Genomic DNA, 284,118 nt, shown 5'->3' with positions numbered 1-284,118 from the left:
TGGCTTGTCCTGTTACCCCCAGTAGGTGGTGTATTAAGGTTCTAGGGCCTGGTGTAGTATTTGAATTGCTGCGTTTTCATAAGGTTGCAGTTACAGTGATCCCTTGACTTACGAACTCAATTGGTTCCAGAGGGCTGGTTGTAACTCAAGTTGGTTGTAAGTCAAGACTATTTTTTCTATAGGAAATAATGGAAATACCCACAATGCGTTCCAAACCTCCCAAAAGCACCCCTTACCTAACCATTTCTATAATAAAAAATGGTTGTATAATGTCTGTAATAACCAGAAACACCAATAATTTCCTAGTGTACTCACCAAAAAGTTTTAAAATGTGCCTAGCCTACCAGAAACAACAATTTCACCTCCTCCACCAGTTCCTTTACGATATCTACATATGGATTATCTACCTGGGTAACATCAAGAGAACATTGCATAAATCTCATCTTTGGGTGAGTTTCCTCACTCTGAAGATAATCAAATCTTCACAAGAGTGCACTGCTCTGTTTGTATGCCACACTCTGCATGTCAAAGTGGCATTATGGCTTTCTCTCTCTCTCCCAGGAAATATTTTGGTTGTAACTCAAAATCTGTTCATAAGTCAAAACCAGAATTTTGTTCGTAACTCGAAATTTGGTCGTAACTCAAGACCAGGAAAGTTGGTCGTAACCCGAGTTGGTCGTAACTCGAGCCAGTCGTAACTCAAGGGCCCACTGTATTTGAGTCCTGAAAGTCAGTGCTCTGATTGTATGGTATGGCATATTGCCGGGGTTTGTGTTACTTCACAAAATGCGTATCAGTGGAGGGAGTCTTCTTGCTGAGGTGACACCAGAATTTAAATATATTTTTTTCATATTGGGTTGTAATGTGCTAAATAGCAAGTGTAATTGTGTGTGCATAGTTTTTTTATTTAATCACATGGCAACAGCATATTTTCTGGTGCACCACCAACTTCAGCAGTCACCCTATGCCCCTGTCGATGTAAGTATCCAAGGTGAATTTCCTTTCAAATTATTCTTTAGAAATCAATTATAATTTGGAAGACATTTATGCCTGTAATAAAAAAAACTGATAGATATTTTACTATTCTCATCCTTATTAACCAGAAGAATAAATCCTTCCTAGAAATATATATCTGGTGCAATATAATATGTTTGACATACAATTGTCAAGCTGTTGTAGGCATAAACATAATGGAAAATCTCAGGAACATCTGCAAACTTGTAGTTCATTGGAGGTATATTCAATAGTGAAACCGCACTATTGAATATAGCCGGTTCCATTTAACTATAGGACAGCTCTTTGGCCTGACCAAACTTAGGCCTAGATTCATCATTTTGCAATAATAGTTCCTGGCACCTCTTCGCATAGGTATTTTGCCAGAGAGAGAGAGAGCGACTCTGTAGAGGCTCACCAAAAAGTTAAATATTTATACCACTGTAACAGGGGGGCACTAGTAACTAGGGGGGAGGTTTGGGGGGGTGAGTTGGGTTTTGGGAGGCAGTTTAACATACACAGGTCATATGTACGAACAGCACAGTTACCATCAGTGAAGAGTTAATGTGATTTGGATGGATGAAAGGTGAAAGAAGAGTAGATTTGTACCATGTTCTCTCTACCTAGCTTGATTGCAGCTAGGTAGAGAGGGCATCAAGCAAAGTAGGGAGAACATGGTACAAATCTACTCTTCTTTCACCTTTCATCACTCCAAATCACATTAAATCTTCACTGATGGTAATTGTGCTGTTTGTACGTATAACTGTGCACTTAAATTGCCCCCTAAACCCCAACTCACCCCACAAACCTCTCTCCGAGTTCATAATGCCCCCTCTTACAGTGAAAAATCAATGGGCCTCCACAGAGGCTCTCTCTCTTTCTCCCCTCTCCTCCTCCTTCTCCCCTCTCGAAATGGGATTTGCGATAAATCCCTTTTCGGCTGTAACGCAAAGCTACCACAGGCATAATGCCGAGAAGAAAGGTATAGTTATTTCCGGCGTTAAATCCCATGATAGCGTGCGTTACATTATCGCACACAACGTTAAACAGCCCTCATTTCTATTTACTCCACCCAAACCCCTCCCACTTGAATAAATTTGCATATGCATTTGGCATCGCAATATTTATCAAAGGACACACACCCTAACACAATTTGATGAATGACCCCCCCCCCCCCCTTTTGCCAGCTAAGTTATCAGGCTAACTCTGAATATTGAATTTAGCTAGCTAACTAACCCCTAGATTTATAGCAAAATGATGTGTTGTGAAAAAAAAAGGGGTGGAGGCGATAGTGGGTGGCCGGCTGCATCACGGCAGTGCGGTTTCACCCACCGTGATGCAGCCACACTGCCCACTATCGCTCCCATAGCGCCATGGGGAAAGGTGGAGTTATTTCCCGCGGTGCTGCCAGCGATAATGTGAAAAATATTATCGCCCACACTCGCTACTAGGAGATAACTGCGCCCAAACCCCCCACACACTCCTCCCCTTCCCCTAATTTTAATAATACTGTTCGCAATACAGGTATATCACACAATAAAGAATGACCCTATTAACTGGTTAACTCAACTCCTCCCAGTTATGCCCCTGGAATACCCCCAATTTAGCTGACTAAATTTTACCAGTTCTTATTAGTCAACTAGAATTTAGCTGGTTAAGTGCCCAAATATTCGTTTAGACAGCTAACTTCTGAGTTAGCTGGCTAAATGTTTTTGAATACGGACGTCATTATGATCAATAAATGGAAACGTTTTGTGGTTGTGCTTCTCTTGTTCTGTTTTGTTGGTAGAAAGCCCAGGCACAAGCAAGGACTCCAGACGTTTCCCTCTAAAATTACTATCCAAAAGCCTGGTGGCCCAATGAACAGATTTCGCTGCTCAATGACAGCAATGAAGGGAGAGGAATGCGCAGATCTTCAGTATGGCAAGGCCTGAGGAAAGGACTGGAGCTGAGGCAGATGACAAAAGCAAATGACCTTAATTCCTACGATAATGGAAACTGTGAGGTAGATCTTAAAAAAGTACGTGCGCGCATACTTTTATTCGCGCAACCAGCGCAAACAAAAGTACGCCGGATTTTATAAGATACACGTGTAGCCACGCGTATCTTATAAAATCTGGGGTCGGCGCGCACAAGGCTGCGCAAAATCGGCAGCCTGCGCGCGCCGAGCCGTGCAGCCTGCCTCCGTTCCCTCCGAGGCCGCTCCGAAATTGGAGCGGCCTTGGAGAGAACTTTCCTTCCGCGTCCCCCACCTTCCCCTCCCTTCCCCTATCTAACCCACCCCCCAGCCCTACCTAAATCCCCCCCCTACCTTTGTTGTGCAAGTTATGCCTGCTTCAGGCAGGCGTAACTTGCGTGCGCCGCCTCGGCATCCCCCGGCACAGGCCGCAGTGCCGGGGGACTCGGGACCGCCCTCCCGGCCCGCCCCCGAACTGTCGCCATGCCCCCGGACCCACCCCGGACCGCCCCCTGACCCCGGACACACCCCCAGCCTGCCGACATGCCCCCGGACACGCCCCCTCCCGCCCCTTTTACGAAGCCCCGGGACTTACACGCGTCCCGGGGCTTTGCGCGCGCCGGCGGCCTATGCAAAATAGGCCGCCGGCGCGCGAGTGCCCTGCGCGCATAAATCCAGCAGGATTTACGCGCACAGGGCTTTTAAAATCTACCCCTGAGGAAACTGAAACTGCTGAGACGCTGCAAGATTTTACAGGTTCTAAAGCCTCTCTTCCTGCCAGGTGCCTTATGTGCGGTCATTGCCTCACCTGATTGCAGGTCGCTTGTGGTTAATAACGGAGGACTGCTGCAGGAAGGTACATTTTGAGGTCCTCCTTGCCTTTGGAGGCCAAGTTTACATAGGTTTCGGAGGGATACCACTCAGGCATTAGGGGATAGATTTTAAAAGGATGCGCGCGCTACCTGGTGCGAGCACATGTACACCCGATTTTATAACTTGCGCGCACAGGCGTGTGCAAGTTATAAAATCCAGGATAGGTGCTGCCTCCTTCCCCCTAGCCTGACCTTCCCACCCCTTTCCCTAACCTTTCCCTCTCAGCCCTACTCTAACCCCCCCGACCTTTATTTTACCTTTTGCGCCTGCCTTGTGCACGCCAGCCGACTGCCAGTGTGCGATCCTCGGCACAGTGTTAAATGGCCGCTGTGCCAGGAGCCGCTGACCCTGCCCCCCCGGGCCACCCACGCCCTGCCCCCTCCTCGCCCCTTTTTACAAGCCCTGGGACTTACATGCGTCTCGAGGCTTTACGTGCGGTGCTGGGCCTTTTTTTAAATTTTATCTTTATGCATTTTACATAAAAAAATCACAAGATATCAATCTTGGAAAGGAAAACACAGAGAATATAATTTTCAACATCATTTAACATAGTACCCAACCGTCAAGCTACTTATTTCGCTGTTATTAAAGTCCACAAATGTTGGGGGGGGGGGGGGGCAAGATATCCGCTATCTAAAGAAAAATACAATAAACCAAGAGATTCTCAGTAGCTCACAGAGACTCATTACTTCATGAGGAACTAGGAACATCGTCAGTTGACTCAGCTGAGATCACAGGAGACTTCCCTATCAGGAATTGTGTCAATTGCGGGGGGGGGGGGTCGTAAAAAATCCAAGTATTATTCACATATTTTATCATGCATTTGCAAGGAAATTTGAAATAAAACGCCCCTCCCAATCTGTAAGACCTGATGTCTCAAAAGAAGAAAGGCCTTCCTTCTCTTTTGAGTCTCACGTGATGCATCTGGATAAGCTCGAATATTACATCCTAAAAATGTATCATTCCTGTGACGAAGACACAGCTTTAATAGCCATTCTTTATCAGGTTCTAATGCCAGGGTTACTATTAGCGTTGCTGGTTCCACTAAGTCAGTGTCCGAAGTCTCTAGAATTGCAGATATATTCATTAATGGATCCTGGACAGGTGCAGAAGCTGTTAGACCCTCAGCTTCTTCCACCTCTGCTCTTGGCTTAGGGAGATAGAATATCTTGGAAATCGGCGGAAAAGCACTCTCTGCCTGTTGTAATACTTCCAAATAATATCTTTTAAAGATTTCTCTTGGTGGATTATAAGGAATTCGTGGAAAATTTATGAATCTCAGATTTCTATTCTTTATTAAATTTTCCATTTTTTCCATTTTTATTGCAATACGTTTCCTTTCTTTTATTGTTTGCTGCACCTGTTGTATTGCCTTTATTTGGTCTCTATTATTCGAAATTTGTAGCTCCAGTTTGGTATTAGTATTACCCTGCACTATCACCTGCTCTTCCAAAGCCTTAATTTTATCGTTTATAGGAAGTATTTACTGCAAAATTAAAAGTCTCATCTCCACAATTGTCTCCCAAATAGTTTCCAGCGAGAAAGTCTCAGGTCTTACCACCGGTGGTATTCTCACATCAGGGAGGTCTCCAGCGGTCCCTGCGGTCTCTCCTATTGATGTTTCCCTTCCAATTCCGGGCTGCCCCATTGTACCTTGTGGGCTTTCTGCCGAGCTCAAGGTGCCGACTGACCCTGCAGTGCTCCGCCCCTCGACACTTCGGTCCGACGGCGTCTCCCACAGTCCATGGGCACTCCTTGCTTCAGCAGGATTTCCCGGAGGAGTTCCTTCAGCGGGGCTAAGAGGTGAAATCGAGCCTGGTAGAGAGGGGAGCTCAGCTTCCCCTCCTCCTCTCTGCAACGGCTGTGCTCCCGCGATCGTATCTCTGTGGGCAACGTGAACATCCATAGGGCCGGATATCTGCATTGTCACAGGGGCTGCAGGGTAAGGCTCACCCCGTGCTTTTCCCTTCCTTCCCCTAAGGAAAATTTGCAGCAAGTAATTTTAATTTGAGAATCAGCCATAGGAGCTCAACGCTGAGTGAAACTACTGAGCGGCCATCTTGGATCCGCCCCCCTCAATCCGGTGCTGGGCCTTTTTAAAATAGTCCCGGTGCACGTAACCTTTTTAAAATCCAGCCCTAGGTGTATTGCTTAGCATAAGCTGTTTATAAAGAGCCCGTTTCTGCCCTCTTTGAAAATTACTTACCCTCTCTGCGCGTAAAAGTACACATGCAGTGTCAGCACTTTTATGCACAGGGAGTTTAGTTTAATTCTTTCCACACTGAGCTTCCAATACAAATCAAAACGGTTTACAATTAAAGTTACATCTGAGAAAGGAGGCATTTCCAGAAGCAGTTGTGTGCCTACTTGTACTTGTGCGATTTTGCTGGAAAATGTACCTGCATAAACAGCAAGCACAGGGCAATTTTAGAAGGCATTTCAGTGGGTAAAACAGTGTTTTACCCTTAAAAACGGGCTTTTAGAAAATGTCCCAACCTGTGTGAGGGTAAAAGTAAATTTTAGGGGTTTTTTTGTTTGTTTGGTTTTTTTTGCAATTTGTTCTTTTGTATTTTCTGAAAAATAATTTAGCATATAAAGATAATATAATCAGGGATATGCTGCCATTTTTAAATGACTGTTCCCAGTGGCAATTTAGAGCTGCAACTACTTTTAGCATGATCATCACAATTTGTTAGTAACTTCACAGGCTTACAATAAGATAAATGATAGCTTGTATGGAGACAATTTTCAAACTGTCCACTTTGGTGCAAAGTACATGGGTTCTATTTACTCACAAATTTTGCACCAAATTTCAAAGGGAAGGTACTGAGGGGATAGCGGAACAGACTTTCAGTGGAACTGACAGAAGCCAGAACAGAGACAGAATGCATGGAACAGACACAAAGGAACTTTAGAGGAGGAGATCACAGATGAAGCAGGATCTGTGGCTGAACAATAAGCAGGTACAAATGGGCAAAGAGTCTGAATCAGGTAGTCCTTTAGTGCCAACTTCATTTTTCTTTTACTCCTTTATACTTCCAGTTCACTCGGAACCAGGGCCGGGATCTGTTGCCATGAGTCTTCATTCACAACTACCCAGGTTTCTTTCCCTCTATTATATATCACCTCCCAAATTACTTTAGTTCAGTCATTTAGACAGTCCATCAGGATGCCGCAATCACGACAGGGATGGCTCAACCCACTGTGTAGGCCTTGCACTTGCAGAGGGCGGCAGCTCAGAGGGGTCAGCAGCTGAAGTTAAGAAATGACTGTGGGCTGCCAGAGAGATCCCAACCTGCCAGTGTGACTGAAGTGAAGAGGGTAAGGGAGCTTCCTGACGGAGCACGACTCTCTGGTGGCCAAAGTGAAGAAGAGGCCATGGGCCGTCCAGTGGATTCCAACCTGCCACCAGCCAAAGTGAAGTAGAGGCCCTAGGGCTGTTCAGAGGACCCCAACCTGCCTGCAGCTGAGGGTGGGGTGGAGGCCATGGGACTGCCCAGCAAATCTCAACCTACCAGTAGTCAAAATGGAGAAGAGGCCGCAGGACTAATCGATGGATCCCGACCCAATGGAAGCTGAATTAAAAGGGAAGGCCCAGGACTACTGGCAGATCCAGCTGAAAAAAGAAAGACAGAAGCGTGTGTGTGTGTGTGTGTGTGTGTGTGAACGAGACAAAGAGACAGGGAGCATATGTGTGTGTGTGTGAGCGTGTGGATGTGAGCATGTGTGTGAGGGGCATGTGTATGTGTGAGGTAGAAGGAGCTTGTGAGAGAGGGAGCATGCGTATGTGGGAAAGAGGGAACATGTGAGTGAGAGAGAGCATGTGTTTGTGAATGTCTGTGTAAGAGACAGAGTGCGTGTTTGTGAACACGAGTATGTATGAGAGACCGAAAGTGTTTGGGTATGTGTTAGAGAGAATGCAGAAAGCTTGTGTACTCCCCTACTCCCATTAATCCATGACAATCTCATGGTGTATGGAGAGTGGGGGATTTTTAAATCTTTATTAGTCTCTATTATTGGGTGTTATTTGATATGTCTGATGTTTTGAAATATTTTACTGGTATTTGAGAAATGTAAAAAAATGTTTCTTGGTGTTCTAGGGCCTGGTGTAATATGTGCAGTGTTGCCTTTTCATTAGTAGGGTTGTTGCTGTTTTAGTGCTGGTAGTTAGTGCTATTTTGGTATGGGAGGTTTACTGTATTGTAATTGCAATTCATTATACTCATGGATTTTTGAGGACCAAGCCCATACCCAACACTCATTACAATAAGCCTAATAATATCATACGGTATGGTATGGCATGGTGGTGACTTTTTTTGCATTATTTTAGTGTTTTCTGGTTTAGCAGCAGAGCAGTGCACGTAAATATAATATACAGGTTGTTGTAAGTGATATTTTTATCTCAGAAGCCTGCACTTTGAATGTCCTTTTTCATAAAAAATCTGTTATAAATGCAAAATTTGTAATTGTCTATGGAGAGAGCTATGGGGGAGGTGGAAGGTTGAAGGCACTGTAAGTTTCACCTAGGATGCTTAATACCCTTGAACTGACTTTATAGAAACATAGAAATGAGGGAGAGAGATCCAAGATGGTTCCTTGAGTGATTGCACATTCAGACGCTCACAAATTTTTCTGTTTTCCACGATTCTTTATTTCTTTTTACGCAATGCCTCACAAGAGGAAGGGTAAAGTGAGGGTATATCCACCCAAGCCCTCACTTCCAAGCAGTCAGCATATCATCTTGCAGTATGCGACGCCCTTACCTCAAATGGGGGTCTTGAGCCCCGCTGGCGGGACTGGAATAGGAAAACCGTCGCCGCCTGGGGATATATCATTGACCCCCACCAGAGCCGCGAGAACAGTTGAGGGCTACCTCTCCAAGCCCCGCCGTGCCAGCAGAGTTGCCTGCGGATGATGTTGCAGTTCCGTCTCTGCCGGGTGGATGTCTCGACAAGGCAGCGGATCAAGGGAGCGTCTCTCCTCCCTCCACGACTCCGAAGAGGCCGGCACAGAATGGAGAGCTTGCCGGGAGTATAATCCAGAGATTACCAGCGGGAGAAGGAGAAAGTGGAGCAACAGGAGGTTTGAGAAGCCCTCTTCAGGTAAAAAGACTGGCTGTAATTACTATGGAGTCTCTCTGGGACTTGATAGTCGGGATGACCAGGGTAGTTAATGAATATACCCATGAAACGGATGAAAACTCCTTGAAAATATCTTCTTTGGAAAATCAGGTTAAGAGAAAGAATGAAGAACAAACTAAATACTTAGCACAAGTGAAAAATGAGTTAAAACAACTATCTGAATTAAGTGAGGCGTCTATGAAAGAACAAGCAGTTTCAATGCGTAGACTTGAAACTGTGGAGAATTTAAGGGTCTTGAATTTTCCTAAGGTAGTCGGTGAACTACCATTAATAACATTTAAAAGATACATAAAGGAAATTTTGAAGATCCCGGAAGAGCAGATGCCAACGCCGAAGAAAATCTTGTTTTTGAAACAAAGGCAAAGCCAAATTCAGATATCCCCGATAGGGGATATGGGAGACTTTGAGAACTTGTCTGATTATTTAGAAAGTTCAGGTCTTGAAGTGCTGGAAAGACCGGTCTTGTTTGTCTCATTATATTCTGAGTATGATAAAGCATTAATTATGAAGTTTTACTTTAAAGTGATAAATGTTACCTATTTAGGAGGGCTTATCCGTATATTTCCTGATTTCTCCAGAGTAACTCAGTTACGCAGGAAAGATTTCTTGAAAATGCGCCCAGAGGCTCGTACACTGGGGGCGGAATTTCTTTTGAGATATCCAGCAAGATGTGTAATAAAATACTCTGGAAATGTTTGTGTGTTTTATAATCCTGTGCATTTGAGGGAATTCTTAAACACCAAGAAGGTCACCCCGTGATAAAAAGATACTCTCACGCAGAATCAATGATGGTATGACAAGAGAGTCTTGCCTTTACTATGTTTGTTTTCCACTTAATTACTCCTCTAGTGTTCTATCTCTCTCCCACAATATTTCCTGAGAAAATGTGAAAGTTAAATTTATTTCCTATATTGTTTGTACTAATGGAATAGTTTTCTTATGTGTTAATCTTTTGCTGTATTTCTAAGCAAAGTTATCTTTGTTTTGTTATTATAAAACTTAATAAATATAAAATAATTAAAAAAAAGAAACATAGAAATGACGGCAGAAGAAGACCAAACGGCCCCTCCAGTCTGCCCAGCAAGCTTTCACTTTTTTTCCCCCCATACCTATCTGTTGCTCTTGTCCCTTGTAAGTGACTTTTTTGTTCTATTTTCCTTCCACCCCCACCATCGATCTATTTCCCTTCCACCCTATTCCTAATTACAAAATGTCCAAATACATTCCATGTTTTCTAGTAACCCCATTTCTCTTCCCAGGCTCCAGATGTTTGCATTTTTGTTTTCTCTCATTTCTCCGCAATAACATTTCCTTCTTCCATCTCATGAAAATATTTCTACTTTGAAGATATTGTTTTTGAATGTAAAATGCATGTAATAATGTGCTAGACTCCTGGAAAGTGATAATTAGTTGGTTCAAAGAATGGAGAGTCATTACTGCTATATTATTGAAAACTAATTAGTTCATTGGCCTTCACAGTGCTTAGTAATTTCCTTATCTTATATTTACTTTTGGTAAGAAGTGAGAACTACAATCCTTTTAATTCTCTTACAAAGTAAACGTGAAAAATAGAATAATGTTATGCATTGTTTAAGATAACCTTCTTATACAGAAGGCAAATGTTATGAAAAAAAAAATTGAAATATTTTGAGACATACCACCAGGTCCAGTACACATTTTGGAGTTTACCTTGTTTTTCATTATTTTGCTTCCAATTAACTTTGGTATAAAATTATTATAAATATAAATATAGTATAAATATAAATATTATAAAATTATTCTGCTTCCAATTAACTTTGGTATAAAATATCCTGGGATCCAGTTCAAAGTCTTTGACCAAGACATGTCTCGCATACAGAATTTACATTGGGGGTATTTTGTCATGTATTCTTTATGGATTTGTTTTAGGATTTACACAGCTGGATTTTATTGGCTGATTTGAATGTTTCTGGTGCACAGTTAATTCCCTTGTATAGGACAACTCCATCACTCGTGAAGCTTTGCACTGAAGTTGAAATATTTAGAGGTTTCAAAATTCAAAGAATGTGCTTTTAGGTCTATTTTGAGAGTAGATTATTACAGTTCTCCAGGGAGACAGTCCCCCAGATTACCACCCCTTCCTCAACTGAACTACTTGCCCACTCTTGGCATTACAGGGAAGTGTACCAAATTTGCCCACCTGAAATCTGATAGCCTTGCTCTAACCTCATCGCACCTGTTCAGACACGAAGTAACTGTTAGGAAAAAAAGAGAACTCTAGGAATGGCTCCATTAGACTCCATGGGGTGGTGATGGGAGGGGGGGGGGGGGGGGGAAGGAATGACGGCTCAGTAATCATTTGCACAGAGCAGCAAAACCGATAGCACCAGCCCTACATCATGGGGATTAAAACTGGCAACTAGATATTACTATTGCGCAATAACTGATTCCTTGCCCTTGTAGGGGCTATGAAAATTGTGTCTGCTGCATCTCCAACCCTGGTTAACCCAAGGACGGGAACACTTGAGTTTGGAATAGAACTCAGATCCTTCTGCAAGGCAGTGCACAGCACTGCCACTGAGCCAGCAGACAATCTCTTCGGCAGACAACTTTGTTTTCTATGTAATACGTAGATTTAAAGCACAGGCCATGTCTATACATCATTGAATATAGTAAGAACATAATAGCTAAACATGGATTTATAACAGAGATCAATTCTATGCTGTCATCAACATATATGTTTATCTACTGCCTGCTTAATCATCTTTCTAATGAATGGAAAATCAAGGCAATGTACAAAATAATGTAACACTCAGAGGAACAGAAAGACCCTCCCACACATGGTGACTGAGGGAAGTTGTTATGGTTGTTAATCTAAGAGGTTTTTCAGAAATGTATTGTCTGACTGGCTGACATCCCCATCACAAAAAGAACTCCTTTTCCCTATCAGAGGCTGGAAACCTACCCAATCTAGTCTCCCGGAGGTAAGGAGGGGAAACAAGAGCCAAGTAAATTTTGTTCCAAACAAAGCATAGATGCAGACCAGAACAAACTTTGGGGGTCATTTTCTAAAGGGATCGCGTGCGATAGCTAACTCGGGACGGCATCGGGGCGGACTCCGCAACGACTTCGCTGACGGCGAAAGGTAGGACACCTTATTGCTGCCAGTAGCGCGGCCAATAGCGCCACCTTTCACGGTGGAGGGGATAGGGAAATACCTTTAATTTTTGCACTTGCTTGAGCAAGTACAAACATTAAAGAATAACCTTTTGCCTGCAAAGAAAAATCAAAATTGAGAAGCTGACCAGAAAAATATTGCTGATCTATATTAAGATAAGAAAGCTAGAATAATTTATTTATTTACTTATTTATTTATTTTACATTTTCTCTGGGAGCGATTGTCTGCTAGTTCACTTAGAGAATAGCCACTGCCATTAGCAATGGTAACGTGGAATAGACTTAGTGTTTGGGTACTTGCCAGGTTCTTATGGCCTGGATTGGCCACTGTTGGAAACAGGATGCTGGGCTTGATGGACCCTTGGTCTGACCCAGTATAGCATATTCTTATGTTCTTATGCTACAGCAGTAAATCACTTGTGCACAAAAGCGAGTGTTCCAGCACAGAGACTGTAACAATTTTGTTCCTTTTGGGAAGAGAGAATTTTGCAGAGCATTTGTAGTGTCTGCTCTTTTGATGCAAAGTGATTTTTGTACATAGAATATACAGACCGCAGATCCTTGGAGCACATAAGTGGGGGGAGTTTGGTACATAAGCCTGCCGACGCAATTACCAGTTTCCTCACGTCATTCCTTGTTCACCCAGTTAAAGGATAGGACTTCCTAACCCCCTTCCCCAATGTTAACTAGCCTACCTTTTACCTTGTTAGACCCAACCCTTAAAACCCTGCTAATGTCTTTAGTTTTATTTTGTTTTAGGACTTATGCGCCATGCAAAGCAGAAGTAAAGTTACGCGGTAGGGGATCCCTGCATGCACTTGTGCGTGAAAATACTCATTTGTAGATTTCATTGAGAAATCTAGGAATGTCCATGCCCTGCCTGGACCACACCCACGATCTGCTCCTTTGAAAAATATGTTTTGTGTGTGTACCGGGAGATATGCGCGAACTCGCGTGCTTTTTAAAATCTGTGCAGCGTGCACCAGCCTCACTTCTGCACATATCTCCCATACGTAGGGCTCTTAAAATTCGCATTTAAGTGCAAGCCTTTAAATGTGAGACATAAGATCTTGAATTTTATTCTCCAGGTAATTGGAAGCCAATCGAGTTCCTTCAGAAGTGGGGGATACAGGATCCTACTTTTTTGGCCAAAAATCAATTTTGCTGCTGTACTTTGCAGGATTTGGATCCTTCTCAGGAAACATAATGGTAGACCTTGGTAAAGAAAATTACAATAATTGAAACTACTAAATGACCAGAGAACGTGTAAGTGTTTTCAGATCATACAGGTTGAGACATGGATGTAGTCTACGAATAAAACAGAGAAAATAAAAGGAATGCTGTATGATTCTCGATATTTGGTGATTAGAAAACGTAAGGCCTGAATCAATCTTAACCACTAGAGATGTAATCAAATCTTTCAGCGGGATAGTGCAGCAGGCCATTAAAGGAGGTGGAGGTACGTACAAGGTAATCCTTTTTCCTAGTGACCCACATTGCTTCAGGTTTGTCAGGGTTAACTTTAAGTTGAGTAGGAGAAAGCAAATCCACAATCTTTGACATTGAATTTGATTAAAGACTCAGAGGATTTTGCATCGAAATACACTACAGTCTGGATGTCATCTGCATAAAAGAAACAGCTAAAACCTAAACTCTGGGTCAAGATCATCAGAGCAGCCAAATAAAGGTTAAAAAGTGTAGAGGAGAGTGTGGACCCCTGTGGAACTTCACAAGTTAGAGACCTTCAGTTTGAAAGATCAGATTCACAATAAACCTGATAGTCTATGTTACTAAGAGAAGAGATAGAAACCATTTAAGAGTGACTTCCTTGAATGCTAATGTCTCTAAGGTGCTGCATAAGGAGGGTATTGATCAATAGCATCAAAGGCAGAACTCATTACTAGAGAAACCAAAAGAACATCATTCCCCTTATCTAGATTTAATCTGAGTTCATTTAAAAGAGCGATTAAGGTGGATTCTGTGCTGACACTTTTGAAACACTATACATCAAGGAGAGCTGAGAATCATCCAATTCTCATACATCAGTTAGCCTTATTAAACCCTTGTAGGTGAATTTTCAAACCTTTCTGTGCGTAAACATTAACATATAGGAAACATAGAAACATAGAAATGACGGCAGAAGAAGACCAAATGGCCCATCCAGTCTGCCCAGCAAGCTTCACACATTTTTTCTCTCATACTTATCTGTTTCTCTTAGCTCTTGGTTCTATTTCCCTTCCACCCCCACCTTTAATGTAGAGAGCAGTGATGGAGCTGCATCCAAGTGAAATATCTAGCTTGATTCGTTAGGGGTAGTAGGGGTAGTAGCCGCCGCAATAAGCAAGCTGCACCCATGCTTATTTGTTTTACCCAGACTATGTTATTAGCCCTTATTGGTTGTTTTTCTTCTCCCATGCCGTTGAAGCAGAGAGCCATGCTGGATGTGCATCGAAAGTGAAGTATCAGGCACATTTGGTTTGGGGTAGTAACCGCCGTAACAAGCCAGCTACTCCCCGCTTTGTGAGTGCGAACCCTCTTTTCTTCTCCCCTGCCGTTGAATCAGAGAACTTTGCTGTATATGCATTGAAAGTGAAGTATCAGGCTTATTTGATTTGGGGTAGTAACCGCCGTAACAAGCCAGCTACTCCCCTCTTTGTGAGTGTGAATCCTTTTTTCCACATTTCCTCTTGCTGTTGAAGCTTAGAGCGATGTTGGAGTCACAGTAAGCCTGTGTATGTTTATTTAATAAGGGTATTGACTCCAGGCAGTAGCCATCATTCTGGCGAGTCACCCACTCTTCATTGGCAGCCTCTTGACTTTATGGATCCACAGTGTTTATCCCACGCCCCTTTGAAGTCCTTCACAGTTCTGGTCTTCACCACATCCTCCGGAAGGGCATTCCAGGCATCCACCACCCTCTCCGTGAAGAAATACTTCCTGACATTGGTTCTGAATCTTCCTCCCTGGAGCTTCAAATCGTGACCCCTGGTTCTGCTGATTTTTTTCCTTCGGAAAAGGTTTGTCGTTGTCTTTTGATCATTAACACCTTTCAAGTATCTGAAAGTCTGTATCATATCACCTCTGCCCCTCCTTTCCTCCAGGGAAAGGAGGGGCAGAGGTGCAAAGGGGGCAAAGGGGGGTACGAGGAGAGATTCTTCAATCTCTCCTCGTACGTCATCCGATGAAGATCCTCCACCTTCCTGGTCGCCCTTCTCTGTACCGCCTCCATCTTGTCTTTGTCTTTTTGAAGGTACGGTCTCCAGAACTGAACACAGTACTCCAGGTGAGGCCTCACCAAGGACCTGTACAAGGGAATAATCACTTCCCTTTTCTTACTCGATATTCCTCTCTCTATGCAGCCCAGCATTCTTCTGGCTTTAGCTATTGCCTTGTCGCATTGTTTCGCCGACTTCAGATCATTAGACACCATCACCCCAAGGTCCCTCTCCTGCTCCGTGCACATCAGCCTTTTCCCCCCCATCGAATACAGTTCGTTCGGATTTCCACTCCCCATATGCATGACTTTGCACTTCTTGGCATTGAATCTCAGCTGCCATATCTTCGACCACTCTTCCAGTTTCCTTAGATCCCGTCTCATTCTCTCCACTCCTTCCGGCGTGTCCACTCTGTTGCAGATCTTAGTGTCATCCGCAAAAAGACAAACCTTACCTTCTATCCCGTCCGCAATGTCGCTCACAAAGATATTGAACAGGACCGGTCCCAACACCGATCCTTGCGGTACACCACTTAAAACCGCTCTCTCTTCAGAGAAGGTTCCATTTACCATCACTGTAAGTAGCTTTAACTCCCGTATTCGGTATTGTATAAAAGTAAATAATGCGCATGTATTTTCACTTTCGCTCCGGGATGGGGCCAACACTTAATGGGCTAGATTTTAAAAGCCCTGCGCGTGTAAATCCTGCCAGATTTATTCGCGCAGGGCACTCGCGCGCCGGCACGCCTATTTTGCATAGGCCGCCGGCACGCGCAAAGCCCCGGGACGCGCGTAAGTCCCGGGGCTTCATAAAAGGGGCGGGAGGGGGCGTGTCCGGGGGCGTGGTGACTGTTCGGGGGCGGGCCGGGAGGGCGGTCCCAAGTCCCCCGGCACTGCGACCTGTGCCGGGGAATGCCGAGGCGGCGCGCGCAAGTTACGCCTGCTTCAAGCAGGCGTAACTTGCACAACAAAGGTAGGGGGGGATTTAGATAGGGCTGGGGGGTGGGGTAGATAGGGGAAGGGAGGGGAAGGTGGGGGGACGTGGAAGGAAAGTTCCCTCCGAGGCCACTCCGATTTCGGAGCGGCCTCGGAGGGAATGGAGGCAGGCTGCGAGGCTCGGCACGTGCAGGCTGCCGATTTTGCGCAGCCTTGTGCGTGCCGACCCCGGATTTTTGTTCGCGACAGTTGCGCGAACAAAAGTACGCGCACGCGTACTTATTTAAGATCTACCTCAATGTGTGTAAATTGCTATTTGAAGAGATGCGGCATGTACAGTCGGCAATTTACTAGCGTATTTGTGCACCTGCTGCTTATCTGGCATAAGTGATATTAAATGCATTTGTTGTGTAGCTCTGACTGGGTGGGAGGCCTGGGTAAACTGGAGAGAGTTCAGGCTGAAGAACCAGGAAGGTCTGGATGCCCTGAAGGACTGAGTGGAAGACTAATTGGTAATCTGCTTAATTTCATTTACACATGAATGTTTTAAAATTGGCCATCTTACAGGCGTAAGTCCTACTTTACTTTCACATGTAAAATATACGCATACATATTTTTTAAATAGGTAGGAAAAGTCACGCATTCAGTGCATTAATACGCATGGTTTCAGTGCACTGCATGTATTCCACATAAGCCTTAGTTCGCATGTATATTGCAGGGTAGAGATATGCGTGCTTTTTAAAATGTGTGTATTTCATGTGTATGTGTTAGAAAATGCTTGCGTATATCTGTTCACAGCCATATATGCATGTATATGCTGCTGCACGCATGTGTTTGAAAGTTATCCTCTCAGGACTTAATGCAAAGTAATCATAATTACAAGCTGTACTCAACCAACAGTATTAAAAGTGTTGAAGACCTTCTGTAGTGGACATATAAATCTGAAACATTTTTTCTGAATTTGCCCTTAGCTACAGATAAGTGATTTGTTGAAATATGACTATATTCAGTCTTTTAAATAATTTCTCAAACTTGATCCGTCCTGGAGTATAATAGACGGTTTTTGAGGGCAAATTTTTAAAAATTGGAAGACTGTCTGGGTGCAGAGGTACTTTTGTATCTATGGACCTGCAAGCATGGAGCCCAACTTTCAACCTATCTGCAGTTCAGCTTTTGGGGTGCAGAAATGGGTGCACAGAGATTAATGCTGGAATTTTATAAACTCTGACACAGGAGCTGCACAGTTTATAAAATACCACGTATTTCTGTATGTTTCAGTAAATGTAAGAAAACATTCTTTCCCTACCTATTTTTATAAACACGTGCGTATATATTTTAGATTTGAAATAAATTGTGACACTGCGCAAACACCCAGAATTAAATGCAGAAGCAGGTATTTTGTAAAGTATGCGCGAGTACTTGGAATCGCCAGTTCATCGATACTGACATCAGTTCACCCAATTTTTCTCCAATTCACCAAGACCCTCTAGCATTTCACCCTGAGCCCCCGCCAGGTCACCTCCAGCTCCCACCCAAAAACTGCAAACAAGTCCGATTTCCCTTGCGCAAGTCAATTAGCAGGTGTAAAAGTGTATGAACAAATAATGGTTGCATGTATATCTCTTACAAAATAGCAACTACTGTGCATATTTCTGAATCCCACCCTGCAATGGCTCTAGACTACCCCTCTTTTCCCCAGTAAAATGTGCACACAAAACCTTAAATATGCACGCACTCTCAACATTTATACAATTGCCACTGTTGGAAACGGGATGCTGGGCTTGATGGATCCTTGGTCTGACCCAGTATGGCATGTTCTTCTGTTCTTATGCCTGCACGCACGTACGTACATATTACTTGACTTTGCAGAACCCCTGTGAGAATTCACTCCTTAGTGTCAAAGGAAATCTCCCTGCAAAGTTTTAACCTTTCAAAATTCTGGGCTGGCGGAAACCATGGGTATAAGAGAACCTGTGGATTCTGCTCCTGCTTTATGGCAGGTCCAAAGTATGCACGTTACGGTGATTGTGGAGATTCAAAACAAAATCCCCATGTGTGCTTTACTTTCTACCACCTAAACACTGCCCATATTTTTGGCAGCTGATGAGAAAGTGATTTTTAGCCCTGGGAATCTGCCCAGGGTAACTCGTTAGTCATCCAAGCAAATTCCTATTGAAACTGTCCTGCCTATTTTTTAGGGCAATTTTTAGAATCTGTCTTTATTTTTGTTGCATTTTTCACACAAGGTGGTTGTATAAACCCCTAGATTCATCATTCTGCTATATATTTGTATTTATATATATTTATAGCAGAATGATGTGTTGGAAAAAAAAAGGGGTGGAGGGGGTGGGGGGGGGGCTATAGTAGGCAGCCGGTTGCAGCGCAGTGGTGTGGTTTCGCCTGCCACGCTGCGGCCACACCGCACACCATGTCCCCCGTAGCGCCACAGGAAAAGGTGCAGTTATTTCCCGCGGTGCTGCCGGCGAAAACGTGAAAAGCGCTGCCGGGAGATAACTCTGCCCGAACCCTGCCACACTCCTCCCCTTCCACCAATTAGAATAATACCGCCATGATGCGGCCAGTATCGTGTGCGGTAGGGCCTTATCGCGTGCGATAACGCACGCATGCGATAACACACACACGCGATAACGGCCCATCGCAGAATAAAGAATGACCCTGATAGTTCTTAATCTATGGTTATTTTGCATAAAATCCTAAAGGGTTAATAATGCTAGTTGATGTTTGAGTTCTGGATTATCCACAACTCTTCCTGATGCATAGTTTTACAGTATTTTGTCTTCCTTGTTGATAATGCATAGTTTTACAGTAGTTTTACAGTATTTTGTCTTCCTTGTTGATAATACCAACATATGGATTTATACCACAGGTCAAATCTACACGTCAGCAAATATTGAATCTACTCATGGGTTTATACCATAGTTCATATCCATGCCTCAGTAAATATGGCGCTTATACATTGATTTTTTTGGCAAGACAATAACTAATTATCTTCTTAAGGTACTGTAAACCATTATAAACAGTAACTGGCCTGAGCCCATTCACCTGCTCAATTGCTTTTAAGGTGTTGGCAGGTAAGAAATTCATTGGACCTCTAATAGGTAATACGTATCTGCCTAAGCATGACTGGGCATACCCATACCTAGGAACTCTCCGGATTTGGCCCGGAGACTCCGGAATTGCCGGGCTCCGGGTCCTGCTGCAGAAGCAGACCCTGGAAAAAAAAAGTCACCGGGCGTGCGGCTGAAGGGAGATCTATTGGGGCTGCCCCACCCAGAAGGAGGGGGAATGTGGGCCCCACGCCGGAAGGAAGAGACCCGTCTAGCCATATGCGTGAGGAGAAGGAGCATGGGCTCCACGCCGGAAAGAAGATGGGCTGCGAGTGAACACACGCAGAAGAACAAGGAGCATTTCCCTCCGCCCCACCCCTGAAAAAGGAAAAGATCCATTGCCCACGCAGCTGCAAGGAGGAGGCGTGTAGGAAAGAGGAGGAGCTACGTTGGGCCCACGCAAGGGAAGTTACTTGAAGGAGATCTGTCCACCCTGGAAGAGGAGGCTGATGTCATTGGTAGGTTTGGGGCGAGGACTGTGGGTGGAAGAAGGAGAGGAGTGAGTGCATGTGTGTGAGAGAGTGCATGTATGTGTGTGGAAGAAGAAGAGAAGTGAATGTGTGTGTGTGAGAGAGTGCATGAATGCATATGATAGAGGGAGAGAAGTGTGTGTGTGTGTTTGTGTGTGTAAAACGGAAAGCAATGAGTGCATGTGTGTGAGTGCATGTGTATGATAGAGGGAACGAAGTGTGTGTGTATGTGAGAAAGTGCATGTATGTGTGTGAGTGAACATGTGAGTGTGCTATTGTGAGAAAGTTTGGGCGCATGCTGCCCCCCCTCCGACAATCTCAGGGTGACAGGAAATCAAAAGTTCCCAGGTATGGGCAGACCCAGAGTTTGACATATATGCTTGTAATGGACCTCTCGGGTATGTAAACTTACTTTATATTTGTTTTCCTAAACGTTTTTCTGAGTGACTGCACATAAAACTAGATATATTTATTTTCTTTATATATATATTCTCATTTTCAAAACCAGTACCCTTATCAAAACAATATAATCTGAAGCAATACTGACATGTTATACTTTTATGTTTGAACCTGAACATAAATTAATATTTCTGGTAAGACAGGATCATGATAAAGTAGTAGTCCATATAGTAAATTTTAAAAAATCACAATTAATAAAATTAAGCAGGTTTCAATTAAAGGAAAGCTGTATCCATCATGCACAATGCTGCAGTTCAAAACTGCATATAACTAATAATTAGGCTATCATTTTTCAGGGGAAGGGGAGTGGAGTATGAACGTTGGCAGGGGAAGGAGGGTGAGAGAGCGGATGGGGACAGATAGGGGTATCAATGGGTGAATTATAGATTACATTTTAACCTCCATGCAATGACGAACTCAGTTGCAGTCCTATGACTTGCATATTCTTACCGATGTATATTATTTTATACCAACTGTGTATGTTTCTTTTACTTGTAAACTGCATCAAACAATCCCTTTAGAGAGCGGTCTCAACATTTTTAAATATGTAAATGTGTGCAGCATGCACCAAGTAGGGAGGGGGGTTGACAGAGGGAAATCTTCCTTCTTTTTCCCTGTCTAGTCCTGGATTCCACTTCTCCTCATCCTTCCTCCATCACTGTGTCTCCTTCCCTCTCCAACCCCATCTCCGATCCAATCCTGCTAATCCTGTCCTTCCCCCACCGATCACTTATATCCCTTTTCTCCCCACCCAGAAAACTTAAAAAAAAAAAAAAAGAACAAAATAAATGATCTAGACCCCTAAAAGGTCAGAAAATGACACTATTTTTATAAATTAAAATACAAGTTGATTTAATATACAAATAAATATCATTTATGCAAATGTGCCACAGAATTACTGTAGGAGGTTCTAACTTTTGCCACAAAATCTACCCCTGAGCTGCCACAGGAGCCTGAGAGCTGTGACTGTTCTGAAGCCAAACTGCATCACAGACTGGTCTGACTGGATCAGAATGGCTATACTGTCACTCACTAAAAGCATCACAATAGAACATGCACCAATGACACGTCACTCTGTCCAGAAACTGAGGGGCGGATTTTCAGAGCCCTGCTCACCTAAATCCGGGCGGATTTAGGTGAGCAGGGCTCTGCGCGCCGGTGCGCCTATGTTCAATAGGCGCACCGGCGCGCGCAGACCCCGGGACTCGCGTAAGTCCCGGGGTTTGGCGAGGGGGGCGTGTCGGGGGCGGGCCCGGTCGGCGCGGCGTTTTGGGGGCGGGCCTGGGGGCGTGGTTACGGCCCGGGGTGGTCCGGGGGCGTGGCCGCACCCTCCGTACCCACCCCCAGGTTGCCTCCCGGCGCGCTAGCGGCCTGCTGGCGCGCGGGGATTTACGTCTCCCTCCGGGAGGCGTAAATCCCCTGACAAAGGTAAGGGGGGGTTTAGACAGGGCCGGGCGGGTGGGTTAGGGAGGGGAAGGTGAGGGGAGGGCAAAAGAAAGTTCCCTCCGAGGCCGCTCCGATTTCGGAGCGGCCTCGGAGGGAATGGGGGTAGGCTGCACGGCTCGGCGCGCGCCGGCTATACAGAATCGATAGCCTTGCGCGCGCCGATCCAGGATTTTAGCGGCTACGCGCGTATCTACTAAAATCCCGCGTACTTTTGCTTGCGCCTGATGCGCCAGCAAAAGTACGCCAATTCGCGCGGTTTGAAAATCTACCCCTGAGTGTCTTACTTACATGGATGCTTCCAAGGTTATGGGGGGAAATATAGGTCCACCGTTTAAACATAAAGACAAAAATCTTATCTTCTCCAAAAACATGTTCAATTTCCTTTGGAAGTTACTTAGGGCCTGATTCATCAAGATCTTTTTCCATAGACACAGAATAGGAGGAAAGCCTTAATGGATCAGAGCCAGAGAGTTCTATCCACGATTGTCTCCCTTGGCAAAATGCTCTCTCGTTTCACTACTCTTTAAGAATTCTTCACTGAAGGTGGTGAAATCTGTTTCCTCCTGGCCTGCCAGCATGCCTCCTTGCTCTATTTGTTGTTCCTAGAGAGATCACTTCCAAGATCCCAGTAGGGTTCATTGATATAATTATACAGCATAAGTAAATCCCCCTTCAATCATTTCTGTCGGAGGAAAATGTGTATCTTGAAAATCTTCCCGCATATGTAAGTCTGTCTTCTTTATGGACTAACTTCTCCTATCTAGGTTTGCATACAGTTTTTGCAGGTGTTTTCCCAAAATAGAATCCAATATTCCAAACATGGTTTGCTCTGGTTGCATCTATGTGGCATTCCACCCTCATTCCCAGCTTATTGTCTGTTAACTATATTAAGGACTTTTTCCTGGTTAGTGTTAGCAAGTATTTCTCTGTTCAAAGTGTGCTGTGTCTTCCTCTTCTTGTTCCCACAATGTATTACCTTACATATAGCCACATTAAATCTCATCTGCTACTTCCTCGCCCATTTTCTTAGCATATTTATAGCCATCGATAAAATCAAGAAACCTGCAGTATATTTACAATGTGACATAGCTTGTCTGCAAAAATGATACTGTATCTCATTCCTCCCTCCAGATCACTGATAAAACTATTAAATAAACAGAACTATGGAACCCCACTTATCTTACTCAAGCTGAACAATGTGTCATAGTAGAGAGGACAATTTCCAAAGGTGTATAGAGTTAGGGACTAAATCCCTGAGTTTGAAAGTTGCCTCAAGCAGAGCAGTTAAATATAGTTGCATTGTTAACAGGGCTGTTGCAAGAGTATTTGGTGTATTAGGCGATCCTTCAGTCATATATCCCCTCCCCCAACTCCAGCACAGTGCTCCCTTCTACTGATGGCATTGCCTCCAGCACAATACTGCCGTTCTTTGATATTGGTTTTGGCATAGCACCCCTCGGGGCCTTGTGCTGGTGGGATTTTGCCATCCCCAAACTTTTGGCACTCTAGGTGACTGCCTAGTTTGCCTAATGGAAGCACCAGCCCTGACTGTTAAAAGCAGGCATTCTCAGGGGCACGTTTTGGTCAAAGAAAAAAAAAAACACACACAGAAAATTGAACTTTCAGTTTTATATGCATTGTTTCTCCCCCTGAAAGTCCAGTCACACAAACAGTAGGTGCAAAGTACATGGACATTTTTGTTCCTGTATACTTTTAGGGGGTTTTCAAAGAGAACTTACCCAGATGGTTTTGTTCTGCCTCCATAGGGCCGGATTTTAAGAGGTACGCCCGATTTTATAACATACGTGTGCAGCCGCGTGCATGTTATAAAATCCAGGGTCGGTGCATGCAAGGGGGTGAACACTTGTGCACCTTGCGCACGCCGTGCCCTAGGGGAGCCCCGATGGCTTTCCCCTTTCCCTGCCGCCCCCCCACCTTCCCCTACCTAATCCATCCCCCAGCCCTATCTAAACCCCCCTCATCTTTGTTTAATAAGTTGCAGGCGTATGTTGCGCACTCCGGCCAAGTGCCGGCGCGTGATCCCCTGGCACGACCGCTGTGCCGGAGGCCTCAGTCCCGCCCTGCCCCTTTCACAAAGCCCCGGGACATATGCGCGTCCCGGGGTTTGCGTGCGTTGCCGGGCCTATGCAAAATAGGCTCGGCGCGCGCAGGAGCGGTTACGCGCGTAAATTCTCAGGATTTACACGCGTAACCCTTTGAAAATCTGGCCCATAGTGTGTATATATATTTCTTTATTTTGCTGCTACCTGGTGTCATTTTGTGATATTGTACAGCTTAGATTCTCTGCATCTTTTTTCTGATTGATTATTATTTGAATATTTCAGAGCTCCTTATTCGATCTATCCTGTTTTGCTTTGTCTCATTTGTCTGTTTTCTCTTGCTTCTTCCTATTGGTCTCATTCCCCAAGGAATGCCAGGGACAGTTTATTTCCTGCAGAGATTTTCAGTTGGAGAAGGCTCTTTTCAAATTAAGAAGTTGTTCCTCTTTCAAGCTCTGAGAAGCATAATTTCTTATCTCTCTTCTTATGCACTATTAAACCTCTTATCTCTTATGCACTATTTATGCACAACTGCTGTCAATTTCAGAGAAACTTATTACTGGTGTAGCTGTCTCATCAGCCTGTTCAGCTACTCTTAGGAGTTTCATCTACTGTGAGTGTTGAATTGTTCTTCATTCAAATAAATGTTTTTGGTAACCAAGAACTGAGTTTATCTGACATGTTCAGCTGGGAAAGAGGTTTAGCTGACTGTCTAGGCATTCAAGCTAGACATGAGCAGCCGAGTGTGGTACAGTGAAAAGATGTTGAAAATATAAAGGAGCTATCAAGCAAAGGATTTAACAAAGTTCTGACTGTGGGGACCTTTCAGAAAAGCACATTTAGAGGGTTCCCTCTGATAATCTGGGCACAGACTGTGGTTGCTGCATACATCTCTCCTGGTTCATTCATCTGTGCAAAGTTTCAAATCTACATCAGCGGTTCTGTTCAATATCTTTGTGAGCAACATTGTGGAAGAGACAGAAGGTAAAGTTTGTCTATTTGTGGATGATACTAAGATCTGCAACAGAGTGCACATGTCGGAAGGAGTAGACAGAATGAAACGTGATTTTAGAAAGCTTGAAGAGTGATCTAAGGTTTAGCAGCTGGGATTCAATGCCAAAAAGTACTGAATCATGCATTTGGGGTGCGATTATCCAAAAGAGCTGATTGTGGTGGGGGTGAAAGATTAATGTGCACGGACTGGGAGAGAGACCTTGGGGTGATTGTGTCTGGTGATCTGAAAGTGGTGAAGTGAAATGACAAGGCAATAGCTTAAGCCAGAAGAATGCAGGGCTGCATAGAGGAATAACCAGTAAGAAAAAAGAGGAGATAATGCTCTTGTATAGGTCCTTGGTAAGGACCAGTGGTGTAGCCACAGGTGGGCCTGGGTGGGCAGGGGCCCACTCAATTTGAGCCCAGGCCCACCCAACTGGAAGAGGTCTGTTGGAGCAATGCCATCGCAGGATTCCATCCCCACGACGGTGAAGAGGAAGGAAAGAGCTGCAAGGCTGCCATAGGATCCCATCTCCGCAACTGTGAAGAGGAAGGCTGCCACGGGATCCCATCTCCGCAGCAGCAGAAGCAGGACTTTGGTTGTGCGGCATGTGCCTTATGAAAAGGCCCTGCATACGTGTGAGTGAGAATGGAAGCTTGAATGTGTGTTTGTGGGTGAGAATAGAAGTTTGAATGTGTGTATGTGGGTGAGAATGGGATCCTGGGTGTGTTGGGGTGAGAATGGGAGCTTGAATGTGTGTATGTGTGGGTGAGAATGGAAACTTGAATGTGTATATGTGGATTAGAATGGCATACAAAAAATTAAGCGAATAACAACACTTAACACATTTTGTAAGTTAACTCCCTCCTTGCATCCCCTCCCCAAATCCCCAGCCCATCCCCCATACAGAGAACCTCAAGAACCATTCAAGAGCATAGCAAGAACAGATCAAATCAAATACGATTCAACACATTGATCACAGAAGCAGTGACTATAGGGAGCCTGAGGCCAATAATATTGAGAAACATGGTAAGATGGTATGGCAGCGGTCTTCTATAAATCCTTTGCGGCGGATATGGCCCCGGTCCTAATTGGTTTGTTTGAATCTAGGGCAACTGCTGGTGAAATGCCCTCTACGTTCTGCCACAATTGTAGTCCTTCCTAAACCCGGGAGGGACCCTTTGCAGCCCTCTTCCTATCGCCCAATCTCTTTGCTGAATTTGGATATTAAATTGTATGCAAAGATTATAGCCAATAGGCTCCAACCTATAATGCCCCTGATTATATCCCCAGATCAAGTGGGCTTTGTCTCCGGGAGGCGGTCAGCAGTGAATTTACTCAAGGTTCAGGCGGCCTTGGAAAATTGTGTCATCCTCTCTCTCAAAGACCCACTTTTTTTATGACTAGCATAATTTATGATATCCACCCCTGAGCACAGATTTAGCCGTTTCCCACAGCACTGGCTGAGAAGAATGTTGGCCATTATACTGCATGAACTCCTGCCATTTCTGTTTTAAATAATTCGGAAATTCTGAGTCTGTAGAAAGCTGAAAGGGGAGACGCCATTGGCCAGCTACTTGTGGGTCATGTATGCCAAAATCTCCCACAACTGGGCAATGGTCAGAGATTACCAAGGGGGCAATAAAAGATTTCTGAAACCAAGAAAACAAAGTCTCAGAAACCAAGAGATAATTTATGCGAGTCTTAGTTTGCATGGGCTCTGGCTATGTGCGTGAAGTCAAATTCCCCAGGATGGAGAGTTCTCCAGATATCTATGAGCTGAAAATTTTTGCATAAAACATTTGGTCCCTTGGTTTCGCTGGCAACATGCCCCTTCCCCGCTGGCTGCCTGTCCAACTGTGGGTCCACAATGAAATTTAAATCACCCACCAAGATAACGGGACAGGGCCCTAAATTTGAAATTTGGGCAATAAGATTAAGAAAAAAGGAGTGGTCATAAGACTATGGGGTAATCACAGATGCCAATATGATGGGGGAACCCATAAGAATACCTTGGATGATGACATACCGTCCCTGTGGATCCATGACCGTGGCCTGGACCTGGAAAGACACCGATTTATGGAATAGTAAAGCGACTCCCCTACTTTTTGATGTCCCAGAAGCATTAAAATCCTGCGATATCCATTTCTTTTTCAATTTTACTACTTCTTTGGGAGATAAACAGAAGAGCACCGGCACACAGCGCTATTCTCATAAATGTGCATTACAATATTTTAACATATTGAGTACACAATGAATGTAATAAGATAACACAGTAAATGTGATTTTTTTTTACCTGTAAAAGTACCTTCTAGATACACCTGGCCAGAACCTACATCACTAAACATTTGTACATATTTTTATGATTTAATGTAACCGAAACTTAATGGCACCAGTTAGAATGTACTATAGTACGCTTACTCCAAACTTACTTATGTGCCTACATGTAAACCATTGCGATGGTATAGAAAAGACTTTAAATAAATAAAATAAAGATAAGTGTGTCTCTTGTAAAAAAAAAAAAAAAAAGATTTTGGCATGCAGTTTATTTAATCTGGCCAGAACGTTTTCCCGTTTGATCGGGGTACCCAACCCCGCCACGCTCCATGTCACAATTTCCAAAACCATGGGATTATTGATCGTAGGCGTAAGGTCCGCAGAAATGGAGACCTAATAACCCTTAGGGTTTCTCCAGGAAAATAAAAGAGAATGAGCTCCTCATAATTCCCACCTGAGGATAAGGTCAGTTGTATCAGCTGGTTTAGAATGGTAATCCATACACATATATATATATATCAACCTGGAACAATTGAGGTTCTGTGTATACCCTCCCCCCCTCCCCCCTGTTAAGGCAAACAACAATGCAATCCAATTAGCTACATATAGAAGCGAGAGAGTGAAGATCCAGACCTCCAATGATAGTGGATGTCCCATATAGGGACACGAGACACGTATTCTGATGTATGCGGTCATCACCCCACCTCCCCCCCCCCAGTATGTGATCACAAGCACCCCTAAGACAGTAGATAGCCTCGCCGGAAATAGAAAAAAAAAAAGAAAAGAAAACACATTATTGTTACAAATGGCGGCGCAGGCATCTGTCAGGATACATACACCGTCTTTTTATATGCAATGCAGAGAGTGAGAGTATCAATAAAAAGAAAAACAAAGCAGTGGGTGCAAAAAAATTCCCAAACTAGGTACGCGCCAATCTCCTCCTGCAAAACCTGAGGTGGAAAGAAAAAGAGAGAAAAAATGAAAAAAAAAATGTTGTTCCTTATCGGAAATAGCACGTTGCTCTTTCTATCCACACATCGTCAAAGCGGTAAGCTGTGCGATGGAAAGGGGGAACCTTTTCAGCTGCTCCTCCGCGGGCGCACAAGGCCATCTGGACTCATGACGGGCCTTCCTGATCCGATCCAGGTAAACTGGCCACATACTTTTGGGCATCAGGCGCGGAATCAAAGGTCTTGGTCACGCCTTGGTGTGAGATGCGAAGCTGAGCCGGGTAAAGGAGAGCGAATCTAATTTTCTTAGTGATGAGGTCTGAGCAGAGACCTGTGAATTCTTTGCGCTTCGCTGTGACTCGCGGGGAAAAATCTTGAAAGACCCAAATTTTGGCGTGGTCATAGAGAAACTCCCGCGTCTTGTGGCACTGCTGCAAAACCAGGGATTTGTGCGCCTAATGAAGAAATCTCGCAATGACTACACGAGGGCGGCGATTTTGTTCACCCTCAGTCCGGCGGCCAATGCGATGTGCACGCTCCAGCAGGCCTCCCGAAGGTGATGCGAGCGACGGCACTAGACCCAGCAGCCATGCTTCAAAAATGCGCGGAAGTTCAGTTTCGGGAAGATCTTCCGAGAAACCTACAAATTGCAAGTTGTTTCGGCGAGTGCGATTCTCTAAATCGTCGATCTTTTCCTCACTAATTTTCGCCGCTTTTTCTAGTTTATCCACCTTCCTTTCAAGGCTCCCAGTATCATCTTCGACTAAGGCAACTCTGCCTTCCATTTTTTCGATCCGGGAATCAAAATCAGTTAGGGAGGCCCTGACATCTGCGATTTGCTCATATATCTGATGCAAACGCATGTCTAAAGCTGAGATTACTGCCTGGGAAATTTTGTCTTCCAGGGAATCTTCTGCCAACGCGGCAGGATCGGAAGGCTCAGTGGCCATTTTGACGTCTAAGGCCTTCAGTTTTTCCTTTTCTTTCCGGATCGAACGGGTCGCCATAGAAGAGTCACACTCACCCGGGATTTTCCGCCCGTATATGAAGGAGGATTATCTGCTCAATTCGCTCGATTTGTGACGCTGGGGAGCGCGATGGAAGGGGATTTAGTGTGGGTGATAGCCAGAGCTAAGACTGCCAGCAGTTGCTAAGCTCACTACATCACGTGATCTCCTTGGTTTTATTTTTTTATGATTGTGCCTTTGTAAACCACTAAGAAATTTTCAATAAGTAGTATAAACTTTTCAAAAATAAATAAATAAATAAATAAGACACTATAAATATTACTTTTGACTTCCAGTCACCCTGATATTTTTGTGAATAAGTGGAGGGTGCACAAATGTTCTCTTTTCTCAAGGGTTATCCCCTCATCATTCACTCCCTCTTTCACCAATCACCCCAGCACCAGTCACTCAGCTCTCTCTCATCAGTCACCCGCCTCAATTTACTCCTTTTTTTCTCTCACCATTCACCCCATCACTCCCTTAGTTACTCCTTCTCTCTCTCTCTCACCAGTCACCCTCCCCCAGTTACTTCTCATCTGTTACCTCCCTCCCCCCACTCTCCCTCTCTCACCATTTTTTTCTTTTATCAATTTTCGGTTATTTTAATCCCCTAGTGCAGCACATTCCCTCTTTCACTCCAATCCTCCTCCTCTTAAACAGGACCAGAGTCCATGTTTGGCTACAGAGGCACAAACTGGTCCCCAAAGCGCTCCTGCTTAAGAAGAACCTGGTCAGCATCTTCCTGGTCTCTCTCCTTCTATGCTTCTCTGGGTCAATGTGCTCTCCTGGGGTCGAGGCCTGCTTCCCATCTCCTGCCTCCTGCCAGCTGCCTCCATGTGGAGCACAAAAATAATCGAACCTGAAGATCTCTGGCTAATAGCGACGGTGGCGGGGCTCACTCGAACACAGCGGCAGGCTCCTCAAAATAGGAGGCAAGAGTGGAGCAAGAAGCGGGAACCAGGACAGGGCCATCAGCTGCTGAAGTCTGAAGTTCTACGTTTGCAGCAATATTTGCAGCAACACGAGGTACACACTTGTGAGCTTGCGGACCAGACTGCTCAGTGACATTAGCACTACAGCGCTAGCACAAGGCACTCTTTTTATAATGGTACTAAGTGAGGCAGCTGCCATAGGGGGCGTTTTGAGGGCACTTCCTGACATGGCTACCGCCGCTCCAAATTTATTCCGCCTGAGTCAGCTGCCTGACCCTGCCTAATGACAGAACCGCCCCTGACGTTGGGCATGGGATAGAGATAATAGAACTGGGAGGGAGCAAAAGGGGAATAACAGGGTTGGAACAGGGTAAGTGATGGCAGGCTTGTGGCAAAGATAGAAAAAGATGACAGGATTGAGACGGTGGTAAGAAAATGAAAGCATTGGGAGGGAGGGAGTAGAGATGACAGGATTGGGAAGGGGGAGGAATGATCGGATTTGTAAGAAGGAAGAGTCAGATGAAGTGTGTGGAGGGAGGGGGAATGATGGGTGGGCTGGGCAGAGCAGAGAGATGTCAAGTTTGGGAGGGCAGGAGAGATTGTAAGAGGGTTGAGGGATAGCAGGATCAGAAAGGAGAGGAGAGAGATGACAGGAATGGGAGGGAAGGGCGTCTATTAAAGTCTTTGCGATTTGGCTGTTTGTGCGCAATCCTTTCCTTGCTGACATGCACTTGCCACCTGATTTGTGAATGAATAGTGTCCCAGAAGGAATCAGAAATGTTCCTAATTACTGGAACTGCTGATTGGGTGAGTAGGGTCAACCCTTCATTTACCTTCCTGGCTGTAGAAAAGCTGCAAACAGAAAGAAAGAGGAGATAAGACCCAAGCGAAAAGCCTGAATTTGATTTCCTGTCTGCCACCTACTCAGGGAGTTACATCTTATTTGATTACATTAACGAGGTCCCATAACAATGGTTCTTGTTCCTTCACAAAAGAATATGTGACACCCCACCTACTGAAAATGAAGGGGCTGTACACGCTGCTTCCACACAAGATCCCAGCACAGAGCAGGTACAGCACAGGCAGCAGTGACACAGCCAGAACTGATATATTTCTTTTTTTTTGGGAGGGGGGGTACCCAAATTTAATATGGGTGGCCAGGTGGCATATGGGTCTAAGCCCTAATAGTTGTACTCATATCAATAAATTGTGCCCAAGGAGTGAACTTTCAAAGACAACCACGCGCAAATAGCATCTACTCGTGTGCATGCTATCTTTTAAACCTCAAACATAGGCGCGGATTTTGCCTTCGCGTGCACATAAATGCGCATAATAAGGGGAGAGTCCGGGGCATGGCCAACGTTTGCGCATGTGAGTTGCTGTTGTAAAAGACAGGCACGTAGATTTGCCAGTTTAGGGGTGCGGTTTTTACAGCTGCCAATTATCTCGAGTAAGCGGTCGTAAACGTGCTGATTGTGTCCTGTGGGCTGGGCCTGGAGGTCTGGGTGAATCAGGAGAGTTTCAATGATGCGGAGAAGGACTGCTGGGGGTTATTGGTAAAGCCGGTAGTTTCACTTGTGTACATGCTTTAAAATATGCCGACTTGTGCGCGTAAAACCTGATTTAGACAAGTCCCACTTTACTTTCAAGCGTTAAATTTATGCACATATAGGACCTGATTTTCAAAAGCATTTACATGCTTAAAATTGGGTTTTATACCTGTAAATGCACTTTACTTGAGCAAGTGGGCTTTTGAAAATTGCTACAGTATATGCCATTGAATTGTCCATAGGATTTACTGACGTAATTGCACTTTTACGCGGGTAAATGGCTTTTGAAAATTGCTACAATAGTAGTTACATTTACATGTGTAAATCCTTTGGAAAATTACCCCCATATTTTTTTTAAACCGGTAGGAAAAGTATTGTGTGTTCAATGCATTAAAATATTTGCTTTCAGTGCATTGCATGTATTCATGCAGAAGCATACATATGGATATGTTGTGGAGTAAAGATAACACGTATTTTAAAATACACACGTGGTATGTGCGGATTATAAAATACTATGGTAAAAGTATGCATGGCCATATACGTGCAGTTGCTTGAAAATTATCCTCTTAGAGGTGAATTTTAAACGCCCGATGTGCGTATTAATTAGGGGATGCATGAAGTAGTCAGGTTCGTGCGCGCCAGGTGGATTTTAAAAGCCACCGAGATACGCAAGTATCTCCTCCAGCACGCATATTTCAAAAGATTTCAGAAAGGGGCATAGGTATAGTCTGGGTTAGGGCATGGGTGTTTGGGGGCGTGAACCTAAGATGTGCGTGTAAATACTGATGCAACCCAGTGCGCGCCAAGGCACCCTGTCATGTAACTTTACTTCTGCTATGGATGAAGTTAAAAAAGAAAGAAAACTAGGCAGATCTGTGGAGTTTTAAGGGTTAGAGCTAACTGGGGTAGTGAAGGCTATTAAGCTAGGGGAGTTTGGAGGACTTAACTGGATGAACTGGGGATGAAGTGGTAAAACTGGGAATGGTTGGTGTGCACCCCTTTTACAATCCCCTGATTTACGCGGTAGAAGCAGCATTGTGCGCACATGGGCATGCCCACTTAAAACTTCGCACATACCGGTATGTGCACGAGGCTAGGCTATTTTCTAATATGCGCGCGTATGTTAGAAAGCAGCTGTGTCCCTGGGAGCAGGCCGACGTAGGTGCACAAATGTGCTCACGTGTGCCAGTTTGAAAAATGACTCTCCATGATACTGGATTTCTAAGTAGTCTGCAACAGCTGTCATGCATCATGGGTGATACTTTAAAATATTTTAATTGGGGAGCAGAGTCAAGATGGCGGCATGAGGATAGCAGGACTCTAAGCTGCCGTGTTTCTCCAGTCTTATTACCTTGATTCAGTATGCCGCTTAAACGCAAGGGGAAGGTCAGGGTTTTATGCCTCTGAAGCCCAGCTTCTCCCCGGCCAGTGTGCCATCACAGCATTTCCTACTGCGTCTCCATTGCTGGGCTCACGAGAGGAGCCTCAAGATCATCTGGGGAAGTATCTCTGAGCCTCCTTGATCTCTGACCACTGCCGGCCCAGCGTCCCACCACACCTGGAATGGCACTTGCCACTGGAGACATGTCAGAGGGAGTTGCTGCGGGTTGAGTGTTGGGAGCGGCAGTTTTTCCATCGGAGGATGTGATCTCCAGTTTTGAACGCCCGGAAGGTTTGAGGATAGATATTTCCTCGCATGGTGAGTCCTTGTTTCTTCATCTTTATCATCTAACGCTATTTGGGAGTTAGTGGCAAAGCTGGGCTCAGATTTTCATGAATGTTCTACCAAGGTCTCTTCAATCTCTGTTAGATTGGACTTTTTTTTGACTCAGGATTACAATTCCCAGTTGGTGGCTCAAGCTCGAGAAAATATTCTTTTAATAGTTTATTTTCTTCTCACATTCAAGTGCAAATGGGGCGCATTCCCCACCAAATTTTGCAGATTTAACTGCGTTCTTGGACTCTTCTGCTCTTGAGATTGCTGACGGGGCAACGTTGCTGGTATCATTTGTTTATGAGCAAGATGTTAGTTTGCTCATGCGTGGTTATTTCCAGAATTATGAATGTAAATTTCAGGGGTCAGGCTATATGGATCTTCCCAGACCTTGCAAAAATTACTCAGGAGAGAAGGAAGGGATTCCTTGCTTTGTGTCAGGAAGTCCCGACTCTTGGAGCATGTATTTACCCTGAGATATCCATGTAAATGTATCAGCAAGTTAAATAAAGATTGCTATATATGCTTTGTTCCTGAACAACCAAAAGCTTTTACAGATTCTAGGAAATTGCTTTTGTCTTCTTACCAAAATGAGAGTCCCAGATAATTAGATCACGTGAAATGTTTTCAGGAGGTCTATATACCTGCTACAGCCGTTTCTTTGTTTCTTTTGGAATTTTCCATGTTTTTCTTGGTGATCTCCTCACTTCTCCTCTCCCCGCCCCCCACCCCCTAAATTTTAATTTGTAGTCTAAATTGAAATATGTTTTTTTTTCTTTGATTGAATTTCTCTGTGATGTATTTTTTCTTTCATGTTTTCTGTGCAAAATTTCAGTGCTTTGTAATTATAAATGATTAATAAAAACTTTAAAAAAACCCATACTTTAACTCTATTTCAAGCACTTGCCAACACTAAAAATGCTTTATTAATCTGTATTAATATTTTGTGCATTTAATGCAGTTTATAAATGCACAAGAAGAATACCACTTAAAAAGCAAACAAATAACACTTGATCAAGACATTAGATCCAATTAATCATGCCACTGATACTGAGGCCTGCAGCAGCCATTTGCTGCTGTGCCCGGGATCGCAGGCCGGCTGTTGGCCGGCCCGCGCAACCTACGCCTGTCCGGAAGCAGGCGCAACTTCTAAGTTAAAGGTAAGGGGGGTTTTAGGTAGTGCTGGAGGGGCGGGTTAGGTAGGGGAAGGAAGAGGAAGGTGGGGGTTGGCAGAAGGAAAGTTCCCTCCGAAGTCGCTCCACACACATTATAAAATTGGCACATCCATATGCGCGCGGGTCTTAAAATTGGCCCCTATAGGCACATGTTATAAAATCGGCTGTACGTGCATACGCACACAAATGCCACCTTGAGCACGTAGGTGGGGGGAATTTTAGTAGCTATGTGCACCTATGCAATAGCCCCTTTTCCTAGTTCGCTTCCAGTTCACCCCAGTAAAAGAGAAGACTGCCTAATCCCTCTATCTTACTTTCTTCCCTTTTACCCTATTGATCCTGACCCTTAAAACCCCGCTCACTGGCCTATTTTTTTTTTTTTTTTGTTGACTTGCACGCCGTCCATATCAGAAGTAAAGTTATGCGATAGAGTACCCCGGCTTGCACTTGTGTATGTAACTACTTACGCGCTGACTTCATTTTACAGACTCAACCTCCCCTTTTTTGCTTTTTATGATTTGTGCGCTTAGTGGGAGATTCGCGCGTACCAGCGCAGGTTTTAAAATCCGTGCGGCACGTGGCACGCCAAGTCACCCGCACATCTCCCGGCTTCGGCGTGCGCAGGAAATTTAAAATCAACCAGATCACGCATCCTCTTCCCAAAAAGACAGATCACATAACTACAATAAAATGGCAAGAAGCAAAAGAATCGTAAGAATTTAAGATTTGCAGTGGGTGCGGAACAGAACTAGGACACTTGATATTACAATCTAACATGCAAAAAAAAAAAAAATATTCAAATTCTGGTTTCAACCTAGTAACAGCAAAACTAATCTCCTCCACTTCCAAACACCTTGGGGTCGATAGTAAAAGGAGCGCGTGCAGGTCCATGTGTGTGCGGCCCGTGACTCGTGCGCGCAGGGCAGGGAATTCTACAAAGCGACGCACGGCGATGCAATCGCACCTCCCCTGGGGAACGTCCCTATCTCCATACCTAACCTTCCTCCCCTTTCCCCCCTCCCCCCCAACTATTAGAATTTTTTTTGTTTGAAAACTTACTTCTTCTTGGCTGGTGAAGTAAAGTTCCGCCTCCACCCCGCCCCCGCCCTCCCAGACACCGCCCCTTGCCCGCCCCTTTCACAGAGCCCAGCACTTCCGCGTGTACCAGGAGATACGCGCCTGGCTGGGCTGTTTCGAAAATGCGCTCGGCACACGCATGGCCCGGCCAAGCGCGTATCTCCCAGTATTTGCGCGCGCCGGGTTCTGAAAATTTACCTGTTAGACTCTAGCCGTCCCATACCATGCCAGGGGCTGGCTGGACTTAGGTGGGGCCTCTGCGGAGGTGGAAATCCAGGACGTTGGAGCATATCAGGCAGCACGCCAGAGGGTCAGATGCGGAACAGCCAGGGGTCGGAGAAGAGAGAGAGAAACAGGCCGAGGTCAGGGGCAGGCAGCGAAGCTCAAGGTCAAAGTCCAGGCAGAGATCGGGGCAGGCGGGCGGCCGACGCAACAAAAAGCTACAACTTCTACAAAAATGCCACAGCATGGCTCTTAATAGGATCAAGAAAATTTAATCACATCACATACTTCCTGATACCTCTACATTGGCTACCTGTATAATCCTGAATTCACTACAAAGATTTAACACTAATACAAACAACCATCCATTCCAATAATACAGGTCTGGCAGCCATAGGACTACAACCATACAAACCACCAGGATCACTAAGATCTCAGAATAAAGGATTATTAGCAGTGTCAACATAGAAACATAGAAATGACGGCAGAAAAAGACCAATCGGCCCATCTAGTCTGCCCAGCAAGCTTCGATTCTTATTTTCCCATAATTATCTGTTTCACCAACCACCAACTTTTAGGCTCTTGTTGGTAACTGTTTGATTCAAATTTCCTGCCATCTCCTGTCATTGATGCAGAGAGTAATGTTGAAGTTGCATCAAAGGTGAGCATAAGGCTTATGTTTAAGGGTTGTAACCACCGCATCAAGCAAGCTACCCTGATGCTTGTTCACCTAGACTGCACAAATCAATGCCTTGTTGGATGATGTCTGAATGCAAATCCTGTTTTCCTCACTTCCCCTACCGTTGAAGCAGATAGCAACGCTGTATGTGCTTTCAAAGTGCTGTATCAGGCTTAATTGGTTTAGGGTATAACCGCCGTAATAAGCAGCTACCCCCACAATTGTTTACCCAGATTGTGAAGTTCAGTCCTTGTTGGTTGTTGCCTGAATGTAAATCCTGTTTTCTACTTTTTTCCCCCTGCCGTAGAAGCAGAGAGCAGCACTGTATGGGGCGGATTTTAAGAGCCCTGCTCGCCGGTGCGCCTATTTTACATAGGCCTCCCGGCGTGCGCAGAGCCCCGGGACTCGCGTAAGTCCCGGGGTTCTCCGAGGGGGGCGTGTCGGGGGCGTGCCGGGGGCGTGTCGGGAGCGGTCCCGGTTGTCGCGGCGTTTTCGGGGCGTGTCGGCAGCATTGTGGGGGCGGGTATGGGGGCATGGCTACGGCTCGGGGCAGTCCGGGGGCGTGGCCGCGCCCTCCGTACCCACCCCCAGGTCACGGCCCGGCGCGCAGGAGGCCCACTGACGCGCGGGGATTTACGCCTCCCAGAGGGAGGCGTAAATCCCCGGAGAAAGGTAAGGGGGGGGGGGTGTAGACAGGGCCGGGCGGGTGGGTTAGGTAGAGGAAGGGAGGGGAAGGTGAGGGGAGGGCGTTAGAGGATTCCCTCCAAGGCCGCTCCGATTTCGGAGCGGCCTTGGAGGGAACGGGGGGTAGGCTGCGCGGCTCGGCGCGCGCCGGCTATACAAAATCGATAGCCTTGCGCGCGCCGATCCAGGTTTTTAGCAGATACGCGCGGCTCCTCGCGTATCTACTAAAATCCAGCGTACTTTTGTTTGCGCCTGGAGCGCAAACAAAAGTAGGCCTATTAGCGGAGTCTGAAAATCCGCCCCTATATGTATTCAAAATGATGTATCAGGCTCAATTGGTTTAGGGTAGTAACCGCCATAATAAGCAAGCTACCCCCATACATATTTGTTTACTCAGATTATGAAGTTTAGTCCTTGTTGGTTGTTGTCTGAATGCTAATCCTCTTTTCCACATTACCCCCTGCCATAGAAGCAGATAGCAACGCTGTATATGCTTTCAAAGTGCTGTATCAGGCTTAATTGGTTTAGGGTATAACCGCCGTAATAAGCAGCTACCCCCACAATTGTTTACCCAGATTGTGAAGTTCAGTCCTTGTTGGTTGTTGCCTGAATGTAAATCCTGTTTTCTACTTTTTTCCCCCTGCCGTAGAAGCAGAGAGCAGCACTGTATATGTATTCAAAATGATGTATCAGGCTCAATTGGTTTAGGGTAGTAACCGCCATAATAAGCAAGCTACCCCCATACATATTTGTTTACTCAGATTATGAAGTTTAGTCCTTGTTGGTTGTTGTCTGAATGCTAATCCTCTTTTCCACATTACCCCCTGCCATAGAAGCAGAGAGCAACGCTGTGTATGCATTCAAGTGCTGTATCAGGCTTAATTGGTTTAGGGTAGTAACCGCCATAATAAGCAGGCTATCCCCACATTTATTTATTTACCCAGATTGTGAAGTTCAGTCCTTTTTGGTTGTTATCTGACTGCAAATCCTCTTTTCCACATTTCCCTTTGCCATTGAAGCAGAGAGCAATGTTGGGGTTGCATTAACCATGCAAGGGATTTTTTTTGAGTAAGGGTAGTAACTAGTAATTACCAGGTAGTAAACATTCCAGCATGCCTGCCCCATGGCTCTACTCTTCATTCCCATCCTCTAGCCTTTATGGATCCACAGTGTTTATCCCACGCCGCTTTGAAATCTTTCACAGTTTTAGTCTTCACCACTTCCTCCGGAAGGGCATTCCAGGCATCATTTTATGATGACCATCCACCTTTTTGGTTGCCCTTCTCTGGACCGCCTCCATCCTGTCTCTGTCCCTTTGGAGATACGGTCTCCAGAACTGAACACAGTATTCCAGGTGGGGCCTCACCAAGGCCCTGTACAAGGGGATCATCACTCCTTTCTCTTACTAGATATTCCTCTCTCTATGCAGCCCAGCAGTTTTCTGGCTTTAGCTATTGCCTTGTCACATTGTTTCGCCGACTTCAGATCGTTAGACACTATCACCCCAAGATCTCTCTCCTACTCATCTAACAAAAATAAGAGACCTTGTGTTCTCCATTGCTGGCCCAATACTATGGCACTCACTACCCAAGACACTACGACAGACCCCAGAAAGAAGGAAATTCAAAAGTGAACTGAAAACAGGGTTATTTAAAAATATCTATAACTTACCTTAAAACTTACCTGAAATCAGAGCAAACACCAATAAGGCCAACGCAAAACTACCTGTGCTCAAAACAAGCACCAATAAGGTCAAAGACATTAATAAACTAACAATAGAACTAAACAGCCCATCACACCCCCAATGACACCAAAATAAAAAATCTGAAACATATCTTATAAACCATTAACCTCTTATCCTAGTACCTTTAGTTAAAACACTAGAACACCATGTAGATCTATATCTCACTTGATTACATTAAGTCAATGTTCATGTCGATGTATAGTATGTATGTTATGTGATTACATTATGTCATTGTATAAGTCAGCAATATTACCAACCACAAATCACCTCATAGAATTATATTTACTTCCACTTAATATGTCACACTCTTTTAAATATCTCAATTGAGTAACTCTATAATATGAATAAGTGTGTAATTTTTTTGGTTTTTTTGTAGCTAAAGAAGAAAGTTTCGTACTTTGTTCTTTTTACCCCCACAATCGGGTAATTCGTATATTTGTAATTATGAACAAACCTCCACCAGCCAAATATTTTCATGTGAATATTTTTAGTGTAATATGTGAAATTAAAAATTCAAAAACAGTCTGCCGTGACAATGCAATTAATCTCAAGTCCACTTCAACCGAAGCTAGGCTTTAACTATACAACCCTATTCTCTGGTCTTTACTTGAAAAAACTGACACCAACTTATCTGTATAGCCGTTTGAGCTCCCAACATGGCCGCGTTTCAGATCCTCACAGATCTTTCCTCAGGGGGTATAAACTCCTTTGAATAGTCGGACTCTTCGTTGTACAGCCAAGTTTCTCAAGTATGAAACTTTCCTCTCTAGCTACAAAAAAAAAAAATTATACACTTATTCATATTATAGAGTTACTCAATTGAGACAGTTAAAAGAGTGTGACATATTAAGTGGAAGTAAATATAGTTCTATGAGGTGATTTGTGGTTGGTAATATTGATATCATATTTTGGATCCCTCTGTAAAAAACAACATTTCAGTGCATTGAATTTTGGTATCTATTGTATAAGTCATGCCATAATATGTATGTTATGTTGTAAACCGTGGTGATCTTTATTTGGAACGACGGTATATAAAATAACTAAATAAAAATAAAATAAATAAATGGGAGAAAAGTCTTGGTATATTGGACCCTAAGTTTGCACCTGTGACATGGAGCGACGGTGAGATTTGAACCCTGGCTTGTAGCTCTCTGCTCTAACCACCCGGCTACACTGCAAGAGGCACCTTTAGCACTCGTTTAAAAATGGCACTGCCCAACAAACACGTGCAGCACGGCCAGGAGCAGTACATGCTTCCCTCCACAGAGCAAACACAACACCAGCGGCAGCTGAGCAAGCTTCCCCCTGCCCTGTACTCTGCCATGATTGTGAGAAATCAACACTAGTTGTGAGGGGGGAGAGCATCTCTAATCATTCAATCTTTTTTTCCCCTAATTCTGCGCGCCTGCTACAAGGGAACATATTCAGCCTTGAATTACCACTCATCTCCTCCTCCCGAAACTTCCAAATCTCTCGGGGAGGGGGGGGGGGGGGTTTTCAGCAGGTCGCAAGCCTGTAACCGGTGCCAAAAAGCGTGAAGGTGGGATTTAGGGATGTAATGGACGCCTGCCCTCCTGGGATCTGGACTAAGACCCCCCCCCTCCTCCCACCCCGGCCTCTATCTCACCGTTGAATGACCATGAACTAGCAGTGCCTGCCAATGCAGTGATGCTCCATTACTACTGCAGCGGCTGCTCCGCTGAGACATGTTATGCTGTGGTTAAGCAGAATATAGCCTTGGCTGTTACTCAGCAGTACTTACTGCTGCTGTAAACTTTTTACCTGCCAATTCTTCATATCATTTTTCTTTTAAATCAAGCTGTAATGGTGTGCATTATGCAAGGCAACTGCAAACATAACTAAGCATTTAAACTAAAACTGGGGTTTTTTTTTCACGTTTCAACATCTTATCTTGCTCTCGCCTTCCGGGAGGTCCCTCCTCAGCTGTTCATACTGTATTTATATAGGCTAGATGTTCCAGAGTGCTGGTCTTCTATGTAGTGATAGCTTTTTACTCCTGCCTGAGCCCTCTCCTGATGTTACCATGTCACAGCGCGGCATACTGTATGTGCAACAGAAAATCTCTCTAGAGTCACACCTTTTCCCTGTCTGACCCTCCTATGTATGTCACAGTACAGTGCTATGTTTGCATGCATTTATTCACAGAATACAAAACTCAAGGTGAGATAATCCGCCAGCAAAGGCCTTGCCTATACTAAGAACTACTCAGCTTCTTGGAGAAATGGCACTTTTTGCATAATGGCTTTGAACTGCAGAGTTTCAATAGCTATGTTGACCTTGAAGAAAGATGGCTAAATTATTTGTAGTGTACGATACCTTTTTGGAGCAGTGTAATAATAATAATCCAAATAATGTTGTAATATGGAGATTTCAAGACCACCTGGGTCCCTTCTTCAAATTTGTCTGCAAGGCTGAAGGAAGGAAACTGCTGACTGGATTAGTTAAAAATGTGTATATTTTATTTAATTTTTTTGTATTCCACCCAATCCAGGACATGTAGTTCTAGGTGGATTACAATCATAAAACATAGAAGTTTAGTTAAAACATACTTAACCAACATGCATACATAATAAAGTGGTATTTATGGTTTAGAATAAATCTTTCTCCTTCATATTATAGTTCATATTTAATATCAGATGAATATACACCCACAGATTTTGTGTGCTTTTGAACTTAATGATATATTTAATATATTTTAGATAATATGGGTTTATTAAACAAGCAAAAAAAAAAAAATTGAAGTGAGGCAAGGTGACGAGTGATAGGAAAGGATGAGTAAAATATGATTATGGAAAGAGATCAGTGGTGACTGGAAAAGGTGATGGGAAGAAATCACAGAATGTGATTAGGAGGGGTGTGCTGGGAGGATAGATGAGGGCAAGGAGGTTAACGGGGAGGGATCATGTCGGGAAGAGGATGAATTAATCTGGAGGTGAGCTGATGGAGAGAAGATATCTGGGGTGTAAAGGAGGGAGAGGAGATGATGGGGAAGTTGGGAAGCAGGGAGGTTAAATAAATACGCATTGCAAGCAGAATGGTGGGCAAAGGTAATGGAGATGGCGGAAGGGATATAGAGTTACTTGGATTTTTTGAAATACACTTATGGATGATCAGAGATGGATTTAGGAGTTTGTCACCCCTAGGCGCAGCTCAGGCACAGGTTCTGTGCAAAAACTGGAAAAATCTGAAGCACACTGGCAAACATGTCCATCTTTCATGTTATAAAATTTGAGTAATTTTCCAGCCTTGTTTGAGTGTGTATAATTCATTTAATGTATTGGATAAGGAAAAGGGATCTTAAGTATCAGTACAGGAAGGAGATCTCAGTGATGGGCAGAAGAGAAGGACCAGGGATGGGGAAAAGAGAAGGACTAGCAATGGGGTGAGGAGAAGGTGAAAGGATTGGGGATATGAGGGAGGAGTATGTGAAGGAAAGAAGACTAGAGATAGAGGAGGAGAGGTAGAAAGGAGTGGGGACAGAAAGGAGATGAGAAGGAAAGAAGACTAGAGATAGGGGAGGAGAGGTAGAAAGGAGTGGGGATAGGAGGGAGGAGTATGAGAAGGAAAGAAGACTAGAGATAGGGGAGGAGAGGTATAAAAAGGAGTGGGGATAAGAGGGAGGAGTATGAGAAGAAAAAGACTAGAGAGGGGAGGAGAGGTAGAAAGGACTGGGGATAAGAGGGAGGAGAATGAGAAGAAAAGAAGACTAGAGATAGGGGAGGAGAGGCAGAAAGGAGTGGGACAGGAGGGAGGAGTATGAGAAGGAAAGAAGACTAGAGATAGGGGAGGAGAGGTAGAAAGGAGTGGGAATAGGAGGGAGGAGTATGAGAAGGAAAGAAGGCTAGAGATAGGGGAGGAGAGATAGAAAGGACTGGGGATAGGAGGGAGGAGTATGAGAAGAAAAGAAGACTAGAGATAGGGGAGGAGAGGCAGAAAGGAGTGGGACAGGAGGGAGGAATATGAGAAGGAAAGAAGACTAGAGATAGGAGAGGAGAGGAGAGGTAGAAAGGAGTGGGGATAAAAGGGAGGAGTATGAGAAGACTAGAGATAAGTGAGTAGAAAGGAGTGGGGATAAGAGGGAGGAGTATGAGAAGAAGAGAAGACTAGAGATGGGGAGGAGAGATAAAAAGAACTGGGGATAGGAGGGAGTAGATAAGTAGACTGGGAATGCGAGGAGGAGTAAGAGAGGAAAAGAAGACTAGAGATAGGGGAGGAGAGATAGAAAGGATTGGGGATAGGAAGGAGGAGTATGAGAAGGAAAGAAGACTGGAAGAGGAGGAGTATGAGAAGAAGAGTAGAGATAGGGGGAGGAGAGAGAGAAAGGAGTGGGGATAGGAGGGAAGCGCATGAGAAGGAAAGAAGAACATAAGGACATGCCATACTGGGTCAGACCAAGGGTCCATCAAGCCCAGCATCCTCTCTCCAACAGTGGCCAATCCAGGCCATAAGTGTTATGAACACTGCCCGCGGGTTCCCCCGCGAGCAGGCTCACTCACCCCATGCTGTTCTTCAGCTGACGCGGCAGGACGCCGCTGTCGGCCTTCACCACGGCTGGAGCCGCGGACTTTCTGCTTCTCCCACGGGGCTGGGACCGCCCCCGACGCTGCTTCCCATCTTCGCGGTGCTAAGGCCGCAACCCCGGGCTGGCCCGGCGGCTGGAGCCGCCCCCGGGGCTCCCCGCAGCGGCTGGAGCCGCTGCCGATGGCAGGGCCTGCTCCTCAGGCTCTGTCAGCGTCTGTACGCGATGACGACGGTGCAGGCCGCTGTCCACGGTCCTGCACAGCTCCCTGCTGCTCTCCTTAGGTGTCGGCGCTTGCCTCTCTGCAGAATTTAAAGGGCCAGGCACAGGAAGTGTGCTGGTCCCACCTTGGGACTAATTTCCTGTACCAGCCCTATATAGGGCTGCTGCTCCATGCTGCTCGTAGCAGATCCGAAAGGGCTCGGAATGGTCAGAGGACCATTCACCTTCCAACATCCTCGGATGTTGGCCTTGAGAGCTTGCCGGCCTGGCAGAGGGTAAGACCATCAGCCATGCGGAGCCACCGTCAACCCTTAGCTCGGCCTTGAAGGTCTGGGCCCGGGTTGAGGCCCATGGGTACACTAAAACCCCCGTTCTCAACAATAAGAACCTGGCAAGTACCCAAAAACTAAGTCTATTCCATGTATTCCTCTACAATTATTACAAAATGCCACTGCGAGGATTCTAACCAAATCCAACAAAAGGGAACATATTACACCCATCTTAAAGAACCTTCACTGGCTCCCCATCAATCAGAGAATTTTCTATAAAACCATAACAATAATCCACAAAGTCATCAAAAACTCCACTCCAATTGATCTCACCATCCCTTTACAACTTCACACCTCTTCCCGTCCAACGAGGCTAGCCCAGAGAGGCACGCTAAAGGCCCATCCGCTCAAAACTTCTCTTAGTAAAAGAGCTCTTTCCAGCGCTGGACCTAAACTCTGGAACTCTCTCCCTCCTGACCTGAGATTGGAACAATCGACTCCCACCTTTAAAAAGAGACTCAAGACTTGGTTGTTTAATCAAGCATTCTCCTAATCCCAATAACTATTCTGAACTTTTCAATATTCGACCTCAGGCCCGACTCATTCAATTCCGAACATATATTCTCCTATATTATTTTGTTATTTAAATTGTACTCTCCTTGCTCCGTTGAAGTTATTTATTGCTCTCATTAAGTTATTTTATTTTATTTTTCCAAGTTAAATCTTCCCTGTTCTCTGTAAGACATTATTCTACATTCTGTCAATTTTATTGTTACAATGTAAACCGAACTGATTAGTAACTTTGTTGCTAGAACTTTGGTATATAAAACTGTTAAATAAATAAATAAAATGTAACTGTTGCTAATGGCAGTGGCTATTCTCTAAATGAACTTAATAGCAGGTAATGGACTTCTCCTCCAAGAACTTATCCAATCCTTTTTTAAACACAGCTATACTAACTGCACTAACCACATCCTCTGGCAACAAATTCCAGAGTTTAATTGTGCGTTGAGTAAAAAAGAACTTCCTCCGATTAGTTTTAAATGTGCCACATGCTACCTTCATGGAGTGCCCCCTAGTCTTTCTACTATCCGAAAGAGTAAATAACCGATTCACATCTACCCCTTCTAGACCTCTCATGATTTTAAACACCTCTATCATATCCCCCCTCAGCTGTCTCTTCTCCAAGCTGAGAAGACTAGAGATAGGGGAGGAGAGGTAGAAAGGAGTGGGAATAGGAGGGAGGAGTATGAGAAGGAAAGAAGACGAGATAGGGGAGGAGAGATAGAAAGGACTAGGGATAGGAGGGAGGAGTATGAGAAGGAAAGAAGGCTAGAGATAGGGGAGGAGAGGTATAAAAAGGAGTGGGGATAAGAGGGAGGAGTATGAGAAGAAAGGAAGACTAGAGAGGGAAGGAGAGGTAGAATGACTGGGGATATGAGGGAGGAATATGAGAAGAAAAGAAGACTAGAGATAGGGGAGGAGAGGCAGAAAGGACTGGGAATATGAGGGAGGAATATGAGAAGAAAAGAAGTCTAGAGATAGGGGAGGAGAGGCAGAAAGGACTGGGGATGGGACGGATGAGAGATGGGGAAAATTGACGAAAGGGGTAAATTGGGAATCTAAGTAGTCTATGGGTACCCTGTCAATCAAATGTGACCTCAGCCAATCAGCGTTCACTTCCAGTCTAAGCCTCATCTACTCCCTGCCCAGTCCCATAGAAGAGAATGGGAGTAGCCATGCCCTAAACCCCCTCCTGCCCCTGGCCATGCCCCTCCTTCCCCCTTCCGCTCCTGGCCACACCTCTAGCTCTGCCCCTGACCCCCCACCCATGCTCCTCCCCTCAATAGAAGTGAATGTACATCTGGTGAGATCATCAAAAACAGCCATTAATCCATCAATTCTGTCATCATTAAAAAGTGACAGGGCCCTTTTTGATAATGTTCTAGGGGGCATGTTTTTGGGGGTGAGGGTTGGCCTTCTGGTGATGACATACCTGTGATATCATAGGGGGTTTGGCTTGGGGAGGGGCATGGGAGGGGCCACAAGTGACATCATAGGGGGTTAGGTTTGGGGCAGGGAGTGGGAGGGGCCACCATTCACTTCTATTGGGGGTGAGGGGTGGAGCTAGGGGCATAACCAGGGGAGGTGGAAGGGGGCAGCAGGGGCAGGGCCAGAGGCAGGGTTTGGGGCAGGGCTACACCCATTTACTTCTATGGGAGTGGGTGTGGAGTGGGTGTGGCTTACACCAGAAGTGAACACTGATTGGCTGACATCACTTTTGATTGACAGTGTAACCATAGACTACTAATCTGGCATGGGAGAAAGAGAGGGAGTTAGAGAGGTTCTGGGATTGAGAAAGGGGGAGGAGTAGGATGTGCTCTGGTCCTGCTCCCCCCCACTTACAACTCTTCCCTAACCTCTCAATCTGGCACACACACACCAGCATCAATGTCTTCTCTCTCTCACACACACAAACCCTTCCCCCCATATGATTCACCCTCATCCCTCAGCCTCCATTCTCACCCCCCCCCCCAATGATCCCCATTCAGTCCCTCCTAATCTTACCAAAATGATCTCCCTATGCTCTCTGTGCTCCAGGCTCACTCTCCTCCCATTTCTTTTCCCTGCAAGCTGCCTGGAAAGGGAGGGGCTGCATCAGGAAGCAGAGGGCTATTCTCCGCTGAGTGAAATTCAGCCAGCCTACTGCCACCCCCCCCCCTCAAAAAAAAATTATTGCTACCCTAGACACAGGCCTAGTGTGCCTATTGACAAATCCAAGCATGGGTGATGAGAAGGGAGTTATTGAGGAGGAGGGTTATAATAACTTTAGAGTGATGAGAAATAGGAAAATAAGTGGGATGGCAAAGTGGCAAGTGAAGGATGGGAAGGTGATGATTAAAAGGTGTCATTCGGGGTTGGGGTGGGGGGAGATGGTTATGATGGGAGGAATGATGGGAAGTTGGTTATTAGTGGGGTGATGGGGTGCAGATGTAGGGACTGAAGATGACAGGTGATGGGAAGGAAAGGAACGAATGTAATTCTGTCTTCTTTGAGTAATTATAATCAAAAGGGCTCTTATTGTTTTAATCACTAGTCCACCAGCCAAGCTTTGACCCATTCAGTCTCAAGGAACAACACTGTGACAACCATGACTAAAGCCACGAGTCCTCCAGCACTCACAGGCTCTACAGGTCAAGTTCTCTGCCCTTTTCTCTACTCTTGTCTCTTTATATTTTTTTTTTTCAGTTTGTAGCCATCCTCTTCTCTCTCACACTCGGGCCGATTCAGTAAAGTCCGCAGGAGAGCAGGCGAACGCCCACTCTCCCGGTGCAAGCACAGGCCACTTGCCTGTGCGCGCGATTCTGTATTTAAATGAGGCCCGCGTAGAACATGCAAAAGGAGGCGCTAGGGGACACTAGCGCATCCCTAGCGCCTCCTTTTGGCCCGGAGTGGCGGCTGTCAGTAGGGTTTGACAGCCGATGCTCATTTTGCCGGCATCGGTTCTCGAGCCCGCTGACAGCCACGGGCTCGGAAACTGGACGCCGGCAAACGAGCGTCCGGTTTTCGACCTGACAGCCGCGGGCCGACTTCAAATTTTTTTTTTATAACCCTTCGGGACCTCCGACTTAATATCGCCAATATGCACTTTCCCGGTGCCCGAAGAAATTAACGCCTACCTTTGGGTAGGCGCTAATTTCTGAAAGCAAAATGTGTGGCTTGGCTGCACATTTTGTTTTCTGAATCACGTGGGAATACCTAATAGGTCCATCAACATGCATTTGCATGTTGAGGGCGCTATTAGGTTCGGCGGGTTGGACACGTGTTTTCGGCCCCTTACTGAATGGCCCCTTACTGAATGGCGTCCAATGGCAGGTTAACAGTGCGCTCCATCAGAGCGCACTGTACTGTATCGGCCCGACTGTCTTTTTTTGTACAGCAGTTGCCCCATCTGTTACAAGATGCCTGAATGGGAGGTAGGCAGACCTGCACAGTACTAAACACACACACTGACACACACACACACACTATGATACAAGATTCGAGATATACAGTAATGAAAATATAGCTTTATTTACAGCACACATACTTCATTTCCTGTGACTATAATACATACCAAATCAGCATCCTGTCACTCATCAGGTCAGGGAACCCCAGTGCAACCGAAAATCAGCAGCACACAGCTAATCCGCATCCTGCCACTCATCAGGTCAGGGAACCCCAGTGCGACCGAAAAACAGGAGCACACAGCTTCAACAGGAAAGATCCTGCGCCTCTCGTCAATGCACAGGTGAGGCTCCAGCCTCCCACCGGAGTACCCTGAACTTTTATAGGGCTTTGTAAATAAGTGTGTTCAGGTAGATGAGCCAGCACCTGAGTCTGGGAACCTTTCTGTACAGGGTAGGGCTGCTGGCCAGGCATTCCCCCTCCTGTTGCATCAGGTCCCAGGCACAGACAAGCTACTCTCCCCCACAACCACTTGTGTAAGCCCTGCTTAAAAAACAAGCCCCCAGCTTAAAAAGTGACAGGACAGCATAATGTTTGTTCTGAGAGCAAATTTTTAACCCATCGTATTACACCATCCTTGGCTGCTCCTCTCACCTTTCTATGCTGGTTTCTCTCCCTCCTCACTCGTTCTGTCTGTTGGTGGTGTCCCTTCACACAGTTAACTAACCCTCTTCTCTTCCATGCTATGCTGCCTGTCTCTTCCTTTCTCTGCCTGTGGCTCTCTGATTATGATGAGTTTCTGCCTCAGCTTTCCCAACATCCCATTCTTTGGCCCTTCTCCCGCTCTGTACCGCACGTCTCCCGCTCCCTGCCCCGGTTCCCTTTTGCCCTCCCCGTCTGTGACGGTCTCCTTCTCTCCCCCCCCCGGTTCCCTTTTGCCCTCCCCGTCTGTGACGGTCTCCTTCTCTCCCCCCCCACCCTTAGCCCCTCCCTCCTGCCCCCGGTGTCCTGGCTCCCTCCCTCTTTCCCTCCCTCCCTGTGTGTGTGATCCAGGCGGAGTCTCCCCAGGACTCAGTCTTGTCAGCGGATACTGTAGCCGGGAGAAGCCGAGCCGGAGCCCACCCCTCCCGCCCCCCGCCAGCAGCAGACACCCCCGGCGAGGAGAAGGCGCCGGAGGGCTCCGGGCGATCGGAAGCAGAGCCCGATCCCGGCGGTCCGGCGCCGGAGCCCGGGATTCCGGAGCATGTATTAAGCCGCGGGAGGCCGAGAAGCAGCAGCTTGGGCTGCGGGGAGGAAGCTGCCCGCCTCCGGCCGATCGCCGGAACCTGCCGGAGACATGAACTACCTGGTGAGTGAGCGCCTGCGGCGGAGGCTCCGCCGCCTGAATACTAACGAGGACGGGAGGGAGGGAGAGAGAGAGAGGAGCAGCTGAGCTGCCTGCAACCTCCTGCCGGGCCGGCGGGCTGCGTCTGACTGGGACTGCTCTGCTCCTCTCTCTCTCTCTGGCCTGGGCCCCTCCTCCGTCCTTTCCACCGTCCTGGTCCCTTCCATTTCGCCTGCCTTTGCTTTGACTTGAGTTTGTGTAAAACACACGTCTTGAGACAGGAATTCCAAATATTACTGTGCAAGCCCCCCTCGATGTCAGGTCTGCTCCTTGCCCAGTTACCCTCTCGGGCTGCAGGGGCTGTAACATACCATTTGCCCGCAGTTTCTTTGCTAACCGGCCTTTTAATTACAGGCGAAGCGAACGGCCTTTTTTTTCATTCCTTCTCCCACTTGTCCCCCCCCCCCCTTACGGCTGCACACTCAAGGAACAGGGAAATATTTCAGCAGTGAGAAAAGCAGGAGGCAGAGCTTCCTGCCACCCGGCCGGCAAACTGGGTTTCTCCAAGTCGGTCATTCGGTGGGAAGCCGCGGTCTGCTGAAGTGAGTCAGTTCTCAGCTTTGATCTGCTTGGAAGTTGTGCCTAACGTAACAGCCTTCTTTCTGTTTTTATCACAGTATTAAGTGACCTTTTGCAGGGGAAGGAGGCAGTGTGGCCTCCCTCAGTCAGTGGGAGGTGTAAACAGTTTTCTCCGGGTCTGCTAGCTCTTTGGGAAAGGGTATGATGGGGCGGGGGGGGCGTTATATAGTTCAGCTGCCAAAGGAGAATGCAGTAGCTGCTTTTCGCAAACCGTATGTAAGCATTTTTAACAGCCAAGAAATCCGTTCTGTGCGTGTGTGTCGCACAAGGTGGGGGAAAGGGGGTAAACTATGTATCTGGATATATCACATCTGTGTAGATGAAATGAGACCCAAGTGCAGAGAGTTTCTTGCCTTCTCAATAAGGGAGTTGAATTTAAGAGCAAGTATATTCTTAGCATTTCTTCCTTTCTCCATTCATGGATATCTAAGTCAGGGACCATCGTCAGCACTTAGATTCCAATATATAAAAGTGCATTGAGGCTAATGCTAATGCAGATAACATAGACTGATGGAATAAAAATATTAATAAGCTGTAACACATGCAAATTCATGCAAAATAGCTAACACATATTTAAAACGAGTTAATGTACATTGTGTTAAGCAACACGGTTTGCATTAACCCACCAGTAAAGCACAAACTTTTAACTATTGTAGATAAGTTGTTGCGTTAGCCTCCGGGGGGGGGGAGACTAATGCTTGGTCCATTGTGGACTGTGATCTCCCCCACCCACCCTGACCTGCCAAAGTTGATGGCCTCCCAGTCCCCACCTCCACCCCTGATCTATTCCATCCGGAGGCACAGGTGCAAGGGGGGCAGGAGGGAGTCCACCTCCTTGTTAGAAGCTGTGCAGTGTGGACAGGCAGGGAAAGGAAACACCGAAGCAATGGCCAAAGGATGGCAGCTTTCAAGTCACCGCCCTTAGATATCCCAACCAGCATCCCTAGGCGTACCACTTCCCCACACACAAACCATCTCTCACCCCCACTTCCACATGCCCCCTTACATTACCCAGCCACGCCCCAAAACTTCCTTCTGAGTCCTGGATAAAGTATTCGTCCACTTGAATGCATGGAAATAAAAGGTAAACAAAACATGAAAGGAGATAATGTTTTTATGCTTTCTGACATATGGAATCTTGGCGAGGATGATGTAAAAGTTGGTCCATGTCTGTCTGGGTGCATTTGGAGTGTCGCCAGATGTGGCTTTCTGCAAGAAAATAGGAATATTTCAGATGAGTTTGAAACCCCCAAAACATTGGGTCAGTATTTTCAGAGAGAGAATCTCTCTCACAAAAAAAATCCCCATTGCTTTACAGTGGGAGGCAGTTAAAAGCTGTGGAATGTTGGCAGATGGGGTAAAAAAAGATCTGATGCAGCTCGAAGCTTTCAAGCCATCTCACTGACGCACAGTTAAGCTTCCCCCCTCCCCAAACTCCCTCACAAACCTCCCCCCTCCCCAAACTCCCTCACAAACACAAACCTCCCCCCTCCCCAAACTCCCCCACAAACACAAACCTCCCCCCCTCCCCAAACTCCCCCACAAACCTCCCCCCTCCCCCACAAACACGTCCCCATTCCTAAACACCCCACAACACCCTCCACTTACAAGCAGGTCCCTCCCACACATCTCCTAATCTTTCCCACACACCCCTACACGTATCCCCCCTCACGCATAACCTCCCCCCCCCCCCCCCCAATGTATGTTCATCCACAGACTCACGTGATCTGAGACACAGACACATCTGAGACGTGTCACTGTTTACGTGTGTGTGTGTGTGTGAGGGGGGTATGTGGCAGACTCTTCCTTGCTTGCGTTCTAAAGTTTGAATTTAGACTACAATGGGTCCCATGCAATTAATCAACACGGAAAACCAGGCGCTCAGTGTTGAGTGCCCGCTTTCTTAACGCACGCCCAGCACCTCTCCTGGGCGGGTTGATCAGATATTTAAATGAGGGGTCATGCTAAAAAGGAGGCACCAGAGATAAATATGCGCCCCTAGCGCCTCCTTGGCAGCGGGGCGCCCGGGAGAGGTGGCTGTCAGCGGGTTAGAAATACGGACACTCAGTTTTACGAGCGTCTGTTTTCCTAACCTGTGCACGGCCATGGGTTAGGAAAACGGATGCTCGTTAATTGAACGTCCCTTTTCCTAACCTAAAAATGTTTTTAAACCTCTTGGTTCCTCCGACTTATGATACTAAGCTGGAGGATGTACAGAAAAGCAGTATTTTCTGCTTTTCTGTCCACTTTTTTGAGCATAGAAGTGTGTGGGTCGGGCACGCATTTATTTTATGGATCTGGGGAGAAGAGCTAATAGCCTCCACATGCAATTGCACGTGATGAGCGCTCTTAGTTTCGCGGAGGGGTTGGACGTGCATTTTGGACGCGCTAATCCCCTTATAGCCTAAGGGGTTGCGGATGTACATCCACCCGTGTGTTAAATAGCGCACTTGGCCCCAATGTTTTGTGATAAACTGCTTCAGCTTAACTCTGAGCCAAGCTGCGGGTTGGGAGTGGCGTGAGCCGTTGCCTGTATAACTGCCTTCCATATGCACCACAATCCTACCAAAGGAAAAACACACACACACACACACACACACACACACACACACACAAAACAAGTGGAAAACCCATACTTAAGCATAGCATGTCCTCAATATGTAATGTAAGAACCCCAATCAGATCTATGTTGTGCCCACTTGTTATCAGACAAGCTTAATTAAATTGTTTGAGTAGCTTTTGGGGAGCTGAGCTCCCTCCACCAGGTCAGGATAGAATTAAGACCTTGCGGATCTTTATTTCTTCTCATTTCAGTGGACTAACTTTCTCTCAGATGAAACATATATCGCATGCAGTGGCGTGAAGAAATGCACCGAAAGGCTCGTTCTCTTTTGGACCTAATTAAGAACTGCATTAAGTTAGTCCCAAAAAAGGATATTGCCCTGTATTATTTAGTTGACCTTCATTTTTGTGCTGCCGAGTCCTGAAAAGGAAGGATGCATATTTATTATTGGGCCTTGGACTGATGGGAGGGTGGTTTTCTAGAATTACTGCTAGTAAATAAGGACTGTGACATGCACTTTGTCTGCTACACCTTGTCCGTGCTCTGTGCTGATGCAGGGTAACAATAAGTGAGGAGACCTCTGGATTTGGTGTTGCTTGCATAGCCGTGTTAGTTTTAAACTGGATTCTGGATCCCCCTCCCCCCTCCCCCCCCAAACGAGTTGTTATGTTTAAAAATTCCCCCCAAACCAGCATTCCAGAATAATCCCTAAATATCTCAATAATAACAACAACCTCAAAGCCAGTATTGCAGCCACCAGCATTTAGTGGCATCCAGAATCAGGAGTATGAGTTGGCTGAAGCCAGCTGGGTGTGCATGGCTCTGGGTGTGAGGTCTTCTGAACATGTAGAAATGTTTAGAGCCTGATTGTATTTAAATTACCTGTCAGTTATGTCACACTATTCTAAATTTTCATTTCTGTCTCAGAAATGATTTTAATTTCTTGAAATAAATTCAAAATGTATTTTCTCTGTGCAGATTCCCTCATTCCTTTTGGCCCTAGCAGCCTCCTGCAGCACTTTTTTTTTTTTTTTTTTGCTATCACCACAATCAGAACCAGCCCAAACTAAGCTAGATGACATCAAACTTCATCTTATAGCCTTTCCGCCATTTAGTCCAGCCACTGCATTGATAGTCCTTAGCCAGAGATCTCAGATTGCAGAACCTGGTGTGCATGCACCTAGAGTCTTGCCACTGGGTGTAGCCATTTTGCACTGTCCAGGACTCCCCAGACTGCCTTTGTCACATCCCCAGCTCCTGCTGGCCCAAGTGGCAGAAACTGGGTTCAGGAATTGAATCCAGATCCCCCCTTGTTCCTCTGGTGTGGTGTGTGTTTCCTGGATCTGGCCAATAGATGTTGCTGTTGTGTGACAGCGGCTGTGAATACAACCTCTGCCACATTCCCAGCCATCTGGAGTAACTAAAGCCAGACTTGTAAATCATTCTGGGGTCTATTGCATGGCACTACCACTGAGTCATCAGGTCTGCCTTTGAGTCTCAGTTTTGTAAATCTGTGCTTTTAAAACCAGGAATTCTTTTGTCAAAGCCCAGATCTGTAATATATTTTTAACTTTGGTTTTGAAACTAAATTTTATTTATTTAATAATTTTACTATGATTATGTAATGTTAAATTAGTTGTTCAGTTTTAACAAGGCAAGTAACTCACGTAAACATTTTTTATGTTTAACACCTTTCTGTGGCAGCACAATACTCAGACAATCCCGTTATCCTTGACAGTAAGGCTGTGCTAACCTCCAGATTTTTCTACTATGCTATCCTCCTATTTTCAATGGGAAAAAGGTTTAGGCCAAACAAGCAGTATTTGTAGTGGAGTAACACCTTAGAGAATCTGCGTCTAGGTATCTTGAGAAGATTTTATAGAAGACCATTCGGACCTAAATACAGAACGCCAGCGCCAAGTTTAAATCACTTCGGTCTAATTTGGCATGCGGTTCCCTGTATATAATACATAATATATGCCTGTGACATAATTATGTACGTTTTTATTAGTGCTTTTCAACAAACGTTAGAAAAGCGCTTATGGGTGATTGTCCATCTGGAAGACAAATGACCATTCGTAAACTTCACGGATTGGCTTCAGTCGTGGGGTGGACACCACCTACAGTTTGACAAGTAACTGTATTGAAAATAACCTCAGCCTGATGAAGCTGGGGTCCTTTTCAAGAGCGTTACCTTTAAAAAGCATTGTAAACCATGCATATGGATGGTTTATTTGTCCCTGCCAACGTCCTTTCCAGCCCCAAAGTTCACACACACATGAACACAGTAGTAAGAAAACAAAGCAAAATAGTAACAGATTTTTATAAATAAAATTCCATTCACTCTTTATCCGAGGAGGCGCTACTGTGGAGTAGCAACACTGTTAGCCCGGCAGAAGCCTTCTAAGACCGGCCGCATCTATTCAGAAAAAGAATACAGTGATTAAGATAACTTTGCAGTTTCAGACAGGTCAATCCAGTAAAGTGCGGCCGCGGTTACCCTGCTCCTAACCCGCTTTCTACTCACTTTCTGGCCGCGTTAGCCCTTCCTGCGATCCACAATCCCCTTTAACGTACTCTTACCGCGTCCTTAAATCCCCGGGTAACCCCTTCCGCACGCGGCATGTATATTAGATGTAAACGATCGAATTAGCTATTCCCTCCCATACAGTAACGCGCGCCCCGACTATCGCCTTTTTACCCTGCCGTTTTGCCGCGCGTTTAACCTGCTAACTTACCGCCTACCCTTACCCCTGCGATAGAGGCAGGGGTAAGGGTAGGCGGCAAACTTTCCCCCAGCCCCCGCTCACCTGCCCTGGCCGCGTCCATGGGTCCTGGTCTCCGGGGCAGCCCCAGTCCTCTCCCCTCCTCCCAAAGCAACAAAAACGAAAAAAAGCAAAAAAAAAAAAAAATTGCAAGAGAGAGAGGGGAGAGAGGACGGGCAATCCTACGCTCGGGATTGCCAGTCCTCTCTCCCCTCCTCCCGAGGCAAGGCGCGAAAAGCAGCCTTGCTCCGGGAGGAGGGGAGAGAGGACTGGCAGTGTAAAGCGACGAAGCGACTTACTTTTTTTGCAGCCCCCTCCGGAGACGGACATCGGCGAGGACGATCGCGGCTCCCTGCCTCCAGCTGCCCGCGAAGATAGACGCATCGTACGGGCGAAAGCGGCCCCTGTGCGTGCAATTGGGCCGCTCAAGGCGTGACGTCATGACGTTTGGCATCACGGCATGTGACGTCACGCTTTGACCAACCTTAAGCCATAAAGTACTCGGATTCCCCCCACTTCTCCAGGTACCAGGAAGTGGACAGTTCTCCGACACTCGGGATTGTCAGCCCTCTCTCCCCTCCTCCCCCCCGAAGCAAGCAACGAAAGCGGGAAAAAGCGAAAAAAAAAAAGTTGCAAGAGAGAGAGGGGAGAGAGGACGGGCAATCCTACGCTCGGGATTGCCAGTCCCCTCTCCCCTCCTCACGAAGCAAGGCGCGAAAAGACGAAGCGACTTACTTTTTTTGCAGCCCCCTCCGGAGACGGACATCGGCGAGGACGATCGCGGCTCCCTGCCTCCAGCTGCCCGCGAAGATAGACGCATCGTACGGGCGAAAGCGGCCCCTGTGCGTGCAATTGGGCCGCTCAAGGCGTGACGTCACGACGTTTGGCATCACGGCATGTGACGTCACGCTTTGACCGGCCCAATTGCACGCACAGGGGCCGCTTTCGCCCGTACGATGCGTCTATCTTCGCGGGCAGCTGGAGGCAGGGAGCCGCGATCGTCCTCGCCGATGTCCGTCTCCGGAGGGGGCTGCAAAAAAAGTAAGTCGCTTCGTCTTTTCGCGCCTTGCTTCGTGAGGAGGGGAGAGGGGACTGGCAATCCCGAGCGTAGGATTGCCCGTCCTCTCTCCCTTGCAACTTTTTTTTTTTTCGCTTTTTCCCGCTTTCGTTGCTTGCTTCGGGGGGAGGAGGGGAGAGAGGGCTGACAATCCCGAGTGTCGGAGAACTGTCCACTTCCTGCTACCTGGAGAAGTGGGGGAATCCGAGTACTTTATGGCTTAAGGTTGGCAATTCAAGCAGCTGCCAGGCCCCCCCATTGCCTCCTCCCGGAGAAGCAGGTAGAGCCTTCTGACCCTCAAGGCATGGCCACACCTTTTCCCTGCTTTTTGACTCGAGCTGGCTTGGCGGGAGCCCCGAGTCTTGTAAATAATTAGCATAAAAGCCGATTGGTGAGTTAATGTAACTAGCTTCACCTTACCTCAGGCCCTGCTTCTAACCACCACAGGCCCGGTGTGTGTTAATGATTTACTGAACGATAATGAGAGTGAGAACTGGGTCTTTGCTAGCCCGCCGTCGCACAATACTGGGGGGGAATGATATAGTCTGCCCTTTTCAACAGCTTCATAAAAACGCTTGCAAGATTAAAAAGTTGACTGGGCACGGTTCAGCAACCTTCTAGGGCTCGTGCGTGGAGAACATTACTCAGCAGTTATTTATTCAGGTCTGAAGCACAGGAAGCGCAATTCAAAAAGAGAAAAAAAACAATATTTGCCTTCTGGTGGTTGTTCTCAGCAGTTCCTGCCCCGCCTGTGAGCTCCCATCAGGAAGCAGGGCCTTGGCCTCAGTAGGCAGAGATGACCAGCAGCAGTAGAAAGCTGCAGGTAAAGCACGTGCTCGCTGGGGATGGGTGTGGAGAGGAGGTGCCTCCTTTCATTGGCACCGTTAAAGAAAACTCTTTAAAAAAAATACCCCAAAAGACCATGTTTTTTTTTAGTTTTATTCTTTTTCAAAAGTAAATACTTGCTGCCACCAAAGAGTGAATTTTTTTTTTAAACAGCGGCCTAATTGACTGAGCTTTTCTTGTAAGCAATCAATCAACCAACAGGCAACGGATCCATTTTAGGTTTTTACAGCAGTATTTTGTGGTCTTTTTTTGAGTCTCACGGTCAGGGAGCTGTGAAGGTGCACATCACAGAAATGCCGCCCGGCGTCACCCATCTTTGCTGAGATCAGTAGCTGGAGCAGTGCAGGTGACTACTAGTGGCATCCTTGATGTTTGTACCTGGCTCAGCGGACTTGCTTCCATTTTCCAAATTGCTGAACTCTCCATGCCTTGAGAGAAGGAAGATTGCTGCTGTTAGTTCATGTTCTCCCTCTTCCTTACCAATAGAAATTTGCAGCCCCTGTGCTGGACACGTCTGAGCTTTTGATGGGGAGCTACTTGGCTTTTCTGCTAACGAGGGAAACAGGCATGCCCAGTTATGATTATCTTAGAGGTGTACACAAACTGGCAAGAGGCAATTAAAACCCCACACATGAAAAAAAAAATAGGTGATAATGAAAACTTGGAGATGATTTTTCCTGTGTTAGTTATCCTGTTCTGTGAGTTTTCATTATCACCTCTTTTTTTTTTTTTTCCATTTTTTAGTGATGTGCACAGCTGTCTGCTAGATGGAGACCACCCACTGGTCTTTCATTGGCACTGAATGACTTTGATATGATAATAACCTTCCTTGATGGCACACCTAAGCCAGATCTCAATTCTGAACTCTGAAGTAAAAGCTGTGCGCGCCTCATACCAATCCTCTCAGCCATCCTATCCTGGAGTCGATATCTGTGACGGCGCCTTGAAACGTAGGCCCTGTGCCCTCATCTTCCTGTTTAAATCTTGTAATGAGGTCCAGTTTGCAATAATGCATCCGGATCACTTATTTAGGTGAGACAAGCATACTGCTTAAATTGTGCTTATGATTGTAACAGTTATGACCTCAAAAGCACCTGTCCATTGTTCCTTGGGTGATTATTTAAGAAAGAGCTCAAGTGAAGTGACTCTGGGACTCATAGATTTGTGAAGCCTGATGTCTTAATCCTGAAGAGAAGTGGTTGCCATAACCAGTCTTTTACCATTTATTAATTTAATTTATTAATCGCCTTTTTGAATAAAAAAAAAAATTTCACCCAAGGCAGGGTAAAATAGTGAAATGCTTCATATAATCTGGGTACATGCAGCTTTTACTAAATGTTTGAAGTCACTATCACTGCTTGCTTTAGATAAATGCATGCATGGCGCAGTGTTTCAAATCAAGAAAAATGCCTGGTGCAGGAGAAGGTACTAGTTCAAAATATAAAAATTAAAAATAAATAAATAAATAAATAGTTCTGTAAGACAGGTTAAATGTGCGGGTCGCCTTGGTTCCTTTAGTCATTATTTCTGATGATAGTGAATTTCAGCAGTGAAAATGTGGGGTGAAGATAAATTGCACATAGGAAAATGTTTTGTTGGTGCTGGGTATGAGAACCAAGGTTGAAAGGCTGGTAGTTAAGGGACAGAAAAAGCGCTATAACCAGCTCACCCTTCTCTTTTCTAGAAACAAAACTAGAGAGTTTCCTGCTTGCTTTAAAGGAGGAAAGAGGAGGGTGGTGTTTTCCAACAGCACGCTCTCTTACAAAGCACCTCCAGTTTTCATGCCTCTAGGCCACAGTCTGTGCATGAGAATGCAGGTGTCAGCCCTTGGACAAGCTCTGACAGTGAACCACGCTGAAAAGGATTGTTTATGCATTCTTCCTCAGCCACAAATGGAGCTTGTGGCTGGCTCCAGGCCTGAGCTGCCCTAGTGTCGGTCTGATACTCTGTTTATATGTCATCATAAAGCAGCACCTACAGCTATTATACACCATAGACAATTTTTATTTCTAGAGTGTTTTACTTCGGTTCTAGTTAATCCTGCAAGAGTGAGATCTGCTTGCACTGACAGGGAATTTGGATAGTGAATGTTGCAAGGAGAAAGCATGAGATGGCCTACAGACGTGCGCTTTTCCCTCTTTAATTTTACGTTTGAGCAAATAGCCTGAGTTGTGTGTGTGTGTGGTTTTTTTTTTTTTTTTAAGAATAATGATCCCTGCGCTTTTGCACAATTGATCTTACCTCCACACCCTACTGGGTAGGACACATTTAAAGTCGGGGCATAGAAGCCAATGCACCAAACAAAGGGGGCCATTTACTAAGCATTTTCCCCATAGACACAGACCAGTAGAAAAGCCTTAATAAATCAGGCCTACAGTGTGTTAAAAATTTCTGTTAACACAGGTTAATGTGCCAATTTTAATGCACACATTAGCAGGGCTGTTAATGCACGCTGCAGTAAAAGGAGTAAAGCCTTTAGTACACCATACATTAAAAGCAGGTTTTCCTGTCATCTAACACATTTGTGTTAATGCCATCAACACTAAAGCATTAGTCAATGCAAATTGTGCTGACCTACAGTAATTTAAAATGAGCCGAATAGCATATTTTTGCATGTAATTAGCTCCTTTAAATGTTTACACGTTAGATCACATTAATGACAGTGCAGACTACCATACTAAAGTTCATTAACTATTGCAAGCATTAACGTGCATTATGGCATGTTTAACTTCTGTTTAATGCTTGCATTAATGCTAACATACTTCAGTACATTGGCCCCATACTATATGTCTACTTCCCAGGGACACGGCGTGCTGTTCTCACATAAATAACACAAAACTACTCCCTTATGGACAATATATGGCTACAGCTTTATTACAAAACTCATAGATGAAATGTCCTGTTATTCAGTTGACTAGTGCACCGTCCCTCCTTGGGAATTTACTTTCACATGTGGTTTGAGACTCTCTACTTCGCTCCTATCCCCGCTGCTTATTTTTTTAAATTTTTTGTGAGGTCTTGGCTTTTTACACCTCTGATTTTGGCCTACATCTTTATTACTGCAGGCAGGAGTCGCTTCTAATACACAGGGGTTCTTCCAACAGTACAACTCCAGTAAGCATTCAGGAAAACAACTTGGTCACCGCTTTTCCATCCCCTGCTATGCGCATACTCAAAGGTCATTGACCGTCGTCCACAAGAGCCTTGTCCAGGTAAATGCCTTGCCCATGCACCAGTCAGTCAGCCCAGATCAACATAATGCATCTCTGACTTACCAGCAAGGATCGCTCCCCCACCACCCCATGCCATGCTGAACCTGAGAGGAAACACCATCAACTCTTTGTTTTTTCTAGAATTTTCCTTCCGATATTTAAAGTCATACTTGCTCTAATATAATTTCACTGTTTTTTTTTTTGTTCTCCTCCTTTCCTTCTTTACCTTCAGCAAACCCACTCCCTTATCACCCTGTTAAGCATTAATCATTTGTCTCATATGCTCTCTCTCTAGATATAATTTTTTTTTTTAATATATATAAATTATTTACTCCCGCCAGCCCCTCTTTGCCACAGTTGAGCTCCCAAATGGCAGTGAAAGGCCCTGAGTTATGCCTGCCTTGCCAATAGGGTGATTCCCCCACCCCGTTTCGGCTCAACAGAATCTGCAAGACGGATAATCCAAGGCAGCCATCTTCATCCTGTTAGGGGCCAGGCGTGGTGGCTGCTGGTGTGCCCTGTTACAATCCCACCAGGCATACAAAGCTTTATTGTTTCAGAACATACGAGGCAGGAAAGAGAGAGCTTAACTGATTCTTCTTGTGGCTTGTTCTCTGGCCAGCGAGGAAATCGTCTTGTGGTTCCTCACTTACGCGCATGTGATGTTCACACATGGAAATATGTATGTTTTTTTAAAAATGAGACACTTTCTGCTCCCCTGTGTGGGCTGGAGGGGTGTTGGCCACGTATCAGGACACAAAAATGAACGACATGCGACACCATGACCCCTGGCATTGCAGCCCTGTTCTCTCTCATGCTCAGTCCGGAACTTTTATGTACAAAACCATGAGTTGAGGGGTGGGATTTTTGGTCGCCTCTTTTACCCAGATAAGCTTGCATTTTACCCGCATAAATACTTTTGACAGTTGCCCTCTTAATAAACACATTTCCAGCGTTTCATCACCAAACCATGGGACTGAATGTCTACTGAAATTTAATTTCAATAAGGGCATCGGCAGTCTTTTTTTGCTCTCTACAGTTCTGGATTCCAGATTTGAGTGGATCTTGAGGGTGTTTACGTTGCACTCCTGTGTATGTATATATCTACATTTTATGTCTTGCACTGCTTTCTCTCGCCACTGCTGATAGATCCACAGGTGATAACGCGGTTAAGCCAGCCAGGGGTCGGAATACACCGCACAGTATTCTTTTATTGCTCTTTGCTTCCACTTTTATTCTGAATGATTGTTTTCTTATGCAACCCCCATTACCGGGGCAGGCTACATGCTGATGGGGGGCCCGTAAAATAATTTATCTGTCTTGGGGGCTAGATCTCACTTCGGCTAGCTCTTAGTTACAAGCCTCTTTTCCCCAGGGCCTGAGTCTTTTGTTGGTGGGAGGGGGTCCCAGACTAAAAGGGGTGTTGAGGTGCCCTGGGGAGGTACACTGACTCTTCACACTGTGAGCACTGTACGTGGTTTAGTGTCCAAAATGAACATCTTTACTGATGGCTAGTCAGGTAGGTAAATGGCACAATGCATACAGTTCCCAGTACCATAGATGACTGTTTCTTTCCTACAGTCTCTCTTCTGTGCATGGGTCTCACATACCAGGACATGGGAAACACTCACCTTCTAAGGCTTGGCTAACTGAGGTCCCCAGGTGGCCAGGGTATCCTTTGTTGGGATAGGAAACCCCCCTCCAATTCTGGTGAAAATTAGGTATTTCACAGTCTCTGAGCAGGGAATCCAAATCATCTCTCCCCAGGGGCTGAAGACTCCAATTTGGGGTCCCTATAGTTGTTCCTTGTTTTTTGTTTTTTTACTCACACTTGGGTGTCTCTTTCTTGTTCTCACTATCTTTTCTCTCGTATTGAATCCCAAGTTGGAAGAGATCCTTTTAGGAACACACATGTGATGTTCCTGCACAGATTGAAAGTGGCTGCAGAAGTCTTCCTCCTGCTTCTTCTAACAACATCCTTTTTCCCTGAGCTGAGTACAGACATCGGAAGGTCCTTGAATCTGGTCCCCGAAGAGGTTACAGAGGGGCAGGTCTTCCTTACCCTGGGCCGCTCAGAGACGGGGCTCACCGTGCCCTGAACCCAGGCAACATCCAGGGGATCTCTCAAGGCTTCCTACTACTATAAGGCACAAAACTCTAGCAAAACAACTCGGAGGTAAACCCAACCAGCCAGTTAGTGGGATGGTAGTGCAGCCTCCCAACCTTCTCAGGATCCCCAGGCAGGGCTTGCCTGCATCCTCTAAGCAGGCCAAAAACCAACGCCTGACTGCCACCTAATTCCAACTCAAAGCAGTGCCTTCAGACTCTTAGTAGAGAGCTACTTAAGTAATCTCCATGACCATTACACTTTCAATATGATTTATTTTGTAAACCAGGAGAGAACACTCCTAGAACAGCTGGAAAAATCCTAAGTTCCAGGTCTTCCTGGCGCATAAAATTCAGGTTTGATATGTGACACCAACCTACGCCCAACAGGAGCCGACGCTATCAGCCCTGGTTGAAGGGGGTAAGCCATTACTGTGGTCAGGCTCGGCCCTAGGAAAGATGCTATCGCCGTTGCTGGCCTGAGCTCTAGCTCGGGGAAAGATGCCTTCATGGCTGCCAGCCTGGATCCAGGAAAATATATTCCGAGGCTGGAGAAACAGAGGGAAGTAAGGGGGTGAGAGGGTGGAGAGAGGATGGAAGCTGGGAGAACAAAAGAAGGCAAAAAGTGAAAAAAGTCAAAATAAACAAAAACATCCCAAAAATGACAAAGCAAAACAAAAAAATGAACAAAATAAGACAAAAAATTAGAACAAACAAAAATATGAACAAAATAAAAAAAAAAAATAGAAAAGTTATTATAGGAGAAAAAATATGTATTCTGGGTCCTACAAAATTTGGTGCACAAGTTTTCTGAAAATGTTTTCCCCTCCTGCCTTCTCAAACAAATCTTTTGTGTGCTAGCAATAACTCAGTCGAAGGACTGAGGGTTGCTTTGTAGAATAGTGTTTGACTTGGGATTGTCCAGGCATTGCCTGGAACTGGGTGGGAAGTCAGTCCAAGAACACTGTTTTGAGGAAGAGTTATTGGTATGTGCTCTGCCAGAAATATTGATAGGAAACCTGCCAAAAAAATCAATTTATGGGAAAAGAAGTTGTTTTCTGGAGCACAGGATTTTTTTTTTTTTTTTTTTGTGTTCCAAAATGAGGGCGTTGACAGTAAAGACGATGGTTCACTCAAAGGAGCAGCAGGAAATTGGCAAGCCCCCCTCCAGAAGAGGAGAATGGTTTAATAACATCAAAATTACTGCTAGATTTGGGCGTTCTGGCCAGAAAAACTGTTTTAGATTCTGGTAAAACAGCTAGTGCAGCACGAGAGTGTGAATGAACTGCTGAATATGAAAGAAGCTCCCCCTTCTGCCAGGACTCCCATTATATGGAAGGGAGGTGGGAGGAGTTTCTGAAACATAAACAGTGAACTCCTGATAAATCAGGGAGATGTTTTTCTGGAAGAAGGGACAGGTAGAGGAGAGATTTATAAAATGTGAGCAAAGTACCTTGGGTCTAGGAAGGGAAATTGCCTGAGTGTGACTTGAGGCAGGGGCAAGCACAGTTCCCTATTCCATGTTCTGAGGCAGCGTGGGAGTGAGAGGCCCATCCTTGTACCCTGGTGATACGGTTCACATAACAGAACCGCCTCACTGTAGGCTGGGTATTGCCAGGGCATCCTAGGCTTTCAGAACCTGCCCCTAGGCATATATAATCCCTAATATCGACTCGCCAGTCACATTGTCCATCTGAAATGCTGAAGCCACCAAGCAAACAGTGGAGAAGAAGCAAATTGCACATACGTGTAAGGCATCAGACGGAGGAGGTGTGTCGCATAGCGAGTACATGATTGCAGAGAGACTCAAAATATGTCACCAGGGTCTCGCAGGCAAAGCTGAATTTTAATGAGGAATCATCAAATTTTCAAAGTGAAGGTGGCAAACATGTAAGCATCTTAATGCAGCTCGACACAGTCCGATTTAAATTCCTCGATAGGCTCCCCCGACACGGGCTGCGTTTTGCAGGATGTAAATCGTGTTTTGTCAATATACCTTCAAGGAATGTTCTAAATATGGACCGCTTGGTCGTCCCTGTCCCTTCCAATGCAGCTATCCGAGAAACACAGCCCGTGTCGGGGGACCTGTTGTGGAATTTAAATTGGACTATGTTGAGCTGCATTAAGATGTTTACATGCTTGCCACCTTCACTTTGAAAATTTGATGATTCCTCATTAAAATTCAGCTTTGTCTGCAAGACCCTGGTGACATATTTTGAGTCTCTCTGCAAATCATATAGTTGCTATGCAAAATGTATTCTGTCTGATGCTTTCCAAAATGCTGACCCATTAAGTGATCTCCAGACTACAAACAGGAAAGCTAATGCTAGCAAGGATGCTATTATATAGCATCTAAGAGTCCAGACACCATCTGGTGAGATGGACAGTAAGAAGCATGATCACAGAAATATCCAATGACCATCATAAAATATGCTCCTAATTGGTAGGACCCATGTTGTAAGAATGTTTTACTATGCCAATATTGGCAATTGTAGTTGTCCTATTTGTAGACAGAAGCAACCATTTGTCTCTGAGCAAGCTTCTCTTGATAAATAGATTTCTTAGACATCCGTATGTTTGGCTTATTCTTGCTCACCAATGAGGAATAAAGAAACGAACCCCGAAGACCTTATGCCTCCAAATCTGACAAGTATTTCATGGAATCGCAGTAAAATAGCGATGGGAGAGACCTCAAGAGAGCCTCCAGTTCATTCCTCTGTCTTCAAGTAGGATCCACAGTACTTATATCGACCCCCTAGTTTCCTTTTGTGGGAAGAGCTGCAAAATCTGACCCTTTCCGTGTAATTTGCCGGTTCCTGAAGAATTGCTGTGGGCCGGTCTGAAATGGGTTGGGGAAGCACAACCTGTCCAGCTGTGCATTGTCACTTCCTCCCCACTCCTGCAGCAGGAGACAGAGAGAGCGAGCAGTGTGTCGGGCTGTGTCGTCGCCCTCTGCTGCACGGGGCCCAAATGCTGCTTTGAACGAGAGGTAGCGTGGTATTCGACAGGGTTCAAAAAGCTGCAGTCCGTCTCAGGCGACCCAGGAGGAGAGCTCAGCCTGAGGCACTGCCACGGCAGTTATGTGACTGGAGGGAAAATGGGGTGTGTGTGAGTGTGTGAAAGAGGGACTGGAGGAAGGGAAATTATTTGAAAGAGGGCTGGGGGATCGGGTTGTGGATCGGGTTGTGTGTGAAAGAGAATTGGGGGAGAATGAATGTATGTGTGGGTGTGTGGATTGGCACCTGGGATAAGGAGATAAAGGCAACTAGGGTGGAGAGGGGGTGAGGAGGAGAGGGTGTAGATGTGTGGGGGAGGAAGGCTGGAGGCAGAGGAGGTGCACCTCTCTCTGGACACCCCCCCCCTCATGATCCCAGAACCACCTCCTTTCCCCTCTGACTCCTTCTTAAAGTCCCAGAATCTTCCTCTCCTCTTCTCTTCTCCTTTCCTCATCCCTCACTCTGATCTTCCCTCCTGATCCTGCCCTCCTCCCTCCCCCTCCCTGATCCTCATCCTTGGATGGAGATTTCACCATCCACCCCTAGGTAACTTGTTCCCTTACCTAACCCCTCACACAGATAAGCACGTTTCTCCTAATGTTTAATCTTGATTTCCACTCTGTAGTTTAAGAACTTTACTATATACCATTTTCTTAGTGGAGAGGGAGATTTGATTATCATCCTTATGGCCTACCTTTTACAGGACAGGAGAAGTATCTAGAAATGTGGGTGCCAGCCACAATTTTTAGGAGTTAGTAAAAATCATATTTTTCCTTATACCGCTTTTTCTTTAGCTAAATTTTGGTACTTTTTTTATGCTTATTTAGTTTTATTTTTGCTCTTTTTTCTGTTTTTGTTTTTCTTTGTTCTTTCTTTCCTTTCCATCTAGTCTTTTTTTCACCTTCCCCCCCCCCCCCGTCTCTCTTCTTCTGAGCAGCCCAGAGGTAGGGGGTAGCCCTGGGCTAGCTGCTCAGGGGGCCTTTCCTGGCCCTGGGGCACGAATAGGCACCACATTTAGAGGTGTAGGCACATGGGATTTGTCCGTGCTCGCTTCTTGAATGTCTGCTTTTAAATTGTTCCTCACTCTTCTTTCTTCCAGGATAGTCTTCAAGAGTCCTGCTATCTAGGCATATAATCGCTTTTGTTTCTCTTCTCTGAACTTTCTCTAATTTCTGTTCGTCCTTCATGTGCCCATCTAGACCAGTTCATGCCGTAAAACAGAATGCTGTTATCATCCCGTTGCTGATGACTGTGGCAGGATGTGTTACTGTGGTATAATTGCATTCTGCGTGATTTCCCAGCTCAGAAAGAGTGCAATAACGTGGTAACCGCAGCCGATGAAGTCCACCAGGAGTTGTTTAGTAGAGCACGCATGGCTCATAAATTAGTGTCCAAAAACATGAATGCCAGCGTTGTCTCAGTGATGTCAGCCCCTGCCCTTTCCAAACCATCTACCTTTCACAACCACCCACAAGCCAGTAAATTTCAGTGGTTTCCTGCAGAGTTTTCAGAAGTTAATTCAGGGTTGAGTGGCTTAAATGGACTAAGTTCACATCTGTGATCTTTGCTGCGGCAGTCAAAGCAAACAGAATGTTAGGAATTATTAGGAAGGGAATGGTGAATAAAACGGAAAATGTCATAATGCCTCTGTATCGCTCCATGGTGAGACCACACCTTGAATACTCTGTGCAGTTCCGATTGCCGCATCTCAAAAAAGAATAGTTGCACTGGAAAAGGTACAGAGAAGGGCAAACAAAATGATAAAGGGGATGGAACAGCTTCCCTATGAGGAAAGGCTGAAGAGGTTAGGGCTGTTCAGCTTGGAAAAGACGGCTGAGGTGGAATATGATAGAGGTGTATAAAATCATGAAAGGACTTGAACGGGCAAATGTGAATCGGTTATTTACTCTTTCAGATAATAGGAGTAGGAGGCATGTCATGAAGTTAGCAAGTAGCACATTTAAAACAAATTGGAGAAAATTCACTCAATGAACAATTAAGCTCTGGAACTGAATGCCAGAGGATGTGGTTAAGGCAGTTAGTGTAGTCAGGTACTTGCCAGATACTTGAAACCTGGATTGACCATTGTTGGAAACAGGATGCTGGGCTTGATGGACCCTTGGTCTGACCCAATATGGCAACTTTTTATGTTTTGTTCTAGTGTAAAGTTATGTGCTTAATTATGTGTCATGGTTCTGAAGGAAACAATCTAAGCATATTGGCTCCACTCAGACCAGTTCCTTTTTGATGTCCTCCCTTAGAGCTATATGAATTTGTGGCCACTGGGCCAGTTCCTTCCAGAGGTGTTTGAGGCCAGCTGGTGAAAGTTGGTATAGGTTGTCTTGGGATCTGGCTCTTATTTTAGTTGATAAAGCAGCAGCGCTGCCTTGATATACAGGTACGATAAGGGTGATAGAACGTTCTCACAAATGCTCATTGGAAGATATCCCAGTTAATTAACAAGGAGTCTGCTCCGGAGGCTGGGGGGCAGCCCGTTTTTATGGCGTTGCCCAATAGCAGGTTGAGGACCAGCCCTATCATGGTATTTTTTTTGCCAGTGTAGTCTTGTGGTACATGGTGAATAGGAGGGGATGTTGGTTGATAAACCCACAAAAACGTCTCTTCTTCCTTTCAACGTGCACCAGCAAGGCTAGAGTAAACCTCCAGTTTGAAAGTCTAAGAGTTGGGGGTTAGTGCTTCTCTTTCAGCCGATGACTGGGCCATTTGCTGCGGTAAGGCCAGATTCTCTGCAGTCTGTCCCACAACCTGCCCCACACCGAGGGTCAGTTATCTGTGTTGGAGTTAGTGCTTCTTTGCTAGTAGTAAGGAGGTATCCATAGGCAAGTCAGTGGGCACTGGGAATGTAGTGTAAAATTCCAAGCAAAACTTACCTACTCAAGAGAATCCAGGGTACCCATCCGTGATAGAGTCAGGTGGGGATGTTTGCCACAGAAAGCACAGAGATACTCACTGAAGATGACCTGGCACAGCTATCCCAGATTCCTGAAACAGCGAGGTGGGATTCTGTAGCAGAACGACTCGGCAATGGACACTTTTCTGTTTCCCAGCTTACCTCCTATAACTGATTTCTGGATCAGTCTCCCACTTTGCGGGTAATGGCTCATGTTTTCTGGGATCGGGTAGCTGGGCATGAGGGCAACGATCTGCCTCCTTGCCTCCGTGGGCAGCTTCCCACTCAAACCTTGCCGGCGGCCGATCCTTATCAGTGTGATGTTCACAAATGTTAGCTTGTAGATTTAGTAACCAAATGCGGAGGCTTAAAAACAAGCCAGTCTGTTTAAGGCAAGTGTTTTGAGAGTGCGTGTTTTATGAGGGACGTATGAAAATTATTTATATTAAAAAATTCTTATAAAACTATAAAGCTTGCTGTGGGAAATATATAGTTGGTCTTTCTGTTACGATTGGCTTGTAGATTTAATCATTTTTCGGTAAGGCATATTTCATATTACTATTTTGTACATGAAGCTATTATGTGCCTCTGAAGCATGACATCTCTGTCACAAAGTTAAATATCAACGAGGGCTTACTTTCAGAGCCCCTTTCAGCTGGTGTGATTTCTCTCTGGAGACGGTGGGCGGTTATATGAGAGAGGAAGGGAAAAGTGGCTTGGCTTGGCTCCTGTGGTTCTTCCAGGGAGTGGTAAAACCTTATAAAGTGCTTGCCTGCTAAAAAAAAGACACAGTAAGCTCTTGTTGATTATAAGAAATGTACAGACAGGCAATGTTACGTCTGTATTGTGTGTAAGCTTGAAGGGTTTTGGTAGAGTTTTGTGGTCTGCCGTGCACCTCATTTCAAATGTTTTTTTTCCCCGTTTTGAGATGGTTGCTGGTGCCTTTGCAGGTATAGCTGTGACGTTCTCCTGCAAGGTGATCGTTATGGTATTGTTAAATGCTCTAATCAGACTTGTCTCTTGCAAGAATGAAAATTGCCTGCCTGCTTGTGGCCTCTGAATAGTCTACTTGAGGGGTGATTTTAGCATCAACGCCTCTAGGGATATCAGTTGTTCTGAGAGGGCTCTGATCTTGGACTACCTATTATCAGGTCTGAAATTACGCACAGGAGCAACTAAGCTTATGGCTAGGGAGGCGAAATTCTGGAGGTGGCAAAGTACCTGCCCCCCCCCCCCCCCCGGACCTCCAGTCTGATTCAGTTCCCAACCCCTCCCTCCTACAGGTCTTCTGATTCTTTCCCTCCCATCCTAAAAATCTTGCTCGTGCCACTATCACAAGGCACCATGCCCAGCCTGTGGCCCTCTGCTCTCGGGTATTGCTGCCTGCATGGAAGCCCAGTGAGGGCAGGGACACTGGGGCTATACGCTTGGCACCGCAGGCTCACTCAGTCCCTGCCTGTGCATGCTAACAGCACCACCTGAGGCCGGGCAGGGTGGCGGTTAAGCAGGAGGGGGGGGGGGGGAGGCAGGAATCGAATCAGTTCCGGGCAGAGGGGAGGAAATTGGAGGGGTGGGGGTGTGGGGCTGGGACCCTTCAGAAGTCTGTAACGAGGTTTGAGAAAAACAGAAGATGCAGAGGAGGGGGGGGGGGGGGATAGGTAGGGAAGGCCCATGCTGATATTACCCAGGGGCAGCAGAAATCCATCACTGCTTATGATCTCATATCGTTTGCATTTTTCACCTCCCTGGATACCAATCTTAATGCTTTTAACAACAGATTTTGCTTATGGATCTGCTGTTTGGCAGCATTGCTAGTGGTTTTAGAGTACACCCCGTAGCTCCGCGTCATTGGGTTGAAAGTGGAACTCTTAAGGGCTTCCTGTCCTCTGTGGGGGCTTCTCGGGTGTCTCTTACAGATGCAGTCTGCATCCTGTACCGTGCTGAGATCCATGCCTTGTGCATGGCACCTGGATATTGAGAGTTAAAGAATAACCGTGGCACATTAGTTGTCATAGTCTCCTCCTGCATAGGTGCTAGCTTTGAGGGTGCCTGAGCAGCCTGAATACTGAGAGGAGCCAGCCTCTCCCCCCCCCCCTCGAGCTCAGTTGAAGCTGGCAAGACGAGGAGAGCGTTAGTTCCTTGGGCTGAATCCTCTTACATTGTTGTCAGGGGCTAGAGTGTCACACTTTGAAGTACTCAAGACATCGTGGTGCTGTGTGGTTGAAAGTGTGAAGCTCTGGAAGAGGCTGCTTCCGGCTCTAGTGAATGTACCAAGGTGTAAGACCTTTTTTTCCTATTGGGGAAGGAAGGAAATGGGATAAATCTTTGTTGAGCATCACCAATCATTTTGAAAAAGTTGGCTCCTATAGCAGAGGTGGGCGATTACCGGTCCTCGAGGGTCACAACCAGTTGGGTTTCCAGGATTTCTCAGATGAGAGAGATTTGCATGCAAATCTATTTCATGCATATTCATTAGGAATATCCTGAAAACGTGATTGGTTTGTGGCCTTTGAGGACCGGCATTTCCCTTCCCTGTTCTCGAGTTCCCTGAGAACCCCTTATGACAGAGCGTCCCAAACCTGCCCTGGGGATCCCACTGCCAGCCAGGTTTGCAGGATATCCACCATGAATATGCATGAGATAAATTTGCATATTCTGAGTCTCCATAGGTGCTTAATTACTTTCCCTCTATGCGCTGGCAATTTAGTGTAGCCGGCTGATATTTCTACACACTTGTGTGTGTTTCCCCTTCTGTTATTTTCTAACATTTCTGTTGATGTCTTGACAGTTGATATGTGTGGTACTGCTGTACCTCGTAGTCTCTGTTTCCCCTTGTTGTTCCCATGTAGGCAGCAGGGCGCATATGTTTTTTCAGAAGGATATCTAAATGAGGCCGCATGGTGACTTGATTTGTATGCAGCCGTTTTTGGCTTCGCGCTCATGTTGACCTCATGGCATGAGCATGCTCTGTGCACTTCCTCCGCCCTATTCTATTTGTCGCCGACGTCGGCCGAGCAACTTTGCACGTCGGTCGAGGGTCCATGAACCTCATGCGTATTGTATTGATGTATTATGCACTGGGGAGTGGGTGCCAGTCTAAAACCCCAATAAAGGAGAGTTTATTCAGGTTTTCTAGGTTGCATAGGACCTCTCCTAAAGTGCCTCATTCAAACACAGATTACGTTTATTTGACCAAGGGGGCATATATATTTTTTTTCCAGAAATGGATTTAAGATTCAAGTGATGGTAAATCAAGGCCAATAAAAATAAAATGTGACCGAGTGTCTCTCGCCCATCATCACATCCCACATTATAAGATATTTTATAAAATGGGTGGGGCTAGGAAGTTTTCTGATGGACTGAGAGTGCTTTCTTTACATTTTAATGCCTGCACATTCACACCTTGTTTTCATTTACCCTTTTACTGCCATGAAAAACAAACCTTATTTGTCAAAGTAACTGTGAAAAAGACCCCCTTAAATAGCCAGTTTCCTCGGAGAAAAGTCAAAACACTTGAACAATTTCTTTCCTTTTTTTTTTCACCTTTATGTATTTCCAATTAGTTTTTTTTTTTTTTGGTAGTTTGTGGCTGCTAGAATGCCTTTCCTTGCTTTTAAGCTTCAGGTTGAGATATTTGCATGCTTCACCAAGCCCTAGCTCGGAAACCCAATTAAGTTTCTTCTTGGAGAGAAGCAATACAAGAATTATGTTTACGTGGTAATTGAGCCCTGAGAACTTATCAGCTGGTTCCCTATGAAGGTTCCTGGCACATATAGGATGGTGAAATAAAGCTAAGATAGTAAGCGGGGACGAATGGGAGAACAAAAAAAATACTGGGAACTCTTTTTAGATGGCATCTACAGCAATAAAGCAGGAACTTCCCATGTTGGCGTACTCATTCCTTAGAATTAATGCTTTGGAGCCGGGGAATACAGGGGTGGACCTGGTGCATTAGGTGATTCCCTGCTGGGGGCCACATGCTGTGGTTACAATAGAAGCAGGTGCTCACGGCGGCCTCCTTTACAGTCAGAGATGGCTAATGTGCCCCAGACACAGCAAACAAATAAAGAAGTATTGTATACAGCTCTTACACAGAACAACCTATCTGGTTCTTCCTATTGTGTGCACGCTTTTGTGTAATGCAAGGTAGAATATAGAGGAACAGACCTTTATACTGAATAGTATTTCACAGGCATTATCTCTTTCTCTCTCTCCCTATATCAAAGGCTTGTGTCGGTTGGTTGGTCACACTGTCAATACATTAAAAGAAAATTTATATTTTTTCCACTTTTTATTTGGTTTTGAAAATTGACATCGGTTGTGAACCAGACAACCCTCTAGCAACGTTGGGTACTTTTTGCTATAATGTTCTGTCTGCGAAACCCTGTCTCTTAGGCTCCCGCACACGGGGAGGCGCACACAAAGCATCTTCGTCCGGCACCAGTACCAACCCCCTTCCCCCTCCCCTTCTTCGTTCGCCGCGGGACAGGGTCCGCGACAGCCTTCTCCTCCTTCGGCCACCGAGGGATGGGAACCACCGCGGCCGTCCTGGAAACCTCCTCTTCTGGTGTGGGGCAGCCTTGATTTGCATGAGCCTGAGCCCTAAGTGGGTGGGGGCCACGGCCATGCCGCTGTTGTGAATTGTGAAGCGGTTAAAAGACAGGGAAGAGAGAGAGAGAGTACTAACCGGTCCGTTCTCTCCTAAAGGACGGTAAACAGTGTGCTGCTCCGGGGAGCTGTACTGGAACCGGCTCTTTTCTTTTCTTTTTTTTTTTTTAATTTTCTTCCATAACAATCGCTATTCTGCGCTCTCCAGAGCTGAGAAACAAGAGGTGTCGACTATACCGTCGGCGAAGTCTATGGCGAGGTGCCCTAAGTTTCTATACGTCTGTTGTTAATTTCTTAACATAATAAAACAATATTTGTTGTGATCACTTTTTATACGATTTTACAGTTTTATAGCTGTTATGGACCAGGCAACCTGAGCAGGACCAGGCAGATTTTGCTAGTTGCAACATAATTTAGCTGAGAGGGATTGTGTTAATTTCTTATACAGCACCGTGCCGCCTCAGAAGCAGCGAATCGGTGGCGAAGGACAGGATGAAAAGATGCATAGGGGGGTATTCTGCCCGCCACTCCCTGGCTCCTAGCTAATTAAATTAAAGGCAGGGCTGTTTGGAAAGCTGAGTGGGGCAGGGTGTGCTTTGCAGGGCCGGATAAGACTGGGCTAGGGGAGGAGCTGCAAAGGCACACACGGCACTGTGAATACTCAGTCAGGATATTGTCCTTGGATATTTCTTAAGGGCAGAGGGAGAGTTAAAATTGCTTTTTGGTGCCAGTACTTTCAGTATAACCAGAGCTGCCTTTTCTGGGCTAACAGGTACATAGACCTGAGACAAAGAGCGTCTTTGTATATCCCCCGATTTAAGCTTACTAAAAATACACTGTGTACTGCAAATTCCACCAGGTGATTATTATCCTGGCGTGACCTTGCTTAGCCGTGGTTAAGTTCGTGTTTAAAGGGAGAACTCAGATTTTATTAGATGAATGGATTCTTTGATTGACCTCCCCAGTAGCAGGGTGCAATCTCTATATAAATTCAGCAGTGCTCCCTTTGGATCCTTGCTAGGCATTCCAGTCTGTATAATTAATCCAGGAAAAATACATGCTGGGGTAGAGGGATGAATTTGTCCAGAGTTTGTTTATTCACCTGCGTTTTTCACATTGAAAATGTGAAGTTAAATGCATTAATAAGTTTGGAGTAATGCCCTCACTGGAATAAAAATTTAGATAATTTTTTCCCTGCCATGTCCCCAGTTAAATTGATAAATAGGTCCAGTTTGGAGACTTGGAACACAGATAAGGCCCTGTGTCCAGAAGTTAAAAATATATGGGATAAGCTTGGAGGTCCTTAGAGATTTTCAATTAACCCATTTTACCAGCTCTAACATTGCTCTTTCATACGTGACTGAATGTTACAGAGGGAAACAAACTTTATTTTGGCACAGATTTGCTACAACATAAGCCATAAGAACAACCAGCTGACAAACTGAGATACATTTTGGGCATTCAGATCAAAAGTTGGAAACAGAATGGTGATATTCAAACCCTTTTCTGTGGGTAACAACGCATTTTACCGGTGGAAGTGGGGGCTTTGGATACTGCCCCAGCTTTTCAGTGGCTAAAAATATGTAGGCGAAGAGGTGATCTGGGGGGTGGAGAAGGGGGCAGAAACCGTGCCGGCAGATTTGATTACTTGTCAGACGGAAAAGTTCTGCGCAGAGAAAGTGAGCCCAATCACTGTAGATCATTTTTCCAGGGGCAACAATCAAAGTAAAAATTCGTGTGGGCTTTTGCTTTGATTATTGGTGAAAAAGTCTCGGCGAAAGTACCATCATGAAGTTTGCACTAATCGCGGGCAGTTTTGATGGTTGTCCCAGGAATATATGTGGTTTCCAAGTTTTCGTCGTGATACCGTGTGGAAGAGCGCGTGACGCTAGAGGTGTGACAGGAAGTCACGAGCAAAGGAAAAGGGTAAACAGTGGAGTGCCTCAGGGATCTGTACTTGGACTGGTGCTTTTCAATATATATATAAATGATCTGGAAAGGAATACGACGAGTGAGGTTATCAAATTTGCAGATGATACAAAATTATTCAGAGTAGTTAAATCACAAGCAGACTGTGATACATTACAGGAGGACCTTGTGAGACTGGAAGATTGGGCATCCAAATGGCAGATGAAATTTAATGTGGACAAGTGCAAGGTGTTGCATATAGGGAATAATAACCCTTGCTATAGTTACGCAATGTTAGGCTCCATATTTGGAGCTACCACCCAGGAAAAAGATCTAGGCATCATAGTAGATAATACTTTAAAATCGTCGGCTCAGTGTGCTGCGGCTGTCAAAAAAGCAAACAATATTAGGAATTATTAGGAAGGGAATGGTTAATAAAATGGAAAATGTCATAATGCCTCTATATTGCTCCATGGTGAGACCGCACCTTGAATACTGTGTAGAATTCTGGTCGCCGCATCTCAAAAAAGATATAGTTGCGATGGAGAAGGTACAGAGAAGGGCGACCAAAATGATAAAGGGGATGGAACAGCTCCCCTATAAGGAAAGGCTGAAGAGGTTAGGGCTGTTCAGCTTGGAGAAGAGACGGCTGAGGGGGGATATGATAAAGGTCTTTAAGATCATGAGAGGTCTTGAACGAGTAGATGTGAATCGGTTATTTACACTTTCAAATAGTAGAAGGACTAGGGGGCATTCCATGAAGTTAGCAAGTAGCACATTTAAGACTAATCGGAGAAAATTCTTTTTCACTCAACGCACAATAAAGCTCTGGAATTTGTTGCCAGAGGATGTGGTTAGTGCAGTTAGTGTAGCTGGGTTCAAAAAAGGTTTGGATAAGTTCTTGGAGGAGACGTCCATTAACGGCTATTAATCAAATTTACTTAGGGAATAGCCACTGCTATTAATTGCATCAGTAGCATGGGATCTTCTTAGTATTTGGGTAATTGCCAGGTTCTTGTGGCCTGGTTTGACCTTTGTTGGAAACAGGATGCTGGGCTTGATGGACCCTTGGTGTGACCCAGCATGGCAATTTCTTATGTTCTTAAGGTGAACGTGAGATTTGGGGCAGCTATCTGGGAGCCACGATCCTTGGGCCTTGCTCCTTTCACTTTCACCTGTATCCATTAGCCTTCAGTTAGATTCTTGTTCATGCAATCCACACTAAATATTTTACTTTTTCAGATGGAAACAGAATGGCTGTTCTGTGTTGGACTCCTAGCAGGAGACAGAATCTTGAGTTTTCTGGGCTGGGAGAGGGATGTATGTATACTCCTCCCAGTTCATCTTAGATTCAGGAAGCTTTTGCATCCTTTTTGCCACAGTGTGCACTACATCCAGAATCCATCAGTAATTGAGTAATAACATTACAAAGGGATTATTCTTAGTTGTATAACAAAACCCTTTGGTGGGATGACTGTGTTGGGTACATACTTCTGTTATTACTCACAGTTGGGGAACTGCCTATATTAGCTGTGAGTAAACACACGGCTTTACTAAGTCTGTAGGCTCTTGGTCCTGTCTCGGCATTAATTCTGCTCGTAGCCACACAGGAATGCAGAGTCCCCTAACCAGGAAAACCATATCAGGTAACATATTGGCAAAATGACAATTACTGTGAAAAATATAACTTTAGTAACGTCTCTCTGTACTGATGTGTCCTGGTTCAAAGTTTCTGCAGCAAATCTGCCAGGAAGTTGCAGGAATCTTGTGGGAAGGGATGATTGTTTCCGTAACGTTTGATTTTATTTTAGAAAATTTTTATATACCACCTCGCCAGGTCTAACTTGTAATGCCTGAAGTGGTGTATAGCTGTAAACTACAATCAATTCAGTCAATAAAAATAAGCAATCGGTACATAAAACCAGCTTAAAGGAGGCTAACAAAACTTTCAAAATGCCAGTCTACACTGCAAACAATTTATAGTAGACCGAATGCCTCCAGTGACCCCGCAGTCCTCTAAAATACTGGCTCTGCTATAAATTATGTTGGAAAATGAAATGCCTTTGCCCTTGTATGGAGGGAGAGAAAATTCCGCTCCTAATGATCGTCGGTGGGCAAACTGTTCCATTGAGCTGGGGCAGCAGCTCAGAGTGCCCTTGCTTTCCTACAGGATAGTCTTATTTATTTCTTAGGAGGTATTCTGAATAAGGCATCCTATGAAGAATGAGTTTCTCATCTAGGAGTATACCATTCCAGTCTACTTACAGTGGAAGCCTCTTACTTTTTAGCAAGCATCCCGAGCTTTAATTTAGCCTTCGCTGCCCCTGGCAGCCAGTGTAGAACAACGAAGATGAGTGGGGCTAGCTCTTTCCACACTCTCATTCCCACCCTGACTGCTGCAGTATCTGCAGCCTATAGGAAAGTTTAGATGGTCAGTATTGCACTTGGCAGTTTGTGGCCTCCTGCCGTGATCACCTCTGGGCGAGGGAGGCCCCCCCCCCCCCCCCATGGTGGATGCGGCTGACTGAGTAACTCTGACTCCTTCCTGCCTGTGAGACGGGCCACAACGCTCCTCCTGGGCCCGATGCTGCAGCTGTCCTGGCTTCCTCCTAGGCGTGCGTACACCCAATTGTGCCCTTCTTAAAGGGCCAGTGGCGGGACTGGGACGCCCAGGGATTACATCACCGCCTGGGGCCTACTTAAAGCTCTCTCCTCCTACCCATCCTTGCCTCGGCAATAGGTCGACTACCCTCCAGTAGATCTAATTGCCTCAGCGTTGCTCCTACGTTCCAGTCCTTGTCTTCGGCTCCTGTTTCTTGTTCCTGGTTCCTGTGTGGCTGTCTCTCCGTGTCCTGGTCTTCCCCTTGTCTCTTCTTCATGGTCATTCTTCAGTCCTTGGTCGCCAGTGACTCCTGTGCTCTCCTGTCCTTCTGTTCAGTGTTTTCTATTGGACTCCCAGCTTGACCCCAGGATCTGGACCTCAACGTTGCTGACTCTCTGCCTGCCTCTGACCTTGGCCCTTACCTCGCTTGTGACTGAACTCCGCCTAGACCATGACTCCTAGTTTCTCTGCCTGTCTTATGACCTTCTGCCTGGATCACAACACCGTGCAGTCTCAGCCTTCCTGAGACCTCCACCTGGGCCACTACCCAGAGGTCCTCCAATTGCCACAGACATCGCCACTGCATGCACTGGACCAATCTGGCTTCCCTACTGCACTGGCCTGCAACATCTTCACATCTACGATTCTCCATCAGCACAAAGGCCCGCAACTAAGACCAGCCGGCCCCGGAACCCAAGGGCTCAACCTAAGGGGAATGTGGGCTGGTTTTGGCGAAGCTCCAGGTGGGCCTCGGTTCAGCCAGCTACGCCTGCCAATGGTGGGGATCTGTGGGGCAGGTAGCACCAACTCCCCCTTGACCCAAGAGTCCACTTTGCCAACAGTGGAATGTGCAGAGACCTTGTGGAAGCACAGAGCATTCTTGAAACATATCAAACTTTGTAGAGTGGATGAATGTTGCTGTGGAACTGCTGCGGCATAATTGATGGGTTAAGAACAGTTTTTATTATTTTGTGCATCTAGACATGCTTGTATTCTGTTCCCACACTATAGAATGCATTAGAAGTCAGAGCCATCTTGCTTTACACATCTTTGCAATTTGACTTCCTACAGAGCCACTGAGCCCTCCTTGTCCGCCTGTTAAAAGAGAAAATCATTGGTTCCCCATGATCCAGGCTGATTGCCGCATTCCCCAACATGGCAAGCATTCTTGTTCTTGCATGGGCCATTGGATCAGAACAATGCAATAAGATAAGAGCTACAGTATGGGGAGCAAAAAGCACACAGGTCAGAGTCGCATTCCTTTCTAGGGCAGACGCTTCAGAATAGTAATTCCAATCTTCATTCCATCTCCTGAGAGCCAGCAGGAGCCAAACACAAGATTAGGCAGAGTGTACTGTGCATCAGATTTAAAAATGAGGCGAGTATGATGGCTGCCTGTAGCCAGCACTGGGCATGAGGTTGGTGTACGAGGCAGGTATGAACGCCGCCTGTGCTAGGTCCTCGGCACGGGATTAGCAGCGAGGCAGCTAGGAGCACTGCCCGCACCCAGTGCGGTATGCCGGATCAGGAGTGAGGTAGGGTTGAAGACGGCCTGCACTCAGCTCTGCATTCAGGTTTGTAATGCTGTGGCGGGCTCTCTGTGGGGCCGATGCAATAATTTTCGCAGAAAGTGGGCGCTGGCTTTTCAGCGCCCGCTTTCTTAATGCACGCATGGCGCCCACAAAGCAGTTTTTTCTGCTTTTCTGTACTTCTTTTACATGCACTCAGCTCCAGGCAGGCGTTAATATCTGAGTGATAAATGTGCGTCTGAGACGCTCATTTATTTTTTTGAATGCGGAGTGGATGAGTAATAGCCTCATTCACATGCATTTGGCATGTGATGAGCGCTATCTCATTCACTCCGCGTTGGATGCGGGTTAAATAGGTGCCAATTCCCTTATTGCATTAGGGGGTGGATTAGCGCCTATTTAACCCGCGTCCGACAGCGGGTTAAACAGTGCGCTCACAACTGTATTGCATTGGCCCCTGTGAATGCAGAACCTACTGTTGAGCAAGTCTGTGCTGGTTTTTCCTGAGTTTTGTTTTTCAGGATTGATTAAGGGAGTGATTAGAGTGAGCAGCCTCTGAAATCCTGCCCCTCCCCATCCTCTCAGCAAAAGGATTATTTCCTTTCTTAAAATCCTGTATTTCAGTCTCTGAAGAGACCCTGGGGGCAGTAGGAAAGGGTTTCTTAAATAATTGTATTCGTATTCATTTCTTGTAGTAAGCCTGTTTTGTTTGACAAACAGACATTTTATTAACTAAGGCCTTTGTTTTTATTCCATTTCATTTTAATCCTAAAGTTTTCACAGCATTTGTTTTTAGGGCTTTTGGATTTGAGAACTCCAGCTGCTAAAGCATTTGCCATTTAGGATTTAGGGATTTGCACAAGTGAGGGTCCAGCTAGCAGTTAGAAAACAAAATACCCCAGTTGTCTCTTGACCAAGGGATTTGGAGTTCTATAGTGCTCTTCACCAGGGACGTCAAGGATCCAGAACGGCTTCCAACATTTCTGTTGACTGACCCGTTTCAGGGAGGATTCTCTCTAAGACCTCTCAGGTGTTTTCTGGGTCAGACTCGAGCTCTTCTAGGGATGTAGGTACTAGAGGTCATTGGTATTCTTGCCCGCATGGGTGTTAACGCCCATGTGCAATGTGTGGTTTTTGCATGTGTGTCAACGTTACCACGCAGTAATGTAAAGTACCTGCAGACAACTCCACCCAATAAAAAGGGTGCTAATGGTCTCAATATGTACAGCTATGAAGCTTAATATGGGCCATGTAACCATAATGGCCTGTGTGTACAGACCCCCTGCACCCCAAACGGGGCAGACTTTCCCGGCCCCACCGCCATCCCTCCCCTTCCCCTCTGTCGTTCTTATGGGTGCCCTTGGATCTTGGCTGGAAGAGGATGCCAGTTTCTCTCCTGTTGGCTGGACTGCTGGCGCTGGGAGGGCCCTTCAAAGATCCAAGGGACAGAGATGGGAAATGCTCAATTCCTTCTGGAGGCGGCAGGCGGGGGATGTTGGGAGTCAGGAAGGCACGATCTGCCTCAGGAAAGGGAGTGGGGTGGGAGGTGTCCTGGTGCTTGCCTTCCTTTCACTTTTGGACGGTTGGCTTGGGAAAAACCTAATATGCAGCTGCCCTCTCTTTAACATGGCCATGGTAATGCTGCTGCAGTCTGCATCTTATTACTTTTGCGCAGAGGCTAGTACAACCAGCAGCTTTTAACCTTGCTTAATCCAGAGAGCCATTAGTGAAGGTCTTGGATATCCATATTGATCTAGTCCTCTATAGAGAAGTTTGATGGGAATTCTCCTTGAAAAGGACAGTCGCTCCAAATACAACTGTTAGAGGTATTTTTTGCACTGTTTAGCTAATTGTGATATTTGTATACAGCTTTTGAGGGTTTTAGATTTTGTACATAATGCAAGGGCCTAAGATTCTGATGAGTGAGAAGGTGCTGAGGCTAGCAATGTGTATTCATTTAAATTTGGCTGTTTTTGTCTTTATATATATCAAAATAAAATATTGTCACTGTGTTCCCTGTCTCTGGGTTATATTAACTCAGGGCTGGCATAATTGCAGGTCACCCAGCCACCTAAAATTTGGTCCCTGGCACATGTCTGGGCCCGGGAGAGGAGCTTCCGGTGGCAAGGGTCCTGGAAAACAGTCAGGCCTGGCCAGAAGAGTTTTATTGCCATCGGCAAATGGGAGAAGAGCTGAGCCTGAGAGGACGATCAAACAGTCATCATTCGGCATCATCAACATAGTGTATGGCATAAGTTTCTATCTAGGAAGACAAAAGCAAGTGACGTGTATAGTGTTGAATACTAAGTATAGTGTAACGCTCACACAGAGTAAGGCAGGAGAGGAGCCATGGCTGGTCACTGACGAGGAGACCGGAAGGGAGGGAGAAAGGGTAAGGAAAATAAGATTAAAGCAGAAACCAAAGAAAAAGACAAAACAGGATCCAAGCTGGCAGAGACTAAGCAGTTTGCGGGAGCTCTGTTTCTTTCTTACCAATTTTGCCTGTTTCAAATTCCACAAACTGCTCGGAAATGCAGGGCAAGGGAGAGAACTTACCCTGCAATCTCTTCTGACCACCTCCGCTTCCAGTTCGATGGACACCCACTTTGTATGCGGGACACGATCGGGAGTGCCGGCCTTGGAGGTGGAGGCTGGAGAGGTTTTGCCGGCTTCCTCGCCGGACTTGTCAGCATCTCTTTCCCCAATCGTAAGGGATCCTCCGGCGAATCCGGCTGTGATGTCCGGAGGGGCGGGTGCCAATGTTGCTGTTGCCCCGTTGCTCCTGTGCAGGGTCAGGCCATTCGGGGAGGAATGGAAATGGTGCCGGTGAAAGCCATGACTTAGGCTGCGCTGTCTTATCCTTGGAGGGAACCATTAAGACTCGGGCTGAACTTGCCTCTACTCCAGCTAAAAGCCCTCTTTGCAAATTTTCACCACCTACCCTGGTAAGACCCACTTCAATAACTCTTGACTCTATATCGGAGGCAGCAGACAACCTTGGAACCTCCATTTCCTGACAGCTTAATCCCGTTGTGGACAGAATCAATGTAATCAAAACTTCTGTTTATCTTTTAGAAGAATCTAACGGTTCCCTTCAAAAAAGAATTGAAGAAGTTAAACAGGGAGGGTCCATGCTTTGAGGCCTATCCAGGACTCGCTTATAAAAGAAAAATCAGCTTCTGCATAATAAACCTGAAAACCTGGGAGAATGTGATACATGGGGAAAGATTATCCGTTTTATAAATTTTCCAAAGATTCCACGTATGTCCGCAAAAAGGCATGTTTAAGAAATAGCTCACGGAAATTTTAAAGGTTCTTGAGATGGCGATACCACCTTCATCTAAATCATACTGTTTACCTCCCTTCAAAAAAGCAAGAGAACCAAGCAGGTCCTCAGGGTATGGATATCATAATTCCGAACATGGCCATATCTCAACTTCTAGAAACCTCAGTCCGTGCCCTTGCAGAAGTGGCTATGATGGTGGTCTCCTTTGCTTTTGAACTTGATCGTGATTGGGTTCTGAGATTATTCTTTAGACACGGCTCTGAACTTTTTCTTCACTTTGGAATTTAGGGAACAACCTGATGTTTCTAGACAAATGCAAAAGAGGAGGCAACAATTTCTGTTGATGCAACCCAGAGTTATACAGATTTGGGGCTCTCTTTGTCCTAAAGTTTCTCTGTGAATGTTTGCTAAAATACAATGGTCATTCCTATCGGTTTGATTGTTTTTTTGTTTTGTTTTTTAACACTTTCTCAGCAAGCTTTCTTTTTAACTGATAAACCAGTCTTGCAGTCTGGGGGAACTTGAGCCAGTTCGGCCTGTTCTTCCTTAGGATAAGTACTCTTAAAATTGTAAAACCCACTGTAACAGTACTGCTTTTTCTCTTTATTTTCCCTTTTGGGGTTTTCCTTGAAATTGTGATATTAGATCCCTTGTTGTGGACTTATGGAACTGAACAAGGATTGCATTTCTTATTTTTTCTATCATATTTCTACAAATTCCTTTTCTTCTTTTCCTTTTCTGTTCAAGATTGTTTTCTTGAAAATATATTGGAAACTGCATAAATAAATTAAATTGAAAAAAAAAGACAAAACACGAGTAAAAAAACAAACAAAAAACAGGACAAAATTAAAAGCTTTTTTTATTTTTTAAAGGCTATAAAGAAATTTTTATAACCCAGGCTCTTAAATATCGGGGCTGGTGTTCAAGTTTTCAAAAAATATTTCCACCCCTAATATATCTACAGCCAGGTGTCTTAGCAGTAACAGACTAAAATGCCCCAGAGTTTCCTGTCAGTGGTGCTGTTCTCGTTTCTGGAATAATGAAGCTGTAATATTTCAGACTTTGGTCACATCCTAGAATCCTAAAGGATGCAACTCGTGTTTGCTTTTAAAGTTAAGGTACTTTTTAGGAAATTGTGTTATCTTCCTCTGGCCCGGTTTTGTTCCCTTGTTGTTTCGGGTTTTTTTTTTTTTTTTTGTGCTTATGGGAATCAACGAAGTCTTACAGCTTCCTAGTAATGTTTGATTGTATTTTACTTGTTATGTGTTGCATGTATGTATGTGTGTGTATGTGTATTATGAGTGTTTTGTAAACCACACTGAACTAATTTTTTGAGAAGATGCAGTATATAAGAATTTTAAATAAATAACTTTATATGATCACAATAATAACATAAGAGGAACTGATTTACTAAGGCATTATTTCCAGTCTGCACTTTTAGGAAAAGATCTTGATAAATCCAGTCCTCCAATGAATCTTGCAGTCTTAGTAGGTCCAAAAAGCTAGGAAATGGCTTCCGCGTATTAAACTGAGAAAGCAGCCTAGTGAAGAGTCTGCCGTGGATCGAGTTACCAGTCGGCTCCTTTTTAATGACCATGCGGGTCCAGTACTGGTTTTTCCCCAATGCATGAGTGCAGATGCAGTTTTGCTTTTTCTTAGGGAAATCAAAACAAGAAGTCCATGCTCGCAGTGGGGTGAAATCAGGAGTGGATCCAGCCAGTCAGTGAAAAAAAATTGGAGTTAGGGGCTGGCTCGGTGACTCTGCTGCTATTCAGAGGGATCTGGGTTTGATCCCCAGCTCGGGTTTTCTGCTCCTCAGGTGAGCCGGGGTTGGGGATGCTACAGGTGATGGAGAGAGTCAAAATCATTGCACGGCAGCGATACCTAGTGGCTGGATTTAGGACCTATGGTTGCAGGATTTTGTCCGAGCATTGTTTGGTAACCGGACATTGTAAAACCCGGTCAGGCAAGGCCAGGGGCCAATCAGTGGTGGCAACCTGGCAGCGCTCCAATCACTTTCCTGTTTTCAGGGCTCGATTTGACTCTCCTCCTCCTCCTCTGCGTCTCCCACAGCTGTGGAGTTGACCTCATCTGAGTCCCACGTGGTGCGGCCCCCATCTCTCCAAATTAAAGACAGTTAGCTGTGCCGAACCTGTTGCTGCTTCGCACTGTCCTCCTGGGAGTAGCAGGGGAAGAGGCGAGTCAAACCTGAGTCCCAAGGGCAAGGCAGGCAGCTTCTGCCTAGGAAAGAAAAAAATCAAGGCTCGATCTGAAAGAGAAGAAATGGGGAGGGCAGCTGCGGCTGCTCCCCCTCGCAGGTGTCCAGTCCTGCTCCGTGGAAAAGTTGGCAACCCTATTCTCAACCCAGTCCTTGGGACACTTAAGCCAGACTGGGTTTTCAGGATATCCGCATTGAATATGTACGAGGTAGGTTTGCAGGCGCCGCTTCCACTGTATGCAGATCTATCTCGTGCGTTTTCATTGCGGGTATCCTTAAAACCCGAAAGGCTTAGATGTCGCGAGGACAGGACTGAGAACCACTGCGATAAAGCGATGGCTTTTCTACATCCCTTTCACTTTGGAGCCCAGCCAGGCCTGGCGCCACTGGGTGTGCAAACCCTGCAGATTGCACAGGGCGGTGTCGGGAACGGGGAGAGGCCCGTACGGCTGCCAGTGGACCCATTCCTACTGGCAGCCGCAGAAGGATGACGTTCGCACTCGTGCTTCAGAAGATGAAGCCCGTCCCACAGCTCCTTCTCATGTGCCTGGCCGTGCGGTACTCAACACTCGTGGCGTTGGCACTTTTTGTGTGCTCATCTCACGATGCAGAAGATGAGCATACAGGAAGTGCCTAGTACTACTAGTGTTGAATACCATGGGGACAGCACAGAGGAGGAGGAGCCGCAGAATGGGGTTTTGGCTCTAAAGCAACTCCAGCTCCCCCCCCTCCAACGATGGAAGCACAGTGTGGCAGCAGCAGCAGCGGAGGAGAAATTAAAGGTCCTGTGTACCCTGGCTTCCTGGATTGCGTGTGTGTGTGAATGGGAGCCTGCCTGGAATTGGGTATGTGGGGGGGGGGGGGGGGGGGGGGAGAATAGGAGCCTGCTGTGTGTGTGTTTGTATGTGTGTGTAAGAATAGGACTCTACCTGGAATAGGGAATAGCTACTGCTTGTGGCCGATATTAGTATCATGGGTTCTTGCCAGGTACTTGTGACTTGGATTTGCCACTGTTGGAGATTTTGTTTGTGTGTGTGTGTAAGGAGAAAAATTGTGCACCCTGCTCTAACTAATCCACGACACTCTCAGGGTGACTGGAAATCAACAGTTCCCAGATATGAAACATAAGAACATAAGAAATTGCCATGCTGGGTCAGACCAAGGGTCCATCAAGCCCAGCATCCTGTTTCCAACAGAGGCCAAACCAGGCCACAAGAACCTGGCAATTACCCAAACACTAAGAAGATCCCATGCTACTGATGCAATTAATAGCAGTGGCTATTCCCTAAGTAAACTTAATTAATAGCCATTAATGGACTTTTAAAATCCGTTTTAATTTTATTTTTTGATTGTCATTTGATGTGTCTGCTGTTTTGAAATATTTTATTGGTGTTTGGGACATTTAAAAAAATGGTAGTTTTTAATTATTTGATCTTTTATTTATCAGATGTTTTTGTATTGTTATTAGTAGTATGTGTTTGCTATTATGATTATGTATTTATTATATTTCTTGATTTTGTTTGATTGAGGAAAGGTGATGGTTCTGTTTTTTCACTGTTGCACTGCATTGAGGGGCAGATTTTATAAAACTACACGCTCGAGTAATTTTGTTCGCGCACCAGGCGCAACCAAAAATACGCCAGATTTCAGTAGATACGCTCGTAGCTGCGCTTTTCTGTTAAAATTCGGGGTCAGCGTGCGCAAGGCTGCCCAAAATCGGCAGCCTGCACCCACCGGGCCGGCCGCCGGCGCACCATGGTTTGGAGGCTGCGGCCACGCTCCTGGAACACCCCCGATGCCGGGCCGGCCGCGACACGCTCCCCCAGGAAAGCCCCGGGACTTACGCACATCCCGGGGCTTTGCGCGCTGGCAGGGTTTGGGGTAGGTTTTCGGGGGTTACGCGCGTAACCCTTTGAAAATCTACCCCAGAGTGTCTGACTTCTTGTGGTTTCCAGTTTAGTTGGTCTGCGCATTTGTATTTCTACTTTATGATTGCTCTGTTTTGTATTTGATGAGGGTCTGTTTATGCTCTGCATGTGTGACTGAGGTGAGGTATTCTCCTAATAGGAAGTGTATTAGTGTTTTAGGGCTTTCAGAGCATTAAGCCCTAATGTGTCTTTTTTTGCAGGGATTTCTGGTTGGCATCACAGCAGTGCATGTTAATGTAATATAATGCAAGTGATATTTTTATAAATGTAAAACGTTTTTAACTGTGTATGTAGAGAGGACTGGGGGGTACGTTGCATAAGGCTATAAGCTTGTCCTGGGGCACCTAATACCCCTACATTAACCATGGATTCTGGGGCAGAGGGTGAAGACCCAGGGGTTGGGGGGAGATGTCCATTTTTAAAGTTTGTATTGCTGGAGGGAGCTGGCTTTTATTTTTCTTTTTTGGTCAGCCCGGGACAGAGACCAAATGAACCGAGGGGAGGGGGCAGCAAAACAGCTAGCACCAGCCCTGAGCCCAGCACCATTTTGTTGAAAGGGCTTCCTGATGGACGGTAATTTGATCCCTGTGTTACAGACTGGAGCGGGAGCAGTAACATTTCATTGCAAGCAGAACTATTCCCTTCTCTCTCCGATAGCAAGAATAGTGAAAGAGCGTTAACAATATTCAAACATTTCTCAGCTTTGTTTATTATTTCCTTTCAGTGCAGGCTCCTGCAGTTATGTTTCCCAGATTTCAAGTTTTCCCTCCAGCAGTGTGCAGGAATACATAACATCCGAAATATAAAATTAGTGCTAGCTAGCATTCACCATAGCAGCGTGGTACACGTTAGGGGGTCAATTTCAAAAGGGTTTATACACATAAACCACAGGGGGGGTGGGGGGCGCGTGCATGTTTTGCGCATAAAAGTACATGCAAAAGCAATTGTGCACTCTTTTATGCGCCCTGCAAAGAGGCATTCCAGGGGTGTCCCCAGATGTTGCTGTAATCGTATACTCCTCTTGTGCTATTGGCGTGAGGGTTACAGCTCACTGGTATGCTCCTCCCATGCTAGAACCTATTTAGCAATACCGCCACACCAGCTGGCGATGTATATTATTACATTTCTGGAGAGTGATTTGCTTTATGGCTGATTGTCACACATGGGGGTTACATTGGGATGGGAGGTCGGTTATAATAATGCACACACTTCTATTTCAACGGTCAGAAGCGAGGCCTGTACCCCCCTCACTGAAAAATATACTATATCGTGCCATTCACCTGGCACTGAGCCACATCCTTGCACCCTGTCACCCACCCCACTCTGTCACATTCCTTGCACAGTGTCATGCTTCTCGCCATAAGGGTGCAGTGGGAGCTTGACCACCCCCAATATTGTGCCAACTCTTTCGGCGTGACCAAGGAGGGGCACTTGGTGTTGAGTTTAGCACCCCCATTCCTTTTGAAAAGTGGGATTTTCAAGCTATGTCGCACAGGTCAGAACCTGTGCTAGAGGTTATTCCCCTCCAGTTTTACCCTGTGGACTTCTAGTTGATTGGGTAATATTGGTTTTCTAAATACCCATCTCTCATGTCTGCCTCATCACCTCAAGCAGAATGCATTGACATGAAAGATGGGTATTAGAAAACAAGTACTACCCTATTGAGTAGAAGCCCAAATGGAAGTGACACACAGTGAAATACACAAAAGGCTTGGCGCCCGCAGGGGCACTTTCTTGGGGTTATGCGCGTAACCCTTTGAAAATCTGCCCCATTATGAGTGGTCCAACCTATTAGGTTAAGTAAGGAAGAGGCGTGACATACATTTCAATCTTTTTTGAACATGGTTGTTGCATAAGTTATTTATTTACATTTCTTATATGTCACTAATTTCTAGTAATAGTTCAGTGTAATACAGTGTAGAATGGTCCATTTAAACTAAGGCGTTTAAATTGTGGTATCTTAAGTCAATGCATTTTGATGATTGATGTATACTTCCACAGAATTTCTTGACTCCATCTGAATATTCTGAAGGTCTCTCGTTATCATTTTGAGTAATAGTTACCTGAGACCTAATGTGTAGTCTTGTTATCAAAAGGAATTATTTGCTATGTGGATTTGAAGCAAATTGACCTTCTTTTGAGTATTAGAAAACCAGGACAGGCCTGCACTCTCCTGCCAGATCGGAGTGACTGTAAGGAGAGACTTGTATGGATTGTAACCTGATTTAAGAGCATTAGGAGTGAAGCTGAAGGCATTACAAAGTTTCATCTGCCTGTAAATGATGTTTAGTCACAAGAAGTCTGAGACTGGGCTGTCTTTCCCTATGGTAAGGCCTCTCACAAGAAGAGGAGGAGGAGGCAAGATGAGTCCCAAAGGAGGGTGATGTAATGCGTTTTTATAGGCTTTGAAGGGCATTTGGAGGGCTGCCCTGGAGGGTGGCTGCAGCAGGGTCCCATTACACAATCACACAGCTGATCCTAGGTATTGTTTTCCAGAAGAGAACTCCGTATGGACATTAGTATGATCTCAGGAGGGGAACCCAGGGCAGAAATTATTTCATGGGACAGGAGGGAAAGGATTAAATATTTAACAGGTAATCAAAGCAGCATCTGAGGCCAATAGGTCTGCAGAGCAGTAATGCATACATAGAAAGGCAGAGAGGTGCAAAGAGAGAGCATGAGACAATCTTATACTGTTACACGGAAGCAGAAACACTTATACTGAGAAAGGGAGAATGTGATAGAGGGAGAGAAAGAAATGCAGAAAAAAAGAGAGAAATATGCAGAGAGAGGGCAATACACTCACGCACAAGTGCATAAAGAGCCAGACATATGTATATGTAAACACACAGAAACATAAATACAGACCCAGGAAGTGATGCACACTGGCAGATGCAGAGGGAGAGCCCCCCCTCAATAAGTCACTTTCGGGGACAGGAAAGGAACAATGGCTCTGCCCTGCATTCTCTGGGTGGGAGAAGTCTCAGTGGCATTGTGTCAGAGGAAAAAGCTGCTGTGCTCAGTCACCATCTGTTTCTGACTGGGCTAGAGGGGAATTCTGCACCTGACTCATTTTGCAGGCACTTCCTGTGCATCCCTGGACTGGGGAGGGTTGACATTCCAGTACCCTGAGTGGTAATGAAGGGGGGGGGGGGGCGGGAAGGATAGAGGACAGGGGAGCAGTCGCTTGTTCCCAGCCACGCATGCACCCCCCGAGGTGGCGGTCTCCGTCAGAATGTACTCCTTACTGTGAGGGAAGCAGTGCAGATGCCGCAGACCAGCATGTGGAAAATCCGAGGCTTGTGCATCTCCTCGCCTTTATGATTCATCAAATATGTGTAGTTGTGTGAATGCGTGTGTGTATGGAACCTGAGCCCTTGTTGCAGACAGTCTAAGTGTCATCGGGGACCCTGTGAGTTATTTTACTCTGTTACAAAAATATCTGTTCTTTAAAACTTTGGGGAATGCCCTCCCTGTTGCAATCCAAGAAAGATGATCTGCATTCTGCAGTGAGGTCTGTGCCCTTGTGCTTAACCTCTTACAATTGCCCTCTACTCGCAGTAACTCCTATTTCCTAATGCCTGGTCCGTAGCTGGGCACATCTGCATCTGCAGTGGTGCTTCCGGGGAAGAGCTAGTGCTGCAGACGCAACAAGCACCTTGATCAAATTAAAGGGAAGCCCTCTACTGCACTTTCACAGACCTGCCAAAACTTACAACAGTCAGGCTGCTCTCGAAATGCTTCCTCCTCGTCCAGCAATTTTCAGGCTCTCCACACTGCGAGCATGCTCACCTCGCCCAGGCCATACCAAATAAAAAGTGTAGTCAGTATTACCTTTGTGTGTGTGTGTATAAAAGTAGTGCTTTTTTTCTAGAAAGAAACTAGTCTGTACTCAGTTCTTTGGTGGGTTCTTGTACCAGGGCAACTGCCCAGGGACCCATGATTTGGGAGGGGTGGATGTTTACATATCCCCCAAGTAACCCCCCTGCTGTTAAGAAAGAAGAGAGGTTATTAGCAGAAGAATGAGATGTGTAAGACAGCCGAATCCCTTACACTTTCAGATGCAAACCCAACAGTCTTCACACAGGCTCCACGACTGTTTGTTTTCTTGCTCGCACCAGAATACTTCAGCTTCCTTCCAAACACAGCTTCGGGCAGGAGAGCTCCCTTCCTGTCTTGTACCTCCGACTTAAACTCTAGCAATACCATTGCTTTCCTTCTTTCCCTGCTGCTCTTTATGGCACAGATTACACAACACACTTGAACACCAATGGAAGATTACTGCGGGCTGGAAAACCCTCTTACAAGCAACTCGGTTTCCATCCAACATGTCGGGGTGATTTACCCTGCTCAGAGTTCCTGCTCTCCTGCGTGTGCTGTGCTGCGCTGCGCAAGAGTTGTGAGCTCGCGCCTGATTGAAGGCGACCTCCAGCTGCTGTCACGCAGGCCCACAGTTAAGTACAGATGCCCCGATGCAGGCTGGGGATATCTCTCCCCCCCCCCCCCCCGATCCCATCGCTCTGTCTTCCAGAAATGCCCCGCCTCTCTATACTTGGTGCCCCGGAGTAGGCCTCAGTGCCTCTGACAGTGCCCTTCTTTCTCTCCGCTTGCAGTCATTCACACAAAACAGAATTCCAATATTCTCTGCCGTGAAGCACAGGCTTCAGCCTTTCTGGAGTCCTCGGGGGTTTGTCTGCTTCCACGGGGACTGGGCGTGGCCTGCTCAGATGTTTCTCGCACGTGCACGCCCCCCATTGTTATCCCACCTCCTAAGGTTATTTGAGGAAAAAAAGAGGTACAATAATTCCCCTTCTTGATTTTGTTTCTCAGGATCTGTCTCATATTATAAGAGTTCTCCGATCCCCTAACGCTCTGTTCCCAGGCAATAAATGTCTCTCTTACCTTGCCTGCAAAGAATTCAGTCATCAGCCTCTTTGTTCTTCACACTTCTCTTGTAGAACTCCTGCTGTGATTGTTTTCTGCAAACAATATAATAACTTCCACGCATGCTGATACCCACGTAGGCAGCTATCAGCCTTCAGAGAAGTGATTGCATTGTTTGTAGGATTGCTCATGTTCATTTCTATCAATTCAGGTATACACAAAGTGATTTTTTTTCTTTGCTGTAACTTCTAATCTATGCCACATCTTCCTCTGTTTCTCTGTCTTTCCTTTGCTTGCCTTGTGCATTTTAAGAACATAAGAACATGCCATACTGGTTCAGAGCAAGGGACTATCAAGCCCAGCATCCTGTTTCCAACAGTGGCCAATCCAGGTCATAAGAACCTGGCAAGCACCCAAAAACTAAGTCTATCCCATGTTACTGTTGCTAGTAATAGCAGTGGCTATTTTCTAAGTCAACTTAATTAATAGCAGGTAATGGACTTCTCCAAGAACTTATCCAATCCTTTTTTAAACACAGCTATACTAACTGCACTAACCACATCCTCTGGCAACAAATTCCAGAGTTTAATTGTGCATTGAATGAAAAAGAACTTTCTCCGATTAGTTTTAAATGTGCCACATGCTAACTTCATGGAGTGCCCCCTAGTCTTTCTATTATCCGAAAGAGTAAAAAACAGATTCACATCTACCTGTTCTAGACCTCTCATGATTTTAAACTGTGTCACCGCCACTTGTGGTTTGTTTTTTTTAGAAACATACATAGAAGCATAGAAATGATGGCAGAAAAGGACCAAATGGTCCATCAAGTCTGCCCAGCAAGCTTATGGTAGCACCTGCCGTGCCATACAGGACTCCCCCATAAAGGTAGCATCGGGGGTGGCATCTACTTTGCAAGTTACCCCCCATACTTATTTTCCCAAACCATGAAAGTCAGGGCCCTTGCTGGTTTCTTTCTGAGTCCAATGCCCCTTTATCTCTTGCCGTTGAAGCAGAGAGCAGTGTTGGAGTAACATCACAGGTATCAGGCTTATTGGTTAAGGACAGTAACCACCTCACCAGCAAGTTACCCCCATGCGCTCTTTTCCTCGTTTCCATCCTCCAGGCTTTAGGGATCCACAATTTTTATCCCATGGCTCTACTGTGAGCTCACACCTCCACTTAAAGAGACTGTGCCATCTACTTGCACCAGTACATAAACATATAATAACCATACAATAAAACATTTTCCTTTTTTCTTAACATTTCTACATTTTAACTTCTGATTACAGTATGATCTTCCCTATCCTCCCTTAGGAGGCATAAGTGAAGAGCTGTTACCTATTGGTGCTTCCTCTGCCGCTATCATGGCATGGGAAACACACCAGTGAGGGAAGGAGGGGAGAGAAGGATAAAACACTGGTTGGGGGAGGGAGGATGAGAGAGCGAGGCACCACTGGTTAGGGACGTGCATTTGTTGATCATTTGTTCCATTCATTGCAGAGGTGTGCACCTACCTTGCGGGCATGAAGTACATGCGTACTTTTGTTAACGAGTTGCACGCTTAGTATAAGTCCACGAGGTATGCATGTAATTTCGCGATGAATCAAACGAATGGCCGATGAAGGCTGCCACTGGTGCTCTTCTCACACACACGGGTGCCGCCTTCTCTCCCCTGTCCACCCAATGTGTTTTTTTTCTCTCTCCATTCCCGCTAACATCTCTCTTCACGCCATCTTCCTGAGAGCATTCATTACCTGCTCTCACACCTCTCAGGCATTCACTCACTTTTCACTTCATCCCCCTATCAGCCTTAACCTCCTCCTCACCCCCTTTTTTTTTTTTTTTTGCTGGCAGCTGGGTCACGAGACCCAGGAGCACAGAAAACCGTGGGCTTGCTGCTATGTCTACTCCATCCCACCCTTCCTGTTTTCAGGCAAAAGGCAACTTCCTCAGAAGGAGATGGGGCTGGATTAGGAAGCAAAAGGCTGAGTGTTATTCAGGGCATTGGCCAACAGAGAGGGGTAGGGTTGTCAACTGTCCTGATATTTGTTTTGGCCTACACAGAGTTTTTTGGGGTACTTTATGGACATAAGAGAGAGGGCTGAAATGTTTGAAAATGTCCTGATTTTAACTGTCCAGCTGCAGCTTAACATTTGATCTCTGTGATTATACAGTACAGTTTGCACATTGGTAGATTCTCTATATTATTATTAGGTGTGTGTTGGATACATTTATTTTGGGTCACTTACATAGACTTCATGTTTTAATTAGAGGCTCCTGAGCTGCTAAAATGATAAAAGTAAACCTGTTTCAGAATAAGGAAGTTCTAGATCCGGTGGGTCATGATATTGAGGCTCCAATGGGGTGGACTTGGAAGTAATATCAGAAAATATTTCTTCACAGAAAGGGTGGTGGATGCCCGGAACAACCTCCCATTGAAGAGATAGAAGCAAAAACAATAACAGTTTAAGATAGCAGGGGACGAGTACAGAGGATCGTTAATTGCAAAGAAGGGAAGTAAAAATCATGGATCAGCTGGCGTTTATAGCACTGTGGCAGGAAGTAAACTGAGCAGACTAGATGGGTCTTTATCTGCTAATATATTCTAATGTTTCTGTGTTTTTCTGATAGTGAAGAGTAGCAACAAAAGTCCCAGATGCAAAAACTCCATCACTGAAGATATTAAACAACATCTCCAAATGTTCAGAAGTTTGACAGTTGAAAGTTTGCAATCCTAGAGCTGGGGCATAAATCAGGTGTGGGACAGATTAGAGCTACTCTGCTCTCTAATCCAGCCCCTCTCCTCCTGTCATTTGCTCAGGGGAGATGCAGGGGGAAAAAAAGGTGCCAATACCAGGCACTGGCAGAAGAAAAAAGCTGTGTGTGTATGTGCATATAGATAGATATAGCTAGCTATACCCGGATGAAGTTCAAGTTAACCAGATTAGGAATGCTCTGGATAACGCTGAATATTGGCATTATCCGGCTAAGTTATTTAGTCCTGCCCTGAATGCCTCCGGTTTATCCAGGTAAGTTTTGTTATCTAACTAAAAACTTACCTGGACAAATCAGCGGCATTTGGTGTAGTGGGAAATTCAAATCCTGTGGTTTGTCCAGTGAAGTCCAAACGTAGCCGGACAAACCACTTTGAATATGGACCTCACCAGATTTTCAGGACCTATCAGGGGGGATATGAGGACTCTGGCTGGGTGGCTTTTTTTTTTTCCCCACAGATCCTTGCATGGACCATGGACAAGCACACATTCACATCCCTAAAAGCAGGGCCCCTTTCTTTCTTTATTACGCAGTTTTATATTCCGCACACTTCCGAAAGTACTTTTCGTCCAGGGCGGTTTACAAAAAGCATACAAATCAACATGTTTATATAAACATACAACAAAAATTAAAAATTAAAGTTACATAAGGTAAAACAGTTCATCAATATATAATAAGCTCATATCTTATTCATACAGCTCTTCACTTGTCGCCCAAATTCCTTAATATTAACTTTTTCCTCAACTGTACAGGAAGCGTATTCCATAACATTGGAGCAATGCAGGTAAAAGCCCTTGCCCTAGACTGAGCGATTGTATATCGCTGCACTGTGGGTGCAACTAATAAAGGACTCCCCAGTGATCTCAGTGTTCTTGTAGGGACAACCACTGACGCCCTTGTTTCAGCGAACAAGACTCTTGCCTAGTTCTGGGTGAAGCATCTTGTTTTCTCAAACATGGCTCTACTACTCTTAGAAAACTTCCACACTTGCTAGAGACGGTTGAAAATAATAAAGGCTAAAGGTGATCAGACAGGCATGGCTGATGTAGTGGTTTCTGAATGAGGGAGCATGGCCTGGTTTCCTCTTCTAGGTAATTATGAAAGAAAGAGGGGATGTGGGAGTGCGGCCACCTTTTTCCATTTAACTCTTTGTGAAGAGGAATCAGTACTTGTGGAAAGTTCCAGTTTGCCTCAGCGCAGCTTTCCTGGGAGGATGGAAGCCTTGTCAAATCTCAGAGTCTAGATAATATGCCTGGAGCGGAAAACTGCTGGGACTCGGCAGCACTGAGAAGAGAGGCATGGAGCCAGAAGAAGACTGTACAAAGCACCCTGTCAAATGGCTATATTTCCTCTTAGCACAGCACTCGCTAGTCTCTTGAAAGAACACGCTGTTGGTGAACGAGTGATGGGAGAGTGGAAAAGGAAACGTTTCGGGCCAGTGGGTGGGCTTGCAGCCTTGGAGCGTGGTTTAGAACAGGGAACAGTTCCTGGAGAGAGGCCGAGCTTTAAGCAGACACATTCCCAAGTGAGTCACCGAGCAGGAGAATGACTCACTGCAGCCCCAAATCCTTCCAATGCCGGCCCCACGTTGCATGCCTAAACTTAGCAGTATTCGTAACACTTGGAAACGAATAGCACGGACAAAAGACATTTAATAACCTATCTCGGTCAGCATGTTTGTGAATGAACAACCGTCTGCAACATGCTTGAGAGTAATGTTCAAAATACCTCCATAAGCAGTGTACAATGCTGGGATCCTGTTTGTAGGTGCAGTAAATGTTCTTGGGTCACTTTGGTGATAAAGGAATTGTCTCTTTTATTCCAAGATGGTTAGGAAGGGAAGCAGCTGAATCTATTTTCATTTCAGGCTGCCAGTGCTCAGCTGTTTCAATAACCTTTTAAAAGTTACTTTCTATGCCCTTCACTCTCTCTCTCCAAGCCTTTACTCAGGACACTTCCTGCTTTAAACCTCAGGGTGTGTACAAATAGCCTTGTCCTTTAGGGCCTGATTCACTAAATGAGATGCAGTAAAACAATCAGTTCCCAGGGAAGGGCTCCCTCTTGAATAATATTTACAAAGTGCTGTGCCTTTGAATTGAAAGAGGGCAAGAAGGAGCATGCTGTTGCAGCCACAGAGATGTATGTGTAAGCATGAAAACCATGCAGTGTGAGGAGAAGGCATGATACATAGGGCCGTAAATAGTGGTGGCTGCTTCAGCACTGAAGTCGAGTGCACAGGAGGGCGGGCGTGCAGCGTGCAGGAGAGGTCCCCTGTCCTGAAGAGGCTGGGAAAAGAGGGAAGGAGTGATCTCAGATTAGGGTAACTGTATTGCTCCATGTTCACAAGGTGACAAGCTGAGCCAGTCCTGCTTTTGCCCCATTGTACGCGTGGAGATGTAATCGTGTTGTTCTCGACAATATCAAAACTACAACTCCATGCATGCAATGGGGCAAAAGTAAGATTGGTTCAGCCCGTCCCCTTTTGACATTAGGGTAGTCATATAATTAACACCATCTAAGAGCCTCTGCTTTATGGTTCTTATAGAGTGAGAGAGTGTAGGAGGGAAATGAGATCCTAAGAGGCCTTGTTGATAAAAGGTAAATCAATGCATGTGATATAATCTTCATTTTAGTAAAGCGTAAAATGCTATCCTGCATCATATATTTGTAGACTAAAAAGATACATTATCATACTGTTAGTGGGATGCAAACTGGGTAATAAAAATCTAGTTAGAGAGATTATGTGATGCAGTGGGCTGCTCGGATGTATTGTTGAGTAGCTCTGGGTGCCACTCCCAGTTTGCATCTTCATTAGCTTAAATGTATCCTTCTTTCCATTTTGGTGGACACTGCCTTGATTTGGACTAAGCCTGGAGATGATGGTAGAACATGGTGTTCCCTGGTATGAGCACCCGGCTTTCTAGAAGGGAGCGAGAACGAGCGGAGGGGACCGACCTGAAAATGGCAGAGGGGCCCGACAGAGAGACCAGCAGTCGATAGGGCAGAAATAACTTGTGAAGTGACGGTGTCGGTGATTGCGGCCGTGAACTGTCTACGTAGCAGCCTAGAAAAACCTTTTGGCATTGGGCATTTCCGGGTAGCTGCAGATGAGATCACTTCTATAAACTGAATGTGGTACCGTTGTTACAGAGCGCTGAGAAGCTGCCAGAGAGTTGGCGTAACTTACCAGTCTCCCTATATGGCAGAGTGAAGATGGTAATGTTGCCAAAATGGTTACATGTGTTTAACAGCACCTGCCTAGTTTGTTGGCTAGAAGGGATGTGGTCAACTGGCAAAGGGTGGGGTCCAGACATCTCTGGAGAGGTAAGAGACCCAGGCTGTCGCTTCAGCAGGTACGGAGGATGATGGCGGATGGGGGGGGGGGGGGGCGCTAAATTTGCCGGACGTACAGTGGCCCGGGATTGGCTTGATCAGACCTTTTACAGTGGCAGAGGTGAGGGTAGAAGCCGGGACCACGTGCAGCTCTTGCTTTTTAGCATGCTTGCTTCATGCGAGAGTTCTCTGAGCCCACCCTATTTAAAGCGTGGCCTGTTGTTGTTTCGAGCGGAATGTAAAGCTTGGATGGGGGTTAGAGGAAGGTGTAAAGTTATCACCCTGGGCTTCCGTGAAATCTGCCCGTGCGAGGTAATGGGTTGCTCGTGCCTGGCTTTGACGATAAAATATTTCAGGATTGGGAGGAGAGAGGTTTGGAAGCGATGAGGCCTATACGAGCAGATGATGGAGAAAGGCTTGAAACATTGCATTTAACACTGGGAAATAAAGAATTCTTTGCCTGCTTGCAGTTACGCCATTATTGCTCTTTCCCTGTTGTCTGTGGATGATAAGATTTTTAGAGCTGGGAGTTTTGAATGGGATGGGATGGCTTTTAAGCTGGGGAAAGGTTGGCTGCCTATAACTTACAGGAGCGTGATACGGGAGTAGGATATAGACCCCCATTTCTTCGGTGGCGAAGAGATGAGCTCAAGGTTTGGAAACAGAAGTACTAAGGGATGATGTAACAGAAAGTCTGGAGCATGTTCACAAACTGGTGGAATTGGCAGCTCTGAGAGAGCTGCAGCTTACCGTTTTCAATAGGTTATATTGTTCTTCAGGAAGAGTGTGTGGAGCTGGAAGTGGGTGGCTGTCTTAAGTGTGGACAGGAGGGCTTGTATAGGCACTGAATTTGGGACGGCGAGATTGTTCCAAATTTCTGGCACGATGTTTTCCTGCACATTTCCAATTATGCTCACCCTCGGATACGCTTACAGGCTGATTTTTTTTTTTTGTTTGTTGCATATTCTGGAGAGTTATGGTTTTGATGATGCTGACATCCTAATTTTGGTTTGGAAGCCTGTCTGGTGATTAAGAAATTTTATTTTACTGCAGTGGCTTGAGAAGGATCCTCCCACAGCGCCTGCGTGGAGGATTCATGTGCCCACCCCGCTGCAGATGGAGAAGATGGTGGTGGTGGTGGTCGAGTGTTACCCTGCTCGGAGAAAGAAATTCCTACAAGTTTGGGATCCATTTTGTATCATCATCAGGGTGGGACTCCGCGGTTTAGTCATTAATTTGTTAAACACGGTGGACGATATCTGAGCTTGATTAAAATTTCTGCGGACTGGGGATGAGGTAGGATGGGGTAGAGGGAGGGTAGAAAAGGGGAAACTATTGTGGTTATGCCATGAAGTTTTATAACAGAGGGGGTATAAATGAGGGAGGGGGAAAAAGACAATTTGAAAATTAACGTATTTGTTTTTAGTTTCGGGACTTTGTTTTCACAGACAGAGCTATGGGGAGTAGCCCTGTGCTTGGTTATCTTTTTTTCTTAATACAGTGTTTTGGTGCTATTTTTCAAGGCTTGCTTGTACGGTAAGACCATGGTGGTGTCTAATTGTTCATGTGTATTTGTTTTAATGAACAAATTTAAACCTAAAAATCTGCTCAGAGTGCTTATATCCTCTCAGGTAGACTGAGCAATTCATATCGATGGTGTTTCCACGGGGACTGCACCGGGGTCTGTAGCTTTCTACTTCGCTCGTATCCTTTTGTGGCAAGTAGATGGTCTGAGAGACCGCTGTGCATTCGCCGTGGGTGGGTTAAAACATCTGCAGAAACCTCTGCACGGAATTTACAGGATAGACAGTTCTTGCTGGTTCAAAAGCAAAATTCACTCTATTACCAAATCCAGAATAAAATTGAAGGTCCACTTTCTTCGTGCAAAGTAAATCAATCACAGATCTTCAGTAGCAAAACAGAATCCCATAAAAGTTTACTCATGGCTCTGTCTTTCTTGAGATAATGTAATTTATCTTCTAGCGGGTAGAATCGGGCGTGGTCTTTGCCAGGAGGGTGGGTGGACGCATGGAACGGGGCTCCCAGTGGAGCTGGTGGAGACGGGGGGACATTGTCAGGGTTCGAGAAAGCATGGGTGAAACACAGAGGATGTCCGAGGGCGAGGAAGGGATTGTAAAAGTGATGGGCCCTATGGTCGTGATCTGTGTTTTCTGTGTAGTAGCAGCACAGGAAGTGGTTTACCTGGTGCTTCTTACTTACAGACCATCGGATGAATTGTGAACAAAGTTTCCATTGTCCCTTTTCTCACGGGGGAAACACTGCCACCATAATGCAGAACTGGGTGAATAATGAAGGATGCTTCACAGTTTACTTAGTGAGAGCAACACCTTGCCAGACTCCTATAGTTATACACTGTAGCCCTGCTGGAAGGGCCTCACTTTTTTTTTTTTTTTTTGCTTGCAGCTGCTGCTCCGTGCAGGTTACCCCAGTGCTCTGCCGCGCTGTGCAGGCTCTGCCCCTGTCTTCTTGAAAGCACAAAGCAGATCTAGCACTGCTGTTAATGGGCTGTGCAGGATACACCCGCGCTTCATTACCATCCTCTGTGTTTATCTCACTGTTTTTTTTATTTATCATTTTTGTCTACCTCCTTCGGGAAGGCATTTCAGTACCAACTAGTTTATGGAATGAATGTGGATGGCGAAAACTCGGGCAAGTTATCCCTAAGCTGTGAAGACTGGAGAGTTCTTACACTCCCTTGTGAACAACGTGCACCACCATTTCTGGTGCCAAGTCACTGAGCTGGGACACAAGGCACACTGAATGTAAGCCCTGTCCAGTGCACAGGGCCGGTGCAAGGGTATTAGGCACCTTAGGCAAATGTTACAGCCTTGCCACCACCCCCCCCCCCCCACACAATAAAAAATTATTCTTGTACAAAGACAGATATTAATGGAAAAGCACATTCGGCCGATACAGTACAACGGAGCACACTGTTAACCTGCCATTGGATGCACGTTTTCCCTTACCCCTTATTCAGTAAGGGGCGGAAAAAGCGCGTCCATGCATTTGCATGTTGAGGGCGCTATTAAGTATTCGCGAGTGATTCAGTAAGTAAAATGTGCAGCCAAGCTGCACATTTTACTTTCAGAAATTAGCGCCTACCCAAAGGTAGGCATTAATTTCTGCCGGCACCGGGAAAGTGCACAGAAAAGCTTTTCTGTGCACCCTTCGACTTAATATCATGGCGATATTAAGTTGGAGGTCCCGAAGGGAAAAAAAAGTAAAAATAAATAAATAAATAAATTTTGAAGTCGGCCGGCGGCTGTCGGGTTGAAAACTGGACGCTCAATTTTGCCGGTTTCCGAGTTTGTGGCTGTCAACGGGCTCGAGAACCGATGCCGGCAAAATTGAGCGTTGGCTGTCAAACCTGCTGACAGCCACCGCTCCGGGCCAAAAGGAGGCGCTAGGGACGCGCTAGTGTCCCTAGCGCCTCCTTTTGCCCGTCTCTACCGCCGGACCTAATTTAAATACTGAATTGCGCACACAGGCGAGTGGCCTGGGCGCGTGCCGGGAGAGCGGGCGTTCGCCAGCTCTCCCGCGGACTTTACTGAATCAGCCCGATTGTCAGGTAAAAATAGCTCTTACATCATGTATATTATATTTGCGTGCACAAAAAGGACACGTGAAACCAATGTGGTATTAGGAGTATTTTAACATATGTTGGGTATGGGCTTGGCCCTCAGGAAGCCATGAGTGACCTGAATTGCAATTACAATATAATAAACCTCCCATGCCAAAATAATACTAGCTGCCATCACTCAAACAGTAACAGCCCTACCTATGAAAAGGCAGTATTGCAAATATTACACCCTAAAACACCAATATACTTCCTATTAGGAAAATAGAACAAGCCAGGCTGCTATAAATCCCTACACAGAAAGTATGTGCTAGTAGAACATTTCACCTCTGTGACACACTCAAAACACAGACCTTCACCAAATACAGTCTAAAGAGACCATAAAGTATAAGCAAAAATGGGCAGACAAATACTAAACTAGAAATCACAAGGCAACGATTCAGTATGAAGTGCAACAATGGAAAAACAGAACTATTAGCATTCCTCATGAAACATCAGACAATAAAATCAAGAAATATAAAACATCAATCATAACGGTGAAACCATTCTAATAATAAAAATAAATATTTCAAAACTGTTGAGTAGAACATCCAATAATTAAAAACTCATATACAAATATTTTACAGTTTTCCAAACAGCAACATAATGCTTTGAAAAGCAGCCACATCAAATAACACCCACTAAAAAATCCCCCACTCTCCATACCTGGGAAATTTTGATTTCTAGTCGCCCTGCAATTGTCATAGATTAGTAGGGGAAGGTAGAGGCCATAAACTTTCTCCTCTCTCATATACACATACTTCTTAACCCTCATGCACACTCACACACACACAAACATGCATATTCAGAGGCACAGAACACGCTTTTGTTTGGAGAACCCAAATAAACCCAACCGCTGCCCCTGCCTCCCCAAGTGTCCTACTTGCTGATGCAGTTGTATTAAAAAAGTTGGTATGGGCATGGCCCCAGTGGCCCACCCCATTCCGCTGCCTATTCCTACACTCATATGCCCAGACACACAGATGCTCATTCACACACACATGCCCATAGACACATATACTTCTTCACTCACATGCACATATACTGTCTCTCTCTCACACACACACACATTGAAATACATGCCCACAGATATTCATTCACACACACATGCTCACAGACATACACATTCATTCACACATGGCCATACACACGCGCACACACACACACACACTCAAGGACAAACAGATGGTCATTCACACGCACAAACCTATACACATGCTTACTCTTTTCTCCCTCCAGAATAAGCAGCAGTGGCCTCCTCCTTGGGTACCCTCCGCCACTGGGACACTTCCTGTGGGGGCGAGGCAGGTCCTGCCTTCAGCTGCGCGCCTGGCTGACACTGTTGCCGCTTCTGATCTTTCAGGCTGCCCTGTTCGGAGGCCTATTTTCTTCGGGCTGCATGGGCTGCTGCTTCTGTGCTAGTCTGCCGTCCTGCCTCCTTCCGGCACTGTGGGCCCAGCCGACCCTCCTGCTGCTTCCCAGGACCTCGCGGTCATTAGTGATGCTCCGCCTCCTTTCTTCCAGCCTTTGCTGCTTCTTTCTTTGGGATGCACAGCCTGCTGACACTGCTGCTTCGGCTCCTTCGGGCAACTTCGGCCGGGCCTCCTCCTTTCTTTGGAGTCAGAGCAGCGGCCTGAAGGAGCAGGGGCAGTGCGACTGATCAGAACTGGTGGAAGCAGTGGGAGGCCGCCCCCAAACCTGTGGCGCCCCAGGCAGCTGCCCTGTCTGCCTAGTGCTTCCCCCGGCCCTGCCAGTGCATTGATGTAGGAGCAGCCGAGGGATAGAAAGAAGCTTGCTTGTTTATTGCCTTTAATCATAAGCCCAGGGTTCCAGTAGATGCCTAGGTTTTTCCACAGAATTCTTTCAACAGACTCACCATCCGTAGGCAGTTTAATCTGAATGGTACAGCCCGCCTGATGTGAAGTGGATCAGTGGGGCTAGACTGGATTTTGTAGTAGGTAAAGCTCTCCAAGTGTAACTGGAGCTCAAAGGTAGAGCTGAAGCAAATTTGAGTGAACTGGGATGCAAAGTTACAACTTCCTCCATGTGTGTGATAGGAAAGGGTGGAGAACAGGAAGATTTGTCTGATCTTATCGCTTCCCTCCTTGGAGTTATTCCTTTATTTTTATTTTTTTTTTGTTGCCTCCTGGAAACATTTCCTACTGATTATCCACACCTTGTTTGTGTTCAGATATAAAACTCCCATGAAGTTTGCATAAAATTGGAAGATAAGTTACATTGGTAACTCCCTAAAACCAGGAGAGACAGCAGATGTAATGGTCTCCTATCTGACAGTTTTGAATTCTCGCTGGTCAGGAGGGAAAGGAGAGCTTTTTATATCTCAGAAACGCCAGTCGGTTATAAGTTGATTTTTGAAAGCGATTTTCTCATGGGACCGCTTACACATTTTCGGGCCGATGCCGTATGGTGCGCTCGACCGATTGCACCGTTAGCCCCTGTTTGGCTGCGCGTTTTCCACGCGCTATTTTTATCCTTTATACAGAAAGAGGTAATAGCGTGTGGAAAACGCACGTCCAACCCCCATGAAACTAATAACGCCTGCAACATGCAACTGCATGTTGATGAGCCTATTAGTTATTCCCACGCGATTCAGAAAGCAAAATGTGCAGCTAAGCCACTCATTTTACTCTCAGAAATTAACTCCTGCCAAAGGCAGGAGTTAATTTCGGCTGGCACCAGGAAAGTGTACAGAAAAGCAGAAAAAACTGCTTTTCTGTACACCCTCCGACTTAATATCATGCGATATTAAGTCGGCGGCCCCAAAAGTAAAATAAAAATTAAAAATCATAAAAAAAAAAAAAAATCAGCCCGCAGCTCACAGGTTGGAAGACTGATGCTCAATTTTGCTGGCGTCTGTTTTCCGAACCCGTGGCTGTCAGCAGGTTCGACAACCGACGCTGGTAAAATTAAGCGTCGGCTGTCAAACCCGCTGACAGCCGCCGCTTCTGCCAATAAGGAGGCGCTAGGGACGTGCTAGTGTCCCTCGTGCCTCCTTATTACCGCGGGCCCTCATTTGAATACTGAATCGCGTGCCCAGAGAGTGGCCTGGGCGCGCGTCAGGAGAGCGGGCGCTCGCCTCCGAGCGCCGGCTCTCCCCGTGCATTTTACCGTATCGGCTCGTGTGTTGGCATTAGAAATTGCTTAAAGTATAACCAGGATTGTTGCTGCGGGGTGGCAAGTGCCACCTCCCCCCTAAAATAAAAAATCACTGGCTATCCCAACCTCAGCTGGTCGGGCTGCTGCTCGGGCGCGAGTACTTCCTCCTCCTCCTGCAGCCCCTGCATGAAACGTTCCCTGTTTGACGCATGCGGCTCTGAGTCTGTGGAGCCGTGCAGTGTGCTGACGGCTGATGTTTGAACCATGCGGGGCTCCGTAGACACGGAGCTCTGCGTTCAAGCAGGGGACCCTTCACGGCACGGGCCACAGGAGGAAGGAGGGCCCCCCGTGCCTAAGCTGCAGCCCCGGCAGGGCAGAGGGAGAGCAGGGGAAGAACTGGGATGAGAGGTGGGGAAGTGCAGGGACTCATACATTGGTTAGAGGAGGGGGGGGGGTAGTGCAGGGACTTGGGGGTGGGGGGAGCAGTGGAAGAATGTGTCGCAAGGACTGGGGGGTGTGGGAGAGCAGGGAAAGAATAGGAAGGGGTAGAGCAGGGGCGGAACAGAATGTGGGGTCTGGGGGAAGTTTGGAGGAGTGGGATTTGGGGAGAGCAGGTACTGGGTTTAGAGAGCAGGGGGAAGAGCTGGAATTGTGAATAAAGTTTGGGGGGGGGGGTGGGCAGAGGGGGCAGTTCCTGCTCAGGTTCCTGCTCTGCCTTCCAGTTGGCTGGATATTAGTTGGGGGATGGGGTAAGAGGGGCTGAAGCGTGGGGAGAGGTTGAGATGTGCTGACCTGAAGAACTGGAGAGAGGGTGAAAGACAGTGAAGAGGGATTGGGGTGCTGGGAAAGGGGATGGGTGAGTGGAGGAGTTAGCCTAGTGGTGAGAGGAGTGGGCTACAAGCCAGGGAAGCCAGAGTTCAAATCCCACTGCCAACTCCTTGTGACCTTGGTGAAGTCACTTTACTCTCTGTTACCTCAGGTGCAAACTTTCCTAGATTTATTAACCTGCTATAAATATAAAAGAAATAGTGCCTGCAATAAAAAAAAGAAATGGGTGTGGAAAGGCAAATTTCCAAGCTACCACATCACATAGGCAATTTCTGCAATGCACGCTACAATGTGTTATTTAACACATGGCAGTATTAGAGAGAGAGAGACTCTATAGAAATCAGTATGTCACTCTCTATTTATACCACGGTAAGAGTGGCCACTTTTGACTCGGTTTGGGGGGGGAGGCAGTTTTATATACACAGTCAGAGGTAGGAACAGCAAAGTTGACATCACTGAAGAGTTTCTGTTGTTTGAATCGATGAAAGGTACAAGAGGAGTTGATTTTACAATGCACTCGCTACCCAAACTTACCCAACCCCCAAACCCCACACCAAGTTAAAAGTGCTCCCTCTTACAGTGGTATAAATAGAGAGTGACATATTGGTTTCTTTATGGTCTCTCCCTCCCCAAATGGCACACTGTACAGAAGAAAGGTGTAGTTAGTGTTAAGGTCCTAATGCGAAATGATAAATGGCCCAGTTAGATTGTAAGCCCTTTGGGGGTATGGAAATTCCTGCATTACCTGAATATAATTTGCTTTGAAGTGTTGAAAAGCAGAATATAAATAAAAAGAAAGGGGATGACAGAGGGAGGTAAATGGGGCTAGGGAGGTGTAATAGGAGGCTGAGAAGGCGATAAGAGGCCAAGGAAGGAATGAGTGACAGGGAAGGCGCGGGACTTGGTGAAGGGATCAGATGAAGATGGATTGAGGGTGAGCACAAAGGGTAGTGGGAGTGGGTGAAAGACAGGGTGGGGGTGGGAATAGGAGGCCGGGGAAGGCGTGAGAGACAGAAGAGGAATGGCAGGGCTGGGAGTGAGAATGGGCGATGGAAAGCTGGTAGGTGAAAAGAGGGAGACTCAGAGCTGAAGGGTTATGAGGAAAAAATGGATACAATTTAGCTATGAATGGATAGAAAAATAGAGAAGGGAGGAATGAAAAAAAGATAAATGGGAAAGATCAATGTCTGAGACAGATGAAAGGAAGAAGCCAGGAGAGAAGAAACAGAAAATGGAAAGGAGACCCTAGAAAAAAAAAACTATAGGGCCTGATTTTAAAAAGTATTTATGTACATAAAACTGGCTTTTACTCAAGAAAATGGAGTAAGTGGGGTTTCAAAAATTGCCACAATATATACCAATGAATGGTCTATAGAATTTACTGGCATGTGCACTTTGCTCAAGTAAATGGCTTTTGAAAATTGCTACGATAGTATGTTACATTTGCGCGTGTAACTCCTTTGAAAATTACTCCTTAGAGAAGATTGAAAAGAGAGACCAAAACAAACCTAGTCACAAAAATAAAATGCCCAGGCAGCAATGGTAGAAAACATTTCCATTTTTTAGAAAGTGGAATATGCCAACTTTGGGAATGTTCATTTTGTTCAGTACAGGAGGAAATGCATTTGTTTCTTTTTTTCTGGTGTTGCACTGCATGCAGAACCTGGCTTCTCAGGGTTCCATTTCAGTTTTTGGTTGCAAGTTTCTATTTTTAATTTATGGTCCCATATTTTGTATTAGGTAAGGGTTGGTCTGTGCTCTAATGTATGACCAAGGTGAGGGAGTCTGCTAGTATTTAGTATCTGTATAGATATCTCTAGCAATCAGGCTTGTTCTGTTTTTCCAATAGAAGGAGTATTGGTGTTCTAGGGCCTGTAGTAAAATTTGCAATATTGTGCATTCCCAGGTATGTATGGTTGTTGCTATTTTGAGTCCTGGGAATTAATGCTGTTATGGTATAGCAGGGTTGATACATAGTTTTTTTTGCAGGGTTTTGTGTTACTTCACAAAATATTTGACAGTGGAAGGTGTTTGTGTGGCTGTTACTGAGGTGACACCAGGATTTGAATATTTGTTTTTGCATAATGAGTTGTAAGGTCCACCGTTGGGGAAATTTCAGTGGATGCGCAGAGTGTGTTCTAGAGAAGTGGAGGAGCAGGTCTTGCACTGAGATTCTGTTCCTTCCTGTATAGTCTCCAGGCTTCACTCACATTTATTTATTTTATTTTATTTATTGATTTTATATACCGTCATTTGGAGAGTACCATCACAATAGTTTACATAAACAAATAATCTTAAAAATAATGATACAGTATAAAAATAATCCACAATAAAGATAATTAAACATAAAATCAAATAAAAATACAATATGCTAAAAAATAAAAACAAAAAAAAAATTCTTAACTTGTTACTGGATTTTTTCCTGGTCCTGCTCATCATAGGCTCTGCAAAAAAGTCATGCTTTTAGTTCTTTTTTAATGTTTTTAGGTTCTGCAGCAATCTTAATTCAGTCAGTAGGGCATTCCAGATTTTTAGACCTGCAAGGGATATGGCTATGTCTGTAACCTGCGTTAGATATGCCAACTGTATTGTTGGGATGGTTAATAAACCTTTGTTAGTGAATCTTAGCTTCCTTTGTGGTGTATGAAGTCGGATGGTTGCATTAAGCCAATCTGTTTCTTCTCCGTATATAGTTTTATGTATAATACATACAGATTTATATTCTATGCGAAAATTTATCGGTAACCAGTGTAATGAAATCAGGTGATGTGATCGTATTTTTTTGTTCTCCATTCAGGAGAACTGGTTGAATGAAATGATTAAATAATGTTAATAGTGATTTTACTAGGTGGTTTTTGGTTTTTTTTTATTGCGTAGACGGTCTTTGTGACTTTTTTTCTTACTGTATAGTTAATTTGAAAGTAGGGGGCTGTGTTGTAGGGGTGAACGTGTTATATGGAAATGTGACTTTGGCTTGCTCCTCTGTTCCCCCCTCCTCTGTCACTGAGTACAAACATTTTGTATTCTAGTTATATCACGTTATAATTCACACGCATTTGGCTTATATGTGTGAGCATATATACAGTATGTATATGTGTGTGTGTGTATCTATCTATATAAATATATATATACACATACACACATGTGTACACAAACAATAAAAAAATGTTTATGTTAAAAGTGATAACCAAATTACTGAAAATAGGGAATGAGAAGCTAATCCTCCTCCAAATGTATTCTGGTGCTGGAATTGATTCCTGCCAAAGTCAGATCTGCCAGGGAATATGCTTCTCATCTATCCAAGGTATATTGTGACTTTGCAGGACATTAATGCCCCAAACAGGACACTGGGTTTATAGTGAGTTTTGGATCTCATGGTTCCTGACTTTCTGAAGATTGCTTCTTCAGCAGAGAAGACAAAATTGACTCCCATTATGTTGCAGAAAATGTGAAGTATAATCAAAGAGTTTTATTTTGTTGAGGATCTAAAGATGGATGAAAAATTGTGATTCTGGATCAGGACCATAAACCCTACCCACTGACTGTCCAAGATTATAAAAAGCAGTACACGGATGACCTGGTTAAAATAAAATCTGTACCGTATGTGATGGGGGGACTGGGTCACCTTAAGCAGGATTATTCTCTATATTTTGTCTTTTTATGTTTTTGGATTGCAATTCCTAGAACCCCCTCACAGGCAGAGATATCTGGTAACATGTTCTTGATAGAAAGTTGCAATTTTGTGTATGTATCTGTTATACAGCCAGCCTATTACGCTGTTTATATGTGGGGACTACAGTTTGCTTAGACTCAGAGAATGGAAGAATCATGCTTGTTGGTGCCTATGGGGAGGATTTAGAGGTTGTGAGTGCTACATAAGTTGGTTTATATAAACTGTTAGATTTTTTTTAGGGTTAAAAGATGGGATATGACATGGATGTATAAAATCAGGAATAATGTGATCAGAGGTGACAATTATGAGTTGTTTAAGACCAGGGGGCATGATGATCATACATATATCTAGAATTACTTTCATCCAAACAGCATTTTAATATAGTTGACCGCTACAGGGCTTCAGTTCCATGCAGCCACCTCTAAGGCGGACGGCCAAGCTTACTGGCCTGAACGTGGCGTGGCCACTTCTGAATATAATGTCATCGTTGTTATTTATACAACTACAGTTCAGTAAACTACAACACAAGGAGGTAGCGACTTTTCTGAGATCATACTGAGTACTGGGAACAGGCACAACTGTAGGGAAATAAAGATCTTGATTTCCCTTGGGCACAGCGTGTGAGAAAACCTTTGATCAATCAATCTGAGCGGGTCACACAGAGCTTTGCAGGTAGATCCAGAATTTAAGTGTGCTTGGAACAGATAACAGTGGGCAGTGATAAGATCAGAGTTGAGAACCGAAGTGCGTTGGGTGTTGGTTTAAGCATGGAGCTCTTGTATACTTATCTACCCAGAACGGAGGAGAACCAATGAAGGGAGACAATGAAACAAATGTGGATGAGGAGCGATATCCTGTGGTCAAGCTTGTGTAGCTCCTGCGCTGCGTCAGCTTCTCCGTGGCAACGGGGGGAAGGAGAAGCCTTTCAAAGCCCTTAAGGGTTTTTTCTGAAGATACTTTGCAGCATTCCAGCAGGAAAAAAAAAACCCACACACCACCCCTGCAAGTGTTCACAAATAAATCCTTTATTGATAAAACTTGATTGCAGGTAAAATCACAGTAGGTATACTTTTTGTTTAATGCACAGTCAATGATGAGAAGATCACAGTATTAGTTAGTAGAACATCTGCACACCTTGGCAGTAGATGACTCTTGAGCAGGAACAACCCTCTGTGGGCACTCTCCCTGGTAGTCCCTGAAAATCTGGATGCAGATCCTGGTGTCCAGTGAATTGGAGCTTCAGACAAAGACAAGCTGAGCCTCTGCTGATGTGTTCCTTGGAAAGCAACTCTGAGGTGGCTTTTCCCCAAGCTTGGATATGCTCTTCGTCTCTCCAGCTGGGAAACCCTTCACTTTTACTCAGTTGAAGCAATCTTCCTGGTCAGCTGAGAAGCAGGGAATTTGTCTTCTCTTCATTGTTCTTCAGTAGTCCACCTTGGATCCCAAGACCGCAGTCTCTCTAATCCTGAAGGCTAGAGAGAGACTGTGTCCTGGGGAGCAAGGGGGACAGGCAGTCTGATCTCTTGAGAGACCTGAAGAAGAACCTTTTTCCCCAAAGAACGAGGTCTGAAGAACGACACCTTCCACTGGGGAGTGCCAAACCTCTTTTACTACTCCTATGCTACTCTGACTCCATGCTCATCGTCTGTGGAGACTCTGAGGTCTGCTAGCAAAAGCCAGTTTTTGTGACCCTCTTACACTTCTATGGCAACTGGGATATTTTCTAAGCAGTGTGGTTGGGGACAGCGGGGCAGCCTGGCTGGGCCAGGAGTTCTTCACATCCTCTGACTCTCATTCCTCTTCCTTAACTTGCTCCTCAAGATCCTCAACTTGCTCTGTTTGCCAGGATTTTCACCATGAATATTCCTGTGCTCTATTGGCCTACGTTTGGTCTAATAGCCATGCTGTTTTGGGTATTTTTGGTTATTGTGATAGCCAGAGCTGGTTGAGAATCCAGGAGCTCAGGTATGGGAAACCCCTGCATTTGTGAGCTTTTGATAACAGGAAATTTGAAAGTTTTCAAGGAATTTTGCTTTTCGAAAGAAAGAAAATCCAAGTTGGCTGTGCCCCCCCCTCCCCCTCCCAGCGTGCTTTCTGTAAGGTCGAGTTCTACGGATGCCTTTGAAATAAGAGACCAAGCCTTGACTGGATTTCCTTGGCAGGAGTTGATTGCATTTCCTGTAGAACTCCGTGTATTCAGGAAGAAGGAGAGAATGAATCAGTGAGCCGAGGAGGAAACGCTGTTGGGGAATAATGCCGGAGGCAAAGAAAAACTTCCCCGTTCAGGGCTTTTGCTAGCTAGTGCCCTCGTAATTTTTTGCTGTCGAGAGATTTTGGACCAGACTTGCTTTCCTTTTGTGACTTGCATGTATAGGTGGTGCTCTCAGATGTTTCTTACATGTCACAGTGTCCGGTCACGGAAATGCCGATGTGTCTGCCTTCATGGAGCAAAAGAGAGAGGCTGCTGCTGCAGTCCTTGTTTCTTAATTCCCATCCTAGGGCATTCGGCAAAAGCAGGATAGCAAGACCTAAAAGGGCATGAGGGATGGGAGTTAGAATACCAGGGCTGGACCAGAATGAGGCGTATTGCCCCTCCTGCTTTCATTCTGCTTGGGAGAGACTGGAACAGTAGTTCCACGTTCTTTACTCTTGTAAAAGAAGAAACAGCTACCAGAACAGTTTTGTGTGACAATGAATGCCTTTGCCTTCATCCAAACAGCGGGATCCAATATTGTAATCCACAGAAAGAATGAAGCTGTTGCAATACCTTTTTTTCCTAACTCTCTTTTCTAAGGGCGTTTCTACGGCAACTGTATGACTGTACTCTCGAGTATTTTATTTTGTAGTTAATACCTAAGAAAGCAGCCAATGGAGGATACACAGTAGATGCGTTGGTGTTTTGCTGGGCTTCTCGTTGTGTTCAAGTGGAGTGGGCTACTCTCGAGCTGAGGCTTGAGAGTAGGAGTCATACATCACAGAGGCTTGTCATTATAAATGCTCTAAATTGCATGATGACCCTATGGCCTGCATTATAAATGAAAATTTTAAAGCATATTACTTGTACCTTAAGTGCCTCTGTTTGCTGTCAGGTTTATCCAGGATAAAAGGATTCCTCTTGGCTCAGATTCCCATCTTTGCTGAAGTTCGACATCCTGCTTTATAACCTGCCTTACTTTTGCTATAGGCTCTCCAGAGATGCCTCTTGAGCAGACACAGCAAATCTCCCCTTCTAGTTCTGCTCAGCTTTCATGCCACCCTCTTTTTGTGTGTGTGTGTGTGTGTATATGCTCCTGGATATTGCTAGTGAGCCTCTTAGGATCCTTGTCCAGCCTGCCAGACAGGCACAGCTGTGTGAATGCTTGTGATTCTTCCAGGACTTCTAGTTATTTCAATAACTGTAACCTGCCAGACAGACCCAGCCGCTAATCGATTCAATCACTGTATCCTGCTGGATAGACCGGCCATTGGTTGCCTGTGTTTCTGCCAGAACTTCTAACATTTCATATTAACCGCATTTAAACATATGAATACATGCCACTAGGTCAGGTTTCTGTTTTCTCCTCTCTGTTAGCAACTATGTATCCTCCATGCTTATCCCATACTCTTTTAAATTCTGGTACTAGTTTTAGCCTCTACTATCCACCCTGGGAGGGTGTTCCAGGCATATCCACCATTCTTTCCTTGAAAATACATTTCCCAATGTTCTTCTTTGGAGTTTATTTTATTTAAAAGTTCTTATATATTTATTTTTATGAGCCCCTTGTCCAATAATTTCTTTTCTCTTGAAGCATGTTTTGCTTTTTGTGCATTATTTATATCTCTATTGTTTCTCGCCTGTCGTCTAGGACAGTGCTTTCAAACCTTTTTTTTTATTTTGTGGCATATTTTGAAGTTTGCTCAGTCCACAGGGCACACTGAAAAATTCTGCACGATCCTCAACCTGGCTTTCCCACCACCACCAGGAGAGCGACATTTTTTTTTTACCAGTGTGTGCCTCATTCTTCTGGCTTCAGTCTTGTTGTCATCATTGCTTATTTCATGTTTTTGCAATGAGTATGCTGAAAGCATATTACAGCAGATTAACATTTACCACCTTGTATAATCTGACTTCTGAACATGCAGGTCCTGAGAGATCTCTACCGTTTCATGGACATCGGTGTCTCATTCGTCTGGCGCTTCCTTGGTTTTCTGTTCCCCAAAATGCATAACTGCATTATTTTGCACAGAAGCTCAGCCACCAAGCAGTCAACCACTTTTCAAGCATTCTTAAATCGCTTCTCATTTTGACTCTTCCCTCAGATGTATGCACCTTTTATGCACACAAAAACAAATTTTCCCTCTTAATCTGTCTGCAATATCTCTCACAAGGATATTAAATTGAATTGACCCCCAGGACTGATGCCTGGGGCACTCTACTCATCATCTTCTTCCATTTACCATCATGCTCTGTCATGGGTAAGGAAAATGGACACTCGTTAATTGAGAGTCCCTTTTCCTAACCTGTCTGCCGGCACACCTTTTTATTTTAAAAATTTTATTTAGGGTTCTTTTTCGGTTTCTCCAATGTATTATCGCCACAATATTAAGTTGGAGGAACTACTGAAAAACATTATTTTCTGCTTTTCTGTAAACTTTTTGGGCTTCTCAAGAATTAATGCCTGTTCTGGGGCTGGCGTTAATTTTTTAGGGTAAAAATGTCTATTGAGATCCACAAAAAGAACTGGAGAAGGTACAAGGCAAGGAGGGTCAGAAATAAGGTGGTTTGACATTTTAGTCAGTAATATGAGGAGACAGAAAGAGATTGAGTTGTTCATCTTCAAGGTGGGACAACAGTAAAACCTACTAAGGAGAGAGAGCATCTTCTTTAATTGGGAGGTTTCTAAGGGTATTTAGGAGTGCACTGAAGTTCCACTCACACTCCCCCACACCCATAGGATTAGAATTTTCTCATTTCCTTCTAGCCTAAGAAGGAAAAATCAGTGTTATAAAATAAAAAATCCTCCCTACCTGATCGTTCTGCCTTCTCAAAACAGAAAATTCCTAAATACAATAAATCTTTTTTTGTGCATTAAACTTGCACTTATTGGTAATGACTTCATTAATACATCCAGTGCCACCTAAAACTGTGTCCTGCCTCTTTGCTTAGGCCATTGTTTGTGTATTACTAAAGATACAGACCCCTCTACAGTAAGATGTGAGGAAGTCAGTTGGACCATTAGATGATTGAGGGGTTAAAGGGGCACTTAGAGAAGATAAGGCCATCATGGAAAAATTAAATGATTTCTTTGCTTCGGTGTTTACTGAAGAGGATGTTGGGGAGATACCTGTACCGGAGAAGGTTTTCATGGGCAATGATTCAGGTGGACTGAACCAAATCACGGTGAACCTAGAAGATGTGGTAGGCCTGATTGACAAACTGAAGAGTAGAAAATCGCCTGGACTGGATAGTATACACCCCAGGGTTCGGAAGGAACTGAAAAATGAAATTTCAGACTTATTAGTAAAAATTTGTAACCTATCATTACAATCATCCATTGTACCTGAAGACTGGAGGGAGGCTAATGTAACCCCAACATTTAAAAAGGGCTTCAGGGGTGATCGGGGAAACTACAGACCAGTTAGTCTGACTTCGGTTCCAGGAAAAATAGTGGAAAGTGTTCTAAAGATCAAAATCACAGAACATATAGAAAGACATGGTTTAATGGAACAAAGTCAGCATAGCTTTACCCAAGGCAAGTCTTGACTCACAAATCTGCTTTACGTTTTTGAAGGAGTTAATAAACATGTAGACAAAGGTGAACCGGTAGATGTAGTGTACTTGGATTTTCAGAAGGCGTTTGACAAAGTTCCTCGTGAGAGGCTTCTAGGAAAGTAAAAAATCATGGGATAGGTGGCGATGTACTTTCGTGGATTACAAACTGGCTAAAAGACAGGAAACAGAGTAGGATTAAATGGACACTTTTCTCAGTGGAAGGAAGTGGACAGTGGAGTGCCTCAGGGATCTGTAATGGAACCCATACTTTTCAATATATTTATAAATGATCTGGAAAGAATATGATGAGTGAGGTAATAAAATTTGCAGATAATACAAAATTGTTCAGAGTAGTTAAATCACAAGCAGATTGTGATAAACTGCAGGAAGACCTTGTGAGACTGGAAAATTGGGCATTCAAATGGCAGATGAAATTTAATGTGGATAAGTGCAAGGTGATGCATATAGGAAAAAATAACCCATGCTATAGTTACACAATGTTAGGTTCCATATTAGGAGCTACCACCCAAGAAAGAGATCTAGGCGTCATAATGGATAACACATTGAAATCGTCGGTTCATTGTGCTGCAGCAGTCAAAAAAGAGAATGGTAAATAAAATGGAAAATGTTATAATGCCTTTGTATATCGCTCCATGATGAGACCGCACCTTGAATACTGTGTACAATTTTGATTGCCGCATCTCAAAAAAGATATAGTTGCGATGGAGAAGGTATAGAGAAGGGCGACCAAAATGCTAAAGAGAATGGAACAGCTCCCCTATGAGGAAAGACTAAAAAGGATAGGACTTTTCAGCTTGGAGAAGAGACGGCTGAGGGGGGATATGATAGAGGTGTTTAAAATCATGAGAGTTCTAGGACAGGTAAATGTGAATCGGTTATTTACTCTTTCGGATAATAGAAAGACTAGGGGGCACTCCATGAAGTTAGCATGGGGTACATTTAAAACTTATCGGAGAAAGTTCTTTTTCACTCAACGCACAATTAAAGTCAGGAATTTGTTGCCAGGGGATGTGGTTAGTGCAGTTAAGTGTAGCTGTGTTTAAAAAAGGATTGGATAAGTTCTTGGAGGAGAAGTCCATTAAGTGCTATTAATTAAGTTGACTTAGAAAATAGCCACTGCTATTACTAGCAACAGTAACATGGAAAAGACTTAGTTTTTGTTATGGTTATCGGTGTTTGGGTGGATCCTTGGACACTGTGGCAGCTGACCACGCCCACGGGGGGCAGTCCCGTGAGGGACCACAGTGTCAGGCTAAACTCCGGACAGACAAACACAGATTTGAATCTTTTATTAAACAGTATATGGAACCACCAGAGGTGGCAGTAGTGAGTAGTGGTTGTAGAGCCCGGCTGGGCATGTCTCTCACAGAACGCTGGAAACGGATCCTCTGTAAGCAGTGCTATAGTGGAAAGAGACTGAAAGTTATGAGCACACAGTAGAATTAGCATTCAGAGTCCCAAGTAGAATAGGAGAGCAGGCCCTCGAGGAGCGAGTACCTGATCCCTTAGAGCAGAGAGACTCGGTAGCGTTGTACTCACTAGCAGTAGCAGAGATTCCACTAGACGAGAGGTCTGGCACTGGAGCAGAGGGCAGGCCCTCGAGGAGCAAGTATCTGATTCCGGCGAAGTGGTACTGTAGAGAGAGAGATGTTCCTGTACTCACAGATGGTGACTGTAGTTAGTTCTTCGAAGCAGAAGGTAGAAGTTGCAGGCAGCAACACAGGGAACATGGGCCCTCGAGGAGCGAGTACCGGTTTCCTGATAGCACCTGAAAGAAGCAGAGAGGCCCCCGAGGAGCAGGTGACCCCGAAGGGTGGTAAGAGTTCCAGATAGAGCTGGAGTAGCTTAGGAACGGAGAGCGAATCCCATCCATACGAGTTCCGTTGCTAACTCAACGAGCTAGCAAATGCAGTAGGCAGATATATCCTGGAGTCGTGATGTCAGAACAGGGGGACGCCCCTGAGATTCATGCCAACGTGGAAATAAAGATGAGGGTGGCATGTGCGCACGCGCCCTAGAGGTACCTTGAAGGAGCATGATGGGAGGCAGCACCAAAGCCGGCCCGGGAACACCGGAGAGGTCTGCAAACAGACGCCGCGGCGGCCATCAGTCCAAGGTGAGCGGGAGGAGCCGCAAGTAGAGAGAGGTAGGCGGGGAAAAGCCGTCGAAGACAGACGGATGCAACAGTTTTTGGGTACTTGCCAGCTTCTTATGGCCTGGATTGGCCACTGTTGGAAACAGGATGCTGGGCTTGATGGACCCTTGGCCTGACCCAAATATGGCATTTTCTTATGTTCTTAAGATGCTGGAGAACGGAATGTGTGCAGAAAGCTATGGCATGGTCTCCACCGGGTGTGCTCAGTCCCCGGCTGTTTTATGTCAAATAGTAAAGTTGTTGTGTGCCTGGTCCTTCCTTAACTTCCAAACTGAATGGAAGGGGTTTTTGCTCCTTTGGGGTTTACAGTAATAGCAGGGCTTTGCATTACAGCTGGCTGGCCTCTCTCAGAGTCTCAGATGTTTTGGATTCTTGGCACTTGGCTGTGCAATGAGTGGAATGTTATCAAGTGGCTTTTTTTTTTTTTTTTTGGCCTGTTACTATGCGGCACTGCTCTGACTGAGGTAGATTTTTATCAGTTGTTGAGGCGTGCAGAACTTTTGAGTTGCTGTTCTAGTTCATTCCCCCACAAACAGTGTTTATAGAAGCTCCAGGCTGAGAAAATTCATGCAGCAGCCATGTTGGACAGGGACCGGCTAACTGTGTCATCAAGCCAAGGACTTCTGAACAGAGATTCAGAAACCGGAATGTTCTGAGGCAATAACTACACCCCTCCCCCCCTTCGCCCCCCCAGGATCAAAGAATTAGACTATAATTTAGGAGAAGTCTTGGGACATGAATTAAGACATTTTCTCTGACAGCTGTTCTGTATGGCCTTGGGTAGAGGGCCCTTTGTTTTGCTGTGCTTCCGGGATCCAATTAAAACCAGGGTATTTATCTTAATTTGAGATTCCCAGCAAATAAATTACAAAAAAATGGGAGCTCTTTTGGCATCGCTGAATGCCCCAAACAAAGGAGAGATAAAACTTATCAGGGAGCCAGATCTGAGGGGGCTGAACAGGAATTATATCACACTACATGTATCTTAATTGTAGTCTGCACGATGCTGGAAATTCATATCACACCTCTTATATAGTTCTGAGATTCTGGGATTTTTGCGGCTTCTCAGTAAATACTTTTGTGTTTATACCGAGGGATTGCAGAGTGATACCTATTGCCATATCCCGCGGTTAATTAAAGACAAATTCTGAATCTCTTACCAAGTCGAACCTAATATGAACACCAGACAGGATCTTGGGATCCGTAAAGTCAGCTCCTAAATCTGGTTCTGGATTGTATCAGAGAAACGGGTAAGAGGCCAGTGGCGGGAGAGGCCTGCTTTCAAATCAGTTTGACCTGTGTTAATTGCCTTTCCGTGGCTTCAGCATCGCAGCGCGAGGAGGCGTTTCCAGGGACGCAGTCAGGTCAAGGGAGGAAAAGTTCGAAAGTAGATTGCATTTTCAAATCTACCTGCATGCTTTTCAATTCTTAATCTCCTCATACACACACACACACACACACACACACACACACATCACCTGCGAATGACCATGCGCGCTTTGTATTATCCTCGGGACTTTTATCAGAGAGAAAGTATGCGTGGACTTTTGCTTTGAGCATTTGGCACAAAGCCCGTGGCACAGAGTCTGTGCACGCTCTTTGTCCCGGTGTATATAGTCTGACAGTGTCTCGGTGCTCAGATCTTCATTACGCAGGCTCCGGTGGCATTTCAAACCTAAAGGCCGGATTTTCCAAGCCGCGCGCGAGTCCGTGTGTGCGCGGTTCCAGGCGCTCGCAGGTCATAAAATACGTTTCCCGTGTGTACATGCTCGCCGGATTTTAATATCCACGCACGGGTGGGTGGCCTCCTCCGCGTGCAGGGGGGGGGAAGGAAATTTTAAAAGGCAACGCGAGTAGGGCTTCCTCAGGTTCCCTCCCAGCCCGCTCCAATTAAGGAGTGGGCTGGGAGGGAACTTCCCTATACCCAGCGGCGGATTCCCGATGAAGACCGGCCCGGGGATTCGCGGCCCAGGAGATGCCAACCGGCCCAACGGGGAGATGCACGATCCCCCGATAGGCCAATGTGCCCCTGCCTGTACCCCTACCTAACCTTCCTACCCTTTCCCCTCTCCTTGCTGACCCCTAATCCCTTCCTAGCTATTCATGGGTTGTGTTTTTTTTGGTTCTGTTATTTACTGCTCCTTTGGAGCCAAAGTAACCTCTGCGCGGTGGCCCGGCTGCCAGCACAGGCTTCCCCGGGACGGCGGCTAATGCCGTAGCTTTTGCCATGAAAAGTGCCCACGCCCCGCCCAGACCGCACCCACCAGCCCGCCCCCTTTTTGAGAGGCCCAGCACTTTGGGGTTACACGCGGTGGCCGGGCCCTTCCAAAAAACGGGCGCGGCGCACGCAAGGCCAGGCCAGGCCACGTGCGGAAACACCCCCCCCCCCCTGTTGTTACGCGCCCGGCCCTTTGAAAAACGGGCCTTAAGGGTGCTTTCTGGGGTGGCGGGCATCACTGTGAAACAATGACCCTGTGGTCTGTTAATGAGTTTCTCGTCGAGTGCTGCTGCTCTGACCGCACTCCCACGTTCATTTCTGAAGACAGGGAAAGCTGATGAGGAATTTCTGGGCCACGCCCCTTGGATCCTTTTCTCCACCCAGAGCTGCCCTGTGAACCCCGGCGAGGGTTCAGTGGGGGAAAGCAGCGGAAGGTCACAGATCGGCCTCCGCCAAGGAGAGGTGACTGAGGAAGAAAGCCTCGGGGGGGGGGGGGGGGGGGGTAATTTTATAATGGCTCGCATGGGGGTGCCAAGTCTGCGGGCACTTTTCGTCCCCAAACTTTGTAGTTTGTATTCAAGCTTATATTCTACGTTTTCCACAGCACGGATTGCAATGTAAATATTTATAAATATAAGCTTTGCACCAATTTTCAAAGGGGAAACTCTCTACGCGTTTTGCCTTTTGAAAACTTGTGCCGGAAATGAACCTATCCCTCCAGTTCTGAGTGCGCTGCAGTCGTCACCAGTTCAGCAGAGAATCAGATTCAAAGCGTTGCTTTTGATTCGTAAGGGCTTTAAGTCAGGATGCTTCTGCATGTTACAGGAGATGGTGCAGAGTTTATCGTCCCTCCCGTACCCTGAGATCCTCCGGCCATCACTTGCGACCCTTTCCAAGACTTTTTCCATCTAGATAAAACATTTGACAGTTCTCCCAGATGACTTACGGAAAGATCCAGATTTGCATTTCTCTAAGAAGAAGCTGAAAACCCTGTTGTTTAAAGAGGCCTTTAACGGAATTTAGTTGGTCTCCGTCCTCCACTAGGGCAGTGTGACCTTCTCTTTAATAGTTTGTGTACTGCGGTGGTGCTAGTCTGTTTGCCCTATTCTATTTTTCTATCTTGCCTAGCACTTTGGGAGAGTGCGAATCATAAACAGCGTCATTTAATTATTTATTTTAAATAAATACATAACAAACCCCCCCCAATTTACCCTACTAATTTGTGTGGGTAGCTTTTTTTTCAGAAAAATTGCATGCACACTTGTAAGAATTGAAGTGTGCATGCGAGTGCAAATCCCTCCCTCACAGCCAGCCCTGGGAATGCTTCCCCCTCCTGTGCGTAACAATATCTGTGCAGCGGCAGCCCATGTGTATGTTTAACCAGTTTTCTAAAACCCCATTTCTGTGGGTAATGCACTGTTTTATCTGTGGAAATGGCTTTTAAATTTAGCCTGGGGGAGGATTATTTTAAGACTTGCCTGCAGAAGTGCAAAGTCTGTGGGTGCTTTTTTTTGCTTGCAGACTTTGCTCTACTTGTCAAAGTAAAAGTGTGCACATGCTTTCACTTTGAAACCTGCCTTAGGAAAAGCGTCTGCACGCATTTGCACCTGCTAATTTCACGTGGGTACTTTTCATGGCAAAAAACGAATCACGTGCTTGTGAAAATTCAAAAGTGTGCACATAATTTCAAACCCCCCGCTCCCACGAACACCTCCCTTTCCTGGGGATAAGAGTGTGTGCAGAGAGGACCTAAATGCACGCTTTTTACCTGCATATAGGATAAGTCGTTTTCGAAAAGTCCGCTTCAGCAGGCAAAGCACTGTTTTACCGGTGAAAATGGCTCTTAAAATGACCCTTTTATATGCATGTGTGTGTGCACCCTTACCCTCAAAAATACCATTCGTGAGCTCACAGCTTGTCAGCGGGATTCTTGAAATGCCATCGTGGCCATGTTGGCCCCTGCATCCGCTTGCACCACAGAAGCGGTGTGTGTGCAGGGCCTTTCTCTGTGGTGTAGGCAGGGAGCTTGTCCCGAGTGCAGGACTGTGAGCTGGTGCGCTCACAGTCCCTGGCGGCGGCACCGCCTCGTCTTCTGCAGCTTCCGCTTTTGGAAAAGGTAGCTCGGTGCCAGAGGAGGAGGAAGGGAGGCGGGGTTGCCGTGGGGATGGTGAGCCTCCCTCTCTGTTCTGCAGATCTGCACCCTGCAGTACCTCTGCTGTGGTGTGGATCAGCTGGGGGGTGTGGGTGTGTGCGGGCGGGCGGGCGCGTTGGTGGGGGGGAAACGGACTTAGTGGCCAGGGTTTAGGGGAGCCGTGGCACGCAGGGAGGAGTGGAAAAGATAACGGTCCGGTAGGGAGCGGTGGAAGCAGCTACGGGGACGGAGTAGAAATGCTGTGCGGGCCGCGTGACTTGGGGGCTCCTTCCAGCTCTCGATGATTGGTGTGTATGCCACTAATCTCCATGTTCTGTGCCAGCATTTTGGAGCGCAAAGGGATTGGATCCGCTGCATCCACATGGGGGTGTGAGACGTCCTGTTTCATCGATAGCTGATGGTTAATGTTAAGAGAATAAATGAGGGATGTTTTCTTGGAACGTTCTCTGCCTTAGGTTTAAACCACCTAACCAATTCTCTCTCTCTGGGACAAGGTAGGAGTCCACTTTGATATGTTGGAATTAAGGTCCAGCAGTACCTTGTAGGAAATACCTTTTGATTAGACGAATTTAATGTATATTTGTAACTGGCTTTTGAGAGCTATGCTTCCTTCATCAATTCAGTGTAGAATGAGCTGTAGATGATATTGCCTGACTGTACACACAGGGCCGGATTTTCAAAGGGTTGCGCTTGCTGGGCCTATTTTCAAAAGGCCCGACGATGCGCATAAAAGCCCCAGGACGCGTGCAAGTCCCGGGAGCTTTACTGAAGGGGCAGGAAGGGGACGGGGCGTGGGCGGGGTCAGAGGCTCCTGGCACTGTGGCCATTTGCCGCTCTGCCGGGGATCGCACAACTTACTTCAGCCCCAGGGCTGAAGTAAGTTTTGTAACAAAAAGAAGAAAATGGAAAAGGTGGGGGGGGGGGGGGAAGGGAAGGTGGGGTGGGGGGGGTAGGCAACGGGGGAAGGCAGCACGGCTCGGAGCGGGCTTGCCGCACGCAAGGTGCGCAATTGTGCACCATCTTGCGCGCGCCGACCCCTGATTTTATAACATGCGCGCTCATGTTATAAAATCGGGCGTCCATGTGTGTGTGCACCAGGTAGCACGTCACCTTTTAAAATCTACCCCATACATTGTAGGTTGTACCACAGTGATCGTGATGCTGGTTAGTTCTGCTGTTGGATAGTTTTGAAGCTCCTGATGGTAAGATTGTTGATGCCCTACATGGCCGGTCGTGGAAAAATATACCCCACGAGAGTGTTGCCTTTTATTATCTTTATCTTTATTAAATATCTCTTAATTGCTAATGCCTAAGCTCTAAGTGATGTACAAGGGCATCCTACATAATAAAACATTTTGAACAAACAGCCAACCTGTGTTACATCAAGGCCAAAAAAATAAATTAGTTGTTCCAAAGCTCCTTAAAATCTGCCATGCTTTTCTCAGCAACGTGTTGTCTTGTGTCTGTGAAGGGTGACTGTAGGGAGCTTTGATATGCTCTTGCTCAGTTTGCAGCAGGGTATTTTGCGTGGCTTTGAGGCGTTCTCTCTTCTGAGTTTGTTTGAAGATTGCTTCTTACTAAAGTTTCTTTCCTTTTGCAGAACGTGTTGGCCAAAGCTCTGTATGACAATGTGGCGGAGTCTCCAGACGAACTCTCGTTCCGCAAGGGGGACATCATGACGGTCCTGGAGCGCAACACTCAAGGCTTGGAAGGCTGGTGGTTGTGCTCCCTGCATGGACGGCAGGGCATTGTGCCTGGAAACCGCCTGAAAATCCTGGTGGGAATGTACGATAAGAAACAGGCTGATTCTGGCCAAGGACAGCAACTGCAGCAGCAGCCGCAAGCGCAGCCACAGTCGCAGCTGCAGCCGCCTCAGACTCCAGTGCCTCATCCTCATCAAGGTGTCTACAATCTGCTGTCCCCTGCCTCACAGTATGCGCCCATGCACCCCGCCTACCAGAGCCAGGGAGACAATGTCTATTTGATTCCAGCGCCAAACAAGGCCCAGCAGCAGGGCCTTTACCAGATCCCTCAAGGCGGGCAGAGTCAGTCCAACGCATATCAGAGCCCCCCAGCCAAACAGCCAGCCCTGTATCAGAAGCAGGCACCTCACCACAAGTTTCAAAGCCAAGCCCAGGACATTTATCAGGTCCCACCATCCCTGAACCCAGTGCAGGATGTCTACCAGGTTCCAGTGGGATCTACAAGCCCACCTCTGGATGTTTATCAAGTCCCTCCACCTGCTGGTATGGGGCAGGATATTTACCAAGTACCTCCTTCCATGACCCAGTCCCAGGATATCTACCAGGTGCCACCATCCATGACCCAGTCCCAGGATATCTACCAGGTGCCACCATCCATGGAAAAACGGAGCTGGGAGGGAATTAAGCCGCCCGGAAAGGTACAGCACAGGGAATTATACTCACTGGTTTCCATGGTATTGACAAGGGTTCTTGTGTTGTTCGTTCTGCATATAGGGAAGACATTTTGAAACCCTGCAGGGAGTTTCCCTGCTCACGGACGCAAGCTTTTTGTAGGGCCTGCAAGTATGTTTTGAATGCAGGGCTAGTTGACACCGTGGGCACATCGGCAAGTGCAAAGTCCAGGCCGTAACTCACACGTGAGGATTTCTCAAAATCCCTCCATGCTGTCTACTGGCTCCACCCTCTGAAACAGCAGGGGTACTTTTAGTTTGAGAGGGGGAGGGCAGTTTTACCCAGGGAAATACTTAAATTACCCAAATGTCCTCCTAACATAGAGCAGCAGGAATGGTAGCGGGTCTAAATAATATTACCTAGGAGGACATTGTTACGAGCTGGATTTATTTACCCAAGAGAAGAACAAATTGAAGGGCAGTTTGGTAGCAGCTCTGAAACACTTTAAGGTGGGTTATAGAGAAAATGATGATTAGTTCTCCATCTCCGCAGGGGTATGACCAGAAGGAACAGGCTTATTGTTTCTACTAGGAGATTTAGGATAGACCGTAGGAAGAGCTTTCAGACTATAAGGATGGTCAAGCCCTGGAACAGATTCCTGAGGGAGGAGGTAAAATCTCCCAGCAGTGGAGGCTTTTAAGAGGAAGTTGGAAAAACGTGTTTGGTGTGGTCGGGTCTCATTGAGTCCTGCTTGGAGTCAGGGAGATGGACTGGGGTGGCCTGTTGAGGTCTCTTCCAGAATTGTCTTTGTATAATTCTGGGATTAAAAAAACAAACAAAAAAAACAAACGTCCTGCCTGTAATGAGTGACTGCGTTTGCATTGGCCATCGACATTTCAAGCAGTTTCAGATTATGCCTGAGCAAATGGGCAAGTGACCACTGATAGGCCATCCAAGCTTCCCCCAGCCGCGCTCATCCATCAGCTACACGACACTGCAGTGATGGCGGCTTGTAAAATACTGATATTCAATATCTGCCCTGCAGTCATTGCTGAAAGTCTTTGTACTGAACCCAGTGCTTTACAGATGACTTGTACCGTAGCCATTCCCCTTGATCTTGCTCCATGTGATCCTCATGCATTCTCTGGAGATGTAATATAGCTACTATTATTATGCTGGCAGACAGATCCTCAGCTAAAATAACTTATCCAGTAACACAGTGTATTAGCTCCAGGCTGTGGGACCTTGATTTTTTTTTCTTTTTTTACCATTAGTTAGTTTCTTGTATGTAACACTAACCTCCCCGTAATGAATGTTCATGGACTGGTACTGTTCACTGAATGTAACAGAGAATATTGGGGGCAGGGGGAAGGGTAGGAAAGGGGGTGGATTCCAGTAGAGGCTCCCAGTTTCTAGGAATGAAGTTAACAATATTTGTATTTAAGGCTAGATTCTTTTCAGGTAGTGCCATCTATTTTTGAACCAGTACGAGTGTTAAACCAAGATGATGAGGCACATGAGCTTTTGAGACCACAGAGAGGACTCTTCTTCAGGTATTTAAGATTACAGATATTTTTGTCAAAAGATGAGGGTGGTAAAAAAAACCAAATCAAAATACAAAAAAACTCAAGGGACTGGGCATCTACTCCCAGTAACAAAAACTCAAAGACCCCAATAGCAACTGCAAGAAATGTACATCCATGAGTTAGCTAAGGAGGAAAAGCAAACGGAGGTTTAATTAAGCTAAGCTGCTTTGTAAATTGTAATTTTAGTTTATAATTACACAGAGTCACAGAGCAGAACTGACACACAAGTGGAATATATTTTCTCCTTGGCAAACAGTTTTGGCAAAGGATCTCTAAGTTGGCCAAGCCTTTGTACAGCGAGATAAGGCTGTGTACTAAGTGATATGGATCTGCTGACATGAGCTGCAATTGAAAGCAGCGCCAATGCTTAGCACAAATAGTTGGTAGTGCAACTTACTAGTAGCAGTATCGGTCCTGGAAAGAACTGGATTCTTTGTAGGTTATGATGCCTTTCATTAAATCGACATAAAAAAAATATCCAGAGATGATGATTTACAGATCTTTTCTTCAGGTAGTTAGCAGGGACTGATATTTTAGTATGTATGCATTTAAACTCATGTTTCTTCTGTTTTTATTTAGTGGGTGGGGAAGTATTTTTTTTTGGAGTTAGAAAATATAACTTGGAAGGTAGATCCTCAGATTTTGTGATTACACCATCTCCATGAACTAACCAAGAGAGAGATTTCAGGGTGATCGTGTCTGAAGATCTCATGTTAACAAAATACTATGATAAGGCAGTGGCCAGGATCGGAGGGTTGTGTTAGGGTGCATAGAAAGGGATATACCGTAAGCAGTAGAAAAAAAAGAGATGATAATGCCTCTCTACAAGCCATTGATGAGACCTCACCTAGAATATGGCCTTGCCTCCGAAAGGCTATAGACAGGGTGGAGGTAGTCCAAAGAAAGCCTAGCAAAATGGCACAAAACTATAGTAAAAGCCAAATCAGATGAGGCTTAGGGACTTAAATATGTACACAGAAGAGGAGAGACAGAAGGATATGATAAATACTCAACATTATAAAACTGGCATAAAAATCGAACCTTTTTCTTAAGAATGATTTAGAGCAAAAGGCCGTGGTAGACTCAGAAGCAACATCCGAGAACATTTCTTCACAGAAAGGGTGGTGGATGCTTGGCATGGTCTCCCTGTGGAGATAGTGGAGACAAAAAAAACAGATGATATAAAATTATTCAGAGTAGTTAAATCACAAGCAGATTGTGATAAATTGCAGGAAGACCTTGTGAGACTGGAAAATTGGGCATCCAAATGGCAGATGAAATTTAATGTGGACAAGTGCAAGGTGTTGCATATAGGGAAAAATAATCCATGCTGTAGTTACACGATGTTAGGTTCCGTATTAGGAGATACCACCCAGGAAAGAGATCTAGGCTTCATAGTGGATAATACTTTAAAATTGTCAGCTCAGTGTGCTGCGGCAGTCAAAAAAGCAAACAATGTTGGGAATTATTAGGAAGGGAATGGTGAATAAAACGGAAAATGTCATAATGCCTCTGTATCGCTCCATGCTGAGACCACACCTTGAATACTGTGGACAATTCTGGTCGCCGCATCTCAAAAAAGATATAATTGCGATGGAGAAGGTACAGAGAAGGGCTACCAAAATGATAAAGGGGATGGAACAGCTCCCCTATGAGGAAAGACTAAAGAGGTTAGGACTTTTCAGCTTGGAGAAGAGACAACTGAGGGGGGATATGATAGAGGTGTTTAAAATCATGAGAGGTCTAGAACGGGTAGACCTGAATCAGTTATTTACACTTTCGGATAATAGAGGACTAGGGGGCACTCCATGAAGTTAGCATGTGGCACATTTAAAACTAATCAGAGAAAATACTTTTTCACTCAACGCACAATTAAACTCTGGAATTTGTTGCCAGAGGATGTGGTTAGTGCAGTTAGTGTAGCTGGGTTTAAAAAAGGTTTGGAGAAGTTCTTGGAGAAGTCCATTAACTGCTATTAATGAAGCTGACTTAGGGAATAGCTACTGCTATTAATTGCATCAGTAACATGGAATAGACTTAGTTTTTGGGTACTTGCCAGGTTCTTATGGCCTGGATTGGCCACTGTTGGAAACAGGATGCTGGGCTTGATGGACCCTTGGTCTGACCCAGTATGGCATTTTCTTATGTTCTAAAAACAGTGATGCAATTCAAGAAAACGTGGGATAAGTACAGAGGAGAAGAGAGGGGAAAACCGGTGATTAGCTGGGTTTTATGGCAGCGCAACAGGAGTGAAATTGTACAGACTAAGAACATAAGAAAGGCCATGAATGATCAGACTTTGGTCTATCAAGCCCAGGGTCCAGTCTCTGACAGTGGCCAGCCCAGTTCAGACCTTCAATAGCGGATCTGCTTCTTGCATCTTACTCCCAGGGATAAGCAATGGCTTTTCCAAGTCTCTCACTGGCTAATAACTGTGTATGGCCTTTTCCTTCAGGAAACCAATGAGTCTAATGGTTTTTCCTGCAAGGGGCACCACAGCAGTCTTCTCCTCTTCCCCTCCTGATGCCGCGTGCGTCACCTTTCCAGCGTGAAATAATCCCAAGGTTCTGCACGTTCTCTTTGCCCACTCAGCTGAGGTAGAGTGGATGTTCTCAGCTGAGGGGCAGGGAGTAGCAGGCGGCAGCATCTTTTTTTTCCCAGTTGGGGGTTCAGGAGGAGGCCGCAGCGGCGGCATCTTCGGCCCTGGTTCAGGGCTCGAGAAGAGAAGGGTGGCAGAAGTCTCTTTTGGAGGAAGGGATGGTGTCTGGAGCGGGTGGCAGTGCGCTTAGGGTGCTGGTCGTGGCTGGGGGGACTGAAAGAGAAGGGAGACAGAGAACTCCTTTTTATTGTGATTATTATCTCATTTCTGAGGAGATAAGGATGAGGTGCAAGGCTGCGCAAAGTCAGCAGCCTTGCGCGCGCCGAGCCGCACAGCCTGCCTCCGTTCCCTCCGAGGCCACTCCGAAATCGAACTTTCCTTCCGCGTCTCCCTCCCTTCCCCTCCCTTCCCCTACCTAACCCACCCCCCGGCCGTACCTAAATTCCCCCCCCCTGCCTTTGTTGGGCAAGTTACGCCTGCTTGAAGCAGGCGTAACTTGCGCGCGCCGCCTCGCGTCCCCCGGCACAGGCCGCAGTGCCGGGGGACTCGAGACCCCCCTCCCGCCCCTTTTATGAAGCCCCGGGACTTACGCGCGTCCCGGGGCTTTGCGCACGCCGGCGGCCTATGCAAAATAGGTGCGCCGGCGCGCGAGTGCCCTGCGCGCTTAAATCCGGGAAGATTTACGCGCGCAGGGCTTTTAAAATCTAGCCCAAAGCTTAGATTTTTTTTTTTTTTTTTTTAGCATGGCAACTTTCTTCTGTTCCAATGGGTTTCTAGCACAGTCTGGCCTCCATAAGAACATAAGAAATTTCCATACTGGGTCAGACCAAGCCCAGCATCCTGTTTCCAACAGAGGCCAATCCAGGCTTCAAGTACCTGCAAGTACCCAAAACTAAGTCTAACCCATGCTACTGACGCCAGTAATAGGAGTGGCTATTTTCTAAGTCAACTTAATTAATAGCAGGTAATGGACTTCTCCTCCAAGAACTTATCCAAACCATTTTTAAACACAGCTACACTAACTGCACTAACCACATCCCCTGGCAACAAATTCCAGAGTTTAATTGTGCGTTGAGTAAAAAAGAACTTTCTCCGATTTGTTTTAAATGTGCTACTTGCAAACTTCATGGAGTGCCCCTAGTCCTTCTATTATCTGAAAGAGTAAATAATCAATTCACATTTACCCATTCTAGAACTCTCATGATTTTAAACACCTCTATCATATCCCCCCTCAGCTGTCTCTTCTCCAAGCTGAACAGCCCTAACCTCTTTAGCCTTTCCTCATAGGGGAGCTGTTCCATTCCCCTTATCATTTTGGTAGCCCTTCTCTGTACCTTCTCCATCGCAATTATATCTTTTTTGAGATGCGGCGACCAGAATTGTACACAGTATTCAAGGTGCGGTCTCACCATGGAGCGATAGGCATTATGACATTTTCCGTTTTATTCACCTTTCCCTTTCTAATAATTCCCAACATTCTGTTTGCTTTTTTGACTGCCGCAGCACACTGAGCCGACCAATTTCATTCACAACTACCCAGGTTTTATTTATGTATTTGGTATAACCTGATTCCTCACTTTATCTTTATTCCATTTTAACACTCTTTTCCCTCTTCCTGGCATTGCAATGACAAACCCGGTCTGGCACTCCGTTTCTCAAAGAAAAAAAAATAAAAATAAATGGACTCTGAGACTTTCAGGTTAAAGCACCGTTCTTAAGTTTTAACTTGTACACTCTATGGTAAAAATACTTTTACCGGCCTTTTTTCTTTCCAGCTTGTTGCAAGCTTCCAAGTTCTCTCCCCCTGTTGATTGTAACTTTGACTTATTCCTACTTATTGTTATCTTTCGTTTTACTTGAATTTGTTACTCTAGTTTTTTCCCTTTGTTAAACTGTAAATCGATCCGATATGGTAATTTACTATGAAGGTCGGTATAAAAAACTGTTAAATAATAAATAATATAACAGTCCCCTGGCCAGGGGCGACAGATCACTGCTTCCTCCAAAAACCTGCCATGTATGCACCTTATCTGACCACCAGGCATTGCAGTTTGATGGCTGGAAGACCCTCGCTTCTGGGGGGGCTGTGAACGCTGCCAGCCCCAGTTGAACCGAGGAATACCGATTAGGCGCTGGGATCGAACCCAAGTTTTTCACACGGCAGTGCGCTTAGCACTGTCACAGGGCCAGCCTTGCTTTAGCATGACCGAAAGCCTCTTCTTAGTTGGCTACTCTCACCGTCGTGAGTCAGGGGTTGTTATCGGATCCCCAGGCAGGGAGCAGAGTGATACACGGGGACAGCCTGATCCCAGCAAGAACAGCTGACAAGGAGACTTCAAGGAGAGGGGACTTTTTAAAAACAGGGATCTGATCGCAATTATAATGCCCCCTCCTCCCGCCTTTGTTTGGACAGCAACGCTGGAAGTGCAGGATAATAACTCGGGACCCGGCTGCCTGAATACTTGCATTTCCACTGGGACTTCTGGTTATTACTGTACTTGCAGCATGCACAACCGATCCAGTGCTCGCTACGTCCGTCACTGCATATTGAACTAGCAGCTGGGTCGGTTTGGCAGACTGCGGGCAGACAGAATGCTCAGGAGGAGGTTATGAAAACAATTATGACTTATGCCGGGCCTGGAAGTATTCACCGCTAATGTGCACCTTAACATAATCTGCTTTAAAATGCCTGAAAGGCAGAATATAAATAAATGAACTGGACGTTTTAGATGAGAGCAGTATCGGAGCAGGAAAAAAAAAAGCCCAGTTTTATTAGTTTTTATTACGCTTATACTTTGCCCCAGGGATGCAGGGAAAAATCAAGGGGTTGATGTAGCAGAGTTGCTCTGTGTGGGACAAAAGTTTTAAATCTGGTTCTTGAGAGCCTTCAACAAGTTTGAGTTTCAGTGCAACCCAAGGTATGCAAATTGACCTGTTCTTAGCCTCAAGCTGCTGAAATAGCCTTCAGGAATATTTGTTGTGGATGCCAGGAAAATGAGAGCTGTTGGGAGTTCGTGAGGATCAGATTTGAGAACCACTACTGTATAAGGTATTTGGGGGTCATTAATGGACTTTCAAGCTGTTAGAGAGTGTGTTCTGGTGTTTATTTAATTTAATTTTTTTTTTTTTTACATTTATTATATTGCTCTTTTATCTCAGACCTCTGAATGAGGAATAGCAAAAATAAAAATCATAAAATATACAATAATGGGTGGGGGAACTAGGAAACCCGAGTTAAGTCCCGCTTCTGCCACTTGTCATCTGGGGCTAATCACCCGTTGCCCCTGACTCTAGGGCAAATGGCACCCTGGGTGAAAACCGGCTCTTCAGCCTAATGGGCCATGCTGGCGGTGCCCCCTCCACCCACAGTGGCCCAGGCGACCGCCCAGCGGGCCCGAGCGGAAGGCCGGCGCTGGCATCGGGTAACCTCTTACACCGTACCTCTCTGCGGGGAGCAGCATCGCTGTGCCTGCTTGCAATTTAAGCAGTTCAGCCCTGCCGTGTAAATTCCAACTTTTCCTTAAGCTTTCTCACTTTGAACGTTACGACGCTGGCGTGGCCTGAACATGGTGAGCGACGAGGTTATTCCTTTAATAGCTGTAGGAATGTTTGCCCCAGGGTCAGGCTGTGTTTTAGTTTTAAGGAGTTACCATGAAGACACCGCCATCCCAAAGCCTTTAGTATCTCTGCTTTTTGGAGCTCACTAATTAGCAGGGGGGGGGGGGGAGGGTGCGGCATGCAGTGATCACACACACACACACACACACACACACACACACACTGCTGGCCCTGTAATTAACCATGCCGCTCATTTACGGCTCCAGATGCCCTTCTGCCATGCCCCGGTTGCTCACAGTGCACTGAGGGCTCAAGGGGCTGCCTTTATACGTTCAGAGCCTGATTAGCTTCTCCTTTAAGAGTTTCTCTGCCTGCAGTGAAATGTGAGTGAGTCCTTGATGGAGCAGTGTGTGTGTGTGTGACATTCGGTTCCCACAGTGTACCGGTTACACTATAATCACTGTTTTGGAGCTCTGCTGCTGCACAGAAGAAGGTGCGATTTGTAATATTTGTCCTTTTTTTTCCACCCCCCACAGATCTTTATTTTGTGTGCAAAGATGATAATGTCATGTTAATGTCTCTGATAGGGGCTTGTGATAAGTGCGACATATGCTCAGCGAGCTTCAAAACGTTATAAAAGTCTTTGTCCGGCCCTGCTTAATGTTAGATCATCAGAGAACTGGAGTTCAGTTCGGGATTGGGAAGGGAGGCAAAGAACCAATATCTCAAGCTACCCGGGATTTGCGTACCCGTCTAGTAGGACTTGTAAGATTTCAAGAAATTTGCCATTGTTCTCACCCAAAGCATTTAATGCCTGGCAGATGAGTGATAATCTTGAACACGCAATTAGTTTAAATGGCTTGGTGAGAAAAGTATAAGCCCTGCTGGATGTGAGAGCTAGTTACCGAGCAAGAAATCACTGGTGTTTAAAAAGGTATTAACGGCAAGCACTGTTAGAAACAAGAAAGGAAATTATCTGAGAGAGTCACCACTGGGTGACTGGTGTGCCTGAGGATCACTTACGGGACGATTCAGTTTGGTGCACTCGGCCGAGCGCACCTTTAGCCCCCGTTTGGCCGCACGTTTTCGACGCGCTATTTTTACCCCTTATACATTAAGGGGTCATAGTGCGTGGAAATCGCGCAGCCAACCCCCCCCCTCCCGAAACTAATAGCGCCCACAACATGCAAATGCATTTGATGGGCCTATTAGTTATTCCCGCGTGATACAGAAAGTAAAATGTGCAGAAATTAACGCCTGCCCAAAGGCAGAAGTTAATTTCGGCCGGCACAGGGAAAGCGTACAGAAAAGCAGAAAAAACTGCTTTTCTGTACACCCCCTGACTTAATATCATAGCGATATTAAGTCGGAGGCCCCAAAGATAAAAAAAAATAAGAAATCTAAAAAAAAAAAAAATAAATCGGCCCGCGGGTTGGAAAATGGATGCTCAATTTTGCTGGTGTCCGTTTTCCGAACTCGTGGCTGTCAGCTGGTTTGACAACCAACGCCAGTAAAATTAAGCGTCGGCTGTCAAACCCGCTGACAGCCGCCGCTTCTGTCAAAAAGGAGGCGCTAGGGATGCGCTACTGTCCCTAGCGCCTCCTTTTTACTGTGGGCCCTAATTTGCATACCTGGGCTTCCTGAATCGCGCACCCAGGAGAGTGGCCTGGGCGCGCATCGGGAGAGCGGGCGCTCGCCGGCTCTCCTGCGAGGTTTTCTGTATTGGCCCGTCAATAACTTGTCTGTTTCAAAGGTAATTGACCTCACACATCATCTAAATAAGATTTAGAAAGTACTGGGGAGAAACTGGCTGTCGTGGTACACGTGAGTGCCAAGGACACAGGAAGGTGGAGGAGGGAGGTTTTGGAGGATAAACTTAGGTTTTTCTATGTAGGAAACTGACATCCAGAACCCCCATGGTTGCATTCTTGGAAATGCTTCCCATTCTAGGCGCAGGACCCCAGAGACGGGCTGGGCTCCAATGTGAGGATGAGATGATGGTGCAGGAAAAAGAGGGCTTTAGATATTTTTTTTTAGGAACTGGGGAACATTCTGGGGAAGAGGGACCTATTCCAATAGGATAGACTCCATCTTAACCAGGGTGGAACCAGGGTGCTGGCACAAACATCTGAGAAGGAGGTAGACTAGAGACCATGGTGGGAAGTCCAAAGTTGCTCAGAAGCACATGGTTTGGAGGGAGGTATCTTCCAAGGATACTGGTAAAACAGGGAAGTTAGAGTATCTCAGCAGAGAGGCTGTGTGTGTGTCTAAAGCAGCTCAGATGGATTTAGATAAAGGGCACACAGATGCCAATGACTGTAAATTGCCTGCATTTTCTGCTGATAAGCAGGTTGCAAATACAAATGCGATTAGAAATGCAAATGAAAAACAAACTTTAAAATGCTTGGGTGCAAATACCAGAAGTCTGAGAATTAAGGGGCCTATTTACTAAAGGTTTTCTTCCATTTTGCATCTGTGGGGGAAAATGCTTAATAAATAGGGCCCTAAGGTTGGAGAGGTAGAAGGTATGGCATTGTATGAGTGTAACCCCTGGGTGGGTTAAAATCTGGATACTGGACCCAAAGGCACACAATCAGTTCTTCAGGATAGCTTACACGTCTGAGGGATCCAGGGCTCCTTGCGTGGGGGAACCTTAGCTTCATGTGCCACAAATACACGACCCCCTTAAATCCATTGTAAACAGCACTCATAATCTCTTAAGTCTATTGCAGCAATAAACATGCTGGAAGCTGAGTGGTTTCCAATTTCCTTTGCTATTAGTAGGTCACATGGATGAAAATTGTTTACAGCTCTCTGATGTTAAATTAAACTGAAGCATATCACGGAAAGCTGCAATAAATGTGTGACCTTACTCCTATAAGAATTATCTTCAGAATTTATAATAGCCCAATTCCTTGATGATTTACCTTCTCCTTTCCCATTAATTAGGATCTGAAGAAAGCGTAAACCTTTTCCCAAAGTCCAAAATCTATATTAGAATGCTCCCACTGTGAAATGGGAAGATCGATAGTCCCAATTACTTAACTGAATGAAAAGTCCCAACTATCTCATACCCCTCCATAGTCTTCAATATCCTCTTTCCCTCCAGTCAGTTCCACATAGACACTGATCTACTGGCTTTCACAATGAGGTCAATATTCAAAACTAAACATTTAAATGGATAACTTGCATAGCTTGTGACTTAGATGAATAATTTGTGAGTTGGATGGATAACGTGAAGCTAGATGGATAAACTTGTGAGTTATCCATCTAAATGGCGTTGAATATTGGCCACAATATGTCTTACCTGGGACCACATTGGAAGGTCTCAGAAAAATGAATCTTCACTCCCTCTCTTCGGCAATGGATGGGAATCCATTTCTCCTTGATGAAACAGCTACTCCTCAGGGTCTTTCTGCGTGAAAGACTGAACTCCTCCTGTTCCGAAAATAATTCTGAGACCCTGGGCCCTAGGGCTGGCCGACAATAAAGACATAGGCAAAACTCTTACTGAGAAAAGGGGAACAAAAAAAAGAGACAGACAGGAAGGATGAAAAAACTTCCTTCTGCAGCAACAAAAGGTCTCCGAAACTCTGGACTGAAAAAATGGGTTGAGACACTCTGTTTCCACTTTGCTTTTACCCAGGCCTCTGTAAACAAAACCCTCGGAGCTTCTTCCCATAAAAGCAATAAAGAGGGACTACACAAGCAAGGGCCGTCCCTCAGCAGAAAATGAAACGAAGACTCCAAGTCCTAAGATGGTGGCAGGGGCTTTTATACTGCTAGAGCATACCATCTGCTGCTCCCCCATAGGGGAGTCAAAAACCCAAACTTACCTACTCTAAATCTCCTTAGAATTTGGTACTCTCCTTTTGAGAAGGAAACCAAGGGTCTTTAACATGGAGCTGAATTATCACCATTCAAAAGAAATGTGTTTTGCCCTGTCACTACATACATGTAAAATTTGTAGGGGTGTTTTGATATTTTTTGGCTTATTTACATAGGACACTCAGTTTTTTGCCAATTTATTTATACCCATTATTTAAAAATACCATCTTGGAAGCCCAGATAAAATGTATTACAAAAGGTCGAAGGAAGAGCAAAAAGGGTATAATGGTGAGGTGAAAGATTCAGTTAAATACAAAAGGGCATCTTTCAAAAAATGGAAAGCGACCCAAACGAGGAAAATAGGTATAAATACTGGCAAGTTAGATGTAAAGAAGAGTAAGACAGGCCAAGGGAGATTTTTGAGAAGAAGCTTGGCAGAGGGGCAAAATCTACTAATAAAAATATTCCATTTACATTTGAAGCAAAAATCCTGTTTTAGCAAAGGGAAGTCTTGTCTTGCAAATCTATTATGTTTTGAATAAACAAATAGATAAAGGTGACTCGGCTGATATAATGTATTTGGATTTTCAGAAGGCAGCTGACAAAGTCCTCAGTAAGGGACTCCTCAGTAAATTAAAAAGTCATGGGACTGGAGTCAGTGACCTGTTGTGGACTGGTAACTGGTTAAAAGACAGGAAATGAGAGTAGGACGAAATAGTAGTTTTCCAAGGGAAGAAAGGTTATTAGTAGAGTATTACAGAGATCTGTTCTTAGACCTGTGCTGCTTCACACATTCATAAATAATGTGGAAAAGGGACTGACAGAAGTGATCAAATTTTGCAGATAGCTTGAAATTGTTCAGTTATGAAAACAGCAGTGGATTGTGGGGAACCGCAGAAGGACCTTGCAAGACCAGGAGATTAAACAACTGAATGTCAAATAAAATGTCATGTGGAAGAGTGCAAAGTGATGCACATAGGGGAAAATAATCCCAATTCATTCTACAAAATGCTGTGTTCTAGGCGTCACTGTGGACAATACGTTACAGTCCTCTCAGCTCAGTGTGTGGGGGTGAATAAAAGCACAAATAGAAAGTTAGGAATGATCCAAAAAGGAACGGAGAACAAAATGGAAAATATTGTATCCAGCCATGGTTGCGACCACACTTTGAGTATTTGTTTGCAGTTCTGGTTGCTCCGTCTCAAAAAAAGATATAGCGGAACTAGAAAAGGTGCAAAGAAGGGAGACAACATTGATAAAGGGGATGGAAGGGCTCTTCTGTGGCGAGAAGCTATACGGGTTATGGAAAAGAGACGGCAGAGAGGGAATTTGAAAGAAGTTTTGTATAAAATCTTGAGTGGGGAGGAAATACTAAGGCAAGGGGACACTCCGTGCAACAACCAACCAACGGACTGGAAACAGATCGTAGAAAATACTTTTTTTTCACTCCGTGCACTATCGAACTATGGAATCTGTTGCCGGAGGTCGTGAACCAGGTGACCGGATTAAAAGAGGTTTGCTTGAGTTCCTGGAGGAAAAAATCCATTAAAGATAATTAACCAGCTACAGCAGGGAAGGCTATCCCTCTGCTTGGGAGTGCATAACAAGAAACAGATCTGCTTTTTTTTTTTTTTTTTATTGCTGGGTGTTTGGGATCTAGACTGGCCACTGTCGGGGATGGGATGCTGGGCTGGATGGACGTTGCTCTGACTGACCCAGCATGGCAATTTCTTATGTTACTGGATGCCGGTTGCGACTTTATAGTTCTTAAGGAGGCAGTTCTGACAAAGTTTAGTCCAATTAGGCCCGAGGCCATTCAGTTACAAAGATCCAAAATGGGGACAGGCTCTGATTGGGGGGGGAGGGAGGGACAGGAAAAAGCACAGGTTTTATGGTGGGGTGGGAGACAGGAGGAGGAAGACTTTTCTGCAGGAAAAGGGGACGGGATAGAAAAAAAGGTGGCCTCCATATGGAATAGTTTAGAAGAGGGAGAGAAGAATGGAGATTTCATGGGGAGAGGGCAGTCTCGATGGGAGAGGGAGATGTAAAAGGAAGGGTGTGAGGGTGGAAAAAGGTAGGGATCTACGGGGGAAGCGGGTAGAAGAAGGCAGACTCCTCTTAGCAGATTCAGATCGGAAAGCAAGAGAAGCTACACTGCTATAGAGCTGTACACAGACATTTCTCATCTCACTTACAAATGCCAACCACAGACAGACACTTGTAAAATACAGAATAAGCAACCACAATTTTAAAAAAATGCAAACATACAAAATGGAAACCCCAAAGAAGACAAAGAACAATACCCCCCCCCCCCGCCCGAAATACATTTCCTGCTGTACTTTGCAACATAGAAAGATGTAAGCGCTTGCTTAATTCCCAAAACCCACAATGAAATTCAAAGATGTTGAACTAAAGAGTGAGCAGCAATCTTCTGGAAAACGGGAGACTCAGCCGCTAAATCCATAGGAGCCAAGTTTACAAAATGATTGGGCGGCGCGGAGCTCAATACAAATGACTCCTTCCTCTCCACTGAAAGAGAAAAACTAGTGATGGATCAGGGTGTGGGAGGCTGGCCCATGCTTAAATATCTGGAGCTGAGCGGGCGGCACAGACACTGGACTCGTATCCTGAAAGTCCTATCAGTCTCTCTTCTCCCTTCCTGCCTTTCTATCCAACTTATCCAACCCACAAAATACTCTCCCACCCCAACCAGTCCCCACCAGTCTCGCTCCTCTCCTGAGTCTGTTCACATCGCCCTGTCTCCCCCCATCCATTCCCCTCACTCTATCTAAACCACCCACTTCCTCTCACTTTCTTCTTTCTGCCCTCCTCTCTTTATCCTCTTTCCCTCTCCGTTCTTTTTCAGTTCTCCCTCTCTAGCGTAGGTGTAGTTTGACTTTTATATTTCGGAGGCAGGGGCGCGGCCAAATGGGGGCTAACGGTGCGCTCGGTCAAGCACGCCATACTGCATCAGCCCGTGTATTTGGGAAGGGGCAACACTTCAAATATTACTATAGGCCCTAGAAGACAAATACACCTCCTATTGGAAAAATAGAACACGCCAGACACTACACGCTAGCAGAAAGCCTTATTTCAGTCACACACAGAGAACACAAACTGACCCTTACCTTATAGAAAATAAGGGACCGCAAATTAAAAACAGAAAAATGAAGAGAAAAACTGAAATTATAATCCCAAGAAGCCTGACTCTGCATGCAGTGCAACATGAGAGAAAAAGGAATAGAAATGTATTGCTCCTGAACTAAGTAAAATGCAAAGAGATAAGAAACGCACAATCCCAAACCTGACCCATTCCACTCCCTAAAAACTGAAAATAGGGACAGTAACTTTAAAACCTGTGTGCGGGTGCACATATGTTGCGCAAGTATGAATTAAATAAGCCCACCGCGCATACGTGTGCTCCTAATTGTAAGCCGTTAGTCAGCTTTCTATCCCCCACTTCTTCTCCCCTCCAGCTCCCCATTCCCCGGTCAGTCACACCTTCTATTACCTCTCTGACTTTCACCCATTTCCATCACCCTCTGTACTCACCCTATCCTCATCTTCCTTCCTGTGGCTCTCATCATCACTTTCTGTTTCCCTGACACTCATTCCAGCCCATTCTTCTGTCTCTTTTGCCCCTACCCAGGCTATCCTAATAGCCCTCTTTCACCACTTTCCCAGCCCCATTCCCACCCTCTCTCACCCCCTACAGCACCTCCTTCCTTTTCTACCATCTCCATCACCCTCGATCTAGTCGTTCAGGCCATTCAATCCCGCCTCACATTTCTTACCCCCATCTCGTACCTTCACTCGTATTCTCCCACCCCTGCCAATCTCCTCCCCCAATGGTCAAGTCCCCCCCTCTTCCCCCCCCCCCCCCCCCCCCCCCCAAGTCCTGGATCAGGTCTCTCCTCTCCACTATTTACAAGTCCCTGTCCTGCCCCCTACTCTGTGTCAGTGTTCCAGCTCTTCCCCCTGCTCTTCAGCCTTCCCCCTTTTCTCCTCTCCCCTTGCACTGTCTCTTCTCTCCCTCTGTCCCACTTGGCACCTCTAAGCCAGTCAGGCTGCAGCTTAAACACCGGCACCTCCTCCCCTCTGCGTCCTGCGATGAAACGGAGCCGCGCCCCCCCCCCTCCCATCTGCTGTTAGAACTGCTCTGGGCTGCAGAGTTCTAAAAAGAGACACCTGCAGCTCCAACACAGGATGTTCCACTGCGGGGCCGCAGGAGGAAGTTACCGCTGGTGTTTAAACTGCAACCCAACTACCTCAGAGGAAGAGCAAGGAGAGAATGGGACTAAGGGGACAAGTAGGGGGAAAATGGGAGGAAAGGAGTGGTGGGGGCATTGACTAGGGTTGCCAACTTTCAACTGTGGAAATTCCAAACCCTTGGACCTGCGGAGTAATATTTTTGCCTGTGTCCTTCCACTTTATTTATTTTAAACATGCAACCCAATATCAACTCTGTTCCCTCCCCCTCGTCCTGTCTTGTAGTTTTTACTGATATCACACCTTTTTACCCACCACTGCCATCCAAGGGCCAGTGCAAAGACATTAGGTTCACTAGGCAAAGCTTACATCCTTGCATTGTTGTGAGTATGGACTCCTGGGCTGAGGTGGAGTTGACGTTACCTGCAGGGTAGAGCCCTGCAGGTCCACACCATTGGCAGTCGGACTCAGATGAAGCAGAGGCCCAGCTGGAGCTTCACCTTTACCAGCCCTTGTTCCCTCAGGTTAAGCCTTTGGGTACTGGGGTTGGCAGGTCTTAGGTGGGGGCCTCTGCTTGAGATGAGATCTGCGGGAGTAGGAGCAGGGTTGGAACAGAAGGTGGCAAGGCATATCTAGTGGCAGGCTATGGTCGAAGGCAAGCAGCAGTCAGGCAGGACCAACAGTCAGGCTGAGGTCAACATCCAATATCTGTCCAAAGGGTAAAGGAGGGACGAACAGGCAAGGCAGGTGGGAACAGGCAAAACAAACAGGAAAAGCACACTGAAGAACTGAAGAGGCAACCAGAAGGACAGACAAGAAGACCAGGACCGCAGAGGCTGAAGACAAATACTGTTGGAGCTGAAGGCTGAAGATTCAGGACAAGAAACTGAAGACAAGAACTGGAACAGAGACAAATTGGGACTGAAGACACAGAAACAAGGACATTGGCAACTCGCACCACTGGAAGCAGGTTGACCTGTTGCCGAGGCAAGGACTAAGGCAGGTGAGGGCTTTTTATAGGACTTGTGATGTCAGTCTCGGGCTGAGGGGCTTTTTCCGCTGCGGTCCCTTTAAATCTTTGAATGATGCACGTGCCTAAGGAGCCCAGTGAGAAGAGAGTGTTGGAGCAGCAGCATCTGCCGCATGTTGGTGGCGTCTCACCTTGTTCGCTGAAGCAGGCCTTGGCGGCGGTATTCTCGGGCCTGGAGTTGGAGTTAAGGCTGGCGGTCCATGGGAGCAGCTTGCGGACCGCCAATTGTAACAGTGCCCCCTCCTGAGGGCTTGGATTTGTGGGAGTACTGGTGATGAAAACCCCTTTGGGTACTTGCAAGTTTCATGAATCAGGTGGTAGCTTCCACAACCAAACAATTAATTTTCTCCCCTAGTTCTTGCAATTCCGAGGACAGAAGTGGAGCCGCAAGTGAAGGGATAGCTGCTTCTGGGCTATATTGATGGAGGACAGTCCCCATCAGAGGAGTGGAGACATCTACCTCCCTTCCAGAATTTGGACTGCTAGAACTAGACAGAAGTATAAAGTTCCTCTCTTTCTCTTGCTGAAGTCTGATATGTAGGATTCATATCTTTGTCTTTATTAATGATAAAGGACTCATAATTGTATTCTCTTTACAGACTCTCGTGCTCAGACCTCTTTTGTCCCAAGCATTCTTGTATTTGCTTGTAGAGATCTTTAAGGGTATTCTTCTGGAGATGCTGTGGAGTGGTTTGAGTATCTTAGGATTGTTTACATGATGACAGCAGTCTCGGAAGAGCAGAGGCTACAGTCATCAGACAGGATGACCCTTCAGAGTGCATACAGGATTCGGTACAACCAGGTCCCCACTGGATAGGTTCTGGCATGGACCAGTCAAATTGGGGCTGGTGTTGCTGGAGCCAAGGGAGGCCTAACACAACCAGGCTTATGGCTCTGGCAGGAAGTGGAAGCTAATGGTCTCTGTGTGTGAGGGGCCAATACATAACTTGAGTGGCACGGTGGACCAGTTCACCCATCCAGGAAGAGGTTCTCCGTAGACGGACGAGAGCGCCAAGGGAACCATGGGAATTTGGAATTAATTTACAAGCTCCTGTTGTATGAAATTCCTGCCAGAGCCGGAGTCCAGCAAGGCCCAAGTAGAGAAACAGATGGAAGACTGCTGCAACGTGATGGCATGAGCAACTGGGGAATTGAAGTAGTCAAACCTAGTGTCATTCGGCTGGGTGATTCTGGACATGGCAAGGGTTTCCTTCTCTCCGGGCACTGAGCTAAGAGATGGCCTTGAGCCACGCAGTACAAGCAGAGGCCTAGTTGTCTGCATCAAATTCTCTCCTCAGGTGCCAAACGAGTGTGGCCCAATTGCATAGGCTCGTCTGGTGGCAGGGTCACTGGCTTAGCAGAATCAGGCAAGGGCAAGGGTTGAAATGATGGTGTCCAGGCTCTTTGCCGAGCGACCCTTTTGGGCATGCGTCTGGAGGCATCTATCTGTTTTCCCCATAAGGTCTATGAGTGCTTCCAATGAGTTGGGCAGTTCTCAGGTGGCAAGCTCAACTTTAATTCAGGGAGAGACACCTTCAAGGAAGATAGTAAGGAGACAGTCTTCCCGCCAATTGAGCTCTGTCGCTAGGGTTCTATATTCAGTGGCATATTCTGCCAGCATCAAAGGTGGAGCAAATCAGATCTCATGATGGTTGTGCAGCCAGGCTTCTCAAAGACTGTTTTAAACAGCTCAGTAAACTGTTGCATGTTCTGCAGCAATGTATCTGTATGCTCCCATAGTGGAGAGGCACATGCTAGGGCCTTCCCATCCAGTAACGAGAGGATGTAGGTCATCTTTGTCAGATAATCTGGAAACAAAGGAGCTTGTAGGGAGAAGTGCATGTGGCACTGATTTTAAAATCTCCAACATTTCAGGGGGTCCCCAGCATACTGGGGTGGAGTCAGTAGCTAAGGTATAGGCCAGTTCTAGAGGCGGCGCTGTTGCTGCTACTGGCAGTGGCTGAATGATGGGGCGAGGTCAGGGTATCTATCTGTGCGGTGAGACAATTCAGGTTTGTAGCTAGAAGCACTACAGCCGCCTGAGGTTCCTGGATGTTATGGATAAACCAGGAATAGCTTGTAATGCGGGCAAGTCTGCTGGGTCCATGGCCTCGACAATCTGTTGCAAGCATGGACCATTGGGCTGAGGTGGAGTTGACATTACCTGCAGGATGGAACCCTGCAGGTCCCTGCCGTAAGCAGGCAGACTCAGACAAGGCAGAGGCCCAACTGGAGATTTGCCTTTACCAACTCTTGTTCTCCTCGGGTTGAGCCTTTGGGTACCGGGGCCGGCAGGTTCTTAGGTGGGGATCTCTGCTTGAGACGAGATCTGTGGGAGTAGCAGGGTTGGAACAGGAGAAGACAAGGCATATTCGGTGGCAGGCTTAGGTTGAAGGCAAGCGGCGGTCAGGCAGTTCCAAGAGGCAAGTTGAGGTCAAAACCCAATATCCATCTTGAAGGGTAAAGGAGGGATGAACAGGCAAGGCAGGCAGGCAGGCCAGCACAGTCAAAGCAAGCAGGAGAAGCACATTGAAGAACTGAAGAGGCGACCAGGAAAACAGAGGCTAAAGATGAAAACTCTCGAAGCTGAAGACAAGAACTGGAAAAGAGACAAACTGGAACCGAAGATGGTGGACAAGCTGGGACTGAAGACACAGGAACAAGGATGCTGGCAACTCGCACCACTAGAAGCAGGTTGACCTGTTGCTGAGGCAAGGATTAAGGCAGTCAAGAGCCTTTTATAGGCCAGGACTTGAGACATCAATCTCAGGAAACACGGGGCTTTTTTCGTTGCCGTCCCTTTAAATCCTTGAGTGATGTGCACACCTAAGGTTTCGAGCAAGAAGACAGTATTGGAGCAGCCGCGTGTCAGCGGTGTCTCACCATGTATGCTGAGGTAGGCCTTGGCGGTACTGGCGGTGGTATTCTTGGGCCCGGGGCTGGAGGTAAGAGCAGCAGTCCATGGGAGCAGCCCTCGGACCACCTATTGCAGCAGGTGTGACTCCTCCCCACGCACATCTGGCTATTGACGGTGTGGAAAGTCAGTAGTTCATGGCACATCCTTTTTTTTTTTTTTTTAAATAGTTGGTGCCTCTGTACCACTGTGCGCTATAGACTCTACGCCCCTGCATGAAGGGGCGTAGCGTTACATGGCTTGGATATCTCCAAGCCATGTAACAGCTTGGACATCTCCAAGCCATCTCCAAGCCATGTAACAGCATACCAGAGAGAACCTCAGGCAGAAAGCTTTGGGCTGCCCAGTATCAGGAATGCCAGCTGTGTGGATCTGAGAGAGATCCTTCAGCAGAGCCAACAATCAGAGACCAGGCCAAAGCTTGCGGTGTTCTAAAGGCAACAAGATTTCTCTCCCAATCAGTGCTGCTGCCGAAACATTGATGAAGATGGCCAGTAATTATACTGGAAGACAAGTGGGGAGACGGACTTGATTCCCTTTTATTGGGATGGTGGTGTTGGGGGGGACACTTTTTTTTTTTTTCAAGAAGAAACCACACACCCCAAAATCTATTCAGACTTCATCCTGGACCTTCTAGCTTGCTGTTTTAATAACCTATTATGTAAAGCACACTGACGAGAACCTAGAAGTGTCCCCCCCCCATAGCATTGTAATAAAGATTATTAGTATGAGGGCAGTGGCTGGGTATGGCTAAGTTCCCTGGCAACTTACTTTATAGTTTGTGGTGTTGGGGGAAATAATTCAGCGTACCTAAGGGCATTATCTGCGTAGCGAGATAACGGGAATCCTTGCATGTGTAATAGAGTGAGGTCATGGAATTCCTGGCGCACTCCATAGAAAGAGATGAAAAGCTTCCTGGATACAATATATTGTGAGATAATGGGGTTCCCTCCATACGATACAGTGAAATGTTACGAGATTCCTGCGTGACCTACAAGAGCAAGTGAGCGGGATTTCCCATGGACTCTGTAATATGCGGATACAGGTGCACACTAGGAACTAAGGCCAAGATTTCTGTTGTAAACTGCCCTTTCTGTAACAGGACGACGGATGAGTTAAACCATTTTCTGTGTCGGCTGGCTTTCTCATCCCTACCTTCCCAATGCTGGCTCTCTATCTCTCTGAATTCAGTTTGCATTATGACTCTGACAAGTATGCAGCTGCTTTGATGAATTATACGTCGGCTGGATCTGGATAGGAGGACACATAGTTTAGTGTTCAGAACTCTCAGCCAAGAGAAATTGTGGGATGCAAGTTAAAATCCCAGACCTACTACTGACTCTGCATGTGACCTTGGGCCTGTCACTTTTTTTCGCCCTGTGTCTCAGTTTACACAGCCATAGTCTGATGATGACTTTAATGATTTTAAGAATAACAATGTTGTTCCATTTTGCCCTGGGTGCCAGACATTCTGTCAGATCATTCACTCCAGGGGGGGGGGGGGAGGAGGAGCACAGGGGACAGGTACTAAATGTTAAAGTGTGTTGGGAACATGGGTGGTGTTTCCTTTTGACTTTTTTTATTTCTATAATGCAACACACATCCCCTGAGTCACACCACAAGCAGGAAACAGGTGAGCCAGAGCCAGCGGGAGGCACCAGTGAGCTCTCCAGGGAGACGAGGGGACAGTGAGTGGGAAGGATTCCTTCAGACGCTTATCAGCCTGGTCTTACCACACGGTGCACTCTCCCCGTCGGGAAGCCAGGAGTCTGTCTCCATGGTGCCCAAAGCAATGACCTCCTGGGGACCTGGGCCACCGCTAAAAGTAGATGGCGCGGAATTGAGATTATAACGAGCCCCTCTCTTCTTCTGTATACTGTGCCTCCCTTCTCCTTTTCCAGCAGCTTTGGAGAAAAAGGTCAGTTTTCAAGTGGTGATATGGAAGGTTTATTCCCAGGTAGAGTCCAGAAAGCTTTTACAGGTCCCTTGCACTGTGAACCTGCAGGAAGCTGTTCTCCTCTTGGTCCCAGCTTTGCATAGACAAGTTATGTACACTCCCTTTCTTCTTTGAGGCCGCAATTTCTTTCACTCGCTACTCAGAGGATTCGGCTGCCAAACATCAATGCAATATTAGACAAATAGTCGTGCTGCTGGATATCCCATGCAAGTTAGCCGGATATGTCTAGCCGGCTAACTTACATAACCGGCGAGGTTTTGAATATGCACCCCAGGAATGCTAGCAAGTGAGAATTCAGGCAGGTCTTGAGAAGCCTTTTTGGTTATATCCCTTACAGCAAATGCTCTGACCCTGTAAGTTCTTCTCCAAGGACGTTCGCTAGTTCCATACATTTGCCTGCTTTCTTACCTGCCCGGTTTCATCGTGTCCACTCTGGCTTTGTATTGTTCATGGCAGCTGACCTTGAAAGTGTTGACAAAAGAGCAGAGAAAAAAAAATTGCTAACTGCAGTGGCCCAGCACACTGGCCTGAAGGATAAATAATTCAGTCTGTTTGATATGAGTAGTGATGCTGCAGGTTGGCTGAAGTCCAGCCTAGGACACCGCCTGAAGCTGTAAAACTTATTTCACTTTTTTCACTTTCTCCGCTGCCTTGCATGCTTCTCGCCTTGCATTACCTTACTGGGTCTCTGTCGGAGCTTAACATTCTGGATGAACCTTTTTTCCTTCTTTAATCTGCTCTTAAGTAAAATTTATTCCCCACCCTAGGTCGAGGCTTCTGTCAAGTGCTGACTGCCTGCGAAGCCTCTGTGCATCTTCCACAAGGGCTCTTGGCTTCGGCCTGGAATGTTTTCAAGACATTTGCTAGAGATCTGCCGGCTGCTTCAGGATGGATTCCAAAACACTGAAAATGTAGGAGACTCCTTTAGAATGAAGAATTCATAATATGCTGGAGACACCGGGGAAAAGTTTAAGGATGTGGATGGAGTGAAGGTACTGCAGGAGTCATGAATGAGGTGCCTCCGAGAGCGTGCCGCAGGAAACATGGATAGCGTGACTGCAGTGGAGAGTGCGGCTGGAAATGTGGAGGGCCTGCATGAGAGGTTACTGCAGGAGTTACCAATAGAATTCCTGCAGGGAATGGTGCCACAGGATGATGTGAATGGGGATTTCCCGAGATCCCCACTATTTCCATGGAGGTAGCTGATAGTTCCATGGTAGGAGAGGAAAATTCCAGGGCACTAGGTGTCTCCAGTGGGAGAAGCTACCACTGCTTTGACGAGCCTGGGCCCGGTGGGAGAATCGGTTACTGCCTATATGATGGACCCACTCTAGATGGGAGAAGCTGCTGCTGATGCTTCAGAGTGCTGGGGCCTAATGGGAGACGTCCTTGCTGTTTCTGCAGATCCCAGAGCAGGTTGGAGCCACCACCACTTTGACCTGGGAGAAGCCGCGGCTGCCGTGGACTGGTTCTGTTCCCTGCCTGCACAGGAGAGAAGCTGTAGGGAGGAGGTAGAGAAAAAAAAATCAAATATTAGACAAAGGAAAAGCTAAAAATATGAAAAAGAAAGCAAAAAGAAATTAGAGAAAAGTAAAAGAACAAGATATACATAGAGAAAAAATACCTAAGGAAAATAGTAACCCCTCTCTCCCAAATAAACACATAAAAAGGTGACCAGGAATAATAATTTTTTTTACCCTGACTCCTTAATATTTTAGCTGGCATCCAAGTTTTCTAAATATTTTTCAACCCCCAATTCCAGGTTGCTAACTAAAATGACAACAAGCAGAAAAGATATTACTCTTCATTAGCAGGTGAATTTTAAAAGCCTGATGCCCGCCAAAACTGGGAGAGATGTGCACAAGTTGAGCCGGCTCACGCCGAGCGGATTTTATGAGCTGCCTGTCTATGTGTGCATCTCCTGCTGAGCGCACAAATAAAAGGTTTAGGAAAAGGGGCAGGGCCATGGCCATTCCAGGATTCACACTTGAAATGTGCGCGTACGTGGGTACGAGCACAGGCGCACGCCAGGATCCCCGGCCTCGTAACTCTACTTCTGCTATGGGTGATGTGTAAGTGTTTATAAAAAAAAAAAAAAATCTAAGCAAGTCCAGCAGGGTTTTTAAGGGATGGGGTAAAAGGGGGGAAGGGAGGCTATTAAACTAGGGTGGGGGGGGGGGGGGTTGGAAGTCTTCTCCCTTAACTGGGCGAACTGAGAAAAGCAGCAGTGGCGTCTGCGCGCATCCTTTGTAAAATTTCACCCCTTACCGGTTGTTGCGGGATTTGTATGCACGTGCGCAAGTCCGTTTAAAGTCGAGGGCATGTGTACGCGTATCCAGGCTATTTTATGACACGCGCGCATATACGCACCTATGTTATAAAATGACTGCGTCCCTGGGTGCGGGCCGACACACGTGTGCACCCGTGCGCCTGTTTAAAAGTTACTGCCCCTGAGTGTGCATCTTGTAGATGATACAGGGATGTACATGACCTTGGGGTGGGAGGAGAGGAGGTAGATCGTTGACTCCCCTGTATGTCTGGGCAGCACCAAAAAGTGAATTTCTCGCAAGGTATCCACCATCAACATTGTGCTCCTCATAGATGCCAAGTTTGAGGTAGGACTCTATGTCCATTTCATTTACACCTGAATGCTTTGGCACTGGAGTCCCGATTCTGAGCATTGAAACTCGAACTCTGCATAGAATCCAGGCTGACTTATCTGTCTTCTTCAGCTTAGAGAAAACGTAGACATGGGCTACAGACATTGGCTTGCACTTGTTGGCCTGCCTGTTGATATGAGTACAACATGTTGCTAAGTCTAACATAGTTAATGGTGGCTGATAAACACCAGAATAGTCCACTCACTCTGCCCAGCAAGTTGCCTAGGATAATGGCTGCCATTCTATGAAGATATGCCCTTGCCTTCTGTTAAGGGTAGTAACTGCTGCTATTTAAAGGCATTCTCATGCAGAGATTACTCCATTTTTTTTATTTCCATTCTTTAGGCACTAGGGATACTCTGTGGCCATGGCCTTTTGAATTCCATTGCTATTCTTTTTCACCACCTCTTCCAGGATGGCATTCTGTGCATCCACCATCCTTTCTGTGAAGAAATGTTTCCTGATATTGTCCTTGAATCTTCCCCCTTTGGAGTTTCCTATCTTGACTCATTACCAACTTCGTTTCCATCAAAAAAGATTAGATTTTTGTGCATCATTAACTCCTTTCAGGTATTTGAAAGTCTGTGTCGTATCTTCCCTGTCTCTCCTCTCCTCCAGGGTATACATATTTAGGTCCTTCAGTCTCCTCTCAAAAGTCTTTCTGTGCAGACCCCACACCGTTTTGGTTGCCTTTCTCTGGACTGCTTCCATCTTGTCCTTATACTTTTTGAAATACGGTCTCCAGAACTGACCACAGTATTCCAGGTGAGGCCCTACCAAACACCTGTACATGCGCGTTATCATCTCCTTCTCCTTGTTGGTTATGTCTCTCTCAATGCAGCCCAGCATTCCTCTGGTCTTAGTCATCGCCTTGTCACAATGCTTCACTGCTTTCTGATCACTGGACGTTATCACCCTGCGGGTCTCTCTCCCGGTCTGTGCACATCGCTCTTTTGCTTCCCATCATATAGCGTTCCTTTAGATGATTGCACCCCAAATCCATTACTCTGCATTTCTTGGCATTGAATCCCCATTGGTAAACCTTTGATCGCTCCTCAGGCTTCTTTAGATCGCTTCTCATTTTCACTACTTCTTCAGATCTTAGTGTCAGCCACAAAAAGATAAACTTTACTTTCTAATCCCTTCCACAGTATCACTTACAAAGAATTAAATTGGTCCCAGAACCAGTCCTTGAGGAGCTCCACTTAGCACTCTTCTCTCGTCAGAAGAGTTTCCATTTACCTTTACTCACTGACATCTGCCAGTCAGCCAATTTGTAACCCATTCCACCACCTTGGGACTCCTGGCTTTTCATTGTATTCATGAGCCTCCTTTGTGGAATCGTATCAAAAGCCTTGCTGAAATTCAAGTAAACCACACTGAGTACTTTTCTTCAATCTAATTCTCTAGTCACCCAATCAAAACAATCAATCAGATTCGTTTAACAGGGCCTTCCTTGGATCCAGCAGCTCACTGGCTTGTAGAGTTCAATATCCTTTCCTTTAGCAGTCTCTCAATGTTTCCACCACCAAAGTAAGGCTAAACGACCGGTAAGTTTCCAGCCTGCTCCCTGCTATCACTTTTGTGAAGCGGGACCACAACCGTCTCTCTTCAGTCTCCAAGGATTTATTAAACAGCTCCCTCAGCGGACCTGCCAGCATTTCTCTTAGTCTCCTGGGATGTATCCCGTCTGGCCCCAAGTCCTTGTCCACTTTCAGTTTTGCAAGCTCCACCCAAAAACTCTTTTCTGTAAATGGGGTCTTATCTACCCCACTCCCATCTGTACTCTTGCCAACCAGCAATTGCCCTTTTCCAAGGTCTTCTTTAGTGAACACAGAACTGAAGTATTTGTTTAATAGTTTTGCTATTTCCTTATCTTTCTCCACACTTTGCTCCTTGTCTCCTTTAATCTTATAATGCCATCCCTGGCCTTCCTCCTTTCTCCGAGATATCAGAAAAATGCGTTGTGACCTCTCTCTACCTCTTTAGGGATCCTTTTTTCCACTCGTGCTTTCGCTATCTTGATTTCTTTCATTGTCTCCTTCAGCTCTATCAAATAATCTTCCCTGTGTTCCTCTTTTGCATGCCTTTGTACTTTTTGAATGTTGCTCTTTTTGCCTTTATTTTCTCAGCAACCTCCTTGGAGACATATCGATTTCTTTTTTTATCTTACTTATATTTACATAAAGATTTGTTGCTTCTGTTATAGATCCTTTAATCAACATGCATACATAGTAACATAGTATTGACAACAGAAAAGGCCCATCCAGTCTGCTCAGCAAGCGTCTTATGGTCGTATCTGCCACTCTGTGTAGGATACTCCCATGTTTCTCTGAAGAGTAGTAACTGCCTCTCTGTGCAGTTACCCCCAAGCCTTATGATAAGGATAGTAATATTTACAATCAATCAAAACTAAGCAACAGTCAAACCCATAAATTACTGCTAGCAGCATTTTTATTATGTGAGGAGCCTTCTTGATAATTCAGACAATGCTGCTTGATGTTCTTTGCTTTGGGACTTGGCCATAGAAGCCTTCCTGTGATTTTTCCCTTATGTCTTCTCGATAATTCAGACAATGCTGCTCATCTTTCTTTGCTTTGGAACTTGGCTGTAGAAGCTGCCCTGTGCTTTCTCCCTTATGTCTGCTTGTCAGTTCCCCAGACAGTAAAATCCAGAGTCTATGTTGGTTGTTGTCTGTATCCAGTTCCCCTTCCCTCCCCACTGCCATAAAAGTGAGGAGCAATATTACAGTTGCATCAAAATCATCAAGGCTATTGATTGAGGGTGGTAATCCCATGCCTTCTGTTAAGGGTGGTAACTGAGGCTCCATGCAGGTTACCCCTAATCACCCTCCTCTTCATTTCTGTCCTCTAGCCTCTAGGGATCTACAGTGTTTATCTCATGCCCCTTTGCATTTGTTGACTGTTTCCTTCTTCACCACCACCTCTGGAATGGCATTTCAAACATTCACGACCCTCTCTGTGAAAAATATTTCCTGACATTGGTTTTGAGGTTTTCCCCACTAGCGTTTTAATTTGTGACCCTAGTTCTATTGTTTCCTTTCTGATGGAAAAGTTTATGCATCATTCACACCTAACACCATATCCTTTTTGAGATATGGTCTTCAGAACAAAACAGTACTGCAGCTGAAGCCTCACCAAAGACCTGTACAAGGACATTATCACCTCCTTTTTCCTGCTGGTTATTCCTCTCTCTATGCAGTTTAGCATTCTTCTGGCTTTAGCAATCGCTTTGTCACATTGCTTCACCTTCTTTAGATCGCCAGATACTAACCCCAAGGTCTCTCTCTTGATCTGTGCACATCAGTGTTTCACTCCCCATCCTATACAGCTCTTTCGGATTACCACACCCCAGATGCATGACTCAGCACTTCTTAGTATTGAATCCAGCTGCCAAATCTTTGATCACTCTTCAAGCTTTCTTAAATCACTTTTCATTCTCTCTACTCCTTCAGGCATGTCAACTCTGTTGTAGGTCTTAGTATCATCCGCAAATAGACAAACTTTACCTTCTGTTTCTTCCGCAATGTCACTCACAATGATATTAAACAGAATTAGTCCCAAAACAGATCCCCGTGGCACTCTGCTTATCATAGTTCTCTCTTCAGAGTAGGTGCCATTTACCATTATGCGCGGTCTCCTATCAGTCAACCAGTTTATAATCCACGCCACTACCTTGGTGCTTACTCCAAAGCCTCTCATTTTATTCACAATCCTCCTAGGCGGGACTGTATCAAAAGCTTTGTTGAAATGCAAATAGATCATATCGAGCGTTCTTCCTCGATCCAATTCTTTAGTCACCCAATCAAAAAAATCAATAAGATTGGTCTGACAGGACCTTCCCCAGGTGAATCCATGCTGCCTCAGATCCAGCAAGCCTCCTGATTTAGATAGTTCACTATCCTTTCCTTCAGCAGAGACTCCATTAATTTTACCACCACCGAGGTGAGGCTAACCGGTCTGTAGTTTCCATCCTCCTCTCTGCTATCACCCTTATGAGGAGGGACCACAACCACACTTCTCCAATCACTTGGCACCACTCCTGTTTCCAGGGATCTATTGAAAAGGTCTTTTAGTGGATCTACCAGCACATCTCTGAGCTCCCTCAGTATCCTGGGATGTACCTCATCCGGCCCCTTGATCTTCTCCACTTTCATTTTACTTAGCTCATCCCATATATTCTCTTCTGTAAATGGAGTGTCATCTATCCTATCTCCATCTACGGTCTTATCAATCAGCAATGGTCCTTCTCTAAGGTCATCTTTAGTGAACACCGAACTGAAGTATTTGTTTAATATTTCCACCATTTCTTCATCTCTCTCCACACATTGCTCATCGTCACCTTTCAGTTTCACTATACTACTTCGGACCTTTCTTTTTTTCTTTAATGTATCTGAAAAATGTTGTCGCCTTGCTTTACCTCTTTGGCAATCCTTTCTTCCGCTTGATCTTTTGTTTTCCTGATTTCTTTCTTTGTCTCCCTCAGCTTCACCAGATATTCTTCCCTGTGTTCCTCTTTTTGGGATCCTTTGTACTTCTTGAACACTGTTCTTTTTGCTTTATTTTGTCAGCCACCTCTTTTGAGAACCAGTTTGGTTTCTTTTCCTCTTGTTTTTGTTTATTTTTCTAACATATGGATTGGTTGCCTTTGTAATAGCTCCTTTTAATTTGGCCCATTGTTGTTCCTTCTCCATCCATTTTCTCCCAAGCTTCCAGTTCTTCTTCCAGGTACATCCCCATTTTGACAAAGTCCATATTTGTGAAATTCAAAACTTGGGTCTTCGTGTGCCTTCTTTATCCTGTTCGCAATATCAAACCATACCATCTGATGATCACTAGTGCTGAAGTGGCACCTACCTGGCCATAAGAGACATCATCCTGCATTAGTGAGCACTAGGTCGAGTGTAACACTCTCCCTCATGGGCTCCATTACCATTTGTTTGAGCACAGCCCCTTGAAGGACAGCCACTATCTCTCTACTTCTTGCAGATTCTGCAGAAGGGACAGTCCAGTCCACATCTGACAGAATAAAATCTCTTAGCAACACTTCTCCCTTCTTTCCCATCTTTTGGGTGTCTTCTATCATATTTCTGTCCAGTTCTTCTGTTTGAGAAGGAGTCCTGTAGATCACACCAGTAAAAATGGAAGCACCATGTTTTTTTCTTTAATTTTTTTTTTTTTTTTGGGACAATCCATAATGCTTCTTCTCTACCTCACGTCCTTTGCAATTTAGTTGCTTGGATATTGTTTTTGATATAAAGAGCTATCCCTTTACCTTTTCTGTCCTCTGTCCTTCCTAAACAGATTATAGCCTGGGATGGCTGTATCCCAATCATGAGAATTGGTGAACCATGTCTCTGTAACAGCAACAATGTCCAAGTCCTCTTCCACTATTAGGGCCTGTAGGTCTGGAATTTTATTGCATAGACTATGAGTATTTGTGGTCATAGCTTTCCAGCTGCTATTCCTAGTCACCATTTCTGCTTTTTGGCCCACATCACCCATCTCCTCCAGGCCTTCTAACTCCTTCTCAAAGTACATTGTCATGTTACCAAAGTCTGTATTTTTGAAATCCAGGACTTTTGATTTTTATGTAACTTCTCTTCCTATTGGCTCTTATTTCATCCATACTGTCCAATGATCACTGGTGCCCATATGAGCACTGACCAGGACAATGGAGATACTATCTCCATTTGCGAGTACCAGGTCCTATATAACTCCTCCCCTTGTGGGTTCCATCACCATTTGTCTCTGTAGACTCTCTTGAAGAGCATCTACTACTTCTTGCAGATTCTGAAGCAGAGATACTCCAATTCACATCCAGCAAATCAAAATCTCCAACAAGGAATGCTGCTTTCTTCCTTCTCACTTTTGGATGTCTTTGGCCAAATCTCTGCGCCTTCTTCAGTTTGATTTGGAAGCCTGTAGACCACACAAATCTCAATGAAAGTGACATCACCCTTTTTTTTTTTTTTTTTTAAATAGCCCATTCTGCTTCTTTGTTTCCCCACACCCTGCGCATTTCAGTGACTCTGATATTGTTTCTGATATAAAGAGTCTAAGGCAGGGAGGCTGTTGAAGCTTCAGCTGTTGCCGAGAGTTCTGATAAGGGACTGATTAGATTCAGGGGTAAGAAAATATTTGAGAAGCCAGAAAAATTGTAAGTGTAGCTCCTACGTCAGGTTTGAACCAAGAAGTGCAGGGGTCTCACTCATTATAGTATCACAGTATTAACCAGCCCAGGGCAGCTCAAAGCATAGGGATGCAATCAGTCTGTCTCTCTAGGTATAGTCATCTTAGTGCTGCTCTGCTCTGGGTCTTGAGTAAAGTGTTCTAAAACTAAATTTTACTGCCACATGTCTTTAAGGTTTATTATCATTTTTAGTCTGTTTAATTATTTTGTCTATATGTTATCTACTTTTATGTTCATATTTATGTGATTCTATATTTTATGAGTGTTTTATTGAACTCTGCTTTAATCATTTGTAGAATGTGGGTAATAAATCCAATAAATAAATCAAATCTGGCACCAACTCATTTAGTTACATTCAGGTTTTGACCACAGCCTCAGTCCTGCTCCTTTGACTGAGAGTTCTTCAGGGTGTCTGGCACTAGAAAAAAAACTTTGCTCCCAGAATTTAGAAGCCAAGCTCCTAGCAGGGTCCAGGGGTATCCTGTCTCGTTTGGTTTCCCTTCCCCAAGGTAAAAAAAAAAACAACACAAAAATAACTAAAAGTTTTCTCAATTTAAGTCAGAGAGTCCTCCTTACTCCTGGAGTGGAGACTCTGGTGAGGATCTGCAGACAGATGTCTTGGCATACTCAACTCTCGTCTCTGATGTTCCCCTGGATCTTTCAGATTGAAAGTCCCATCCATTAAAACAGCCAAAGGAAAACCTTGCTCCTCTCTCCCAGGCAGGAAGGGTAGGCAAAACGTCCTCCCAAAACTGAAAAGGTCAAACAAAATAAAAAAGAAAATTTCTACTGTGGTGAATCACTGCAGTCTGTCCATGGACTTAGGATGAGAGCAACAGGTCTTCTGTACCCTGACCTTCCCCCAGGCAGAGGAAAAATCCTCCCAGAGCCAGGAACAGGGACTCACAATCGGTTTCAAAAATAACTCTCCCAAATTACTCACTCATACAAACTGAGGTTATGCCCTGGACAGGGATGTGCCCTCCCCTTCTCCCAAATCTCTGACCACGGGGCTTAAACATGGAGACATGGGAACAAAAATAATGAACCATTCCTCCGCCTCCCAAAACGCAGCTCAAAATGCCACATGCAGTCTGAGGATACCACTCCCAGCATCCCCTTCTCAACTCCCCAAGCTAGAACCTTCTGGTGAAAATCCAGGGGGGTCTCTACATAAGAAAAAAACATCTTTTAGGTTTTCTACTTTATTTTTCTTGACTTTCTTGCTTTTTTTTTTTTTTACTTTTTATTCATTTCCTGCTCTATTTTTAGGATAAGGCCGCCCCCACCTCCATTGCTCCCTTAAGGACATGCACAGCTCTTGTTCACTGTAGCCCAAGAATGGTAGTTAAACAAAATCAACAAAAAGGAGAGTATGTGTCAGCTTCTCAACATCTGTCTCAACACAAAAACGTCCACACTGAAAAAAAAAAGTTCCTTCAAACAATTAGGACACCTCCATCTCTAGGGAAACACAGCAAACATGTCCCCTGACATGGACTGTGCTTTGCCAAATAGCTGCGTCAGGAGGGATAATGTAATCAACAAAATAAAATATAAAGTAGGAAAAAACAAACCAAAGGCTGCGTTAGACCCACAAGACACAGTGAAAACATTTTAAAAACATTTTTTGAATCAAACAATCCATAAGAAAACATACTACATGAAATGTTCCTTTGCTATTGTAACCATAGCCAATAGAAATGGTGGCGAAAACTCAGTATTCTGCCCACGCAGATCTTTTATTTCCAGGCACCATTGAAAAAATGCGCCAAAAGGTCACGTGATCAAAGACAGCCAATAAAAAAATTACAAAGAGCAAACATGAGTGACAGCATGCAAAAACAAACCATGTGACCAGCCCCAGCCAATCGCAAAGATAATGTATCGCCCAGAAATTAAAGAAACCAAAAGAGGGGATTGTAAAATGACCCCTCATTTACAAGAAATATTTATTCAGTATTCAAGCCCAATAGAATCTAAAGAATGTGAGATGTAGAGTAAAAGGTGAATTTTTTTTTTTGCTTTTCTTTTCTTTTTCAGTTCCCAGTCTGTCCCTCTCCAACTAACATCTGGCAGCCTGGAAGCTTTGCCTCCCCCACCAGCCCTGACATCACTCACCCCTCTCCTCGCTATTCCCTGATGATATCTCATTCCCTCTCCTCGCAATGCCAACCAGGGCTGCCCTGACATCTCTGCCTCCCCTCTCCTCCTCAGGGTTGTGTGGACCCCACTCTTTCCTTTCCCTCCCTGGGCCCGAGCGACAAACACAGACTTTTTTTTTTAATTGTTTTTATTTTGCTTTTCATCACTTCAATTGCTTCTCTCATCTTTCCTCTCTCTTTATCTGAGTATATTCAATGGGAGACTTGTGTGTGCAAGTCCCCTGAATATCCATGAAAAGTTATGCGCATAGGATACATTTGCTGGCTCTCTGAATATAAACCTCTTGGGTTTTTTTTAATGCCTTTTTTTTTTGTTTTTATTTCATTTTTTCTTTGCTTCACTCTCTTTACTCTCTTGTTCTCCCCATTCTGTTTCATCTCTGCTTCCAACCTTTCTCTCCTTTTCCAGCCCTCCAGCCTCTTCTCCGTGGCCCTTCAGTGGCAGCCACTTGGTTTAGCTCTGGTGGCAGCTCCTCAGCCCCTGGCCCTTGTCACAGCAGCAGCAGCATTTCTCTGATCTTTGCAACAGCTCCTCGTCCATGGTGCTGTGACTGTGGCTTGCAGACCCTCGTATTAATGCCCTGCACTGACTCTCTCAGACACAGCGGAGGGACTGGATTTCTGCCACCCCCCCCCTCCCCACGGCAGTTGCTTCCAGGTCCTGATAGTCCGTGGCTCCACAGTAACAGCAGCTGCGCCCTGACCCTGGTGGTGGATCATCAGCCACGAATGCAAGCAGGGTGGGATTTAAGGTTTTGGCACCCATAGGTAGAATGCCATGGTGGCACCCTCTTTAAAGTTGTGCTGGCACATGACCTTAAACAAACAAAAGCAGAATCCTCTTTGGCCTGAATATTTGGCGCCTTCAAAATTTGGTACCCTAGAGAGTTGCCTATGCCTAAATCTGGGCCTGGACGTAGGTGCCAGGTGCAGAATTTTAAGCACATGGGTGACATTTTTCCAGTCCTGTTATTACCTTCTCCATAATTTGCATTTATTTATGTGATGCCTGCATGGGGTTCTGATATGGTGCAGCACAAGCAGCACTACGGTTTCCTGAGATTCATAATGATGATCACGGTAAAGCAGGAGGAGCTTTGCAAAACTGAACACCAGTAATATATCCTTTGGCAGGAGGTGAAAATCAGAACAGAAAGGATTTTGCTGGTGGTTTTGTTTAATTAAAAAAAAAAAGGGGGTGGAAAACCCCAAAACAATTTGTAATGAAGGAAAAGGAGAGCCTGTGTCAGCTCTGCAAGTTTTGACCCAACACAAAAATATCCACAAGTCAAAAACGTTCCTTTAAACACTTTAATAGTAGAAAACGCCTATCAGCAGGGAATCAAAGCAAACTGTAGGTCCCCTGACATAGGCCGTGTTTCGCCAAATAGCTGCGTCAGGAGGGCCAGTTGTTCTCCTTTTTTTGACCCAGTGCGAACAACGCTGCATTTTTAAGTTGTAATCTTGGAATCCTATTGGCCTTAACCAGGAAATTGAATGGTCAGCTTTTTCCTAACTATTCTTTTCATTTTCTGAGGATTCACCTTTTACTCTACATCTCACATCCTTTAGATTCTATTGGGCTTGAATACTGAATAAAAATTTCTTGTAAATGAGGGGTCATTTTACAATCCCCTCTTTTGGTTTCTTTAATTTCTGGGCGATACGTTATCTTTGCGATTGGCTGGGGCTGGTCACATGGTTTGTTTTTGCATGCTGTCACTCATGTTTGCTCTTTGTAGTTTTTTATTGGCTGTCTTTGATCATGTGACCTTTTTGGCGCATTTTTTCAATGGTACCTGGAAATAAAAGATCTGCGTGGGCAGAATACCGAGTTTTCGCCACCATTTCTATTGGCTATGGTTACAATAGCGAAGGAACATTTCATGTAGTATGTTTTCTTATGGATTGTTTGATTCAAAAAATGTTTTCACTGTGTCTTGTGAGTCTACGTAGCCTTTGGTTTGTTTTTTCCTACTTTATATTTTATTTTGTTGATTACATTATCCCTCCTGACGCAGCTATTTAGCACAGCACAGTCCATATCAGGGGACATGTTTGCTGTGTTTCCCTAGTGATGGAGTTTTCCTAATATTAAAGTGTTTGAAGGAACTTTTTTTTTCAGTGTGGCCGTTTTTGTGTTGAGACGGACGTTGAGAAGCTGACACATACTCTCCTTTTTGTTGATTTTGTTTAACTACCATTCTTGGGCTACAGTGAACAGGAGCCGTGCATGTCCTTAAGGGAGCCATGGAGGTGGATGCAGCCGCATCACAGCGCAGATGCACATGGGCTGACATCTGGCTCCTTGTCTTCCTCAGCTGCCTGGTGAAAGGGACAGATGAGAGGAGGCTGCTCCAGCTGTTCCCTGGGCTTTGTCTTTCTCAGGCCCTCTTCCCTTTGTGTATTTGGAGTGGGCTGTTCTAAATATAGCAGCTGATGAAATGCCGGCTCCTTGGAGACTCAGACTGTGGTGTCCCAAGGTGCTTTGTAGCTTTCATTCACTCAATTACCCTGAGAGCCAGCCAGCCAGTCAGCAAGGACAGGCACGTTTTCCTTCCAATTCTGGACCGAAACGGAGGGGTTTAAGACATTACTTACTAGATGGAGCTCAACACACCCTCTAAACTAAATCAAATGCAGTCTTATTTCTGTTATTAAAAAAAAAAAAAAAAAAAGATAAGCCTACAGGTTAAAGCCAGCCATAGTGCAAGCTGGAGCAGTGCACATGCATCTATCCGCCACCCACAACATAGCTCTGTTAGTACATCTCAGGGCTGCCCTGCACTATCCCCTGCTATACAAGTTTTTTACTCCTTGTTAAATGTTACTTTACCTTATTCACTTCTCTTGTTAATTACTTTTATTTATTGCTTCAGTTATACCCTTGTTTTATGTAAACCAATCTGATATGGTTTTTTACTATGAAGGTCGGTATAAAAAAGTGTTAAATAAATAAATAAATATACAAGTACGAATCCTTCAGATAGGGCTTCTCCTGCTCTGTAAAATGTTATTACATGTTTGTGAAATTCAGAAGATATTTTACAGAATCACTAGTTTATAAAGCAGACCATATAAATGCAAAGCATTAACGATTTAAAAACAAAGTTCACAGTACATCCTACAAACAGTCATTCTAAATATAAAATGCTCCTATACATCAGTGCAAACAACCTACATCCAAGAATCCATCTCCATTGTAACAGAATCCCAAGAATAAAATCTTCAGAGATAATACCATAGTAAATGTCCGCAGAAAAAGACCCAAGTGGTCCATTTAGTCTGCCCAGCAACTCAATATTATTTTTTTTAAGGGTAGTAGTTGCCTCTCCATTCAGATTACCCCCATGTTATGGACAGTAACTGCCCTTCTGTGCAGGTCACCCCCAGGCCTTCTGCTATGGGTAGTAAAAGACGCTCCCTGCAGGTTACTCCAGTTAACCTAGGTCATCCCTTACCTTCGTTTCTATCCTTTAGCCACAAAGGGGATCCTCTGTGTTTTTCCCAGGCCCTTTTGAATTCCATCACTGTTCTTGTTCTCACGACTTCTTCCAGGAGAACATTCCATGCATCCACCACCCTTTATGTGTTGAAATATTTCCTGATGTGGTTCCTGAGTCCCTACCCCCTTAGAATTTCATTATCATGTCCCCAAGTTTTACTTTCCATTGGAAAATATTTGATTCCTGCGCATCACTGATTCCTTTCGGGTCTTTATAAATCTGCATCATGGTAAACTTCAGACCAGTGAGCCTGATGTTGGTGCCGGGAAAAATGGTTGAAAGTATTCTAAAGAACAGGATTACTGAACATATAGATAGACATAGTTTAATGTGACAAAGGGAACATGAATTTAGCCAAGGGAAGTCTTGCCTCAAAAATCTGCTACATTTTTTTGAAGGTGTGAATAAATATGCAGATAAGTGTGCCGATTGATATAGTGTAAGAACACAAGATATACTATACTGGATCAGACCAAGGGTCCATCAAGTCTAGTATCCTGTGTCCAACAATAGCCAATCCATCAGGTGTACGTTTGTGCGCGCTATCCGGCGCGCACAAATGCACACCCGATTTTATAACATGCGTGCGCTGCCACACGCATGTTATAAAATTCAGGGTCGGCGCGCACAAGGGGGTGCCCACTTGTGCACTTTGCATGCGCCGAGCCCAAGGGGAGCTCTGATGGCTTTCCCCGTTCCCTCCACGGCAGCTCCGAAATCAGAGCGGCCTTGGAGGGAACTTTCTTTTCGATTTCCCCCCCCCCCCCACCTTTCCCCCCCTTCCCCTAACTAACCCACCCCCCGGCCCTACCTAAATCCCCCCCTACCTTATTTGATGGAGTTAAACCTGCCTCTGGCAGGCGTAACTTGCGCGCGCTGGCACGCTATCCCCCGGCACAGCCGCTGTGCCGGAGGACTCGGGCCCACCCCCGGACCGCCGCCATGCCCCCAGACCGTCCCTTTTTCGAAGCCCCGGATGCGCGTCCCGGGGCTTGCGCGTGCTGCCGAGCCTATGCAAAATAGGCTCAGCGCGCACAGGGGTAGGTTTTCAGGGGTTACGCGCGTATATTACGCGCGTAACCCTTTGAAAATCTACCCCTAAATAAATAGATCCCAAGCAACTAATCCTTATTGATTAATAGAAGTTTATGGACTTCTGCCTTAGGAACTTATCCAAACCTTTTTTTTAAACCCAGCTAGACTAACTGCTTAACCACATCCTCTGGCAATGAATTCTAGAGTGAAAAAGAAATTTCTATGATTTGTTTTAAATGAGCTACTTGCTAACTTCATGGAGTGTCCCTATTCCTTGTATTATCCAAAAGAGTAAATAACTGATTCACATTTACCCATTCAAGTCCTTTCATGATTTTCAGACAGTGTTTGACAAAGTTCCTCATAAGAGACTCGAGGAAATTAAAAAGTCATGGGATAGGAGGCAATGTTTTGTTGAGGACTGAGAATTGGTTAAAAGATAGAAACAGAGAAGAGAGCTAAATGGTCAGTTTTCTAAATGGAGAAAGGTGAATAGTGGAGTGCCCCAGGGATCTATACTAGAACTGCTGCTTTTTATAAATGACATAAGAGATGGGAACAATGAGTGAGGTGGTCAGATTTGCTGATGATACAAACTTATTCAAAGTTGTTAAGTCACAAAAGGATTATGAGGAATTATAAGAGGACCTTGCATGACTGGGCATCCAAATGGCAGATGGCATTTAATGTGGACAAGTGCCAGGTGATGCACAGGAACGATAACATTAAAACAGGTGCGAGCGCACATAAGCTGGAATTTTCAATCATCCATACAAATGCGCACATATAGTATAAAATACAACTAGCACGTGTATGTGTCCTCCTAATTTTAAACGATTATGTGAGAAAACATTATTTGCATTTCTTTCCTTGGGACTTCTCAGCATTTCCATGCACGAGAGAGCACATTTTAAAACATTTGCATATGAAGGAAATAACCAGTTTGCCTAATCTGTCTCTTGGTCATCAAGACCCTGTGGTTCTTCAGCCTGCACTCCCCATCAGCTTACCCAGACCCCTCACCCAGTCAGTTTTGGGCTTTAACGAGTGTTATTCTGACTTAAACCTGACAAATAGCAGAATTTAATATGCACAGGTAACAGCCCGACACTCTGTATGTTCACTGGTTTTAAAATCAGGATTTAAGCATGTAAATGTTGGCCCCTCCCCAAATTTGACTCTCATTTGCGTATTGCTCGCACACACACACATATATGCACATAATTTCCCAGTTTTAAAATAAGAGTTGCTCATGCTCGACTTTTAACATAAGCAACTGTTTTAAAATTCACCCCGCAGGAAAGAGCAACTCATATTATAGCTACACTTTGGGAGTCACCACCAAGGAAAAGGATCTAGGCATCACTGTGGATAATACGTTGAAATCTTCTGCTCAGTGTGTAGCAGCAGCCAAGAAAAAAATAGAATGCTAGGGATTATTCGGACAGGAATAGAGAATATCATAATGCTCTCTGTATTGCTCCATGGTGCAACCTCATCTTTGTATTGTGTGCAGTTTTGGTCCCCACATCTCAAAAAGGACATAGTAGAATTAGAAAAGATACAGAGAAGGGCGACCACAATGATAAAGGGAATGGAACAATTCCCCAGTGAGGAAAGCCTAAAGAGGTTATGGCTGTTCAGCTTGGAGAAGAGACGGCTGAGGTGGGATATGATAGAGATCTATAAAATGATGAGTGGAGTGAAAAGGGGAAATGTGAATCAATTGTGTAACGGACACTCAGTTCTGTTACCAGTAAGCCCTGGGTTTAGTGTCAGTCGGTGAGTGTAGGATGAAGTATGGGGAGGATCCATTCAAACACAGCCCCTCATTCTGCGGAGTCTGGAAGAGCCATCCCCCTGGGTAGGAAGCAGTCCTTTGAGTTTGCATAAGAGTTCAGGCAGATAGGAGCTTATCTTTTGTTATTTTGCAGGCCCAGTCAAAGGAGCCAAGCAAGCCGTTTGGTGGTCCTGTACCGGGTTGGGAGGGGGGTTTCCCCTTCCAGCCCACTCACTGGCTGGTCTGGATTATTCCCCTCTGGGTTATTTTTTAGAATTTAAATTTTAAGTAGTAGGGGCCTTACTGGAGCCTGTTCAGCTCCTGGGCTTAGGGAACGGGGAACCCCGGGTCTGGGCAGGTTAGGGAAGTCATGCCCCTCCCCATTGCCTCAGTGAGGAAGGGGGTGCCAGTGACCTGCTGTAAGGAGTCCACCCCCATGTTGTTCTCAGTTTTGTAAAGATTAAGTTCAAGATCCAGGAGGACATTTTGACTGCCCTTCCTTCCTGCCGGGAGCACTGAGAATCCTGCTCCAAGGGATCCCTCCCTTCAGGGATTCAAAGGAAAGAACAAGGACTGAATCAGTAACGAGGCCATACTGATACCAACAAACTGAGTAGAGGCAAAGCCTAACATTTGAAAGGACACCCATGCAGTGCTTCCAAAGCCCTAGGGAGAGAGAGAGAGTTTATCTCCGTGTGCAGAGACTGAAGCACTGTATCTTTGCCAGTTGGAGGGGGTGCCTAAGTGATGCCCTGTCCCCCACCTGGCGAATCTATTTTTCCAGTCCCTGGAGGGTAGAAGTTCCCCTGGCCCTGGCAGCCGATATTCCTGTACAGATAGAAGAAGATATTGTGCAAACAGAACATTATGCTGCTGTGAATCAAGAGCTGTGCCATTTCCATATTTTTGCAATAGTAAAGAAATTATTTTGGACACTGACACAGTGACTCCAGTCGTTTATTTGGTACTGTCAGCAGACATTGGAACAAACACACATTGGTTACCTCAAGGATCAGATAAAGGACACATGGGAGCCACCCTTAGCACTTGGGGCCTTGGGGTCATCTCTTCCCCCCCCCCCCCCCCCCCCCATATTCACTTGACAAAGGATCCAAGCCCTGGAAGGAAGAGTCAGTGTCCAAGCTAGCTTGGGAAAGTTCCTATCCTCACAAGTACAACAAATACCCTCACAAGTACAACAAATACTTTTATGGCCTCATCAGATAGCAATCCGCACCCGGGAATGGGGTTACAGTTTATTTTTTCAAACAGTACAAAGACTAGGGGACATTCAAGGAAGTTATTAGTGATACAATTAAGACAAATAGGAATTTTTATTTTTTACTCAATGCATATTTAAATTCTGAATTTCATTGCCAGAGGATATGGTGAAAGCTGTTAGTGTAGCTGGGTTTAAAAAGGTTTCGAAAAGGTCCAGGAAGAAAACTCCATAAACCATTATTAAGATGGACTTGGGGGAATCTACTTCTTATCCCTGGGATAAACAGCATAGAATTTATTGAACTTTCGGAATCCTGCCAGGTACTCATGACCTGGATTGGTCACTGTTGGAAACAGGATACTGGGCTTCATGGACCTTTGGCCTGACCCAGTCTGGTAAATGTTATGTTCTTACCCTGCCTCTTCTCTCCTCCAGTGTATACACATTCAGGGTTTTCAGTCTTATCTCATGTGGATTTAGATGCAGACCCCTCACCATTTTGGTCACCTTTCTCTGGTTCACTTCCATCCTGTCCATCTCCAGAACTCACTTGAATGAGGCCTCACCTGAATGCAGTACTCCAAGTAAGGCCTCACCAAAGATCTGTACAAGGGCATTATCATCTCCTTTTTCTTGCTGGTGATACCTCTCTCTATGCAATCTAGCATACCTTTGGCTTTATCTACCACCTTATCACATTGCATCACTGCCTTCAGATCAGACGTTACCATCCTGGTCTCTTTTCTTGTCCGCGCACATCAGTTTCTCCTCCCCCTCCCGCATCATATACAGCTTCTTTGGATTTCTGTACCCCAAATGCATGACTGCGCTTCTTGGCAATGAATCCCAGCTGCCAAACCTTGACCATTTCTTCTTAGATTGTATTCTTAATATCTCTACTCCTTCAGGTGTGTCTACTCTGTTGCAAATCTTTGTATGATCCACCCAAAAAGCCCTTTTCTTCTAACCTTTCTGCAATATTGCTCAAAAAGATATTGAACAGAATCGGCCCCAGAGCCAATCCTTGAGGCACTCCACTGAAGACTCTTCTTTTCTCAGAGTAGATTCCATTTACCACTACTCCGTCCTCTGTCTGTTAATCAATTTGTAATCCATTCCACCACCTTGGGGTCCACTCCCAGCCTTTTCATTTTTGTTCATGAGCCTCCTGTGAGGGACTGTATCAAAAGCTTTGCTGGAATCCAGGTAAATTACGCTAAGTACTCATCCATGATCTAATTTTCTAGTCACCTAATCAAAACAGTCAGACTCATTAGACATGACCTCCCTTTGGTAAAACCATGATGCCTTGGATTCAGCAAATCACTATATTGTAGAAAGGTAACTATCCTTTCCTTCAGCAGAGTCTCCATTAATGTTTCCACCATTGACATAAAGCTGACCGGCCTACAATTTCCAGCCTCCTCCCTGAAACAATTTTTGAGACACGGGGCCACAACTGCCCTTCTCCAGTTTTGCGGCACCACTTCTGCCTCCAAGGATCTATGAAACAGATCCTTCAGCAGACCCGCAAGGACATCTTTGAGTTCCCTTAGTATCTTGGGATGCAGCTCATCCAGCCTGATGGCCTTGTCCACTTATAGTTTTGCTAGTTCCACCCAAACACTCTCCCCCTTGTAAACGGGGTGGCATCAGTCTCACCCCCATAGTTACTTTTGCCAACCAGCAACGGTCCTTCTCCAAGTTCTTATTTAGTGAATACTGAGCTGAAGTATTTATTTAATATTTTTGCTATTTCTTCATCTTTCTACACTTCATGTCTTCTTTCAGGCTTACAATATCAAATCTGTCATTTCTCCTTTCTCTCGTATATCTGAAAAATGTTTTGTCTCCTTGCTTGACCTCATTGGTGATCCTCTCTTCCTACTGAGATTTTGCTGTCCTGATTTCTTTCCTTTTCTCTCTCATCTTCCCCAGTATTCTTCCCTCTGTTCTTTTTGAGTTTCTTTGTACTTTTTGAAGGCTGATCTTTTAGCCTTTATTTTTTCAGCCACTTCCTTGGAGAGCCATATTGGTTCCCTATTTCTTTTATTTACTTTTCTTAACATAAAGATTTGTTGCTATTATTTTACTTCCTTTCAGTTTGGTCCATTGTTGGTCCACTGTCGTTCCACGTCACCCATTTTCTCCCAGCCTTCTAGTTCTTTTTCAAGGTACATTCCCATTTTATCAAACTCTGTCATTACTACAATATAAAAATGAAAGTGAAAGTTGCACAGATGGATAGTGAACATGTGCCCATGACCTTCAGAAGTCACACACACACACAAGGTCGCTAGGGCCAGTGCGCAACTCTGTGCACCATCTTGGTGGTGAAGAGTGAAAGCAGCCATGTCTGTGAGTCCTTTTTACAATGTTTTGATTTCACTTTTACAAAGTATGGATTTTTTTCAGATTGAACATAAGATAATGCCATACAGGGTTAGACCAAGGGTCCATCAAGACCAGTATCCTGTTTCCAGCAGTGGCCAATCCAAGTCACAAGAACCTGGCAAGTACCCAAATATTAGATAGATCACAAGCTACTATTGCTTATTAATTACCATAATAGCAGTTTATGGATTTATCCTCTATGAACTTATCCAAACCTTTTTAAAACCCTGTTGCACTAACTGCTGTAACCACATCCTCTGGCAATGAATTCCAGAGCTTAACAATGCTCTGAGGGAAAAAGAATAATTATTGGATCAACATAAAAATTATTTCAAGAAGACGAGGTACATGAGTTCTCAAGACCAAAAGAATTCTTCTTTAGCGCTACAGCCTCTAAAAAGATACATCCTCCAAAGAAAAGTAGGCTCGTTATGACATGACTTTGTGTTATGTATGTGTAGCAACCCCATTCCAGAGATTGTGGCCTAGTAGTTAGGACTGTGCCATCCTAGTAGAGGAATGTACCGTCTTGGCACAGCACCCCCACTGGAGTAATGGTAGTTTCTTGCCTACATATTAGCAAGTGACACTTAAAGTCAGGGTGGCATTTTGTTGTGGCATTCGAAGGAAGAGATCTGTTTGTTTTTTTTTAAATTCTCCTTTTCTCACACAGTATTGGCTCAGTACCTTTGCTGAATGGCTTAGGAACCTCAGAGATCAAATTGCTAACTCTCCCACCAGTGGTAGTAACAGGGGTCTAATTAATTTTTGTGTGCTTTGAGTACATGTGGATTTTTGTTGGGAGGAAGTTTTTTGTCTACCCTTCCTGCAAAGAAGAAAGATTTTCCCCGTGTACTGTAGTTTGGATCCTTCAGACTGTAAGATCCCTGGGCCATCTAAGAGACCGTTAAAGATAAGATACCAACTGGAATCCAAAGCTGGGAGGTGAGAGGAGGAAACTGGGATCCCACACCAGAGAGTTTCAGCCAGAGAAGAGGAAAGAAGAGTTTTGGAGAAGCAAGGCTCAAGCAGAGGACCCCAGATATTCTGCAAGGGAGATAATTAATGAGTAGAAGAACCATTTCTAGTGCAAGCCAGAAAGTCTACATTCCATCCAAGGGGACCCTGGGAAAATACCAAAGAACCTTAGACCCAGATCATTTTGGATTTGATTTATTGCTGTGATTGTGGATGTGAATAGGAGCAAATGTATTCGGTGCCAATTAATTTCCATTCAACAATGTGAACAGTAAACTTTTATTTTTGGAATATCCTACGCATGTGTAAAACCTGTTTCTTGGCACTAGGAAGTTACAAAGACACGTGGGGGGGTCCATATTACTATGCCATGTTAGGTGTTTATCGTGTGATAAACGCCTCTTGTGGCAATAGTGAGCGATATTTTACATATCAATCGTTATTTTTTTTCCAGTCGTGTCATGGAGTATTCTCAGTAAGGCAGCTGGCTGATGCTATTTTACCCCAAGCATGCGGCTGGCCTGGAGTCCAGGGGGTGCTTTAGGCCCCACTAGGCCACCAGGGATGATGAAGGTTACCCCAGAAGGAATCGGGGTCGGGTAATTTGGGGGGAGGGTTTCATGATGCTGTTGGAGGGGTGTTGAAGGCAGGGGGGGGGTCTTTGATGTTAAATGGGACAGAATGGGGACGGGACGGGGACGGGGACGGGACGGGGGGTAACTGTCGCTGCAATAACAGAGGTCTATCCTTCCCCCTCCTTTGTATAATCCATGTGAAGGTTTAGTGGGACTGTGCATGGACTAAGCCCAGGTAAGGAGTGTGTTCCCTGCCTTTATAGCTATACTAGAAAAAGGGCTGCTTCTTCTGTATAAGAAGTATATTCAGAGAGATCTACTGAGTCTCTACTAAAAGAGCATATCAAATAACGAACAGGCCGATTCAGTAAAAGTCACGGGAGAGCGGGCGCGCAATTCAGTATTTAAATGAGGGCCCGCGGTAAAAAGAGGCACTAGGGACACTAGCGCGTCCCTAGCACCTCTTTTTTGACAGGAGCGGCGGCTGTCAGGAGTTTGACAAAATTGAGCGTCCGGTTTTCAACCCGCGGGCAGATTTAACATTTTTTGTTTTTTAATTATTTTTTACTTTGGGACCTCCGACTTAATATCCCCATGATATTAAGTCGGAGGGTGCACAGAAAAGCAGTTTTTCACTGCTTTTCTGAACACTTCCCCGGTGCCGGCAGAAAGTAACGCCTACCTTTGGGTTGGCGCTAATTTCTGAAAGTAAAATGTGCGGCTTGCCTGCACTTTTTACTTAGTGAATCGCGCGGGAATACCTAATAGGGCCATCAACATGCATTTGCATGTTGCGGGCGCTATTAGTTTCAAAGGGGTTGGACGTGTGTTTTCGACCGCTATTACCCCTTACTGAATAAGGGGTAAAGCTAGTGCGTCGAAAACGCGCGTCCAAATGCCGGTTAACAGTGTGCTCCACCGGAGTGCACTGTACTGTATCGGCCTGCTAGTGGGTAGAGAAAAGAATAGGTTTAATTAGATTCTAGCTCTCCCATGTCAGAGACTCTAATGGTGGAGTCCCCAGAGTATAAAACCCCAGGGCCACTATTTTAGGATGTGGATTTTGAGTTGCCCTTTCCAGAAGCAGCATGCTACCATGCTTGCTCCTCTGTTTGTTTGTTTTTTGGGGAAAGGACCTTTGGCTTTCTTGGAAAGAAACTTGGCTATAGAATAGAAGATAAGGTAACTTTTGCCCTCTTGTGACAGAGTGTACCGGCAACTCCCTCATTCAACCTCAAGGACTCGGTTCAGGTTTCTAACCCCCAGTCCTCCTGAAGGCAGAATGCTGTAAGGAATTCTGGGTAAAGAGAGGTTCCCTTCACCCTGCCTTAAGAGCCCAGGCCTAGAAAGCTTGAGGAGGCCTCAGGGAGCTGGTGGGACCTCCTGGTATATCCGTATGGAGTATGTTTACTTGACAGTTGTGCCTGACGCAGGGAAAGCCACTGTCTTGTTTCTGCAAGTGTGATGCACTGTACATAAATACTGGCATCAGAAGTGGATTAGTCAAGTCTCGTCGTGTTCTGGGTTTATTCTCGAGGCTGCAGCAGGCCCAAACGCTCTACACCCTCTTAGACAATCACACTTTTAAGAAGTTATATCCACCCTTCTTTCCTCATTTTGAGTTATTTTTGAAAACTGGTTTTATTTTTTTACCATTCATCTGAGTTCCCTTTGAGACCCAAGAACTCAGAGAACGTCATCCTAAGAGAGAGTTCTCATTTGAAGAGACTCAGTAATCTTCCAGAGGTTACTGAAAGAACGAGTCCTCATTTATTCCTTGGAGGAGGAGAATTTGGACTTCAAAGAAGATCAGTGGCACCCACCCGGTGTTAAACTATCACCGGGATAGTGAAGATAGGCATAGAGAGGCACCCTTCATGTATCTAAATTGGATTAGAAAAGCCTGAATGCTGAAATTTGGAGGGAGCTCTAATTATTACCTTTACAAGTTGGCAAAGATCAGGACAGTAATACAAACCAGTGAAACACCAGAAAAGATGCATTAAGAGTTACAAAGTCACGGCTTTATTGAAGAGAGTTAAATATGTAAAAGGGTTGGATTGCGTGAGGAGCTGTAAATAGTCATTTACATCATTATTTCATCATCGATTGACAGTAAGGTTCAGTTGGAAACCTCAATCAGCTTCCAGCGTGATTATTACTTCTGTATTCAAAGACTGTCTTAACAGCGCTCGGGGCCTTGGAGAGAAGTATCTCCCCTCATACCTCAGACAGGGAATCTTGGAACTCAGAAAGGGACTTAGGGACTGTATGGGAAGTTTGAGTATCTTAAGTCCGTTGACATTAACGGTGACCCTGGAGCTCCATAGAGAGGTTATTGGCCTAGATGTTACATATGTATTTCTTTATGCAGTACTGTGACAGGACACAGCTTATGCCCTATCCCTGGATTGCTGCTAAATTTCTGGAAACACAGCACACAGACAGAGGCAGTTGCAGTAGAACACTACTACTTATTTCTATAGCACTATCAGCACTAAACAAATGCACATAAGTGACAGCCCTTGTTTTTATTCCTTGCATAAGTCTGTGCTTCATGGATACAATAGCAGGCTATTCCTCGAGGCAATAGGGCAATGAAAGCATGTGTTACCTTCAAGCTGGCCCAAACTGTAGGGCCACCCAAAATCCCCTTCTGAGCTGTACCTTAGCATAACTGTTATGCTCCTAGCAAAAGGCTCCCCAGTTATTACTTCTTAAGCTGGAATGGCAGTACTTAGCCAAGCACGGTCTCCCTGTGACTGGCCCCCTGCTTCCACTCTTTAGCTTCCCTCTCAGTCTTCTGCCCGCCCTGTCCCCAAGCAGTTTTCCCCCCAATTCCTCTGTCTATAAGAGCTGAGCTGATGCCCCTTGGAACACTCAGGCAGAGAACAATGAATCTGATTGGTCCATAGAGGCTGTGATGTCACAAATCAGATCATTCTCGCACAAACAGCATGAAGCAATCAAGTGAGTGTGTGTGTGTATGTGTGTGTGTGTATGTGTGTGCATAGTGTAATGTGTGACTCTTGCAAACATGGCTGCTCCGAGGCTGAACCCTCGGAGCAGCCATGTTTGCAAGAGTAAACTGTAGGGAATGCAAGAGGAACTGTAGGGAATGTCTTAAAAATGTTAAAAATATACGATCAGTGTTTCTTCATTAGATCTTTGGGCTCTCTGTTCTACTTGTAGTTCCTTATTGATGTACATTTGTGTTTTCTATCTTAATGAAAACTCAACAGTAACAAAATCTGAAAGAAATGTTAAGCATAATGTCCGAAGAAGTTGGCCCAAGGTTTAGGCCACTGTAATGTGTTGTGTGGCACAGAAAACTCATGTTCAAGCCTACAGCCCAACGGGGCCACTGGGGGTTGGAAATTAACTTGAGCTCAATCCTAGGGAGTGAGGGTCATGGCTGCTGTAATGGTGGAGTCTTCTGCCAGCCGAAGCAACAGCACTGAATGTAAGCCTCAGAGCAGCCTTCCTTCATGGCCGGTGAGGGTATGTGTATTGCCTGAGCCTGCTATCCAGTATGCACATACAAATAAAAATGTTTTAAAAGTGAATCACACATTGATTTCATTGATGCTGGATGAGAATTTCTGCTTCTCCAAAGTGCATATTGTCTTTTAGACTCCACAGTGAATCTCATGACATGAACAGCAGCTAACCAGGCCTGGATTTCTGCATAGGCGTAGCAGGCTTGTGCCTATGGCAGCAAAATTCTAGGGGCATCAACGTTCAGAGGATCACAAAGTGTTGCACTGGATCCAGACTGCAGCACCCCACCACCTGCCCCATTAGGCCCTACAGTTAGGTGCCCAGCTAAGAGAAACAGAATTTTGCAGCCTTGGCAGTCCACATGTGCCGAGGTTCTTGACATTATCAGGCTATCTTCTACTGCTTCTGCAGATTTTACAGCAGGTGAGACCAGGGCTTAGACATACCATGGGCTCCTACCCTGGGCCTTTCCTAGGAAGGAGGGGGTGGCAGTTTAAACAGTCTAAATCGATTCCTGTGCCTAAGTTTACTGGTGATCTTTGACTCCCACTGGTAATGTCTAAAGATGACCTTCCCAGGGATAGACTGCCCAAACCTCCCAGATCTCTCCAGAGATTCTTGTGCTATCTTAAGCTGCCTCTGATTCTTTACTTCTGTCTCCTGGAGCTGCAGTATCTGCGAGGAGCTGAAGTGAAGAGCCTTCTCTGCTCTGTGCTTCCTCTCCCCCCACAGGGGCAGAAGGGGAGGGGCTGAAGCAGGCAGGGTGGCTGCAGTTTAGGGCTCCTGGCAGGATTCTGTACTGCCTGCAGGGAGGTGGAGGGTGGGAGGGGAATAAGCTTACCAGTGACCAGACAGGCAGGTAAATATTGAGTAGCAGGGAATTGGGGGGGGGGGGGGGGAGCAGGAGAGTATGAGATGGGGAGGGGATGCAGTATGAATGCTGGAAGGGAAGGTGGAAAGGTAACTGATGGAGAAGGGGAAGAGAGGAGTGGTGGGTGCTGAATTAGGAGGTGAGAGGAGGGTGGGGATAGGTGATGGAAGAGGAAATGAGGGGGCAAGAGGCTGGAGGAGGGAGTATGGGGGTGCATGCTGGAGAAGGAAAGTGAGAGGAAGGTGCAAGGGTAGCTCAGTTGGAAGGGCAAAAGCTAGAGGAGAGAGAGAAAGGAAGGAAGGAGGAGTGTTGAAAGCTGGTGGGGGGGGGGGGGCATGAAGAAGAGGGAAAGCTGAAGGCGTGGGGTCGAGGCCGTTCTCCCCATCTTCCTGAAGTCAGCACTTGGGGCTGTCTGTAGTCACCGTCTCTTTCTCTTATGATCAATGTCTTTCTGCCTCCAGGGCAGTAAACATTGTAACTGGAATCTAAAAAGACAGCATATGAGTAATTACTGCTATTAAATGCTGGGAAATGACAATATCCCTGCTCCTCGGTGTTTGTGTGTGGCGTACATGGTGGATATTGTACGCTATAGCACAAGCAGAAACACGCACGCACATTCACACGCTCACTCCTAAGTGCACTACTCTGCTCTTTGGCTCTCGAGAGAATGGAAACCTCTCGGCTAAAGTTACCCAGATGAAGATATTTTGGGTGCATTTGCCACTTAATCTGCCTTTTGCATACTGACGAGAAATCTAGCATGCTGAAATGGGTGCCGACAGCCCCTCTCCCCAGTGACTGTCCAAGCGGGTGAATAAGGCGCCAGCAGAAGCCAGGAAGAGGCACAATCAGCAGAGAAAGGGAGGTGGTATTGCCCCCGTATAGGTCCCTGGTGAGACCTCACTTGGAATACTTTATACAATCCTGGAGGATATAAACAGGATGGAGTAGGTCAGAGGGTGGCTACTAAAATGGTCAGTGGTCTTTGTTCTAAAGCACATGGGGATAGTCTTAAAGATCTAAACAAGTACACCCTAGAGCAGGGGTGGGCAATTCCAGTCCTTGAGGGCCACAAACCTGTCGAGGTTTTAGGATATCCCTAATGAATATGCATGACATAGATTTGCATACAACTGAGGCAGAGTGCATGCAAATCTCTCTCATGCATATTCATTAGGGATATCCTGAAAACCAGACTGGTTTGTGGCCTTCGAGGACCAGAATTGCCCACCCCTGCCCTAGAGGAAAGGCAGGATAGGGGAGATATGATAAAGACATTTAAATACCTCCAAGGAGGCTCTAGAATGAGGGGTCATGGGGTGAGGCTGAAAGGGGGTAGACTCAGGAGTAACCAAAAGAAATATTTCTCTACAGAGAAGGGCGGTAGATGTATGGAGCAGTCTCGCCTTGGTGGTAGAGAAAGAGAGTGTCTGAATTCAGGAAAGGATGGGATAAACACAGGATTTCTGAGGGAGTCATAGGGATTGTAAAGCTGGTATAGCTTGGCAGACTAGATAAAGCCGTATGATCTTTTTCTGCCAGCGGGTTTCTGTTTTTCTATAAAAAGTGTTATCTAAAACCCCTCCTCCTGAACCCCCAACAGTGGCCCCCTAATACGCAGTGCGATAAAGCAGATAGCTCCCGGCACAGTAGCATTAATCTAGTCACTTTACTCCGGGCGAAAATGTACGGTAATTTATAAATTTATATTTATGCATTTCACTAGCAAAACTAGGACAAAGCGGGTTACACATTAATACACAAATAGCCTGAGAACTGGAAAGTAATTGGAGGCCTTGTGATGGTGGAACCCGGATAACCGTTCCAGAGGCCATATCTCACACTTCTATTAAGACGGACACGGCTCTTGGTCCATTAGGTTTACTCTCCAGGGATTCCTGCGTGGGGAAGGGGGGAGTATCCTTTCAAAACCCTCACATTGCTCCTGTTTCCCTCTTTTTAAGCATTTGCGCACAGCACCAAGTGTGAAGTCATCATTCAGTTAAAAGACATGAGAAGGTATTTCATGGCTTCCAACATTTCTCTTTTACTGTTAGTGTGCAGATGATGATGAGGAAAAGTCTTTACAGCTGTGACGACCTTCATTTGCATACAATGGGGGCAGTGCATGCAAATCTTTCTCATGCATATTCATTGTGGATATCCTAAAAAACCTGGCCTGTCTGTGGCACTCAAGGACCGGAGTTCGGCCATCACTGGGCTAGAGGATTGAAATGGGGCAACCTGTGCTAATCTTTTTGCTCGGTGGGGTAACCTGCATGGAGCGGCAGTTACTACCTTAAACAACTTGCCGGGCACACAGAATTGACCATTTGGGTCCTTATTTGCTATCATTGATTAGGTGACTACGTTGCTGTGATTATGAGAGCTTGAAGAGTGGGTAATTAACTTAGCAGCTAAATACAAAAAAAAAATACAGACTTATACATTTTGGGCACAGAAATTCAAGGAAGAGTTACGTCATAAGGGGTGAAACCCTGATGTCCTGAGGCAGGAAAGAGAGTTTGGGCTGATTACGTAGGAAAGGAAACAGAACGACAAGCGGCGGCAAGCGTGGGAGGGGGTTACAAGGGGTGCAAATTAGCTCGAGTACTTTTTCTTAGGGAATTTTCAAAGGCAAAGTTTTCCTCTGGCTGAGAGCCACGCCACTGACTTTCCGCTGGTTTTGAAAGCTGCCCTCCTAAGGAAGTAATTCTGTAACCGTCCGCACTGATTCAAAATCAGCGACTCGCGGACCTTCCACCGGTATTCTTCCCATTGAAAATGATCCCAGAAAACTAGCCACCCCCCTCCCAGTTGCACCCCGCGCGGGTAGATCTTACGAGAAAAGACGCGTGCATGCTTTTGAAAGTGCGCACAGCGCTGCGGAAGTGCCCTGCCCCTCTCTCTCTGTGTGGGTAAACCTCCACGCCTGGAGGTGCTGCGTGCACGCTCTTACCCGCCTGCAGGGTGGGTCGTTTTCCACTTTACTCCCAAAAAGGGCTCTGCAGGTTACCCTCCCTGGGTAACACAATGCTGGCTCTGCATTGGGGGTCACCACCCAGGGAAAAGGCTGCGGAATCAGTGTCAGCAATGGGTTGGAATCCTCAGCTCAGTGTGCGGTGGCGGTGGTTAAAAAAAGAAAAAAAAAAAAAAGCCAAAAGAATGTTAGGAATGATCCGAAAAGGAATGGAGAATAAAACAGAAAATATCTTATTGCCTCGATATTGAGCCATACATAGGGTGATTGCACCTTGAGTATCATGTGCATTTGCAATGCTGGTCGCTCCCATCTCGGAAAAGACATAGGAAAGGTGCAGAGAAGGGCGACGAGAATGATAAAGGGCATGGAACGGCTCCCTCGTGAAGGGAAGCGGCTACACGGGTCCTCAGCTTGGAGGGGGAGATGATAAAGGTTTGCAAAATCACGAGTGGGGTGAACAGGTCAATCGGGAACGGTTATTTACCCCCTTCAGACGGTACTAAGATGAGGGGACTCTCTGAAGCTAACAGGGAGCAGATCTAAAACGAATAAGCATTTTGTCACTCTCCGCACAGGTAAGCTGTGGAGTTGGATGCCAGGGGATGTGAACATGGCCAGTGGTGTCTAACTGGGGTTTATAAAAGGTTTGGACAGGCTTTTGGAGGACAGGCCTATTAACAAAACCATCCAGATAGGCTTCGGAAACGCAATCTCCTGCCGCCAGAAGCTGGAAGTGAACCCCAGGGCATGAATTGCCCCAGATTGGCCGCTGGATGCTGGGCTCGAGGGAGCACTGGTCTGTCCCAGAATGGCATTTTTAATGTTCTTTTGGGGGAAAGTGCTGCCCTCTCTGCTGGTTGATACTGATTTGAATTGAGTGTTACTGGCTCGCTGGTATATATGGTTTTGTAAAAATGATTGCTCTCAACAAATGACTCTTTTTTTTGTTGTTTTGTGATAGGTGAAGGTCCCTACCAGGGTGGGGCAGGTGTACGTTTACGATTCCTCTAAGCCGGAGCAGGATGAGTATGACATTCCCAGGCATCTCCTTTCCATGGGATCTCAGGAAATCTACGATGTACCTCCTAATCGAGGAGCACCAGGGAACCAGTACAGTCAGGAGGTTGGTGCAGTGTGTGTTTGGGGGGGGTTCATAATTTTAATTATATTTTCAAATTAAAGTAAAACATACCAGCCTAACGTCAGCCTGAAGAGGGGTGTTTTCAAAGCCACGTGTGCCTTACCTGCAGAGATGGGCTTTCGGGGAATTTACCTGCCCGGCCTGTGGGTGAACGCATGCAGGCAAGGCCCTCTCTTACCTGCCGCGAAGAGGCATCCTGGGAGGGGGGGTGGAGTTCGGAAGGGTTCGCCCTTCTGCACTTACCTTAGGGGAGGGTTAATGTTCGGCAGCTCACATATGGCTAAAGTCTGCAGGTAGAAAAGCACCCGTGAACGTTAGCCCAGATATGCACAGAAATCCATTTTGAACGCTCCCAGGCTGTGGCGCTGCGTCAGTGCGCGCTCTTAGGTGCAGGAAAGTTACGCCCGCTTTGAAAATTGAAAGTGTGCAGGAGAGGAGGAGGAGCAGGATGGAGCTGCACACACGCAGGGCTGGCTTTGGGGTAGAGCGAGCGGGGTGCGGCCGAGGAGGGTCCCTTAGGCAGCTGCACCTCGAGCCACGTAGCCGTGGCCCCCCGGCAGCAGGAGCCCCGTGCCGCCGCCGCCGTCGTTCCCCCCCTCAGTCACTGCTGGCCCTGCCAGCACGTTCAGAGGGTCCAAGCCCCCCTCGTATGCTGAACTCGCCATGCACAAAGATGGGCGTACAGGAAGGGCTGGCAGTGCCGGAGAGGGGCGGTCACCGCAGCTCTGCCACTAAATATAGGTATTTTGCCTGGGGAGGAGGCAAGGAGAATTTAGGGGGATGGGAAGATGCAGTGACAACAATGGGAGGCGGCGAGAGAGAGAGAGAGAGATGCTGGGGCGGGGCGGGGGGGGGGGGGAAAGGAAAGGCAGGAGGCAAATGCTGGGGAGGGGGTGGTTAAAAGTCTGAGGAGTTGATTGGGGTGAGGCAAGGGGGAGGGGATGTTTGAGGAAGGGGGGATGAGAGGGAGGGGGGGGGATGAGAGGGAGGAGAGAGGGCATGCGAGAGAGCTTGCACGCCCTCCACCCCTAAATCCACACAAGGGGCTGGGGAGGGGGAGGGGGTGGTGCCATCAGCAAGGTTCACCCAAAGCAACATTTACCCTAGAGCCGGCCCTGCACCCGCAGCCCACCGGATGATTCTCTCGCAAGCCGACCTGTGCGCATAAACTGGGCATCGTGCACATAAATCCTCGTGAAAATTGTCCCTTGAGTTTTCCAAAGCACAAGGGTCATTTTTTTTCTCACAGGAACTACCCACGCATGTTGGCAGGTATAAAGGTGCGGGTGGGTGGATTTTCTGGCCCAGTTTTTAAAGGGAAAGCCCGTATGAGGTGCACGGGTAGAAAGTAGCTGCACACTGTGCACCAACATGGGGCGTTTTCGAATGACCCCCTTTCCCAGTTCATGACCCTAATACACTGGGCAATGCTCCTTAGCCAACAGGACAGTTACAGAGCAGACAAATCAGGCATGAATGCCATTACGTACCATAGACCGATGTAATTCCTTGTTTTATAAAGTGCTGGGTGCTAATCGGTCCAAGCAAATGTTATTCTGTATTATTTCCCTTAAGGAACTGTACATAAAACAGTCCAAAAATGATACAGCGCCGGCCCCGTTACCTGGCTTGCATGGGGAATGGTCCATGCCAGTAAATCAAATAAATGCGCCTTTATTTCTTTGTACCTTGGTTCTTTTCCTGCTTTCCGGGATTATTGATTCTTTCTCCTTTGACCGGTCAGGGGGGTTACTGTACTCATTTTTTACCTTGACCACATCCATCTTTTATTTCAGAAAATTGTTAAAAAAAATTGATAAAAGCCCTATGGGCAGTAGGCAAGTCTCAGGTGCTGCAGCCCTTGGTTGAAAGGCAATGTGATGGTCATGATCCATTTCCCCTCTCCCCCCGTGGGAATGAGATCTGCTTCTGTCCCTCGCTGGAGAAAACAAAAATGGGGTTTCCGAGCTCACCTCACACTTGCTGTACTTCACAAGCCCTTGTGATATCATGCCTGAGTCACAAGCTGTAGTGAGTGACGGCACCCCTTTTATCTCTGAGGCATTTCATGCTGGATTGTGACTGGAAACGTTACGGCAGCGCTGCGAGTGATGTAACCCTTCTGTGGTTGTTGCCTTTCAGGTATATAATACACCTCCTATGGCGGCGAAGGCTTCAGGCATCCGAGAGCAAGCGCAGGAGATCTATGATGTGCCTCCTAGTGTGGAGAAAAGCCTTCAGCCTCACCTGATGGTCAGTACAGATAGGTCTAGTCTTAGGCTATCCTCAGGATGGCAGCAGGGATGGTTTCCGCTAATAACAAAGCATCTGTTACGGGCAAGGTTTGTATGGGTGTGTGCAGCATTACAACCTGACGGTGCAGAGATATCCCGCACCGTCCAGAGACATTCATACTTTGCCATAATCATTCTCCTATAGTAGAGCTTCACAGATGCCTGCTTTCTGCCATTTGCAGAACTGAACCTTTCTGACTTTACTTCCAATCCTCTTGTGGCAGACGTGTGAGGCGATACGGGATGTTCCAGGCATAAGAACATGGATTTTTTCTAGCTACTCCTTTTTTTTTTTTTTCAGTTCTGGTTACAGAATTCCTCTGAAAGGTGTGTGTGTCTGTCTGTGGTTGAGGGGCTGGACAGAAGGGCTGTGCTGTTCACCCTTGCATGCTCGGCAGTTTAATTGCCCAATGATTCCATACGCCAACGAGTTGCTCTGCTTCACGGTCCCTGCCAACTGCACCTATGACGCGGCTCTGCCTGTCTGATGGCTTTTAGGCTCTTCAGCTTACTGTTGTATCTGTGCTGTCCTCCTCTGTAATATTCTTCTCTGTACCAAATGCTTAAACTGGCCACTGATCCCCTAGATCTCAGAAAGCAGGTAGGGCTAAAACTTGGGATTAGAAAAATCCAGGAAAGGCTGTGTGTCGCCGGAAGTAGTGGTGGCTTGTTAGAGGATATTATTCTATCTAAGGGGCCTACCTACTAAATTGTGTTAATGTGATAACGAGCATTACTTGCTTATTTTGGTGTCTAATGTGTGCTAAAAATGCATGACTCCCCGCCCCTTATTGCAAAGCATGTTAATGAGCTGTGTTGCATGCAGATGCATGCAAAGCAGCTCATGTATATTCAGTTGGCTTAAAATTAATCATGTTAAGCCATGTGATTCACAGTAACCCCCAAAAGTTAACTGCACCTGAAGAGGTAATAAATAGTTAACTTTTTTTAAGCAGATCCACAGGCTAATATGTTTACTGATGTCTCAACCCTGCACCCCTCCCCCTCACCTGAGATCTTAAAAGCCCGTCCTCTGCCGCTGGACACACAGGCCCTCCCCAGCAGGATAACAATTCTTTTCCCACCCAGACGTATCAAAGGACATCCAAACTAGCCCCAACTCACTCTTTCGTCCTGCTTTAGCACATGGTTTTAATGCATTATAGTAAATAGGCTCCTGCGACTACAGTACCCTACTGCCGAGAGTGCTGCTTTACAGATGGAATTTTCTACCTGTATGCCGTGTGGCATGAGAGATTCCAGGGGATGTTTTACAGGGGTAGGGACGTTGATCTCAGGATGCTGGCCAGACTCTAACATAGGCTATGCATGCTGGCCTGCCAAAACTCGTCCTATAGAAACAAGCTGTAAGGCTCTGAAAAGACGTTGCTGCTTTGTGTGCTACTGTTTATGTATCCTTTTTTAAGCACTATACAAATGCACCCCAAAAAAAAAAAAAATAAAGCTGTTGCTGCCCGTCCGTCTTATTTGTTTATGAGGAGTGCAAGAAAATCCTGTTTGCAGTAAGAGTCGTGAATAGTAAGACACACCCTTAGCATTGTTAAAACACCTGCAAATTTTGAATTTCTGGGCGCATTCTGATAAATATATATTTGAATTTTAAGCAGCACTGCAGGGAAAGGGAAGTATCACGGTCTACATTGTAATTGTTCGACTGTATACACCACTGTATGAGGTTTAGAGACAGGGTGGGGGCACGTCTGCCAAACAATACTAATAGTATTAATACCTCTGTCTATTTCTGCAGATTTATGACATTCCTCCATCTGTAAGTAAAGATGTTCCAGACGGCCCCCTCAGAGATGAAACCTACGATATCCCACCAGCTTTTGCAAAGCAGAAAACATTTGACTCTGTCAATCCCGCTCCTCAGATTCCATCTCAGCATTGCCCGGCACAGGAGCCCTACATTCCAGAGGATATCTACGACATGCCCCCGCCTGCTGGGAAAGGGCCAGACATGTCCTCCTCGCAAGAAATCTATGATGTCCCTCCAAGTGTAAAAAAAAATGGGGGCTCGGCTTTCTTGCAGGATGTGTATGACTTCCCCAGGGAGTTCCATGGCGGGAAAGTGCCCTTTGAAAGTGAGGGTGATTATGTCTACGATGTCCCTCCCCAGCAGGATAGGGAAGTGAAAATGATGGATGAACTCTCTGGTAACTTTAAGAGACTCTCTGCATCCAGTACAGGCAGTACCAGAAGCAACGTTTCCACCTCTTCCCTGGATGCCGTCCCCGTGAAGGAATCATCAACAGTTCTCCTGAAGCCCCCTGGGAAGGAGTTGAGCTTAGACCTAGATGCGGCTATGGAGGTGCTGGCAAAGCTGCAGCAGAACGTGTTGGGCTCCATCTCCTACCTCATGTCCTTCATCACCGGCTCCTGGAGAACCCATGAACAGATGGAGGCCAACGTTCAGAGCCTCCGGTCTGCAGTGGAGAGTGTGAAGAAGGCCATGAAGGACTTGCTAGAGTTTGTGCATGGGGCCGTGACCAATGCATCCCAGGCATCTGATCGCACTCTGCACACCAAGCTCAGCAAGCAGCTTCAGAAGATGGAAGACGTCTACCAGGTCCTGCTGAAACACAGCCAAGCAATAGACAACTGCAGCTGGGATGTGAATGTTCTGGTGACCAACAAGCCAAACTCTACAGATGACCTGGACCGCTTTGTCATGTACTCCAGAGGAATACCAGATGACACCAAACAGCTGGCATCTTTCCTCCATGGGAATGCCTCCTTACTGTTTAAAAGGACAAAGCCAAAATCTTTGCTGGTTGACTCTCAACCTGGACTGGAGAATGCTAGCCAGCTGGCCAACAACAATAATAACCTGTCTGTCCACCAACCAGAGAAAACCAACATCCAGTCCAGGCCTTTGCCATCCCCACCTAAGCTCCTGGCAGAGGAGTCGCCTGACGGGCAGTATGAGAATGAGAGTGGCTGGATGGAAGACTATGACTACGTTCATTTGCAGGTTAGTGCAAGGGAAAGGGGTTGAAGAAACAGTTGGACCTAGATAGCAGTTTAGAGAGTGCTGGGGATGAGCTGGCTTTCGTGATGCACATGGGTACAAATGACTTAGGAAGATGCCCTCAGTAAAGTATTATAATGTATTCTTGAAATTCTACCCCTTCATATAATTTTGATCACCATAGAACATAGACTAGTGACATCTTTTCTATTAAGCCAACAGGGGAGCATCTGTAATTTACATAAAAGCTTTGGTAAAAGTGACATTTTAAATAAGGCCCATCTATCAAAAAGAAAGTGGTAATGCTGGCCACATAGTTTATCTTGAATATCATCTATGGTCTTACTAATATTCAAAGCCATAATCGAGTATGATCATGTGGTATAGATGCGCCTAGATTAGTAAATTGATGAAAAGACCATTGCAAAGGAAACATGCTGTGTGTCTGTTGCCCTGAAAGGGGGCGGGGGGGTGAGAATATGGGAAAGTGTTGTGGATGGTGTAGGAAGTGTGTGTGGATGGGGGTGGGGTGTGTGAGGCTGGGTGAGGGTTTTGGGGCTGTGAGTGTGGGCAGGGGGTGCGGGTATGCAGGTGAAGGGGTGGGAGCGTGCGCGGATGATGGGGTATAGCTTTAGCCCTTTACTTTCAATAAAATGGCTTGTTCCTTTCAAATTCAATGTATCAATAACAAGAGCACAGACAATTTGGATCCAGTACAAGTCAGATACAAAGAGAATGTAATAACTTTAAGCTTCAAAAATGGCATTTTATTTTTCTGCCTCAACATCAAAACTGTCTGACCCATAAAAACATCCTAGCAGCGTTAAAACCACCCAGTTATCTCCTTTAAGCTGGCACAGCTGGCCCTGTCCCATAGAGTTTCGGATCTTCCTCGTCATCCTAGTCAAGCATAGTCTGAGAGGATGCCGTCCCATAACTGAATTCTGCTTACTGGGCCCACTGGATGGTTGATGCACACGTTAGTAGCTATGTAGGTTTTCCACTTTCCGAGGCCTTAGGCATGACTGCTCTAGGAATTTATGTATTTATTTCATTTGAGTGCTTTTAGCTCACTTTTCTAAGAAAACTTCCATCCAAAACAGTGTACAATACAAAATTTCAAAGCAGAAAACAAAACGCGCAATTATTAAATCAACCAACAAATACATTACACAAAAATAATAAATTATATAAATCATATTTACCAGTCAAATACAATGGATGATCTGTCAGACACTGTACGTGAAATTGTAATCTGCCAAGATTTTCAGATTGGCGGAATAGAAATCGGATAAATACGGTAAATAAATATCTAACTATGTTTAGAATCCTATTAGCAGCGATAACTCAACTAAACCCCAGAAGCCCCCTAAAGAAACCAGGAAGTCCATAATCGGTGCCATTTGCCCAGCTAAGTTTGGACTTAGCAGGAGAAATTGCAGGATTTGAAAACCCTGCTGCGCTGACCGGCCCCAAGACAGCTGGATAAATGTTTATCCAGCTAAATAGTTATCCGGCTACCTCAGTGACAGGTGGGGGCGTTCCAGAGTGGATCCAGCTATTCAGCTAAGTTAGCTGAATTAATGCCAAATTTCAGCGTTATCTGGCCAACGTAGCCAGGTAATGTTAGGACTGCCAAGGATGTATCCTAAAGTTAGCCGGATAAACTTAGTCAACTAACTTTGACTTAACCAGGCATATTGAGTGATGCAAGCGCCCACTGAATAACCCAGCAAAATTAGCCGGATAAGTTTATCTGGTAGATTTTGCTAGCTGGTCAGTATCTGAATATGGACCTCCAGGTTTTTAACAGCTGATGAAATGATAGCAGGTTATGCTCGCTTCCGGCTTGTAAAGGAATGGCGTTCCGTAAGCCTGCTAATGTTCTGGTGAGTTTTCAGTTTTACTGCAGATAAAGACAGAATCTGAAGTCTAGCCTCATTGCCCGGGTTCAGTGACCCTGAAGGGCTATAACACTGCAGTCCATGTATAAGATAAAAAGGATCAAACCCACAGGGAAGGTAATTTTCAGAGAGACTTCTGCAGGTAAAGCAGTGCTTTTTCCCGAAAAACTGGCCCTTGAGAAAATTGCGAGATTGATATTCTTCAGCAGGAGTAGGAGGATTGTTGGAAAATGTCAGCTTTGCCAAGAGTTCAGAGATAGTCTTCCCTGGTTAGCTAACTGGCTCCAGCTCCCATCTAGCTCTACTACGACATTGTCTGCGTTCAGATAGATCTGTGCAGAGACCAAGCTGCTGTCCTGCTTCACAAAACCAGAGATCAAGCCACAGGTCTTCACAAAGTTTGGGTTCAAACAGCAAAAGATCAAGTTGCTCTCTCACCCATCTCCAAAATACAACTCACAGGATTCCCTGCAAAACTACCAGGGCTCTCTTAACTTATCCCACCGGTGGGATACATCAGGTAGGGGGTAGGACTTCTAGGTAGGGTAGGTTTTCTAGCTTTTGGGAAAGTTAAGTCACCAAGTAAAGAAATCCCTCACATGGGGCTCTCAATTTAGCTGCTACAAAATTAACGAGATCATGCCCCTATTTGGCTTTGTGGATAATCAAATATATTCAGGCAACTGTGTACTTACCAAGTCTTTATCTCTGTCTGCTGATGGCATGAGATATTTGTAGATCTGCATAAAACTCATGATCATTTAAATCAAACTTCCCTTTTGTGTCCAGAAATTGTTTAAGACCTTTCCCTTGTAAAAGAAGCTGATCAAACCTAACTAGGTCTTAAGTTTTCTAGACACCCCGTGGACGTCCCAGGAAGGAGTATGGATTATCACTGTTGGCATTAATGGTGACAAACTTTCAGCGAACACTCCAGAATAAATATGTTGATCCCAGATTTGTAGAGTAAAATTTACCATTAGATCCTGGGCAGCCATACGGCACCTCCCAGGTTTCAGATTCTGCCCTTCAGTACCACTTACCAAGCAAAGTGATCATGTTGTATGTGTGGTACTGCCAGTCCCCCTCTTGTTTTTTTCCATAAATAATATTGCCTTGGAGATTCTTGGAGCCCTACAGTTCCCAATAAAACCTGAACATTTATATTTTGCAGACTTTTAATTAATCTTCTCAGAACGAATATTGAAAAGGCCTGAAAAAAAAAAATAGCCCAGTCGTGATATTACTGACATTTTTTAAAGTAATGGTTCTTTCTGGCCTTGAAATACTAGTCCAGCATTCCAGCTCATGGCTTCCCAAACCTGTCCTGAGGACTCCTCAGCTCGTCAGGTTTTTCGGCTTTTCATAATGAATATGCATGAGATAAATTAGCAGATCTTCATAGAGGTTACAAAACTGGCACTACGATTTTTCCAACAGATATTTTGTGCTTCTGGGCATGTGTATTGTACTGCTGTTAGTGACGGGTGATAGATCTAGTCCTGTTACTTTAAGCAGCTTTAATATGCTTTTCAGCCCTCCGTTTGCTCTGACAGCTGAGCCAGCTCTATTGTGATCTTTCCTGCTGCCCCGGGGCAGTTGCGGTTCGGATGGTAACTCTCCTTTTCCTGACAGACGAGTGGTAATTTGCTGTCCAGGATCCCACAAACACACTGTTGTTACTGATCAGTTAAATGCAGGCTGCCAGATTTCGGCTGTTTATTTCTCCTGGGTAGGTGTAATTTTGTGCATGTTTGTCGGCACTAGTCTGGCCCAAATCCATACATTTTCAAAGCTGATTTTTGAGCATAAATCCCCTTTGAAATATTCTGGCAACGCAGGCTGTTTGAAAATTGCTGTATGTATGTAAAAGAAATACAAATTAGAGTCAAAGCATTACATCGTGCACAAGAAGAGAGGCTCCTAAATAAAACCTATGTATCATATCTTCCTGTTCATGCATATTTTCAAGTTACATTTCCATTTCGAGTGACTCCCTTTCAAAACTCAGAACATGTATTAAAATGCATGAAGGCACTTAAAAAAAATCCAACTCTGTCACTTTAAATACCTTACAGTAACAACAGATGTGCTCAGAAAGATGAAACAGAGGGCTGGAAAGTTGAATTGCCCTGAAAATGTTATTTTAATTTTGCTGGCTGTCATGAAAGGCAGGCCAAGCCCCAAACAGATTACAGACGTGCCCGTCGGGGCCAATGACATCAGCCCAGCATGTCGCATCATCCTTGGCCATGGTTCGAGATGGCTGCTGTCACATGACATCTGATGGGTACTCTGCCTGCTTTCAAGACGCCGTCTGTCTCTTCAGCACTGCTCAGATCTCTTTCTCCTTGCCAGTACCTATTTTACACTAAAGTTCGACCTGGTGCACTTAGGCCCCTGTTGCCTGACGTAGCATTCAAGCCAGTGCTCACCCTTTGCACTGCACAAAATGAACACGAGATGGCTGCCGAATAAGTAGTGGTGGTGTGGCCTTAAAGGGGCCATGACACTGAGCAACACACAGGGAATCCATGAAGCTCTGAAGGGGGTAATTTTATAACTGCCAGGTCAAAAAAATAAATCTAATTAAATGTCCATTTATAGCCTTAGACTGTGTTCTCTTGTCTTTTTACATGTTGTTAGGTATAAATGTTATATAACTATTCTGCATTTTCCTCTCGGGGTAAACATTTTCAGTGCCCTGTCCCATAAGAACATAAGAAATTGCCATGCTGGGTCAGACCAAGGGTCCATCAAGCCCAGCATCCTGTTTCCAACAGAGGCCAAACCAGGCCACAAGAACCTGGCAATTACCCAAACACTAAGAAGATCCCATACTACTGATGCAATTAATAGCAGTGGCTATTCCCTAAGTAAACTTGTTTAATAGCCGTTAATGGACGTCTCCTCCAAGAACTTATCCAAACCTTTTTTTTAAACCCAGTTACACGAAGGGGCAGATTTTTAATATTACGCACGCAGGGTACATTTGCGCGCGCATGTTATAAAATCCAGGGTCGGTGCACGCAAGGGGGTGAACACTTGTGCACCTTGCACGCGCCGAGCCCAAGGGGAGCCCCGATGGCTTTCCCCTGCCTTGGAGGGAACTTTTTTTTAGCTCCCCCCCACCTTTCCCTCCCTTCTCCTATCTAACCCACCACCCAGCCCTACCTAAATCCCCCCCCCCCCACCTTATTTCGCTGAGTTACGCCTGCCTCTGGCAGGCGTAACTTGTGCGCACCGGCCGGCCATTGTGCCGGAGGACTCGGGAACGCACCCGGACTGCTGCTCCACTGCCGGCCCAGCCCCTGGCCCGCACAGTTTTGAAAGCCCTGGGACATACGCGTGTCCCGGGGCTTGCGCGCACCGCTGAGCCTATGCAAAATAGGCTCGGCGCACGCAGGGGTAGGTTTTCGGGGGTTACGCGCGTAACCCTTTGAAAATCTACCCCTAACTACACTAACCACATCCTCTGGCAACAAATTCCAGAGTTTAATTGTGCATTGAGTGAAAAAGAATTTTCTCCGATTAGTCTTAAATGTGCCCCATGCTAACTTCATGGAGTGCCCCCTAGTCTTTCTATTATCCGAAAGAGTAAATAACAGATTCACATCTACCCATTCTAGACCTCTCATGATTTTAAACACCTCTATCATATCCCCCCTCAGCCGTCTCTTCTCCAAGCTGAAAAGTCCTAACCTCTTCAGCCTTTCCTCATAGGGGAGCTGTTCCATCACCTTTATCATTTTGGTCGTCCTTCTCTGTACCTTCTCCATCACAACTATATCTTTTTTGAGATGCGGCAATCGAAACTGTACACAGTATTCAAGGTGTGGTCTCACCATGGAGCGATACAGAGGCATTATGACATTTTCTGTTTTATTCACCATTTCCTTCCTAATAATTCCTAACATTCTGTTTGCTTTTTTGACTGCTGCGGCACACTGAACCGACAATTTCAATATATTATCCACCATGACGCCTAGATCTCTTTCCTGGTGGTAGCTCCTAATATGGAACCTAACATCGTGTGACTACAGCATGGGTTATTTTTCCCTATATGCAACACCTTGCACTTGTCCACATTAAATTTGATCTGCTCTTTGGTTGCCCAGTCTTCCAATCTCGCAAGGTCCTCCTGCAATTTATCACAATCTGCTTGTGATTTAACTACTCTGAATAATTTTGTATCATATGCAAATTTGCTTGCCTCAATTGTCTTATTCTTTTCCAGATCATTTATAAGTATAATGAAAAGCACTGGTGCAAGTACAGATCCCTGAGGCACTCCACTATTTACCCTTTTCCATTGAGAAAATTTACCATTTAATCCTACTCTGTGTTCCTGTCTTTTAACCAGTTTGTAATCCATGAAAGGACATCGCCTCCTATCCCATGACTTTTTAATTTTCTTAGAAGCTTCTCATGAGGGACTTTGTCAAACACCTTCTGAAAATCCAAATGCACTGCATCTACCAGTTTACCTTTATCCACATGTTTATTGACTCCCTTCAAAATAATGAAGCAGATTTGTGAGGCAAGACTTCCCTTGGGTAAATCCATGCTGATTGTGTTCCATTAAACCATGTCTTTCTATATGCTCTGTGATTTTGATCATAAGAACATGCCATACTGGGTCAGACCAAGGGTCCATCAAGCCCAGCATCCTGTTTCCAACAGTGGCCAATCCAGGCCATAAGAACCTGGCAAGTACCCAAAAACTAAGTCTATCCCATATTACTGTTGCTAGTAATAGCAGTGGCTATTTTCTAAGTCAACTTAATTAATAGCAGGTACTTATCCAATCCTTTTTTAAACACAGCTATACTAACTGCACTAACCACATCCTCTGGCAACAAATTCCAGAGTTTAATTGTGCATTGAGTGAAAAAGAACTTTCTCCGATTACTTTTAAATGTGCCTCATGCTAATTTCATGGAGTGCCCCCTAGTCTTTCTATTATCTGAAAGAGTAAATAACCGAATCACATCTATCTGTTCTAGACTTCTCATGATTTTAAACACCTCTATCATATCCCCCCTCAGCCGTCTCTTCTCCAAGCTGAAAAGTCCTAACCTCTTTAGTCTTTCCTCATAGGGGAGCTGTTCCATTCCCTTTATCATTTTGGTCGCCCTTCTCTGTACCTTCTCCATCACAACTATATCTTTTTTTTAGATGTGGCGACCAGAATTGTACACAGTATTCAAGGTGCAGTCTCACCATGGAGCGATACAGAGGCATTATGACATTTTCCGTTTTATTCACCATTCCCTTTCTTATAATTCCCAACATTCTGTTTGCTTTCTTGACTGCCACAGCACACTGAACCGACGATGTCAATGTGTTATCCACTATGACGCCTAGATCTCTTTCTTGGGTGGTAGCACTTAATATGGAACCTAACATTGTGTAACTATAAATGGGTTATTTTTCCCTATATGCATCACCTTGCACTTATCCACATTACATTTTAGGGATGTGCAGAGGGATGCCATGTGTTGCATTCGGGATTCTTATTCGTGGGGGGCAGATACGTTGCATTCAGCACGGGGGCCCCCGATACGTTCATGTGTTAATTCTTATTCGTTTCCAGGCAAAAATTGAATTAACTACAACCCCTCACCCTTCTGCCCCCCCCCCCCCAAGACTTACCAAAACTCCCTGGTGGTCCAGCGGGGGGTCTGGGAGCCATCTCCTGCACGCACATCCTCGGCTGCTGGTATTCAAAATGGCGTCGATAGCCTTTGACCTTACTATGTCGCAGGGTGCCGTTTGGTCGGCCCCTGTCACATGGTAGGAGCAATGGATGGCCGGCGCCATCAGGCTCACTGGTGTATAGTTTCCCAGATCGCCCCTGGAGCCATTTTTAAATATTGGGGTTACATTGGCCACCCCCCAGTCTTCAGGTACCATGGATGATTTTAATCATAGGTTACAAATTTTAGCTAATAGATCTGAAATTTCATTTTTTAGTCCTTCCTGGGATGCATATCATCTCGTCCAGGTGATTTGCAACTCTTTAGTGTGTCAATCTGGCCGACTGCATCTTCCAGGTTCACAGTGATTTGATTCAGTTCAGCTGATTCATTACCTTTAAAAATGATCTCTGGAACTGGTATCTCCCCAACATCCTCATTAGTAAACACGGAAGCAAAGAATTCATTTAGTCTTTCGCAATGGCCTTATCTTCCCTAAGAGCCCCTTTAACCCCTCGGTCATCTAATGGTCCAAGCGACTCCCTCACAGGTTTCTTGCTTTGGATATACTTTAAAAAGTTTTTATTATGAGTTTTTGCCTCTACAGCCAACTTCATTTCAAATTCTCTCTTAGCCTGCCTTATCAATGTTTTACCCTTAACTTAACAAATGCTTATGCTTTTTCCTATTGGATCTGTCTTCAAATTTTTGAAGGATTTTTTTTGGCTAAAATAGCCTCTTTTATCTCACCTTTTATCCATGCCAGTAATCATTTTGCCTTCGTTCCACCTTTCTTAATGCATGGAACACATCTGGACTGTGCTTCTAAGATTGTATTTTTTAACTTTTAACTTTTGCAGGTGCACTTTTCATTTTTTTCTATTTTCCTCATTTTATCAGTTTCCGTTTTGAAAATTCAGTGTTAGAGTTGTAGATTTACTTAGTGTCCCCCTTCCAGTTATTAATTTAAATTTGATCATGTTATGATCACTGTTGCCGAGTGGCCCCACTACTATTACCTCTCTCACCAAAACCTACATTCCACCAAGAATTAAATCTAAAATAGCTTCCTCTCTCTTTGGTTCCTGAACGAATTGCTCCATGAAGCAGTCGTTTATTCCATCCAGGAACTTTGTCTCTAGCATGTCCTGATATTGCATTTATCCAGTCAATATTGGGGTAATCTCCCATTATTACTGTACTGCCAAATTGGTTAGCTTCCCTGATTTCTCTTAGCATTTCATCATCTGTCTGACCATTTTGTCCAGGTAGACGGTAGTATACTCCTATCACTATACTCTTACCCAACACACATGGGATTTCTACCCATATAGATTCTACTGAGCATTTAGTCTCTTGTATGATCTTTATCCTATTGGACGCTATACTCTCCCAGACATTAAGTGCCACACCCCCACCAAGTTGATCCTCCCTATCATTGCGATATAATTTATACCCTGATATAGCACTGTCCCATTGGTTATCCTCCTTCTACCAAGTCTCTGAGATGTCAATTATGTTTATCTCACCATTCACTGCCTTACACTCAAACTCTCCCATCTTACTACTTAGACTTCTGGCATTGGCATACAGACATTTCAAAGTGTGTTTTTTGTTTGTATTAATAACCTGCTTTTCAGTTGATTGGGATAATTTGGAATTCTTTAGCTCAGGTGATTCTTTTCATATAGGCACATGGACTTTGTTTGCTTTTATTGGAACCTCTCTGTTGGGATGCCCTAACTCTCCTGTTTCATTAGTATCCTTCAAGGATACATTCCTCTGAACCATGCACTGCTGAGTGACTGTCGGCTTTCCCCCTTATTCTAGTTTAAAAGCTGCTCTATCTCCTTTTTAAAAGTTAGTGCCAGCAGCTTGGTTCCACTCTGGTTAAGGTAGAGCCCATCCTTTTGGAAAAGTCTCCCCTTCCAGAAAAGGTTCTCCAGTTCCTTACAAAACTGAATCCCTCTTCCATCCACTATCGTCTTATCCACACATTGAGACTCCGGAGCTCTACCTGCCTCTGGGGACCTGCACATGGAACAGGGAGCATTTCAGAGAATGCCACCCTGGAGGTTCTGGATTTCAGCTTTCTACCTAAAATCCTAAATTTGGCTTCCAGAACCTCTCTCCCACATTTTCCTATGTCATTGGTACCCACATGTATCACGATAGCTGGCTCCTTCCCAGCACTGTCTGTAATCCTATCTAGGTGACGCGTGAGGTCCACCACCTTCACACCAGGCAGGCAAGTTACCAGGTGGTCCTCATGTCCACCAGCCACCCTGCTATCTACATTTCTAATAATTGAATCACCAACTATGAGGGCTGGCCTAACCCTTCCCTCCTGGGCAGTAGCCTTGGGAGACTTATCCTCAGTGCAAGAGGAGAACACATCAGTGGGAGAGCAGGTCCTTGCTACAGGATCACTTCTTACTACTTCAGAGTAATGTTCTCCTACCAGGATGCCTTTCTGATCCAGGTGGTACTAGGGCTGCCAGACTGGATTTGGGACTTGACTACTATGTCCCTGAAGATCTCATCAATGTACCTCTTAGCTCCTCCAGGTTTGACATTCTAGCCTCCAGAGATCAGACTTATTCTCTGAGAGCCAGGTGTTCTTTGCATCGGGTGCACACATACAATATCTCACCGGGTAAAAAATCATACATGCGACACTCAATGCAAAAGACAGGAAAGCCCGCATCTTGCTGCTGGACTGCTCCCTTCATCTTAATGTTGTTTTGTTGCATTCCTAGTTAAGTTTAGGTTACTAAGGGTGTTGGAATTAAAGTACTTTAAATATACAGGTGTATTTACTAATTAATCTGCTAGTGTCCTACAAGAGGATGATTAAACTCTCAATAAGGGTTGGTGCAATAGCATGATTTAGATAAGAACCTGAGAAATGAGAAAAGTGTCTCTTGCCTAAAAATCAATGGTTGAGCTAGAGTTGGCTGGGTGGGAAAGACAGACACTAGAATTAACTCTCTATGACTTGCTTATTATTTCACATACAAACTCTAAAGAATATATCCCACTATCTCACCTCTCTCCAAACTTTAAGTCCTAAGATTTCCCAAAGCTATACTTACCAATCCTCTTCAACCACCGTTAAATTGATCTTCACTCAAAAGATTGAAAGGTTTGAGATTTGTACGCCGCTTCCAGTTCTTTTCTACTGCAAAGGGTGCAGGGCCTCGGAAGCTGGGGCTGTGGAGTTCAAAGCCTGGATCACTCGCTGTGACCTCTGGCGTCCTCTCCCGGGGGATGCTGGGAGCAGTATGCAGATGAGCCTTCCCAGTCTGCTGATTATTTTACTTTTGGTACATTATACATTTGTATCTTTATTATATCACTCTTAAGATAGGGGGGGGGGGTTCTAATTAGAAATGATCATTACAATAAAGTAGTGGTGATTTGTGACTGGGATGCCAAGGATTTTAATTTCAGCTCTTCTGCAGACTCTCTGTCACCTTGGACAATCACTTGATTTCTCTGCATCTCTTTTTACTCTGTATTTCCACAGGCTGCTATGTGTGACTAATCACTTTATTTCCCCATGTCTCGCACTCAGCTATAATTGACTGCTACTGACGTTTCATTAAGCTGCCTGGCTAGGAACAGAAGGCCGGTATTCAGAGACATCTAGCCACCAAATATCAGAGTTAGGCAGTTAGATCAGTGTCTTCGAAACTGTTCCTATTCTACAGCTGAATTTAGAAGCTCAAAACCAAGGGGGTAGAACTAAAATAAGGGATGGAAATTAACTGTGCACCCCTGAGCACTTAACATGCTGGATTTAAATCTGTTTTCAACTGCGGCCTAGCCAGCTAGGTTGTGACTTTGAGCTAAGTTGGATGCTCAGAGTAATTTTCTTGATAAGATTTGATCTTGCCCCATACAAAATGTTTATTAAAACATTCGTAAGGACCTATGCATGGTATCACCCCTGCTTCCTGGTCACAGGACTAGCAGTTTGCATGCTGGCCAACCTTTCATCTTTGTTCCCTCTTAACTGCTGGTAGATGCCCAACCTTGGAAGATCAGTGTTGGAATAATCCAGACCTCAGATCTTCCCTCAGTGTCTTTCAGATTTAAAACCATGAGCTGGTGATGGCAGATGCCTGAGATATCTTAGTTAAAGCAGGAAGAGTTTGTAGTTTTGAATCAACCCAAGGACAGAGTAGTCTAGTTCTAATTATCATCCTCTCGCACACTCTTCATGGGAGTCCCCAGCTGTTTACAGAGGAGTGCTGCAGGAGTTGGGGGGGCAATCTGCAGTAGTCCGTGAATGCAGGGAGATCATCCCCTGAATCCCAAATGGGGTGAAGAGCCTCCAATAGGCCTTCTGTGGTGTGGGACCTTCGTGTTGGGTTAGGCATGGAGGCAGCCACACGCTCAGAGAGTGGACAGCCCCCTCTTCACCCGTGATGCTTCAGCGTCTAGGTGACCTTTGGCTTCCACTAATGGATGAGAAGATCAGCATTGATTGGGGAGGGTTTGGCCCGCTTTTGCTGAGTGTGGTAATGGAGAATGATCAATTATTCCATGGGGAAGGAAGAGGCTCGTCTTTCATCTTCTTAAAAGCCACAGAAATTGAGCAGCATAAGACCGATCTTCCAGGAAACAGGAGCTGTTCTTCTGCAGCTGCTCCTGCCTTACTCATCGCTTCCCTCCTGAGAGAAAGCACTAATGTTCATGGACAGAGACTGATGGAGCTGGGCAGCAGGGTCACCGGCAGTATAAACTGCTTCATCACCACTTTACAGTATGAGGTCCCTAAGGGATTCCAAGCTCAGATCCCCGTTCCAGGGCTTGGTTTCATCCTAAGCAAGTCACCTCACATCTTTGTCTCACTCCCTGTGCCTTGTCTACATATTCTTCCCTGCCCCCTCCAGATTCCCTTACATGTGACTTCATTCTTACCCTAGAGGTGGCTGCACAATCAAACCACACTGATTTTAAGGGTTATTATCAGCTAAAGTTTAACTAGCGTTTCCCAAGCTTTTCAAACCCGCGGCCACACCTATATTAACAAAAATGTTGTGCGGTACACCAACGTCCATGGAGCAGGGGCAGGGTGGACCTGGAGAGGACTTGTGTAACCCAAAAGAGAGAGCTAGGGAAACACTGAAAGCCCCACCAGTCTTTCTTTCAGATTTTAAAATAAAGGGAAAAATAGGGCAGGAACACACGAGAAGCCATCACAGCGGACCAGCTCCCTCTATATACAAGGGCAGGGTAAGGGAGAGGTCCATGTGGTGTGGACAACTGGCTCAGAGAGTTACCTTGGCTGATGCGTGTGGCTACCAGAGCTCCCCCCAGTGTTGCTTCTCCCAACACTCAGAGCGAGTCGGCGCCAGTGCTCTCCCCATCTCACTCAGCCTGGGGATAGGACAGAGTGCCGGAAGGATTCAGAGGGGGCTCGGGATAGGGGAGGACAAGGACAGTGCTGAGTGGCTCCGGTTGTCCGGGCCTTGCAAAACTGCTCACTGATTACTATTCCACGGCTCGTGCTGCACATGGGAAGAAGAGGCATGCAGGGATTACACATATTCTCAATTCTCAGAAAGGAGCCTCCTATATCTTTGAAGAGCCACCGCTGGTGTCTCTTGTTGCCGTGGGGTGTTGAGAGTGGAACCCAGATGCTGACCGGGATCTGAGCGTCAGATGGTGGCAACGGTTTGGTGGGACCACCCTAATCAGGTCTGAAGGCCCAGCGGTGGGCCATGGCACTCTGGTCAGGAAACACTGAATTAAAGGAACCAAATGTTACTGCAAGCCGTTGCAATTAATGTGCTCGCATTCAGATGGGTTACATCACTTTAATCTTGGAGATGTCTCCAAGGGCCACTGGTGGTGAGGTAAGAAAGTAGATGTTAGTGACGTGTTTGACACTCCCCATTGGGAGCTCTCTTTTAAACAGAACTTGAGCTCACTTGACTCTGGGGTCTTTGGGGGCTGCCTCTCTAAGAGAGAGGACTGCACACAGGAGGGTTCCCAGGGACCAGGGAGATCTTAACTTTGGCTCTAGGAGTGGATTCTGTATGTACTGTGGAACGTTTTGATTTTCCTTAGTAAACTTCACTCTTGTTTTGGAATACAGCACTGGGTAAATGACCTTCAATGTTTTTTTTTTTGGGAGGGTGTGGGGTGGGGGAAGCCATAGAGTGTTATCCAGTTTCCAGACCCCATCAAGTTGTAAAATGCTCAGCAGCCTCTGAAATGTGGCCCCTGTGAAAGGGTGAGGAGAGGTGCTTAACATACATTCTAGGCACCTATATTAAGGAAGACTTTGTCAAATTTAGGAGCCTACATTTTTGCCTGAAAATTCACCTAAATTAGGCACCTATAATTTAAGCCCTAAGTTTAGTCCCACAATTAATTTGTCAAGATTTAGGTCGCTAATGTAGCGGGACCTCCAACTGATTGGCTGGCTGCACTCGGGGTGTTACATTGCTGGGGTTTATCCAGCAGGGAGGAAGCTGGGCTTCCTGGGCCCATGGCGTGGACATGATCCGTGGTCAATTCCAACCAGTCCAAACCCATTGCTTTTCTTGGCTGTGCAAAGTGTGATGCTGGAGAGAGCCAAAAAGATACAGAAAAAAGAACCCCTCCCCCAACCCTCAATCCCTCAATGGTCCTGAGAAAAGAACAAGTTGCTGAGTCTAAATTGGTGTTGAAAACAAAATTTCTACTTTAATTTGTGAATCAAAATCCAGGCCAAAATGGTGACTATCAAGAACAATATATACGAAAAATCAGTGTGAGAAAAGCCACAGTCCCTGTATCCTCCTTGCAGCTCTATGCTCCCTTGCACCAACATCCATATCCAGCAGTCCTTCCCCTCTCAGGGCAGGATATGCCTGTTGCAACGTCAGCATTTAGAAAGGCTGGGAAAAGTTGAAAAAAATTCCCTTAGTCCAAACTAGTCTTTCAAAGTCAAAATCAATCCAGCTCCTCCCACTGGAATGCACAAAAATATCTCAGTACTGCTTGTCAGCAGTAAGCATCTAACAGGTCTTAAATCTAAACAATTGAATAGCAGGCCTTTGTTTAGTTATCAAGAAAGTCGGTATATAAAAACCCTAAATAAATAGTTAGGCACGCGAGTTTTAGATTTATGACTTTAGGTGAATTTTCAGCAGAAAACTTAGGCTTCTAAATTCAACTGAAAATAGGTGCCTAAATTTAGGTGCTCAGTGGTTTTTTATTTTTTTAATATCGACCTTCTAGTGCTGAAAATAAATGCTAACTTGTTTTCAAAGGGGCTAATTGAGGTTCCTAACTCCCTGCACCCTTTGGAAACTGAGTCGCATGCCTCTACGGTGCCACCAGCCACTCAGAGGAGGTGCACACATGCTGGCCTGGCTGTGAGAAATCTCTCTCACTCTGACTTGCCCATCTTATCCTGAACTGCCTCTCTCCCACTTTAAGGAGGCACACACGCTAACTTCTCTGTCATTATGAGGAGGCTTTCAAATTGACCTGTTTACTCCCCCCGCTGACCCGTGTCACTCTGAAGAATCTGTCGCAGCATGCTCCTCTCCATGAACATGATTGAAGCTTCCTCCTGGCCTCAGATTTCTCAGTCACTGAGCAGTTCGGAGGGGGCTGCACCATTTCCGGGGTGAAAATGTTCCAGCAACGGCCTCTGTTGGGAAATAAGGGGTGTCATTTAAAAAAGGTGTTTGTTTTTATAAAATTACCACGTGCCTGTAAATAAGCCTCAGGAGTCATAACCTACAGGCCCCGAATAAATCTGCACAAGGTAGCTGCCTTCTGCAGAAGAGCCTTCTTGCTATACATGGCACATGCTTTGACATAGATTGAAAATGTAAAGGTACATACAGTTTGCTGTGTGTGTGTCTCATTCATTCCTGAAGGGGGGACCATCTGTGATTCTGTGTGCCTGCAGCACCATCTTGTGGTCATTGTTCACACTGCAGCAGGTTTCATGCATAGTAGTGTTTGATGTTTCGACATTATTAAATTCTGGATGAAGTGACTGACATTTATTTAAACATTAACCGCCTTCCTCACCCCTCCCCAAGGGTGGACCAAGGCAGTGTACAAAATAAAATAATACAAATCAAATAAAACACAAATACAAGTCTTACATCAATAGCACAAACCACAAACAAAATATTAAAATGTAGCATAAAATATACCAACTTAAATCAATAACAATAGCATCAGCATACATGACTGCGTGGTCCACTGTCATCAACCATATTCTATTGCATACATTTTTATCACAGTACCACTATTCCCTAAATCCCTCATCTCCACTAAATCATGTAACATAGTAAAATATACATCTTTCAGAACATAAAATTGACAATAACACATACCTACAAAATTCTGCCCAGACAAAACTTAAATGATAAGGAAAAGAAACAAACTCATTTTCAACCAAACCTTACATTGTTTTTACAAAAAGGCTTGCTTTGTAAAAGAATGTTTTCAACGATACTTTAAATGTTTTAAGACACACAGGCATATCTCAGCTGGGTAGGAGTTCCACAGGTCTGGAGCCGCCACAGAAAAAGCACAATCCCTAATCTCTGAAAGACAAGTCATCTGACAGAGAGGGCATCTAACATTCCTCTTTTAGAGGACCTGAGGAGATGTGACGGTTGATAAAAAGTTTAGGAGAGCATTTGATCATGGACAGGAACCTGAATTAATTAAAAACAATTGTGCCTATTATTTTATACGCCGCCCGGTGTCATAGTGGAAGCCACTGTGAGTCTATGAGTACTGATGTGAAATGCTTATTGCACTTTGTTCCGGATCCATGTGTGCTGCAGAGTTTAACAGTAAATGAAGCGGTCTCAGAGATGTATCGGGGAAACTAAGATAAAGCACGTTAACAGTAATTGGTAGTCCAACAGAATAATCCAGACAATAGTTGGTCAATGAAAACAGAATTAAATTCTTCAGTACTGAAAAAACAACCATGCTTACACTTTTTTTTCTGAAAAGTGGAATAATTCTGCTCTCTCCTAACGTGAAGGAGTAATCCGTTCCATAATAAAGGGCCAACTGCTGGGAAAAAACCCAAACCCTTGCCTTCAAACGAGTATGTCTCATCTCTTTAGAGGATGGGGACAGAAAGAAGTGCACCCAATCTTGATCTTAATTGTCATCGCAGACAGGACCAGATTCATTTGTTTTTAAAGGAATCTGGATCATTACCTCTTAAGGACTTAAACATCAAAATATGAGTATCTTAAAACTGATGCCAAGCCTTCACTGGAAGAAGCCAAAGCAATGAGCATAGAACAGATTGAACAGAGGCCCATCTTGAACAGCCAGGGGCACTCGGCTGCCTGAGGCAAGGAATGGGCTGGTGCTCCACCACCCCAAGGCACAGCACAGGTCAGATCATCAAGAGGGCCAAGGGCGGAGGATTTGGTGATTTGAATTGTTGCAGCAGAGGGAAAGCAGGGGTCAGAAAGAGCGTCAGTGATAATATTTCTAGGAAGCTGGCAACCCTGCCATAGTCCCAGGAACCCTACCACCTGCCTCCCACATTTCCCCAGGATTTGCCCCCTGAATAAGTAGGCGATGGGTGCATGGTAGGGGGGGGGGGGTCTGTGTGTGGCGCACTCTCTGCAGGTCGGTGCTAGGACATTAGGTGCCCCTAGGTGAACCTTCGAACCTTGTGCCACCTCCCTCCCAGCCCTCCCCACTCACAATTAAAAATAATGCATTTAAAACAACGTATGTTACATAAAAAAAGAATGTAACCCTTTTCCCACGGAATGTGTGGCATTCCTTAGGGGCTACCTTCTCTGCAACGTCCCCCCAACTCTTCTGTCCTCAAGGGGTGGATTATTTTCGGGTGGGGGGGGAGTTAACCTTCTGGGCACAGGCAGTAATGATTTCCCATGTGAGTGTGTTACCACAGCTCTGCGGGACAGGTACACATGCAAATCAGGCTGTACTCTCTGGATGGGTATTCAAATTAAAGTTTACTGTGATTTGATTTCAGAAGAATTAATAGGTGCAAGAATTAAAGTGTCAAAGTGCTCTCAGGCTCCTTAGACTTACAGGAGTCAGCTTTTAAAGAACCTTTGCCTCTGGGCATGTGACCTTCCAGGCAGGGGTTTGAAACTTGCGTCTCCTCCCTGGGATGGGGATGATAAGGTTCCCAGGTGGACTGGAGTGTCCTAACCATGACTGCATCCCCTACCACAAGGCCTGAGGTCCATGCAGAATCCCACACTTCAGCATGGCGGTGTCCTGTGTCCCAGAGGTGTAAACTCCGTTGGTCTCCAGATGACTTTCTCAACTTCTCTACTCCTCTTCAAAAGTTAGCGTCAAACCTTCCTGGAGGAAAGGTCAACTACTGAAAGAGTCCTCTCAGCTTCCAGCTCTGGGCAAGAAAGGGCGACAGAAAAGCAGCTTCCTTCCCTCTGTAGAGAGACAAAAAAATCAAACTGGGAAAACCTTCTCTTTCCTAACTGGGTACTGTAACCTCCTCTTGGTCTGGGCGGCGAAAAAGTACACGATCCCTCCTGGCTACCCTGGGAAGGGGATACAGCCTGCCAGGAATGGTAAAGGCCCAAAACTGTAAAACTTCAGAAAAACCGCCAAAATCCCTCTTTCTCTCACTGTCCCCCATCCGGTCCTATCAGAGGAACTGGCAGGGCAGTGTCTTTCCCTTCTGAGCTAAGCTGAGGGCTTACCTTGAAGAGCACACCAAAATAGCTCCTCCTCCCGCAAAATCAAATCTTCACTGCCACCCTCCAACTTGGATTAGCCCCACCTCCTCGTGCCTAAGGGGCTTCTGATTCCAGCAGCCTGTCGGGGAGGTGCTGTACTGAGTGGTAGGTCCCTTTGTCTGCCCAAAGGCTGGGTCTGGAGCCATCTAGTGGAGATCTCATAGTTTCTACAATGACATTCATAGTCTTCTGAGGTAAAAATATCACCACAGCATGCACCTTATTTTTACATGCATTGCCGCGGTGCCAACCAGAAAACTCTGCAAAAAGGATACTTGGGACACATATGGTGTTAGTCTATTGTAAAGTGAATTCAATGTGGGCTTGAGTCCTCATAAAGTGATGAGTAAACTAAATTACAATTACATTATATAGTAAACCTCCCATACCAAAACAGCACTAAGTGCCAGCATTCAAATAGTAACAACAATAACTACCTATGAAAAGGCAACATTGCAAATATTACCCCAGGCTCTAAAATATGAATACACCTCCTATTAGGAGAACAAAACAAGTCAGGCTGCTGTAGATCCCTACACAGAAACCCATGTCAGCAGAATTCTTCATCTCAGTCACACATGCAAAACATAGACGGATCCTCACTAAATATAGAATAAAGCACCATAATGTATAAATAAAAACATGCAGACAAAAACTGAACTGGAAACCGCAAGAAGCCAGATTCCTTATGCAGTGCAACAATGGAAAAACTGAAACTCCGTTACTCATAAAACAATAATAAAATCAAGAAATATAATACATCAATCATAATGGTAAAATTATCGAAAGAATAAATATTTCAAAACAGCTGACAAACTTCATTCAATAATTAAACTAAATTAAATGTTTAAAAAATATATTTTAAAACAGACATGTCAAATAACACCCAATAATTAAAACTAATAAGAATAAAAAAAATTACCTGCTTTCTGTACCTGGGATCTTTTGATTTCCCGTCAACTTAAGATTGTCATGGATTGGGAAAGGGGTCTGCAGAAATTGTATCCTCTCTCTCATTAACACATTCCCTTTCTGATACACTCATCCATGTTGTCACACAAACTTGCGCTTCCTCACACATACACAGGGCGTGTCTCCCTCCCACACACATACACAGCCTCCCTCACACACACTTGCGCTTCCTCACACATACACAGGGCGTGTCTCCCTCCCACACACATACACAGCCTCCCTCACACACACATTCACACACGCATACAGACTCTTACACACTTTCTCTCGCACACATGCTCACACATACATATAGACTCTCTCTCACACATACACAGCACTCATACCCTTTTCCTTTTTCACACACACACACAGGGTCTCACTCACACCTTCTTTCATTCACGCATCCTCACGCATCTATACATGCTCTCTCACGTACATCCTTTCACTCCCTTAAACACACACTCAGGCGTCACTCTCTTTTACCCACACATGAACATACTGTCAGGGCCTCTCTGGGATGGGGTCCACAGCAGCCTCTCTTCAAAATTCCACAGCAAGGTGAGGCGGCTGCACAGGCATGCATTTAGAGGCGCGCTTTTTGCTGCACTCAGAATTTTGCCTCCTGAAGCGGATTCCTCACCTTGCCTAATGATGGAACCGCCCCTGTGGACAGCCTTTTCTTTCCTCGCCTCATGCTTCGCGAGAAAAATAAGGAAGAGCAAAAAAACATTCTGCATTCCTGTGAAGATCGACTTGCTTTATCTGTTTTTCTTTCTTTTTCAGGGAAAAGAAGAGTTTGAAAAGACACAGAAGGAGCTGTTGGAGAAAGGGAACATTATCCGGCAAGGCAAGGTACAACTGGAGCACCAGCAGGTGAGAGTAAGGCTGGATACCGTGACGATTGCTCAGCGGCTGATCTGCTTCTATCCAGAACAATCCATGTAGGATTGGAGGCTTCCTGCCCATAAGGATCAATGGGAACACCAGCTCCCTGATCCAGTCTTTCTTTCCCCACCCCACCCCCATGCCGGGATGCAGTCCTGCTTTTCTTAGCAGAAAGTCCATGGATGCATTAGAGTAAAGCCAGGACTGGATCAGCCTGTTGGGAAAAAAAAATGGAGCCAGCATCCCTTTGTTCTCATGAGAAAAATTTATAATGAATAGAAACCTAAAATATGAAGAGGATGGTTAAAAAAATCTGATGTAGTATTAAAGAATCAAATAGCACATAAAAATTATGAGGTTTTCTCAGTCCCCAGATTAAACAAACGTGGAGGGGGCTTACTACTGATCATCGAGAAAGCCTCGAAATATAAACTAACCCCAATAATGCCACCACCAAATCATGAAATTGCCATCTTTAATACCAACAATATACAAATATGCCTTATATACTGTCCCCCTAGTTTACTAGATCTAAATATTTCACCATTGATTGAGTTCCTTACAACACAGCTAAATACCTCAGGACCTACTATAGTGTTAGGTGATTTTAATCTACACATGGATACCCACCCCCCATCTAACACATGCCAAACCTTAATGGATGCCATGACAGCACTAGAGTTCACACTAATTACTGAAAAACCAACACACAGAGCCGGACACTCTCTCGACCTAACTTTCATAAACAATAAATACCTAGAACACCTAGCAACTAGCTACACACAAATTCCTTGGTATGACCACCTCCTTATTAATCTAACATTAAAATTCTCCATCCTCAGACCATACTAAATCAGAATCCCATCGAATTTAGATATTGACCACCCTATAACTACGATGACCTAAAGGACAAACTAGAAGAGGAACTAACTAACATAACACCTACTGACTGTTGCCTAGCTACAGAACGCTGGTTAGACTCAACAGAAAAAATAGCCAATGAGATAAACCCCATTAAAACATTACATATCAAAGAAACAAAACAAAATAACCACTGGCATAATGTAAAAATAAAGGATGCAAAAAGAGAACTCAGAAAATTCGAAAAAACCTGGAGAAAACACAAAACAACTGAAAATCTAACTAAATTCAGGAAACACCTAGCTTACTACAAACAACTAATCTTGAATACTAAAAAAGAATACTATAGTAACAAAATAGAAAAATTCGCCAATAATCCAAGAACCCTATTCACTATAGTAACAAATCTCACAACCGACAAGCAAGAATCACCTCAAAGCATGCCTGAAACAAAATGTAATGAAATAGCCCAATTTTTTAGTGATAAAATATCAAACTTAAGGAACAAACTCCCGAAAAACACCAAACAAGCAATTGTAATGCAAAAAAGAGATGTTAACCCATGGTCAGCATTTGTAGAAATATCAGAACTAGAAGTAGACTCAAAGATAAAAAATACAAACCCTGCCCCCCACATAATTGATACTATACCCACATCAGAGATAAAAAAGATCACCAAGGTATTAGCTGCAACATTAACTAACATCATAAATCTATCCCTAACAGAAGGAATAATGCCAGATATACTGAAAGAGGCAATCATAAAACCAATAATAAAAAAGAAAAACAGTGACCCTCTAATTCTCAATAACTACTGCCCAGTCTCAAGCCTCCCATTAATAGCCAAATTAATAGAGAAAACAGTATAGAAACAGCTAGCCAAACACCTAGATGATAACATACTGTACCCTTCACAACACGGATTCTGTAAATACTACAGCACTGAGACACTACTTCTCTCATTAACTGATAACATCTTAAGAGGTTTTGATAACAGCAATCACTACATCCTTATAATGCTAGACTTATCCTCGGCCTTTGATACGGTAAACCACCAAACATTACTAAAAAGACTAGAAGAAATTGGATTATGCGACAAAACGATAAACTGGTTCAAATCATACCTCAGCAATAGGTTCTTCCAAGTCCAGATAAAAAATACTCTATCAAAAAAATTTAAACTTGAAACCGGAGTACCTCAGGGTTCAGCTCTGTCTGCCACTCTCTTTAACATATATATGCTGCCCCTATGCCATCTGTTGGCAGGCCTAGGGATAATACACTACATCTACGCAGATGACATTCAGTTAATTCTACCAATAGATGACACAATTGAAAAAGACTAGGACTAGCAAACATGTACCTAGACATAATAAAACAACTACTAACCCAAATGGAACTGGTCATTAACATCGACAAAACTGAATTCCTACACCTTGAAAGAAAACATACTGAAATCATTAAAACCCCAATAACTCTAAGAAATAACCAGAAAATAGAGCTAGCCGAAAAAGTAAGAAATCTGGAAGTAATAATGGATCCAGAAATCAATCTAAAACAACACATATCCTTAAAAGTAAGGGAAGGATACGCAAAACTTATGATACTTAAAAGATTGAAACCATTACTCACACCTGCCCACTTCAGAACAGTTTTACAAACACTTGTTTCTCCAGTACTGATTACTGCAATGCACTCTTACTAGGACTCCCCAGCACATCAATAAGACCACTCCAGATACTGCAAAACACTGCAGCCAGAATACTCACAGGAAAAAAGAGGAGAGACCATATAACTGAAACTCTAGCAGACTTACATTGGTTGCTAATCGAATACAGGATAAAATACAAGGCTTTATGTACCATTCACAAACTAATATATGATAAAGAAGCAGACTGGCTAAATACAGCCCTACGAGTCCATGTCCCACAAAGAAACCTTCGTTCAGCTAACAAAGCACTACTAACAGTTCCCTCAGTTAAATCAGCAAAACTAACCCAAGTAAGAGAAAGGGCCTTATCACTTGCAGGACCCAATCTATGGAACACAATGCCCACTGAAATTAGATTACAGAGTGATATCAAATCTTTTAAGAAAACCTTAAAGACATGGCTCTTTAAGCAAGCCTTTCCTAAAGGAACAGGGGGAGAGAGAGAACGCAAATACAGAAAAGCGCAGGTGAGAATAAACAACATTACAATATTAAAAATGCATGATAATACAGTTATGAAGTAGACCAAAATAAGATAACTCAATAACACACCTGGACTAAACCATCACTACTCAATCAATGATCTTATTAATGAATTTGTACCGTACTCAATTGGCACTTGTTAGAATGTACGATAACCCACCTATACATACCTTATTTTGTGCCTATTTGTAAACCGTTGCGATGGTATATAACTTAGCGACGGTATAGAAAAGGTTTTAAATAAATAAATGGGATTTTCCCCCCCCCCCCCCCCCACCTCCTCCACAGGCTGTGAACACCCTGCCTCTGCGGCATCCCCCACCACAAAATCCAACACTGGGGATACAACCAGTGCAAGTGCTTTTAACAGCGCTACAAGAGTGTCACCGACGAGAGGCTGACTGCATGTGACGTTCTACATCATAGTAGAAAAAAGGGAGGTTATAATGATACCGTACAGGTCAATGGTGAGACATCAGCTGGAGGATCGTGTCTGTCTGCAGGCCGGACCTCTAATAAAAGGTTATAGACAGAGTAGAGGCGTTCCAGAAAGTCTTGTGCCAAAAGCCCCAAGGACATAAATAGGTGTCCCATATAGAAGGGGGCGGGGACGTGATAGAGACATTCACATACCTCAGAGGTGTAAATAATTACAAGAGGCGAACCTTTTTTCAGAAACCAGGAAGTTCAAGATCAAGCGCCTCCAGGTTGGTAGGATCAGCTGTAACTTCTGAGAATATTTTCTCACTGAAAGGGTGTGTGGCATGGCACTTTCTTAGGCGGGCAGGTACAAAATTAGCCCCATAATTAGAACTTTATTAAACCGGTTTTCCCCCATAGACATTAAATTGGATAAAACCTTGTAATTAGACCCACTTAGTTAATTACACAAACCAAAAGGCCTTGCAGGAGGACATTGCTGAGGGAGGGGGGACTGCGTTGAGACGGAGCCCCTCGGGTGAAGCTCATGCTGAACAGCCGCGTGCGAGTTCGTTTATCCTTTTGTTAACAAACTTGCGAGGGGTTGCTAATACTGAGAGCTTCGCTGTACCAGCTGCCTGCACCACAGGAGCAGTTTCCTGAGAGTTAGCCAGTAAGCCCTCGAGGGGGGGCTGGTTGCACTGAAGCAATCTTGCCGTGCTGATCATGAATTCATGCCGTTTCCAAGCCTGTACTTTGTATATGGAGAAGGTTCACGCCCTCTGTGGGAAGAGAGATGCCAAGCAGCAGTAGGATACGTTCAGCTGTCCCTGCTCCCGTGAATGTCTTCAGTAGGCTGTTTGCGTAACCCGTTGTTCCGTACGGCATATAAACTAATCTATGATAGCAAAGAATGCCATTGAGAGACGCGTTTTGGATCAGGAATTGCTGACAAAGTGATCAGAGCGGGCGGGAGGGTGCGTCAGGTGGAGGCCGAGGAAGTGCTACGGGTGCAGCTTGTGTCCCGAAGCTTCTGAGCTCCGGTACAATCCCCCCGTCATAGCGTTCAGAGGTCCTTCGGGCGTTAATAAAGCAGGCAGTGATGGGAAGGCAAATTTCCGTGGCATCTCATGGAATGATACTTGGATGAAGTTCTGATGATGATCAGTATGGCAGCATCCTGAATTTACTTAAACTGATGATGATGATGGGAGTGGCTTAGTAGGAAGAGCTTTCAGAGACTTTAATACTCTTCAGCAATGATCTAAAAATCTGAATGACATAGAGGGATTTCAGTTAATTTTTGGGGGAGGAGAAGGAGGGGTTGTCAACTCATTTTACTTTTTATTGAGCTTTGTACTGCAGTAAGAGATTATGGTGTTAGTCCTGCTATTTTACTCCTCTTTTTCTCTTTCTGAAGCTGAAGCAGTTTGAGCTCCTGGAGCAGGAAGTCACGCGGCCCATTGACCATGACCTGTTGAACTGGACACCACCGGAGCACTGTGTACAGACCCGCGGCACACTGGGCCCCTCGGATCGCCAGCTGCTCCTCTTCTACCTGGAGCAGTGCGAGGCCGGCGTCACCACTCTGAACAATGCCATCGACGCTTTCTACACGTCCGTCAGCACCAACCAGCCCCCCAAGATCTTCGTGGCCCACAGCAAGTTCGTGATCCTCAGCGCGCACAAGCTGGTCTTCATCGGAGACACTCTCTCTCGGCAGGCCAAGGCCCAGGACATCCGCAGCAAGGTCACGCAGCACAGCAATCTTCTGTGTGAGAAGCTGAAGGGGATCGTGGTGACCACAAAGACGGCAGCCCTCCAGTACCCCTCCCCTTCTGCGGCCAGAGACATGGTGGACAGGGTCAATGACCTCAGCAATAGCACCCAGCAGTTCAGAATGGTGCTGGGGCAGATGGCTGCCATGTGAAGGCCTCTGACCTTCGTTCCACCCCCCCCAAACCAGGATAGAGTCTTTGCTGTTAAGCTGTGTAAGGGCCATGCCCTCTTGCCCAGTAACTACCAGGAGAGAATCTTCGCTATTCAACTACGTAAGGGCCATGCCCTCATGCCCAATACCAACCAGGGAGATAATCTTAGCTATTAGACCACTCGATGGAGCTTTGAGCTCACGTCTGGCACCATCAAAGAGAGAGGCTTCTGAAATGAAGTGCTGTGTCCCGCTGCCCGCGGCAGCAACCAGGAGAGACGTTTAGCTCTCAAAAATTGAGCCGTGAAAGCCCCCAAGAGCGCAGGTGACGCGGGATGCATCACTCGCTGCAAGCCAGCTGTAAATGAATCTGTAAATATTTGAAACACTTCTGTGGAGAAGTGTGGGGGGGGGGGGGTGGTATTGCATATTTTCCCCCACCCCCTGGTTTCTCGGCAGAGGGGGTAAGAGTGTAGTTTTTAGACTGTGCCAGGTATTAATGGCGGGCGTTTCACTCTCAGACGTTGTAGTCCTTACATGTGTTAGTAGAGGGCGGCAAAGAACTAGGCAAAATATTTGTAATAATGTTCTGTATTATGAGGGAGAAACAATTGCAAATAATTATTTTTCATTATTGATTTTAAAATCGTTGGAATAAAGGGGTATGTTCTAGTTTTACAGAATCTGTCTCGGAGCAGAGAGGGGGCCGTAATTTGGACAAAAATATTTTAAAAAATGTGTGCAGTAACTGACAATTATTAAAACCTCCACGGTGATCATCGTCACGGGAGGGTTTTAATTGGCGAACTCTTAGAAGCTCGTTAAAGAGCCCTAAAGGAATCCTTTGTAAGGGAATCGCGCGGCGGAGATGAGGAGTGAGGGGGGAGGGGGTCTGGATCGGGAGGGGAAGCTTCGGCGCAGCAAAGGCGGGACCAGGGGAAACGTTTGAACCCGTTGCGCCATGCGCCCTCTCGCTGCCTCTCCCTGGCCCGGCTGACACTTCTCGACTCCTGCGCACCATCGCATCTCACGCTAAGACCACTGTTAGCAGCAAAAAAAGGAAGGAAGGAAGGAACATGGTGAAATGAACGTGGTGCCTTGAATGCAGCAGAGCTTCTGTGGGGATGCTGGAGCCATGTCCGTCCTTGCTCAGTGCATATTTATACGTTTGCCTTTGTTACTGATATGGTGGAAGCATAAAGATTTGCCTATAACTACAAAGTCTCCTGTTCATTGTGTGTCTGTTTGTTAAATACCACCCAAGCCGCCATATATAATTCGTTGCAACCAAATAGTAGATTATGTTGAAGATGCACGACTTCTGTAATCCACACAATTACTTTCCAGCATGCCGTGATAGGAGTTTCCTTTTAGTTTGGAGGACGTAAGCTGAGAATTGGTGTTTTCACTATGTAGCATGTGTTCTGGAAAGTTTCTTTAAAGGTTTTTAGCTTTGCACTGGAGCATTGACGGGTAGGGGTTGCGCGTTAATGGGCACATAACTTCAGCCCTTGCTGTGGTCATCCTGAATACTGGGGCTGTTTGTGGCCCTTAAGGGCCGGAGTTGAGGACCTGGTATAGGACGGTGGAAATAACCTATCAAGGGAGATCCCATTCTTTGTGGTGATTATAAATTCAGTGCCCTCACAAGAAGCCAGGGCTCGTGGACATTACAGGGACTTTCATGGGTCATTTTCAAAGGGACTTTCTGCGGGCAAAGCAGTGCTTTACCTGGAGAAACGGCCCTTTTTAGAAAACTGTGCGACCAAAACGCGAGTAAAATTATGCACATACATGCCGTGAGGGTCATTTTCAAACACGGGGAGGAAGTGAGCACATTGGTCACTGCGTCTTAAGGTAAGAGCAGTATTTCATAAACAATGTGGCGGGAGCCTCACAGTTTATAAAACACCGTCTCTCTGCCCCAAACGTTCACACACATGTTTCAATACATGTGCCTTTTTTTTTTTTTTTTTTAATGAAGGTAGCCACATACTTCCTTATACCTATTTTATAAATATACACACGTATATATTTTTCATGCAAAAGAATTGCAATTTGCATGTAATAAACCTCAGTGATAAGTCGAGGCTGGTGTTTTGTAAAGTATGCATGCATTCCACTTATAAAATACTTACTTGTGTGCATACATTTAATCGCCGGTGTATTTACACCCCTCCACTTCACACACACTTTCACCAGTTCACTTCTCCATTCTGACCCCTCTCCCACCACCACCATCACCTCTTAACCTAGACTTCCCACCCAAAACTGCAGTCAAAAAATAAGTGAGATTTCATTTCCATTATTCCATATGCAGGTGTAAAACCTTGCATGCAGTAATGGTAATGAATGAGCGTATTCCGCTTGGAAAAGGCTCGCTTGTGCGCTATCTTCGGAACCCCGCCCTGGAACTGTCAGTGATCGTACAGCACTCATGCACTTCTAATCATTCAGCTAAACCAGATGCTGAATCTCGAATGAAGACACCTTGTCTAAATTCCAACAGTGTTTGTTCCAGCAGGCAATCAAAACGTATAACTTACTGGTTGCAGTATTGAGGGTGAGGGAAGGGGAGAGGTTAATCTCTGGTTCAGAGCACTGACTCTAGAGTTGAAATAGCTGTTGTTGGAATTGCACTGGACATTTAAGTACACCTATTGTGTACAATTATTGTATGTATGTGTATGGTAAAAAGGAAATGTCTTTTCAAGGAACAGGAGAGATGAGAGGCTGCTTGCTTCTTTCTTTTTTCTCTCAGAAGCACACACATGCACACTGAAAGCCAGACGGCAGGCATGAACTAGAATCTGAATCAATAGGAAGTGCCCCAAATCAGTGGGAGCTGGAAACGTGACCATAAAGGGCCGCCAGCAAGACTACAGGGGCTTGTAGTCCTCCTGTGACATCACACTAGCTTACAGGCAGGAACAGAAGAACTACAGATAGATAGATACAAAAAAATCAGGTAATATGGAAATCATATGAAGTGCTCGACAAACAGGCAAAAAACCATTCCAAAGGCATGAAAAAAAGAGCACGAACGTAAATAATGAAGCATCAATTAAAAAATGCATCTTTTATTAGCTGTTATTTTGAAACAATGAAAATAAAAGAGCACCTTTATGTTACTAAATGTGACACAAAAAAACCCCAACCTTACCTGTGTCCCTTTATTCATGTATTCACCTGTTAAACAGAAATACATCAATCCCTGCCTATACAAACCTTGTTTGGTACCTGCCAGCTCAATATTATAAAGTAAGATAAATGTTTGCACAGCAAAAGAGCATCAGTTTGTTACAAATGATATCAATCATCTAACCTGATGCCCCCGAAACTAAATATGCAATGCATTGCTATCGCTATCCACAGCTGCGTCTTTCTCCTGCGCATTACACAAGCCAGCGGGAACCGAAATCAGGCGACAGTGGAGAGCGATTAAGCAATTCCAATTGAAATTTCGGTTGCGCGGCTGGCCGGTGGCGGGGGCCGTCCCACACTTTTAGACTTGTTTATTTCCTATCGATTTAAGTACTTTTCTCTTGTTTGTCATAAACAAGCATTCGGGGCTTTTGAGATTTATTAACTTCCGATACCACTTCAAGTGAACGGAGTCTTCCCTGTGGATATCGACCACATAATTAGCATACCCTGTTCTCTTTTTTTACAGCAGTTTCTGAGTTTTCACATCTACAACTAATTTTGACTGCTTGGCAAGCTAATCGACCTTTAAGGTTTGTGTATATTTACGGCTCCCCCTTTTTTTAATGTGAGGAACCCATAAAAGATTTTCGGGTGTCCTTTATGTCAGGGCCGTGTCGGAGCATTTGACATCATACCCAGGAGGAACACCATACTATTATAATTATATTTACATTAGTGCACATTTTTCATTCTTTTGGAATGGTTTTTTCCCTATATATATATATATATATATATATGTGAAACAAACATATAGAGGCATTATGACATTTTCCGTTCTATTAACCATTCCCTTCCTAATAATTCCTAACATTCTATTTGCTTTTTTGACTGCTGCAGCACACTGAGCCGACGATTTTAAAGTATTATCCACTATGATGCCTAGATCTCTTTCCTGGGTGGTATCTTTAAAGGATACTAATGATGCACTAGAATTAGGGCATCCCGACAGTGAGGTTCCAATAATTAGAAAAGTAGTCCAAATGCCTGTAACTAAAAACTCACCTGAGCTAAAAAATTCTAACTTATCCCTATCAATTAAAAAGCAGAATAAAAATACAATCAAAAAACAAACTTTGAAATGTTTGTATGCTAATGCAAGAAGTCTAAGAAGTAAGATGGGAGAATTAGAATGTATAGCAGTAAATGATGACATAGACTTAATTGGCATCTCAGAGACATGGTGGAAAGAGGATAACCAATGGGACAGTGCTATACCGGGGTACAAATTATATCGCAATGACAGAGAGGAGCAGTCGGGAGGAGGTGTGGCGCTTTATGTCCGGGACGGCATAGAGTCCAACAGGATAACATCCTGCATGAGACTAAATACAAAATTGAATCTTTATGGGTAGAAATCCCTTGTGTATCAGGGAAGACTACAGTGATAGGGGTATACTACCGTCCACCTGGTCAAGATGGTGAGATGGACAGTGAAATGCTAAGAGAAATTAGGGAAGCCAACCAAATTGGTAGTGCAGTAATAATGGGAGACTTCAATTACCCCAATATAGACTGGGTAAATGTATCATCGGGTCACGCTAGAGAGATAACGTTCCTGGATGGAATAAATGATAGCTTTATGGAGCAAATGGTTCAGGAACCGACGAGAGAGGGAGCAATTTTAGATCTAATTCTCAGTGGAGCACAGGACTTGGTGAGAGAGGGTAACGGTGGTGGGGCCGCTTGGCAATAGTGATCATAATATGATCAGATTTGATTTAATGACTGGAAAAGGAACAGTGTGCAAATCCAAAGCTCTCGTGCTAAACTTTCAAAAGGGAAACTTTGATAAAATGAGAAAAATTGTTAGAAAAAAAACTGAAAGGAGCAGCTACAAAAGTAAAAAATGTCCAAGAGGCGTGGTCATTGTTAAAAAATACCATTCTAGAAGCACAGTCCAGATGTATTCCACACATTAAGAAAGGTGGAAAGAAGGCAAAACGATTACCGGCATGGTTAAAAGGGGAGGTGAAAGAAGCTATTTTAGCCAAAAGATCTTCATTCAAAAATTGGAAGAAGGATCCAACAGAAGAAAATAGGATAAAGCATAAACATTGGCAAGTTAAATGTAAGACATTGATAAGACAGGCTAAGAGAGAATTTGAAAAGAAGTTGGCTGTAGAGGCAAAAACTCACAGTAAAAACTTTTTTAAATATATCCGAAGCAGAAAGCCTGTGAGGGAGTCAGTTGGACCTTTAGATGATCGAGGGGTTAAAGGGGCACTTAGAGAAGATAAGGCCATCGCGGAAAGATTAAATGATTTCTTTGCTTCGGTGTTTACTGAAGAGGATGTTGGGGAGGTACCCGTAATGGAGAAGGTTTTCATGGGTAATGATTCAGATGGACTGAATCAAATCACGGTGAACCTAGAAGATGTGGTAGGCCTGATTGACAAACTGAAGAGTAGTAAATCACCTGGACCGGATGGTATACACCCCAGAGTTCTGAAGGAACTAAAAAATGAAATTTCAGACCTATTAGTAAAAATTTTGTAACTTATCATTAAAATCATCCATTGTACCTGAAGACTGGAGGATAGCAAATGTAACCCCAATATTTAAAAAGGGCTCCAGGGGCGATCCGGGAAACTACAGACCGGTTAGCCTGACTTCAGTGCCAGGAAAAATAGTGGAAAGTGTTCTAAACATCAAAATCACAGAACATATAGAAAGACATGGTTTAATGGAACAAAGTCAGCATGGCTTTACCCAGGGCAAGTCTTGCCTCACAAATCTGCTTCACTTTTTTGAAGGAGTTAATAAACATGTGGATAAAGGTGAACCGGTAGATATAGTATACTTGGATTTTCAGAAGGCGTTTGACAAAGTTCCTCATGAGAGGCTTCTAGGAAAAGTAAAAGTCATGGGATAGGTGGCGATGTCCTTTCGTGGATTGCAAACTGGCTAAAAGACAGGAAACAGAGAGTAGGATTAAATGGGCAATTTTCTCAGTGGAAGGGAGTGGACAGTGGAGTGCCTCAGGGATCTGTATTGGGACCCTTACTGTTCAATATATTTATAAATGATCTGGAAAGAAATACGACGAGTGAGATAATCAAATTTGCAGATGACACAAAATTGTGCAGAGTAGTTAAATCACAAGCAGATTGTGATAAATTGCAGGAAGACCTTGTGAGACTGGAAAATTGGGCATCCAAATGGCAGATGAAATTTAATGTGGAAAAGTGCAAGGTGATGCATATAGGGAAAAATAACCCATGCTATAATTACACGATGTTGGGTTCCATATTAGGTGCTACAACCCAAGAAAGAGATCTAGGTGTCATAGTGGATAACACATTGAAATCGTCGGTTCAGTGTGCTGCGGCAGTCAAAAAAGCAAACAGAATGTTGGGAATTATTAGAAAAGGAATGATGAATAAAACGGAAAATGTCATAATGCCTCTGTATCGCTCCATGGTGAGACCGCACCTTGAATACTGTGTACAATTCTGGTCGCCGCATCTCAAAAAAGATATAATTGCGATGGAGAAGGTACAGAGAAGGGCTACCAAAATGATAAGGGGAATGGAACAACTCCCCTATGAGGAAAGACTAAAGAGATTAGGACTTTTCAGCTTGGAGAAGAGACGACTGAGGGGGGATATGATAGAGGTGTTTAAAATCATGAGAGGTCTAGAACGGGTAGATGTGAATCGGTTATTTACTCTTTCAGATAGTAGAAGGACTAGGGGACACTCCATGAAGTTAGCATGGGGCACATTTAAAACTAATCGGAGAAAGTTCTTTTTTACTCAACGCACAATTAAACTCTGGAATTTGTTGCCAGAGAATGTGGTTCGTGCAGGTAGTATAGCTGTGTTTAAAAAAGGATTGGATAAGTTCTTGGAGGAGAAGTCCATTACCTGCTATTAGGTTCACTTAGAGAATAGCCACTGCCATTAGCAATGGTTACATGGAATAGACTTAGTTTTTGGGTACTTGCCAGGTTCTTATGGCCTGGATTGGCCACTGTTGGAAACAGGATGCTGGGCTTGATGGACCCTTGGTCTGACCCAGTATGGCATTTTCTTATGTTCTTATGTTCTTAACCTAACATCGTGTAACTACAGCAAGGGTTATTTTTCCCTATGTGCAACACCTTGCACTTGTCCACATTAAATTTCATCTGCCATTTGGATGCCCAATCTTCCAGTCTTGCAGGGTCCTCCTGTAATGTATCACAATCCGCTTGTGATTTAACTACTCTGAATAATTTTGTATCATCTGCAGATTTGATAACCTCACTCATCGTATTCCTTTCCAGATCATTTATATGGATTTAATAATTCCATATAAATGATCTGGAAAAGGTATGTCCACCAATTCCACTTGTCAGTAGTTCAAGGTTTGAGCAGGGTAATAATCAAAAGGGTTTGGGGTTTTTTTTAAAAGTAAATAAGTCATACAAATATTCTTCATGAAAACTTTTTCTAAAATGTTTTTCCCACTGAAAAATCTTATGTTTGACTGTCTCTATCAAATCTCTCCCCTCTGTCCTTTCCTCTAGGTTTTATATATAATATATATATATATATATATATATATATATATATATATATATATATATATATTATATATGTATATATATATATATATATATATACATATATATATATATATATATATATATATATGTATATATATATATATGTAGGTCTTTACATTTAAAATTTGTTTCACAGGTGTTAATGGAGTCTGTAGCAAACAAATGGTGTACAGAAGACAAATGTGTCAGTGTCCTCCTTGTGAGGAACAGAAATTGATTCAGGAGGGAGGTCACTGGCAGAGGTCGTGGGCTGGGGCCCAGGAATCGCAGGAGCTGCTACAGGGCAGAAGTGAGGTGCATTGACAGAGGAGGTTTATTCAGTTTTATATTATTTAATGAGTGTCAGAATACCCTATTATCTAGATAAGTTGTCAAAAATACGCAGAAGTTCAGAGTAAACCAACAGGGAGAAACAACCAAGCCACCCCTTCAAACCAGAGGTTGTCATTGTGCTCTGCTTTATTGTTTTACATTTTTATTTTGCTATGTTTATTTTATGTGGTCGTATGACATTATACTCTATGAAAGGTAGCTTATAAATTGTGACATTAAATGAAAATGACTTTTACAGTCTCCAGAACTGGGACCAGATGAGGCCTCGCCAGTGATTTGTACAGAGGCATTATCACTTGCCTTTTTTTTTTTTTTCTGCTGGTTATACCTCTACGTATCATCCCCCCACTCTCATCACTGCCTTCTCGCATTGCTGACAATCGTGAGATCACCTCCTAGATCCTTCTTCTCTTTCTTTTATACTTCACTGCCCTTGGATTTGTGCTCCTACACCGACAATCCACTGGACAGCTATGCAGATGCTTAAATGGTCTGCACCATTAAGCCTTTGATGTGAGCACTGTGCATAATAGTGTATATCTTGAAGGAAAGAGAATATAAAAAAAAACCATTCAAAATCATTCTTCTATCTCTCACCCCTCTGCCATTTCTTCCTCCTCTATTTCTATTTCGGCAGTTGCCCACTGCCAAGGATCACTGTCTGTCCCATGCTTTCTTGAAGCCTCATATTGTTTATGCCCCAGGCAATGTCAGCGAGAGGCTGCTCCATGCATGCATTGCCCTTTCGAGAAAGATTTTCTTTTATGTTACTCCTAAGCCAGGATTCTCCTTCACCTTTCCCATTAAAACCCATTAAAACTTGGTTCTAGAATCTTTTCTCCACAAAAATGTTGGCCTCTTGTGAATCATCTATGCTTTGAGGTATCTGAATGTTTCTATTACATTTCTCCTCTCTTTGAGGGTACATAAAATGCATCTTATAGACACTTCAGTATTTTGTTAACTATAATAATACTTATTTTTATAGCATTACCGGATGTACGTAGCACTGTACAATGCTGATAAGTATTCAGGCAAGATCACTCCCTTCCACAAAGAGCACAGTTTTCAAAGGAGTTATCCATGTAAATGTAACATACTATCAGTGATTTTAAAAAGCCCTTTTTCAGGTGTAATGTGCACTTATACGTGAATATCCTATAGACAATTCAATGGAATATAGTGTTGCAATTCTCAAAAGCCTGCTTACATGGGTAAAGTGTATTTACGTATGTAAAACCAATTTTAAGTATGTAAATGCTTTTTTAAAATCAGATCCTTAGCAGCTACATGAGGCAATGGGAGATAAAGTGACTTACAAGGGATGTCAGTGGGAGAAGCAGAGTTTGAATGCTGGCTTTCCTGGTTCTCAGCCCATTGTTCTAACCAGTAAGCCACACATCTTCTCCTGCCTCTGGACTATCTCTGCTCTGTCTGTATCTCTTTGTAGTACCAGTGTTAAACGTATTACAACACCGAGCTATGAATTTAATACAGAAGGCCTCAGTTTCAGTCTGCACAGTGAATCACTTAGGATGACTGCAGTGTCTAGATCTATAATGCAGCACCCTTATCTGAACTTCCACTGTAAGATGACTTCTGATAACCCTAAGATAGCTATGGCATATTTAACCACTGGTCTCTAATCAAAACTCATTTGCCCCAATACAAATATCTGCATTAAAAGAAAGAGGCTGTCATGCAGCCCTGGATGTTTCAGAATTTTTAGTGATGGCGTAATATGAACACATAGTCTTCTGGGAAGTTTTTAATTGGCAGCAATAACCTGGTCCGTCCGGGCACAGAGCATGGTAACATGGGCATAGACAGCCAGCATGGTGGTGGCACATTTGCTGCTGCCCCAGGACAGATGCCAGAAGCCGTTTGACTGGCTTCCAAGGGGACCACCAGAATCACTTTAAAACCCAGAGACGCAGATGAAATGTTACAGATCAATCCAGCTCATAGCAAACACAGCACATCGTAGGCCTCATTGTGAATATGATCATGTAGTGGCCGATAGCACCATAGCAGCTTGTGCATACCAAGAGGCTTCGCTGATAGCAGGGTGCTCAGCCAGTCACGCATGCTGACAGTCCGTACTTAGCTATATTCTCACATTTTGTGGTAGCATGTGCTTAGGTACAGTCTCCTGTTGTTGAAAGCCTTTGATTAGCCACAGTCCTACGTCTATAACAGTGCATGCTGAGTCAAGTTCAATACTGTTGTTGGTCTCTGATCTAAGCCAGAGCTCCATGCTGGTAGCAGTATATATTTAGCCAGTCTCACATTCATATTAGTGTTGCTCAGATAGTTTCATGCTGTTGTCAGTATATTCTTATCAGCCCAATGTAGCTATTGATTTATACTCAGTCACCACCCTATGGTGGTGGACTAACTGATTATGATCAGTCATGTGCATGTATATTCACATAACACAAACTGAAAAGGGATCATGGGCTTATGTACCATACAGGACGAGGAACCTGTAGCCCCAGCACCGATCATGATATCAGAGATTCTACTGCCCCAATATTCCTAGCAATCAGCATTACTCGGCAGCAGGGCAGCAATGCTGTCTGCTGCAATTTACTGGCAGCAATAATCGCTATAGAAAGGGAAACGGAAACTGAATATTTAGTCGAACACTTTTTTTTTATCCAATTTTGCCCAATAAAAAATCATGAAAGGACATTTTGTCTATGCACCACAGATGAATATGCATCTTTTCATGTGCATCTTAATACCTTTGGGGGTCGATATTCAAAAGATTCTCAACCCTCCCCCATCCTATTAAAATCTATTTTTACACATTCGCTGACCTCATAGAAATAGCTTGACAAATTGACAGTCTGAAAATTGCCTTCTCAGTTCAGCTAGAAGTACATTTACAAGTCCACAGCATGTGTACTTTAAGATGGATTGAGGGGAGACATTCCTAAGAATCAGAAAATAACACAGAGTGATTGTATTTTCAAATCTCCATGCATTTTTTTTTTTTTTGCAATGAAAAAGCAGGTGCAAAGTCCATGGGTCCTTTCTACTTGTGGACTAATTTCAAAGGGAAAATATGCTGTACTTTCCCTTTAAAAATTACAGAGTCTGTGGGTATAAAGTACTCATGGACTTTGCATGTACTCAACATTCTGAATATTGTCTCCTCTACCTGAGCTGTTCCTGTTTCTAATCTCACCTTGGCTAAACGTTTTCACACTTAGCTGAGAAGTCATTTCTCTGTTCATTTATAGACTTAAGGGATCTTAATGGCCATACTGATCATTAAGCCAGCATTGATTTATTGTATTGTATTTTATTTTTTTTAATGTTATGTTTATACTTGCTTTATTATTTGTTATTTTATGTAATCTGCTTTGACTTATGGAACATGCGGAATACAGAGCTCATAAATGAATAAATAAAATATTGGATGGTTCCACAGATGCCAGGATGCCAGGAGCCAGCTGTATGAAAAATACCATTCTTGGGAGTTTTACCGTTGTACTGTGTCTGTCCCCACCCACTGGTGACACTCTGCTTGCCACTTTCATATTCTTCTCCTGATGATGACAAGCAGACAGGAAAAATGAATACATTGCAGACAGCAGGAGTTGCAATTTAATAAGAGCGTTGTCATTTTCGGGGGTGATGCTGTTAAATTGTGGTTCATTAAAGGCCTTTAACAGCAAAGAAGGCAAATAAGAAAAAGTGAACAGCTCCTTCAATAACCAAGGAACTATGCAAAGATATTCAATACATACCTATAGAAAGAGATCAGAGCAATGATAATTAGATATACAGAGAGAATAGCGTCAACATAACCAAGAAGCTAGATTAACCCCTTGAACATCTAGCTGGAATGTGCATATGTCCTACGGGCTGGCACTCAGAATGCGGGGAGGGCAGATGTATAGCTCCTGAAGCTTGCATCTCCTTTCCCTACCCGCTCAACCACCATCGCAGCAGCCACAGGGTCAATGCCAGCTGCAAGAGCCTCAAACTCTTTTAAGGCATCAGGGCAAAAATGATCAAAAAAGAAAAGGAGGAAAGCATTCTGCAGTGTTGGCAGGAGAAAGGGCCAGCCGAATGCCTGATCGTTTCAAGGAGGGGGGAGGTGCTTGGAGCAGAGGTGGTGTTGGCGGGGATGGGAGGAAGAAGAAACAGGAAAATAAAGGAAGATGGCGGAAAAAGATGAGGAAGGGACAGGGAGGCAGGCATAGGAAGGTTTAGGTTTCATTTATTTCTATGCTGCCTATGCAATAGGCCTAGGAGGCTTATAAAAGAACAGACATAATAAAATATAATCAAGCAACACAGAAGCATTTGCTACTTATTGACATTTAGAAACACCTCTAAGAAAAAGATAAAAACATAATTAAAATGAAATAAAAACAAATGAAAAAGCTTTCCTGCAGCGCTCCTTGAGGTTATATAATGTCTTGCAGACAACGCTCCTGGAAAAAGGAAAATCTTTAACAAGAGATGGATGTCTGGTCATGTGGAAGACGGTTCCACAGGCTTTGGAGCAGCTGCTGAGACTGCACGCTGCCGAGTCTCAGCAAGGTAACCTCCAATAGCGCTCTCTGTGAGGAGCGCAAACTTCTCAGGAGACTGTACATCTTAAGCAGATTCCTGATGCAAGGACAAGAACTTCAGGCAAGCAAATTAAATACCAGCAGCACAGTCTTGTATCTAATCCATTTCTGCACAGGGTGCCAATGAAGCGGGAACGATATTGGAGTAATGCATTCCCTAATTGAACAACCCGGAATAAGTTGGGTTGGCAGCGTTCTGTAGCTGCTGCATTGATTTAGAAATGGAAGTGGCAATCCTAGATACAGGCCATTGCAATAATCAGTAACAACTGCAGTTTGAACGTCTCTAGGTTGTAAAAGTGATTTAAGTAGGTGCAACAGGCGCAATTTATAAAAACCAGCTCTGACAACAGATCTGACTTGAGGTATGAACGATAGCTTGGAGTCAATAGTGATTCCAAAGCTCCTGATTGTCAGTTGTTACATAGGGTGGAATTAAAATAGATTCCCGATGTTGAAGAACCACTATTTCAGTTTTTGCTAAATTAAAGATTAAACTATGAAGAAGAAAAAGGGAAGGAATTAGAAAGGATAAGATTTATCTGGCTACAATTTATATGCGGCTATTCAGCAGCATAGCCATGCTGCTAAATGTTCATGTAAATTAGCTGGATAAATCTTATCTGGCTAACATGTATACCCCAATCTCTTTTGAATATCGAGCACCAATTGTTAGATCACAAGCTGATATTGAGAAATTGCAGGAGGACCTTGTGAGACTGGCGGATTGGGCATCTAAATGGCAGGTGAAATGTAATGTACACAAGTACAAAGTTATGCACATAGGAAAGAATAATACTTAGCTATAAGTACACGATGCTGGGATCCACCCAGGTAAAGGATCTTTCAATCAGTCGTCGTGGACATTACTTTGAAATTCTCAGCCCAGTGTGCAATGGCGGTCAAAAAAGCAAATAGAAAGTAAAATATTATTGGGAAAGGAATGGAAATTAAAATAAATATTATAATGCCTCTGTATCAGTCCATAGTGCGACTGTACCTTGAGTATTAGGCGCGGTTCTGGTTGCTCCATTTCAAAAAAGATATAGCAGAACTGGAAAAGGTACGGAGAAGGGTGACCAAAACTGATAAAAGGGATGGAAAGCTAAACAGGTTGGGCTGACAGGGAATAGAACAGAAGTCTATAAAATCTTGAATGGGGGTGGAATGAGTAAACTAAGGGAAACTGCATGAAGCAAATAGTTAGCACGTGTAATAAAAAATCTTAAATTCTTCTAAAAGAGATCGGAGAAGGTATTTTTTCACTTGGCGTACAATTTGTTGCCAAAGGATGTGGTGAAAGCAGTTAGCATAGCTGGTTTTAAACAAGTTCCTGGAGGAAAGCCATTATTAGCCATGTAAATATGAATAAGCCACTGCTTATCTCTGGTCATAAGCAAGAAGGACTGGATTTATGCAGGGGCGGCTCAAGGCAATTTGCTGCCTGAGGCGAAGGATAAAATGGACCCCACCCATGGCGCAGTGCAGGTGAAATCACCGAGCGCCAGGGCAGGGGGAAGGAAATGGAGGGTGACATGACTTGCCCAAGGTCACAAGGAATGGCAATAGGATTTGAACCCTGGCTTCCCTTGTTTGCAGCTCACTGCTCTAACCTCTCAGTTTCTGGGCCTGTTATTTTTTTGCTCTCAGTCTTCAGCATTCGCAGTAGGAGGAGCCGAATAAATGTTTAATAGTTTGGCCGCCCCACCTTCTGGGTCCTCCATTCCCTACTGCCTGCCTCCCACCCTTCTCCAGGATCTGTCCCCCGGGGGTGTGAGAGGTTGGTGAATGGTGGGAGTCTCTGTGTGTGACCCACTCTCTCTTAGGGCTGATACAAGGGTATTAGGTGCCCTAGACAAACCTTACAGCCTTTCATTCCCCCTTCCCTTCCCTCCCCACATAAAACTTCCATTTTAAAATGTATTAACTTCCCCAACCTAAAAAGGCAGATTGCATATGAAAAACAAGTACAATCTTCTGAAGTAAAAATATCACTTTAACAACATATATATTATATAGGCATATACTGCAAAAAAACACACTTTCAATAATAATAGTTAAATAGACTTAATAAACTACCTTTCTCATAGTAATCAAGACAGTGAGTCCATCCAGCTAGGTGATGTGACTCCATCAAGCTAGGTTGAGAGAACATTGCACAAATCTCATCTTTGGGTGAGTTTCCTCACTCCGAAGGTCATCAAATCTTCACAAGAGAGCACTGTTCTGTTCATACATCTCACTTTGAATGTCAAAGTGGCCCCTAACCCCTACACTAATACCTAAAACTCACCTCGAGTTACTAGGCAGGCCTCCCATAGAGATATAAATACCTATCTAGTGTGTAAACATTATGGTTAGGCTTTCTCTCTCTCTCCCTCCCGCCCCCCCAGTGGCGATAGGAGAGCCCTGATAGCCAGCCCAATATCCTCCCCTTTTTCTCATTTGCATCGCACCATGCATTATGAAGCTTTTGCATGCGTTAATGGCGTTTTCGCTTGCGTTAAAGGCATTTTTGCATGCGAAAACGCCTTAACGCATACAAAAATGCCTTTGATAAATGACCCCCTCAGCAAGCCATACAAACACAATCAAAAAATATAAAACATTAAACATATCAATAAAACAATGTCAAATCTGATGATAAATTTAGCCAATTAAAAACATGTATAAAAATGTTTAAAATATTACCAAACACTAATACAAGATTTCAAAACAGCAGATACATCACATCCAATAATTAAAACTAACAAGAATAAAAAAAAAATCTCCCACTCTCCATACTTGGGAATTTTAGACTTCCAGTCCTCCTGAGATTGTCGTAGATTGGGGGAGGCTGCACAGAATGTTAACCTCTCTCACACACTTATATACAGGTATTCTCACACATGCACATACATATGCACAGGTACTCTCTCTTATAGTCATACAAATACACATATATACATACAAAACCCCTCTCGTATAAGCACTTATACACTCACCCTCTCATACACACACACACATACATAAACACCCTCTCATATATACACATACACACCCACACATCCCTCACTACCCTCATACACACACACATACCTCACCACCCTCTCATACACATACCTCATCACCATCTCATACACACACACATAAACACCCTTTCATATATACACACACACACACACCACCACTCTCATACACAATCCCACACCCCACCACTCTCATACACACACACCCATACCCCACCACCCTCTTGTACACACACACACCTCTCACCACCCTCTCATACATAAACACACATAAACATCCTCTCACATATACACATACACACACACACACACACACACATACACCACCACCCTCTCATACACACACCCACCCTCTCATACCACCCTCTCATACCACACCCACCTCTCATACACACCCCCACACCCCACCACTCTCACATACATACACTCACACATACACACACACACCCCTCCACCCTCTCATATACACACATACACATCACCACCCTCTCATATACACATACACATCACCACCCTCTATACACACACACCACCCTCTCATACACACATACACACACCCTACCACCCTCTCATACATACACACACACATCCCCCACCACCCTCTCATACACACACACCCCACCACCCTCTCATACACACACACCTCACCACCCTCTCATACACACACACATAAACACCCTCTCATATATACACATACACATACACACACACACCCACCACCCTCTCATACACACACCCACACCCCACCACTCCCATATACACACACACACACACACACACCACCCTCTCATACACACACCTCACCACCCTCTCATACACACACCCCACCACCCTCTCATACACACGCACCCCACCACCTCTCATACCCACACACATACACATCACCACCCTCTTATACACACATACACAAACACACACACACCCTACCACCCTCTCATATACACACATACACCTCACCACCCTCTCATACACATAAACACCCTCTCATATATAAACATACACATACACACACACACACACACCACCCTCTCATACAAACACCCACACCCCACCACTCTCATATACATACCCACACCCCACCACCCTCTCATACACACACACACACACACACACACACACAACTCACCACCCTCTCATACACACACACATAAACACCCTCTCATATATACACATACACACACACCACCTTCTCATACACACACCCATACCCCACCACTCTCTCATACACGCACTCACACATATATACACCCACACATACTCACACACACCCACACACCCCACCACCCTTTCATACACACACCTAACCACCCTGTCATACACACACACCACCCTCTCATATATACACATACACACACACGACACCCTCTCATACAAACACCCACATCCCACCACTCTCATATACACACACCCCACCACCCTGTCATACACACACACACAAGCACCCTCTCATATATACACATACACACACACACACCACCACCACCCTCTCATACACACACCCATACCCCACCACTCTCTCATACACACACTCACACATATATACACACACACATACTCACACACACCCACACACCCCACCACCCTCTCATACACACACCTAACCACCCTCTCATACACACACACCACCCTCTCATACACATACCTGGGACTTTTGACTTCCAGTTACCCTGAGATTACCATGGATTGGGGGGGGGGGGGGGGAGGGCAACTGCACAGTGGGACCGGATGCTCACAAATTTGCTCTCATAAACACTCTTACATGTTCACACTTACTTTCACTGCTCATTCTCTCACATTCTCACATGTCCATTTACACCTTTACTTCTGCCATTCTCCCACCAACACACACAACTCACTCACTCATGTCTCTCCCTCTTCCATACACACATGCCCACTCACTTTCACACCCATGCTCACTTGCACTCAGCTCTCTCCTACTCACCTACATATACTCTCAGATCTCTTCTTCCTACACCCTGGAGGAAAGGAGGAGCAGGGGTGATATGATATAGACTTTCAGATACTTGAAAGGTTTTAATGATCCAAAGACAACAACAAACCTTTTCCGTTGCAAAAAAATCAGCAGAACCAGGGGTCATGATTTAAAACTCCAGGGAGGAAGACTCAGAACCAATGTCAGGAAGTATTTCTTCTCGGAGAGGGTGATGGATGCCTGGAAAGCCCTTCCGGAGGAAGTGGTGAAGACCAAAACTATGAAGGATTTCAAAGGGGCGTGGGATAAACACTGTGGATCCATAAAGTCCCAGAGGACGTGAATGAAGAGTGGGTGGCTTGCAGGAATGACGGCTACTACCTGGAGATTAATATCCTTATTCAATAAACATACAGACGGTTAATGCGACTCCAACATTGCTCTAAGCTTCAACGGCAAGAGGAAATGTGAAAAAAAGGATTTGTATCCTCAAAAAAAGCAGGGGAGTAGCTTGCTTGTTACGGCGGTTACTACCCCAAACCAAATATGCCCGATACTTCACTTTCAATGCATATCCAGTATAGGTCTCTGCTTCAACGGCAGGGGGAATGAAGAAAATAGTATTTATATTCAGACAACCACCAAGGACTGAATTGCACAGGCTGGGTAAACAAGCATGGGAGTAGCGTGCTTATTACGGCAGTTACTACCCCTAACCAATTAGCTAGATACTTCACTTAGATGCAGCTGCAGCACTGCTATCTACATCGATGGTGGGGGTGGAAGGGAAATAGAACCAAAAAGTTACTTATAAGGGCCAAGAGTAACAGATAAGTATGAAACAAAATAGCGTGAAAGCTTGCTGGGCAGACTGGGTAGGCCGTTTGGTCTTCTTCTGCTGTCATTTCTATGTTTCTTTGTTTCTATGTAAATACACACTCATTCACTCTCACAGACATGCTCATTCATTCTCTCTCCCCCCATTTCAAAACACACTAGCAACAGCAGACTCTAACTTCGGCTCCTGGAGCAGCAGCAGCCTCTTCCTTCTCCTCCTGTGCTGCGGAAGTGGACGCTGCCTGTTTCTTACGCCTCATTTGATGTACAGGCAGGAAATCGCAATGTTGATTTGTCAAGGCAAACAGGATGGGGCAGGCAAGTGGCTAGATACAGGAAACAGGCTGTGCAGGAGCAGGTGGTGTCAGAAGGAAGTGAAGTTAAGAGTTAAGAAGGTCCGAAAATGGTAGAAATCACTGTCGAGTTCCTCCTTTTTCAGCCGCGCAAGACCAGTGATGTTCCTTTCTTCTCTCATACACACATGCACACCACCCTCACCTATCTACCCTTTTATATACACACACAGGCTCTCACCCCTCTCCAACACACACACAAATAGTCACTCATCTATCCATGCAGGCAGTCACCCACCCACACGCACACACATGCAGGCAGTCACTCACAGGGCCTAGGACTTTTTATCAGTTGTCAATAGGATGAAGTCTGCTGTCAGCCACCGCATCCTCCTCTTCTTAGGGTGGGCGGCAGCAGGAGTCAAGTTTATCCTGACGTCATCTCCTGCTGTTGGGGGCTAGTCTTGGCGGTAAAACGCGGGATAAACGCGACTCCTGCTGCCCTGGTTAGGGACGTGTGTTCCCACTGGGTGGATCAGGCAGGGAACCTGCACTTGATATTTCCAGCAGCAGCTCTAACCAATGTTTTCAATTTTGCACAAGTGCAGAGCACATGTAATAGGATTCCTTTTTTATCCTTTACATCTGCCACATGTGGAAGAGGCTAATATTCTCATCATGAGCAACTGGAATGGGGTATAATATACTGTATGTGGTATCCTGAATCGTATTGACCAATGCCTTGCAATTATTATCATAGTAACATAACTCAGTATGTGATTCATTCTGGTCTGGATTTTCCCCTGGGCAAAATAGGCTGCTGCCTAAGGGTGCCACAGTGAAAAGGGCACCTCCTTCTTTGTCTCGCCAGGGTCTTTACACAAGCACAATGCGCTGCTCCACCTGAATGGCAATGCTTCCGTCAGACCTGCCCTCTTAAATGTCCAAGGGTTCGGAGGTGGGAGGTATCTGTAAAATACGGCCATCTGCGCCTTTATGGGGGAGGATCAGATGAGATGCCTGTGAGAGAGGACCCATGGGCCGGAGGAAGAGCCGCTCCTTACAATGCGGGGCCTATTCACGGGAAGCCAACCCCCTCCCCACCACAGCCACTCCCGCATCCTTGCTTGGAGGGAGACCTCCCTCCTCCTCCGGGCTTCCACACCACATTCGCTGTTTTAATATTTTGTAACATATTTTAGAGCAGAAGTATTACACTCCTACTCCAGTGCAACGTTTGCCCTGGCACCTTTCCTAGTTTCACTGATAAAGCTTGAGCAGATTTTACGCCGCTGCAGAACTTTGCTACCTCTTCCCATTAAACTCCAAGAGGTGGGCCGTGTTCTTCTCTCTGCTGTTTTCCTTGAAAAGCCTGCTGGGCGCCATTAATGTTTCAGTCACAAGTGGGAGGAGTTTGGGCGGAGTAAATGGAAATGAGGGCCGGTTAACATTGCATGCGATAGAGTAACGCAGGTTTTAATGCCGGAAATAACTGAAAAGCACTGGTCTAAATACAGATCCCTGAAACACTCCACTGTTTATCCTTTTTCACTGAGAATATTGACCATTTAATCATACTTTCTGTTTCCTGTCTTTTAACCAGTTTGTAATTCACGAAAGGAAATCGCCTCTATCCCTTGACTTTTTACTTTTCCTAGAAGCCTCTCATGAGGAACTTTGTCAAAAGCCTTCTGAAAATCCAAATACACTACATCTACCAGTTCATCTTTATCCACATGTTTATTAACCCTTCAAAAAAATGAAGCAGATTTGTAAGGCAAGACTTCCCTTGGGTAAATGCATGTTGACTGTGTTCCATTAAATCATGTCTTTCTATATGTTCTGTGATTTTGATCTTGAGAATAGTTTCCACTATTTTATCTGGCACTAAAGTCAGGCTCACTGGTCTATAGTTACCCGGATCGCCCCTGGAGCCCTTTTTAAATATTGGGGTTACATTGGCCACCCTCCAGACTTTAGGTACAGTGGATGATGTTTAATGATAGGTTACACATTTTAACTAATAGATCTGAAATTTCATTTTTTAGTTCCTTCAGAACCCTAGGATGCATTCTATCTGGTCCAGGTGATTTGCTACTCTTTAGTTTGTCAATCTGGCCTACTACATCTTCCAGGTTGACAGTGATTTCATTCAGTTCATCTGACTCATCACCCTCGAAACCATCTCCGGAACTGGTATCTCCCCAAAATCCTCATTAGTAAACACAGAAGCAAGGAATTAATTTAGTCTTTCTGCAATGGCCTTATCTTCCCTAAGAGCCATTTTAACCCTTCGGTCATCTAACGGTCCAACCGACTCCCTCACAGGTTTCTTGCTTTGGATATAGTTTTAAAAGTTTTTATTATGAGTTTTATTATGAGTTTTTGCCTCTACGGCCAACTTCATTTCAAATTCTCTCTTCGCCTGTCTTATCAATGTTATTTATTTAAAAACTTTTCTATACCGTCGTTAAGTTAGATAACCTTCATAACGGTTTACAGAAGGGCAAGATAATGAGAAATATGGGTGGTATAGATTACAAATTAATCATGTGCCATCATGGTACGGTAACAATTTAAAATAATAAACTAAGTGTGTAAGTTAAGCCTGTTTGTTAGGAACCTATTACACTTGACAATGCTTATGCTTTTTTCTATTTTTTTCAGATGGATCCTTCTTCCACTTTTTGAAGGATTTTTTTTGGTTAAAATAGCCTCTTTCATCTCACCTTTTAACCATGACGGTAATCATTTTGCCTTCCTTCCACCTTTCTTAATGTGTGGAATACATATGGACTGCGCCTCTAGGATTGTATTTTTAAACAATGTCCATGCCTGTTGAACACTTTTAACCTTTGCAGCCTCACCTTTCAGTTTTTTTCTAACTATTTTCCTCATTTTATCAAAGTTTCCCTTTTGAAAATTTAGTGTTAGAGCTGCAGATATTTACGTATGGGAGTTTCCTTGGGAGGGAAGAACTCCACTCCTTCCATTCCTGTACATCTTGGCTTCTGGTCCAACCCTGAAGGTGAACAGACATCTCCTCCTTCTTGGCCTCGGGCCCTTCCTCTTGAGGGGGAGAGCCCCTGCAGCATCCCACTCCACTTAGGGGGTCCCCACCCCGGACCTCCTAACCCATAGACTGGGTACTCCAGTGTGGTCACATCCTTGGAAATCCCTATTTCCCACTATGTACGAGAGAGGGCAGGGGAGGAAAGGGCAAAACCACACCAAAATCTTTCCCGTTTTTACTGCCGGCTCCAAACTTGGGATCAAATAGGAAAAGCCCCTAAATCTTAAAGGAAAAGGCACACATTTTTTCCCCAAACACTTTACATCAGATCACCCAATGCTCACATCAAGAAATGCCATCCATTGGCCAAACATCATTATTACAAGCAATTATTCAAAACATTTCTTCCTCCCACAACTAGATGTCTCAGAATTTCCCGGGGTCTCCCACACCCAGAGCCCTCTGTACTCCCAGGCTCAAAAGACAGACACCAAATGGGTGGCTCCCTACATAGGGTACCAGTATTTTTTCCAGAATTAATGTTATACTAACTATACTATGCTTGCCTAGTTCATATTAGCATCATTTTGTAAACATGGGAACGATGTATCGGTATTCCTAAAAAAAAATAAATTTCCATTTAAATTCTTGGAAACCTGAGGGCAGTGTTTGTGTAACAACTTCACTAATTTCCCATACAACCCTTATTAACTTTACATGCTCCAATATTTTCTTAAGCACCTTCATTTCCTTCCTTGTGTACTTCCTTTATAAACAGGAAGTATGCTCTGAGGGGAGGAGGATCAACTGTCCATACTCTCAATATGACTTGTGCTGCTGGCTGACTGAATCCCTTTGCCTACTGTTGGCCACAATGACTTTTACAGGCTAGGGAGTCTGGTGCAGAGAGCCATCACTATTTGGGTATAATTGGATGAGAGGAGTCAGATTTCCCAAGTCCGATGGCTCACCCTGTGCAAGAGACATCACCATACATGGTGTTAATTAAAAGGATAGATGCCATTAGAGCTATGAGATGAGAGAGGGAGGTGGAGAGGTTTGATGGTAGAAGGTGAGGGCAGGATCCAAGGAGAGAAGGTGAGTGGAAGCCAATTAGAAGAAGGTGTGGAGACTCACAGGAGCCAAGGCAAGGGGTGGAGTAGGAGATAACCTATGGTGCAATTGCAGCAGGCATTCATGTGAGGGTGGGGAGAAGAAGGATTTAAGTGATTGAGGAGAGGAGGAGTAACCCAGCAGGACTAAGTTCCTGTACTGCATTGAGAAAGCTGTCCAATCCTGCACGAGTGGCTGTTGACGCACTCTTTCAAACACAACTCTGCTTGATTTTCAGCTAATCGTGCCAATCATTCTAAGAGGTTTCGTGGGTCTCTACTTGTAAAATATAATATTTTGAGAACAGAAAAGAAATGTAATTTAATCATCCAGTTGTGACGTTATTGCCTTAAATCATATAAATGATTACATTCTGAGAATAAAGTAGTTCTGTAGTGTAAGGAGCACTTCTGGGCTGGGAATTCCAGGCAGGCATCCAGAATCTAGCTTGGCTCTGTCATTCTGTGACCTTCACCTTCCTCTTTGCCTCTGATGGCACTAATAAAACTAATCATTATCATTTATATTGTAACAGCTTCATAATACAAACCCTGCTGCTACCTTATACAATGCCTTCAATAAATAATATTAGCAAAATGTACCATTTATCAATGAAATTCTTCTTAAAAAGAAAACAGCAGTCAGGGAAGGGGCTGGAAAGGGAGGGACGGAGACAGCAAGATTATGGAGAGAGGATGAGGAGCAAGGGAAAGAGATGGCAGAAATGAGAGAACAAGTTTTCAACCAGGGGAATTTACAATAATTGTACAACGATCTGGCCACGAATGCCGTATTTTTGCCACAATTTAACTACAAAATTAATTGTGGGCACCCATAACAGATCTATACTATTAATTTCTTTAAAATGAGAACCAATTTGACATGCACAAATAACTGAGCGGTAAGCATTGTTAAAAAAAAAAAAAAAGTAACACAACAGGGAAGCGTCATTATTTTATTAGTTGCTTGACTTTGGTGTTTATATACTGTTGGACACATTTAGTTAGCAGCAATAATTTGGTCCACCCAGGCACGGAGTAAAGTGACGCGGGCATAGACACCTGGGCTGTTGGTGGCACATCTGCTGCTGCCCCAGGATACGATGCCAACCAGACGCCAGATGTCATTTGACTGGCACACCAGGGGTCCACCAGAATCACCCTAGAAACCAAAGACACAGAGAGGATTTTAAAGAACAGTTTATCAGCATCAGATATAGGACATGGAAAAAAAATGAGGGTCCTTTCCCTGCTCTGGCCTAACTAGGGATATCTGAGAGGCGTTCATATCTTCACGTAATGCAAGGACGAGAATACAGCACTGAGACACTAAGGTGAATGATCTTAAGACTAGCTGCTTTCACATGTGTTCAATTATTTTAAGAGTTTATTCAGTATGTAATCGGACTGATTATTTGTTCCAATTAAGAGCCTATGTACTAAGCATTTTACCATAGACACAGAATAGGAAAAAAGCCTTCGAGATGTTGCTTCAGCTAGTAGGTGCCAGATAAAATTTACTGAACAACTTTATCTGATTAACTTTTTCCAGATATTGAGCCTGAATCTGTACCTGCTGAGTATCTAGTCTAAAGACTACCAACATCATCATTGGAACTCTATTATTATATTTAATTTCTTTGTAAACTAATTTTGCTTCTGGGGCTTCTTTTAATAGTTGGATCTAAAGTCCAGTAATGCTAATTATGAAAATCTCTTTCCTCAGGATATTTTCAAGTTTACCCTTGTACTAAATATGTTCCAGTCCATGGTTTTTAACAAAGGTATTTAGGGCCTGATGTACTAAAGGTTTAGCAGACAAACCCCAACATTTTACATTTCCTTGCTCTCCAGCTAAATTTTGCCTATGTGCCTTGACTAAATTTTAAGCTCCATGGAGCAGGGACTATTTCATATGTGTATCTGTAAAGCAATGTGTATTAGGGATGTACATTTGTTTGAAATGAATGGGTAAAATGCAACAAATGAGACAATTTTGTTTTATTCATGGCCCCCCTGAAACGAATGGAGGGTGCCTCCAAATATAAACAAAAACTTTTGTTTCATTCATTTATGTTTCCCATTTAAGTCTATGGCCCTTGTGAAAGTGCTGCAGTGAGACTGGTAACTATAGCAAACCAGCAATACCTGTGAGGTAATAGTCTGAATGGCAATGAGGCAGGAGAAGTAGGCAAGTAGACAGAATAGTGGACCAATCAAAGTGAAGCTTTTTTTTTAACTGTAGCTGGCACCTGGATCAAGTGACGCTGACATCTACCCATTGAAAGGTCTGAACATGAGAAAAGAAACTCAATTTTATTTGTTGAATTTCACAAGGAAAGGCTGTCTTAGTGAAAGGAAAAGTATAAAAAAGAAGAAAGAATAATTTTGGTATTAGTAAAAGGCTTTTTCTAATCATCACTGCTGCAGTCATAGTGCTCTCACTGTGAGAGAGAGAGACAGAGGCACTGCTTTCTGTCTGTTCACTGAGGCAGTGGACTGGAGATAGAGAAGCAGTGAATAAACAGCAGTGATTTTTTTTGTCTCTATCTGAATCTGCATAATACACTGCTTATCTGCAGATAGAGACAGATTACAGTGAACAAAAGCGTAGCCTTGCCAGCCTTGTCTCTTTCTTCTGTGTGTGACTGGTTATTTTGTGTTTGCAAAAGGAATCAGTCAGCAGTACAAATAAATATATTGTGTGTGTATATGTGTGTGTGTGCGTGAGAGTGAGAGATTTTTGCACACATTGTAAGGGATAGACAGAGACTATGCCATTTGCAAGCTTCTAACTCTGCTTGGCAGTGCTTGTTAAGCACTGAAATGAACTCAGTCTGTGAACTTGATTGAGTGTATGTGACAGTCACTCAGTCAGTATTAGAGTGATATTAGTGAATGATATAGAACATCAAAAAATTATATTGTGACATAAAAAACTCCAGTAGCCCCTTCCAGTTCCATAATGCCACTTGAGCAAACAGGAGAGGAAGGAATGGCAGTGGGCAGAAGAATGAAAGGGATAGACGATTGGGTATTACTACAGAGCCAGCCTAGCCTGTCAGAAGTACAAGCATTAGTACCATTATTAAAAAATGGAGTCCTTCTGCTAAATTTAAGAAACTTTTTTTAGCCACAGAAAGCCAGGAGTGGAAGCCAGATCAAGCTATAAGAAATTAAAATTGTGAGAGAATGTGCCACTGCTGCCTGTTCCTCTTCTTCTTGCTTTGGAGCAGGAGCAAAAGGCAGGAAAGCCATTTGAGGTTGGCATTAGCAGGACAGATCAATGATGGGGGCAGCAGAAGTGAAACACCCAAAACCAGTAGCATTTTTTAAATTACTACTTCTAAGGAAATAGAAGCAGTAATTTAAAAAGAATTGATTCAGAGGAATAATCATGTATTGGATTCCCTGAATCAGAGGATACTGAAGAGCTAGTGGCCATAAAGAATTTGAGACCTCTAGTCAGTAGTACATTAGCCTCCAGTGAGGAGGTAGGGGAGGTAGATGATACTGTCGGTATTGTGAGCAACTCCCAGGAAGAGCAAAAGGGGCATTAGAGAGTCTGAGGGATGCCCCTGGCTTTTTTCATCACAGTCCAGCTTCAACCTCAACTCCAGTGCCATCCTTGAAGGAAGTATATCTCACTTAAACCCATCAATGAGCGTTCTCAGTAGTGGGCTCCTTAACTTTGGAATGCTCTATCTGCTAAGCTTCAATTAATATCAGATTAAAAGTATTTTTCCTAAATATTCAAATCTATGTTGTTTTTAGAGGCATTCTCATAGAGTATTCATTTTGCTCTATGGGTTGGCCTTAAAGAAGTCACTGTGCTAGGATATTATGTTGAATGATATGCGCGCTATTAAATGTATGTTTTTATAGTTTGATATTAATTGTATATATTTTATTATGTAATTCCCCTAGCACAACTGGTCCAATATAGATGGAAAATAAATTTGTATTTAAAATAAGTGCTCTCCAGGACTACATTCTCTAGGCAGGTTATTCCCTCCCTGTGTAATCAGTACCATAGCTGCATGTATAATACAGCTGGCCAAGGCAGAGTGGAGTAACGTGCATTTTATCAGTGACATCTGGACCAGCACGAATGCTATACATGCCCTCATCTACCTGATGACACACTAGTGGGAGCTGGCCAAGGCAAGCATAGGCATCAGCTCCAGTGAGAATCGAGCATCAGGATGCAGGTGGGCTGTGTCGCACACCCAGATTATGGATACTACCTGTACCGCATGAAATAGCCTAACAGCAATAAGAATGATGCTGGAGAGATGGCAGCTAGACAGAATAGGCAGGAGTTTTTTTGCAGGCTTTTATTTGTGACAGTCAGTGATGCAAATATGACAAGGGCAATGGAAAATAAGGGCTATCAGGGCATCCATTGCTTTGCACACCTGCTGCACCTGGCAATAAGGGATGTCTTGGGGTTGGGGGTCCAAGGAACACTGGATTTCAGACCTGAAGGACTGATAGAAAGGTACAGAAAAATAGCAGGGCATTTTCATCATAGCATGAAATGTGGGAAGCTTCTCCATGAGAAGCAGGAAGAATTTGGAACGCCTCATAAGTGTCTGATTCAAGATGTTGGTACTCGGTGGAATTACACCTATCTGATGCTGCAGAGGTTAGTGGAGTAGCAGATATCACTTCATGACCTGCCTCTGGAAATGGAGAAAGGTACAGCTTGATCCCTGGGGAATCATGTCTATGTAGTGATGAGGCAGCGAATACCAAGTTCTGAAGCTGATCAAGGAAGCCACAGAGGATCTGAGTTCCAGAAACATCACCAAGCAGGATCATCCCCAAAAGTAGATATTCTGGAGGAGGTTTCCACGAGTAAAAGGGGATGAAAGTAGAGGTTACAGGTTGTGGACTTCTTGTAGCAGCAGGTGCAAGAGAGATTGAAACCTCTGTCTGAAAGTAATAATTACATGCTCGCCACGGTTTCTGACCCATGGATGAAAGGAAGTGTCGCTCTCCAGTCCCAGCATCTTACTTACATGAAGGAGACGGCTGGCAGCTAGGGGTTGTGTGAACACAAACGTCATAGGTGTCGTAGCACAGGAAAGAGAGGCCACCTCACAGGAGTAAAGTGAGCTACCATTTCCTCCCCCAACTCAATTCACCACTTCTGTGTTACCCCCGTAGAATTGTCTCCCTTGACGATGGCCATAGCTAGAGACGCTGGCAGTAGAGACTCCTCACCCCATCCCAGGAAAAGAGAAACCCTCAGAAATTTCTGTGACATGCTATCTGACAGACCCCATCAAGGGCATGGTCAAAGATCCATTGACATGCTGGGCACACCAATCCACAGTCTGGCCAAGGTGGGTCTGCATTAGTTTTCCTGCTCACAAACCAGCAGTCCCAGCAAACAAGTCTTCTCAGTGGCCAGGGGCCACCGTAACTCTCATCATTTAAGACTGCCAACAGAGTGGTTGGAAAAGTTGGTCTTCTTGAAAATCAGCCTGCCTTTCCTAGATTTCCCAGAATTCTCAAGTGAGTGGCAGGATAACTGAAGGCACTTTGGGGGTCCTGCTGCCAATCTAACTTGCTGCTCTGCTCCTGTTGCTACTCCTTGTGGAGTTTTGCTGCCACTTTGCCTTGCTACCCTGTTCCTGATGCTACATCTTGGTGGTGCTGCTGCCACTCTGCCTTGCTGCCATGTCCTTGACACTGCATGTTGGGGGGTTTTGATGCCTCCATATTGTTTGCCTAGTTCTCCCATCATTCCTCTTTCTTGGTTATAGTGGAATGTTTTGTCCCCAAAATAAAATGTTAAAAAGGAAAAAAAAAATACAAGCTTCTCCTCCCAGCCCACTTGTTTCCTGGGTCTTCACCTTACTATTTTGTTATACCTCTCTAGGATCCTGTCTTAGTTCTCCCACCCTGCATCTCTCTTGTTTATTCTGGGGTGTTTTGTTCCGCAAAAGAAATAATGATTAAAAAAAAGAAAAAGATAGAAATTTCTCCTCTTACTCCATCTCTTTTCAGCCTTGCTGTCTAAATCTGCCATTGTTCTTGCCTGGTCTGTTCCTGGCTCTCTCATGATGCTTTGGAGAACCCCTGTCACTGTTGATACTGTTTGTAGTGCCTTGGTGTTTATTTATTTAAAATCTTTTCTATACCGTCGTTAAGCAGTATACCATCACAACGGTTTAACTTGGTGTACTTTTCATGTTACTGTTATTGATGCCTTTGTTGCTCTTTTGTTGCCATAGGCTGCTCATATAATTATTGTTTCCCTTTGCCCATTTCATGATGCTGTGGGGGTTTTGATTCTTCTGTAGTGTTTGCTAAACAATACACACCTCGCTTTGTGGGGTTTCATGCCTCTTTGCTGTTTGCGATTCCCTGCATGCTATTCCTTGAAGGTTTTGATGTCTCTGTGTTATTTTTCATACCCCGCACTCTATGCCTTGGGGATTTTGATGACTCCATGCTGTTTGCAATTCACTGTTCGCTTTGGGAATTCTGCTGCCTGCGTTGTTTTTGATACCCTGCACTCTACACTTTGGGGGGTTTTGTTGCCAGTTTGTCTCTCTGTCTTAACTGTCTATGTTGCAGTATTCTCTTCTAATCTGCAGCTACTATTTTCTTCCGTGACAGACTGCAGTGAACACCAACCTGAGCCCTGTCTGTTTCTTCTCTGTCACAATGTTTATATATGCGAAAAAGGAGTCAGCACACATAAACAGTGTGTGTGAGACATTTTTGCACACACTGTAAAAGTTATTGGGTATAGTATTTTACTGTACACCTGTAGTACACTGCATAGATATAGCCAGACAATAGGCAGTGTGTACCACTGCCAAGAATTCTAATTGTGCTTGCCAAGCAGTGCCATTCTTCTTGCTGCATTGTGCTACACCTACTACTTGTGATATTTATTGCTAGGGTCACTGTCATCACTGCTGCTGCCACCTTTAGGTGGTTCCTCCTTTGCTCAGGCTGTCTTTGAGCTTCTTTCCAAATTCCCTTTCCTGATGGTACTCGCCAACTCTTGTCTTGCCATGACAATCTGATGTTTTGCTCACTTGCTGCATCACTCCTAGACCCTTGAGCTGTGTTCATACCACTCGTCATAGCGCTTTGTCCCCCTTAGTAGCTTGGGCTTTTGATGCCATTCTTTATCCTGCCTTAGACATTGCTGTATATCTTGGGGCACTGATGCCACTCTTCTTGTTGCATTGCTCTGCACCTACCATTTAAGATTTTACTTGTCAGTGCCACTGCAACTACTGCTGCTTCAAGTCTCTTTTGGTACTGTTAGATGGTTCCTCCTCTGCTCCAGCTATCTTCAAGTTTCTTTCCAATTTTCCTTTCCTTATGGTACTTGCCAGCTCTTGATCTTGTGGTAGCAATCCAATGCTTTGCACCCTTGCTGCACCAGTCATGAACCCTTGGGCTCTTCATGGCCCTCTTGGTACCACTATGTCCTTCTTTTGGGGTCTTGGGCTTTTGAAGTCATTCTTCTTCCTGCCTCAACCCACTGATGCCATTTTTCTTGCTGCATTGCTCTGCATGTAAAATGTGTGATTTTAATCACTAATGCTGCTCCAAGCTTCTTTTGGTACTTTGGAATGGTTCTGCCTCTGCTCCAGCTGTCTTTGAGATTCTTTTCAAATTCTCTTATGATGTTTGGTGACTATTGCTGTGACAATCTGATGCTTTGCACAGACCTTACCAAGTTACCTTAATGCTTTCATGCCTTCTTGGACTATTTCTTCAAACGTCCTTTCCTTACAGTTCCTACTGACTATTGGTCTTGTCCAGTATTTAGCCTTTAGATGGATTATAGCACAGCAATGGAGAAAACTATCTAGAGGTTTGAACCCATGCACCTTTACCAAATTATGCCATAGGGAAACTATATCAGGCCTCCTCCAGGGATTTCCTCTAGCTTCTCCCTCCCCAAGGATAGTAAGTTCCCTATCTTCTAGCCTCTTCATGATTTGATTAGTCTTTTGCCCTATATATTGTATGCAGGTCTCAGGAGCACCACAGATCTCTTTCAGGGATTTCCTTGGACTTCTCTCTGCCCTGGAATGCTAAAGTTCTCCATCTTCCAGATGGTTCATTTACTCCTTAGCCTTACATAGATCCAGGTCTGGTCTGATTTGCTCTCGTTTCTCCCAGCCCAGGGCTTTGCATCAATTTTGTTGGTGCCTTTTGCTCCTCATTTGAAGCCTTTGGATGGTTGGCTTGTACTGCTCACGGTGTGCTCTGTGTGCTGCTTTTACCCTCTCTTGGTGCCTTGGGGTTTTTGTTGCTTGATATCTTGGGCTGCTCACACCACCTTGGGATGTTTTTGCCACTGTTTTTGGTGCTTTTTGCCCCTCTGTTGGAGCCTTGGAGTGCTCCTGTCACGATACCTTGGATAACTCCTGTCGCTCCTGGTACCGTTTTGTCCCTTTACGGTGTCTCGGGCTGTTTGCATTACTTTTGGTGCCACTTAGAGAGCAGTCTTGGCGTGCTGCTGTGCTCGTCTCCTTTCTGATGATACCTACCCACATATTTCATTAGAATTCATTAGAAAACCCCACTTTTGGAGCCTGAAAGAGGCTGCATGTTTCTACCACTTAGTTTAATAGAAAACAAATGAATAAATGGGGAAAAAAACCCCAAAAACAATTTCAGCTAAATTAGTGACCTACAAAATGAATAAACAAACCGAAATAAAATTTTTGCTTCTGCATATCCCTACTGTAGAACTATAGAATTGCTAATAAGTAGTGATAGCCGCATAGCTAAAATAGATGGGTTTGTCTTCCTTCAGTCTGCGTTGATATTATGCAATTTTGCAGATGCTGCTTGTGTTGCATAAAATTAGTAGTCATAGATAATCAATGCTGAGAATGGAGAAGAAAACCCACAACAGATAAACAAACCACCTTGCAGCACAGTATAGAAATGAGGAGACAGTATGTTTTGGAGAGAGCGCGCCAAATTAAAGTTGGCACTGGATGGGGAGATGGGCTTGAATGACTGATCAGGAACATACCATGCAGGAAGAGGATCCAGCAGCTCCAGCGCAGATCATGGTATCGAGGATGTTGCTGCCCCAATGCACCTTGCAATCATCATTAGTCAGCAGGGGCAAAGCTGTCTGCTGCAGTTTGTTGGGGGTGTTTAATGCTGCCAAATGAAGAGCAGAACCAAATGTTCAGTGACCACAGCAAAACACCCAAGGCCCAAACGTTTTTCCAGCCTAAAAACCTTTGTAACTTTAAAATGAGATACAGGAACACGCACACTTTACCTATTTTATAAAAATGCACGTGTATATTTTACGTGCATAATAATTGTGACAATTTGCACATAAAAATCCAGAAATAAATATGGAGGCAGATATTTGATAAACAGGGAAGGTAATTTTAGAAGGAGTTAAACGTGTAAATGTAACATACTATCGTAGCAATTTTAAAAAGCCATTTACATGCGCAAAGTGCATTTACACATGCAAAACCCAGTTGTAAGCATGTAAATGCTTTTTAAAATCAGGCTCTATGTGTATACTTTGCTTCCGAAAAGCCTTACTTCATTTTATCTATTTGGGATACATCACAACATTTCTTTTGCATCTTTTGATGTGCATATTGTATGTAAAGGTGGAGGTCGATATTCAAAAGCCATGTCTGTTGATATTGAAAGCCATATGCGGCTAAATTCTAGCCACGTAACTAGAATTTAGCTGCATAAGTCGGGGGCGTTCCAGGGGAGGGCGAGAAGTGTTTCCGAGTAGCACACACAGCCCGATCCAGTAAAGTCCGTGGGAGAGCGGACTAACGCCCGCTCTCCCGGCGCGCGCACCGGCCCCTCGCCGGTGCGAGCGATCCAGTATTTAAATTAGGCGACGCGGTGCAAACGAGGAAAAGGAGGCGCTAGGGACACTAGCGCGTCCCTAGCGCCTCCTTTTGGCCTGGAGCGGCGGCTGTCAGCGGGTTTGACAGCCGACGCTCAATTTTGCCGGCGTCGGTTCTCGAGCCCGCTGACAGCCACGGGCTCGGAAACCGGACGCCGGCAAAATTGAGCGTCCGGTTTTCAGCCCGACAGCCGCGGGCCGAATTCAAAATTTTTTTTTTTTTTTTTTTACTTTTTTTTACTTTTGGGGACCTCCGATTTAATATCGCTATGATATTAAGTCGGAGGGTGCACAGAAAAGCAGTTTTTACTGCTTTTCTGTGCACTTCCCTGGCGCCAGAAGAAATTAGCGCCGACCTTTGGGCGGCGCTAATTTCTTAGAGTAAAATGTGCGGCTTGGCTGCACATTTTACTTACTGGATCGCTCAGGAATACCTAATAGGGCCCTCAACATGCATTTGCATGTTGAGGGCCCTATTAGGTGCCGCGGGTGGGCCGCGTGTTTTCCTCCCCTTACTGAATAAGGGGTAAGGGAAAACACGCGTCCAGAGCAGGGTGACAGTGCGCTCCGACGGAGCACACTTTACTGGATCGACCTGACAGTTAGCTGCTTAACCTATGTGGCTATCTCTGGTTGGACCATAGGGCTGTCCTAAGGTTATCCGGTTAGACATAACCAGCTAACTTTAAGATAGCTGGGTATATTCAGTGGTGCAATTGTTCCACTGAATATACCCTGCTAGTTAGCCGGATATGTTTATCCTGCTAACTAGCTAAAAGCATCTGGGTTCTTTATGCAGGCTATTTGAAAATTGCCCCTGAATGACCATTCAAAAATAAAGAAAAGAAGGCCAGGAGTGGTTGAAAATATCTAGATTTGATAGAGTTACTGTAGGTTAATGATGCTGTGAAATCCACAAAAAGGCATCATGACCTAACCTCACAAGCTTACATGCTATTAACATGTTTCACAGATCCAGCTTCATTGGGTACCAGATGCATACAGTCTGCTTCTTGCACCATAGTTAGTGCCCTCAGGGGCCAGGTATTATCTCTTCCTCCGGAGCCCTGCAATCATGGGCTCTCTAAATCAAGCATTAAGGTTTGCTATTGTGTGATGACTCCTTCCTCCAGGGGCCCGGAATGCTGTCTGTGCAGAATCCCCTCTCCTGGCTGAGCCGAGTCAAGAATCGACTCCGGATCCTTCCGCAGTACTACAGCACTGCACTGCCAATGAGTCTGGATGTGAGCTGGCTCAGACTTTCAATATAAATTAACTTATAATTATACTCTTGCATGTTGGGAAGAGGAAGGGAGGTAGGAACAGGCTGACAGAAGTACAGGATGTGTTTTCACGTTTGCAAGTAGCTCTTCTACTTAACCTGCACTTTCGGGCTGCAATCTCATGCAAGCTAAATGTCAGGTGATTGCCCAGCTCATGCTTACAGTGGTATTGGATCCACAAATGGGTCAAAATGAGAATGAGAGTCAAAACTATGGGATTGGCTTAAAGTCCAACTGTTGCGTCCGTCAGTTGCAGATGGCTGTGACCGCTCTGCCTTACCTCTTTTTCTCCCCTTTCTCTCTCTTTGGGCAAGATGGCTGTCTCCGGTGCCGAGTGCCACAGGCCTCGGTGTTCTCAAACCAGCAGGGGCGTCCCCAGCCACCATACTCACTCCCGTGGCCTCCTAGGGTGCGAGCGCGCACATCTCTGATGCTCAAATACACGTCATGGTGGGAACCTCGGGGGCGGCCCCACCGCATGATGTCAGTACCTCCGGGTATAACTAGCCTACGTTTCCGCTACCAATTTGAGTTAGCAAAGACTTCGCTTCGCTACTCTGCCTGCTCTAAGCTGCCAACTTAGACGCCTCCTTTCGCTAAGGACCTGGCTCCAGCAGAAGCTCTAGACACCTGCATCTCGGGGGTCTCTCGCTTCTAACTCCCTTCGGGGTCCTCACTAACTTAGACAACTGCTCCTAGGGGGTCTTTTCTCTTATTTCATTTCCAGGATATGGGACCATTGGGTACTCGCTCCTCGAGGGCCTATCTACTTCATATCCTGCACCACGGACCTTCAGTCCCACCATTCTACCCTCAGGAAGACACATTCTCTCTGTGAGTACCTCTACGAACCGGCGCTCCAACTCCACCCACCAGCCGCGGTGTTACCCGCACTGCGGGCTCCTGCCTATTGTGAACATCTGGGTGAGACTACACTTCTGAGCCTGTTGAGCGTATTGGCACCTCGTGGATCAGTGCCTTCCCTTCCTGCTTACCATCTACTTACAGCAGTACAATACGCTGACGATATCCAATTAATACTACCCATTGACGACACAATTGAAAAAACATTAAAAATAGCAAATATGTATCTAGATATCATCAAACAACTACTAAACCAAATGGAGCTAGTAATTAATATTGAGAAAACAGAATTTATACATTTAGAACGAAAAAACACAGAGATCGTTCAAAACCCAATTATACTCAATAATAACCGAAAAATAGAGTTAGCAGACAAAGTACGGAACCTAGGTGTAATAATTGACACGGAACTAAGCTTAAAACAACACATATCTTTAAAAGTAAAGGAAGGATACGCTAAACTAATGATGCTTAGAAGACTTAAACCTCTTCTAACAACCGCCAACTTCCGATCAGTACTACAAGCGCTGATTTTTGCAAGTACTGATTACTGTAACGCCCTTCTACTAGGCCTACCATATACTTCGTTAAGACCACTACAGATATTGCAAAACACAGCTGCTAGAATCTTAACCGGCAAAAGCAAAAGAGATCACATCACAGAAACCCTGGCAGAATTACACTGGCTACCCATTGAACAAAGAATTCAGTATAAAACACTATGCACCATACATAAATTAATACATAATGAAAAAGCAGATTGGCTGAACACAGCCCTTTGCGTACATGTCCCAAATAGAAACCTGAGATCAGCCAACAAAGCACTTCTCACTATTCCATCAATCAAAATAGCAAGACTAACACAAGTAAGAGAAAGAGCTTTATCCTTGGCAGGACCCATACTTTGGAACACCATGCCCGTGGAGTTAAGACTACAAAGTAACAACAAAACCCTTAGAAAAAATTTAAAAACCTGGCTCTTTAAACTAGCTTATCAAAAAGAGAAAGAATAGTACTCAGGGGAAAGCAGGTACAAACAAACAAACAACTGAACAACAAACACATAACCAAAATCAATATGTGTATAATTTTTATTTAGCTTAAGTTTCTTTTTTAAAGTTCAGCAATAAAGGGTTAAAGTACAATGATAAAGGTAATCTAGTATCCTAAACTGATACAATGAGAATTGGACATGACTCATTACACTTTCCAATTAATATTATTTACAAACTATGTTACCGATCCTTAAATGGCACCTATGTAACTTAAGATACTTTAGCATCATTTTTATGTGCCTTAATGTAAAACGTTGTGACGGTCCCCACCAATCGACAGTATAGAAAAATGTTAAATAAATAAATAAAATAAATATCCATTCTGTGTCTGCTAACTGTGTCAGCCTATCACAGTGGTTCCCCACAGGGCTCCTCCCTGTGGGCGGAGTCATCTCCATTGCGACCAAGGGTCCACAATGCCTCAAACACAACACCAACTAGTTTATGCCATCAGATTATATGGATTCCTTTAAACTTATTCTACAAATATGTTTAATTATCATGGCCACAGATTAGAAGAAAGTAGCATGTAGTCTCTTGGGCTAGAGTCAGGATGTTATTATGAAGTGACATTCTTGGAGATTTTACCATTATATCGGGTTTTTCCCCATCCGCTGGTAACGCACAGTTGGCCACTTTGATATTCTTCTCCTGAAGCTGCTAGGCATACTGGGGAGACTGAGTCAGAGAGGACTGCAGGAGTAGCCAGTTTAATGAGAGCAATGTCATTCTCAATGGTGTTGGAGTTCCACTGGGGATGAGTAAAGACCTTTAACAGAGGAGAAGACAAATAAGAAAAAACCTGAGCGACACTGAATAGAAGCTGGTACAACAGTATCCAGCCACACAGAGAAATTGGTGCAATAGCAAACAAGAGAAACTGGAGAGATACATTTATTTATTTCATTTCCATGTTTCACCTTGCCCCAAGGCTGTTTATCCTTTCTGCGATACTTGTGCAGATCTTTCATCGTATCACGTATGTTTTATATTATGTCTGGGCTTTTTATCGTTCCTTGCCCTGAACGAGGCGGGAAGAAAACTTCTTATATACATAAATAAATTTAGCACACAGTTCAAGGCAAGTTACGGGAAGTATTTTCCTGTCCCCAGGGGGCTTACAGTCTAAGGGGTGAATTTTCCAGAAGTTACGTGCATAAATATCAGCATATTAAATACATAAGTAGCCTCTACTCGCATATTCCATATTTTATAAAAGTGGCAAATACACATGTAAATTCACTTTTGCACACATATGTGTGTTCACAAGTTCACCCAATCCTTCTCCTTTTTATGCACATATATAGCAGCATTCCTAGGCAGAGCTAACACTCAACACACATAAATTGCTATTTTAAAAGATATTTATGCATGTACATCTCCCACCTTACTTGCGTATTTTTACACCTGCTAATTATCTGGTGTAAGTGATACTAAATGCGTTTATTGTGTAGTACTGTTTGGGTGGGAGTTCAGGTTGAAGAACCAGAAATGTCTTGATGACCTGGAGAAGGATTGGGTGAAGTTGTGAACTAATTAGTAAACTTGTTAATTTCATTTTCATGTGCATGCTTTGAAAATTGGTTAACTTATGCACATAAATCAAGACTTATATGAGTATGTCCTACTTTATTTTTGCGGGCATGTACGCATGTATGTTATTAAATTGGTCACGGGCCCGTTTAAAAGTGACTGCCTAGATGTTTATTGGAAGCAGTGGTGGGGAAGTAGTTTGCACAGTGTCAGAAGGAGCATCAGTGCGATTTCAACCCTGGTTTCCCTGGCTCTTACCTTGCTGCTCTAAGCACTAAGCAGCTAAGCCTCCACTTCAAAAGCAACATCAATATGTAGTTATAATGTTATAAACAGTAATAAATCAGGGCCATTACTGATTTAAAAAAAAAAAAAAAAAAAAAGGTTCATGATCTCTAACAATCACTTTACTTACCTGGGCAACTTTCAGTTTCTGAATAGCTTCTACGTTAGTACCTCTGTCGTGTTCTCCAAGAACCACAAATTGAGATTTTCTGACAAATAACAGAGACAAGAAATATTATGAGTATCTCAGCTTCTTACAGCGGTATTGTGTGGGTAACATGGACATTAAAGAGAACAGGACCTTTGAATATAAATAAGCTTGTCTCACACTCTAACAAAGTCATCATTCAAGATTTTAATATTCACAGCGCACATTTCATTTACACAAAAAAGACTCTTGAGGTGGATAGTTCATGATTAAAAAGTAATCAAAGCATTACAAGACAGTAATGCACTGAAAGTTTATGAAACATTCCACTTACTCCTTTAAAAATTTTCTTGCAATTAGCTGTCTGTCAAGTGTTTCTCATAAACAAGAGGTCTCTCACGGTTATAAAAAATAAATGTTCAAACATCAAGCATTATGGACCCCCGACACGGCCATGTTTTGCCTATCGGCTCCTTCGGGAGCGACTAAGCTGAGACAACTTAAACCAGCTGCTTCTTACTTTCCATGCTCTCTCTGCACTTGAGGCACCATAGTGGATGGCGCCTTATTCCACTCCAAGCACTCAGACAGCCTGGACCCCACGAGAGACTCCCTTTCCTCAGAGACCAGCCCAGAGCCTCATGGGACACTTCTCTTTAAACTCTCATTAATATCTTCCTTTATTTGGCTCCATCGCCTTGTCACGCTCACACTGAACCCATCTACAATGCCCTCCAATCGAATCCTTCAAGCTGGAAAGGTCTACCTTGTCATAAGTTATCGTTCCCTTAATAAATTCAGCTACAAATCTGCCATCTGGTGGCCAGCAGTGACATACAAATATATAAAACAAAACAAAACAACCTAATCTTCTACCTCTCTTTTCCAGCTCCTCACAAAACCTACAAATACTCCTGAGGGCAGCCTTAATGTTTTCAAATAGCCAACGTACTCACAAACTACACAGGTGCTTTTAACACATACTTTTCGATAATTTGTGTTAAAAGCACGTACTTTGCTGCTGCTCTTTTGTGTAGATGGCTGAAAAGAGGAAGACAGCATGTATGTTTGTGAAACGTCATGATGTGTGCTGTTTTCCTTCCCCTACCTAAAATGCCCCAGGAACATCTCCTTGTAGCCCAGCTACAAGCACGTGAGCTATGGACGACTATCTGCGCTTTTAGCTGGCCAGAGGAGTACAACTCATAGACAAGCCTTTTTACCCTGTGGCTGCACCAAATCTGCCGACAACTTCTGCCAAACATCGTGATTCACTTGATCTTGTCTGCAGGTTCGTGGATCTCGGAAATCCGATGAATTATCGGAAGTGGCTCAAGCTGGATGCATTTTGTTGGATTTTTGTAACCTTTTGAAAAATCCAATAAATTTCATACTGTTTTTTGTTTTTTTTTTTTAAAGACACCACACATCTCTGCTCCTATCATCCTTCTCGTTCCTATCTCCTTCTCAAGTTAAAAGATTGTTTGTAAAGCATGGCCGCTAAACGCTATGTTTATTTAGCCCTGTTGTGAAGTATTGTTGATTGTGAACCGATGTGATATTTTTAAACAAATGTCGGTATATAAAAACTACAAATAAATAAATAAATAAATAAATGCAACTTACGTGACACTGCAGTGAGCGGCCGTCACGACCCACTGTTTATTGATGAGGGAACCACCACAGAAATGCCCACCCAGTGAATTCTGCAAGACAAAATACCATGTGCCAATGAGACAGACCGTCCCAAGGACCTCCTATGTACAGTAACCTACACAGGGGACACATTAGATGGATACGCTTGAAGTACCCAAGTATTTCAGAGGCACTAAAGTGAATTAAATTAAGAAAATAAATAATACAAAGGCCCTGTGCTGGAAAGGACCTCCTGGTATAGTGGCATAGACAACCACAATCTTCCAGCTACCCCTCCCCCCCCCCCCCCACCCCCTGCACATGTCGGCTCCTGACGACCGCACTAAGTGGAAGCGCATTAAATAGGCTTTAAACCCCTTTGCATCTACCAAGTGTACATTTTCATCATGATTTTATTTATTTTTGTGTTTTAGGATTTCTAGTTTTTTAAGCTGTCTGACAGACTTTTCGTCTACCTCTGACATTCAGGAAGCAGATGGCTCAGGCCTACTTTTACTCTCCCATTTCAGTGCTTTGCGGGGTCTCTAATTGTGTTTCCTCGGTAGTACATGTAGGATTATAAATCTCAGAAGACGCTGAGAAGAGTTTTCGAAACCTTAGTAAACCAGAGCTTTGGGTAAATGGTCATCTCTGGCTCCCTTTGGATAGCGGCATAGAAAAGCCTTCTCCTGCCCTTACCTGCAGAGAAGCCTGCCAGGGCCAGGAACCAGGAACAGCCTCCTCGCCATTCACGATCCTTGCATAGCCGGTGACAACGGGCTCGATAGCAGGCACACCGCAGCCTAGATGTGAAGCACAGCAAGGCATTGAAAAGCTGGGGTTACTTGCTTATAGAGTTATTATACTTACAGAGATGTCTCTAAATTCTCCACGAAATAAATGTGTCCCCTTCCTAAAGGGCTTTACAGGTCGGGATTCACAGGTTAAGTGAATGGGGAGGCACTGACAAAGCTTGCCAAGGATGAGATCACATTAAGAGGGTGATGTGCTAAGGAAGGATCTCTTTTGCACACTGTTTTGTAGAATATCACACTTTTTTTTTTGTACCAGGAATTATGTGCAAATAAGCTTGGCAAAAACGTAGCATGCGTAATTTTGCTACAGGAAATTTTGTTAAAATATTTTGTAAAAAAATGATACCTTATTGAAATATAGTGAAAGATTTTGCAGACTCGGCTTTGCAAAGCAAATTTGGCATGTAGTGTTACTATGTGCTAACAGTTAATGAACTGGTGATAGAATGAGCTGGAGCGAGATGCGCATAGCAAGCTTAAAAGATGGTGGAAGGAAACGGTTTTTTTGACTTCCTTTGCTGGTAAAAAAGCTGGGGTGACAATATTATTTAATAAAGTGGTGGAATTTAAACTGGATTGTACTGGATCCTGAGGGGCAGTATATTATTCTGAAAGGTCAGCTGTATGGAGAAACGGTTACATTACATAATATATATGCTCCTAACAGGTTAGACTTCAGTTAGCCAGACATTCAGCTGCACAACTTGAAACTGGCTTCGCAGGCACTTGTACCTTATTGCACCAGAGAGAGGTTAAAGCTATGTTAGCTTATAAGCGTTCGTTTTTTCTATTATGGGAATCATCTAGGGAAAATGTTAGACAATTTGGTAAAGAAATTTGTCAGGATGGCGGTTTAGAGCTGCAGTCTGCGATACTGGGGGGCAATTTAGTGAACAAGGCTGAGCAAATTAATAAAGTTTTCTTTGAGTTTTTGTCAAAAACTCTACTTGCCAGAAGGGGTCAGTTTAGAACTGGGGGCAAACATTGTATGGGAATGTAATCTGCCTACTATTTCTGATGAATCTGTGACTGTGTTTTATGCCCCTATCTCTATCGCTGAGATTATTTCCAGAATTCAGTCAGTAAGGCCCTATAAGACGCCAGGACCAGATGGTTTTGCAGAGTGTGCGTGTGTGCATGTGTGTGTGTGCGCGCGTGTGTGTGTATGTATGTGTGTGTGTGCGCGTGTGTGAGTGTATGTGTGTGCGTGCGCGTGTGTGTGTGTGTGCGTGTGTGTGTGTGTGTGTGTGTGTGTGTGTGTGTGTGTGTGGTGGAGGTGGGGGGGGGGGATTTTACAAGATATTGCAAGATCAGGTGGAGAGCCCTCTTCAAGAAATATCTGAGGCCTGCGTTGTATGGGGATCCTTTCCTTTTTCAGCAAATACTGCTTTGATTACTATTATGCCAAAACCAGGCAAAGATCCAGTAATGCTGATGTCATACTGGCCCATCTCCCTAATTAATTTTGACATAGTGGATCTGACTTTCAAAAGCATTTACATGCTTAAAACTGAGTTTTCCATGTATAAATTCACCTTAGTCATGTAAGTGGGTTTTTGAAAATTGCTATGATATATGCCATTGAATTGTTAATAGGTTTTACCTGCCTTAAGTGCACTTAACAAGGGTAAACAGCTTTTGCTGTGATAATATGTTACATTTTTATGCGTAAGTCCTTTGAAAATTCATCTGAAAACCTTTAGGCAAAATAATGGCCAATTGGTTGGTGGGAGTGAGGCCCACATTAATTTTCAACATGCAAATACATTTTGTGAAAAAAAGGCACAGGTACTGAATCTCTGGAGAATTTTCTCAGCTATGGAGTGGGCTTATTTGTTTATGGTCCTCGAGAGGTTTAGGTTTTCTGATTGTTTTCTTAGTTTGTGATCTCTTTTTTAATTCTCTCCCAAGGCCATGATTAGTGTCTAATGGGCTAATAATCTCCAGCACGTGAATTGTTTTGAGGTACATGGAAGGATGCTCTCTAACCCCCTTATTATTTATTTTTATTTATTTATTTATTTAAAATTTTTATATACCGGCATTCATGTTGCAAACACATCATGCCGGTTTACATATAACAGGGGTGTACAGTGAACAATTCAATAACCTATTTGTGTAGAAGGAAGCAGTTACAAATAACAAGGTAAAAGAACTGGGAGGAGAGAAGAAAAGGGAGAGAATAACATTAGGTATAGGTATTTACATTAGTAATAACATTTTTACATGTGGAAGTGGTAGAATCTGGCTGAATAGAATTAATCGGTGTCCGGGAAAGCTTTTTTAAACAGCCAGGTCTTAAGTCTCTTCTTGAAGGTTGGGAGGCTGGGCTCCTGTCTAAGGTCCGGTGGGATGGAGTTCCATAGAAGGGGGCCGGCTGTTGAAAAGGCCCGATCTCTCAAGGTAATGTGTTTGGTAGATCTGGCTGGGGGCACTTGAAGAGATCCTCTGAGTGTGTCTCTTGTTGGTCTGGCGGAGTTATAAATTTGGAATGGGAATTGTAAGTCGAGTGGGGTGTGTTGATGGATGGTTTTGTATATTATGGAAAGAGATTTGTAGAGGATTCTAAAGTGAACAGGCAACCAGTGGAGATCTTTTAGGATTGGAGATATATGGTCCCTCCTCCTGGAGTTTGTCAGTAATCTTGCCGCAGCGTTTTGTAACATCTGGAGGGGTCTAGTATAGGAGGAAGGTAGGCCCAGTAGGATAGAGTTACAGTAATCGATCTTAGAAAAAATGATAGCTTGTAGAATGGTTCTGAAGTCCTGAGTGTGGAAGAGTGGTCTAATTCTTTTCAGAACTTGGAGTTTGTGGAAACAGTCCTTGGTGGTTCTGTTGATGTAAGCTTTAAGGTTCATCCGGTTATCAATTAATACTCCTAGATCTCTCACCTGTGTAGTAGTTGGGATAGTTGGAGGATTAGAGATGGCATTGTTATCTGGGGAGATGAGAAGCAGTTCTGTTTTAGAGGAGTTTAAAACTAGGTTTAGGTTAGCCAGGAGATGTTTAATTTCGAAGAGACAGTTTTCCCAGTGAACCAATGTTTTTGTGTAAGATTCTTTAATGGGTATCACGATCTGGATGTCGTCGGCGTAGAGAAAATGTTTGAGGTTAAGGTTGGAGAGGAGTTGGCAGATAGGTAAAAGATAAATGTTAAAGAGTGTAGGTGACAGTGAGGAGCCCTGAGGGACTCCTATGGATGCGTCCATTCGTGAAGATTCTTTGTTCTGTATCTTAACCTTGAAGCCTCTGTTGGAGAGAAAAGATTTAAACCATGAGAGAGCGGTGCCTGAGATACCTATAGAAGCCAGAATGGAAGTGAGAATGGAATGATTGACTGTATCAAAGGCGGCTGATAGGTCCAGTAGAATTAAGAGGAAGGATTGGCCTTTGTCAAGGCCCATTAATATGAAGTCAGACATGGAGATGAGGAGGGATTCTGTGTTCAGTGATTTGCGAAATCCGTATTGTGATTGGAATAGGATTTTGTTTTCTTCTATGTATTCGGAGAGTTGAGTATTGACAACTTTTTCTAGAATCTTGGCTATGAATGGGAGATTGGCGATAGGACGGAAGTTGTTGGGGTCTTTAGGATCCAAGTTGGGTTTCTTGAGTAGAGGTTTGATGGAGGCCAATTTGAGGTCGTCAGGATATAGTCCTTGGGAGAGTGAGCAGTTTATGATGTCCGACAATGTTTTAGCGATGGAGTCAGGGATGGCCAGGAGCAGTTTGGTGGGGATAGTATCCAAAGGGTGGGAGGAAGGTTTCATTCTTCTTATAAGAGTTTGTATCTCTAAGATAGAGATGGGTTCAAGTGTTTCCAGACCATTGTTGTTGGGGGATGATTGTTGAAGAGACTGGTAAAGAGCAGGGTCGGTGGGATTAGAAGGCAGATGAGTTAGAAGGCTGTTGACTTTGTTGTGAAAATGAAGAGCAAGTTCTTCAGCTTTGGGTTGTGCTAGGTCGTTGGGAATCTCCTGTGGGATGATTTGGGTGAGATTGGAGACATAGGCAAAGAGGGCTTTTGCGTCGAAGATTAAGTGGTGAATCTTGGATGCATAGTAGTCCCTTTTGGATTTAGAGGTAGTTGACTTGTATTGATGGAGGGTGGCTTTGTAGATGGATCGTGTATTGGTGCTTGGGGATTTGCGCCAGTCGCTCTCTTTCTGTCTTAGATTTTGTTTTAGCTTTCTTAGTTCTTCCGTGAACCATGGTTGTCTTTTGGAGGCGTTTGGGAGTGATTTTTTGGTTGCTAGCGGACATAGCTTGTCGGCTATGGAATCTGTGATGGCTTTCCAAGAGCGGAGAGCTGTGTTCGGGTTTGAGAGATCAATGGATGGAAGATGAGAGGCTAGGTGTGAGCTGAGGTCTTCTGTAGAGCAGGATCTTCTGTATGGGAAGGATGGTGAGGGCCCTTTGGAGGTGGAGGGTTTATTCAATGAGAATGCGGTTGAGATAAGTGAGTGATCAGACCAAGGGACCTTCTTGCTTTTGAGGCGTGAAGAATGTTTGATGCCAGGGTTAATAAAGATAAGATCCAGCGTGTGGCCTGCTTTGTGTGTGGGTTTGGTAACTAATTGATTGAAACCCAGGGCTGAGAGGGCTGAGAGAAAGGATTCACAGCTGGATGATGGGGTAGGGTTGTCCACATGCAGATTAAAATCTCCTAGGATAATTGCTGGAGCGTCCAGTTTGATGAGGGTTGTGATTTCCTCTACTAAGGGGGAGGGGTCTGTCTCAAGGAGGCCCGGAGGGGCGTAGACGAGTAGGATTTGTAGTTGTTCCGAGGTGAAGAGACCCATTTCTAGCTTAGAGTCTGAGTTGTATGGGTGCTGGATGAACCCGAGGTCTTTTTTTGATGCAAATAGGAGTCCTCCTCCTCTTTTTTTCAGTCGGGGGATGGAGAAGATGTCGTAGTTTGATGTGGGGAGTTGGTTTATAATTGCTGTGTCCGTGGGTTTGAGCCATGTTTCTGTTATAGCACATATATCTGGTTTGGTATCAAGGAGATAGTCGTTGAGGATTAGAGATTTCTTGGACAGAGATTGTGCATTGAATAGTGAAAGTGAGAATACAGTGAGGCCTAAGAGTTGGGTGATGGGTGTTATCAAAATTGGGGTGAATGATTTAAGGTTTCGGTGTAACTCCCTTCCCCTATCTTACCCGCCCCCAGCCCTACCTAAATCCCCTCCCTACCTTTATTTTTTTTTATTTACGCCTGCCTCTATGCAGGCGTAGGTTGCGATCCCCTGGCACAGCCGCTGTGCTGGAGGCCTTGCTCCCGCCCCTGGACTGCCCCACCCTACCCACTCCCCACCTCTTTTTTCAAGCCCCAGGACATACGCCTGTCCTGGAACTTGCGTGCGACGGCAGGCCTATGCAAAATAGGCTCGGCAGGCGCAGGAGGGGTTTAAAAGCGTTAAGCGTGTATATTACGCACATAACCCTTTTAAAATCTGCCCCTTAGCGCTCAGCAGTTAATGCCTGCCTGGAACAGGTGTTAATAGCTGAGTGCATTTAAAACAAGTACAGAAAAGCAGAAAAAAAAATGCTTTTCTGTACTTGTTTTAAATGCTTAAAGAAATCTTATTAAAAAAGAAACACGTTTTTAAAAAAACTCTTGAAAATCGGGTGCAGGAAATGGACGCTCAACTGACAAGCGTCCGTTTCCTGAACCCCCAGTGTCAGTTTTCCTAACCGGCGGATGGCCGAGTTAGGAAAACCAATCGGGGTCGCGTTAGCAAGGAGGTGCTAGGGGCACACAAAGCGACCCTATCACCTCCTTGCTAACGCGACGCCCTCATTTAAATATTGCATGGCTCCCCCCTTGGGGGCGCCTGGGGTGCATTAAGAAAGCGGGCGCTGACTGTTCAGCGCCCGCTTTCTATGCAAATTTATTGCATCGGCTCCTTAAATTGCTATGATCTTCCATTTGGGAACCAACAACCTTGCTAGAAAGAGCATCAAAGTGGTAAAGAGAGGTTTCTAGACTTTGGGGAAGCAGATTGAGAACACTGCAAAGATTATTGACTTTTCAGAAGGGATACCTGTTCATGGAAAGGAGAAGGAAAGGCCTAAATACAGGCTTAAAACCTGGTGTAAGGAGGAGTGTTTTGGATATATTGGAGGCTGGGGCTGTGCATGACACAGTAAAAGGCTCTGGGTCAAAGATGGCTTACAATGTCCGTGGCAGGAAAAAGGATCCTAGGTGAAAAATTCTAATCATATACCATAAAGCATTTAAACCAGAGGATGAGGGTGGTAAACCCCCCCCCCCCGACAACTCCAGGAAGCGGATGGAGAAATTAACAAAAGTTAGCTAAATATAGCAGATAAGATGTCCAAGAAGAGCAGCAAGCTGAGGGAAAGGAGCTGGAAAGCTATGAGCACAAATACTCGTAGCCTGAACAATAAAATTCAAGATCTGATGGAGGCAGACTTGGACATTGTTGCTGTTACAGAGACATGGTTCACCGATTTTCACAACTGGGATACGGCCATCCCGGGCTATAACTTGTTAAGGAAGGACAAAGAGGACAGGAAAGGGGGGAAAGTAGCTCTTTATGTCAAAAACAATATCTAAGCACCTGAATTACAAGAGATGTGAGGAAGAGAATAAGCATAATGGACCATTCTAAGAAAAGAAGATGGTGCTTCCATTTTCACTAGTGTGTGGTCTACAGGCCTCAGACTCAAACAGAAGACCTGGACAGAGATCCAGTCAAAAACATCCAAAAGGCGGGAAAGAAGGAAGACGTATTGCTTGTTGGAGATTTTAATCTACCGGATAGGGATTGGACTATTCCTTCTGCAGAATTTACAAGAAGTAGAGAGTTAGTGGATGTCCTTGAAGGGGTTCTGCTCAAACAAATGGTAATGGAACCCACAAGGGAGTGTGATACTCGACCTAGTGCTCACTAATGGGGGATAATGTCGCTAATGTCTGGGTAGGTGCCTACCTGAGCACTAGTGATCATCAGATGGTATGGTTTGATATTGCAAATAGGATACAGAGTGGTCACATGAAGACCCAAGCTTAGAATTTAAAAAATATGTACTTTGTCAAAATGGGGATGTACTTGGAGGTAGAACTAGAAGACAAGGAGAAAACAGGTGAGGTGGAACAGTGGGCTAAATTTAAAGAAGATATTATAGGGGGATCACGTGGTGTGGTGGACCCAGATGGCTGCTTGAGCTCAGGCTCCGGATGCTGCCTCGGCAATTTTCAGCAATAACTTCGGCAAGACCATGGGCCTACATGAGATACATCCCAGTATTCTGAGGGAGCTCAGAGATGTGCTGGTGAGTCTACTGAAAGACCTGTTCAATAGATCCCTGGAAACGGAAGTGGTGCTGCATGACTGGAGAAGAGCTGTGATGGTTCTACTTCACAAGAGTGGTAGCAGAGAGGAGGCTGGAAACTACAGGCTGGTTAGCCTCTCCTTGGTGGTGCCAGAATTAATGGAGATTCTGCAGAAGGGAAGAATAGTGAACTATCTACAATCTGGTGGGTTGATGCACCTGAGGCAATATGGATTCACCAAGGGAAGGTCCTGTCAGCAAATCTGATTGATTTTTTTGATTGGGTGTCTAGAGAATTGAATCAAAGAAGAGCACTTGACGTGATTTTCTTGGATTTCAGCAAAACCTTTGATGTGGTCGCACATAGGAGGTTCTTGAATAGAATAAGAAGCTTAGGAGTGGGTGCCAAGGTGATAAAGTGGAGACAGCGTGTAATGGTAAATGAATGGTAATGGTAAACGAGCAGTTTGAAAGGCGCCAAGCCAGCAGGCGCTTGTGATGGGGAGGGCTACCCACCAGTGCTGATCACCTTGTAACAGCTAACATCCAAGGTAAAAAGACAAAAAAAATTGAAAAAACTGCCTTTGAAACTGAGAAGAGATTTCTGTGGGGAAAGCCATGATTCTGAAACCGTCCCCTCCCCTGACATCATCGCAAACAGAGCTGGGCAGTTTGAAAGGCACCAAGCCAGCAGGCGCTTGTGATGGGGAGGGCTACCCACCAGTGCTGATCACCTTGTAACAGCTAACATCCAAGGTAAAAAGACAAAAAAAATTGAAAAAACTGCCTTTGAAACTGAGAAGAGATTTCTGTGGGGAAAGCCATGATTCTGGGACCCGCCCCCTCCCCTGACATCATCGCAAACGGATCCGGGCAGTTTGAAAGGCACCAAGCCAGCAGGCGCTTGTGATGGGGAGGGCTACCCACCAGTGCTGATCACCTTGTAACAGCTAACATCCAAGGTAAAAAGACAAAAAAAATTGAAAAAACTGCCTTTGAAACTGAGAAGAGATTTCTGTGGGGAAAACCATGATTCTGAAACCCGTCCCCTCCCCTGACATCATCGCAAACAGAGCTGGGCAGTTTGAAAGGCGCCAAGCCTTATTTGTTATTTGTTTAATATGCTCCTTGTTATACCTTTTGCTTAATTGTTAAGAACTTTGATTTTGATGATTTTATTTTTGTAATCTCTTAGCCTCAGGTACAAAAATTTTAGATTGTAAGCCCTTTTAGGGGATAGTTAATTACCTATTGTACCTTATTGTAAACCGATATGATATCTCTTTTTGAAATGAACATCGGTATATAAAAATCGTAAATAAATAAATAAATGAAACCTACTCTGAAGAGAAAATTGTGTTAAGTGGCTTGCCACAGGGATTGGTTTTGGGACCAGTTCTATTCAATATATTTATGAGAAACATTGCAGAAGGGATAGAAGGTATAATTTATCTATTTGCTGATGATATTAAAATCTGCAATTGGTATTCCTTTGCATATGTAAGTGGAAGCAATAGCTCCCTTAATCCCGCTGGCAAGCAGTGCCTTCAATACCTTCTACCCCTTCTTCCACCCACTGAAAGCCCCAGTAGAGGATCCATCTTGCGAAAACTGTTAGTGATCTTTAAATAGCATAAGAGGACTCTATCCACATCCAACACATGAAGAAGCTCTTCGGCATGTGGAGAAAGAGGGGGGAGGGGGGGTCAAAATACCTGAAGGCAAACAATCTGTGGATTGATTGAAATGCAAAGAAGAAAACTACCTTTAGCAAAAAAGGATGGTACAGTGCAAATGGATACTACAGTTTCCGAAAACACTGAAGGAAAGGATCTCTACATAACAAAGCCTGTAGTTTGGAAACATGTCACAAGGACCCGATCACCACCAATAAGACCACCTTCAGGGTGAGATCCTTCAATGAAACCCTTTTTAATGAATCATAAGGTGACTTACACAAGGCCCTACAAACAAAATTAAATACCACGAAGAAAACCATCCATTTCAGATGGGAAACAAGTGCTTCCTGCTGTGAGAAATCTCACTATGCCAGGAGGAGATGCAAAGGGTGATTTATGTACACTCCCCCTAAAAAAGGCCACCAGTCCACACTGCCTATGATCTCATGACCTCTCAATTTCCTGAGGAGTCTCTCTTGAGGGACTTTATCAAATGCCTTCTGAAAATCCAAATACACCATATCAACTGGCTCACCTTTGCATGCTTATTTTCACCCTCCAAAAATCTAGTGAATTGATAAGGCAAGATTTCCCTTTGCATACCCCATGTTGACTCTCCCTTATTAAACCATTTCTATCTATGTGGTCAGTAATTTTGTTTTCAAGAATAGCTTTGACCATTTTGCCTGGCACAGACATCAGGCTCATTAATCTAGTTTTCCAGATCACTCCTGAAGCCTTCTTTTAAAAATTGGTATCACATTGGCAACCCTTCATTCTTCTGATATCATGGCTGTTTTAAACAATAGGCTGCACATCACCAGAAATAGGTCTGCAATTTCATTTTTTAGTTCCTTCAGAACTCTGGGATGAATACCATCCAGTCTGGGTGATTTGTTAATTTGTTTAACAATCCTGGATATTACATTTATTCTTATATACTGACATTTGATCTCAATTGAGATATCATACTGGCTTACATTCAGGTACTGTAGGTATTTCATACCTGAGGCAATGTAGGGTAAAGTGACTTGCCCAAGGTCACAAGGAGTGACAGCAGGACTTGAACCCTGGTCTCCTGGTTCATAGTCTACTGCTCTAACCACTAGGCTATGCATCCTCCCCCAGAATAGACAGATTTTATTGTATTTCTTAACAGCAATCATTTTTTTTTTTAATCAGAATGTGTACTCCTAGTTTATAACCATCAAAGTTAAACTTTGGGATGGACAATTCTGACAACTATGACATGAATTCTATATTCACTTGAGATTCTAGCTTCAGAAGAAGAGGAGCAAAATATAACTCACTGTAAGCAGCACTGATGAGAGCCAAGCAGGATAGGAGCCACAGGAGAGCCATGATAGTGCTGGAAACTGAGTCTATAGGACAAGTTGTTTTTCTCTTGCCTTTATATAATGTTTTGAGAATCCTACTGGAAAATTCTTAACTGCACATAATTTCACAATTTACAACAGACCAAGGAAAACAAACATATCACACAGCATATTACATTGCATTGATAAAGCAGGAGATCAGCTGCAAGAGCCACAGGTGGTTAACTTTTGCACAAGAAATGCCATTTCTCACAAACTTTATCAAGTTCTAGGGCTTGATGTAATGCAGTTTGAGACCTTGGTAGTGGCCATTAAAAATGTTTTCCCAGACAATGATAAGATAAACCTTGCTGAGCACACTGGATGGGCCATTTGTCTTTTTCTGCCATCATTTACTATATTACTATATAAGATGCTGTATAAATAAAACTTATCCAGGACAATTGCTACTGTGCTTATGTATCTGAGTCATAAACAAAAGAGGTAATAATGGACAAAAAAGTTATTGAGCAACTAAGTAAGAAGCACATTTTTGTCTAGTGTGATGCTGACCACTAATGTGTCGAGAATAAATGTTCCACCATGTTATGTGCATGGGGCAAAGTGGTACAAGAGCTCAACTAACATAGTAACATATTAACATATTAATGATGGCAGAAAAAGACCATCTGGTCCATCCAATCTGTCCAGAAAATGTCCTATGGTTGTAACAGCCATTCCGTGCAGGTTACCCCCATGTTTCTGTTAAGGATAGTAACTGCCGCTCCATGCAGTTACCCCCAAGCCTTATGTTAAGGGTAGCAATATTTACAATCAAAACCAAGCAACCGTCAAACCCATAACAAAATTGCTGCTAGCAACATTTTTACAGGGTGAGCAGCTTTGCTTTTGGACTTGGCCATAGAAGCGGTCCTGCACTTTCTCCCTAACGTGTGTGTATCAGTATCCCAGACCATAAAAGTCAGGGCCCAGCATTGGCTGTCATCTGAATCCAATTCCCCTTTTTTTCTCTTCCCCCATCATTGAAGCGGAGAGCAATGTTGTAGTTGCTTTAAAATCATGTAAGCTAATTGGTTAAGGGTAGTAATCCCCTTGCCTTCTGTTAGGGGTAGTAGCTGCCGCTCCTTGCAGGTTACCCCCATGCCCCCTTTACTTCATGCCACCTCCAGCCTTCAGGGATCCTCAGTGTTTATCCCATGCCTTTTCTAATTTGTTTACTGTTTTCATCTTCACCACCAGTTCCGGAAGGGAATTCCAGCATCCACCACCCACTCCGTGAAGAAATATTTCTTGATGTTGGTTCTGAGTCGTTCCGCCTGGAGTTTCATATTGGGACCCCTGGTTCTATTTATTTATTTATTTTTGTATACGATATTCGTGGTAGCTTCATACCAGTTTACATCACATGTACAAATGATAGATAAAATATACATAAGAAAAAAATGATGAAATAAACATTAATTGTAAATAAAATATCAAATCTAATATAAAAATAGCATAAAATACCAAAATATCGAATCTAATCTAAAATAGCATAAAACAATACATCATAAAACATAATAAATATTATTACAACAAAATAAAACTATCCTAAAAAATACCTTTTTCGATACTGAACTCTTCACGTAAATGCTTGCAAGAATAGCCACGTTTTCAATTTCTTTTTAAAAGTCTACAAATTCACTTCTAGCCTTAATTCTGGTGGTAGTGCATTCTATAACCCTGGTCCTGCTAGGGATAGTGTTCTCTCTCTTATTGTGTTTAAATGTGCCAATTTGGGAGACGGGATTGTTAATAGTCCCTTGTCTGCAGAACGCAGATTTCGCTGTGGAGCATGAAAATGTAAAGCAGCAATAAACCATTCAATTTTTTCATTAAATATCATCTTATGAATTAAAACTAATGTCTTAAACTTTATTCTAAAAGTAATCGGCAACCAATGCAATTCTTTTAAAACTGGAGTTATGTGCTCATATTTTCTGGTGTTTGTTAAAAGTTGCGCAGCAGCATTCTGAAGTAGTCGAAGCGGGCGGGTGGTAGACACTAGAAGGCCCAGTAACAGGGCATTAGTAGTCTATTTTAGAGAAGATGAGTGCTTGTAAAACAGTTCTAAAATCATTGGCATGAAGGAGAGGTTTCAATTTCTTTAAAATATGAAGCTTGAAAAAACCCATCTTTAATTGGGGTGTTGATAAAATTCTTCCAAGTTACTTCGCTATCTAAAATTACTCCTAAGTCTCTTTCTTCATTTACAGTGATATACTTGGGCTTTAAGGTATTAATTTCAAGGTTAGTTTGTCATTCAATTTATTACAGATCAATAGAATCTCTGTTTTTGCTTGATTTAGGGAGAGGCTCATATGAGTTAAAAGTTATTGTATGGATACAAGATAAATTTCCCATAATTTAAGAGTGTTTTCAATAGTATCCTTAATAGGAAGTAAGATTTGGACGTCATCTGCGTAGATATAATGTGTAATTCCTAAGCCAGCTAATAACTTGCACAGTGGCAACATATAGATGTTGAAAAGTGTGGCGGATAGGGAGGAACCCTGAGGTACTCCATTGATAAGCTCAATTTGGTCGGATTCAAAGACCCCAATTTTGACTTTAAACGATCGTTTTTTTAAAGTATGATTTAAACCATTGGAGAGTGATGTTTGATAACCCTATGAACAAGCCTATTTATTAAAATCTCAATGTTTATCGTGTCAAAGGCTGCAGAGATATTCAGCATTATTAAAAGATAAGATTGGTTGTTATCTAGTCTTCTTAAAATAGTATTGGTAAGAGAGATGAGTAAGGTCTCTGTATTAAAAGATTTACGGAATCCAAATTGTGCAGGATATAAAATATTATTGATGTCTAAGTGTTCTGTAAGTTGTTGGTCCTAGTGTTTGCTTTCCAATGGAAAAAGTTTGAGGTTCATGCATTATTAATACCTTTCAAGTATCTGAAGGTCTGTATCATGACTCCCCTGCACCTCCTCTCTTCCAGGATATACATATTCAGATCCTTCAGCCTCTCATTGTAAGTCTTCCGATACGGACCCTACACCATTTTGGTCGCCCTTCTCTAGACTGTCTCCATCCTGTCTATATCGTTTTTGAGATACCATCTCCAAAGGTGAACACAATATTCCAGGTGAGGCCTCACCAAGGACCTGTAGAAAGGCATTATATCACCTCCTTTTTCTTACTGGTTATTCCTCTCTATGCAGTCCAGCTTCTACTAGCTTTAGCTATAATCTTGTCACAGTTCTTCGCTACCTTCAGATCTCAAGACTCATCACTCCATGGACTCTCTCCCAGTCCGTGAAGATTAGTCTTTCACACCCCCATCACATACAGCTCTTTTGGATTACCACATCTCAGATGTATGACTGCACTTCTGTTATGCTCACTGGCTGCAGAGTTCCGCAGCTGGCCTTGCTTAACTGACGGATTAACAACTTAGTAGCGGTGGGGAGCCGCTGCTGACATGACTCTTCTTCGCGGCCCTGAGTGCAGCTGTTGCTTCACATGGCTCGGGGCCACCGATACCACTGCAGCCATTCTTTGCAGCTGGAATGTTGCTGACCTCTTGTTCCTGCGCCTGACCTCTAGGCACCCGCACACACTTCTAAATTTAAGGAGCCTGCGGCAGGAAATGCCCCATGGCTCTTGCTGATGACATTAGCAACCCAGGACTATATAAGGTTGGATCCTGCCTTCAGCCTTTGCCTTGGCAATAGATCTCCTTGCTTCTGGGCAGTGGATTGCCATTCCTGTGTTCCTGCCTCCCATGTTCCTCATTTTTCTCTTTCATTCCTTCAGACAGATCTTGGCTTTGACTTCAGACTGGACCTTGACCATGAGCTATGCTGCCTGCCTCGACCGTTGCCTGTAACATGACCTCGATCTCGCTGCCTGTTCCTATCCTCATCCTGAGCTCCAGCTACAATTCTTCACCAAGACCTCCATCACTGCAGAGGCTCCACCTAAGTCCAGCTGGCCCCGGCACCCAAGGGCTCAACTTAAGGGGAATGTGGGCTGGTAGTGGTGAAGCTCCAGCTGTTCCTCTGCTTCCCACCAGTCTCACCTACAGACAGTGGGGACCTGTGGGGCTCCTCCCCACAGGTAGCATCAACTCCTCCTCGCTCCAAGGGTCCAGCAGCATAACATGTCTTGGCATTGAATACCAGCTGCCAAGTCTTCGACCACTATTCAAGCTTTCTTAAATCACATTTCATTCTCTTTAATCCTTTAGGTGTGTCCACTCTGTTGCAGATCTTAGTATCATCTGCAAATAGAAAAACTTTACCTTCTAACCCTTCTGCAATGTTGCTCACAAAGATATTGAACAGAACCAGTCCCAAAACCGATCCGTGTGGCACTCTACTTAACATGGTTCTCTCTTCAAAGTAGGTTCTGTTTATCATTACTCACTGTCTCCTGTCAGTCAACCAGTTTGTAGTCCCTGCCACCACTTTGGTACCAAGTCCCAAACTTCTTATTTTATTTACAAGCCTCCTATGAGGGACCATAATAAAAGTTTTGCTGAAATCCAAGTAATCACATCAAGCGCTCTTCCTTTATCCAAATCTCTAGTCACCTAATCAGAAAAGTAAATTAGATTTGTCTGACATAACCTTCTGTTGCGGTCCCGGGCAGTACCCAGGTCCCTCCTCCTACCTCGGGGCCGGTCCGAGACGCTGCGGCGTCGCTGTGGCCTGATCCGACCTACCTGGCTCCTGCCCGTGGCGTTCCTCCTTGAGGGAGATGCCGCTGATGCGCTGCAGCTCGCCCTGCCCCCATAGTGCACACGCACAGGGGCTCAGTATTTATAGGGGCCAGAGTGGGAAATGTAGCACAGCCCCGAGGAATACGTTGGACGCTCTCAGGGTTTAAAATCCTGCAACTAGCTACACTCCTGGCCTTGCAACGAGGTTGACTCCTTGGAGTGTGCTAGTTGCTGTTCTTGCCTTGCCCTTCCTTCTGACTTCGGCTCGTCCACTGGCTTCTGACTTCAGCTCATCCACTGGCTTATGTCCCCAGCTGGTCCTCTGGCTTCTGACTTTGACTAGTCTCCTGGTCTCCCGCTCGCTGCCTGCCTCGACTTTGGTTCGTCTTCACTTTCTGCTGTCAGCCACTTGCCCTGACTCCTGGTTAGTTCCTTCCTTCTGCTCTTCTTTGTCCGGACTGCTTCATCTAGGAGGCCTCTCCTAAATCCAAGCGGCTCGGGTCCTCATGGGTTCCTCCTGGGGGGACCTTGGGCTTCCAGTGGTGAAGTTCCAGTTGGCCTCCTGGTTCTAGCTTCTCCTCTCCTCAGCACTCCTGGACTTCTCTTCAGATACTCGCCCTCAGGAGACCGTATGTAAGTCCAAGCAGCCCAGGTCCTCAAGGGCTTCTCCCGGGGGGATCCTGGGCTTCCAATGGTGAAGATTCGACTGGTCTTCTGGCTTGGACCGCCTCCTGGCTACAATCCACAGTGGGCCTTCCCATGGTGTGCCATCATCAGTTCTAGCTGGCTCAAGGGTCCATGAATCCAACATCTTCCCCAGGTGAATCCATGCTGCCTCATGTCCAGCAAACCACCAGTTTGCAGATAGTTCACTATCCTCTCCTTTAGCAGTGTCTCCATTAATTTTCCCACCATCGAAGTGAGGCTAATCAGCTAGTTTCCAGCTTCCTCTCTGCAACCACTCTTGTGAAATGGGACCACCACAGCTCTTCTTCAGTCATGTGGCACCACTCCCATTTCTAGGGATCTATTGAAGAGGTCCTTCAGCAGACTCACCAGCACATCTATGAGCTCCCTCAGTATCCTGGGATGTCCCTTATCCGGACCCATTGCCTTCTTCACTTTCAGTTTTCCTAGCTCTTCCCATACTTCTCTTCTGTAAACAGAGTTTTGTCTATCCCATCCTCATCTATGGGATCCTTTATACTTCTTGAATTCTGTTCTTTTTGCCGCTATTTTTTCAGCCACTTTCTTTGAGAACCAGATTGGTTTCTTTTTTGTCTTACTTTTGTTTACTTTTCTAACATATAGATTTGTTGCCTTTGTAATAGCTCCTTTTAATTTAGCTCACTGTTGTTTCATCTCTCCCATTTTCTCTCATTTTTCCAGTTCTTCCTCCAGGAACATCCCCATTTTGACAAAGTCCATATTTTGAAATTCAAAATTCAGGCCTTTGTGTGACTTCTCTGTATCTTATTTGAGATATCAAACCTTACCGCCTAATGATCACTGGTGCTCAGGTGGGCATCTAAGTGGACATTAGAGACATTATATCCATTTGTGACCACTAGGTTGAGTATTAAACCCTCCCTTGTGGGTTCCATACCATTTGTTTAAGCAGAGCCCTTGAAGGGCATCCACTTTTTCTCTTCTTCTTATAGCTTCTGCAGAAGGGATTCTCCAATCTACATCCGGCAGATTAAAATCTCCAACAAGTAACAGTTCTCCCTTCTTTCTCACTTTTTGGATGTCTTCAACCAGATCTCTGTCCAGCTCTTCTGTCTGAATCGAGGGCCTGTAGACCACACCGATGTAAATGGAAGTACCATCTTCTTTCTTTAGGACAGCTTATAATGCTTCTTCCATACCCCACATCAAGCAACTGAAATGCAAGTGATGTGGGGTATGGAAGAAGCATTATGAGCTGTCCTAAAGAAAGAAGATGGTACTTCCATTTACATCAGTGTGGTCTACAGGCCAAGCGATATTGTTTTTGACATAAAGGGCTACTCCTCCCCCTTTTCTGTCCTCTCTGTCCTTCCTTAATAAATTATAGCCCAGGATGGCCTTATCCCAATCACAAGACTCTGTGAACCATGTCTCTATAACAGCAATGATGTCCATCCGCTTCTATCATTAGAACCTGCATGTCTGGGATTTTATTACCCAGACGACGAGCATCTGTGGTCTTGGTTTGCTGCTCTTCCTAGTCACCTTTTCTGCTTTTTGGAGTCGATTGATTTTATTTTCTCCTTCCACTTCCTGCATTTCTTGGGGGGGGGGGGGGGGGTGACATGCCAACCTAAACAAATAGAGCCGATATGAACCATGTTGCACACAAACAGGTGCTTAAAGGCATCATTCTAAAACAGGAAGAAGACTTTGCATTGGAAAAACTGTATTTGCATAAACGTGTATATAAGAAAACACTTATGTTCACATTAAAGTCCAGAGAACCAGTCTCACTCTACTCATAAAAATGTTTTCCGTAGCCTAGTGAAAAGGTATGATCATACACAGGCCAACTTCTAAAATTCTTTTCCAAGATGATGGGTTATACGGTTCAATCATCGCATACCAAAAACACTTGAGATAACTTGAAATCAACACATGTCAATATGTAGATGAAATCTCTTCAGCACAATACCTCATATCCCAGTGAGATTTACCCTTAAATACTATAAGGTCCATGTTCAGTAGGGCAGTTAGTGGACAAGTTATCCAGCTAAGGTTAGTCAGATAATTTGTCCCATATATTCAGCAGAAGAAACGTTCCACTGAATATACTGTTTAAAGTTATCCATCTACATGTAGCTGCATAACTTGTAAAACAAATCAGTTATTTTTGAATATAGATGGTTAAGTTTTTAAGTTAGATCCAAAAGACAAACAGGAGAAAAGAAAATGCACTCCAAAAATCATCCACACATGAAAGGAGATGCAAGAAAATAAGTCCAGTCCATGTATCAACAAATTTAAAGAAAACTTTTCAGATCATTTATTTCTTAAACGCTTAGTGCGGCAACTCCATTGCTCATCTTCTATAGATAATGGTTATCAAATGGGTCCCCCGATACGGACCACATGTTTCGCCAGAAGGCTGTGTCGGGAAGGACTGTTATAATGTATATTTCCACAACTAAAAAGTAAACAAATGAAAGAGTCACAAAGTCTTAAAATTAAAGGACTGCAGAACAACAGGACATACCATAAACATTACGCTGAGACATACCTTATTTTGAATCCATGTTTAGGTCACAAGGAGCGTGAATAGTATTGACAGGTACAGGTAGGGTTTTGGCACAAAAAAAACGACCAACGAGAACGCACCAGCACGGTGAGTTAGACCAATCACAGAAAAGAAATTCCTTTCTCACACAAAACTAAAAGTTAAATGAAATAATGTCATTCTATTTCATTATCTAAACCTTTAGGAGATAGGCAATCCAATCTGTGGATCCACTTTTGTTCTCTGCGAATTAACATTTCAGAAAAATTAACCCTCCCCCCCCCGAGATGGAGGAGGTAACACGTTAATTACAAAGACCTTCAGGTCCGCTTCAGAATGTGAACAAGCTAGCCAATGAGGGACCAAAGGGGCAGCTTCCTGGTCAGTTCTAATGCTAGAACGGTGTTCAATGATCCGTGTCCATACTGAACGAGTGGTTTTGCCTACATATAGTTTAGAACAAGGGCAAATAATCATGTAGATCACTCCCCTAGAAATACATGTGGTAGAAAAATTGAGTGTATAAAGTGTATGGGAATCAGGGTGTTCAAAAACTGTCATGGGTAAAACATCAGTACAGACTGAACAATGTTCACATGATTGGTGACCAGAAAAATATAAAGAATTAGTAAGGGCTTCAACTCTAAGTTGAGAATAAACTAATATATCTCTAAGGTTCCTACCCCGACGAAAAGTGAATCTCAAAAGGCAGTCAAAAAACTTGTGAAGGGATAATATAGACCAATGACGTCTAATGATCGATGACAGATCCTGTGCATGAGTGGAAAAGGGTGAAATGCAATTAATACAGCCATCAGAGGAACGAGCTTGAGGGGTAAACAATAAGATGGCGCCGGCCATCCATTGCTCCTACCATGTGACAGGGGCCGGCCAATGGCACGGATACCCCTGTCACATGGTAAGGGAAAGGGCCATCAGTGCCATTTTGTTTACTGGCAGCCAACGGCCCGAGAGCAGGAGATCGCTCCCGGGACCCCTGCTGGACCACCAGGTACTTTAAAAAAGTTTTTTTGAGGGGGGTCGAGAGGGTGGGGGAATCGAAATAATTAAATTTAAAGGGTTGGGGTGGGGTTTTTTTTTTGGCACGAGACAGCCGACAAAAACCGGTAAGAATCATGGGAACGAAGATTTCCCGTGGTTTTTACCCGAACCCGATAGCGGAAACAAGTCCGGTACCGATTCACATCCCTACAAAAAATACTGCTTTTCTGCTATGCCCTTCTTTCTCGGCACTTCGCTCTGCGGGCTGGATATTTTTATTTTATGTTTTTGTTTGCACCAATATAGATGTATTTTCTTCCTACTAAGCATTCAAGCAAAGGCCATCACTCCTCCCACTGCAATAAAACCATCCTGCCTGCCCCAATCTCTGTCATATTCCTGCAGGGCGAGAAAACGGATGCTTGTATTGAGCACCTGTTTTCCTAATGCGCGCATAGCCACAGGTCCCCTGGGTGTCCGATGCTTTTTAACACGGCAGCTCATTTAAATATAGCATCGGACACCCAGGAGAGGTGGCTGTGCACGTGATAAAAAAACAGGCGCCCGCTTTGGACGCACATTTTTATGCGTGTCTTATTGCATTGGCCTGAGAGTGACTTTGCAGTTTGGCCCTAACTACCTCATTCTATGCTAATTATTTGTCATTATTTGTCTTCCAGAAGCCAGTGTTTTCTGTTTCAGAATAGTGTTTAAAATATTCATCTGATGCTCTCAAATAACTATTCAACACAGCCCGCTTTTTGGCCACTATAGAAGTAAATTGAGTCGACTCTCTTTCTTGGAATAGCATGAATAAAGGGTTACCTAAGCTAATATGGCCTTGCGGTTTATCAATGTGCTGTGGACACATGGCCTTCGCTCACAATTTTCTACTTGCTGCTAATCATCAATACACTATTGTTTTTCACTGTGACAGCTGTCTCGTTATACAGGCCTTCTCACACTTCATTATCAGCCTTGAAAAAATATATCTGAGCTTAGGTAATTATTCTCCTGAGTTGATCTGATCTTGAGTTTTTCCCTAGTTAAGTGATAGACCTGTACATCTGGCCTGTCTTTAGAGCAGTGTACCTCAAGCCAGTCCTGGAATAACCCCAGCCAGTTTGGTTTCCAGGATATCCACAATGAACATGCATGAGAGAGGGGATACTCTAGGACTGTCTTGAGAACCACTGCTGTAGAATAGGGGTACACAAATGAGTTGAGGGGGGGAGGGGCATGCAAGCAATCTTGGAGAGAAGCTCATTAGTTGCTGTGGTTCAATTGGGCTTCAAGGATTACTCAAACTCTTCCTGGTATCATATTAGCCTCTTCATGCCGATTGTTTATTGCGGTCTTCTCTCTGTATCCTCTATATCAAGGGTGAGCTGTGGCTCTCCTTCCAGTCATGCAGTTGGTTGAGGCCACGCCCAAGATGGGTTACTATTTATCTATATCTATTTATATTTTATGTAAAATACACACACACGCACATTCATATGTACAGGAAGGCTTTTCACCAGGCAGCCACCCTGCCAATCAGTGGCTCATAGCCCCCATTTTGTTTCTCTCCAAGTTGATGAAAGGAGTAAGCTCACACATACACACACACACACACACACACACAGAAAAGATACCTCATACCCAAACAGAGATGCCCCACACTCAGACTAAAAGACAGCAAACAGACACACAGACAGACATAGAGACCACACATAGAAACAGACACAGAAAGACAAAGACATCCCAGAGAGAGAGAAACCCAACACCCAGACAGATAATCCCAGCCAGCAGACACACCATGCCCAGGCACAGTGAGAGGCACAGGCAGACAGATCACACCACCCACAAAGATATGGACCACACACTGACCACACCATACCAGGCAAACACAGAGGCATCCATAGCAGAAGTAAAATTATGCGGAAGGGAACCTCGGTGCGCGCTCATGTATGTAAATACTTTTGGGCACATTTCAAGTCAATGTTCCGCCCCTTTTTAAACGTTTGGATTTGTGCAAGTTCCGCGAGATACGCGCGTACTCATGCGCTTCTTAAAATCTGTGCGGTGCGCACCGGCCCGAGATACGTGTTTATCTCCCGGCTTTGGTGCATGTAGGGCTTTTAAAATTCATCTATAACTGTGATGCACTTCAAATACTCTTCCCTTCCCCTTAACGTCTTCCCATTCAATCACAGATCATCCATTCTAACGCACTTCATCTCCACATCCATCCTTCCATCCTCAGCCTTGAAAACTAGATATTTCAGTTGCATGTACACAAATACCAGATTTCATTTTAATACATTTTGCTAAGCAGCTCTGTTTCCATTCCTCTTGGTGTCCCAATCCTTGATGTTCCTGTGGCAGGGTAAAAATAAAAGGCCGCCAGGTACGCTTAAAATCCTGCCAGTAGATCCTAATCCAATATTCAGCCTTTCCACATGTTCTAAATCTAATATTCATCGTTCATAGAGTGCTTGTTCAAAACCATGATTGTTATTCTCTATGGAAAAAGAACGCTCCGAAAAAGCAAGTGCCAATGTCTGCGGTTACTCTGTACCTGCAGGAAGTTTCAAAGACAAAAGTGTGCACAAGCTTTCCCTTTCAAAGGTGATGCATAGTCCACAGGCTAAAAGCCTATGCGCTTTTCCCCAATGCAAACAATTTGAAAATCACCCCAGAATAGGGATGTGCAGAGCAAAATTTTATGTTCATATTTTTTATGTCCGAAAGGGGGTCCCACTTGCGGCCAATATGGACATAAAAAAAATCCAATGAGTTGGGTATATGTACATATGTACGGCGTCACGTGATTCCCGGCGAGTTCGCGCCGGACGGCTCGTTCGGCCCAAAAAGAACTTTTGGCCAGCTTGAGGGGGTCAGGAGGCCGGGAATCACGTGATGTCGCGTCTGAGTGACGCGGCGCCACGTGATTCCCGGCTCGTTCGCGCCGGACGGCTCGTTCGGCCCAAAAAGAACTTTTGGCCAGCTTGAGGGGGTCAGGAGGCCCCCCCAAGCTGGCCAAAAGTTCTTTTTGGGCCAAACGAGCCGTCCGGCGCGAACGAGCCGGGAATCACGTGACGCCGGCGTCACTCGACGTGCCGCCGACGTCACATGCTTCTCGTCAAGGATTGCAGAAATGACGTCCTCACTCCTCGCTCGATCACCAGGGAGTTGTGGTAAGTCGGGGGGGGGGGGGGGGGATTAAGGAGGGTGAGGGGGTTTATATTTTTATTTTGGCTCAACAATCGCGATTTCCCACATATCGAACATATCTATGTTCGATATGTGGGAAATCCGATCGTTTATGTCGAATCAATTTTTTAAGTAAAAAAAAAATATGAGTTGCGTTTTACTAATGCGGTCAATCCGAATGCACACCCCTACCCCAGAATGGTTTATAGATGTTGAAAAGGTGTTACATTAACTCCTCATGTAGCTATTCACACTTTCTTGGCTTGAGTGCAACTCTCAAATAAAGTAGTGCGAGTGCTGTGTTAATCTGCTTGGATTAGTACAAATAAAAGTCAAACAAATAAGTTGTAGGTGATTCTGTTTTATTGGACTAATTTAATACATTTGTAGCTAGCTTTGAAGAAGATCTGTGCTTACTTCGGGGCTGATGTAATATAGTACGCTCAGCTGAGCGCACTGTTAACCCGCAGTCAGACGCGGGATAAATAGGCGCTAATCCACCCCCTAATGCAATAGGGGGATTAGCGCCTATTTAACGCGTGTCCGACACGGAGTGAATGAGATAGCGTTCATCACATGCACATGCATGTGAATAAGCCTATTACTCATTCACTCCGAATGCAAAAAGATAAATGTGCGTCTTTCTAATGCGACCCGCCGTGGCTGCCGGTTATGAAGACCGATGCCGCTAAACTTGGCGGCCGTTTTCATTACTGGCAGACAGGCAGGTTATGAAAACCGAGGCTGAGTTTACCGGCGTCGGTCTTCATAACCGGCAGCTGCAGCGGGTCGCATTAGGAAGGAGGTGCTAAGGTCATGCAAGTGACCCTAGCACGACCCCCTAATTTCCATATTCCCACAAGGGGGTGCCATGCGTGCGTTAAAAAAGCGGGCGCTGAAAAGTAAGCGCCCACTTTCAGCGCACATAATTGCATTGGCCCCTTCATTAGGCCGGTGCACAATGAGCTAAGGATGATATTTCCGGAATATACCCGTATATTACAGGTTCCATTACAATGCTGTGCGGTGCTGTTTACTTTCAGAGCTGTAAAGAGCTGTAAAATACTTTCCTGTTTACCTTTCCTTCTATATCTTTCTTTATCTCCCTCCCAATCTATCTTGCCGTCACTGTAATCTCACTTCTCCTCCTCCATTACCACCGTTTTATTTCTGCTTCTTCTCTCTTCCTCTCATCCAGTTTGACTTGGTTTTAGTGGAAGATTAGCCAGCAGCTTGAATGACGTCTGAGCCTTGTAAGGTTTGACCAGCATTAGCTGCAGTTGCTGCTTCTTTTGGGGCATGAAGTTGCTGCCTTTTTCTGCCCCATGACTTCTACATTGATGTCACTGTAGACCAGGAGACCCAGCAGGGAATTCGTGTGGAATTTAGGGATTATGTTGTTTCTGAGATTGGGTCATTTAAAGCTGGTGGCAAACCAAGGGGAGTCTTATGCATGGCTGTGGGTCCAGGCTGGGGGGCCCATGGTGCTCAGGGTCAGTTTAGCTACTTACTATTTTTTGGGTTTATCTGGGGACATGGGCGACAGTTAGACTGGTATCATTAAAGGTAAAGGGGTAGGATCCCCTATCAAATGAGCAAGGATATTGCAAGAATTAAAAAAAAACACAAGGCGGATATTGCCTGTATCCAGGAAACCCATTTCCTGGATACAGATTTAGAAAACAAACGATTAAAGCGGGATTGGATAGGTTCCTGTTTTTATGCGATGGCCTCGGGTAGGAAAGCTGGGGTGGCCATTCTTTTGCACAAAAATACTTCTTTTCAACTTCACAAGGAAATTAAAGACTCAAGGGGAAGGTTTTTGATCCTAATAGGGACACTCAAAGGTAGGAAAGTAACTATCTGTAAAGTTTATGGTCTCAATGAATATGATCACATTTTTTTTAGAATGTTGCACAATTACTGCTTTTAAATAAGAGGGATTGGCTTTTTCTGACAGGGGATTTTTACTACGTGCATGATCCCCTTTTGGATAGACTCCCTCCACACGCGGCTAAGAAAGACACTGTGCAGAATAATGGCTTTGCATATTTATGTATCAAATGACACAAGTACAACATGCCTTCTCTGTGTTAAATACCGAAGAAGTTCTTGAGAAAGAGATTGAAGTGTTATCTGAAAATAAAGAAGAAACCCAATGCATACAGAAATTCCATAATACAATCAGTAACCAGAAGAAAAATCTCACTATGGGTGACTGTCATCAGAGGCACTAATCTGGGAACTCTCAGCAAGGGAAACACTACAATTAAAAGCCTCCCAGGATCATCAGCCAGCAGAAATGCTATTCAAACAGTCAGTGACAGTAGGACAATACAAATACAAATGCAATAAAAAAAGGCAAAGTGGATAACAAAAGTCAGCTAAATAAGTCCCACAGTGAGTCCAAGAAAAGCATTAACCTGTACCAGAACAGCTGGAAAGCTCTGTGCACAAATGCTCGTAGTTTGGGCAATAAAATCCCAGACCTGCAAGCCCCAATGGTGGAGGCGGACTTGGATATTGTTGCTGTCAAGGAGACGTGGTTCATGGATTCACATGATTGGGATACTACCATACCGGGATATAACTTATTAAGAAAGCACAGAGAGGACAGAAAAGGGGGAGGAATGGCTCTTTATGTCAAAAACAATATCCAAGCATCCGAGCTGCAGGGAAGTTGGGGCAAAGAAGCTTTATAGACCGTCCTAAAAAAGATGATGGAACATCCGTTTTTATTGGTGTGGTTTACAGGCCTCCAAATTAAATGGAAGTACTAGACAGAGATCTGATTGAAGACATCCAAAAGATGAGTAAGAAGGGAGAAGTGGTGATTGTTGGAGATTTTAATCTACCGGATGTAAACTGGAGAATCCCTCCTGCGGAATCTAACATTAGTAGAGAGATAGTGGATGCCCTGCAAGGGGCTCTGTTCAAACCAATGGTAATGGAACCCACGAGGGAGGGAGCTATACTCGAGTTAGTGCTCACTAACAGGGATAATGGGTGCCCACCTCAGCACCAGCGATCATCAAACGGTATGGTTTCATATCACAAATAGGATACAGAGAAGTCGCACGAAGACCAGGGTTTTGTGTTTCAAAAACACAGACTTTGTTGAAATGGGGAAGTACCTGGAGGAAGAACAAGAAGGATGGGAGAACGAGAGAGATGTGGAACAACAGTGGGACAACCTAAAAGAAGCAATTACTGAAGCAACTAATATATATATTAGAAAAGTAAAGAAAAGCAAGAAGAGAATGAAACCTATCTGGTTCACAAAGGAGGTGGCTGATAAAATAAAAGTTAAAAGAACAGCGTTTAAGAAATATAAAAGATCCCAAAGGGAGGATCACAAGGAAGAATATCTGGTAAAATTGAGGGAGAGGAAGAAAGTAATCAAGAATGTGAAAAGCCAAGTGGAAGAAAGGATTGCCAAAGAGGTAAAGCGAGGTGACAAAACATTTTTCAGATACATCAGTGAAAGGAGAAAAGTCCAAGGTGGTATAGTGAAATTGAAAGGTGAAAAGGATCAATGGGTGGAGACAGATGAAGAAATGGCAGAAATATTGAACGAATACTTCAGTTCAGTATTCACTAAAGAAGACCCCGGAGAAGGACCGATGCTAGTTAACAAGAAACGGGAGGGGAGTGGAATGGATGAAACTCCGTTTATGGAAGAGAATGTATCGGAAGAACTAGGAAAACTGAAAGTGGACAAAGTCATGGGGCCTGATGAGGTTCATCCCAGGATACTGAAAGAGCTCAGAGATGTGCTGGCAGCTCCGCTGAGTGACCTGTTCAATAGATCCCTAGAAACGGGAGTGGTGCCGAGTGATTGGAGAAGAGCGGCTGTGGTCCCTCTTCACAACAGTGGGAGCAGAGAGGAGGTTGGAAACTACAGGCTGTTTAGACTCACCTTGTTGGTGGGAAAAGTATTGGAGTCGCTGCTGACGGAAAGAATAGTGAACTATACAAGCAGTAGAATTGCTGGACCAGAGGCAGCATGGTTTCACCAAGGGAAGGTCCTGTCAGACGAATCTGATAGACTTTTTTGATTGGGTGACTAAGGAGTTGGATCGAGGAAGAGCGCTCGATGTCATCTACTTGGATTTTAGCACAGGAGGTTAGTGAATAAAATGAGAAGCTTGGGAGTGAGTGCTAAGGTGGTGGCCTGGATAACAAACTGGTTGAAGGACAGAAGACAATGTGTGATGGTAAATGGAATTTACTCGGAAGAGAGAGCGGTGATGAGCGGAGTGCCACAAGGGTTGGTGTTGGGACCGGTCCTGTTCAATATCTTCGTGAGCAACATCGCGGATGGGATAGAAGGTAAGGTTTGCCTATTTGCAGATGATACTAAGATCTGCAACAGAGTGGACACACCGGAAAGAGTGGAGAGAATGAGATGGGATTTAAGGAAACTGAAAGACTGGTCGAAGATATGGAGGCTGAGATTCAATACCAAAAAGTGCAGAGTCATGCATATGGGGTGTGGAAATCCGAAAGAAATGTATTTGATGGGGGTGAAGGGCTGATGTGCACGGAGCAGGAGAGAGACCTTGGGGTGATAGTGTCTAACAATCTGAAGTCGGCAAAACAATGTGACAAGGCAATAGCTAAAGCCAGAAGAATGCTGGGCTGCATAGAGAGAAGAATATTGAGTAAGAAAAGGGAAGTGATTATCCCCTTGTATAGGTCCTTGGTGAGGCCTCACCTGGAGTACTGTGCTCAGTTCTGGAGACAGGACAGAGACAGGATGGAGGCGGTCCAGAGAAGGGCAACCAAAAAGGTGTATGGTCTTCATCGAATGCCTTATGAGGAGAGATTGAAGAATCTAAATATGTATACCCTGGAGGAAAGGAGGAGCAGGGGTGATATGATACAGACATTCAGATACTTGAAAGGTTTTAATGATCCAAAGTCAATGACAAACCTTTTCCATTACAAAAAAATCAGCAAAACCAGAGGTCACAATTTAAAACTCAAGGGAGGAAGACTCAGAACCAATGTCAGGAAGTATTTCTTCACAGAGAGGGTGGTGGATGCCTGGAATGCCCTTCTGGAGGAAGTGGTGAAGACTAAAACTGTGAAGGATTTCAAAGGGGCGTGGAATAAACACTGTGGATCCATAAAGTCTCGAGGATATGAATGAAGAGAAGAGGCATGGGGTTGGCTTGCGGGAATGACAGCTACTTCCTCGTGATTAATACACTTATTCAATAAACATGCACATAGTTAATGCGACTCCAACATTGCTCTATGCTTCAACGGCAAGAGGAAATGTGGGACAAAGGATTTGCATTCACAAATAAGCGTGGGAGTAGCTTGCTTGTTGTGGCGGTTACTACCCCTAACCAATTAAATCTGATACTTCACTTTGAATACATATAGGGGTAGATTTTATAAATCTGCTCCCGCGCGTACTTTTGTTTGCGCACTAGGCGCAAACAAGAGTACACGGGATTTTAATAGATATGCGCGTATCCATTAAAATCCGGGGTCGGCGCGTGCAAGGCTGCCCAAAATTGGCAGCCTGTGCGCACTGAGCCGCACAGCCTGCCTCCGTTCCACCCCCCCGCACCTTCCCCTCTCTTCCCCTAACTAACCCATCCCCCAGCCCTATCTAAACCTCCCCACCTTTGTTGCACAAGTTACGCCCCCTGGAATGCCCCCGATGATGCGCCAGCCGCAACACGCCCCCCCGACATGCCCCTGACACGCCCCCCCAGGAAAGCCCCGGGACTTACGCGCGTCCTGGGGCTTGCGCTCCGCCGAGCCTACTCAACATAGGCTCGGTACGTGCAGGGGGGGTTTGGGCCAGGTTTTCGGGGGGTATGCGTGTATCTTACGCACATACCCCTTTGAAAATCTGGCCCATACAGCACAGCTCACTACGTCAATGGCAGGAGGGAATGAAGATAAGAGGATTTACAGTTAGACAACTACCAACTAGGATTGAATTGCATAGTCTGGTAAACAAATAAGCGTGGGAATAGCTTGCTTGTTGCGGCGGTTACTACCCTGAACCAAATAAGCCTGATACTTCACTTTGAACACATATACAGCATAGCACACTGCTTCAACGGCAGGGGGGAATGAAGATAAGAGGATTTACATTCAGACAACTACCAACTAGGATTGAATTGTATAGTCTGGGAAAACAAATAAGCATGGGAGTAGCTTGCTTGTTGCAGCAATTACTATCCCAAACCAATACTTCACTTTGAATACATATACAGCACAGCTTACTGCTTCAACAGCAGGGGGAATGAAGAAAAGAGCATTTATATTAAGACAACCAAGGACTAAATTGCACAGGATGGGTAAACAAATAAGCATGGGAGTAGCTTGCTTATTGCGGCGGCTACTACCCCTAACCAATTAGGCTTGATACTTCACTTTTATGCAGCTCCAGCACTGCTCTCTACATCAATAGCAGGGGTGGAAGGAAAATTAGAATCAAAAAGTTACCAATAAGGGCCCTGACCTCAGTGGTCAGAGTAACAGATAAGTATGAGAAAAATAAATGTGAAAGCTTGCTGGGCAGACTAGATGGGCCATATGGTCTTCTTCTGCCGTCACTTCTATGTTTCTATGGAAAAGCTTACAAGTTTTATACCATTGGAGAGTTCTCAATCCTACACTAAAAGATTTTACCTATATCTCAAGGGCACATACATCCCTATCCAGGATTGACTATATTTTAGGATCTCAAGACTTTTCCCCTTGAGTTATCCAAGCAATGATAGGAAACATAGGCGCATCAGATCACACCCTTATCTGGATATATTTTCATATTAGATAAGGAATGTGGTGTGGCCATGCAGAAATTCCCATCATTCCTTTGTGAAGATAAGGAATTTTGAAAGTTTCTTCTGACAAAATGGGAGGAATTTGTCTTATATAACGCTGCACATACAGATACTCCTGTGTTTTTTTGGGAGACCAGTAAAGTGGTCCTTTGGAGAGAGATCATTGCTTTCCTAAAAGAAAGGAATGTCAAATTGAATAAAATGATTTTAAATTTAGAGGCACAATTGAAGTTAGCCAAGGATAGAATGATATGGAATTTGTCCAAAACTACTAAATCTGCATATTTTTATATCCTGAACATATGCCTCCATCAAAGGGTACAAAGAATGTTACAGCTTTCAGAGCATTGTTATTTCCATTTTGGAAACAAATCAGGGAAGCTACTGGCAAACATGATTTGGGTGTGGAAAGAGAGGACAATCATAGAGAAGCTTCGGATCCCTCAAGGTACTTGGGCTACTAGACATTTGGATATCTGTGATATCCTCCAATTGTTTTATGAAGCTCTTTATTCAGAAGATAGAGTGGGAGGCTCTATGGAAGAAGGATTGTTTTTTCAGAGCCTTCAATTGCCTACTACATCAGAGAGTCAATTGGAATTTCTCAATAGACCGATACAGATGATTAAAATTCTAAATGTTATATCAGCCAGTAAAAATTGCAAAGTACCTGGTCCAGACAGGTTTTCATATAATTACTATAAAAGTTTGAAAGATCATATTGCCATCCCATTGCAGGCTTTCTACAAGGATGCTTTATTGCAGGAGAAATTTCGGAGGGGCTTTAATACAGCGCCTATTACAATTTTGGCCAAACCGGGCAAAGCTTCCACTCTGCCAGCTTCATATAGGAAGATCACCTTACTTAACTGGGATATGAAGATTTTTGCAAAGATTCTTGCTGACAGGATGGGTCTAATCCTTCCTGCCATTATTTCACGTCACCAAGTGGGATTTGTTAAGGGCAGGATGGTGTGGACTAATATTATTAAACTGATTACAGAAATAGGGGAATTCCAGCCATAGCAGCCGGGTTTGACTCAGAGAAAGTTTTCGATAGAGTCTCATGGCCCTATTTATTTTCTGTCTTAGGTAGATTCGAATTTAGTGGGAATATTATAAAAAACATCTCCCTCCTTTATGATACCCTGATGTCACTTATTCTAGTGAATGGAGGCAAATCTGCTCCCTTTCCTATTAATAGAGGGGTAAGGCAAGGGTGCCCTCTTTCTCCGCACTTATTCTTACTTTCAATAGATCCCTGTTGCGTCCGTCAGTCACAGATGGCTGCGACTGCTCTGCCTTATCTCTTTTCTTCCCTTTACCTCCTCTTTGGGCAAGATGGCTGCCTCCAGTGCTGAGTGCCGAGGGCTTCAGCGTCTCCAGTTTAGCATGGGCGTTCCAATCCACCATGCTCATTCCCTTGGCCTCCTAGGACGCGCGCTCGCACCTCTCCTATGCTCAAATACACGTCATGGTGGGAACCTTGGGGGCGTCCCCATCGCATGACATCAATACCTCTGGGTATTTCAAGCCTCTGCTTCGCTACCACCATTGAGTTAGCAAGGACTTCGGTTAAGCTTCTCTGACCGCTCTAAGCTGCACGCTTAGATGCCGCTCTACACTCCAAGGGCCTCGCTCCTTCAGAAGCTCAAGACACCTGCTTCCATCTCCCTTCGGGGCCTTACCAACTGAGACAACCACTCCTCAGGGGTCTCTCTCTCTCTCTTATTCTACAGGACTTCTGGACTACCAGGTACTCGCTCCTCGAGAGTCTGCCATTCTTGTACTCTGTACCACGGACCTTCGATCCCACCATCTCTACCAAGAAGATGCCAATTCTCCTGTGAGTACACTTACGATCCGGTACTCCAGCTCCACCCACCAGGCTCGGCGCTGCCCGCACCATGGGTCCCCGCCTCTTTGAAACATCTGGGCAAGAATCTACTTCTGAGACTGTTGAACGTATTGGCACCTCGCGGACCTCAGTGCCTTATCTTCCTGCTTCATACTATCTACCTACAGCAGTACAATAAAGCCTTCCATTCTGTCTGTGTCTGCTATCTGAGTTTAGCCTATCACTGTGTTCCCCATGGGGCTCCTCCCCGAGGGCAGAGTCATCTTCCCATCGACCAAGGGTCCACAATGCCACAAACACAACAATCCCCTTCTTCGTATAATCACAGAAGAGAAATCTATTTTGGGTTTAGAAGTTGGAGGCACTTCTTTTAAAATTGCAGTATTTGCAAATAATGTTTTAATCTTTTTTACTTACACCAAAGATTCATTATCAGAAGCTTTGACCTATCAAGCCCAGTTTGGCACTTTCACAGGTCTGAAAATCAATCAAGTTAAATCGGAGGCCTTAGATATCTCAGGGCAATGGGTTCACTCTGAAATGAAATATCTGGGAGGTGGGATCCACTTAGACATATGATTCCTTTATAAGGTAAATATGAAGCCATTGCTCCAGTCTATGTAAACTGGCCAATGGATGAACTTACTCTCTTTCGCTTACTGGCAGGATCAATCTACTTAAAATGATTGAAGTTCTTAAATGGTTATATCTGATGCAGATGTTACTTATTTGGCTATTTCAGAAAAATTTACAAGAGATAGAAAACTCTTTTCAGGATTTTCTATGGCAAGGAAAGAAGGCCAGGCTCCCTCTAAAATGTTTACAACTACCATTGTTACAGGGTGGGCTGAATTGCCCTAATTTGCAGCATTATAATCTTGCTTGTATGTTGCCACTTATTCGGGACCTGGCTTTTGGGTTCTTCTTTTTCTCACCAAATGAATACCTGCAGGTGTGGTCGGGTGGCTTCTCTCTCTCCTCTATTCTTCAAGTGGAGTGGTGCGATCTTTTGAAGAAATTAAAGTCTTTCTTGGTGGTCACTTTTTGTAGGCAAGCATGGAAATTACTATGCAAATTATCTGGAAAGAACGGAAACCTTACAGCTTACTTAGACATAAGTGGAAACCCATACTTTCCCCCAGCGATGGAACAAGGGGTGGAGACAAAAGGGGCTTACCCATATCTGACAATTGTTTATGGAAATCTCTGGTATCTTATGTAGCTTTCAAGACTTACAAAGCACCTTTAATTTACCACCCAGAGATTTCTTTGCCTTTTTACAACTTCGTTACTACATCGAGTCCTTACTTATTAAAAACCCCAGTTTAGGTCTAATAGGGAAGTTAGATACAATCTTTCAGGAAGACATGACGAGAAAACTCTCCTATGCCAAACTCTCTAAGGCTTTGCTTCTTTTAGATGATCATCAGGATTAACTGACGGCCCGATTTAAAAAGGGCCATGTGCGTAAATAACGGGGGTTGCGCATGTGGCCGGGCCTTCCGCGCACTGCATGCATTTTAAGATAGGGCCCGGCCAAGTGCGTAACCCCCATTTCACACCGAAGTGCTGGGCCTCTCCAAAGCGGTGGGGTGGGCTGGGACACCACCATTCAATGCTGTCCCAGGGAAGCGCCTCCGGTTTCAGGTCGGCTCACATAACTTACTCCTGCTCATCAGAGCATGTAAGTTACTGAACAAAAAAAATAGGGTGCGCACATGTTATAAAATTGGTGCGTCAATGTGCGCGCGCGCTCCTTTTAAAATCGACCCCCTGAGGTGATAGTACTCTGGTCTCGTTGGCCAAAAGTAACGTTGACGAACATTGACCTTCATTATAATTGTAAACACATTCCGTAGATTTCAGAAAATGTTATACTGTGGAAGACACAGTTCATATTTATATGGCAGGTATATTTATCATAGTCTACAGCATTTAATGCCAAGCATGTCAGCCTCCTATGTGAAAAATGTGAAGCAGAGTATAATGACTACATGTATGGTTTCTGGAACTGTTAAAAAATATGCTCCATCTGCACCAAAGTAGTCAATAGGTGCTCTGCTATTTTGGGTGTTCCCCTTCCCAATGAATTACATTTTTGGTTATCTGGTTTATATCTCACTATCTCTCTGAAACTTACTAAACCCCAGTATGTTTCTTGAGAGAGCAGGGGTCATCATGTTTTCCATTCTTGTTCCATGTCAAACGCATTTTACGTGTAAGTTACTGTTAAATTGTAAACCGATGTGATATCTTTGATGACTATCGGTATATAAAAAGCAATAAATAAATAAATCACAAAAAAAGCAATACTAGTCCATTGGGTAGGACAAGTCTCCCCATATCTACTTTCCTGGGAAAATAGGATGTTAAAGTTACTTTTGAACATCTTTCTGCTAAAACATTCTCTGAAGCTAAAAGGGAAACCATGATAGAAATTTGGCTCCCATTCTTAAATACAGTTCCCACAGTGACTAAGAACGTAGTATTTAATTTATGAGCAAGACCCCTAAAATGCTTCAGTGCTAAAATACTTCTGTGCCTGGTCAGCCCGAATATGCATGTATTCATGTAGAAGCTGTTATCCTCTTTATTGTTCTCTATAACATGACGGTTTATACAAGCTGGGTTATTATGGGGGGATAACAGATGTTTGCATCATTGTGTATAACATGGCATTCATTTCTGTGTTGGGACATGGTGGTTGCTCCGGTTGTACTTTATGAAAACTTAATAAATGTTGCGGTTCTGGCCGTGAGCGCCGCGACCAGACCTTTACCTCTGCGTTCCTGGACCTGTTCCCGCTTTCGTTGGCCTAGTTCCTGGCCTGTTCGGCGGCATCCCTGCGAGGGCCGCGCCGCCGGGAAGCCTTCCATGGATGCCCTGTCTCTAGGCGTGTGCACGTTTGCCACTTGGGCACTTTTCTAGGCCATTTCCCGCCAGTGGTGACTCCGCCCAATTCCTGACGTCAGACGCCGCGGCCTTGATAAGCCGGCCGCGGACCCTCAGTCTTTGCCTTGCAACAGGCTTACCTACCAGATCCCTGTTGCACTGTGCCCCGGAGCGACCTGCCTCGCTATCGCTTCGTTCCTGCTTGCCTGCTACAGTACCTGCCTGGTTCCAGAACCCGAGCCCCGTTACAGTACTGACCTTCTGTCTTAGTCTGGTTCCAGTTCCCAGTCCTGATCCACTACCGCCTAAGTCCCAGAGCCCGGGCCCCTACGGGCTCCTCCCGGGGGGGCTTTGGCTTCCAAGGGTGAAACTGCCTAAGTCCCAGCAGTTGGGCTCCTACGGGCTCCTCCCGGGGGAGTAACAGCTTCCAGGGTGAAGAGCACCTCTACGTCCAGCCTGTACATCTGCCTCCCGGCCTGCCTGTTACTAGAGACAGTGACCATCTTTTCCCAGTCTCCTGCAGGTCGGCCCAAGGATCCACTAAACTGAGACTCCCATAACAATAAATATATTTGTAAACAAAAAATTCCTCCTGAAGCAATTCTACCTATTGTAAAATTTTACTTCCACTGAGAAAAGAGAAGGAGTGCCTTCGGGTAGTCATCAATTGCCTCCTTTACCCTCTGATTTATCTGCTTGATTGGAAACCTCAGTGGAAGATCAAGTAGTAAATCGTGGATCATTACTTGTTAGTTTTGTTTTTCCCTCTGATTGTGACCTAATTATAAGGCTATTTTTTCCAAAATAGGGATACATTATATTATGGACAAAAAGTGTGGATTTATCCAGATATCACTAGATATCACACAAGAACAGAGGAAAACATTTCTGGCTCTGCGCCAGGAGGCCCTGGATCTGGGAGCCCAGTTTATTATACGCTATCCCTGTAAATGTAGTATGAAAATTAATAATGCTAGATATGTTTACTTTGAACCATCACAGTTCAGGTTTTTCCTAGATTCGTAAAATCCAACATTGGAACCAGCTGGCTAAATCTTGGATATCGCATTGAATAATATTGATGTTGTTCTTTCCTTCCTTTTTCTTTTTTCATTTATTTTCTTTTATTTATTTGTTAGGGTTTTATATACCGTTGTTTAGACTAGCCATCACAATGGTTTACAAACATTTCAAACATATACAAATTCCAGTAAAATATATCTAAACAAAAATAAAATGTGATAATAAAACAAGAGTAAAGAAAACATAAAAGCATAATGTAAATCTATGGTCTTAAGAACAATTAATACATCAATTAAAAGAGTACAAATTAAATAAATCATCTGTAATAAAAGCATAAAAAGTGCTATGCAAATCTATGGTCTTAAGAACAATTAATAAATCAATTAAAATTGTACATTATTTTAGTTTTAGTGTTACGCCCAATAGATTCTTACTCTCTTCCTATTTCTTTGTATTTTGGGCTGATAATAATGTAAATTATTTTCCTTATTGGAATATTTTCCTGTTAAAGGGTACTATTATCATAGTACCCTTATTTCAGTGACTAGTTGTTACTGTCTAAATTTTTATTTATAATTGCATAAAAATAAATTAAAAATAGAAAAAAAACTTTTTCCTAAACAAAATATGATCTTTTATAGCGAAATGGTCCCTTCTGGTAGGCGCATATATTGATTGCAGTTTTGTTTTTTATCTGCCAAATTAATTTTTCTTTGAAATTTTCTTTTAAAATGGAGCAATGGACAAATAATAAGGGGCACGTTTTTCAGCCTTAGTGGAAAAACAACAATTTTAACTTCATTTTTTAAGTCCATAAGGTTAAAGTTAAAAGAGATTACTGCATATGCTGTCAGAAACCTCACTCCAAAAGCACTAGTCCAGCTGCTATTCCCTGAACTACTGCAATGAGGCTTATCTGCAATGAGGCGTATCTGCAACGAGGCGTATCTCCTTATCTTCCCAAGGTCTCCTGATAACGTGCAAGCACCTGCTCATGTTCCTTTCCATTAAGGCTTCTAAGTTTAGAGCTCCATTGTGACTGGTTTTTCCAAGGTATAAAAAGACTGTGGAGTTCTGGGTAAGATGGACGTGAATCACAATGGCTTTCCTCTGGCTCCTGTCTTGCCTTGCCGTCATTAGCACCGCATATGGTAAGTGATACCTAGGCTTGTTCCATATGGACTTCTCTGGTAAGGTGTAGCCCATAATAAGTGCCACCTATATACATTTGATAGGGATGATTCTCATTTGATTATATTTTCAGGTAATGCATTTATGCTACAGTAGATGATTTTTTTTTTTTTTAGGAAAAGGTTTTGTTTTCAGGGTAACAGAGAACGCAAGTCAAGCTAATTCTTAGGTCAAATATATACCTGGGAACTCTCTGGGTTTGACCTGGAGTCACCGGGTCCAGAAATACTCCATGTTTCTGGGAGAGTTCCCAGGCCCAAGATCCATGTTTCAGGGCCCAAGATACTGGATCCTCTGCTCCAGCTGTTGCTGCTTCAACAGCAGCACCGGCAGCAGCAGCATAGGCAGGGGTCACAGTTGAGGGGCAGGCAAGAAGCATTTCCCTCTAGATTCCGCATCCTCCTGTGGTGAATCAGTTTTCAACTGAGGTACTAAGCGATGAGTTGTGGAAGGAGGTGGGAGCATAGCGGAGGGTATCATGCCCTGTCCTTTCCCAGTCACTCTTGTCCTACCTGGTGATACACATTAGCAATAGAGGAGAGAGTCAAGAGATCAGCGGGAGAGATCACTAGGGGAAAAGAAGTACTGAGGAAAGAATCAGAGTGTAGGAGCATGAGAAGGGGAGAGAGACATAGAGGAAAAGGGAAAGAGAGCATAAAGGATGAGAGTGCAAA

General features: G+C 44.6%; 3 protein-coding genes across 3 annotated transcripts in view; 2 read left to right on the top strand and 1 right to left on the bottom strand.

The window, feature by feature from the left end:
* The first annotated feature begins 48,796 nt into the window (after nt 1-48,796).
* BCAR1 (BCAR1 scaffold protein, Cas family member) lies at nt 48,797-208,029 on the top strand. Its single transcript, XM_029608803.1, has 7 exons — nt 48,797-49,165; nt 122,461-123,261; nt 175,764-175,925; nt 178,086-178,196; nt 180,006-181,232; nt 201,306-201,395; nt 206,303-208,029. The coding sequence occupies exons 1-7, from the start codon at nt 49,154-49,156 to the stop codon at nt 206,810-206,812; spliced, it is 2,913 nt and encodes a 970-aa protein (XP_029464663.1). The 5' UTR covers nt 48,797-49,153; the 3' UTR covers nt 206,813-208,029.
* Nucleotides 208,030-230,631: 22,602 nt separating this feature from the next.
* LOC115096112 (chymotrypsin B-like) lies at nt 230,632-257,576 on the bottom strand. The gene is made up of 7 exons (XM_029610639.1): nt 257,488-257,576; nt 247,081-247,184; nt 246,373-246,452; nt 244,729-244,807; nt 243,369-243,549; nt 238,718-238,851; nt 230,632-230,851 (listed from the first exon to the last, which is right to left on the bottom strand). The coding sequence occupies exons 1-7, from the start codon at nt 257,537-257,539 to the stop codon at nt 230,690-230,692; spliced, it is 792 nt and encodes a 263-aa protein (XP_029466499.1). The 5' UTR covers nt 257,540-257,576; the 3' UTR covers nt 230,632-230,689.
* Nucleotides 257,577-283,320: 25,744 nt separating this feature from the next.
* LOC115096111 (chymotrypsinogen 2-like) overlaps nt 283,321-284,118 on the top strand; it is a 20,304-nt gene continuing 19,506 nt past the window's right edge. The window contains exon 1 of the mRNA XM_029610637.1: nt 283,321-283,404. Within this exon, the coding sequence (XP_029466497.1) occupies nt 283,353-283,404 (52 nt within the window). The 5' untranslated portion in view covers nt 283,321-283,352. The remainder of the gene's footprint in view (nt 283,405-284,118) is intronic.

This window comes from Rhinatrema bivittatum, chromosome 7, assembly GCF_901001135.1.
Source record: "Rhinatrema bivittatum chromosome 7, aRhiBiv1.1, whole genome shotgun sequence".
NCBI classification, from domain to species: Eukaryota; Metazoa; Chordata; class Amphibia; order Gymnophiona; family Rhinatrematidae; genus Rhinatrema; species Rhinatrema bivittatum.
The sequence above is the reverse complement of the archived record's forward strand: the minus strand, read 5'-3'. Positions and strand labels throughout refer to the sequence as shown.

Coding starts and splice junctions, on each gene's coding strand:
- LOC115096112 (XM_029610639.1), bottom strand. CDS start 257,539: ATGGCTCTCCTGTGGCTCCTATCCTGCTTGGCTCTCATCAGTGCTGCT. Junction 238,852..243,368: donor GGGAAAAACCCGATATAATG/GTAAAATCTCCA, acceptor TTCATTTGGCAG/CATTAAACACCCCCAACAAA. Junction 230,852..238,717: donor CTGGATCCTCTTCCTGCATG/GTATGTTCCTGA, acceptor TTTGGTTTCTAG/GGTGATTCTGGTGGACCCCT.
- BCAR1 (XM_029608803.1), top strand. Junction 175,926..178,085: donor GGAACCAGTACAGTCAGGAG/GTTGGTGCAGTG, acceptor GTTGCCTTTCAG/GTATATAATACACCTCCTAT. Junction 181,233..201,305: donor ATGACTACGTTCATTTGCAG/GTTAGTGCAAGG, acceptor TTTCTTTTTCAG/GGAAAAGAAGAGTTTGAAAA.